Genomic DNA, 288358 nt, shown 5'->3' with positions numbered 1-288358 from the left:
GACACCTGTGGGGGTGGAGACGGGGAGGGGGAGAGAGCCTGCACACAGAAAGCTTCTCTGGATGAATGCCCAGAGAATCCGGGTCCTGCGCAGTTGGGATCTAATCCACTTCTGTCTCTGGGCAGAATGCCTTCAGTGACCGGTTTCCCCCAGGCCCTGCTCACTAGTCTCTGACCCTCAGTGCCAGGGATGAGCAGTGGACCATATGCAGCACCCTGAGCCTAGATTGACCAGCGTATCCTAGGTTGGTCCATCCCCCACCACGCACACCACACCTTCATGAGCTCTTTTCCTCTTTTCTCATCTTTCTTTGATGTCAATGCTTTCTTTCTTTCCTTCTTTCTTTTTAAAACACAACGGACTTCTACTTCCAACCAGCTCATACTGCATCTCCTCTGGTGAACTCCTAGGAACCCCACCCCTTCCCAAGGCCCAACCCTTTCCCCATAGCCTTCCCCTCATTCCCCACTCGAATCCCGACCTCAAGTTCCACAAGGGCAAGGCTTTTTCGTTTCTTAAGCCAAATGCCATTATGGCAACATCAAACCTGTCAGACGAGCAAGAATTTTATGGATCCCCTCAAAAAAAGCATATGCTTGTTCCTCTAATCATACCTGTTGATTGACCCAATTTCATAAAGGGTGCTGAGAGCAATGAGGAGCAATTCCAGAATATACTCTTCAGGTGGAGGCGATGTAAACAAACCCTTATCTACTTTACCTACTTTTCAAATACCAAGCACCATAAGCATTCTAAGGAGAAGCAGATCAAGTCCTGCGCATCCTGAGCCCCCAAGCTGGAACCCCACACAGCATGCACCAAATCCTTGACCTCTCCCAAATCCTCTCCCTGTGGTCTAACAAAACTCTCCTCTGTGAAGCGGTGGCCTCAACTTATCCAGCTCCGGAGATCGGGTGGCAAGGGCCTCACTAAAACCATCGACTGGAGAACACTTTTCTCAAGAGCATTTTCTATAGTTGCTGCCTGGTTTCTCGCACATCTTCCGTGACACCTGAAAGGCTTTGTTGAAGTGAGATGTATTTGTCTGTGTCTGGGTTACTCAAATGGCTTCTCTTACTTGCCAGTGAAGTCTGATTTCTGGCAAGAGATGCCCACGTGAAGGCCCACACAGGGGGAGAAGAAAAGCCTCCCTGACATAGGATTAAATACAAACCACATAGGAACGAAGGAAGGAAGGAAGGAAGGAAGGAAGGAAGGAAGGAAGGAAGGAAGGAAGGAAGGAAAGGGAGGGAGGAAGGAAGGGAGGGAGGAAGGAAGGGAGGGAGGGAGGAAGGAAGGGAGGGAGGGAGGGAGGAAGGAAGGAATGGAGGAAGGGAGGGAGGCTGGCTTAGTCTGCTTACGCACTCAGCACGCCGCCTTTCAGAGACATGCCTGGCTCTTGACCATCAGCCGTCCAGTATCATTCTGGTGCCCTAACTCGCAACAGATCACCAGCCGAACCGGTGCCGCATCCAGGCAAATCTGAGTTAACACGCCTCGGCCCGGGTCTCGCGTACACGCCGCGGAACTCACCTGAGGCCGGACGCTGACGCGGTGCCTCTCCCAGCCTGGCCATCACCCGTGAGGGGCCTCCGAGGGGCGTCCGCCTCCCTCAGGCCGGCAGCCGCGGGCTTTCGGCGCAGGGCCACCTCAGGAGGCACGCAGGCTCCCTCCTGCCCCGCTCCTGGCCGCCCAGCAGCTGGAGAACCGCAGGTGAGGCGGTCGGTGCGGAGGTTTGCTTCATCCACAGGCCGCTTCCTGCCCTGAGCCGGAAGAATGAAGGGGGCTTGTGGTTTTTGTTTTTTTAGGAAATACGGATTTTCAACAAAATTCCTTTTCTATGTGTGTACAAGAAGGTGCATCGCATAAATAAAATCTTTAAAAAAAAAAGGGGGCGCCTGGGTGGCACAGCGGTTAAGCGTCTGCCTTCGGCTCAGGGCGTGATCCCGGCGTTGTGGGATCGAGCCCCACATCAGGCTCCTCCACTGGGAGCCTGCTTCTTCCTCTCCCACTCCCCCTGCTTGTGTTTCCTCTCTCGCTGGCTGTCTCTATCTCTGTCGGATAAATAAATAAAATCTTTAAAAAAAAAAAAAAAAAAAAAAAAAAAAGAAGGTGCATCGCATTGCTATCTGTAAAAGGAAATACCTGAGGAACACCGCTTGCCAAATGGTGACTGATGTCAGTTCTGGTGCAGCAGGCCCGGCCCACTCCTATCCGCCGGGCACAAGTTCCCAGGCCTCCAGTGGGTGCCCAGCCGGCGCTGGTACCAAACCCCAGCCATGCTATGTTTTTCCTGTACGTATAGACGTACCTATGGTAAAGTCTAATTTATAAATTAGGCCCACTAAGAAATTAATAATAAAATAGAACAATTATAACAATGTACTGTAAGTAGAGTTTACTTTAAAAATCGTTGTGTGAATGTGGTCTTTCTCAAAATACCTCATTGTACTGCACTTACCGTGTTCTTGTGATGGTGTGAGATAAACGCCTATCTAAGAAGATGAAGCCAGGTGAGTGATGTAGGCATTGTGATGCAGTGTTACACTATCGTTGACCCTCTGACCATAGGTCACCTGCTTCCAGGTGGCAGTTGACCTCAGGGAGCTGAAATCACGCAAAGTGGGACCTCGGATAAGAGGGCCTACTGTAGTTCCATATAGTGGAATGCAGAAGGAAAGGATTTATGTTTGCTGCTATGAAAAAGGTCTCCAAGATAAACTGCTGGGTGGGGGGGGGGGGGAGCAAGTTGCAGATAGTATTTGCCTTATGGTCCAAATTATGTTTTTGTATATGCTGAGAAAAAATGTCGAGTGATTCACAAGAAATTTGGAACAGTGAAGGCTCTAGGGAGAAGAACTGGGATGGAGGAGTAATCTTACTTTTTTGGGCACTTTTTTGGATTTTTTTTTTTTTTTTTTTAATTTTTGAAAGGGGGAAGATGGGCAGAGGGAGAGGGAGAGAGAGAAACTTAAGCAGACTCTACATCCAGCACAGAGCCTGACTCAGGGCTTGATCTCACAACCCTGAGATCATGACCTGAGCCAAAATCAAGAGTCAGATGTTTAACTGACTGAGCCACCCAGGTGCCCCCTGGATTTTCTTTTTTACCTCTTTATGTACCTAGTATTTTTATAGTAAAAGTTTTTAAAAATTCCTTTCTTGCCTAATGAAAAATACTTTTGTCAGCTACACAGGAGCTTCCAACAAACAAAATTTGTCCATTAGCAACCAAACTATAGTGGGTGATTCTGAAAGGAGAAACTCAATATCCCATAAAGTATATTGAACAGTAGAGCTCAGGGTGCCTAGGGGAGGGAGATGTCTTCAGGGAGACAGATACTGCCCCAAGTTGAGAAACACTGACTGAAGTTCAACACCACATTCTCATTTTTATAATTTTATAAGCTAGAAAATTTCAGCAGATAAAGTAAACACTACAATGAACCCTCATGTACCCAACACCAAGTTCATTAAATAAGATGGCTAATCCTGTTTCATACCTAAACAATCCCCCACCTTCTTTCCACCTTCTAAATATCATGTCACCTTATCTGAGGGTATGTATTCTGGTAAGTTGAGAACTCTCTTTTTAAACATTACCATCATACCATTAAGACACATTTTTAAAAATTATCAATAATCCCTTTATATCATTAAATATGTACTAAATTTTCAAATTTTCAAAGTCTATACATTGTATTGGGTTGCTATGTCTAGTATGTCCACTTTGATTTCTAATTTTCTCTGTTTTTCCTTGCAATCTATTTGTTGAAGAAGCCAAGTCCTTTGTCCTACAGAATTTTCCACATTCCAGACTTTGCTGATTATATGCCTGTGATATTTCTGAGTGTGCTCTTTTGCCCTTTTGTTTCCTATAAATTTGTAGTTATATCTAGACTTGTCTGATTAAAGTCTAATTCTTTGGCAATAATATATCATGTCCTGTGTTTTTCTGTGATACTAACTGCCCTTGATGATGATTATTAGTTGAACTGTGTCCCCCTGAAAGATAACGTTGGAGTCTTAACCCCCAAGCCTGTGGATATAATCAGGTTAAAATGAGGCCCACCCTAATCCAGCCCCTGTAAGAGCAGCAACATTTGAACACACACAGACTTAAGAAGAAGATGACTGTGTGACCAGAGACACAGAGATTGGACTGTTGCGTGTACAAGCCAAGGAATGCCAAGGATTGCAAGAAAACACCAGAAGCCAAAAGAGGAAAGGAAGGATCCTCTCCTAGAGCTTCATAGGGAACATGGTGCTGCCAAAAACCTTGATTTTGGATTTCTCCAGAACTGTGAGCCAATAAATTTCTGTTTTAAGCCACCGGTTTGTGGTTCTTTATAACGGCCACCCTAGGAAACTAGTACAATTGTCACTGTCCAGAACCATTATTTCTTTAAAGTTTTGCAAAATGATGACATTCCTTCTAGATACTCCTATAAAAAGAAACATCCCCTCTTCTACTTTTTGACTTACCCTGAAGTTTAATTTATGTGGCAAAGGTAAATGCTTTCTCTTTACTCACCTGTTTTCACAACGAGTTGGTTCTTCATCATCCAAAGATGAACAATGGCATTATTTTTTTCTATCATTATGAACTTGTGAATTTTCTTTTTTTTTTTTTAAGATTTTATTTATTTATTTGACAGAGAGACAGTGAAAGAGGGAACACAAGCAGGGCGAGTGGGAGAGGAAGAAGCAGGCTCCCAGCGGAGGAGCCTGATGCGGGGCTCGATCCCAGGACTCTGGGATCATGCCCTGAGCCGAAGGCAGACGCTTTATAACTGAGCCACCCAGGCGCCCCGGAACTTGTCAATTTTCAACACAATTCCTGCGTTTCAATCCTTTTTAGTTTTTCTTATTCATGTTTAAATTGTCCCATTTGTGGCCACTGAAAGCCTTGACAAGTTGACTTCTGAGTCCTTTTGGCATGATCCCAGAAATTTCGGGTACATGTGATGCTCCAGGCTCATCGTGTCTGAGCAGAACCACTCATATCCCCAAGGAGCCCTGGTTCCACTTAGTGGAAAATACCATTTGAAGACTGTGATCTGGCACTAGGGGCATGTATCATATTTGACTGGTTGTTTCTGAGCCTTTTTAGTGGATAGAGCTAGGAAATAGATTTTTCAAAATAAGAAAATGTATCATCAGTTCATACTAATATTTTTTATTCAAATTTAAGATAAAATGTTTACTAAATTTTTAAAATATATTTTAATTGAAGTATAATTAACAGTGTTATATCAGGTATACAATATAGTGATTCAACAATCTATACGTTACTCAGTGCTCATCACAATAAATGTATTCTTAAACCCCTTTATCTCTTTCACCCCCCCCCACACCCACCTTCCTTCTGGCAACTACCAGTTTTTTTCCGTATTTAAGAGTCCATTTTTTTGTTTATCTCTTTTTCCTTTGTTTCTTAAGTTCCACATGAGTGAAATCATGTGGTATTTGTCTGTCTCTGTTTGACCTATTTTACTTAGCATTATACTCTCTAGGTCAATCCATGTTGTTGCAAATGACACGATCTCATTCTCTTTTATGGCTGAATAATATTCCATTTTATATACACCAAATCTTTTATTCATTCATATTGATGGACACTTGGGTTGCTTCCATATCTCAGCAATTATAAATAATGCTTTGATAAACATGGGGGTGCATAGATCTTTTTGAATTAGTGTTTTTATTTTCTTTGGGTAAATACCCAGCAGTGGCATTACTGGATATTATGGTATTTCTATTTTTAATTTTTTGAGGCACCTCCATACTGTTTTCCACAGTGGCAGCACCAGTTTGCATTCGCACCAATACAGCACTGAGGATTCCTTTTTCTCTACATCCTTGCCAACACTTGTTTCTCATCTTTTTTATTCTAGCCATTCTGACAGGTGTGAGATGATATCTTCTGGTTTTGATTTGCATTTCCCTAATGATTAGTGATGTTGAGCATGTTTTCATGTGTCTGTTGGCCATTTGTATGTCTTCTTTGAAAAGATGTCTATTCAGGTCCTTTGCCCATTTTTAATCAGATTATTTTTTTTTTTTTTTTTTTTTTGGTGTTGAGCTACGTAAGTTATGTATTTTGGACGTTAACCCCTTATCAGATATACCATTTGCAAATATCTTCTCTCATTCACTAGGCTGTCTTGTCATCTTATTGATGGTTTCCTTCACTGTACAAACGTATTTAAATTTGTAGTCCCAATATTTTATTTTTGCTTTTGTTTCCCTTGCCTCAGGAGACATAGCTAGAAAAATGTTGCTACAGCCAGTGTCAAAGAAATTACTGCCTATGTTTTCTTCTAGGAGTTTTATGTTTCAGATCCCACATTTAGGTCTTTAACCCATTTTGACTTTATTTTTGTGTGTGGTATAATAAAGTGGTCCAGTTTTCCCAACACCATTTATTGAAGAGATTGTCTTTTCCCCAGTGTGTGCTCTTGCCACCTTTGTTACAGAATAATTGACCGTGTAAGTGTGGGTTTATTTCTGTGCTCTCTATTCTGTACCATTGATCTACAGGTCTATTTTTGTGCCAGTACCATTCTTTTTTGATTACTATAGCTTTGTAGTATATCTTGCAATCTGGGATTGTGATACCTCAGCTTCGTTCTTTCTAAAGATTGTTTTAGCTATTTGGAGCGGTTCCATACAAATTTTAGGATTATTTGTTCTAACTGAAAAATGCTGTTGGTATTTTGATAGGGATTGCATTAAATCTGTATATTGCATTGGGTATTATAGACATTTTAACAATATTGATTCTTCTAATCCATGAGCATGGAATAGAAAGTCTTTCAATTTGTTTGTGGCATCTTCCATTTCTTTCATCAATGTTTTATAGTTTTCAGAGTACAGGTCTTTCACCTCCTTGGTTAAGTTTTTGGTGCAATTGTAAATGGGATTGTTTTCTGAATTTCTCTTTCTGCTACTTTCTTATTAGTGTAAAGAAATGCAACAGATTTCCGTATGTTAGCTTTGTATCCTGCAGCTTCACTGAATTCATTTCTTAGTATTAGTAGTTTTTTTGGTGGAGTCTTTAACATTTGCTATGTATATTGTATCTTGACATCTGCCAATGGTGACAGTTTTACTTCTTCCTTACCAGTTTGGATGCCTTTTATTTCTTTTTCTTGTCTGATTGCTGCAGGTTGACTTCCAGTACTATGTTGAATAAAAGTAGTGGGAGTGGACTTCTTTGTCTTGTTCCTGATCTCAAGGGAGAAGGTCTCAGTTTTTCACCATTGAGCATGATGGGTTCTTAATATATGGACTTTATTATGTTTTTTATGTTGAGGTATGTTCCCTCTAAACCTACTTTGTTGAAAGTTTTTATCATGAATGGATGTTGTACTTCATCAAATCTTTTTCAGTTTCTATTGAGATGATCATATAGTTTATATCCTTTCTGTTAATGAGATGTATCATGTTGATTGATTTGTGAATATTGAACCATCCTTGCAGCCCTGGAATAAATCCCACTTGATTGTGGTAAGTGATTTTAAAAATGTATTGTTGGATTCAGTTTGCTAATATTTTGTTGAGGATTTTTGCATCTATGTTCATGAGGAATATTGGCTTGTAGTTTTTTGTTGTTGTTGTTCCTATTGTCTTTATCTGGTTTTGATATCACGGTAATACTGGCTAATAGAATGAATTTGGAAGCTTTCCTTCCTTTTCTATTTTTTGGAATAGTTTGAGAAGAATAGGTATTAACTCTTCTTTAAATGTTCGGTAGAATTCACCTGTGAAGCCATCTGGCCCTGGACTTTTGTTTGTTGGGATTTTGATTACTGATTCAAATCCATTGCTGGTAAGAGGTCTGTTCACATTTTTTGTTTCTTCCTGATTCAGTTTTGGGAGGTTATGTTTCTAGGAATTTATCCATTTCTTCTAGGTCATCCAATTTGTTAGCATACAATTTTTCATAGTCTTCTCTTCTAATCCTCTGTATTTTTCTGGTGTCAGAAATTATTCTCATTTTGAGCCCTTTTCTTTTGGTGATGAGTCTGGCTAAAGGTTTATCAGTTTCATTTATCTTTTCAAAGAAATAGCTCCTGGCTTTGTTGATCTTTTCTATTTTTTTGTCTCTATTTACTTAGTATTTTCTCCCTTATATCAGCTTTGAGCTTTGTTTGTTCTTTTTTTAGCTCCTTAAAGTAGATTTTTCAAAATAAGAAAATGTATCGTAGGTCATACTTATACTTTCTATTCAAATGTAAGATTATAGAATGTTTATGAAATTTTTTATTTTCTATTTATATCTCCTTATCTCTTAGGATAAAATTCTTGGTTTCTATTAACATTAACATAATTCCTTATTTGCTTCATCCTACAATACATAGCTAATAGTTGCAAAATAATAATATCATATTCTTACCAATAACATGAATATTGAAGGCTTAAGGTGTTTTTTTTTTTTTTTTTTTTTTTAGTTCTTTTTGCCTTAGGATATCTCCCACTAGGATATACTACAAATTACTCTGTTACAAGTCTCTTGAAATAATTCCTATGTGTGTGGTTGGCCACCAACAAGATATAGTTATACCTCATTTTATTGCACATTGCTTTATTGTGCTTCTCAGATATTGCCTTTTTTTTTTTTTTTTTTAGCAAATTGAATCAAGCAAGTCTATGGGCACCATTTTTTCAACAGCATTTGCTCACTTCATGTCTCTGTGTCACATTTTGGTCTTTCTCACAATATTTCAAACTTTTTCATTATTATTATATTTGAATGCTGCAATCTCATGGTAAAACTTTCACAGATGAGGAGTTGCTTCTGATGGATGAGCAAAGAAAGTTGTACTTAAAGATGGAATCTACTCCTGGTGAAGATTGTTGAGATGATTACAGAGGATTTAGATAGGACATACACTCAGTTGATAAAGCAGCAACAGGGCTTGTGAGGACCGACTTCAATTGTGAAAGAAGTTCTACTGTGGAAACGGCTATCAAACAGCCTCACACACTACAGAGAAATCATTCGTGAAAGGAAGATTCAATCGATGCAGCAAACTTCACTGTTGTCTTAAGAAACTGCCACAGCCATCCCAACCCGCAGCAGCCACCACCCTGGTCAGTCAGCAGCCATCAACATCGAGGCAAGACCCTCCGCCAGCAAAAAGATTACAACTCACTGAAAACTCGAATGATGGTTAGCATTTTTTAGCAATAATAACTGTTTTACCCAAACTGCTGTCATCTTGCTGAAAAACACAGGATGTTGCAATTAGGCTTTCCATCTTGGTTGGTTGAGTGCCACTCAGAAAGGATTCTGTGTCCAGCATGGCGAACCTGCTTCCCCTGAGCACCTTGAAAGTGGATGGAGCCATAAAGCTGTTGAAGTTTTAAATGCAAACACCCTTTGGCCCAGCAACTTCGCCTATATGAGTTTACCATATCACCAAAAAATACACCATGAATATGTTTGAGGATGTTTATTGCAACATGAGTTATGATACTGATAGAGAACCTAGTAATAATCCAAATGTCCATTAGAAGATGGGCCAAATTGTGGAACATTCAGATAATGGAAAACTACACAGCTGTTCAGAAGAAAAACAACCTGGATATACTGTCGTAGCACATCCTTTAAGATAAAGTGACAAAGCGAGGTAAAAAATAATGGCTGTAATACAACCACCTGGGTATAAGCCTGAAAAGGAGCTAGGTGATGGAAAAACAGATCTATATGTCGCTATACATGCAAGTAAAGACACCTTAGTTTTCTAGAGGGATACACTGGGAATGGATACCAATGTGTACTTTTAGGGCAAAAGCCTAGCACGGAGAAGGAAATGGAGAATTTTACTTGGTATTTTATGTCTTTCTAAAGTCTTAAAATTATTTCATTAGGCACACATTACTATTTTTAATGAAACAATTTTAAAAAAATAATGGTTGGCTAGAATCTACTTATGAGAGCACAATCAGACAGATCTTGAATGTGGGACATCCCAGGAGAGAACAAATTCAACATCATGAAAAACAAAGAAAGGTAAGGAACTATATTAGGTTAAAATGAACTCAAGAGACATAACAACCCAATATAATGTATGTACCTTAATTTTATTTGGGGTGAAAAAATACTTATAAAAGACATTTCAGGGACAAGTACAACATTTCAATATGAACTGAGTATTAGATGATGCTACTGGATTCTTATTTCCCTAGGTGTGATAATGGAGTTGAGGTTATATGACGGAATGTCTTGATCCTCAGGTAATACACACTGATTCTAGGGCAAGTCAACATACCTGCAACTTGCTGTCAACAAACAATTAGCCAAACGAAATCAGAGCACGTGTGCACAAATGTAGCAAAATATTAACAATTAATGAATCTAGGTGAAGGGTTACACATGTTCATTGTATTATGAACCTACAGAAAACCTGAAGGCTTTCTGTAGACTGAATTTTTGTCTTAGGAAAGGTTCAGGGGAAAAAGTAACGCTCCTGTTGTCAGGAGACCCATAAATGACTCGTGATTATGAGTCTGTTAATCTTAGCCTGGATTAAACCACAAGCAAAAACCGAGGAGCCACCAGAAACTCTAGAGAGACTGGATTCACTTGGGTTCTGGGACAGCTCTCACCTCCAGAAACGAGGTCCCCTGGTATCCCTCACCCTCACTGTGCACTCAGAGCGGGGCTCAAGCTTCGGTTTGGTCAAAAATGACCCATCCTTCTAGTTTCACAGCTACTGCACGAGCTTTCCTCAGACAGCACGTGAGGTGGCCTGTAGTGGGGACAAGTTCCAGGGGGACAGCCTGCCTGGTGTGAAGCAGCAAGGGGAGTGGGTTTCTTGGTGGTGAAGGGCTGGGTGGCTGGGGACAGAGCCTCGAGGGGCTGCGGTTCCCTCACGCGTCTGGTGGACACCGGCCGCAGCTGGGCACTGCGCTGCTGCTGGTTCGGACAAGCTAGAACATGCGGTGAATGGTTACTGTGAGGCAGGCACTTTGCTAAGCATTTTAGCTACGTGGCCTCATCCTAAAGCCACCCTAGATACTACTACTCTCTTTCCCAATAAGGAAACAGATCCTCAGATGGGCTAATTGGCTTGCCCAGGGTCGCACGCCTCGTAGTGTTGGAGCTGGGATTCCAACCTGGTTGTCTCTGGTCACAGCTCTAGCTTTACCCACTTCTCACCGCTCCTGTCCTGATTCCAGCCACCTGGCCCTTCTGGGTCCTCCAGCAAGCCCCATTCATCAAGTCTCAGGAACTCTCCCTGATATACTTTTCCCCAACCCCTCCTTGCCCAGCTAGATCCTATCCATCCCTCAGCTTACACTCAGATACCATTCCTCAAGGGAAGCTTTTCGGAAGGTTGATCCTCTCCTATCGTTCCTACCCTACTACCACATAATCACATGAATTCTCAAACCTTCCACCAACTCTGACTGTCTTCATTATTAAAAACTTCCAGCTTTGATATGGAGTCATGGTAGGGTCCCAGTTTTCTGACTCGGACCTCGGGTTCTGAGATCTTGGCCAACATCAGAGAAAGCAGGTTAGGAAGAAGAGCAAGATGGGGGGAGGGGGTGGTCAAAGCGAGCCGTGGAGTTTCCAGTAGTCAGATTTCGCTGTATAAAACTGTGAGAAAGACACTGTGGGTATTGACTTCTGGCCTTTCCCTTTTTTTTTGGAGGCATAGTGACAAGAGATGGTTGTCCTGACCCAATGGTTAACAGAAGTATTGCAGCGACGACTGAGAGATGAAATTCCCGAGGGCCATGTGTGTGCCCAGAGGCCAGTGTGCTGTGCTCACCCCCTCACGCACCCAGCCGTGCATGCGTCTGTGCACAAACATTTGCTGCACGCTGCTGGTGTCAGGCACAGCTCTAGGCTTGGGGGAGCAGGGCAGAGAACAAAAGGGAGCTCCTGACCTCCCAGGGCTTCAATTCTAGTGGGGATGGCGGTTAGCTAATCAACAAATACAGAATGCGTCAGGGGGACAGAAGCGGAATGAAGAAAAATAAATCAGGGTAAGAGGAGAGCCAGTGAGAGGAAGGGCAGTGTGGGTACAGGGCTCAGGGCAGGCCCCTCTCGGAGAGGAGTCTGGTGACGGAGAGAGGAGCTGCACAGAAGACTAGGGGAAGGGTGTTCCTGGGTTGGATTAGTCATGCCAACAGAACGTCATTCGAAACCTGAGCCTCTTCCCTCAGCACTGTTAAGTAACTGCTTAGTATTTAAGTTGTCCCGGAAAGGTGGACAAACCCCCCAGTGCCCCTACGTGCACTTCCCTGAAGCTTTTTACACTGAGGCATCGGGTGCGGCAGCTGCAGTCTCCCCCTCCCCCACAGTGTCAGCAGGCTTCTCCTGCAGGCCCCTCTCCCTCCTCCCCTGACCCCCGGGCAGGAACAACCTTATCCCAGCTTCTCATTCAGAATTTGGGGCCAACTCATCCTAGGGTGACTCAGGTTCCTGTTGCCCTTGGCCTCCGCCCAAAAGGTAAACCCCTCAGGACAACACCTCCCCTGCTCTCAGCTCCACTTTGCTTTCATCATCCTTCCCACTAACCTCCTGTCCCCACTGCTCCTGAACTCCCTCCAGCCCTTCCCCTGCATGTCCCCTGGGGCCCACACCCTGGACCTCCACCTGTCCCCCCAGTGCTCCTCTGCATCTGTGAGGGCCCCTCCCAGCCCCCCTTTACACCTTCTCCAGAGAAGCCTGTGCATTCTCCCACATCTAGGGGACTCCAAGGGGACCAGCTGTCCTAGCTCTCCTGGTGCTTTGCTTGTCCCCTCCATAAAAACATCTGTTGATTCTCATGCCTCTTCTCCCCTCTGCTCTTCCTCATCGATGCCTCTATCAAATTCTGGGTCTCCCATAACAGTTAATGAGGAATTGGCTCATCGTGTCCCCAACCACTCCAGCGCTTCCAGCCACCTCAGGGAATGTGAATATCTGGCTGATGAGTCTCTTAAAATTCCCTGTCTTCTTCAAATGCAATGGCCTTTATCTGTTCTCTACTCGGCCACCCACAGCAATCGAGTGGTCCAAAGCACAGAGACTGGAAAAGAAAAATAAAGACGGGCCAACAGGAAGCAAAGAGGAAGGAAAAACAAAATGGTGGAAGAGCCAGGATTTTCTCTAGAAATGGCTGGGAAGCTCAGAACTCCCTTTTGAGGGTGGGTTTGACATGCTTTATGGGTGATTTCACTTGGTTTAAAAATGTAACACACTGGTTAGAAATGAGAGCATTTTGGTTAATAAAACATTTTTGTATAAAGAAAATGAATCATGCATACATTATTAAGCATACAAAGATGAATAAATTATATTGAAACCTCAATGAATATCACTTAAGCCTTATTTGCTGACCAATAACATCCCTCACATTTACAGAGTCCTTTTGCACATTTTATTTCATGTGATCTGAAAACAGTCCTGTCCTGGCTCCCCTGTAGGATCCCGCAATGACTCAGGCTCATTGTTCAGGACTCTAGACATCAGTGCATTGTGTCAACCAAAGCTGGCTTGACCGAAACATCACACAGTTCTAAAAATGAATGAACTTCTGCCAAAAACAAAAATGACTCCCATAAATGTTGGGGGAGTAAAGTTGTAGAAGGATAGATTCGGTAGGAGCATTTCTACAAAGTTAAAACACGTGAAATTAAATAGTATATTATCTAGGGATACCTGCATAGATGGTGTGGTAGATTGTCCTTCCCAGACATGGCTGCAACAAGATCTCTGGTTCCATCTGCTCGGCCAGAACCTTGCCCACCCCTCCCTCAGGAGGTGGAGTCAGTGGTCCTTCCCCTCGAGCTCAGGGGGAATGTGTGACTACTTCAGCTATAGACACTAGGTGACTTCCGAGGCTAGGTCACAAAAGGCAATACACCTTCTACCCGTTCTGTCTCCTGCGATGCTGACCCTTGGAACTTGGCCACCGTGTTGTGAGGAAGCCTGGGCCACGTGGAGGGCCACATGGAGAGAAGCAAGACCCCAGGCCTCAGCCCAGCTCCAGCGGTAAGCCACTGGTAAGCCACTTTGGAAGTGGATCCAAGAGTCCTCAGTTGAGCAGCCCCAGCTGATGCTGTGTGAAGCAGAGATGAGTTTTTCCTATAGCGTCCTGCCCAAATTACAGATTTGTAAGAAAAAAAAAATTGTTCCTGTTTTATGCCACTAAGCTTTGGGGTGAGCATCAGATATCTGGAATAGATGGTAAAAACTCTAATGGACACCAAGAGTGATAACAAAATTTAGGACCACAGTTACTAATGGGAGAGGATGGGGAATGTGATTGAGCAGGGGCCTATGGGGAACTGCCTGCCACAGAGCGTTCTAGCCTGGTGGCTGAGCCTACCCTCACAGATGAGTGAAACCACAGACCTCTCCTACTCCTAAGCACCTGCTGTGTGGACAGTGAGCAGTTCTGTGCAGCATGAAAGAGCTGAAGGAAAAGCCCCAAGGGGAAGACAGTGCCTTGATTACACGGAGCGGGCACAGCCGGGCCCCACCGGCCTGCTGCCACATGCAGCCCCGAGCTGCTCTGAGGGGCTAGACAGAGACTGTGCAGTGAAGGCTCTCCTCAGGCAATGCTCTTTTGGTTGTTTAATCAACACTTACAGTTATCTGTTGACATTCTGGAAACAAAACCAAGAGCCCTTGAAAGGACAAAGTGAACACTGTGCCTCTGAGCCATTAGGAATATTCGGAACTGATCCTGAACAGTGGTGTGAACACTGGACACTTATCTTCCAGAGAGAAGGTCTTTGTGCACAGACTTGGCTCTCCGCAGGATCGTGGTGGGGGAAAGCTGACATTGACGCTCCCTGCGTGAGCCTCCCTCACTCCTATTGACATTTCCACGTTACACGGATCCAGTGTTTACCAGGCAGTGAAGATAGCGAACGAGAGGTCTCAAGAGCAGGTCTGCTCAATTATGGGGAGTCCCAGAGGGGCCAGTCTGGGAGGGGTGAGGTTGGAACTTAGCAGCAGGACCATTGTGGAAACTGGGGCATATCATTCATTCCTGTTCTTCAAAAGAGCAGAGAGCTGAAGATGCCTTTCAAATCAGCAACAGTGACCTATTGATCTCCACCAAAGAGAGAGCAGATTTTAAAAGAAAGCAAGCCCAAAAGGTAGTTTTCTATAGAAAGTGCTTTGAAAATTCAAAAAAAAAAAAAAAAGATATCACTATTATTTGTTATTTTTCTATGGTAGAATCTGGGTCTTTTTTTTTTTTAAAGATTTTATTTATTTGTTTACTTATTTATTTTAGAAGGAGCACTGCAGGGGTAAGGGGGAGAGGCAGGGGAAAGGGGTGGAGGGGAGCAGCAAGGGGGAGGATAAGAGGAGGTGGGAGAGAAAGAAACTCTCTCAAGCAGACTCTGAGCTAAGCACGGAGCCCCACTGCAGAGCCCAACTTGGGGCTCGAGCCCATGACCCTGAGCTCATTACCTGAGCCAAAATCAAGAGTTTGATGCTTAACTGAGTAAGCCACGCAGGCACCCCTAGGGTCTATTTTTTTTTTAAAGCAGAAAGCCTCAAAGTCAAATGCTCGTGAGACATAAAATGAAATGAGTGAACTGTGATAGGGAGTGGTGGGGACTGTAGCAAATAGACTGAGGACAAGCGTTTATCAAGGAGGCCACCACTACTACATTTCAGCCTCTTGCTGGGATGAGGAAAGCTTGCCCTAGATGTAGTCAATCCCCTGGCTGTGAAGAGAAGCCAGAAATTCAGCACTTATTAAAAACTCACAATTTCCAAAATAATATGCCTGCTATAAAGCAAACGTGTATGAGTGGCATTTGGATATGTGAAGAGGTATAAAACTACCTCGAGGGGCGCCTGGGTGACACAGCGGTTAAGTGACTGCCTTCGGCTCAGGGCGTGATCCCAGCGTTATGGGATCGAGCCCCATATCAGGCTCCTCCGTTATGAGCCTGCTTCTTCCTCTCCCACTCCCCCTACTTGTGTTCCCTCTCTCGCTGGCTGTCTCTATCTCTGTCAAATAAATAAATAAAATATTAAAAAAAAAAAAAAACTACCTCGAAGGTTTGTGAAGAGGATGAAATGAGATAGAATAGAACCAATGATAATTAATTACTGAATATGCATCAGAAAACCTATAAACAACAAAAATAGGTCAGAGTCCGTTCACTATATTTTCCAAAGACAGCGGCAGCAGTATCTGCCATCCCACGTGCTATTTCTATTATGCAATCTTGACACTCCTTCAAGCGGTGGGGCTACCTTCCCTCTCCTGAACCTGAGAAGGACTGCGAGGCTTCCTGAAGCAATAGGACGGCAGAAGTGATACTAGGGGCCTTCTGGAACTAGGTCATAAAGATGCCACGCATTTCTGCCTTGCTCTCTGGAGCTGCTCTGCTCCGTCACCCTGCCTCCATGCTAGGAGGGAGCCCGAGCAGCCCATAGAGGCCCATGGTGACAGGAACCAGAGCACCCAGCCCACACACTCAGCTAGGCTCCGCGCCAAAGCCAGCTCCAGCTCGCCAACAACACGAGCAAGCCATCTCAGAAGTGGGTCCTCCAGCTCTAATCTGAGCAGCCCCAGCTGAAACCATGTAGAACAGAGACACATCAACCCTGCTCAGACATGCCCAAACGGCAGATTCTTAGCAAAATAAATTCATGTTGTTGTTTTAAGTCATTAAGATTTGGGTGTTTTTTAACACAGTAATGGGTAACTGGATCAGGTTCAAAAAATAAACTATTAGCCAGAGACACTCCTAGAAGAGTAAAGAAAGAGATCCAAGGTCAATTCGGGACCTCCTAAAGCACAGAAGCAAAGTTTTGTAAGTCCAAAGGAAAAGGTGTTTTTCTTCCAGATTTCCAAGGCTGAGACAGAACCCACTGAGACAAGTAGTGGTGGGGAATGGACACTCTGAGCCCCGATTCAGCCCCACAGATGGACCGGGGGAGGCACTGTAACCCTTCCATATCATAGCATCAGTCCAAAGCCTTTCTGAGTTTAAAAAGCATTTTTCATTTCTCATCTAGGTAAGTGTGTTTCCCAGAATAGATTCTCATACTACTCTCTATGTCCAACTTTCTTAGAAGGGGGTCTGGGAAACGGCATTTTTCAGCCACTCTCCAGAGGATGATTTTGTACCAATTTATATCCCATATAACCCTTTCAAATGTTTTCTTGGGCTTTATTTCTTAGAAAAATGCTCACGGCTTAACATTAAAGCAGCCCATGGCTCTGCAGTCACACCTGTTTCTTCCCTGGAGAGAGCCATGGGCTGCTTAAATGTTAAGCCGTGAGCATTTTTCTAGGAATTAAAGCCCAAGAAAATGTCTACATGTGTAGAAATACATAGCAATTTGTTTATCCATTCAACAGTTGATAGACATTTGGGTAGTTTCTAGTTTTGAGCCCCTTTGTACAGCATCAAGTTGTTATGAACATTTGTGTACAAGTCTGTGCATGGGAATGTTTTCATTTTTCTTGAGTAAATACCTCAGTATGGCATTACTAGACTCTAAGGTAAATGTATATTTAACTTTATTTTTTTTTTAAATAGGTGCTTGCATTTTGATGTAGCAATTCTTCTCACAACCTGTTCTAAATAAATAATACAGATGTACATAAACGTTTAGCTACCTGGATCTCTACCACAACATTGTCTACACATTTGCTACAATCTAACCTACAACCATGTTATGCAGTACCACATGGCAATTTAAAGGAATATTTGAGCCTTCCAGTTCAGGTTAAAGACTTAGCATACATCTTTACCTTGTGAGACACCACCGTTAAAATAACAATACGCGGGTTAAAATGGCATAGACCCACAATAAAGAAGAAAACAGAGCAGGGGCCATCAACAGTCAGAGATTTCAACAAATTTCTTGGACACAGACACGGTCGGGTGAATAGGGACTAATACAGCAGGGGGACTGGACTGCACCCATTGAGGGCTCAATCTGTCCACAGACACTGAGAGGCACCTCAGCCTGCAAATGAAAAGGATTCCAGAAAGCAGACATGGCAGATGGAGCTGAAAACCACGGAAGTCGCTAATACAGCAGCCGGGGGCCAGTTACTTTCTCCAGGTCAAAACTGAAGGCCTCCTTTCTGAACAAATTGTACAGGCTGCCTGGCGAGAATGGGGGCAGCCAACGGGGAGTTTGGAAGTCCAGAGTGCAGATTCCTTCTGCAGTCCTGCCTTCAGGAACCCATAGCAAGAACCACCACCACCACCACCTGTCTTCCTACCAGCTTTCCCTAGAGAGAAGCCTGGGAGTGGACCAAGTCTGCTTTGGCTCTCCAAACTTCCCATCAGCCTCCTATCGCCTCAGTCTTAAATAGGAATGAAAAACCAAGAGTAAACAGATATGGGAGAAAAGCCAACAATAGAAAATAAAATTAAAAATAAAAAAATAAACTAACAGGCCAACATGATTCTAGAAGAAATAGAGATAATTCATGGAACAGAAGAGGATTAAACAAAACTTCTGAAAACCTCAGAGACAACTGGGAAAATAGCACAGTGGTAAAACAAGAAAAGGTGCCATGAAAAAGAAACAATCCTTGGGGCGCCTGGGTGGCACAGCGGTTAAGCGTCTGCCTTTGGCTCAGGGCCTGATCCCAGGGTCCTGGGATTGAGCCCCACACCGGGCTCCCTGCTCCGCTGGGAGCCTGCTTCTTCCTCTCCCACTCCCCCTGCTTGTGTTCCCTCTTTCGCTGGCTGTCTCTATCCCTGTCAAATAAATAAATTAAAAAAAAAAAAAAAGAAGAAGAAAGAAAAAGAAACAATCCGAGAACAAGGAGTTCTTTACAATTCAAAATATGTTTGGGGTGCCCGGGGGGCTTAGTCAGTTAAGCATCCAACTCTTGGTCTCAGCTCAGGTCTTGATCTCAGGGTCATGAGTTCAAGCCCTACGTTGGCTCCACACTGGGCATGGAGCCTACTTAAAAAAAAAAAATTCAAAATATGTTTGACAAAAATGCCACTACTAACAATTAGTAGGGTAAGATAATGAAGTTGGAGAAATCTCCCAAGTATAGATTTTAAGATTTTTAAAACAAATGCAAAATATGGCAGAAAAGACAAAGGAAAGAAGGGGGTGATCTAGAGGTCTGAGATCTAAATAACAGGAATTCCACAAAGAGAAAAATAATAATAATAAATATAAAAATAGTAAATAATTTTCTAAAACGATGAAGGGCATGTCTTTGGTTGCCGGGGCCCGGTGAATGCCCAGCACAGAGAAGTGGAAAACAATCCCCACATGGTTGTAATCACCAGAAACCGTCAGAACATCAGGAATAAGGAGCAGATGCTACAAGATTCCAGAGAGAAAAAAACCCAAGTCTACTCTGTGGGATTTGATGTCGAAGTCCGAATTGTATACATAGCCAATTCATGAAGCAAGGGAAAAGCAGAGTAAAGGCATTTGCCATATGAAAGTATTCTAAATTTTACCTCGGGCACAGTTTACCCCAGGGAGTTACCTAAGGACACACTCCAGCAAAATGAGAAAGGACATGAAGAAGAGGAGGTTCTGGGGGTGGTGAGAAGGGTGACCCTACTCACTGAGAGCCCGGAAGGGAACCACCTACAGACCAAGAGAAACAAGAGCAGAAAGATCCACAGAGAGCTGCAGGGAGAGGGTCCTGGCTTTTTCTGTTTTGCTTTGTTTTTGGAGAGGAGGTGGAAAGGAGAGAGAGAATCAATAGAAAAGTCGCATGATTGAAAGCCTGGAAAATGTGATGTGAAGATCAGATGAAGAAAATTGGTGAAACGTAATTAATTAATTAATTAATTAATTAATCTGTTCCAGAAACATTCTTTTCTGAGTATGGGACATCAGTCCCATAAAGAAATGTAAACCTAGTTACTACTTCGATCTGCTGTGAACTGTATTTCCATAGCCAACATGGAATAAACATCATTTTCTGGTTTTCAACTCTTAGAATCAACCTTAGACAAATGTAAACAGCAATAATAACTTCTGAATAAAACGTGAAAGTATAGAACAGGCTGACCGAGGTTGGGAGGTGGAAGGAAAGGTAGGAGGGAGTGCCCTGTCCTTACCTTACAAAGCTGGAGAGTAAAGAGATACTATCTACAGTTGACTGAACAGGAAATGGGGGTTAATTGTTTTCTTTGAAGTTGCAGGGACCAGGGAAGCACCGCTAATGAGGACTTCCGTATACTGAGAAGAGTGGGGGGAGGAGGTAGGAGTGGGATGTCGATGAGCTGATCCTCAGCTACTACAGTAGGAGATCAATAGAAAGCACTGGGGTTGCAAAATAACGAGCATCTCATTTAGAAACATGGAGGTAACCACCAAATGAATTCTAAACAGGAAGAGTGAACATGTGTCCCAGGGGAGCAGGACTATGGGTGGGGAGGGGTACGGCAGGTGACTCTCAGTGTTCACTGTAAGGTCTTTGGTATTGTTTGATCTTAAACCATTTGCATACATTCCTAATTAAAATCCTTAATGAAGGGGCGCCTCGGTGGCACAGCGGTTTAGCGTCTACCTTCGGCTCAGGGTGTGATCCCAGCGTTATGGGATCGAGCCCCACATCAGGCTCCTCTGCTATGAGCCTGCTTCTTCCTCTCCCACTCCCTCTGCTTGTGTTCCCTCTCTCGCTGGCTGTCTCTATCTCTGTCGAATAAATAAATAAAATCTTTAAAAAATAAATCCTTAATGAAGAATTTCTCAGATAAGCAGTTTATAAGACTGCGTGGAACACGATGGCATGCAAAGTTAGAGGGATATAAAGCAAACTGGTGCTGAAGTCATCGCTGGGTCTTTGGATAAGAAAATGTTTCATTTTCTTTTTTTTTAAAGATTATATTTATTTATTTATTGAGAGAGAGAGAGTGAGTGCATGCCTGCGAGCAGGGGAAGCCGCAAAGGGAGAGGTTGTGAATCTCAAGCAGACTCCCGGCTGAGCATGGAGCCTGATGAAGGGCTTGACCCCAGGACCTGGAGATCATGACCTGAGCCGAAATTAAGAGTCGACTGCGTAACTGACTGAGCCACTCAGGTGTCCCCATTTTCTTCTTTAAAAATTATACATAAACACATCTTCCATAACAATTAGTTTTTGACTCTTATGATAAAAAATAACTTTTAAAGATGATCCCCGTAAGTTTCTCCCGGGGGCACAGGCAAACCATCTAAGGCGGTGGGGGAATACTCCAGGAGGTGATGCCTGATCTGAAGTGCCCATTTCTCCCCAACCTCCTCCCCTTCTCAGATGCAGGCGACTGGCCTAGAGCAGCCCCATCTGATGTTAGGGTAAGGAACGCCAGGATTCCTGCATGGCTGCAAACATATTGATACAAATCTCGCCTGCCTACAGTATCACCCTTCTCCAGGTCAGGGCCGGCCAGCCAGCCAGCAGCCCTCCATCACCCTCCACAGGTTCCAGAACCCTCTACAACCACCTGGGCTGAGCTCACTGGGCTCTCACCCATGTCTTGGGCCCAGATAGAACTGGTCAGGGAGTTACTCAGCTCACTTCAAATATGAAGGTCTCCGGTCTACAAAACAAATTCATTTGTGGCTAATGAAACAGGGTGGGCCTTTTGCTGTAAGATCCTTCATATTAGGATAAAGACACACGGCTATACAACAGACATGGAATTCACTTACACGCATCTCATTCATCTGTTCATCTTATAGACAAGAAGTAAAGGCCCCGAGAGGCTCAGTCACTTGCCCAGGGTCAAAACCTAGATCTGATTCCCAGTCTTTTGTCTATAGAAGAATTTTATTTTTATTTTTTTTTAAAGATTTTATTTTTATTTATTTGACAGAGAGAGAGACAGCAAGAGACGGAACACAAGCAGGGGGAGTGGGAGAAGAAGAAGCAGGCTCCCAGCAGAGGAGCCCGACGCAGGGCTCGATCCCAGGACTCTGGGATCACGCCCTGAGCCGAAGGCAGACGCCCAACGACTGAGCCACCCAGGCGCCCCTATAGAAGAATTTTAAAAGGAAGATAAATAAGATGGCTCAGGTTCTTTGGGCTATAGGTAACAGAATCTCAATTTTAAGCCAAAAGAAAAAATTATCAGAAAAGTACTAAAATCCCAGGGCATAAAGGACAGCTCCTGAAGGATGGAAGCAGGGTGGAGGACGCCTGCAGGCAGCTCCTCTCCCTCTGCCATTGTCTCTCTTGGGCTGACTGGCAAACACGGCTCCCAGGACCCATCCCTGAATGGATATTCCTCAGATGAGAGGATGGACCATGCTGGGCAGACAGGGGTCTTGGGCCAGCATAAACTTGACGTGGGAAAGGGGGATATCTGGAATATCTCTGTTGCAGGGGGAGGGAGGGAAATTCTGACAAGTGTTGAATGCTCCTGGCTATGCATCCTGCTGGAGACATTATTAGTACAGGCACTGTCCTCATTTTAAAGGCAAGGGACTGAGGCTCCGGGCAAAGCACATGGCTATTAAGTAGCAGACTGTAAGTGAGTCTCCAGAGTCTTAGCATAAGACACTTTCCTTTATGCTCCTCCTCTCTCGTTGGCATTGGGAGCCCGGGAACAGATCCCACCTCTCCTGTATTTGCCATTCTTTGGGAAGACCTACAGTTATGCGATGCTCAGAGCTTGCCGCTTAAAGCCACCAGGCCTGTGGGCTCCTCTGGGTCCTCGGAACAACACCGAGAAATGACTTTACCCGCTTGTTGCGTTAGAGGCTCCATCCATCTCCTGGCATTTGGTCTCCATTCAGGAGTGTGCTAGGGTGAGCTCATCCCAGCTCCCAAGAGCCAATTGCTCTAGTTTTTGGAATTTCACAAGCTGGCTGACATCATGGTGGTTGCTTGAAATTAGCCATTGTGGGAGGATTTTACAGCGTGGAAACTGACAAATGCTACCAATCACTGTTCTCCCGCACTCCCTGTCGGTTGTTAAATATTTACTAGCACATCACTGTCTCCATCTGCCCACTTCCTGCCTGCAAGACTATTGAAGATGTTCATGTGAAAGCTCACACTTAATTTTCAGCTCTAAACATCCTTTAATGGATTTTTTAAAATATCTTTGTGAACATGAATGCTTCATATCAATTTCGGTGGTAACTCCAGGCCAAATGCCTAAGAGAACAAACAGATTCTTTGTTTTACTCAACATCCCCCACCCCACCAGCCCTTTAGCTCTAATGCTTAAATGTCCTTGTTTTCCACACACGCTGCCATGTCTCTACCTCAGGTCCTTATCTCTGGTGGAGCCTGCTGCTAGGACCCCTATCTGGTTTCCCTCCCCCCAGCCTCCCCTTCTCCCTGTCCCCCCTCCATATCTCTGCATGGTCAATCTTCTGAAAGCCCTGCCTCTGTCATGGCTCCCCATAGTTCACACTCTTGACCTGGTGCTCAGAACCACCCCCCCAGCCTATTTTTGGGCCCATTATTTCCCAGGGAATTCAAATCATGAATGTGGACTGGACTGGTCTTGGCTCGTGTGCATTCCCTCTCCCTAGAAGGCCTTCCTTCAGCCCATCTTCTCTGAAACCCAGTTTGTGTCATTTCATCCATGATACTGTCTGTCCTTAATCCCCACGGTCCAGCTAGAGGTGACCCCGGTTGCCGCCGGACCTGTTAGAACACTCAGTTGTGGCTCCCACAGGTCTCCCTCACAGGTGACGACTGTAAGGTGGGCTGGACACAATCTGCTACGTCCTTGAACTCAGCATGTGGTTCAGACTGGCAGCACCTGACACTCCCTTAGCAAAGTAAATTCTCCATCCCCATCCCAGGCCTAAGTGAATCAGAATTCTGGGGGGCTTGGGGGGGTGGGAGAGGGACTCCTCCAGGTGACTCTAACACACATCGATCTGTACCCTTCCCAGGATTTTTTTTTTTTTTCTTCTAGCCAACATCCTTTTTTATGGCTGCTCCTTATAGAATCTGTTTACTGTTAATGTATTCCCTGCTCATTCAGATTCTAGAAGTCTTACCTTCTGGAAGGATTGCCCAACAAGGCTGTAGGTTCCACCTGCCCCCAAACACGGGCCTCTTCTGTATTCCACAGGCCCGGGAATGCCCCCTGTGTCCTCAGGCCCTACTGACATGTGCAGCCCGGAGCTCCATTCTGCGTTCAGCTGTCCCTCCTCCACATACAGGCAGGGATTACATTCACTCTTTCTCAGAACATTCACAGCCAAGGCCAACTTTTACCTCAGGCAATTCTGTCATCAGGTCAACTTTGTGTGCAGCCACTGTGGTCAGCCCGGGGCAAAAGACAGGGGCTGCAAAGAGGCTGAAGCCACTTTTCCTGAGGACAGACCTCTCTCTGCCTGGAATCAGGTGTAGCTACCACATGGCCCAATCTCTCCTTTCGTGGTAACTTTTTATTTGGATATAATTTCAAAGTTACAGAAAAATTACAAATACGGTATAAGGAAATACCATGTACCCTTTACCCAGATTCACCCATCACTTACATTTTGTTCTTTCACTGTGTTATTGGTTTTTTTTTTTTAAAGATTTTATTATTTATTTATTTGAGAAAGAGAGCGAGCGAGCACACCGAAGTGGGGGGAGAGGGGCAGAGAGGGAGGGAGCAAGACAAGCAGACTCCACGGCCAGCAGTAAGCCCAACGAGGGGTTCGATCTCACGACTCTGAGATCAAGACCCTGGGATCATGACCTGAGGTAAAACCAAAAGTCTGACTGACGCTCTACCAACTAAGCCACCCAGGCACCCCCCTTTGTTTTTTTCTTAACTTCAAAAGCAAGTTAGATATATTGTGCTCCTTCACCCTTAACTATTTCCTAGAATAAGAATATTCTCATATAAACAGTACAATTGTCAACTTTAGGAAATTTAACGTTGATAGAATACTATTATCTAAAACAAATTTCATCAGTTGTCCCCAAAAATGTCCTTTACATCTATTTTTTCCCCAGCCCAGAAACCTGTCAGAATCAGTCACCCATTACAATTGGTTGCCATGTCCATTTAGTCTTTTTAAATTTGGAATGGTTCCTCTGCCATTCTGAGTTTTTTGACCCTGACATTTATTATTATTATTATTTTAAGCAGGCTCCACTCCCAGTGTGGAGAACCCTGAGATCAAGACCTGAGCTGGGACGAAGAGTCGGACGGTTAACCCACTGAACCACCCAGGTCATGCTCCGCCCCCTTCTCAGTGTCGCTCACCAGGACAGGGGATCCGGCCTCAGTAATGCCGGCTCTGAGCTCTGGAAAGGCAAGACACGGCTTCTTTGTGAAGGCTGCCCTCTGCTGGCTATTTCCAACAGCACAGCTGCTATGCCTCTGCAAGTAGGATGGACAAGAGGCCCGAAGCCCTGAAACACAGACTCCGACACTTTATGGGTTGTGAGAGCTTGGGAAAGTTATTCAGCCTCATTAAACCTCGTTTTCCTCATCTGTAAAAAGAGGGTGATGGTCCCTGCCCTGCTTCACTTACAAGGTGGTTGAGTATGAAGGGTCCCTAAATGTGGTCACGTGCTAACATCTATACTGGCTGTTACTACTCCTCCATAGGCCCAGCCAGGAGGTCCTTGAGTGCCAAAGCTGCTCTTCCAGACTCACATCCACTGCCTGCAAAGCCCCCAGGGGGTATCGTCTGCAGAGCTGCCTCCTTACCTGAGGCTTCCATGAACAACAGGTTCCCACGAATCGTGTTGCGAACTTGGGGAGGCCTGGGCTTCAGTGTTCCTGTGCCGTGGGTCCACCCGGGGGCCCCTGCTGGTTTGTGCGCCAGCCCTTACAGCCACATTCACTGGCTGCTGCCACGCTGCTGCTCTCAGCCTGAGGGAGCTGTGAGCGCTTCCCCTTCATGGCCACTGGAGCAGGCGCCCTCCTACCCTCATCAAACCCAGCAAACCTGTGCTCTCATCACCATAGACTCTAGGCTTTCAGCTGCGCTAACCCTGGGGAATTGTGCAAACTCTGTTTTGTTTTTTTTTTTTAAAGATTTTATTTATTTATTCGACAGAGATAGAGACAGCCAGTGAGAGAGAGAACACAAGCAGGGGGAGTGGGAGAGGAAGAAGCAGGCTCATAGGAAGAGCCTGATGTGGGGCTCGATCCCATAATGCCGGGATCACGCCCTGAGCCGAAGGCAGACGCTTAACCGCTGTGCCACCCAGGCGCCCCGCAAATTCTGTTCTTACCCAGACCTTAGGTCTCGCTCCATATTTTCGTTGGGTCCTTCTGAGAAGCTTAGGTAACCCCACACACATTCCCTCCTGACTGCCTGCCTTCTTTCCTACTTTCAAGAAATATTTATTGCACCAACTGTATTCTAGGCTTTGCCCTGGGACTACATAGAGAGAAGGATGAACATTAGCCCCACAGAGCTGAGAGTTTATGGGGTAATGGAGAAAAGCAGAGCAGTAATTACATTGCAAATGAGATCCCCGTGCTTTCTGAGGCAGGCCTCTCGTGTCCCATGTGAAGCAGAGCCACACCTAGTACCTCCCACATGGCCCAGAGCCTCCTTGTTAGGGCTTTATTTTTATTGAGTCTTCTCCCAGGCCACCAGAGAGATTCATTTCGTAGGCCCCAAGGAGAAGCTCAGAGAAGGAGAATTATGAGAAATAAGTAGATCAAGAAAGAGAGAGAGGAGAGAAATATTTCTCGGCATGGAATCAATTAGTTGTTTCTTTTCTTATTTAAATTTATTCTCTGGGGCAGAGGCATCTGCATGCAGTAGGAAACTTGAGCTATTCTCTGGACCATCTGTGGGCTCTTCATGGTCAGGGGGGTCTTAGGATTCTTGGGAACCAGTGAGTCAATGAACGGAGTTCTGAGCCTGCTCAGAGGAATGAGTGTCACACAGACAAGCACTCAGTGTAGGCTGACTTACAGGGGAATTTCACTTGGTAAAGCTGGTGCCCGGGTTAGGCTGTGGGAGGTCAGGCCAGAAGACACTGGTGGGCAGGAAAGCAGCCCCAGCAGGAGGGAAGGCCAGCCTGCCCAGCTCCCCCTCATCAGAAGGAAAATCACCTCTCATGTACAGGAGAGGTACCATTGGCTGACCCATCTGCCTCACAGGCTGCTTCTCAGGAAAAATGAAATCAAGCATGGAAAGGGCCATGTACCATTTATGTAAAGATGCCCTATATGCAAACAGATGCACAGGGAAAATGTTGGGGCCAGAAACATGAATAAGGAATCACTTTACAATGTAATTTTGCAGTGGTTGACTAGGGAGCAAACATGCTTTTCTCCAATTGGATGGGGGCAGGTTAGGACAGAGTGCAGATTAAACACCCATGGTCAGGGCCTGTTTATACTGGTCTGTTCACACCTGCCCTGCCTCCTCATTTGTGTGTATGCTCCATACGCAAAGGATGCTGGGGAAGAATGTGAATGTGGCATTCACAAAAGCATCATTACATCTCAAAGAACAAGTGGGTGAATAATTAGGTCATCCTGCTCTGCAAAGGGCTGAATGCTATTTGGGAAAGTACACTAGAAAATTCCATGAGGGGGAGGACTATGCTGTCTTGTTCATCACTTTACACCCAGAGCCTAGGACCACACCTGGCTGATACTAGGCACATAAAAAAAAATTTGCTGCAGTGGAAGCCCACCATGACCTACTTTATTCTATCATCGTAATGTAACTTCTCAGGAATTAACAGGACAATAGAATTCATGTTTTCTCGTGACCATATGCCCCAAGCAATAGTTTGAAATGATGCTGCAATTTCCAGTTTTGTTTTAATTGGTAATTCATAAAATCCTTTAGAAATTCAAACTGTTTAAACAAGCGATTGATGGTAATACTGACAGCATTTAAGCTGTTGCCAGCTGAGTTCCTGATTGACAATGTCAAAACCACCACTGCAGCTAGGGCCAAAATAGTCAGGAATGCCACAAAAATGAAGACAGGACAAAATAAAATCCCCCAAACTATCCCAGCTATACTTATACAAACAGGTAGTAACTTGTATTTTACTAAGTCCTGAAACTGCCTTGAGGGGCAGGTGAGCAAACAGTGTATTAAGAAACCAAAAAGAAGTTAGAATAATAAAAGTAGTTTATCCTGAACCTAGGAGGGCAATACCTTCCCGATCATTCCACATCTGTTTTCCTGGTCCCTTCACATGCTGTTAAAGCAACAACATCCTGATAATAGAAATCCCTGCTGTGACTTGATGGTAACTCAGGAGGTCTTGACTCGTGAGGCTGTGTACCTGGGCTCACAGTCTACTCTTACAGTTATGTGTCTCTAGAGCCAAATTGCCTGGGTTTGAATGCCAATTCTGCCACTTCCTAGCTATGATCTGAGCAAGCTGCTTACCTGGTCCCTGTGTCCTCACTGTAAAAGAGGGATAACAGTACTATCAATCGTTCAACAACTATTTCTTGAGGACCTGTTATGTGCCAGGCATTGTCCTAGGTGCTGGGCATAAAACAAGTGCTCACCATCAGGAGGCTTACACTCTAGCGGAGAGACACAGACAAGTAATGAAGTAAACATACAGTATGTTGGAAAGCGAGAAGCGCTACGGATGGGAACAAAATGGGTGGGTGAGGAACTGCTGTTTTTATGGGGTTTTTTTGAGAGAGAGAACACATGCGCATCCAGCGTGGAGCCCATCACGGGGCTCAATCTCACGACCCTGAGATCATGACCTGAGCCGAAATCAAGAGTTGGACACTTAACCGACTGAGCCACCCAGGCACCCCGACAATGTGGTTTTTAAATAACATGCTAAGATGACCTTGGAACAGAGACCCATAAGATGCTGTGATGATTAAATGATCAAATGAACTTAAGCACTTAAAACAGTGCGTGGTACACAGTAAGTGCTAAGTGGTTGTTAGATATTAGGTATTATCAGTGTATGTTAGGTTGTTTTGTACATGTCTGTGTTGGATGAGTAACCAATTCATACCCGACTGCTGGAACTAAGCCACTTGCAAAGGAGCAGCTTCTAACTCAACCTGAGGCGGGAGCCAGGGAAGGCTTGTGGGCATATGTGTGCTTGACCAGGGTGGTTTGGGGAAGGGTTGGCTGGGAGAACAAGGGGGGGAAGGGCCAGGGACAGTCCGGGCAAAGGCACTGAGTCACCAAAGAACCGAGAGGGTTCGGATCATCACCATGCTTTGATAGAGCTCGAGAAAGGCAGTTGGGCTTTGACAAAGATCAGACTAAAGGAGCAGGCAGGCACCAGCTCAGGAAGCACCTTTGATGTCCAGCTACAGAGTCTGAGTTTTCTCCTGAAAGCAGGAGGAAGTCATACCTGTGGTGACCTACGTGTCAACCAGTCTCCACTCACACTCTTCTCTTGACTAACAGAACCCCTTTCTTTGGTCAGAATACTGACTTCCCACATGGTCCTGTGCTTCTCAGAGATAACTGTGGAAATGCCAGTCCCTTGCCAGTGATTTAGGAGGAGACACACAAGTCCTGAGGGCAAGTCCTGGGGGGGCCCTGGGAAGGCTTTCCTCCCAGTCACAGACACACAGCCTCCTGCCACTGGGTGTTGAGGGTCTGCATGCAGCAACCCTTGTGCACCCTGAAGGGAGCCAGCCTGGGAATGGCTGAGCAGAGGAAGGGAAGTGCTGGGGCTTCCAGGCTGGAGACACTGAATTTGCCTATTGGGGGCCACCTTGCCCAGCTTCCTTGTTGGGTGAGACAATTGGCATCTTTTGGCTATGCCAGCTGAGTCAGGGCTTTCTATTTCTTAGGAGTCACAGGACATTAGCATGTGATAGGGCTGCCTCGAGGAGTACAGGAAGGTGAGTGAGGGGAAGACAGCGGCGGAAGTAACACCAGTTGGGAGGCAGCTGTTTCACTTTCTGGAGGCGTCCACTCTCAGGAGCCTTTCTTCTTCACCCCTGAAAGGTGAGACTATCTTGAAAAGAGTGAAAAGAAAAATACAAACAGGGTTTACAAAATCAAGTTAGCAGTGACCTACAAAAGGACTGGGTTTCTGCTCCGGCCTGTTGCCACTGGAGTGGGGAAGACCTGGTTCTAGGGAAGGTGTGAAGTGAGTGAGTGAAGTGAAGTGGAGTGAAGATGACCAAAAGAACCGAGGAGTTTGCTTCACATGCCTACAGAGCCGTCCTACTGTTCACTTGTCTCTCACCTTTGACTAGAATGTAATCTAGAACGTAAACTAGAATCCAAGAGACAGAGACTTTGTCTTGTTTGCTCTGTTCTCAGATTCAACAAACGTTTGTCGAATGAACAAGTGACCCCTGGGCCGTCACCCCAGGCCCGGCGCACACCTGCAGCCCCGGCCCCTGCGTCCTCCCTGCCTAAAGTGTCCTGCGCCAGCCCTGGGAACTGTCCTCGCCAGTCTGTTGAGGACTCCCAAAGAATAAAATAGTCTGGACGGAGATAACCCTCCCGCCACACTCTCCCTCAGAATTCGCGGTGCCGCCGGGCCCGTCTCCGTCTCCGGGAAGGGACGCGAGGCGGCTGGACTCGGGCATGGCGGGCGGGCGGGCGGCCGAGGCTTCCGCTACGGGGCCGAGCTCCCTCCCGCGCAGGGCATTCCGCCTGAGAGGGCCGGGCTGGCCCCTCCGGAGGCTGGGCGGGGCTGGACTCCCCGGCCCCGCGTGGGCAGAAACCCTGGCCCGGAGCCGGCCGCTCCCCCTTCCCGCGGCGGCCTCCCTCGCTCTCCCCGCGTGCTTCCACGCTCCGGCCCTCACGCCTCTGCTCCTCTGCCTCCTCCGGGCAAGGGTCCTCTGCCTCTCTCGGCGGCCCTCTTTCCCTCCTACGCTGCTTCCTGGCTTTATTCCTCCCAACCTTCCCGCCACACTAACCTCTTTGTCTTCCCTCCCCGTTCCTCAGATGACACTTGTGTGCGTGCGCGCGCGTGTGCCCTCTGTAAGCCCAAAGCTGTCCGCCGGGGCCTTTCCTCCTCCTCGTTTCTTCCACCTCTCATCAAAAAAAGGCACCTAACCCGGACTGAAGGTCGCCTGCCGGGCCGGTGGCTCCGCGTGCGCAGGCGCCCGAGGCGCAGTCCTTGCCAGGGGAGCGCCGCCGGCCGGGGGCGGCCTCTGGGACAGGCGCCCTGCGAGCCACACGCCTGAGTCCGCTCGGGTCCTCCCTCCCTCACCTCTCCAGCCCGTCCCAACTCCCAGCTACCGCCTGAGACCCCGCAGCGGCTTCAGTCAGCTCTGGGACGGATTCCCGGGTGACCTATACGTGGATGACAGTATTTCAACACCCAGGGCCCGTGAGGGAGCCCGTGCACACCCCACCCCACCCCACTCAGTAATACAAGATAAAATACCTGAGAGCTAAATGTATGTCCCCAAGCCAACCTCAGGGCTACAGTCTCATTTCCAGGGCCATCGCTGCCTGCCTCCACCTTATCTGGCAGCTCCGCCAGCGTGCACGCTACACGTGCACACGCGTGTGCGCACACCCACCCACCCACACACTCACCGCAGGCAGCCCGGCCTCCAGATCTCGTCCTGCCCGGCCCATTCCGCTCAGCTTTCAGGAGCTAAGTAGCGGCCTTGGTTGGCCTATTCTCCTTCCCACCTGCAGGGAGGTAAGGCATTTTGCAGGTTTAAGCTCCTCCCCCTTGTCGAGAAAAGCAACCAAGGTCAAGGTCTCTTAAGAGACAGAGCCAGAGGTCATCCAGCAGGAGAAAGTAATACTTCTTTTGTGGAAAGCAAACAAGCCCCGCTCCCTGCCTTTCTGCGTTCTCTGCCCTCCCCTTCTGGTGGAGATTCAGATGGCCCTCTTCTCTCTCCTGAGCCGAGCCTCCCTTCTTCCCCAGGGCCCAGGCTTTGGCCTCAGCAGCCACTGGCCAGGCACTTCTGCGGGGAGCCAAGGAGAGTCATTCAGGGGGCACGCAACACGAGGGGGCTTGTTTGGCTCTCTTTGCCCCATTTCTGTTCTGGGCAGCTCAGCAACCGGCCCCCTCTAAATCTGTAGCTACTTTGGGATCCAGCCAGAAGCCTGTCTCCACCCTTCTTTGCCCATGTGCCAGCCTTCCTCAGCGTCCCTGACCACAGTTCCAGCCCAGTGGAACCATTGCTGGGTTTTGGCTGGATTCATTTTTCAAAGCTTCCAAAAAGAAAGAAAATTCTCTAACTCTGGACACATAGAAGGAACTCAGTAAACATAAGCTGAATTGGGTGACGGAAGGAAGAAAGGGAAGGAAGGACGGAAGAGGGGAGGGAGGCAGAAGTCTGCTGTCTGGAGTGTACTGCTACCCGAAGGACCCCAGAGACTCTGATAGCTCTTAAGCCAAGTGTCTGGGGTGGGTGGAGGCGGGGCGGGGGGGAGAGAGGCCGAGCAGAAGGGACAAGCTGCCATGCTCTGGCGAGAAGGTGGGCCAAGGGCTGGCCACTCCGCGTCTGCCCCTCAGCTCCTCTGCGCTGGTCCTGGGGACACCAGGGCCACACCTCTTGTCTTCACTCCTGTTGTTTCTGCTACTTGGGCTGCGCCTTCCTCTCCTCTTCAAACTTCCCATCCCTAGTCCCTCAACATCAGCTATAAATGTCCCACAAGACCTTCCCACCACCTTCCCCAGTCCCAGTGGCTGGGGCCCTTCCTACCAGCTGGCCATCAGCCTTGTCCACATTCTTGGAGTAGCACTTAACTGAATATATTTGTCTCCACGTTTCTCCGCCTCACAGCTCTGCTCATCCATGTACACATTCATTCCTTGTTCATCCTGGAATTGGCCCAGCAGTGAGAGAGAGACGAGGCTCCCCAGAGCCCCTAGGCAGCTCCCAGGCCAGGGATGGAGGAGCAGACTTAAGGAGGAGTTATGAGATGGTGACTGTATTGAAAAGGAGGGTTGGGGCGCCTGGGTGGCTCAGTCAGATAAGCAAGCATCTGCCTTCTGCTCAGGTCATGATCTTGGGGTCCTGGGATCGAGCCCCAAATTGAGCCCTACATCAGGCTCCATGGTCAGCGGGGAGCCTGCTTCTCCCTCTGCCCCTACCCCCCCACTTGTGGGTGTGCGCACTCACTCTCTCTTTCAAATAAAATCTTAAAAAAAGAAAAGAAAAGAAAAAAGAAGAGAAAAGAAAAGAAGGGTCAGGGTGCTATAGGAATATATAAGAGGGGAGTTTTTAGTCTGGGGTTGGGGTGGGACAGTCAGGGACCATCTCCCTAAAGACAGAACATTTCAGCTGAAACCTAGAGAAGGAGGAAGTCCAGAGTGAGAGGTAGGGGTGTGTGTGTGTGAGAGAGAGAGAGACAGGGCTGGGGTCCCAGTTCACGCTGAGCAGGTGCAGGAGCCAAACCTCCACAGGGAAAGAGACAATGTGCCAGGCGGGAGGACCACGCGCAGAACATGCAGCCAGGAGGAAAACAGACTGCAGAGTCAGGTAGGAAAACATCAGGGAACACGTGGAAAGGCCACGTTCAGGGCCAGCTCCGGAAAGGGAGGGTCTCCATTGTTTTTTGTATTCCTGGGGCCCCACAGAGTAACAGGTGCTCCAGAAGTGTTTATTAAATAAAGGAAAACACTTTAACTAGAGAAACACAATTTAAACGGGACGTGGAGATATGACAAGTGAAACAAAACCACCGCTCAAGGCTGGCTGTGCTACCATGAGAGCCATTTCGACCTTCCGCTGGGAGCCCAGGAAGCACCGCATCCGTCTGACTGACGCAAGGACGTTTGTAATGAGCCCATATGGCAGGATTTGATTGGGTCAGATTTCGCAAGACAAGTGTGCCCGGGATCCAAAGCACACTGGAGCTCTCTGGAGCCAGTTGGGGGGAATCTAAGTGACATCTGCCAGGCTGGGACGTGACGCAGCAGGGAAGTCTGGCACACAGAGACCCAGCCAGGGGCTGTCTTGATGCTACTCATCAGAGAGGGGCTTCCTCTGCTACTCCCTGCGGTCTTGGGGACTTCAGAGAATCAAAGCATTTCAGAGCCAAGGAGGACTCTGGGGGTCCTCTGGTCGGCCCCTCGTTTTATAGATGAGAACACTGAAGCCAGAGAGGTTGAGCGACTTACACTCCAGGCTGGCTCTGAGCCTCTTATAAGCACATCTAAAGGGAAGAAAGGGAGAGAGGAGAGTGGGGTTGGGGGGCAGAAGAGTGACTAGGAAACACTGTCTTATAACACGCTCCTACCCTGAGCAAAGGCGACTTGTCGAACGGCAGTAAGAGAACCCAGTGTTCATCTTTCAGCGAGAAGCTCAGCTCTGGGAGGAGAGTGTCCGCCGCCTAGATCCAGGATGCCATTGGCTGTAGATGGGACCACACATCCTTCTACTTAAGGCTGTTCCATCCTTAGCCAGGAGGTAGGAGCTGGGATCTGGAACAAAATAGCCAAGGTTTGTCTGAGTCCTCACACTTGTATTACCTCCCATATCTCTTGTCTCTCCTTCCTTCTACTAGGAGAACTCCTGAGTTTTAGTTGGCACGTGACTGCCTGGAATAAAGACTGCATTTCCCAGCTCCTTGTCGCTGAGCTGCCTCTGTGACTAAGTTCTCATCAATGGCACGTAAGCAGAGGGATCAGGTGCAGTCTCGGAAAGTCAACTGAAAGCAGTGGTTCTCCAGCTGGAGAGACTGTGCCCCCAGGGGACATTTGGCAATGTCTGGTGACACTTGTGTTTGTCCCACCTGAGAAGGAGGAAGTTAACACTGGCATCTCACGGGTAGAGGCCAACGATGCCGCTAAACATCCCACAATGCACAGGATAGCCCCTCCAATAATGAAATATCTGACCCAAAATGCCAGTAGTACCAAGACTGAGAAACCCCATCTCAAAGGGACAGGTCAGGCTCATCTCATTCCTTCCCCGGTACCCCTGACTGAACTGTAGATGTGAAGGCCAGAGTCTGAACTGCCACCTTTGACCATGAGGTGGAAGTCACATGTTGAGGATGATAAAGCAACAAGAGAAAAGTCATCTGGATTCCTGGTGATCCCCAAACTGCCATCCCAGCTGTGGACAGCTCTCTTTATTACCTACAACCAAATCAAGTTCTAGTTCAATTAAGTCTCTGTTGCTTTGCTTTTCTGTCACTTGCAGCTGAACTTAATTAATATACTTTTCCCTCTTGCTCTTTTTTCCATTCGTGTCAACTGCAGTGAGCCTCTGCTCACCTAGCCCTTGTTCCTTGTCTCTCCTCCATTTGGACTCCTCAGGTTTTGCCCCCAGATTTATGTGACAGCTATCTTCATTCATTCGCAGTTTGATCTACTTCGAATTCTGACACCTGCTCCAAGATTCATCTTATTGCAACTCTGAGACTATCAGGTCCTGCTCCTTCCAGATTCCCAGAATCAGGCTCTAACCAGTACGATGCGTCAGCCATATCATTTGGGTTCTAAACATTTCTTTGTAACCCTGTTTTCAACATGGAGCCACATTCTCCCAGACTAGGCGCTATCTGTAATGACCAGTGTAGTATGTGTGTCAGCCCAGCTGAATGGAGGCTTGACCAATGGGAATGGACCCTGGCCCTTACTCCACACAGGCACTACCAGTGGGGTATCAGCCCTGGGCATATTGCACCGGAAGAATTCATCCATCATCCAAGCATCCATTTGTTGAACACCTACATGAGTCATGTTCAAGGCGCTAGCACGGAATCTGCCATGACAATACCCCGGAGGCCTTTGTATTTATCATTATTGTTTACCACAGGCTTAAAAATGACAAACCCTTAGCAACCAAGTAGGATTACCCAGAAAAACAGAGGGGAAGAGCTGCCCTTCTTTTTATATCATTTGTGCCTCCTCTTTGCTAGTGTTGAAGAACTTGGTATTTATTAGCCCTTTCCTTTCTGGGAATTTCAAGTCTGCTACTGGAGAGCTGAGAAAAAAAGTCATGATGACTCCACAACTATACAAATGAATCCACAGTTTTATAATCACAGTGTCAGGGATCCAAGAGTAAATCATTTGTATTCAAGAGCAAATATTCCAGAACAAAGAGGGGAACTCAGCCAGCATATTTGCTACTACTTGAGACTGTCTACTTTAGACATCTTGAGAATATAATAAAATGCATAGAATGAATCATTTCTAGGGGAAAGTGTGCAAGGACCAAAGAATAGTAAAACAAGGAACATCCCAGTGGACCTCCGTGTCCTTCAGATGAACTGGGAGATATAATGAATCTAGTCCCAAATTTCTGAGTCGACTGCAAATCTGATGTGAGGGTGGAAACTTCCAGCTCAGTCAAAGTAATTTAGTGTGAGAAGAAGAAAAGTGAATCATTTCAACTGTCTTCCTTTTCAGAGTCTTTGTTGATTGAAGTAGAGGAGCAAGAATATAGCTGTCATGTTAAAAAGTGGCAGGAACTAATGTTATAGATGCCGGGGAGACCAACTTCCAAGATAGACCCCCAATATTCCTACCTCCTGGTATTCACACTACTGTGTCGTCTCCTACCACACTGTATTAGAGTTGGTCTGTGTGACCAATAGAATACAATAGAAGTGACGGTCAGGATTGACCTGAGGCCAGGTCATAAAAGACATGTGGTTTCTGCCTTGCTCTCTCTCTCCCTTAGATTACTCCCTCTGGGGGATGCAGCCTGTGTAGAGGTCAAGGATCTGAGGCCTGCTGCCACCAGCCATGGGAGTGGGTCATCTTGGAAGCAGATCCTCCAGCCCCAGTCAAACCTTCAGATAATCACAACCCTAAACAACCTCACAAGAGACCCTGAGTGTGAACCACTCAGCATATGCTCCCTGACCCACAGAAACTGTGAGGTAATAAAATTCTTATTGTTTTATGCTGCTAAGGGCTGGGGTGATATGTTAATGCAGCAAAAGACAACTATTATATCCCTTACTGTCATGTCAGTGCATGTTAGAAACTCAGTTAATTCCCACGACAATCTTGTAAAACAGAAATTATTTTCTCCATTTTTGAGGTGTGAAAATTCAGAGAGGTAATTTCCCAGGGTCATAAACTGCCTCAAAGCCCGCTAAACCATGCTGCCTCACTCAGTCACACTTCTCAGAATTTCTCCCTCCCCCTCTCACTGACCTCCAGAGATGAGCCAGGCTGTCCTACCAAGCGAGGTCTCAGGTTTAATGATGAGATTATACCATCACAGGGTGGGGGTGGGTGAGGATTTGAAAACTACCCCTGCCTACAAAAATTTATTCTTACACACCCTGTGAAGCAATTTTGAGAACTTGGTGGAGACAAGGTGAAGTAAATGGCATTTTAAAGCAATGAAAATTGGGCTCCTGAGTGCCTCAATCAGTTAAGTGTTTGACTCTTGGTTTCGGCTCAAGTCATGATCTCAGGGTCATGATCTTAGGGTCATGAACTCAAGCCCCACGTTGGGCTCCACTCTCAGCAGGGAGTCTGCTTCAGATTCTCTCTCTCCTTCAGCCCTCTCCACCTCCCCCCCACCACGTGTGTGCACTCTCTTTCTCTAAAATCAATCAATCTTTACAACAATGACAAGTAAATGAAATAACTAAAAAATGGACAATGTTTCTAATTAGAATCAGAAATCTGGTGGACAAATAACAAGACCTCCACTGAGACAAAGGGTTGTTGGTGTCATTAGTGGGTCTATGACAGACACACCATGGGGAAACGGCTGAGGCCCTAAAAGCTTGGACACCTCTGGCTGGAGGGATTTCCTTCTCAACTCATCTTGAGGGCCCAGGTGCTGTCCTGAAGGACCTGAGGTCCTAAGCCCTGTCCCTCCATCTAACTCAGGAGAAAGGCAGCCTGGAGGGATTTTTCTGCCTGTTCGAGAAGGGACCCGACCTAGGTTCTGCAGGACATCATTAGCAATGTATCTTTTCTTCCTCAATTCCCCACACTGTGGGAAGTAAAAGGGCATAATTTCCTTTGCGCTAATGTTTTGGGCCAATAAATCAGATTGATTCTGAGTTTTGTTTTGTTTCGTTTTTAAGATTTTATTTTTAAGTAATCTCTATACCCCACATGGAGCCCAAATCACAACCCCAGAATCAAGAGTCATGCTCCACCGACGGAGCCAGCCGGGCACCCCAATTCTGAGCTTTTTGATGTAGCTTTGAGATCTGCTCAAGGATTCAAATTAATGCCGAGATAAGGGAAGCCATGAAGTGGACTAACAAGAGTGTGAACGCCTAAATCCCAAGCTAGCGCTTCTCAAATTTTAATGCAAATGAATCACTTGACAGACCTTATTAAAATGCAGATTCCAGCTCAGTGCACTCCAGTTCAGCCTCTCCCTGCACCCCCAACTCCCCCACACATACCCCAAGCCATGAATTGCACCCTGTGAGCTCTATTTCCCTCCCTGAAAAAACCCGACACTCCACCCTCCCTGAAGGAAAAAAAAAAAAAGAAAGAAAACTACAGATTCTGAATCCAGCAGGTCTGGTCTGGGGAAGGTCCCAGAGCCTGCATGTTTGTCCAGCTCACGGGCTCTGCTGATGCTCCTGGGCCACAGTCACTGCTGTAGTAGGAATGGGCAGAAAGCATTTGTTCTTAAACTTGGCTACATATGAGAATTGACAGATGCCCGGGCCCCGGCCCCAGAAACTCTGCTTTCCTTGGTCTCAGGAGCATCCTGGGCATCGGATTCTAGCATGTGGCAGGATTTCAGGACCCCTGGTCTAACAAGCCTGGCTCCAGTTGCTGGTTCCCTCCTGATTCCTTTCCAAGGAGCAGTGGCTGCAGCGCAGAATAACTGTGATTCTGGGGACAGGGCTTGACCCAGTCCTGCTGCTCTCCTCATGTTTGCCTTCCCATCCGGACAGGGGCAATGCCCCTTGCAGAGTTGTTGTAAGGATGAGGCCCGTCCGCATACACATGGAGACCTCAGAATGGGGCCTGGCATGATTTATCACTTCATTATTACGCTCAACTGCTGAAGGATTAAAATTAGTTAAACTTTAGTAGATGGTTTTCCATTGTTGTGCCCAGGAGTGGGGAAATGCCTTTGTTTGTTGAGAACTTGGAAGGAAGAGATGGGGGGAGGTTCAAGACCTGCTCCCCCAAACTGGGTCACTGAAAGCAGAATTAGGACACTGCAGGACAACTCCTACTTCCACACGGTTGTTCTGGAAGCATTTATGGAGTGCCCACTGTGTACAGGGCATTGTGCTAATGATGAGGGAACAGAAGGCAGGCCGAAGACAAAGCCTAAGCTGACACCCTGCAACCTCCCCTTACCCCCACTCTTGGGTGGGACATCTGTGACATTCTTCCAGGAAGCCCCCACCCATCTTAATGCTAATGCCTCGCTAGAGGGAAAAACAAGTATAACTTGACAATGGCAAGGTGTCCTGTGATTCTTCTAAATTTAACATATGAAAGTACTTTCTCAACCTCCCTTTTTCCTTACCTCCCCCAATCCCAAAGTATATAATCAGCCTCCCCTCACCACCCGGGGCGGCAGGTCTCTCTGCGCGCGGGTCCTGTCCTCGTGCTTTAATAAACCACCATTTTGCACCAAAGACGCCTCAAGAGTTCTTTCTTGGTCGTTGGCTCCGGATTCCAACCCGCCGAACCTCACCAATATTCCAAAACCACATCATACGGTGCCCGAACATGGGCTTTGAGTCTTTACATCTGGACTCTGAGCTTTGGTGCAAAATTGGTGAGTAGTTTCTCTATGCTTCCTTTACTCTCATTCCAGGGGCTCTTCAAGGAGTACGGTCTTACGGGAACACTTACATATCGATTGCTCAGGCTGCAATCCTCTAGCCCGTGGCTACTCTATGGGGAGGAGAAAGTCGGCCTTCTGGCTGGAAGTGAGTACCCTGGCCGGGATGGTAATAAGGCCCAGAAACCTGATGCCCTCTCTTTATTCCTGTCCTTACACAAAGTCATCTGTCTTGGGCACGGGACAGCCACCTAAGTGACTAGCACGGCTGCCAATCCTAAGACCCTTGTGTGAGATTTCTTCCTGATTGATCTAATGTGATCCCCTCCACATCCCCAGTCTAGCCACTTCTGCGGGACCTCCACTCGGAGCCAGCTGAACAGTACCCGATGGAATTACAACCCAACCAGGGACCGTTTCCTAGGGAAGCTGGCTGTAAGGACCATGTGTGTTGGAATGTCGCTTAGACCATGATGGATTTCTATCTTTACTAGTTTTCCATCAATGTCCTCTACTAACTATTAAATCTATAAAATTTGGTAATTTTCCCTTGCAGAACTTTTCTAGTGTTCTCCATGGGTTTAAAACGGCAGGTTCTTCAAGGATGGGAGCTTCTTTAGTCCCCAAGGATTCTCTCTTGGGATGCCTTTTAACCCACTGGAAACAAATTCGGATTGCAAAACTTAGGAAAGTACCGATCTCCTGTAACACTGTATGGCCTCAGTGGGATCCATCGTTAGGTGTCTTCTGGGGCAAATGGACCTAAGGTACCTTCATTGCGTGTACCTAGGCCTTCGTTGCTCTACACCAGCACCTCGGTGGCCTCTTGCAGAACACATTTGGCTAGTAAACTCCCCTGACATTGGATGGTAGTTATTTAAGTAGGCCTCCTCCTGGTAGGTTGCTGGAGGAAACACAGGCCACCCCAAAGGGGACTCTTGACTCTCTTCTCTTTCACTGCTTCTTCTAATGGATGTGGGGGCTTCTCCCTCACTCGCTTCCCAGGTTAATGGCTATAACTGGAGCCATCTGCGGTTAGTCTGCACCAGGACGGGGACTTTGAATATTCATTCCCAAGCAGCTGCTGAAACTCCCTTTGTTTCGGGAAATTCCCTGTCTTCTCTGGCCGGACATGGACTGCCTATTCCCCCTTGTTAGCGGGAAAACACGGCGTCTGCTCCTCTGTTGGAGCTGATGAGCTCAAAAACCGGAAACCCCTTCTCTGCCCTCTGGTGGCACTTTGTCTCCTCTGTCTCCCCCTCCTCCTTCCTTCTGCACCACCTGGGGTGCGGCCTGCACAACTGGCTTCTGTACCATCCTCGGTGCCTCAGGCACCATGGCTCCTCCTCCTCCTCTCACTGTCCAGGAGCAAGAAGAGCACCCCGTGGACTTAACACCAACCACTCCAGATTCCCCACCAGTGTCTCAGGTAAAAACTGACAATGGGGAGGATCCAGGCGGAACATAATTCAGTATCTAAGTTGGTCAGTTTAATTAAAATAGACATGTCTTTAAAGTTATCAGCACTAAACGTGAAACTCTTTTTCTGTTGAGGTTTACTGAAGGTCAAACTTGTGTTATCTCTCTTGCGAGTTGTTAGTAAAAAGATGACTAAAATGATGGTTAATTGTCTCAGAGTTCTCGTGGATAATTGTTAAAACAGCTTTCAAAGTCTTTGGTAACCTGAATCTTTAAAGTTTTGCTTGGGTGATAACTGGGACATCTAGGTCTTTTCCAAATGGGATACAGTGTTGAGTCAATGATTACTGGATGTAGGTGTGTGCTTTTGACTACTTACTGCAAAGAAACTAAGGATATTTAAATCTGTTGGTAAACATGTTTTGTGCTTAATTGATTCATAAATTTGCCATCTAAAGGCTTTGGTTTAACAGTTCACAGTTGGTTACTACTTAATCTTCTCTGGAGACTAAGGTTTCCAAAGAATGCAGATTTCTACTAAATGTAATGAAGACTGATGGAAATAAGAGAAGCAACTCAATGTAGAAAAGTAGATTTTTGTTGAAGGTAAAAGAAAGTAATTTTGTTCTAAATAAGATGGTTGTTTGGAAAGATGGCATGGAATAAAATCTGAATGCAAAATAAGGTTGTAGACGTTTGTGAAGGGAAATCCTTGGAAAGGAATTTTAGGTGTGGTCGGGACGGACTAAGATTGAAATGAATGGATTTTTGAAGTACAGTGGTATAAGATACATAAGTTTGCTTCTGTTCAAAAAGACAAAGTTTTCTTGAATTAATTTATCTGCTCTTAAAAAGAAATGTAAACAGTTGTTTTCTTTGTCCAGAAAACCAGTTTCTATGTTTTGTCATTATCAGGTCTTTGATCACTTGGTTAAGACTTCTCAGTATTAAAGGAGCTAAGTTCTGCTAACAACTGTAGAACCCTACATATTTGCCTTTCAAATATTATTGTCACGTTGGTGAAATAAAAATAGAGTTTTGTAATCTGTAGTCCTATTCAGGCATGTATGTGCTTTAAACTTTTCTAAGGTTATAACAAACTTCCCAAGATTTAAATTGTAAGTGAAGTCTAACTCATTAGGCCTTTTTCTTTGGTGTGCTAAGTTACTTGGGAAGTACTGTTAAACAAATGATAAGCCTTGGGTTACCTTTGGGTAAATGCTGTGACTATTCTAGAGATAATGTGCGATTCCTGAAAGTTTAATGTTCTAGTATAAGGTCGTCATCACTCGATATTCTGGCTGTCGCAGTGTTATGGGTCACAGAAATAACATGATTTCCTTGCCAGCTGTATCTCTAACCACGTCCATTCTGAGTTTTTGTCATTTATAATTGTTCTTATTCTCTGGTAAAATGAGTTTCATCTTCAAGGAGATTCATATAAATTACTTTTAGACTTTATAGAATCCTAAAACTGAAATGGGTAAGAATTTCTAGAACTAACTAAAGCTGCATTCAGACTTAACAAGAATTAGTAACATGGGACTAAATGAACTAAAAGATACGGTGTTGTGACTTGTTTGAAACATTGCTTGTTCTCTAATGTTTGCTCTTCCAGATCGAGGAAACTTTCCCTTAAGACATCAGTGATACAGAGAAATAATAATAAGAAAGCTAATTAAAGCATTTAACTTTTCTCTCTACTTGAAACCTCTGAAATTAAAAAGGTCTCAGTAAGTATTCTTTCTTCCATGGCAATCATAATCATTTGCGTAAGTTCATTAAGAATCTATGCTCCTTGTAACAGGACACCATTGGAAACATTGGTTATTTTACCCAGGCTTTGACTGGAATGTCATATTTAGGAGACATGCATAGACTCAGATATGACCAAACAGCTTTAAGGAACTAAGGTTGACTTTATGAAACCTGGAGCCATAAAGCGCTTTGGAACTGTTGGCCTGACTCTTTGGTTACAGAGTTTCAGCAGCCTCACCAAGTGAGTAAAGAATGTCACTTCCTGGCAGGCGCAGGAACCTCAAGATATATGTGGGACCTTGTGAAGAGGAATCCGCCCAAATCTACAGGTATTGCAGGCACGTCTGATGCCAAGTGCTTGGCTTGGCTTCTGGCCTGGAGAGGCTACTAAATGTTCAACCTGGAGATTCCTTTTATTTTTTATATTTTTTAAAGATTTTATTTATTTATGTGACAGAGAGACAGCCAGCGAGAGAGGGAACACAGCAGGGGAGTGAGAGAGGAAGAAGCAGGCTCCCAGCGGAGGAGCCCGATGTGGGACTCGATCCCAGAACGATCCCAGAACGATCCCAGAACGATCCCAGAACGCCGGGATCACGCCCTGAGCCAAAGGCAGACGCTTTAACGACTGCGCTACCCAGGCGCCCTGGAGATTCCTTTTAAATAAAGCTCCAGAAAAGCAGATTCTAAAAGATCTATGTGATCAATCCTATTCTTGCTGAGCTTATGTAAATAGTTGGGCCAAGTTTGTTAAAACTGGACTCGCTTTTCAAATAATTTCGTCCTGATTTGGCTATCTCTGGAAATGAAGGTTACTTTAGAGAGAAAAATTATGTTTAAATAACCCATCTTTTTGGATGTTAAATTCTAGACCTGATTGTCCTTAAATGTTTGCTTAAGCTAGACTACTTGAGGTAAACTTCAGAGAAATAGCTTTTTCTATTTATACACAGTGGCTCACATATAGATCATCTTCGTGCTTTTTATTCTGTGGGGCTAATAACAGACCCCATGGGCAAATAATTAATTATTTGAACAACTGAGAAATGGGATAGATTCCCCAACAATTGCATAACTTGACTATCACCCTGACCAATTCTATGTGGCTGGGTTGATGAAATTGGTCCTTAAAAGCCAGAGCATACCCCACTCTATAGGGTTACCTATGGGCTTGTGGAGTAACGGATGACCCCACTTTCCTTGTGATTGGATTGGCTGATGACTTGGGGATGCCCTTATCTCTTAACAAGTCTTCCCCATTTGCCATTATTAATTGATACTTTTAAGATACTAAGGCTAGACCTCAAAGAGGGCTTCTTAATGGTTTCATCCCGTGTAGTTACATTTACCCTAGAAGCCACCTCCATGGATGTACAATTACAAGGAGAGGCTTTAGCCAAGCATACAATAGCCCTTCGGGTAAAAGGACCCTCGGAGCTCACTATGGGACAGTCTCTGACTGTAATGACTTCACATCGGGTCCAAGACCAGAAGCCACCAATGGATGATGGGAAGCCGACTTATTAAATACCAGGCTACACTTATAGATATGCCTGAAATTATACTTGAAACCTGTCAGACTTTAAACCTAGCTACTCTTATGCCTGGACCTGACCATTGTACTTCTATAGAGCATAACTGTTCAGAGGTTATTGATCTTGCTTATTCTAGGTGACCAGATTTAAGATGCCCTTATTGAAAATACAAATTGACGGTTGGTTTACTAATGGCAATGGTTTCATGGAAAAGGGAATAAAGAAAAAAAAAACTGGGTATGCTGTAGTGTGCACTCGTGCTTTGCAATTGGCAAAAGCCTTAAATATAGTGACTCCAAATATTCCTTTCTAGTCTTAACGTGCCCATCGAGCATTTTGAAGAAAAGGGGATTATTATCAAGCCATAACTCTTATCAAATACGGGCCTGAAATTATTGCACGTATGGCCCTCAAACTGAGTAGCCCTTGAAATCCTGACTGCAGTTCAAGGAGGCCCAGTATTATATGAATGGCTCCTGGCTAGGACCCAATGGCTATGCGACTCTAACCCGTATCCATAACTTCCCCTTTGCTGGGTAAGCCACTGTACTCTGGGTTTTGCTGGATGCACGGGTGCGTTATTAAAACCATTACCAACCCAGCCAGCCTTCCAAATTTAAAACCATGGTGGACATGTTCTGTGTCTCATTGGTATGACCACCTAGCATCTATCTTTGTTACCTCTCTGAGACTGGAGAATGTTTGGCACATGGAAACTCTTTAAGTACATGGTCAAAGCCCTAAATGACACTCAGAATAAATAGCATTTCTCTATTAAATACTAAGTAATACAAATATGTAAAGCAGCTTTACAAAACAGAATGGCATTAGATGTTTTAACTGTTGCACAAAGCTCTGTATACATTCCAGATTACCACGAAAATACTTCTGGGTTTCTACCTGACAGGAATGCTCAAACTGATGCTTTAAATGATCTCTTTCCTTTAGTGATTGCTTTAAACTCCTGGACTGGAAGAAAATTATCAAAGATCAACTATCAAAGATCTTTTATTCTGACTTTTTCTGATATTAACCTTATTTTGCTGTCATTTCCTGTGTCTCCCTGCCTCGTGTCAAGACTCCCTCACTGCCATAACTTCCAGCTAACAGACGATTTTTCTACGCAAGGACGTTCATATATGTTGACCCGCGTTGGATTCACCTGCCTCCCCTTTCATAACTCCCCTGTACGTTCCCCAACTGACCAATATTAACCCATAGGTAGGGACATCTCTACGCCCCTATTCAGCAAGAAGACATTACAAAAGATGAGACCTTCCACCTTCAACGACCTTAAAGATTTAAGGGTCAAAATTGTTCGGGGGCGGGGGGGGGGGGGAATGATGAGGGACCAGAAGGGTAGCTGAAGACAAAGCATAAGCTGACACCCTGCAACCTCCCCCCACTCCACCCCCCACTCCTGGGTGGGACATGTGTGACATTCTTCCAGGAAGCCCCCAGCCATCTTAATGCTAATGCCTTGCTAGAGGAAAAACAACCTTGACAATGGCAAGGCCTCTCTGTCCTGTGAGTTTTCTTTAACACATGAAAGTACTTTCTAAACCTCCCTTTTTCCTTACCTCCCCCAACCTCCTAGTATATAATCAGCCACCCCTCACAACCCGGGGCAGTGGGTCTTTCTGCCCACGAGTCCTGTCCCTGTGCTTTAATAAACCACCATTTTGCATCAGAGACGCCTCAAGAATTCTTTCTTGGTCCTCGGCCCTGGACTCCACCCCACCAAACCTCACCTATATAACAAAACCACATCACCCCCAACCCTGGAGTCCCCCCACCCTCCACCCCAGACAGAAGAATGTATAGGAATGTTCTTGAAGTGATGTGGGCTGACAGATTGAAGCCCTACAGCCTCACATTTGAAGCACTTCAGAGTCTTTTCCCCACTGACTCAGAAGTCTCTCCTGCCAGGTCAAGCCCATTTCCTGCACCCATCCATGCTCTCCTGTCTGACTTCGCTCAAGATTGCACGGTACATGGGAGACAGGATGCCATCTGTTGTCTTCACCAGTGTCTCTCGTCCCCAGAGACCAGTGCAGTGCCCAGCCCAAGACTGATCAGGCTTGGCCTTTATCCCACCATCTTGCCAGCAGATGGTGACTGCCCCCTACAGGATGGTCCTACATCCTTCCAGAGCTCTGCTGGGAAGCCTGTTTGGCCGCCCAGTCAACCCAGCCACAAGGCCCAGAACTGATGCGGCCTCCCCGCAGACACAATATACCTGCTGCTACCCCAGTTTCCCTTTGTGACGGGACCCTTGTCTCTGCACACCAGCCTACTAGTCTGAGACTTTGAACCAGCTCTTCCCGAGCCCTCCCTTTTGGGGACTGGATCATGTTCCGTTTCTCCTCAGCTGTGATTCTTGTCCTCTCGAGAGCAGGCTGATGGCACAGAACCACAGACCTGACCGCAGGCTTCTCCGCTAGCACCTTCTGCACTAGCACCGCAGCCAAGGCCGGGTTAGCCAGACCCTTCTTCACACCATGCCCTGGATTGCTCAGCCTCCGTCGTTTTCCTAGCGCGCCCCGTCTGTCCTGCCTTCTCCCTCACATTCCCCAGGCCCTTTCCTCATGCCCGCCAGTAGCCTTGCACAGGTCGGCCCCAGGTTAGAGTGTTTTCAAATGCAGCCTTCCTCCTTCATTCCCCTTCTCCGACTGTAAGCTCTCTCCCCCCTGAAGTCCCAGACTGCCTGCACGCACTCGGAGAACTCCTGACCTTGCATCACAGTGTTCGTGTGCCTGTGATCGTTTCCGTTAGGCTGTAAACCAGGCTCAAACGTGTTTTCTTTGTATCTCAGGTAGGCCCTCAGTCACTGCTTGCTGAAGAGGTGAAGCGGCCGAGAAAAAGACCGAGCACAAATGAAATGAAGTTCGATGGTCTCCCTGACACTTGGGCCCCACCCCACTCAGCCTGCATGCCACCCCCTAAGTTAATCATTCTAAAGCACTGTCATCCAAAGCACATGCGGAAGATACTAGAAGCTCCCCATTGCCCGCAGCATTAAATCCACATTCCTCATCCTGAATCAAGTCTTCCCTGGGCGGCTTTGCCACATGTGGCTTCAATCCCACCTGTACCGCCTCGTCTCCTGACTCAACTCCTCACTCCCAACAGTACTTCTGTAAGGGCCAATTTGTCCCTCTTTTCTATCTTAATGTCTAGCTTTCTTCATCCTGGAAAATTTCATTTCCTTTCCTCCTTTCCGTCTTGCCGTCTATGTAGTTTGGTTATTGGTCTGGCTAATAACTCGGTGCTAAGATTTTTTAGGATGAGAAGGGCCATCATTTAAATGTTGAGAGACTTTGTCTGACAAAAAAATCCTTGTTTTGGAAAACCGTGCAGTGGCACACATGAAAACAAGAATCCACCCAAGGTTCTTGGGACAGAGCAGTGAGGAAATCATGAAGCTGAAGGTAAATGTTTGCAGTTTTCAGTCTGAGAGGCCGGGTGTTCTGTTTGGTAACATAAATGATGTCTACAGTCCAGTGGGAGCTGGGTAGGGAGATGGATAATGGGTCTTGGGTTGCAACAAATTTAGCTGATGTTGTATCTGAACTTTGGTTTGTTCCTGCAGGGTGCGGGATGTCTTCATTGGGAGTTACTTGCTAATAACAGCAAACAGTTGTTACATACTTACGATATGCAAGGCCTGAGATAAAACCTTGCAAGGATTAACTCCTATAATCCTCACAACTTTGGGATTTTTCAGATGAGGAAAAGAAGGCTCCGCGAAGTTGAGCATGTCTTGCAAGGAAGAATCCCAGCCAAGATGTGCACACCAGGAGTCTGACTCCACAATCTGTGCTCCACATCTCAGCATCTTTATTTTGTAAAAAATCTCAAGCTTTTAAAACTTCTTTTTGGGGTATGCTTATAATGAATATAGTCATACATACTTATTACTTGGGAGTGCAAACTCAAAAACCTACTGGTTGGGAGTGCCCATCACACTTCGCCATTGGCTTTCATATGCTGTATTGCATTACTTGCTTATTGCTTCATTTTCATTGGTCGTATTTCTCCCAAGGAATTTGAAGTCTCTTTGGATTGTGATTTAAACTTTCACTGTGTCTCCCACAGTAGGCTCACGTATATCCTTCTTAAATACGCATTGAGTTGAATTAAACCGATACTCCAACCTTCTCCCTCTGAGGCAAAGCAAAGCTAGTGAAAATACATAACAGCACATCGATTTCTAGACTTTCTCGGGCAGGCTGGAGCTGCTACCAAGCACTGCAAATACAACAACATAGTAACTTAAAAGTAATTCTTCTGTACAAACATGAAAAGTGTTACTGCAGACTCCCAGAGGTGTATAGTGGATTTGAACTTTAAAACCCCAAAATGAAGTTGTATTTAATTAGGGTTTTGCTGTCCAGGAAACTCAAACTGCCCCTGGGCAATCAGCCGGCTTGGCGGTGGTTATAGTGCGTGCTTTGGCTCCCTCTGCCGGCAGGAAACTTTTTTTTTTTTTTGGAGAAATTCTTAGTCCAGGTTGTATAATGGCCGCTGTTTACTGCATGTACTGCCTGAGATTAGTCTCAGGGTTAGAAAAGGTTTAGGAAAATTTACTCTTTCTCTTCCAATGACAACTAAATACATATTTTAATTCCTTTTACACGCTAATATTGCTGCCTCTGAAGCTAGGTTCACTATAAACCGCTTACTAATTGTCGCAGAACACACATAGAGCTTGTTCCACTGTCCCAGTCTTCTAAAAGTAGAACCTTGTGTGTTGGCAGGGTTTGTCACACAAGCCTCGTTTTTCCCATATTGTCTGTTAACCCTGTATCTTGGTAATGTTTTCCATGACAGGACAAGGGCGTTTTGGTCTCAACTAGTGAGAGGAATCAAATATCCAGAATTCTTAGTTTAATTCATCAAGTGGAATTAGGAACACCCACATCTTTCCCTAGCACGTTGTGTCTTTCCCCATACCCTCCTTCCCAGAACTTTTATATAAATTGTCACTTAGTTGCGTCAATGACTGACCATTGGAGAGTTGGCTCCAACACTCCCACGCAGAATTCCTCTGTATGGTGTTCCCACCGGGTACTGAGGCCTCTCTTCTCCTGTTCCGTCCTGTTCGCCTCCAAGGACCAGTGAAGACTGAAATGCTGCCAGTGGCTGGTAGAGCTCAACTGCAGAGTTCAATAAAGATTTGTTTATATAAAAATGATTAAAAGTCAGGGCGCCTGGGTGGCTCAGTCGTTAAGCGTCTGCCTTCGGCTCAGGGCATGATCCCGGCGTTATGGGATCGAGCCCCACATCAGGCTCCTCTGCTGGGAGCCTGCTTCTTCCTCTGCCACTCCCCCTGCTTGTGTTCCCTCTCTCGCTGGCTGTCTCTCTCTAATAAATAAATAAAATCTTAAAAAAAATGATTAAAAGTCATACTCTATTTTGTGGGCTAGTTTTGCATATGTGAGAATTCCTTGATGTATGCCAAGATGTGTTTTATTTCATAAATCTTAAGGGGGGCATAGCAATACTATACATGAAATGTTCGTTGTCAAGGAATGTTACTTATATTACAGTGGAATGAACCAGGCCTGGCAGCTATCCGGGTTCTGCCACTTACTGTTTGGAGAGGCAATCTACCATGGGTCCCCTTGCACACTCCTACCACATACGCTAAGAATTCAAGGCCCTGCTCACTTAGGCCATTTCTCAGGGTTGTGCTTGCAGTGAGCAAACTTGAGGGATGAGGGTGTCTCCCCATGGGACAAAGAGAAGGCTTGCTTACTGCTTGCTCTATAATGGCGGGTTCCCCAAGTTTAACATTCCTCTCCTGTAACGCAACCCGTTTTGTGTGCAAGTATCCATCTGGGCCCATCTGCTTCATTCCTGTGAGAATGGGGTCCGGAAAACCAACACAAACATGCTGCTGCTTTTGCTGTAACAGTCATTTCTGACCCAGTATTCTCTCACGTGCTCGGTCAGTATCCGTGAAACTGACAAGCTGACCTGTTACCCTGCAAGGAGGGTAAAATCTCAGATTCTTCACAGTTCTTGGTACTTACTAGCTGGGTGTCCCTACACAATTAATTTAACCTTTCTTAGCTGCAGTGTCCCGTCTTTATAAAAGGGACTATAGTACCTGCCTCATGGCACTGTTGTGGGGTTAGATTGAGAATGGGAAGGTCCTTACCACACTAGATTCTTCCTGGGAGCTCCCTTTCACTCTTCAGAACACTGACGGAGACCACCTTGCTTTGAAGCCTGATGATGCCAGGCAGGGACGAACGACGTGGAACACGGTGTGGGCTGTGGCTGAGCGTGGTTTGGTGCAGAAGTGGGCTCTGGACCCACCTCGAAAGCGCGCACAGCGGCAGCGCCGCAATTTCTACGTGGGCGGGGTCGGAGAGCCGCAAACTGATTGGAACGGGAAGCCAGGGATTTTGTCTGCTGCGGTTGCATAGCAACCACGCGGTATTTACTTAGATTGTTTATTTCAAGTGGCTTCGGGGCAGTGCTGAGGGGGGACTACCCGGCCACTGAAGACCCCACCCCCCACCTCATCACCCACCTGATTCCTGGCGAAGGCGCCATTCTGAGGAGCCTCGGGCTCGGCCACCGCTCGCCAGCGCCGAGAAACCCCGCGGCCGCGCTCGGGCGCGCGCCCTGCAGCCGCACGCACTCGCACACGCATGCTCCCTGCGCTCCCACGCGCGCAGCCACCCTCGCGGCTGCCGCCCACGTAGCCGCGTGCTCTCGGCGCGCGGGCTGGGGGCGGCTGCGCGGCGCCCGCGGAGTCAGGTCCCAGCACTTGGATGAGCTCTCAGAGGATGCTGTGGCGCGGGGCGCGTCGCCCCCCTCAGTCCACCAGAGCCCGGATACCTCAGAAATTCGGCTCTGGGTCTGTGGGGAGCGAAATGCAACCTAAACCCCGTTTTACTGAACCCTGCGCAAATAAAACACGCACAAGCACGCACACAGACGCCGCCGCGGCCCGCCAGGGAAGAGTCCGGGACCCGGGAGGGGCCGCCGTTCGAGATCGGCCGCTAAAAGGTGCGACGTAAGTGCCCGGCGTTACCGGCCCGGCTTAACGGCGCAACGGCCGGCCTGGTTCCGCATCGCCGGGGCCGGGGCCCGGGCCGGGCGGGACCGGCCGCCGGAGAGACCCGGTAGGCGGGGGCGCTCGGGGCAGGAAGGGACCGGGGAGGAAAGAGCGCGGGTGTGATTTCTCCTGCGCGGCCGCGCCCTGGGCAGGCCGGAGACGGGACTGTGGCAGCCCTCAGACCAACCGACCGACCGACCGGGGCCGGCGGATTCGCCGGGCTCGTCGACCTTGCGAGAGGCGGCTGCCGGCGAAGCACGGGCGCCTGCGGCTCGCTTTCGGTGGCTGCTGCCCAGGCTAGCAATGCTCTGGCCTCGGCGACACAGACGGGAGGCTGCGGGGACGGATAAGGGGGCGGTGGGAAGGGCGCGGGGCCGTCGCCTCTGGCTTAACACAGCAGATGCGCGAAGACTCCAACAGGTGGCTCCGTGGCGCAATGGATAGCGCATTGGACTTCTAGAGGCTGAAGACATTCAAAGGTTCCGGGTTCGAGTCCCGGCGGAGTCGCAGTTTTTCCCTCCCCATAATATATTTTCTGACCCCGTCATTTCTCTCCTCCCTCTTTTTTTCTTAGACGGTTGGACTTGCCTCTCCTTCTCTGCCCTTTTTCCTTCTGCATGCGGCTTCTGCGGCCGTTCCACCTCTAACAGCTCGCGCGGGTGCCCCCGCCCCCGCCCCGCTCCCTCAGCTCGGTGGCTCAGGGTCTGGGCCCAGCTCACAGCGGAGCCTGATCCAGGAACCGCGGGCAGCGGCTCCGGGCGGCGGCCAAGCGGGCCCTCGCTGTTTCGGCCCAAAGCTGGTCCGGGTGTTGGGTGTTCCGAGGAGCTGCCCCCACGCTCCAGGGCTGACACTCCCTTGCCCGGATCGCGACCGTGACAACTAGGGAGGGCGAGGGAAGGATGAGAAAACACGCCTACACCCTGACCTGCGCTGTGCTGGGTAACTGCCGTTCCAGCCCAGAAGGCTTCAAAATTGTCACGTAAGGGAATCCCCACTGGGATCCTGTAAGAAATGCAGATTTCCCGGCCTCAGCGCGGAACTCGGATTCAGTGGATCGGGGATGGGGCCCAGGAATTTGCATTTCTGATAAGACTGCCTGCCGTTCTCTCCCATGATTCCAGGGCGAAGAGGTCCGAGGTCCATCCTGCCCGTCAGCATTTCCAGGCAGGGGTTGCTAACTTCTCTTCCCCTGACAACTCATGGGTTTGCATGAGATTCGGGTTCCACCTCACTAAATGCGAACCAATGAGTCAATGAATGGAATTTTCAAAATTCATTGTAACAAACTTGCTGCAAAAAATCCAAAACCCAAAATTGTCAACAAAGGTACAGAGAAAAATAAGCGTCGTTGTTGTTCCTATATCTTAACCTTGCAATTGTCTCTATATTAGTGAAAATGGTTTGTTGGAAATATTTTCAGATTTATCTTATGTTCATGTCATTTTTACATATATTGCTTCTATGTTTGTTGATGTTGATATAGGTAATACACAATAGGTAATATGCTATACTTTTTCACTTATTGATAAAGTGAAATGGAGCTGCCTTGTTCCAGTGTACATATATGTACTGTAATGATTTCAGTCCCCAATAGTTGAACACTTAGGCATATTTTCCTGTTACAGTGCTTCAGTGAACATGCTTGTTCTTACGTTATTGTACACAAGTGCAAGTATATCTATAGGATAGATTCCTAGGAAGTTGGATTGCTGGGTCAAAGGTTTGTGCATTCTTTGATGGATATTGCCACATTGCTGTCACAGAGATTATACCTGATTTACTCTCACCAGCAGTGTATGAGACTGCCCATTTCCTCACAGCCCATGTGTTATCAAATAGGGGAAAAATGGTTTCTAGTTGTAGTGTCAATTTATGTCTTTTATTATGAGGGAAAGATGAGCATTTTTTCATATGTAGACTAACTTGTATTTCTTTTCTGTGATTTATCTGTTCTTGAGTTATTCATTTTTCTATTGCATAATTGGTCATTATCTTATTGGTTTGTAGGAGTTCTTTACGTATGATGGAAACCAGTCCTTTGTTTATGATATGTGATAAAATTATTCTTTCTCAATGTATTTGCCTTTTGATTTCATATATATTTTATTTTATTGCCTTACAGAAATTCATATATTAGGATTTATCAATCTTTTCCTTTATGGCTTCTAGGTTTGGGGTTATACAGCACTAAGATTATTAAATAATTTTATTGTTTTATTGTAGTGCTTTATATGGTTTATTTTTGTACTTAAATCTTTATTTCATCCAGAATATACTTTTGTATAAGGGGTGAAGTGGGAATTTGGTCCCAGAATCACTGGTAATGAACACCCTTCTCTTCTCTACTCATTTATTTGAAATGCCATTTTTATCATTTTCTAAATTTCCATTTGGGTTTCTGGATTCTCTGTTCTGTTCCATTGATCTGTCTTAATTATGATTCACCAAAACTGTGCTGTTTTTATATCTAGTGGGGCCAATCCTTTCTCATAACTTTTTTTGGAAGATTTTTTCATCTATTCTTGAATTGTTTTTCTCACATAATGTTAACAACTAGCATTTATTTAGCATTTTATATACCAGGTACTGTTTTAAGCGCTTTTTGCATTTTAAGGCATTTAATCCTCCTGACGACCCTACCAGGTTGGTATTATCCCCTTTCATGGAAGGGGCATCTAGACATAGAGGTTAAGTAAATTGTCCAGGAATACACAGCTAATAAGCAGCATGCCAGAATGCCTGGGTCTTTGAGTAAAGCCATGATTCTATATTGTCTTTTCACATGAGCTTTAGTTACAGCTAATCTGGTTCTCATTTTAGGAGATATTTTTGTGTTGGAGTCATGTTATTAATATAGGGAGAATTGAACTAACTATGTTGACTCTTCCTATTTAAGAGCAGCAGCGGGGGGGTGGTGGTGGAGAAAGAACACATATGCTTTTCCATTTATTCAGTCCTTCTGTTCCTTTCAAAAGTATGTTAAAAGTTTTCTCTTCTGGGTGGGGCAGTCGTTAAGTGTCTGCCTTCGGCTCAGGTGATCCCCGCGTGATGGGATCGAGCCCCACATCAGGCTCCTCCGCTGTGAGCCTGCTTCTTCCTCTCCCACCCCCCCTGCTTGTGTTCCCTCTCTTGCTGGCTGTCTCTAATCTTAAAAAAAAAAAAATTTTTTTTCTCTGTATATGTATCTTGACTTGTTAACTTTATTCCTAGATAGTTTTTTTTTTGTGGAGATCTTTTCTTCCATTATATTTTCTAAGTGATTTTGATATTTTAAAAAATAAATTTATATCCAGCCATCTTAATTGAACTATTTTACTATTTAAAGTGATTTTTCAGTTCCAAACCATGGGATACCACTTCACATCCACAAGGATGGCTATAATAAGACAGACAGACAGGGGTGCCTCGGTGGCTCAGTGGGTTAAGTGTCTGCCTTTGGCTCAGGTCCTGATCTCCCACCCCGTAATGCACACTCTCTCATATAAATAAATACAATCTTAAAAAAAAAAGAGATAGACAATAACAAGTGTTGGCAAGGATGTGGAGAAGTTAGAACCCTCATACACTGCCAGTGGGGAGGTAAAATGGTAGTCTCTTTGGAAAATAGTTTGGCGATTAGTCAAAAATTTATACAGAATTACTATATAACCCAGCAATTTTACACCTAGGTATATACCCAAGAGAAGTGAAAACATATGTTAACACAAAAATCTGTACATGATTGTTCATAGTAGCATTATTAATAAAAAGTAAAAACAACCTAAATGTCCACCAACTGATGAGTGGATAAGCAAAATGTGGTATATCCATACAATGGAATATTATTATTCAGCAATAAAAAGGAATGAAATACTGATTCTGGTTGCAACATGGATAAACTTTGAAAACATTATGCCAAGTAAAAGAAGTCAGTCGTAAAAGACCACATATTGTATGATTCCATTTATATAAAATATCCTAAACAGGCAAATCTATTGAGACAGAAATTAGTTGTTGCCAAGTGCTGGGGCTAAGGGGAATGTGAAGTGACTGGGTATTTAATTTGGGGGGAGTGACAGAAACGTTCTGGAATAAGTGGTGATAATTGCACAACTCTGCATATACTAAAACCCACTGTACTAAACATTTTTAAAGGGATGAATTTTATGGTATGTGAATTACATCTCAATTTTTTAAAAGGAAAAGTTTTTTCAGTTAACTATGTTGTGTTTCCTGGAAATCTATCACTCACAAATAATTATAATTTTAGCTTTTTTCTAATTCTTATGCCTCATTGCTTCTCTTATAAAGCATCTGCTAGTATCTCCAGAGAACGTTAATTTTTGTGATAATGGTGACAGACTGAGTTGTCCTGTTTCTGACCATTATAGGAATGCTTCTCCACTAAGCATGATGCTGGCTTTGGGGTCGGTGCACACGCATGCATGCATAGACACACACATTTTATCACATTAAGAAACTATCCCTAGTTGTCAGTAACCTAAGGATGTTTTTTCCCCCTTTGATCTGTTCATATTATGCAATATATGAACAGATTTTCTAACATTTAACCCTTGCATTTCTTAAGTGAATCCTACTTGGTTGTGATGTATATTTATTTTAGTATTCTAATACTTTGCATTTTTGTATATTTAGAAAAATTGACATTTATTTATCTACCATAAATGCAGCATTATTTAGGATGGCCCCAAACTGGAAGTAACCTAGATGTCTATCAATAATGAACTGTTCGAAAATAAACAGAAACAGACTCAAATACACAGAGAACAAACTGGTGGTTTCTGGGGGTGGGAGGATGGGCAAAATAGGTAAGGGAGATTAAGAGGTACAAACTTCAGGGATGCCTGGGTGGCTCAGTCATTTAAGCATCTGCCTTTGGCTTGGGTCAGGCTCCCTCCTTAGTGGGGAGTCTGCCTCTCCCCATGCTTGTGTGCTCTCTCTGTCAAATAAATAAAATCTTAAAAAAAAAAAAGTACAAACTTAAGTTTTAAAATAAGTCACAGGGATGAGAAGTACAGCATCAGGCATATAGTCAATATTGTAATAACTTTGGTGACAGATAGTGACTACACTTATCACGGTGAGCATTGTGTAACGTATAGAATTGTCAATCGCTGTTGTACACCTGAAACAAATGCCAACTACACTTCAGTTAAAAAATTAAAAAAATAATAAACTATTTGAAGAAAGTATAGTAGAGCCATATAATTGAATACAATACAGACCTTTAAAAAATGAGGAAGACGTATGTATACTGCTATGGAAAAATATCCAAGATTATATGAAAAAAGCGGATATAAAAATGAACATGTTTAGTATCATTCTACTTGTGTTAAATAATGCTAATAATAGTAATAACATGTGCATTACTATGATTGTGCATAGCAACTTTCTGGAAGCATATACAGTTAACAGTGCTGGGAGAAGGAGCAGTGATATGAAGGGAGGGAAGGCATTTTTTACTTTATATTTCATTGTAATGTCTGAATTTTTTCATAATAAGCCTATCTTATCCTTGTAATAAAAAAGTCAAGTTTAAAAAAAAATGAAAACAAAACCCAATATTAATGATGAAGTTCAAACAAACATTGTTGCTAGATCACTTTCACATGGGCAGCTCTGATACTGCTTATCCACTGAGGATTTTCTGAATTGCGTTCAACATTTATTGACTCCTTACATTTTACTATATGCTGGGTCTCAGCCATAAGTATACCTTTTAACTCCCCCCCCACCCTTAACGTGCAGAAATGTAAACAAAATCTCTCTTTATAGTGATTCCAGCAGGCAGCATGTCCTGAAGGTCTTGTACAACATGTTAATGTCTGTGGACTTTACTCAAACGGCAATAGGAAACCATCAATTGTTTTTAGGTGGAAGCAGTGTGCTTAGATGTGTTCCTTCTGTCCCCGTTCTGGCTGTAGTGTGGATGCCTGACTGGAAGAGTGCGGGACTGGAAGCTGGGAGACCCGTTCAGGGCAGTTGGAGTTGTCTCGGTAAGAAAATGATGGAGGCTGGAACTAGAGAGGTAGTGCATGGAGAAACCCAGAGCACATGCATTTGAAGGATAGGCAAAGAATGAGTTTTTTGGAGTCTAAGAAACGGCAGCCAGAGAGGTAGGAAGAAAACTAGGAAAGTATTCTCTCCAAAACCTGACGAAGCAAGTTGCCTCTAGAAGAGAGTCAAGAGGAAAAGGGAAACATCTAACATTTTTCTAAACGCCGACAAGTTTATTTAGCCCTTGCCATTTAATTATTCCCCAAGTCCTAATAAGGAATAATTATCCCCATTTTACAGATGAGAACATTTAAGATGCAAAGATGTTATGGGAGTAAGGTGAGAAGATAAGCCTACGAATGATGGGAAAATGTCTGCTCTTCTTCAGCAGGTAGGAAGAGTGCAAGGATAAAAGCATGAAAGTGAAGGAAAAATTGAAGGTGTTCCGTTTTGAAGACCTGTTTCCTTTGTGCTCTTTTACAGCTCCGCCTCACATACCCAGGATTCCAGGAAGGTACTGACAAAGAGGGAGTTGCCCCAGGGCGTGGAGACACTCCCATCTTATTGCTGCCTGTGGTCGGAACAGACTCTAGGACCAGAGGCCAGCGGTGGTTGCATTCCAGCTTCCTCCTGATTTGAGGCTTTCTACATCCATCAGCATTTTAAAAATATTTTATAATTTCATTCATTCTCAGTTGGATATGTATTTTTGAGTACGAGCTTTGTTCAAAGAACCACACTGGAAAGAAATACAAAGGTGAGTGAGATCGAGTGCATTTTCTTAGAGTTCACCCTCGTGTGGGGCAGGGAGCCACGGATGGATAATCTCATTATTTAGGATTGGCTTTGGTGTGAGTGGCAGGAAACTCAAAATAACAATGGATTCGGCAAGATGGAGGTTTCTTCCTCATGTGAAAGTTCAGGCAGTGGCAACTACCTGATCATGAGAGATCCAAGCTCTTTTTTATTCTTTCACCTTAAAACGCAGTTTTCCTGATGTTCTAAAAGCTCCTCCCCTGCCATCAGGTCAACATACTAGTTAGTGGGGAGAAGAAAGAGAACCCCACTTCAAGCTCACCCTTCTCTGAGGGACACTTCCCAGAAGTTGCACATACTGCTTTCATTCACATCCCATGGAAAGGTGAGAACCATAGCTTTTTTTTTCCAGGTAGCCACATTCCCAGCTAAAAAGCATGTGTTCTGTAACTGGTAAAGGAAGGGAAAAAGTTCAGCAGTTTTTGCTGGTGATGTGGAAACAGGTATGCAGACAGCCACAGTGCAAGGTTAAAATAAGAGCGTGAGTTCTACTTACTAGCTCTGTGACCTTAGGTTACTTGACCTCTCTGTGCCTCCATTTCTTCACTTATAAAATGAGGGTAATCGTAGCACCTACTACATAGGTATAGGTTTACCTAAGGTTACCTACATTGTTCTGTACATATATAATGTTTCATACTTAGATACATGAACGGTTACATAAAAACCAGCTGTATTTATAAGTTTTTAGAACAGTGCCTAGTAGTAAGTGCTACACAGGTGTTTGTTAAATACATTTTTTTTTAAAGCAGTCAAATGGGAATTTTAAGAGTGTACACATCAGTAGAGAAAATCTGATAAAACATTTTATGAAGAAATGTAGACTGTCAGTTCTGTGATGCCTGGGGCGTACCCCCAGCAGCATGCCTTTCCCAGAGTAGATGCTCAGAATACTGGCTTCTTATAAGCTTGAAAGGTCAAGTTTTTTGTTAGGTGGGAAGGAAGCAAGGAATATTTTAGATGGAGTTAACCATATGAACAATGACATAAAAGGTGAAAAACTCACTGTATCTGGCAGAGTAGCTGGCATGCATAGAACTCAATATATATTCACTGAACACTCCGTATCAACTAGTTTGGTTTGGCTGAAATGTATCAGTTGGGTCCAGGCAGAAAAATGCATCACTCTAGAGAATTTAATATAGGAAATTGTTATACAGGTGATGGAAGTGCTCAAAGTGTGGGCAACCCAGAGACTGGAAAAGTAGGAAACCTCTATCACTCTTAGTGCCACAGGGTCATTGGGAGATGATGTTACCAGAACCCAGAAGCCTGGGCCATCCAGTGGTGGAGGGCTGCCTGGTGGGGACTGGGAAATGGCAGAGCCCCAACCCAGTCTAAAGCAGAGGGAGAGAAATACTCTGACTTCTCTCCTTCTCCTGCCCTCCTATCTTGTGTCAGTGCCTTACTGGGAAGCCAGCTGGTAAGTGAATCTGGGTTTAGGGGCTAGGTCTTTACTGGTGTACCCTGGTGCTTAAATAATCGATAGGACTCAATTTTGTGGTGACTGGCTGACTTTCAGACTGAATTTGGTAGAAAGTAATCAGAATTGAATAGAAGAACTATGGAGCAGCTGTGCAAGCCCAGCTGAGAGTCTATAGCTTATGGTAGTTTCCCAAATCTCAGTAAGCTGCACAAATAAGAAATAGTAGGTGCTTCCCTGGCTGGGCCTCATAGGTGACAGAAACAGAAAAAAATAGACAATGGGATAAACCAAGAATTTTTGAGATGTCTGACCAATTGGGTCCGGATTGATTAGGGAGGAAAATGTATCTTGATGGGATGGAGGATTGGGAGAGTTGAGTGGCTGCAATGCTTGAGATCAGGACTTGACATCTTTGGGGGTGGCACCCAGGCATCAGTATTATTGAAGCTGCCTCAGGTAATTCCAAAGTGCAGCCAAGGCTGGATTAGAAGGAAGAAGGCTGGGAGCCTGGGTGGCTCAGTTGATGAAGCGTCTGCCTTTGGCCCAGGTCATGATCCTAGGATGCTGGGATTGAGACCCAGGTCAGGATCCCTGCTCAGCAGGGAGTCTGCTTCTCCTTCTGCCCCACCTCCCACTGGTTCTCTTTCTCTCTCTCAAATAAATAAAATCTTTAAAAAAAAAAAAAAAGGAAGAAGGCTAACAGATTGGGGTACCCTGAGAGTTCAGCACCTTGACCTTTGAACAGTTTTAAGTAACAAGTCTAAGGCAATGACAGCAGTTGGCTGAAGTGGAGTGGAAATGAGGGTGGCTGGAATTGATGACATTGAATGAGACTGAGCAACTGTAGGGTCATCTTGAGTGAAATGCTTTTGATTTAATCAGGATAGTGATTTCACTAAAGGAAAAAAATCAAGAGTCTCTCTAAAGGTAAAAAGGGCAGTAGTTGCAATCACCAAGGCATGGAGAAGGCACTGGCCCAGTTGTCTAGTACCATTTCATTTCACTTTCGTATCTGGTCCCCTCCACATCAAGGAGCTGAGATGACCTGTTTTGAAGCTCAAGTGGGGAGAAGTGGCAGATTTGGCAGATAAATTAGCAAAGGTTTTAATGAGCTTCACATTCCAGAAGTAAGCTATCACTTGTTCTCATCGTCTCATTGCTATTTTTCTGTATGTGTAAATACGCACACACATTTAAGGAAAAAAATAAGTCTTACTGGATAACACACTGACTTTAAGATATAGAAAAAGTCTAGTTAACCACAATGTGTCCTGTTTGTACTTTTCTTTAATGTTACGCCTCTGAACTTCCCTGAGTTATGGGGCATGGGGGGGGTAGGTGTAGGTAGGAATGAGAGATTGAACAAAGCTTCATCCATTTCTTCTCACATAGATGACTATAAGCACTTTCCTATTATTTTAAAAAGGTCAGGAAAAGAGCTAATGAACAAGACCTCAGAATTTCAGTATGTTGCATGGGGTATGAGGTCAGGATTTGGTGCCTGAGCCTTACCGGTCCCTCCTATGCAGTTCTGGTTATAACTGTTAAGAGCCCCGAGGAAGGAAAGCACCACTCAGCTCATAGCTAGAAGAGACCCCCTGACTGCATGGCTTCTCAGCTAAGTTGTTGGAACAACTTATGTTCCCATCATCCCCTACCTTTAGTAGAGAAAAAGTGCAGCTCAGGAAAGCTCCAAGTCCAGTTTCCCACCTCCTTTGTTGGAAGCGAGGATGACAGGCCTTCGCCCTAACAGGAAGAGTGACGGCACATGTTTTTTGACCTGTTAATACAGCAACTCTCTTCATTGGTAGAAATAGAGCCCAGTGTATCTTGGGCTCACTTCAATCTAGTTAGCAACTCCTCCTCCCTCAGGACAAGGGAAGAGGTGGGTGGGGAGTAGAATTTCCTAAATAACTATGCATTCAGTCCACTTAACCAGGCCACACCCCTCAGTGCCACATAAAGCGTGTGGGTCTTTTGGTTTTATAGCAATTCCGTGCTATCCTGAAGAAAAATTTCACGTTGTCCTATTTTTAAAAGAGAACATTACAAGGTGCTAAGCATGTTAGGGAAGTGTCTTGAACCTTCCAGATCGATTCTGCTACTAGCTGAGTCACCTCATTTGATACCCTGTAGAGTACAAACCACCCAGCCGAGCCCTGACCCACCAAATCAGGATATATAAGAACATGGTGGTGCTTTTGAGTCACTGAGTTTTGGGGTAAATTTGTTATGCACTGATAACTGGAACATCTGTCCACCACCCATCACCCGTAACTAAAATAATTTGCCTTCCTCACCATTCATGTTAAGTTTTTACTGAGAACTTTTTTCCACTTTAGGACCTCTCTCCACTGTTCTACCAACTTCACATTTCATAAGTTCATTTTGGGGTTTCATTTCTTTGATAAAACATTGATCTGCTATGACATTTAATTACAGGTCATGCTATTAACCCTGCTAGTTGGAAGCTATTAGTAACTGGAAGCATTCATTCCTTCTTCACTTTTAAACTAGAAACACTTCTTCCTCACTTTTAACTTGTGTAATCATGAGAAGACCTGCATTTTATATCTCAATTGGGTCAGATGCTTGGGGAACAGCTAACTAGAAAGCATTTTTTGCTTCAACCCTTACTGAAAACTTTCAATAAAATGTTCTAGGTTATCACTCTGAACAACAGTTATCAGCGATGGAGAGACTGAACTGAAAATGTACATACCTCAGAAATGGTATTAATATGTCATTTGATGTTTTCTTGTAACTAAGAGTGGGATCCCATAAGTTTATCCCAGTTACTCAAGGTTGTATTGAACCCCCCTTTTCTTTTTCTTTAAAATCCTGCCATGTGTCCTCTGGGCAGCCAAGTATGGCCTCTCACCAGACATCCCTGTTATGAGGACCCATGAGACAGTTTCTCAGGTCTTAATAAGGAATAATGCAGTTTCTCCAGAGCAGTTAGTTTTTATCTTCTATCAACAGCAAACACAGAACTGGTGTTTGTGTTAGATACTAGGAAGCTCAGGGCCCTCCTTTACCGACTGTTACACTCCATTTCACAGCATCATTTTACTAACTTCAGCCTGGTTCCATCGGATTTCTTCCACCCCCTTTTCCTCTCCCTAATTTCCTCACTTAACAAACTAGTTGCGTTATAGACATTTTTAGTAAGTGGTCTTAAAGGCACTGTGCAGAGAGATGGGGTGTTTCGGAAATCTTTCAAGCTCTTACAGTATTTTGAAGGCCCTTCTTTCATCCGCACACTCTACCATGTCAGCACTTCGTTGCTTCTCAGTTGAGGAGTCGGGTACTTTCTCATAGACGGGAAGCCTTAGATGAGTTCCAGTAAGTGAACCTTCAGTGACACAAGCCAAAAATCATTAAAACCAGACTTGCTTTGCTTAAAAAACAAAGGAAAATACATCCACTATTCAAATATCCAGATATTTGTAGAAGGCTGGGAACACGAAGACTTCCTTCTGACCTTTACTTGTAATTATACTTTGATAGTGTTCTTTAGTTTTGAAGATTTAAAATAAATTTTTGAAGATCACATTTGAGATAAAGAAGCTGTATTACCAGTTTCAGTTCCTTAAACATTAATAGAGGTGACTTTAAGTGATTTCTAGTTGAATCATTTCAGTTTATTTCACTAAGTACTTTGTAATTGTTAAAAACTCTCTATATTGTTCCAAGTTATTTAAGTGGCTTACAAAAATGCATATAATGAAATAAAATTAAAAATGAATCTGTGGAGACAAAAGAAAGCATGTTAAAATTTAACTAGAAGTAAATGCTCAAAAAAACATCTCTTAAGGTGGCTTAAGGACACAGCCAGACTTAGCGCTTAGGCTCAATTCTCTTTCCTTAGCACTGCCCTCTAATCCAGAAAGCTCTAATGCTGCTTTTATGTGTGGCAAAGATTAGAGGTCAGTAATGTTTTACTTGCAATACAAACTGTAACATCACAAATATGACTGCAGTTTTCAAGTACCAAATATTTCAACCTGTAGGAGCATTCATGAGTCAGAAACCATCCCCAAAATCATGTGGTAGGTTAAGAAGTTGATCCTGGGGCACCTGGGTGGCTCAGTCGTTAAGTGTCTGCCTTCGGCTCAGGGCGTGATTCCAGGGTCCTGGGATCAAGCCCCGCATCAGGGTCCCTGCTCCGCTGGGAGCCGGCTTCTTCCTCTCCCACTCTCCCTGCTTGTGTTCCCTCTCTCACTGACTGTCTCTCTCTCTGTCAAATAAATAAAATCTTAAAAAAAAAAAAAAAAAAGTTGTTGATCCACACTTTGACCCTGAGAAAAACTGGGTAAGTCCTCAACTTTCTGTGCAGAGACATCATACCAAATGATAAACAATTCTGAGTATTCTTATGGCAGAGTAGCATGAGTTGAAGCAATGTTCTGAGAACGACTCCTTCTGGAAGAATGTGCAAAGGGTAAACTAACTTCTTGTTTTGAGATTTAATTCTTTCATAGCGGGTCCTTATTTTACCCAATGGAAGGCAAAACTTAATATTCTTGGAATAAAAGTTTTTCTGTAAAAGAGAACAGATACAGATACTTGCCTAAATCCACATATGAATGTCATTGTCAGTTCTATTATTAACCAATCAAAAGGTTGGTTATGATCCCAAGCAATAAATACAAAATATGAGATTGTGTATTTACTGAAATCCCAAGCAGTTTGCTGGGAAAACAGAGGTTCCTTAAAAAATGACATTAAAGGAAGAACCCACTAAGAAGCATTACGGGAAACAGCCAACACTCCTTAGGTAGCACAAGTAGATTGGTCAGGATGTGTACTGCCACTGGAGAGGTATTAAATAACCACTTTAAAATTATTCCTGGCCAAGTTAAAATTATATTGATTTAATCCTAATTCACCTGGAACACAACACTGACTCTGGATAAAATTAATCTTTCTTCTTGTTTCAGTTGCTAAACAAAGAAAACAGTTCTCTTGCTTTGTCCACCTTTAACCCAAACTTTCTAGGAAGTCTTTATTACCTTTTTAAGTTCTTTTTATATAGCTTCATTTAGTTCTTCTGTCATATACTAACATTTGCTCCAAGAATACTTTTGTCTCAACTATGACTTTTATGCTTGCAGCAAGCAGATTTCTGTATCCCAGCTTCACCAATTTTCTGGACTCGAACTTAGAAAAGGGCATTTCTGGTATACCGTCTCCCCGCTACACACACACACACACACACACACACACGCTCTATAGTATTGTTTAGCTTTGATTGCGTAATTTTAAAGTTTTCTGTATATGTTAACAAACTTTATACCTTCTAAATGTTTTTAATTCAATGTTCTTTAAATAACCAAGTGTTGAAAACTTTACAAAAATGTTAATCATATTAAAATGGTAGAGGTTTTCCTTTTTCTTCCTCAATGGGTCTAAACATGGGTGAGTCTTTAGTAGACACATCTTTTTATCCCAAGGGGTATGTGACTGATTCTCCCTCAAGTCAACTTTTTTCAAACAGGGCCAGTCTATATTAATTTGTGTGATGATGCTAATTTTCAAAACATCTTGAGGAAATAAAAGGAGATGTAAAATACTGTGGCTTGGTGAATCTTAATTGCGAAATTTCTTCTTCTTTCGAAACTTCTTTCCTGCTGCATTTGCTGCTTTTTCAGCCATGATCTCTGAGTACTTCCTTCGGTTATACCTAAAAAGAAAACCAAACTTTTAAGTTTTAAAGTATGACAACAGAACTTAATGTAATGGGGGTGGTGATGTGGTGGTGTAACTTCTAAATATCAAAAAATTGTTTGTATTTTCACTATTTTAGCATTTTTGTACTCAATTCCACCATGTGGAACCGTATTTGGAGCTGGGGGACTGAGCAGTGAACAAGACAACCATAGTCCCTACCCTTGCAGAGCCTGCAGTCTAGTGAGAAAAAAATGGCAACTATAACGGAGGGCTTTTGAAAACTTTCAACCACTGGAGACCCATATGCCACATCCAGTTACCAGATGATACCAAATGCTTTAAACATTTCTGTAGGATGAAAATGTAAAAATAGCAGACTGATGCAGCAGCAGGTATGAGGTTCCAACTATCTTTAAGCCAGACATTAAAGAGATCTGCACTAAATCATTTTTGTTTTGTTCATGAAAATATATACCAATGTGTAATGGGATATTTTATTTTAAAAGGAATCAATATTTTTAAAGTTTCTTAATTTTAATTGCCATTATGGTAAATAGTGATAAATGTAGTCCACAGAAGTTCAAAAGAAAGGCTTATCAGTACAGTTTGATTAGGAAAAATTAAAAATTCTTTAACCATATAAAACTGTTCTAGACCACTTTCACTGTGTTACATAAATCTGTTACTACTTAAGATGATAATTAGCTGATACTCTAAAGCTATTTAAGCCTTTTACAACTTTATAGCTCACTCAATCCTACAAGAACTCAGCAGCACAATTTACACATTCTTTTTTTTTTTTTTTTTTTAAGATTTTATTTATTTATTTGACAGAGAGACAGCCAGTGAGAGAGGGAACACAAGCAGGGGGAGTAGGAGAGGAAGAAGCAGGCTCCCAGCAGAGCAGGGAGCCCAATGCGGGGCCCGATCCCAGAATGCCAGGATCAAGCCCTGAGCCGAAGGCAGATGCTTAATGACTGAGCCACCCAGGCGCCCCCCGATTTACACATTCTAACACACCTAAGATAACATTAAAAATGAAATAAAACCTAATCAAATGTGTTCAAACGTGACATCAAATTAACATAGACTGCTGTCACATGGGATGTTACATATGAATCCAAGGTGACCACAAATCAAAAACCATAATAGATACACAAAAAACAGGAATCCAAACAATACTAAAGAAAGCCATCAAACCACGAGGGAAGAGAGCAAGATAACAGAAAAACTACAAAAAAACCCCCAAAAAACAATTAAAATGGCAGTAACTATAGACCTATCAGCAATTACTTTAAATGTAAATGGACTAAATGCTCCAATCAAAAGACATAGGGGACCAATTGAATAAAAAAACAAGACTCATCTACATGTGCCTGTAACAGACTTGCTTCAGACTTAAAGACACATACAAACTGAAAGTGAAGGAGTGAAAAGAGATATGCCATGCAAATGCAGTGGGGGAAAAAAAGCCGGGTCAGCAATACTTTCATCAGGCAAAATAGACTTTAAACAAAGACTGTAGCAAGAGACCCAGAATGGCATTATATAATAAAGGGTTCAAACAAGAGGATATAACTGTAAATTTCTATGCATCCAACACAGAAGCACCTAAATAAAGCAAAAATTAACAGACATGAAGGGAGAAGCTGACAGTAATACAATAGTAGGGGACTTTAACATCCCATTTACATCAATAGATGGGTCATCCAAACAGAAAATCAACCAGGAAACAATGGCTTTGAATGACACATTGGATCAGACAGACTTAACAGATATGTAGAGAACGTTCCATCCAAAAGCAACAGAATACACATTCTTTTCAAGTGCACATGGAACATTCTCCAAGACAGACCATATGCTAGCCCACAAAACAAGTCTCAATAAATTTAAGAAGACTGAAATTATACCAAGCATCTTTTCTAAAGAATGATATGAAAGAAAATGAATTATAAGGAAAACATAAAAACACGGAAGCTAAACAACATGCTACTAAATACCAATGGGTCAATGAAGAAATCAAAAAGTAGAGCAAAAAAATACATGAAGACAAATGAAAATGGTCAAAAATCTTTGGGATGCAACAAAAGAGGATTTGAGGAAGTTTATAGTGATACAGGCCTACCTCAATAAACAAAAATTTCAAACCATCTAGCCTTATACCTAAGGGAACTAGAAAAGAACAAACAAAGCCCAAAGTTAGTAGAAGGATGGAAAAAAATAAAGATTAGAATAGAAATAAAATAAAAAGGCAAAAAAAACAGACTCATCAAGAAAAAAGAGAACTCAAAATCAGAAATGAAGAATTAACAGATGCCATAGGAATAAAAAAAATTACAAGAAAATACTATGAAAAAGTATATGCCGACGAATTGGGACAACCTAGGAAAAAAATGGATAGATTGCTAGAAACATACAATCTTCTAAAACTAAGTCAGGAAAAAATGGAAAATTTGAACAGATCTACTACTAAAAAAACTGAATCAGTAATCAAAAGACTCCCAACAAAATTCAAGACCAGATGGAGCCACAGCTGAATTCTTCCAAACGTTTAAAGAAGAGTTAATACCTATTCTTCTCAAACTATTCCAAAAAATACAAAAGGAAAACTTCCAAAATCATTCTATGAGACCAGCATTTCTCTCATACCAAAGCCAGACAAAGACACTACAAAAAAAGAAAACTACAGGTCAATATGCCCCATGAACACAGATGCAAAAATCCTCAACAAAATATAAGCAAACTGAATCCAATGATACATTAAAAAACATCAGTTACCACGATCAAGTGGGATTTAAACCATGCATGCAAAAGCAGTATAATATTTGCAAATCAATGTACATTGACCAGAAAAAGAAGAAAAACCATATGATCATCTCAACAGGTGATCAAAAAACAAAACAAAAAAACCCCACCATTTGTTGGGGTGCCTGGGTGGCTCAGTTGGTTAAGCGTCGGACTCTTGATTTTGGCTCAGGTCATGATCTCAGGGTAGTGCGATCAAGCCCCGTGTTGGACTCCCTGCTGGGCGTGGAGCCTGCTTAGGGTTCTCTGTCTCTCCCTCTGCCCCCCACCCCCCACCTTTTAAAAAACAGTCACAAACCCAGATTTCAAGATATACTACAAAGCTATAGTAATCAAAACAGTAAGGTACTGGCACAAAAACAGATCAATGGAACAGACGAGAGCCCGGAAATACACACAGATACATGGCCAATTAATCTATGACAAAGGAGGCAAGAACAAACAATGGAGAAAACAGTCTTTTAAATAATAAATGGTACTGGGAAAACACGACAGCTACACGCAAAAGAATGAAACCAGACCACTTTCTTATACCATACGCAAAAATCAAAATGGATTAAAGATCTAAATGTAAGACCTGAAACCACAAAACTCCTAGAAGAAAACACAAGCACCAATCTCTTGGGACATAACCCTTACCAAAATATTTATGGATATGTCTCTTCAGGCAAGGGAAACAAAAGTAAAAATAAACAAGTGGGACTACACCAAAATAAAAAGCTTTTGCAGAGCAAAGGAAACCAATAAAACAAAAAGGCAACCTACTAAATGGAAGAAGATTTATGTGCAAATGATCTCTCTGTTAAGGAGTTACTATTCAGGGGCGCCTGGGTAGCGCAGTCGTTAAGCGTCTGCTCAGGGCGTGATCCCGGCGTTCTGGGATCAAGCCCCACATCAGGCTCCTCCGTGGGAGGCCTGCTTCTTCCTCTCCCACTCCCCCTGTTTGTGTTCCCTCTTTCACTGGCTATCTCTCTCTCTGTCAAATAAATAAATAAAATAAAATCTTAAAAAAAAAAAAGGAGTTACTATCCAAAATATATAAGTAACTTACACAACTCACACCAAATAACCAAACAATCTGATTAAAAAATGGTCAGAGGACCTGAACATTTCCCCAAAGACATACAGAAAAAGGATAACACACACATGAAAAGATGCTCAACATCACTAATCACAAGGCAAATGTAAATCAAAATCAAAGTGCGACATCACATCACACCAGTCAGAATGGCTGGTATCAAAAATACAAGAAGTAACAAATGTTGGCAAGGACTTGGAGAAAAGGGAACCTTCAAGTACTGTTTGTAGGAATGTAAATTGGTGTAACCACTGTTGAAAAAAGTATGGAGGTTCCTCAAAAAATTAAAAACAAAAATACCATATGACTTAGTAATTCCACTACCAGGTATATACCCAAATAAAAACACTAACTCAAGATATATGCACCCCACGATTATTTATAATAGCCAAGATATGGAAGCAACCCAAGTGTCCCATTGATAGATGAATGAATAAAGATGATGTGAGACAGATACACACACACACACAGAGAAATATTACTGAGCCATATAAAAAAATGAAATCTTGCCATTCAGGACAACATGGATGGACCTAGAGGGTATTAAGCTAAGTGAAAGAAGTCACACAGAGGAAGACAAATACCATATGATTTCATGTATAAGCGGAATCTAAAAAAAGCAAACAAAAAACAGACTCTCAAATACTAGTCAGAATGCCTAGGATTAAAAAGAAGTAACAAGTGTTAGTGAGGATGTGAGAAAAAGGAACCCTTGTGCTTTTGTTGGTGGGAATGTAATTTGGCACAACCACTATGCTTGTGCCAAAACAGTACGGAGGTTCCTCAAAAAGAGAGAAGAAACTGGTGGCTGCCAGAGGTGGGGGATGGGTGAAATAGGTGAAGGGGATAAAGAGGTATAAACTTCCAGTTATAAAGTAAGTCATGGAGATGAAAAGCCCAGCAGGACAACACTGTCAACAGTATCACAACATTGTATGGTGACAGATGGTGACTACACTTATACTAGTGAGCATTTTGTAATGTACAGAATTATCAAATCACTACATTGCATACGTGGAACTAATGTAACACTGTAGTCAACTGTACCTCAACAAACAATACCGAAAATCACACACAACACAGAAAATCACATTTTCTCCTGTATATTACGCTTACTTCTTCTGTCCCAAGATATACCTACTAATGAACATATGACGCATTAAATACGTTCAATGAAGTTCCCTATCCCAAAGTGTTCAGAGGCCAGAAACCTCTTAAACAGAATGTTGTAGAAGGAATTAAAACATTCCGTGGAGATGGGCCAGTAGAGTGTTTCACATAGTGTGATAAATAAATCTAGGTGACAGACAATATTCACTTTAAGCAATGTATTTATCTTCATGCACATTACAAAAATTATAAGCCAGCAAACCCATTTACAGTAGGCAATATAAAGTTTCCTTTTAAAATAAAGCAGGCAGCATACAGATAATGCAAACATTGTGAAAATGGTATTCAGTGACTGAAGTATGGTAACAATGAACTAAGAACACTACCTCTAACCCACAATTTTGTGAGATTCATTCTACGAAATTTCCAGTTTACTTCCCCAACTTCCTCATGCTATTATTTTTTAGTGAAAGCACTATCAACACTGCTGTGATTTCTGAAATTGCTATCATCAATATTACAAAATACAGGTCAATTTTTAACCAGAACATATGGTTAACACGTGGTAAACAAAGACTTAATCAGCTTGCACCATGCCTGTGTGCAGATGGAGAAAAAGACAGGCTTGAGAGAGTTAGGAAAATGGGAGAGACTGCCTATGAATGTGGACTGAAGGAGGAGGTGTCAAGACCTGCTAACGGGTGGATGGTGATGCTGTTCAGTCATGAGATATAGAGCACTGGGAGAGGATTAGCTTTTACTGGAAGGGTGGAGTCAGGAAAGGCCAAGTTAACTAACTCCTAGAGATGCTTATGAGAAACCCACTGGATGTTCCTGAGGCAGCAGCTGGGTATGTGGGTCTGCACTCAGGAGCGATCTGGACTAGACATACTACATTTGGAAGCCAACAGTATATAGATTATAATTAAAGCCCTATAGGGGATGAGATTTCCAAGGAGAGAATAATAAGCGAGAAAAGAGCATTGCTCATTTCTACAATTTTTACCATTACCCAGGCTAATTAAATAGCTTACATAACACTTGTGTTAAATTTGTTTTCCATGATGACAAAGTTTTTAAAACCCTTGACACATCTCTTCACTTTTGCTATTAAATCAATCCGGAAGTTCAACAAGGGTTTCTACATGAGGTATGCTTTTAAATCTCCTATTATATATACACAGCTGCTTCAAGGACATTTAAACATATTCCCAAATGCTCCCTCTTAAAAAAAAATCCTCCAACTCCATGCCCACAACTAGCCTTGCCTCTCTCCCTCTTCCCAAACTTCAAAGAATTGCCTCCATTTCTTCATTTTCAACTCACTCTCCAGTCCTCTCCAGTCTGGTTTCCTCCTCATCACTCCCCTAAAACTCCTGGCAAAAATGTTTTGACCTCCATGTATATCCAAAGGAAGTTTTTAATTTTAGGTTTTTTTTTAAAAATTTAATTTTGTTTAAATTCAATTAACTAACATACAGTGCATTATTAGTTTCAGAGGTACAGTTCAGTGTTTCATCAGTTGTATGTAACACCCAGTACTCATTACATCACGTGCCCTCCTTAATGCCCATCACCCAGTTTGATCTCTTAGCAGCATTTATTCCTGTTAACCACTCCCTCCATTTGTATCTGCTCAAAACATTCTCCATTCTTGACTTCTGTGACACTATGCCATCCTGGTTTTCTTAATGGCCCCTTAGCTATTCTTTCCTAATCTCCTTTGCAGGCTCATTCTCCTCTAGCCAAATATTTTCAAGCTTCCATCTAAAGCAGTGGTTCTAAACTGGGAATGCTTATGCTCCACGGGGACATTTGGAAATGTCGGCATTTTTGTCACAAATTGGGGATGGGGTGCTACTGGCATCTAGTGAGTAGAGGACAGGGATGCTGTTAAACATTCTACAATACACAGGACAGTTCCCCCTAATAAAGAATTATTCCATCCAAAATGTAAACAGTGCTGTTGTTGAGATACTGTGCTAAAGCCATTTAAAAATTACCTGAAATTGTAAAGTTTACATATATTCTTTTTTTTTTTTTAAAGATTTTATTTATTTATTCGACAGAGATAGAGACAGCCAGCGAGAGAGGGAACACAAGCAGGGGGAGTGGGAGAGGAAGAAGCAGGCTCACAGCAGAGGAGCCTGATGTGGGGCTCGATCCCATAACGCCGGGATCACACCCTGAGCCGAAGGCAGATGCTTAACCGCTGTGCCACCCAGGCGCCCCAAAGTTTATGTATATTCTAAAGGAAAACATACACAATACAAAGTGAAACATAAATTCCTTTACCTTCTGAACTCAGAATCAGCCAGCAATTCTTCCACTATAGTTCTCTTCCTTTGTTTTTTGGGAATTCGTGAATGGTAGAAGTCAGCTGGATTGTCAACAATGGTTCCAATCTATGAGCAATTGATTGAAATAAGTCATGCAATACTTGAATGCTAAGTTGCCTCCATATTTCAGGGTAGCTCTAACAAAGTATCTTTGTAGAAAGGAATGGAAAACCCAACTTAAAGGATATCAATATTAAAGTTGGTTTTGCCATTTTTTAAAGCAAAGTCACCTATTCAATTGGCACTGGGTCCTACTAATGACATTTCATTAGAATTTATAATAAAGCCAAAAATCCTTATATAATTTAGTGCTAGGCAGGACAGTAAATTCTTGATGAACAGTTTAACTAGAAAAGTCGGACAGACAATATCAATTCTTTTTTGTCTCCTAATTTAATAAAATTGACACATAAACTCTACTATACAACTATTTGATCTCCTAGGTTATCATAAGTGCTACCAGCATAGAACCTTCTTAGTAACCTCTCTGCATTTGTTCATACATTCAACCAAGTGAAATTTATAGTGTCCACTATGTGCCAGGTAGTGTGCTAAGTGTTTGGGAAATAAAGATAAAGAATATCTGGTCCTTGCCAGCAAGGAGCCCATAGTCTTAAGGAAAATCCACAGACAAGTAACTAAAAGATTAAAGCATAACATAATTATTATGTTGAACAAAACACTATAGATGCCCTAAAAAAATAAGTGACCAACTCTACCTAAGGGAGGTCAAGGCTCCTCCAAGTGTGTTAGAGCTAACGAGGGCTATGTGACAGAAGAGCTGGTGAGCTGGTATGAAGCAGACCGTATAGACTCTACCCTACAGGTCATAAAAAAATCACCAAAGCTGTCATTGAATGTTATCTGTAATATCACTGAGCAGAGGTGTATCATGAACATACTGCCCTTTTGTAAAAAGAACAGATGACTGGCTACAATGTGAAGGATGGACTAGAAGGGAGAGCAGACCTGGAGGTGAAGGACTATTAGAGTAATTCAGATAAGTGACAAGAAAGAAGAACAGAATGAAGTTGACAGCTACCAAATGAAGCTGACGGCTACCAGAAGGTTCTCAACTGGATTTTCATCTGGAAACACTTTGAAAACCAACCTTTAACTTATTTTCAGCATTTGCCTGGGGATGCCCCTCTATCTGGAGAAGAGGAGTTTGGTGCAAATGACTAAATATTTCCTCCTCCATCATGTAAGGATTCTTGCTGTTAGGCTAATACTATTCATATATGGTATACCCAACTTAGAGGTTCCGTAACTTTTAGAAGTATGACCTGGAAACTTAGTTATCATTTGCAACACCTTCTCTCTATATAGAACACCATTACAAGCTGGTGGCCAAAAGGTTGTCCGAATTGGGTTCTGCCCATTATTATATAGCCTAAGCAGATATGCACTACAAATACTCACCTATGTTAAGAGTAAACAGAAAGAACACTATTGTGCTTTCCAAACTAAAATCCACAGAACATCAACGCCATTACTGTTTGTTTTATACCTGGAAGTACTTGGGGAAGCCATCCCTATCATTTTTCTTGTAAAACCTTTTTGGGTCCATGCTAGCTCTCATCTTCAGTGCTTTGAGATCATTTTTTAGTTCATCTGTCAGTTCTGGAGCTTTCATACCAAACCAGCCATCACCTGCTGTTTTCTGTCGTTCTTTCTGAAATTCAGATTTCAAAAATTAAACATAAAATTCTAACTTTAATAAGCAATGTATAAACTACACCTCATTCTCTCCAAAATTGTATATACAGAAAACTTCATGAATTAAAAACAAATGACATTACTTAGCAGAATATATTAGTTCCCAGATTTACTTTTCACAAAATAAATTAAATCACAGTGTTTTCTTTGGTAATTTGGGCATAGTATTATCAGTTTTATAAATGAAGGGTCCTTAAAATTAATTTTTTTATATAGTAAGAACTGCTGACTTGCAGGGGTGCCTGGGTGGCTCAGCTGGTTAAGTGTCTGCCTTTGGCTCCGGTCATGATCCTGGGGTCCTGGGATCAAGCCCCGTGTCAGCTCCCTGCTCAGCAGGGAGTCTGCTTCTCCCTCTCTCGCTGCTGCTCCCCCAGCTTGTGCTCTCTCCCTCCCTCAAGTAAAACAAATAAAATCTTAAAAAAACCCTGCTGACTTGCTGGGAGAACAATACACAGCTCCAATTTTTATTGTGCAATATATCCTACACAAGAGATAAGTATAAAAACATTTTCACTTCTGGAGCTAATATGTAAATATTAACAATTTTATTCACTCACCAAGTTGACTCAAAGTCACTCCAACCAGTCCAGAAATCTATATTATTTCTAAAATTTAAAAAAAAGTTGTATTTTTTGGGAAATTCCTTTGTATTTTTTTAAAAAAATATTTTATTTATTTATTGGACAGAGAGAGACAGCCAGCGAGAGAGGGAACACAAGCAGGGGGAGTGGGAGAGGAAGAAGCAGGCTCCCAGCAGAGCAGGGAGCCCAATGTGGGGCTCGATCCCAGGACTCTGGGATCATGCCCTGAGCTGAAGGCAGATGCTTAACAACTGAACCACCCAGGCGCCCCTCCTTTGTATTTTTTTAAGCAAGTTTTATTTACTTGATTTTATTTCTTATTTCATTCATACATCATAGAGTGTCTACCATGTGCCAGCATGCTCCATATTAGTGATGAGACGTTACTGGCACACCACCCTCAAATTTCCTTCAAATTCTCTTGGTAACTTCTTTACACTTATTAGTTGAAATGGAAGACGGAAACAATCCCCTAACTTTTACAAAAGAAGAGTTTCCTACCCTCTCACTGGGCAGACTAGAGAGACTTGGGTTTTTAGGTGGCTACGTTAAGTTCCCAGAAAGGCCTGCAATGGAGCTCTTAGCTCTTGGTGAACACTACCTACAAGCCAAGAAGTGTGGACAATGACCTTATATGCTGGCTGTCACTGTTTTTATGAAAGGGGGAAAAAAAGCTGTTTTCTGTGTGCACCACTCGGTGCACTTTCACTGCGAAAATCTATATAAAATGTGTTTATGGAACTGTATTTTATGGGCCCTTAAATTTCTGTGAAAACTTTACTTGCAAATATATTATTTTTTTAATATTTTATTTTTACTTTTTAAGATTTTATTTTTTAAAGTAATCTCCACACCCAATGTGGGGCTAGAACTCAAAACCTACGATCAGGAGTTGCATGCTTTACTGAATGAGCCAGGTAGGTGCCCCGAAAATACGTATTTTTAAATTATACAACCATGTTGTATAGGATGAATGTATATAATCAAACATACTTCAACAATCTAAATAATGAGTCACTATACTTACTCTGCGTTTTTTCTGAAGTTGATGCTTTGATTCACTATAAGGTGGGACACAGTAGTTCTTTTCAAAATCAGGAGTAATGACAGCTTTCTGCAAAAGCTATAAAAATATTCAAGTGGTTTTAAAATAATATCAGAATATCACATAATTTTTCCCAACATCTTTTGCTTTATAAGAGAAACATCTCCCACACTGAAGACTACTCCAAATATATTAACCCTCTTTATACACAACCATACTACTGCAAAGTTGTTTCGGTCCTTAAGTTTATAAATTATATCACAATAAAAATGCTTTAGAAGGCAAACTGAAGGATTATTTTAAGAAACTTCATTCATCTTAAATTTCTTTTTCTAAATTGAATCAGCATATATCAGATTTACATTAATGTGCTGAATTTGTATTTACTGGTTTACAACCAGCCATGTGCACCAAACTGGAAAACAGTCACAGGAACAAATGCCACAATGGCTCTTGAAATCTCTGAAAACAAATAAACAAACAACCCTAACTGGTTTTTAATAAGTTCTTTTGATGTTGGGAAAAAAGCTTCTTCTGATTTGAGGAGACTGTATTATTAATAAGTACAGTGTTACAGGTTTGATTAAACAACATATTTATCTGTCTAGATAAACCTGCTTTTTGCTTCAACAATACATCTTAGACGCTCTTTCAATATCAGTTCACACAGATCAACTTCATTCTTTTTAATAGCTGTTATGCACCAACATTTTTCTTCTGACATTTAGTTTAAGTCTCCATCAAACCTTTTTCCATTAAACACTGTAAACGTCATCTATGCACACTTGTGATTATTTCTGTAAGATTCCAAAATGCATCACTTAAATTTTGACAGGTACTACTAAATTGCCTTGCATTCAAGTAACGTTAAATCCTACCAACAGTTAATCAGTGCCCTTTCTCTTTACATTGCCACCAACATTGGGTATTATCTTTTTGTGTGTTGTCACTGGTGCCCGTGGCTGTTTTCATTTGCTGTTGATCATCTTTTTGTGTTTTTATTAGCTATGTATAAGTCTTCTGTGGGAGACGCCTGTACTTTTTGGGGTTCTTTTTCATTTTTATAAATGGTTGTTTTTATTAATTTGTAGAAATGTACTTTGTATCTTGGTGTTATTAACCTACGGTCTCTTACACTTGTCTTTGTTAAGGTGTTAATTGTGAAAATTTTTAAATTTTGTGTAGTCAAACCTATTAATCTTTTCCTAAATGACTACTGCATTCTTTGTTTGCACAGAATGAACAATATTGTCATAATACTGTTTATGTCACTAAAAGGTCCTCAGGGTAATTAATTAGTCATCTCCCATAGGGTATGAACTAAAGATTGCTCCTTAGCTGTCAGATAGTTCACAGAAACACTAATTTGGTCAGTAACATTTGAAATTATCAATTCAGAAATCCCCAAATCCCCTAGAAGTTTCTAGATAGTAGGGCAGCAGTCTAGACTTTCCTTTCACTCAGAAATGAGAGCTTGATATTTAGCAGCTTAAGAGCTTATTGTGTGCCAGGTACTATAGTGGGCTTCAGGACAGTGGTTCTCAACTGGGAGCAAATGGCAATGTCTGAAGATACTTTTGGGGCATGTGTGTGCAGAGGGGTTAAGGGGTGCTGGATGCTACTGACAACTACTGGGTAGACACAAGGGATGCCGCTACATATCCTACAAGACATCCTCCCACAACAAAGAACCACCCAGCCCAAAATACCAGTATTGCTGAGGCTGAGAATCCTGTTTTAGGAACTGATTTAGGAAAAACAGTAAAATGACAATATGATCAATAATGAGTCAAATCTATACTTGGTGTTGCAGAAGCACAGAGGAGGAGTGGAGAGGACCAGAGTCAGAGAATTTTCCCAAAGGCAGTGATCTATGATCTCTGCGCTGGCCTGGAAAGAGCAGGGTATGTTCAGGGAACTACAGTAGTCTTCAGTGGCAAGAACACAGCAGGTGGACAAAGCTGAAGGAACAAAAGCATCTTGAACGTTCTGAGGGACTTAAACAGGAGAATATCACAGTCAGGTTTGTGTTTTGCTTTGTTTTGAAGTAATATCTACCTTCAACACGGGGCTTGAACTCACAACCTGGAGATCAAGGGGTCACATGCTCTTCTGACTGAGCCAGCCAGGTACTCTTTTTTGTTTTTTAAAAGAGAAATCTACCAAAAGTACAGAGGTTGGGGGGAGAAAAGAGTAAGGAGGCTACTGTAGTAGTCTAGATGAAAAATGGGGTGAAAAGGAGGCAACAGAGTATGTAAGCAACAGCATCTGCCAGGTTCAGAGATTGCAAAAGGGAAAGAGAGTTTGGCACCATTAATCAAGCCAGAGGATACTAAAGTAGCAGCTGGTTCAGGAAGGGAAGCGAAGGAGGGCAATTAGGGAGGTCAAGTGCTAAGATGAGCACATCTGAATACACAGTCAACAGGCACAACAGGATTTAAAGACCTGGAGGGACAGCAAGGCTGGAGAATACAGAGTTGGGGAAGCCATGCCATGCTGACTAAAGCTGAGGGTTTGGATGAGGTTACCTACTCTGTAATTCCCTTCTGAAATTATATGTACAGTTTTATGCCTATGTGCATATGTATATTTTTCCTGGTGAGAAGTGGCACCCACAGTTTTCAGATTCTCAACAGCATCCAGAACAGTTATGAAATAAAAATACAGCAAGAAAAGAGAAGAAAGCACAACCCCTAAGACAACTCGTAGGTGCAAGAGGAACGCTGATCCTGTATTGATTTATTTTTCAAGTGTTAAAAAAGGAGCACAGTAGACTAACGTGGTTTCACTGCAGGAAAATTAGTCTCTTACCAAGGACTAATCATGTCTAGAAGTGATTGGTTAGTTCTGTAAAAACCAACAGGACACTCCATGTAACTTACCTCATTTTTCTTTTTCTCCTTGATCTGTGTTAGGGTTCTCTTGTTCGACTGTAGTTTGTCTGCATTGAAATTAATATACAAACCACCCAACTGCTTGATACTCATACCAGGGTCTATGCTGCTGCTCGTCAACTTCAGACTGAAAGAGAAATGATCACTTAAAGATCAAGTAATCAGATCAAAATGGACACAACGGAGACTGTATTTTTATTTGTTTTTAAAGATTTTATTTGTCATAGGGAGAGAGCGAGAGAGAGGAGCCTGATGCGGGACTCATTCCCAGGACCCTGGTATCATGACCTGAGCCAAAGGCAGACACTTAACTGACTGAGCAAAGACCAAGGCGTCCTGAGACTTTTTTTTTTTTAAGATTTTATTTATTTATTTGACAGAGATAGAGACAGCCAGCGAGAGAGGGAACACAAGCAGGGGGAGTGGGAGAGGAAGAAGCAGGCTCATAGCAGAAGAGCCTGATGTGGGGCTCGATCCCATCACGCCGGGATCACGCCCTGAGCCGAAGGCAGACGCTTAACCGCTGTGCCACCCAGGCGCCCCCTGAGACTATTTTTAAAATCACTTTTCTCTTCTCTCCCCTTTTACTGCTTGCTAATGACCACAAACACACACACACACAAAAGGAAGTCTTATTTTTACAATGGAGTTTCTGAAAATCTGAAACACATGTTTTAAATCTAATAAAATCATTTAGAACAAAATTCCGGGATGAATAATGAATGAAAAAAGTTTTTTGGGACCACATCTAAATCTATTCCTCAGATTAACTTAAAGAAAATTAAGACTATATAATATGCCACTAGACTTCATAAAGGGATTTTACAAAGAAAATTACAGAGATGAGGAGATACATCTGGCAATTCAGCTCAACTTCATATACAGGTAGTTGAGTTAACAAATGTATGTACCTCTATCTCTAAAACCAATGAGAAAAACAGGTTCTGAACTTCCAGGTCATCCAAGCTTAGAAGTTTTTCTGGGTAAATAAGGGAATTTGGTAGTGCCTCTAAATCAGTGAGTTTTAAACAGCGGTGAACACCTGTATTTCCCACCAGAGATTTTCAAAATACAGAAGTCATACCCCATATCTACCAAATCAGTTGGGTCTGGGCTCCTGCTATATTTATGTAATTAGAATTTCTACTTTCGTATTACTGAAAGGTCCTTTTTATAAAACAAATACATTTGGACTTCCAGTTACTTTCTTGCCTAATTATTCATATAAACTGAACAGTTGAAAGCTTTGATCAACCTCTACTGGAAAGTGAAATCATTCTACTACAGTGGTTTTGTAGTGATTCTCAACCCTAAAGAGACATTAGAATTATCCTGGAGAAGAGTGTAGCTTTTAAAAAATAAGCATGCTTGAGGCTAGCCTCAGAAATTTATTTCATTCGTTTAGAGTGAAAACCGGGCATCTGTTAATGTATAGACCCTTGCCAAGGATGTATTTCCAGGGGCGCCTGGGTGGCGCAGTCGTTAAGCATCTGCCTTCGGCTCAGGGTGTGATCCCTGCATTCTGGGATCGAGCCCCACATCGGGCTCCTCCACTAGCAACCTGCTTCTTCCTCTCCCACTCCCCCTGCTTGTGTTCCCTCTCTCGCTGGCTGTCTCTGTCAAATAAATAAATAAATAAATAAATAAAAAAAAAAAAAAAGGGATGTATTTCCAGTGGATATGGGGCCACCAGGGCCCTGTGCCTAAGAAAAACAAATTTAAAACAGAAAAAAAGAAATTAAAGAAATAGCCTCAAAAGTTAGCGCTTTTCAATGGTTGATCGATGGGATTATAATTATTTTTCTCCAGTTTTTCTCTATTTTTCAACTTCTCTGCAATTAGCATGGAGAAAAGATAAAAGTTCCTTTCCTTCGCTTTTTTGTTGCTCTTAACAATCATGCAGGAAAATCTAGGGACACCTGGGTGGCTCAGTTGGTTGAGTGTCTGCCTCTGGCTCAGGTCATGATCCTGGGGTCCTGGTATCGAGTCCCACACCGGGCTCCCTTCTCATCAAGAAGTCTGCTTCTCCCTCTGCCTGCTGCTTCCCCAGCTTGTGCTCTCTCAATCTCTCTCTCTCTCTGACAAATAAGTAAAATCTTTAAAAAAAAAAATTCTTGCAGGAAAAATCTTAACAGATGATTTCAAATAGATCACTGGTGGGAGAAATATGACTAACAAAGGCACCCAGACTAGGGAAATGCTGGATAAAAGAGCTCTACCATAAAGAACCTGAGGCAGTACTTTTCTCAATTCCCATGGTTTCTAATATTTTATATTGTTATGGTAAATCGGCCACTTGAAATATGTATCAAAAACTTACTTTTAAAAATAAAGGTACAACTTACAGTTTAGACTTTGTGCTATTTAGTAAGTCGTCTTCATCACTAAACTCACTATCTTTGTTTCCGTCATGGTCCGATGGTTCTTCACTTTTTTCATCCTCTTCCTCCTCTTTTTCTTCCTCAGTAGCAGCTTCACTTGCCTTGTCTCCCTCATCCAAGTAAAAATGTTTATCAGTACTCAAGCCAGGAGTTGTGTCAATTACAAACAATGCATTGTCACATGACCTATTTTCTGATTCTCCATGTAATGACTCCTTTTGACCATTATTTTCAACAAAACACACAGTGTCCTCTTCATTCTCACTATTTTCAGACTGCTGGCTTTCATCACTGCTGAGAACTAATAAAACAGAATCATCTTTGTCCAGGGCTGTGTGGAGCTCAGACTTGAACAGCTTGGTTTCACACTCAAAACCTACATCCCTTCTTTCATTCCTGTCTTCACTGATACCTGTAACTGCGCAGTCTTCTTCATCACTACCACCATCATCAAATTCTGTCAAGTCACTTGTTTTTACGGTGCTCTTTCTTTCTTCATTCCATCTGTCCACTTCCACCACAGCAAATGTCTGAGCTAATGATTTCATTATAGCCTCACAGTTCAGATTTGAGGGCTCTGATGTGGTCTTATTATTTTGGGGGGTTGAATGCCTTTGAGAAACTAACCGCTGAATGCCAGTATCCCGAGGTTCAGAAAGGCTCTCCAACTGAGAATTTTTCTTATTTATTTCTTTTTCCTCATCTACTATTCCCTTGGCTTCTTCATCTAAATTCTTACAATTCTCCTTTGTTATTTCTTTGAGAGGTGCAACACTGGCCTTTTTCTCCTCTCTTACATTAAAACGTTGGCGCTTTTGCACTGTTTGTTTTTTTTCTGAATTGCTGCGGAAGGAATCATCATCAAAGTCATTATAAATTTCATTATTATAGAAATTTGGCTTATTTATCTGAGAAAGAGATCTTACTAGTAAACAAGTTGTTTGTCTGGTATCTGAATCCTCTGAATTCACAGGAATATTTATGATTTGTTTTTCATTTTCCGGTACAATATCAATATCTTTCTCCTCAGTTTGTGCATGTAATTTCTTCTGCATACTCCTTGTTCTCATTGTTGCAACTCCAGAAATTGAAGAAATGTCTGAGTATGATGACTCAGCATCAGAAATAGCTTCTGCATGTAATTCTTGGCTTGGATCTCTTACAGATTTAGCCTTACTTCTTCTGGTCCTTGTAGTTATTACTGTGGGCGGCACAATTCTAGAAATACCTGAGACATGTGATTCAGCTTCAGAGTCACAGTTGTCTTCTTCAGTATGAGACTGATTTACAGCAGTTACTTTCAGCCTTTTCCGAACACTGGACACTGGAGTGCATGCAACTAAGATCTGCCGTCTCCTAGTTACTCTTAAAATGGGATCCTGGAGCTCAGACACAGAACAATTTGACTCTGCTTCAGAGGTCTCTCCATCAGTAGATGGTTTGTTCATTTCTGATAATGAAACTGTAGTTCCGCTCTTCCTCTTTCTGGTTTTAGGAGTTCTAGAGACTGGACTTTGTTTCCTAGTGGTTTGTGATTCCGCAGTAGTTAGGTCAACAGGCAGACATTCCTTCCTGCCTTTTGGATGTGCCTGAATTCTTTTAGCAGAATTCTGTAAGCCAGAATAAATACACTGTAATTTAGGGAGGACTGGAACTAGGGCACTCCTCTCTGGAGCACATTTTAAGAGGGTACTACAAAACTCAGTAAATATACAAAACCATCACCCATTAAAAAAAAAAAACACGTAAATACTAAATACCGGATCTAACACTGCATTTGCAAGACCCTGCCTCACAACCACCAGTACCCATGATTTTTAAAATAAGAACAAAAAACATATACTGGATCTGACTCTGCATTTGCAGGACCCTGCTTCAGTCGCCTCACCCAAGACCTAGATCTAATTTGAGGGAACTAAACAATTAACTGAAAAGAAAATTTTCTGCACGAAAGTATCAAATGCCAAATATGGTTGGTAGACCTACATTCTGACACACGGGAAGAGAGAAGAAAGGAAATATTAACTATGAGCACAGATGTGTTTGGGAACACACACATCAACGGAATCAGTCGCGGCCCTTACCTTTACATACATAAATGAATTAACGCTCTATTCCCTTCGTCGCAGAATCAGAGCCAGCGGACGGCTAGAGCCACTAACAGCCGCCAGGCGGCGTCACTGCAGCCTTCCCCACTCCAGTATAAAGGGCTGTGGGGCCCCTACCAGCTCCCCACGTGACAACGGTAACCTTCTCTTCAACCCTGCTCATTATAATTAGACTCACACTTGGCGGCCGAAATTAAACCTTCTTCGTACGGTTGTAACAGGTTAAAAGGCCTCGGCTGTGCATCTTTCGTTACGAACGTGAACTACCCAAAGCAAGTTACCTGACCTCTCTGTTCCAGGCTAAGGACTGTCTTAAAGCAACCGTAGCGAGGACTGAAGAGGAAGCTACGGGCTTAGCACTGGGTCTGACACTGCAGCGCGCGACAAACTCAGGCCCTTTCCTCCGCTTCTCGTCACGCTGCTGCGCCGGACCTTCGCGCCGCCCTACCACCCTGAGCGCCGCTCTGTGAAGCAGCGGCAGAGATGAAGGCGCTCTGCGATCTCCTACCTTCTGTTGGGAGTTTTCAGCCAACGTGGCTTGGATCGTGGCCTGAGGCCTCCCGGACCTGGTCACCACCATCTTCCCGGCTCGCCGCCACCTCGACTTGCCTCTGTTCCAGCGCACCGGAAATGCGTCAAAGAAGCGTCTCGCTCTCATTTTCCGCGAGGATCCCGGAAGTAACGAGAATCTCGTACCGGCCTCCAGCCCACCGACCTAGGTCAGGCGGCTCGGACCTAGAGATTGTTAAGGCAACGGTTTCTGGCGTTCACTCCAGTGCGGTGAAAGTCAGACCCGCCGGCCGATGGCAGGGAGAGACGTTCGTGGGGGCGGCGAACCCGTAGTGACGGAGGGCCCTCGTTCCAGTTTCACACAAACGAATTGGAAAATCGCATCTTCTTTCCAACTTCAACCATCCTCTCATATGTTTGGTCTTCATGGGTGTGACCGAAGGAGGCGTTTGCATTATTTATAATACTTTTTTTTTTTTTTTGGTAACGACGTACTCTTGTCTTATTCGTGAAATTAAATATTAATTGAATTTTTTATTAATAAGTAAAATCGAAAGACTCGTTTGGGGCAAAGATGTATTTGTTAAATGTTCCAGAAACACAAGAGACTAGGAAGCTATCTAATTTAAAGGGGAGATGGTGACTAGGGATCGGAAATAAGCAGAAAAGAACTGTTAAATTTTAAAGGAGAGCGATAAAAAATTTTTTTCGCCGTGAAGAGAATGACCAGAATCAAGAGAAGGTGTTTGGTGTTCTTTTAGGATGAAGTATGGAGAGTTAGAATATATTTGAGGAGAATGGAAAGGGATTGAAGAAGTAGGGAAACGGATATTGTTGGAGGTGAGAAAGTATGAGTGCTTTACCGAATCTATTCTTTATAACAGAAAACCATTTTTTTTCTTACTGTCATAAAACACAGATTTTTCATTGGGCCCATGGCTACCCAGCTAAGCAGGTCCTTTGATGGTTTCCTTTCCAGCCAAATGTGGCTAAATTTTGGCCAATTAGTATAAGTTGTTGTGTAGTTCTTTAGGGACATAGGAAAAGAGGTCTTCCCTACCTTCTTTAACTTCATTTTCCTCCCTGGAAAGCTGTATTCTCAGGTTTCAAGCAGCAAGTTTGTGCAATGAGGATAAAGGCCACTCTTTAGTGATGGGAGAGCAGTGAGAAAGAAAACATGATTCCCTGACAACTGATGGAGCTGCCATATCTGTCCTCAATAGCCCACTTCTAGATCTGTTTCACCTGTAGCACCTGGCTTTTCCCCCCAAGTTTTTATTTAAATTCCAGTTAGTTAACATACAGCATAATATTAGTTTCAGGTGTAGAATTTAGTGATTCATCACTTAAAACACCCGTCTTTTTAGAGTCACTGTTATTTGGGGGGATTTTCTCTTATTGTAGCTGAGCCAAATCCAACTGAAGAATGGAATAAAAAAATAGAGATGGAGTTAGCCGAGAAGAATGGTCCTTCCTTTGAGGCAGGAGGGAAGAGTTAATATTTGAAGTAGAGAACGTGAATGCAAGGAAATTGAAGTGGAGGGAAGGAAAGAGGGGCTTTTGTATAGATAACCTCAATCTTCTCTGTAAATAGAAGATTCATCTGCTTAGAGGGATGGAAAAAGGTTTAGATTGAACCTTGTGGGGAATGTGGTAAGGAACAAAAAGAAGGAATTTTATTATTTTTTAAAAATAAACAATATTTTATTTATATATTTGAGAGCAAGAGCGAGCAAAGAGCACGAGCAGGGTGGAGAGGCAGAGGGAGAGGGAGAAGCAGGCTCCCCGCGGAGCAGGGAGCCAATGCAGGACTCGATCCCAGGACTCTGAGATCATGACCGGAGCCGAAGGCAGACGCTTTCCTGACTGAGCCACCCTGGGGCCCCAAAGAAGGAATTTTAGTATGGCCACATAGCAATGAGACTATGTAAGAGGAGGAACATAAAACAGGTTAGATTTTAAGAGAAGGTAGAATGGTGTAGGGGAAGGAAAGTGAACCTATTGGAGGTTACATGCATGAACTCATTAACTCTACAACTTTAACATGAGCAGATGCATGAAAATGAAATTAAGATCACAGGAGTGGGTATAGAAAATTGGGGAATATTAGAAAATCAATATGCAATATTCACTTGCAAGCATTGCCACTTTAAAGTAAAACAAAAACTCCCAATCATTACAATCTAAAAGATTAAGAAACAAAACACAAAAATTAAAATGTCAGTACATACTCGCAATCTGAGAAGACTGAGCTGGTCTAACAACAGGTAGGCTGATAATAGGCAAAACTGCAATGTGATCTGCTTTTGTTTTATGTGGGCTTACCAGGTTTGCCCTGTTTCTGTTTCTGCCTTTTTGCCTATCCTCTTTACCCAATGTGGATTTAGGGCAAATACAGTATACCCAGTTTTAGGTAGATATAGTATGAAAATACAGTAGTTATCACTCAGGCCCAAAGAGAAACTCCCTTGATAGTCAATATTTTACTAATTAGACTCTTAAACTGAAGGGTTGAATCTCTCCCTGGAATTTCAAGCATTAACCAAAAGATGAGTTTTAGTTCATAAGCCTCCTAAAAATAAATACTACCTGAAGTTATTCTGCATTATTACATGTAAAACAACGTTTGGCTTGTAAGCTGGCCCCCAATAATCCCATCTCCCAGTTTCAAACCCTTGAGTGGGAGCTGGACCTGGTGATAATGAAAAGAATGACAAAAGTGGTGGATATCTCTTTCATGATTAGGTTACCAAAAAAGCAGACTTCCATCTTGCACTCTCTCACCTGTTCATTCTGTGGGAAGCTAGTTGCATGTTGTGAGCTGTCCTATGGAGAGGGCCCTGTGGCAAGGCGGTGAGGGAGGCCTCTTGGCCTATAGCCAACAAGGAACTCAATCCAGCCAACAACCATACGAGCGAGCTTGGAAATAGACCCACCTCAATCAAGCATATAGATGAGACTGTAATCCCCACTGATACTTTGCAACCTTTTGAGACACCTTAAGGTACCCAGAAACAGCAATAAATGTCATTAAATAATTTAGTCTGCTGTAAAATTTCATGTAAGTACATGCCCTTTCATGTCTAGCTTCTTTGACTCAGCATGTGTCTGAGACTCATCTGTTACTATATATAATTTTTATTGCTTAGCATTCCATTGCATGATTATAATACAATTCATTTATCCATTCAAATGTTAATAGCATTTGGGTGGTTTCCAGTTTTCAGCTATTATGAGTGAAGTGCTATAAACATTTATGTATGTCCGTTTTGGACATCTGTATTTATTTCTCTTGAGTAAATACCTAGGAGACTAATTATGGGGACATATGGTAAGTGAATATTTAATTTTGCAAGAAATGCCAAGGTATTTTCCATAGTAGTCATACCATTTTACGTTCCCACCAGCGCTATGAGAGTTCTGCTTGCTCCACATCCTTGTCAACACTTGGTACTGTCAGTCTTTTAAAATCGTAGCTATTTTGTATTCTGGTGATGTTTCCTTGTGGTTTTAAATTGCATTTCCCTGATAATGATGTTAAGCATCTTTTAATGTTTCATTGGCTATTCATATGTTATCTTTGGAGAAAAATCTGTTCTAACCTTTTGCCTATTTTTTATTGAGTTGTCTTATTATGAAGTTGTAAGAGTTCTTTATGCAATCTGAATACAAGGCCATTATAGACACAATTTACAAAAATTTTCTCTCATTCTGTGGGGTGTCTCTCTACTTTGACAGTGTCCTTTGAAGTGCAATTAAAAAAAATAATTTGATTATGTCTTATTTTTCATCAGAAATATGTATTGGAAATATTTTCCTCCAGTCTGTGGCTTGTATTTTCACTTTCTTAAGTGTCTTTTGAGGGACAGATTTAAAATTTGATTAAATCCAGTTATCAATGTTTTATGTTTTGTTATCAAAAAGTTTTGCAGCCAGTTTTAATTTTTCTGCTCTGTTCCAATTCCATACACATCAAAATAAGTTGAAATTTTCAACTTAAAAAAAAAAAAGACTAGAGAAAAAGACATTACTTCTAGGGGAAGGAAATGCAGAGTTTCATCAGGAAGAGTATATATGCTGAAAATCAATGGAATATTCAGATTGCTCAGGGAAAGCATTAGAAACTTAGAATTCTATAATGTCAAATGATCATTTAAGATTGAGAACAAAATGAAGACATTTTCAGACAAACAGGACCTAGAAAGTTTACTGCCCAAAGACCTTCAGTGAAAGAATTACTAATGACATGCTTAAGAAAAAAGCGAACTTAAATGGAGTAGGATGCAAGAATCAACAGTGAGGAAAGAAACAAGGAAAACAGAGCTGAGTCAAAGTAAGTAATGCATATTGTAAAATATGAATCCTTCTAAAATAATGGACCAACAGACACATAAAAATCTTGTATGACATTTTATGCATTTATTCATTGCTGAGAGATACATATTAAAATTTTGTTTGCCTTTTTTGGTAGTGAAATTTTAACAGCAATATTCTGATATATTTGGGGGATTTGAGCAAGTTTTAGCCTCTTTTTAAATAAAATATTACGTTTCCAACCTTACTCTTGTCTCAACAGAAGCCATTCCTTTCTATATGTAAGGGCAAGCTCTTTAAGAAAGTGTTTTCACTGAATTTCTAAAGTTTACATATAAATTGTTCATCATTCAATAAAAGCCTATTTACAAACAAGGCAAACACAGGCCTCTGCCAGAATGCCCAGCCATCCTCTCAGCCTACTCTAAGGCTAATTTCTGCAGTAGCCCCACTTCTATACGCCCCCAATCCCTTTTCCCCACTTTGATCATTAACAGATGGACTCTACTGCTCTTGTTCGTGTACAGATCTCTCCCCTCCCCACATATACTATGTGCTCCTTGAAGACAGAGGTTGTTTATTTCTGTGTCTATCTGCCAATACCTTACACAGAGTGGCTGGCATATAGCAGGCATTTGATAAATCTTTGAATGAATGAATGCATGAATAGCTTTATGGCTTGGATATTTAAAAATTATTCATAATTTATTTTCAAATCATACTCAGTTTGAGTTCAAATAGGTCAAAATCAATATAATACTCTAGGATGCTTTCAACTATTTCAAACAACTCAAACAGTATACAACATACTTTATTTTAATTAGATAATTCATAATACTCATAGGCGAAATTAAAGACTTATAAAAATTTATTAATGCTTTATATTTTGTCTGTATTTTATAATACACCACTATAGACACATAAAAGTAGAATTATCTAATGAAAACATTTTCCTGCCCTAAATGTATTTCTAATTCTGAAAATTATAAAAAATATTAATGAAAGTTATGTTACATACTCTTCAAAAACAAAACTGACATATCCCATCAACAACTTTATAAGGAAATGACAGGTACAAGTTCTGGTACATCAGGAAGTTAGCTTAAAAAAATATTTTCAGAATCATAAGTTGGTATATTTGATAATGAAAACAAATGGTTTATATTCTCATTAAAACAACTTCAAATTTCTCTAAATGTACAATTGTCAGAGAGATGAACTGTCAATCATTTCATTCCCCAATACTGAAAATGCTGGGTGGAAAATTTGGAAAGAAAATCTGTTAAAAAATGAGTTGTAATTACATGAATCTTATACCTTTTATCACTGAAAACTGAGATTCTATTTCAGTTACTACTTACTTGGCTCTGGTAGGGGAAAGTCTGACCATTAATTCAAAATAGAGTAACTTTATTTTCCATTCCACACATAGCTGTTTAAGTGATCTTCTTTGAGAACAGAAAAATTATTAGCTACTTGTGATTCAATCCAGCACTGGCTATCCCTAAGAGGACACTCTGCTAGCGTACTAGCACAGTGTGGCCTGCAGAATTTACACCATGTGAACAGATTTTATAAGACATCTTGGTCCTTCTGGTGACTACAGTTTCTTGGATGAGAATATAAGATAGACTCATCACAGAACAAATTCTAAGTTACAGTACATTGTGTTAATGTAAGGCTCCAGTGTATCTTGGAAATGTAATAAACTGTAGCTTCTTCTCATGTTTACTGAAAAAAAAAAACCACAATTATATAAATTCTTTCTACCTTGAGTCATTGGATACACCTCTCCCCAGAAAACATATCTGTTATATACACTATTGATAACTTAGCTTTCAGCTTTAAGCAATTATTTGGTAGTATCACTGTTCTTTATTTTATGGCTTTTTAAACATTAAGTCCTTAAATACTTGAAAAGCACTCACTATATTCTCATAGTTTACAAAAAAAAAAAAAATAGATGTGAACACCAGACTGGAAAATTGCCAAGTCTTAAAAAAAAATCAGTTTTTTTAAAAAAATGGTTATTCAATAACAGAAATTAAAGGTACAGAAGTGAAATAAAAAACTCATTTTAAAATTCCATACATACACAATCCCCTTCACAAAATGAATCTACAATCTTGCTTCTTTGTCAAGAGAGGCAGGGAGAAAGAACACAAAAAAAGCTCCTCTGAAGTTTTGGATCAATTAGAAACATAAGTTTTTGGTTTGTTTTTTTTTTTTTCGTTTTCAAAATAACCCTTCAAACAATCCATTTTTATAAGTCTAGGGTTTTAAAAAGCAACAAATGTGATATTAAGTTCCCTCTTAAGATATCTTGACCAATTCACTGTTTAGGCTTAAATTAAAATGAGCATTTGTTTAAAGACTTATGTTGTATGAAAAAAATGTTGCACATTTCCAAAGAAAAAAGTTAACTATATACATTCAATAACATTATATACGATTAATATAGAGGCTATATAAGGCTTTAGGAAGCTCTAAGTCTAAATGAATTTTAGCAAGTAAATCAGCTGATTTCATGTTACAATTCTAATGATCAAATTATCTAACCAATAAACTACAAAACCTTATTTAGGATAGGAAGAGTCTGGTGTATTTACCTTTTTTTTTCTTTTTAAAGATCTATTTATTAGAGAGTGCACGCATGCACGCACACATGCAGGGTTGGGGCAGAGGGAGAAAGAGAATCCCAAGCAGACTCTGGTGCTACGTGGGGCTTGATCTCATGACCCTGAGCCAAAGCAAGAGTCGGACACTTAACCAACTGCACCACCCAGGCGCTCCTAGTGTATTTACTTTGGCTATGGAACCACTTTTCTCTAAGTTGAAAAAGCCTGGGCAAAATTAGTTTTACATATTAGTTTTTTTTTTTTTTTTAAGGATTTTATTTATGAGAGAGAGAGAGAATGAGCAGGGAGGAGGGGCAGAGGGAGAAGCAGACTCCCCGCTGAGCAGGGAGCCTGATGTGGGACTTGATCCCAGGACCCCGGGATCATGACCTGGGCCAAAGGCAGACACTTAACTGACTGAGCCACCCAGGCACCCTGTATTAGTTTTTTTATAAACCATGTATTAAGACGCATGGTTTAAAAGTACTGACTGACATTCAAGAGATTTTTGAAGAACTTTTCAAAATATCTGGTTTACAGATAAAAATTTATAGAACTAAGGAGACCTGTAGTCTATATCAATGGCCACAGCGTATTTATTTGCTATTTTCTGGTTCTTAAACTAATGAGGAATATAATAAATAATCTATAACCTCTTCTAGCTCTAAAGTTTTGATTATATCATTTGCTTTTAAATAGTTAAGACTGTATCTCAAAAAAAGTTGTCTAAATAGACAATGTTCACCCTGAATTAAAGATTTTTTCACTCCTTTTCTGGCTGTTAGTCCCTCCGAGTCAGTTATTAGTGGGGAGCAAATATTACATATTTTACTCAACTGATTCTGACTCCTTGTGCCCCCCCTTCTCCCCAGAGCCCACAGTGCCCAGCATATGATAAACACTCAATACTTTTTGAATATTCTTGAATGAATAGCAAAATATTAAGGATGGATCAAGTATTAAGAAGAATCTGGAGATGATAATAGTTGTTTTTATAAAACCCCTAAAAATTTCGAAGTTTCTAGTCTCCTTTTTCAGATTTACTTTGGTTTGTCTTGGAAATAGTAGCAAGGAAAATATGGCACAAGAATACAAGATTAAATCATTATAGGTAAACTACAAGCAAGGACAATTAAGTTTAAGTTTTCATTCATGTATTGAAGAAATGAATTTTACTTACACTACTAGTAGATCTCAGCTACTCCAGTTACTCTGGGATATAATCATCTTATCAATAACAGAAAAAATATCTTCCAGTATTTCAGTTTTAACAATTATAATTAAATTGCTTAGTGGTACTATAGATAAGAAGCCATTAATTAATTTTCAGAAATAAAAAATATGTATATACATTACCCTGATACCTAGGCCCAAAATATATCTAACAATTTTTCTTGATTTCTATTAGTCATAAAAATAAAGGAAAAATATATTGCAAGTATTTTCTTTATAGACAATTTCAATTAGAAAACAAGAGTTTAATGAAAACAATACAGTGGTTCATGTGAATGAACTGATATGGAGGCAAGAGAAGTATTCAGAACTTGACAGATAACATATCGTCAAATATAACTGAAGACTATCTGCCTCCATGACACCATTTACAGGCAGTAACTAATTTTTATACATCTCAATTTTATCTTATATTCAAGGAAAATACAAGTCAGTAGGTTATGATCCTAAGTCGTAGTTAAGAGCCCCTTTTTTTAGCTTGTAAAATGTAGCCTTTTGATTTGATAATTCCTCTACTTTTCACAATGACCGAATACCGCAGTAGCCACAGGGGCACCCACTCATGTGCTTGAATGTCAGGGATGCTTTCCTGAAGAGCTTCTTGGAAACTGGCTTCAGAAAGCAGTTCTTAAAACAAACAAATAAAAACCCAAAGTGTTAAATTTGAAAATAACGGCACTTTACCATGTAGGTAAACATTTAAACACAAAAAAACTAACAATTCGAAATTGAATATAATATATGCTTTTCTTTCATGTGTGCTATGAATCTGAACCAGAATATTAAAAAGATCCAGGCAGTTCTTTAGAAAGTCCCTACACCTCTAACCCAGCCTATTTAATTCATAACCTCTGGTGAGTGGAGCCTGCATGTGTTTTTTTTTGTTTTTGAAGACTTCCAGGCAATTGTAATGTAGAGCCAGTGAAAATACAGCAAAGTGCATACACGGAAGAAAAAGGAAAGGTACCCATAATCCTATCAACCTGAGATAGATTATTTCCATTGCCATGTATATCCTTCCAACTTTTCTGTATCTTTCCATATCTCAAAAACTAAAAATCATGCTGTAATTACAACCTAATTTACTTATCTTTTCAACTTTTATTACGAATCTTCCCATGTAATTAAATATTCTGTGGAAGCATCATTTTTAATAATTACCCAGATACTATATTATATAGATATCATAATTTATATATTTCCTCATTGTTGACCAAAAAATTTAGGTTTTTCTTAGTATTTTTCTAATAAAAATAATGTTATGCTGAACATCTTTAAAATGCATGCCTGGCTACAGGATGACAAAGTCAAAGTACAAGCACATTTTGAAGGCTTGATAGACAGTATATTGCCAATTGCTTTTCAGAAAGGCTATATTTTACTTCTACTAGCAGTTGATAATGTTAGAGTGCCAATCTTACCATATCCTCACAAGCACCAGCAATCATTTAAAAAACTCTTTGGCAATGGTTGTTGCCAAATAAAAATGGTTTTTATTTGCATCTCTGTGATGAAATAATTATTTTCTAATTCCACGTTTGCTCTCCAAGCCCTCTACTCTGGCTCCAACGTACTACTCCCCTCCTCACTGCCTCTTCTCCAGCCACACTGGCCTCATACCTGTATCTTGAAATCCTCAAACACACTCACACTTTGGGGCCTTTGAATCAGCTGCTCTCTCTTCCCTGAACACTCTTCTTCCAGATTCTCACAGGACTATCATCCCTCCTGCAGGTCTCTGATTAATATCATCTTAGCAGAGAGGCCTCCCTTACTACCGTACATAAAACACCCCCTAACCTGGGCACTCTTTTCTCCCTCAGCCAACTTTTCTCCATGGCATATACCACCATTTCTCACATTTAACATTTACCTTATTGTCCATCTCCTCCCAACAGAATATAAATCCCATGAACGTTGGAATTTATCTGACTTGGTCCTTATATCCCTAGTACTTTGAACAATGACACATTGTAGGTACTCAAATGTCTGCTGAATCAATCAATCAATCAATATGGAGAGATTCTACTAGGGTCAGAACCAACCACACAGAGACTAAGTGACCAACTATACAGTGTGATTGGGGAGTGTGCTAAAGGACCCACCTGTCCCAAAAGAACTGCTGTGATCTTTGAGTAACATCAATAGTAAACTCTGTAAGTGTTAGCTATTATCATGTGCCACGCACTTTTCTGAGTACTTTACATGTATTAGCTTCTTTAATCTACCTGTTAACCCTACAAGATAGATAATACTCTCCCCTTTTCCAGGCGGCAATTGAGGCAGATAGGTTAGGTAACTTGCCCAAGGTCATGCAGCCAGTAAATGGCAGCTTTCATAAATGGAAGGCAAATATCTCTTTGGGAGGGTAACATGAACGTGGATTTGTTTATCAGTTTGTCTGACAGAGACCAAGACCTGGAGGGAATGAGGCATAAGGCAGATCAGATTTAATGGGAAGGAGGGAAGGATAAAACAAATAAAAAGGGGAAGGTTCTGAGTCAGGATCACCTACTTCATAATTTCACGCTGACTGTAGTTAAATTGTTACCACAACTTCTAGGACAAAGAGTAATGGAAAATAAGCACTTTCTGAAGAATAGGGTAATTTTAGAACAGGTGAAGGGCTTTAGAGGGGACTTATAAACAAAACTCTACTATTGCAGGTGACAAGCAGAGTTAAATGTTTTACAACTTGATTGCTTAAAAAATAAAATGTGACACATAATCAGAGAGCTATGCTATTCATCAACTTAACTACATACTTTTAAATATACTTATGCGAGCTTTTTAGAATCAGTAAACACAATAAATCTTTTAAGAAAAGATTGCTTCATTACAGATCAAAGTGTCTGAAGATTCATTAATGCTATATGCAGGATCAGCCTATAAATTCTAATCAAAGGGTTTAGGATTAAATTTAGAAAGACATTCAAATGTCAAGTTATGTCAGTAAAGCAAAAACATACCAAAAATGGATTAAATCTCTCTTCTCATACACATATGCAATTTAGTTTGCCATAAGAACGATACATTAGCACATATCCACATGTCAACATTTAGGTACCATGGAAATAAAATACCAGACACCTTAATCTTTTCCTACCAGAAAAAGGAAAGAGTTTTTTTCAAGTGGAGCTAGAACGGGGTGCAGGCTCATCCATCAGCTGTTGATAATAATTACTGTTGGAAGAGCCCAAGTAAACAGATAAATGATATGATATATGCCAACATATAGAAGTAAAACAGATAAATGATATGATATATGCCAACATATAGAAAGTTGGAATTTAAATGGTTTATGTTTCAGAATAAGTCGGCATAGAAATTCTTTGTTAGATTTTCACTAAGATGACTTTTTTTTTTTAATGAATCTAATTACTTGTGAAAGTAATTACTGAAGGGAGAGGCAAAAGTCATTATCTCCTATTCTGGTATCATTTAAATGGTAACTGATAAGTAAGTAAGATTTTCAGACTGAAATACTACAATGCTAATATTTCAAATAAAAAAGATTGTACAGTATAGGGGGAAAGGCTCTCAATTCAGCCAGGACCAAGTCCAAGTTTAAACTTTGTCCCATGCCCACTGGGTGACCTTGGCTGGTTTCTTAAATTCTGAGGCTCTATTTCCTCAATGATAAAATGCCTAGTTTCAGTTGCTGTGAGAATTACAGATCATCCCTCTAAGGCATTTAGCTTGATTCCTAGCATGTGAGGAGCAATAACTCTTAAAGCTCCTCCTCTTCCTATAAAACAGTGAAAAAATGAGAATGGAGCAGACTGCTAAATAAATAATTATAAAGTATAAACATTCTCTTCCTAGCTTTCCTACTTATCCTGTAAAATGTTAATAAAACATCACACTACAGAAGGTGGACAAGCTGTTCTCATTTATCAAATAATGTTTCTGATTGACGCCAAACATATAGGTCTTGATAGTAATGATTAATAAAATACCTAATCGATTACCTATCTTTTTTTTTTTTAAAGATTTTATTTACTTATTTGACAGAGAGAGACAGCCAGCGAGAGAGGGAGCACAGTAGAGGAGTGGGAGAGGAAGAAGCAGGCTCCCAGCGGAGGAGCCCGATGTGGGATTCAATCCCAGAACGCCGGGATCACGCCCTGCGCTGCAGGCAGATGCTTAACGACTGCGCCACCCAGGCGCCCCTCAATTACCTATTTTAAGATGCTTAAATTTCAAATTAAATTTTATCTGCCTCTCTTTCCAGATATTTACCCTTTTTAACAAAGTGGCTGTTTGGTACAATTTTTTGCCATACTAGACAAGATTTTATATGATACTATTTAGAGTATCTTAAAAGATCTTTTTTGTGTAGCTTAATATTTATAAACTTCAACAGACTGGATGTTCAGAAAATGATCCCTTCCATTTTTTTCTCATTGATAGACAAAGCTTTCTGAAACTAAATGGATATATATTTTGGATTACTAAGAAAAGTTCTAGGTAACATTTATCACTGCACAAAATTAAAAATTAAATTTTAACAAGTAGCTTCTTGTAAGATAAAAGCTCATGATCAATCAACAAATGAAAACCTCAGTCTTACCTTTTGGATCATTATGAGTCAATAGCTGTATGTCAAATTGTTTAGCAAATGCAGTCAAGTCCGGTGGCATCACACAGCAGGAGGCAAGATTAACTTGATTACTATTTGGTTTTACCTAGAAGTGAAAAAAATCATGACATTGCACTAAATTAAGTACTACAAAAAGTGGAAAGCAATAAAAGAACATCATTTTAGAAAATACGAAAGACTGCATTTTATACTGCTTAAAATTTATAAAACATTTTTATATGAATATATTTACTAATGTATGCTTTCCTAACTCATGTTAGCGGTAACAAGGAAAGGAAAGCTTGGGGGGAGGGCGGGGGAAGCTACAGTGCTACTGGAAAAGCCAATACAGTTTCTAAGCTCCTGCAATCTAATACAGCTTATTTATTAGATTTGCCTCATTAACAAACATGGTTCTAAGTGCGATGATTCTAGCTAAAGAGGGAATGGGTCTTAAAGGTAAAGGATCAAATAGAAACAATAAGAATATTTTGTGTTAAAGTATAAAATGTGGTTATAAATTAGACACATTTTGCAAAAGAATTAGATAATTGCTAATAGCTACTCTGGTTAATTTACAGATACATTCCAGATGACCCAAGTCTCTCTCACTAAATCTTAGCCACATTCTGGCTATCACCAAATCAAAGGGAGAAGGGGCAATACTTTCTCTAAGGTCTTCCTGTCTATAAGAAACTGAAAGCTCTGCAAAGGAGAAGGCTGGGGATGAAGTAAAAGGAGTAAAGAAAAATACAGAGAGTAAGGGTAAAATACTGGTAAGCAACTTCCCTAATAATACTGTACGTTATTAGAGGCCAGAAAGTGGTGGTGATTAATTTATGACACCTATTCCTTAGCAAATTCTATGAACCGGAAGTCTTTTATATCTTTAAATAACAGCAAAATATTTGTTACATATGATATTCCCTTACCTAAGAAATCAGAACCAAGACCTAATCATATCTGAAGAAAAATGTAATATTTTTATCACAACAGTAAAACCGAAGGAAATAACCTGAATTCATTTTGGCTATAAATACTTTGGCACACATTTTCTAGTGTTTTTGTCCATCCTTTTAAATGAGATTAATATTAAGGTAAATTGGGTATATATTTGAGATGAAAAAATCCAGTGCTTTAAAGCTTGCCTCAAAACTCCCACACTGGGAACAGTCCCCCCCGCCGCCCCGCCGTGAGTGTCCACTATTGTGCACGATGCTAAACGGTGTGAAGCAAAGACTGTAAACGACAGGCTCCTCCCAGAGCACTTGTGATCTAGCTGTGCTTTACCTGTGCCCACTGATACAGCTGTTCCAACTGAGTTTTGTCTAGATCAGAGGTACCTATCGCAACAATCTTTTTGCTCTGAACCAAGTTTTCTAATTCCTCCCAGTAAGGCTGCAAATGCTCCAAGGACAGATTAACTCCATCTTCAATAGGAGGTGAAGCAATGATCACAGAATCCAACTGTGCAACTCCAAGGACTGAACAGGCTGATGTGAAGGAAAACACAATAGGTAAATATTTGTTACATAATGAAAACGAGTATTTCTAATGTCCTTCAAGTATCCCAGTAAATTCTGTCCATACAGTTCACTAGTTTTCTAATATAGCAGATTGTTTCATTCAGTTTCATAATTTACCTATCATTTAGAACACTGGCATCTCTTAACAAAGCAGAAGTCCCTGTTTGTCTGCTTGGTCTGTATGGTAGACAGGTCAGTTTCTTTGACCTGCCTCCTTCCTAGGGACTCACAGCTCCGACAGTCCTTCTGGGGAACATGCCTCCTTGTTTCCTAGGCCCCAGGAATTTTTTGGTAGCTTCTTTATCTTCATAAAATTTTCTTCTCCAGTTCTACTAGTTTTCTTGTATGGATGATCACAAGAATTCTGACCTCATATTCTGTAATTTGTAGTCATGGCAAAGAATAGTCTTGAGACTCTGAAAAACTAAATTTATGGTACTAATCTATATAGAGGTAGATAATTTGATTTCTGTAAAAATAATTTAAAGGGTTTATTTTAAATGATTATTGTTCATTCTGTAGTTATATCAAAGAGCTCATTATTTAAGCGTTCAACACCTATAATATTGGAAGAATGTTTTAAAAGAGAAAATGTTGAATAACTGTATTATCACAATAATCTAACCAAGTGCCAAACAAAGATGAAAATGCTTGTGTTGTTGTGGTGATGATGGTCATGGTGTTTCATGTGTAGTACTACAAGGGCTAAGAATATGGTTAAGGAGAACTTCATCTCCAAACGTATAGTTAACATTTAATTACGTTACATCTTTTACGTTCCTTATCTATATCAAAATATGAACCTACATAAGTCGATATGATCTGACAGAAGCCTTAAGAAATTAGGCTAAAACTTTAAAAAGTAAAATTGGAATGAGCTCTTCTTCTTTTTCACCTGGTCCTGAACACAAGATATAACTAATACACCTACACTAATTTAAAGTTATGAAGGTAAAAAGTTAACTTTTTGCTTACCCATGTCTACTGCATTTCTAGTTGATGATGAAGAGTTTGATCCTACAATGAACAGTTTTGCTGGGTAACAAAAGAAGACAAAACTGATCACTACATTTGGGTAACATTCTACTAAACAGTATTAACACTGCCAACAATACTAAGTTGACAGAGAATCCTGAAGGAATTATTTTTCCTTTTCTAGGCACATAATTGTATAGTTTCCATTTTAAGACATGAAAGTACCTTTCCATTGGACTTTTTAAATCACATGCCAATTGCCAAAAAATATCCGTTCGTCAAAACAAAAAAGCAAATATTAATTTTCCATTTGTTAGAAGGCAGGTCACATAAATATACAAACATAAATTACTCAAAAGATACATTTTTATGAATTAAATATTAATGGAACATATTATATACATTCTTCAATAAACAAATTGCTTGTAATGTGAAGAAAAATGAAAAGAAAAACCCCACAATCCCACCTTCCTAATACAATCATTTTAATTTTTAGACATTAGTGTCCAGCTTTTGGTCATATGAAGCAGGGTATAACATTTATTCTACTTCTATTTAGTTTATCTTTCTGTAATATTTTTTTTATATCTTTATGAAGTATTTAGTTCTCTTAACATTTTTAAAAATCGTAACATATTCACTCTAGAAATGAGAAAAACCAAGGGAAGGGGGTTGGGGAGTGGGGTAACTGGGTGATGGGCATTAAGAAGAGCACATGATGTTAACGAGCACGATGTTATATAAGACTGATGAATCACTGAACTCTACCTCTGAAACCAGTACTACATTGTACATTAATTAATTTAAATTAAAAACTGGAAAAAAAATAAAAATGAGAAAAACCCAAGAGTAGAAAGACTAAAAAAAATTGCCAATAGTCTCATCACTGAAAGCAGTCACTGTTTAGATTTTTGTATACTCTATTTTTAATGAATAGTTTTACATACTCATTTTTAGTGGTTAAACATTATTCTGTAATTTTGATAGGGTATAACTCAAATGAGTTCCTACTTTTTGAACATTTACATTAGTTCCAGTTTTTTGTTATCACATACAATGCTAAAATAAACATCTTGGTAACTTTGTTAACTTTCTGCTGAAGCATTTCCCAAGGACAAATTGTCAGAAATGTGTATGAGGCAAAGGGAATGATCTTTTTTGTGAATCTTAGGTTTTTTTGTTTTTTGGGTTTTTTTTAAAGATTTCATTTGTTTGAGAGAGAGAGAGAGAGAGAGAGAGAGCAGGAGGAGGGGCAGAGGGGGAGGCAGACCCCCACTGAACGTGGCCAGATGTGGGGCTTAATCCCAGGACCCTGAGATCATGACCTGAGCCAAAATCCACATTTAACTGATTGAGCCATCCAGGCACCCTGAATCTTGTCCTATTTTATTTATTTCCTACTTTTATTTAAAAGATTTGTACCAGTTTACCAGCCAACTAAAAGAATTATTCTAACAATATATGACACTATCAAAAATATAGTTTTTGCTAATTTAGTATGTACAATATATACCTGCCCAGGACTGCATTAATTGGCATTTCTTTGGTTACCAGGAAAGCTGAGTAGTTTTCTATTAAAATTGAGGCTTTAACTTGATTCAAACTCAAATTTATTTACATAGATTTACTTTATGTAAATTCACTGTTCAAAATCTAAATTTACTCAATAGACAAAAAGGTAGAGTAGTAATACAGAAAATCAGAAAAGGGAATGGAGAGAAACGAGGGCTCATGAAATATCTATGTGTAAATTGCCTGGTATTCAACAAATATAACAAATTTACCTTATACATTTATTTGTCCTTTCTTTTCTACTGCTAGATAATCTTCCTAAAGCATTGCTTTCTTTACTCGACTTCTCTATTTAAAAGTCATCACCACTCCCCTACCAACCAGGTGAGAGTCAATCTTCACCACTTTAATCCACCCAGAGCTCCCATAATTATACTCCATGAAACCCTCCCTACCACTAACCCTCTGGCCATGAATTTGTGCCATTTGAAACGGTCTCCTTTCTCCGAAACAAGAGGTATTCTTAGGTAAGTAGAGAAAGGAAAGCTCTTCATATAGGGAGAATTTTGATACCTATCAAAAATCTCAAGCCCTCTAGGAACTGAGGACAACCTGTGAGAGCTACAAGATAGACCTAAACCATGAGGAATTGCAATCAACCACAGAGAAGAGGTTGCTTTTAATTCCTTTCCAACACAAACAGCAATGTGAAATTAATAGAAAGAAATGGGATTTGGAATGAGGCATACCTGGATGGATTCCTGGTTCAACCACTTACTGGTTATATGACAACTTTCAAGTTATTTAATGTCACTTATGCAATGCAGATAATATACCTACCTTGTAGAACTGTTTTGAGAATCATGTGAAGAAATATAACCAAAATGTGCGAAGTTCAGTGCCTGGTACAAAATAGACTCAATAAATGGTAGTTATTGAGTCAAAAAAACAATACCCTCTCTCATCTTACTTGTCCATCCTAATAAAAAAATAACAACCAACACAAAACTACAAATGGTAATAAATAACAGCTACTTAGCACTTAACTTTTTGCCAAGCACTGTGCTAAGTGCATTTGTTATTTTATCTAATTTACAAAGAAGCCTGTGAAACAGACGCATCCCTATTTTACAAATGAGAAAATGAGGCTCAGAGAGGTCAAATAACTTGTTAGCCCAAGATTATACCAGTCAGTAATCTGCATACTGAGGAATTTCGATCTAGTTAAGTTCAAGCTTTTAATGACTGTACTATGCTGACTGTAAGCTGAGGGCAAGAACAGCCCATCTCTTCATTTTTTTCATTCCTTGAGCTTAGCATGGTCTCTGGTAAATAGTCACTCAGTACATTTGTTGAATGGGTAGAATATGGATTTTATTTCTCTTCATGCAACTTGTTGCCCAGACTTCAGTCTACACTTCCAGGTGACTTCAGCCATTGCTTAGCAGTGTTCCACCAGGAAGGGAGGGCCTATGCTTGCTTTGGATGACACTGCTCTTAAGCCTTCCTTTTACTCTTTCCATTTCGTCCACCTTAATATTCCTGAAGTCCAACATATAAATTAATGAGACCATCGTGAAGAACAGCAAGGTGAAGTCCTCTTCTGACTCCACTTAAGTAGCCAAAACTGACCTTCTATAACTTCCTCTTGGGAGTTTACATTATGTTTAAAAAGAATCTTTAGGGGCGCCTGGGTGGCTCAGTTGGTTAAGCATCTGCCTTTGGCTCAGGTCATGATCTCTGGGTCCTGGGATCGAGCCCCACATCAGGCTCCCTGCTGAGCAGGGAGCCTGCTTCTCCCTCTTCTCCCAGCTCATGCTCTCGCTCACTTGCTCTCTCTAGCTCACTTGCTCAAATAAATAAAATCTTAAAAAAAAAAAGAATCTTTATATTTCTCACACTTAGTGACTGAGTCACTCATTACCAGAACCAAAGAAAGGCTTATTCCCCCTGCCTGACAAAAGCTATCATTTCCACTGTATAACAAAATAAGTTGTAAAGGCTGGACCTTACCAGAAACTTTCATTTCTTCTCTTTCATCAGGATTTATCTTTTCTACTGCATGAGATACAGTACATTCCAAGACATCTGGAAATTCCTATAATAAACAATGTTTACAATAAATATAAAATTAATGTTTTTAATTAGCTATATATTTTCTATTATCCCGTAATGTCCTTTAGAAACAGGGAACCCATAAGATAACAGGGTTCTTAACCTGATGTCTGGATGGGCTTCATCAGGTTTGTAAAGCCCTGAAACAAAGGTAAAATGCTGTGTGTGTATCCGTTTTCTGGGAAAAAGGATCTCCTTTTGATCAGGTACTCAGAGGAATGCATGACCAAAACCCCAACACATGGTGGTGGGGGGGGGCAGCATGTGAGGAGTTAGAACCGCTAACACAGTATATAATTTAACTTAAAAATGAAACCAATGAAAAATAATAAATATTTACCCATTCTGCATAATGACATGTTAAAAGCTTCTTATATTAATCACAAACATTTTAAACCAAGACTTTTTTTCTGAGTGCAATAAAAAAGTAAAGGCAACTGTAATGCATTATAATTAATAATTTATGAAGAATATGGTAAAATGTTAGTACATATAAATCAGAAATATACTAACTCACATTTACAAGATTAAAACAAAGTAAACAGTGAGGCCTTTCCCACAATTCTTGGGCATATTACAATGCCTGGCACATATCAAAGGCTTAATAAGTGTTTGTCAGTCATGCATAAATAGAAGCAAATGGTCATTTCAGAGAAACAGAGACTGATAGAAGACATTAATCAACATCTGCCTAGCAGCTATAGAGTTTAAACTTGCACAATGCCCATGGCAACAACTGTTTCCAGCGCATGTCCTCTCATAGTTTTAAAGTAGTCGATGTAATTTGTTATGAGCCTTTGGCTGAGGTGGATTCCAAAGAGTGGTTTGCAGACAGGTGGTCTGCATACTAACATTTATAAGTCATTTATTAACATTTAATGAAATACCCAGTGTTTCCCTTGAAACAGACATTAAATTATTTCTAGTGACTATATTATTATGATACTCTGCCAAAGCAATTTAACAACCAAAACTGTTAAATAGTCACTTCTTTACTAGACCAAATATAAACTGGAACACAGTGAAGCAACTGTGATGGGAATTAAGCACAGAGAATCTGTTATCTAGTCTAGTTGGAGAGTTGGTGATACATCCTGGATTTTCTGTTTTATGCTTAAGTATACTGGGTCAGACAGCCATCTCAGTAAATCAGCCACAGGGAATTTTGTGCTAATTGCCTATTTGACTTCCCTGTCAAAACTGGGGAAATCTAATCTTCTGCGTACTGCACTTCCCTTTCGACCTACGAGATTTCTTCATTAACATTTTACTCACCCTGACCAAATCGGGGCTGATTTGGGAACTCCACTCATTCAAGGTCTTTTGGATACAATCTCGAAGCTGTAAAAGGAATGCATTTTGAACCTGTCAATCAAATTCTATACATTTTTCTGTACTTCTACAATAAGAATATATTAGTTTGATAAGTTGGAAAAAGAAGATGTCAATAGGAAAAACCATAAAAAAACAAAATTTTAGTTCTACAAGGTTTTTGTTTTAACAAAACAAGTTTAGCTCTGTTTTTATCCTAATCTTCGAATGTTGATGTAAAACAGTAATCTATTTTTAAAGTGTTTTTGTACCAATGAAAGGTTAAGTAAGCCTTTGAGACATAAAAGCATTTACAAAGAAACAAAATTTTTCAAGAATAAGGCTTATAAACAGAGGAACGTGAGTTCAAGCTCAGGAAGCCTGACTAAAATTAATATTAACCACTATGAGATAATCCTCAAAGACAAATAAATGATTGTCTAAATGTGGCCAGAGGAACTCCATTATTCACCTGTGGTGTTCATTAAAAATTCCAGTTCCTGGGCCCATCCTAGACCTGCTCTAAGGGCAGCAGAAATGCATTTTAACAAGCATCCCAAGGAGTCAAAATGTAAAGTCTGAGATCTACAACAGTCCTATCTTACACAAGTCAACCTGCATAATGTCAGCCCACATGTCATTGCCTACCACTTAGGTATACCTCCAACCAGTCTTCAATGTTTCCTTATACAAAGAAAAAAAAATCTTGTTTACACTAACATTATAGTATATTTAAATCCATTAAACTGTTCATGCATCTTTCATCCCTTATGTCGGTGTATTTCAAACTTGTCTGACAGAGCTCCAAAGTAAGACCTACATACATTCACATAGAGAGTAAGGACCTAAATACATATAACAGAACAAAACATTTGCAAAACGGTATGTTCACTACATGCTAGGCACTCTGATGGCTTCTAGTCTCTTAATTAGAAAAAAAAAAAAAATGCTGTTCTATGGCTTACCAAACTGATTTATGACCACTAATGGGCAACACTAGCAATTTGAAATCACTACCTTATAAATATCCAAGGACACAGTGCTCTGCATTCTGTGGGCAATCAATGAAAAAATAAATGAATAACTGGGAGCAAGTCCCTAAACTGCAAAAGCACTTTCTTAATAGCAATAACACAGACTAAACTTCTGAACTCACTTATCTGTGATTGCTTATGATAAAAACAGACACAAGCACTTTACTGCTTTTATCTTAGTACAGATAATTATAAGGCACAACTGGTTTATCAATTTAAGAACTCAGAGTCATCTACATTAAGCTTCATAAGCCACAACAAAAATCTTATGTGCTATCCACAATAATCCACATGAATTCAATCTACAAGGTCTCTACCTTCATGGAAAATATATTTATAATCAAATTTAAGATATTAAATAAAAATTAGTTGATAATTACTACACGTCAATATTCTTTTCAAAATTGGTAAAAGTTGGGGGAGCAGGACTAGAAGTTAACAATTCTATCGGAACGCTTTGGCTCAAATCATAGGAGAATTTTAAGAAAATTTCCTCTGGAAGGATGGCTCAATTGTATACTAAAGGTTTTCCTGATAAGAAGCCCAATTCGGGAAGGTAAGTATATCTTCAGAATATTCACCCCCTTCTTGAAACCATTTCTTTAATTAATCTTGGATTCTGCAAAATGTCAGGACAAATCACAGAACAGTCAATGTTACGATGAAAAATTCACTGACTGTATCACAAATCTAATGATTTCTAATCTTTTATATATTATCTATATTGACTGAACATTAACCTTGTATTTTGTTCTTTGTTCATTTTTATCATATATGCATAGGATCATTGAAGTAAGTATCATCATAATGGGTATCATTAGATCTGGAGTCATATAAGAGTTTTAAATATACTACATGATTCATATGGCCAAATACTCTTACAACAAAGAATGGAGCAAAACAGTCCTATAATGGCTCATTTAAAAAACAAAATTTGATCTCATAAAGTTCTAGTGAAAAAAATTTTTTTAAAGATAATGGAATTTAAAAAAAACATATACATAAGAACTAGAAGAGACCTTTTAGGAAACTTGATCTAATTTGCTACTCAATGTGTACATTTTCTTAATAATGAATGATTTATTCAGTTTCTTTATTCTACAAGGTTAAACTGTTTCAAGTAGCATATCCCAATCTGGAGTTCCGTTTGTTACAAAGTTTTGTTTTGGGTTTGTGTGTGTGTTTTTTTTTACATGGAAACAAAATATGTCTCTCCTAACTAAACTGTCCTATTTTCCTACAATATGCTGCCCTATCTTCAAGTTTTCTTCAAATGTTTTCTAGTTTATTTTGTCCCTCTTATGTAGCAGTCCTCCCCCCAAAAAAGAAAAAACTAGAGGTTAGTCCTTTGAACAGGGTTTTCAAACTGTGGAGTGTGACTCGTTACATTAAGAAATAGAGTTTTTAAAAATTAAAATAGGATAGAAAAATATCAGAATACACAGTTAATCTCTCCATAAAACCTTTGAGATAGATTTTTTAACAGCTTTACTGATGTATAATTTATACACAAAATTCACTTAAGTGCACAATTCAATGCTTTTTAGAAAGTTTGTAAAGAGTTTTACAGAGCCGTGCAGCCATCACTACAATCCAATTCTAGAACATCTCCATGTGCCCACCAGCAGTCACTACCCATTCTTACCCCAGCCCAAGGTAACCACTCATCCTACTTTCTGTCCTTATGGACTATGCACTAGATTGCAAGGTAAAATTTCTTACTGGGTTTGCAGTCAAAAAACTTCGAAGGCCACTACTCTAAAGTGTATTGTAGTGAAACAAGAGAGCAAAAATTTCACCCAATATTGTCAATAAAAATGGAAAATGGTGTATTGAACCAGCAGCTCTGGGAGGAAATTCAAAGAATAGAACTAAATACAGAAATATTTATTTGGGGGAGAAATAGTCTAAGTGGGGTGGTTTAAACAAAAAAGGTATACAAACTGAGATAGATGGAACCTGGTCACAGAATACAGTACAGATTTTGGTTCCTATTAAAGTTATAACCAAGAGTTCTCATCTGATGGGTGCTCACAGGCCCAGAGCATACTCAGAGGGATGCCATGTGCTCCTGCATAGTATATCACCAACATCTTATATAAAAGAGCAAAAACTGCCTAGGAATACAGCTGATATCATAATCATCGTATCATATAATATGGCATGGGACATTTTTTCTTTTATTTAAGATTGGTTTAAAATCTTGATAAAAAGGGGTGCCTGGGTGGCTCAGTCGGTTATGCCTCCACCTTCAGCTCAGGTTATGATCTCAGGGTCCCAGGATGGAGCCCCGTGTTGGGCTCCCTGTTCAGCGGGGAGCCTGCTTCTTCCTCTCCCTCTGTTTGCTGCTCTGCCTACTTGTGCGCGCTCTATCAAACAAATAAATAGAATCTTGAAAAAAAAATCTTGATAAAAAGGTAGATAAATGCCTCCACGGTGAGCACTGTCCTGTATTATCTTTTTAAATCCTTACAGTGAGTTAATGAAGACCTTATCATTATCCAACTTCGAAGCTGTGTAAACAGACTCAGAGAAGGTGACTTTCCCAAAGTCACACAGCTCCTAAATTAAAGGTTTGTTTTTATTCACTGTTATTTTTCAAAAGCAAAGCCGTCCTATACCACCTATATGCCTCCGCAATTCACTGGGCACCCTGACTCTCCACCCAGGAATGACCAGCTGCGGACCAAATATGCATCACATGTATAATTCCAGATTAATCTCTGCCACCTCAAACTAGTGATTAGTCTTCAGGCAAATAAACTGAGGCAGATTCATCTTCAGCAAGAAAAATGCATACCTTATTCCCAAGCCGAATCTGAGCGTTGAGTCAGTCCTGTGCCTCACAGCAACAGAAAAACTACTGTTAACAGCCTCAGAGCTAAGTGGATTATTACTACTACCTTCACCTGAATCCTGGAAAAGCGAATCTCTTAAGCTATGTCTTCACCTGGCCGCGGTGTGGGGGACAGGGGGCGAGAGGCTGGGGGAGGGTGGGAGGGAAGTGCTGGTCCTCTCTGCACCCCTTTGGGCCCCGCAAAGAAGAGGGGTCTAGTACGTTCGAGAGTTGGGAGCATCGACAGAGGCGTCCTTCGGGATGAAGCTGCACCTGCCAAGTGTTTTAAGGCGCGCGGCCCCCGGCTGCAGGTTTGGAGGCGACGTCGCAACCCCAGTGTCCCCAGCCTCCCCGCGCCGGCGGAGCCCAGGTGCGCGCCTCACCGGGCGCCCCGAGCCCGCCCGCCCTCCCCTCCGGGCGCTGCTTCCCCCTGGGGGCCGGCCGGCCTGCGGCCGGCCCCGGAGCCCCGCGTCTCTCACCTCCTCGCTGTGCGTGGACGGGCACTTCTTCCGCAGGCGACCCCAGTTCAGCAGGTTCCCGGTCTGCAGGTGCAGGGTGCGGGCCCGCGCCAGCAGCGCCCCGGCCGCGCGGCTGTCGGTGCCCATGGCAGCGGCCCACGGAGGGGGGCCAGGCGGCGACGGGGCCGCAGGCGGGGATGGAGGCCGCCCCGCAGGACGCGGAGCCCGAGGCCGGAGAGCCGAGCGCGAGACTGGCCGCCCCACGCGGCGGGACCTCGGCCTGTGCTCGGGACCGAGGGAGGCCGGACGGTGGCGGAGCGGCGGCCCGGGAAGGACGCTCTGGCCGCGGCGGCTGCTGCTAGTGCGGCCGCCGCCGGAGAGTTGATTCCCAACTGAAGGGACCGTTTCCTGGAAGACAATGACTAAGCAGAAACCGCGGATGAGAAAGTGCTTGGTAACCGTTACCCGTCCCGCGGCGGGGCCGGGCCGGGCGGGGCGGGGCGGCGAGAGAGCTGCGGGACGCCCGCCCGCGGGTGACTGGCCCTTGGCCTGTGGCGGGCGTGGCGCCGGGCGGCGGGCGGGCGCGCGGCGGGGAGAGCGCGGGGTGCGCTGGGCGGGGCGGCGCGGCGCGGGACCCGGCGCTCGGCAGGGCTCCCCCTGCCGGTCAGAGGACGGCGCGCCGGCCCGGGTCCGCTCCGCCTAGCGTCGCCAGCTGCGCCCGCGGCCTCGCCTCCCAGCCAATGGGCGGTCGCGCTGGTGATTTCCTTCCACACCTCTTTAAAAAGACAGCGAAAGCCGCTACCAAGGCTTTGAAATCCTAGCTGGTTTTAGTTCTCAAAGGCGGGTGTTAAGGCAAAGTGCCCCTTCATTGCTTTTTTACCCTTTTAGTTCATTTTCTTTCTCCAGGTCTCCCCGCATCCCCGGAACTGCGCGTTTTTCTTCATGTTCATTCATTACAGATCTACTGACTTTTGCCGGACAGTGTGCGAGTAAGACTTAATCTTTGCCTTTGAGAAGCTAAAACTCTAGTTCCAAAGTTAAGGCCTAAGCATATGAAAGAGTAGTTTAGGGCAGTTTCCACATGAGTTCAGATTAAAGAGAACACTTCTTCGGGAAGATTTTATCAGCCATTCCGTTAGAGATGGTTGTGATTCTTTACTCCTATTGAATTTCATGTATGGTAGACTTGGTATGAATCTCAAGTTGAACATTTATTGAGCTTTCCTTTGTTAAAAGAAATCAGATATATTAAAAGGCAAAATGCTATTATAAAGGATAAATTCCAGTTGGTAAGAATTCAGGGTGAAGTGGAAAAGCAGCTCCTTCTAGTAGGTGGCTGGAGACGAGCCTGATTTTGAGTAAATCTTTGTTGGCTGAATGAAGGTAAAAATTCTTTGAAGAGAAGGGTAATGCCAGAAGCAGGAACAAGCATAGGGTATTTTAATTAATGTAAACATTTGATCCTTATGCTGAATTTCCTGGTGCATCATTTCTTGTCTTCTTGTATATTCTCTAATACCATACAAATAATTCTTGATTTAAACTTAGAGGTTGAACCTCTTAAACTACTAGACCTGCTTTCTTGCTGGGAATTTATGTAGCATATTGCTCACGGATATAAAGCTGTGTGGCTTGCAAATCTGACTTTACCAGGTACTGGCTAGTTTAACTTAGGTCACTTAGTCTCTGTTTCACGTTCTGCAGTCTGGGCCAGATGTTAGTTTAAACCATAGGAAATTGCTGATAATTGACCATTTTTGACCTACAGAAATGGCTAGGTGCCATGGTTCCACCTGATACAGTATCTACCACACTGAGTAGGAGTGAGGAATTAGAGAGCTTACCAAAAGCCCTTAGTAGAGTATTTGGCTCATGGTAAAGGTTCAGTAAGTGAGAGCTCCTATTATTAATGCCTCTGCCCTTTCCCCCTTACAATCCAGTTCTCAAAGCAGTGGCAAATTCATGACATGAAATCACAGCAGCATTGTGTTATGTTTTTAAATTTTACATTATGTAAACTCATTTACTCTTCATAGCAACTCAGATAAATAACTTATTGAAAATCTCATTAGTAAGTGTTGGGGCCCCAATCAAAACCTAGATCCCTTATCTTCGAACTCCTTACTCTTGCATGCTACAATTTATTGAGGTGATTTTAATTCTTGTATGTGTGTGTGCATGATTTATATGCTTTTTATGCCTGTACAGCTTTTGTAAAACTATATATTGTACTTACTGATACTGTTGTCATAGCACCATAGTTTTAAGAAAGGCAAACTTAATCTTCTAAATTTATTTGGTGACAAAAACAAAAAAATGAAAAATCAGGACTTTATTATATATAGTTATTTTGAAGGAATCTCTTCTATAGAGGAGGAGTAAATATTGCTGACATTTCCATCTTTGAGAATAGTGTGACTTTGGTTTTATGTGCTTTAAAATTCTTGTAAATATAAAAGTCACTAACATCCACTGCTCTTTTTTTCATTTTCTTTGACCTTTCCAAAATCTGATACTACTGTCCATGCTCCCCTTTGAGACCCACTCTCCTCAACTGGCTTATAATATACTGCACCCTAGTTTCCTCAACATATTTGATCACAGAACAATTTAAAAAATCATAATGAACTGTTGGAAGCCCAACAGGAGCTTATAAGCTGTAAATGTTTAAATTTAAAGCAAATAGCCAAAATGGTCTCATGGATGAATTAATTGTTACAGGAAGTGATCACATTTTTATTCATAGTTTGTTTTCACTTTATACAAGAATAAATAAAATGTGAGAATTAGAATTCATTTTATCTTATTAAGAGATCACCTGGTGCATCTTATTCTTAATGATGCAAAATGGATTTAAGTTCTCAAATTTTGGTTTAATATTTTATGCAATCGATTTTAAATTTAATAATAATTATTATATTATTCTCCATAACAGAAAATATAGTACATAGATGTCTATCTCATCCATATTAAAAACAACCTAATACTCTATTACATGAATATCTAGAATTTATTTATTCTCTGTATCTGATGGCCAGGTAGGTTGCTTTCAGGCTTTTGCTAGGATAAACACTGTGGCCATACACATTCTTTGTACTTGCCTATTTGTACATGGGGGAACATTTTTCTCCAATAACTACATGTTACATATTACTATCTTGAAGGTGTGCACATTTAATAGCTATTGCTGAACCAATTTACACTCCAATCTAAATTGCATAAGACTACCTATTTCCTCCCACAATCACTAACACTAGACATTATCAGTCTCTTCAATTTTCGCCAAGCCGATGGGTAAGTGTATCTTGTTATTCTTTGATTACTGGTAAGATTTCATTATTTATGATACAATGTGATCATACTCTGTGATTTTGCATGCCTTTAAAGTTAATATTGTATCATAAGCATTTTTCTCGTGTTATTATACTGAATTATTTTCCAGTCTCTGTTGACACACACAAGGACATTGCTAATTCTTGTCAATTTTTTTTTGCCATAAAACTTGTTTCATCAAGACAGCTGTTGCCAGTATGTAACCCCTGGAGACGAACAAGCTTTTAGCAAGAGGTAATTTAGACGTTTAAAAAAATTCATAAGACAAGGTTCCTCTCTCTTGGTTCCTGTTTCTGTAGCAATTCCAGTCGGGGTGTTAGACACCATTCCGTGAAGGGCTAGAGGCTGCTGTTCAGTTACTGAGGTGGTGGTCTGCCCGTGGGACACAGACTGTAGTCTGCCTCACTGCTGTAGGAACTCCATGCCACACTATTTCATAATGTGCTCTGTGGTAGAAATCTTCGGTTGGCACTCAATCCCCAAATTCCTTCTAGGGTGCCTTCCTGTACGACAGAGCCTGGAAGCTAAACACTGTAATTCTCAGCATCCCTTATAGCTCTCCTTCTAGGTAAAAATCAGGTTACGTCAATTCCATGTGCTAGTTTTAGATTTCGAAGGTGGAAGTGTGCTGGAGAGCACCTTCCTGCATCTTCAGCTGTTGAGTTTTGTGACAGCCACGCTCTGATGTCCTATCCCCAGGTTTACAGGTGTCAGGAGGCAGTTTCAGCCACTTACTGATCCTTGGATCAAAGCAAGAGTAATACTCTCTCCAAATCAGCAGATTCAATGGCAATCTCCTGATGGCTCACCCTTCTTATTATGACACAGGATGAGCTCTCCTAGCAGGACACTTCGTTTAGCAGCATTGATCTCAGAGTCATTCCTAGAGGCCCAGTGCAGAGCTCGTTTGTCCAACCTTCAGCTTTGTGAACGCCCGACTCCGTGTATGAAATAGCTTCTGCTTAAAATAGAGTGGTTTCTGTTCCCACAGGTGAACCCTGGCTGATACCATTTCAGTTCTTATAATCACATTTGAATTGTATTACTACATTGAAAATGTAAAATAAATTTTTTTTCTCATCTCTGATAAACATCATTCTATAATTTTTAAGTGTCCATTGATATAAGAGTTTACACATTTGGGCAAAGTGCCAACTTTAGTTCGAAATTGTGTACTCGGAAGAGCATCCATAAGTATGACACACATACTTTAAATATATTTTTATATAAAAATATGATAGCAAAGTTCTAGGAAGATTAAAAATGGGGAAAACTCCTAATTCTGATGTGCATTTTGAGGATTATACTCATAGATAGATGAATGATAGACAACAGCTAGCCACAGAAACATTCTAGTAGAATTGTTAGGAGAGCAAGAACGTTGCATCAGATAAGCTCGGTTCAAACCCTGGCTCCAACACTGGGCCACAGCAGAGGTTTGAGTAAGTTTTTTGTTCTCTCTAAGCCTCAGTTTCCTCATCCAGAAATTTGGGCTAACACTAGCACTCAATTCATACAGTTGTTATGTAAATGAGATAATATATGTAAAATTCTTAGCATGATGTGTGGCATATATAGCTTAATAAATGGTGATAATCATAGGGACATACATATATTTGCATAATGTACTGAGACAACACAAGACGATTAGGACAAGAATTCTAAAATCTTCTGGCAAGGAAACCATACTTACTGGTTTCTAGTTTTAGTTATTTCTTTTTTTTTTAAAAAGATTTTATTTATTTATTTGACAGAGAGAGACAGCCAGTGAGAGAGGGAACATAGCAGGGGAGTGGGAGAGGAAGAAGCAGGCCCCCAGCGGAGAAGCCCCATGTGGGGCTCGATCCCAGAACGCCGGGATCCCGCCCTGAGCTGAAGGCAGATGCTTAACGACTGCACCACCCAGGCGCCCCCTAGTTTTAGTTATTTCTATATATTATTTCATATGATCTATGGTATGCTGGCTGCCTTCCTCAAAGATTCCTCCAAAATCCCTGAGGAAATACTAGATGATGAAAGAAATTACCTTCAAATGTATTCAAAACTTACTAATACTTGCTAATTCTGTACAAGCTATATTTAAAATCTGACTAGTAGTGTTGAGCCACCTCCGGGCTTTCGTTAAGTTGCGGGATGTAAATCTGGGGACCCGTGGGCTTGAGGGTCAAGTCTAAGCTGCCAGCGCCTGGCTGAATGTGGTCGCCTAGATTCTGTCTGAACTGTCCCAGACAATGACCCCATCCCAAGGTGAGCACAGACCACAGTCAGAATAAAAGAGTTACCATTAAATGAAGAATTACCATTGAAAAACTGAAGGAGCTGGAGAACGCCCGGAGCTGCTGGGGATTCTGGGGCCTGGGGAACAGGAGCAGGAGCCGGGGCCTCAGCAGCAGGCAGCAGAGGGAGCTCGGGCAGGTATTGTCAGAATCTCGTTTGTGAAGTAAAGGAACGGGTTGGAATGATGCTATTTCCCAAGGACTGGCCACTTCCCCAAAAGAAGGACTTTTCTGAGTAACTGGCAACTGAGAAAACAAAGGTTTATTATCATAAGGGTTGAAAATTAGAGATAAAAAAGGGAACAGTATTATAGTACTTAGAGATATAATGAGAAATTGGTCCTTATTAGAAGATATTGTGTTGAGCGATTTGTATTCACATTATACTGTTAGGATTGTCTTAGTTTTCCATACACCTGCTAGGGTCCCTGCAATTTGAGAACCACTGGTCTTCTATATGTATTTTGACAACTGACCACAGAGACAATTCAATTTGTTAAGGAATTCAAATCATTTTGCCAGTGTTTTTCTTTATTTTTTTTTTAGTTATAAAAAGGATGTAATTTCATTGCAGAACATTTGGGCTATGCAGAAAAGTAGAAAGAAGAAAAATCATAGTACTCAAAGGTACCTACTTTGTTTTTTTAAATACATTTTTTTTTACCTGACATCCATTCATACTGTCAACAACTATCTTCCTTTATTAAAAAAAAAACTTAATATCATAGAAGACATTTCCCCATGTTATTAAAACTATTTTTAAGCAGGGTTACGTAGGTGGTGCAGTCAATTAAGTGGCTGACTCTTGATTTTGGCTCTGGTAGTGATCTCAGGGTCATGAGATCGAGTGCCGAGTGGAGCCCTGCGTCCAGCTCTGTGCTCATCTCAGACTCTGCTTGGGGCTCTCTCTTCCTCTGCCCTACGTGCTCTCTTTATATAAAATTAGTAAGTAAATCTTTTTTGAAAACCTACTTTTAAGCATCATTAACATTTCTAAACCATCATTTTTTCTTATGACAAAATTAATGCCTATTTATTATAGAAAAAATATACAAATAGAGAATAAAGTCCATATCCTATCCTCCAGAAATCACCATTGTACTAAGATATATCTCTGTCTAGACATTTTTCTGCACATATATAATATATATACTTATTTTTTGTACATATTTATTTTTAAAACAAAACATACTTTTGAACTGTTTTGTAATCTATTTGTATTTACTATATTGCAAGTCTTTTTATGTTAATATTCATCTATATATTTTTAGTGATGGAATAGTATAATATTCTATTTTATGGAGAAGGCATAATTGATTTAAACAATCTCATATTGTGAAGACTTTTTTTTTGTTATATTGATGATTATCTTTGTAGCCAAGCCTTTGCTTAACTCTTAGTTTTGTTTTTGTTTTTTGTGGTAATACATACACAACATAAAATTTACTATATATTCTTGACAACACTGGTTAGTATCATTTCTTTCATCATCTCCAATTTCAAAAGGTTTCTTAATTCTTGCTTTTATCACATAATTCTGTATCCTGTTAATGTCCCTTATTGATACCTGCTGTCTTAGGCCAATCAGGCTGCTGTAACAAATTACCATAGGCTGGGGGGGCTTATAAACAACAGAAATTTATCTCTCACAGATCTGGAGGCTGAAAGTCCAAGACCAAGGCACTAGCATTTCAGTGTCTGGTGAGGATCTGCTTCCTGGCTCACAGATGCCCTCTTCTCAATGTCCTCAGGGGACAGAAGGAGTGAGGAACTCTCTGGGATCTCTTTTATAAGGGCATTAATCCATCTCATTCATGAGAACTTCCCTCTCATGACTTATCACCTTCCAAAGGCCCTGCCTGCTAATACCATCACCTGGGGGGTTAGGATACATATGAATCTGGAGAGGACACAGCATTCAGTCTGCGGCACTGGCACGGTTTGGATCACTCAGCAGATATTGATTGCTCTCCCTCCACCGAGCGGTGGAGTCTGTTTCTACACCCCACTAAGGTTAGGCTTTGGCATGTGACTTGCTCATACAATGTTGGTGGAAGGTATGTGACTAAAGGTCTAAAATGTGATTGCGTGGTGGGGAGTGCTCTGTTGGTCTTCTGCCATCACTGTGAGAAGAACACGCCGTGGCCAGCCTCCTGGCCAAAAGGATAAGAAACACGTGGAACAGACCCGATCCAACCTGCAGCCTGTGACAGGCCCAGCTACATCCAGTACCCAAACAACTTTAGTGAGCTACACAACAGAAGTGAGAATAAATGTTGTTTTTTGCCAGTGAATTCTGGGCCTATTTATGATTGATTTTGGTGGCAGAAGCTAACTGATGCAATGCCCTAGCCACTTTTCTACTGTATTATTTTCTTACTGATTTGTAAGAACTAGGACCTAATTGCTTTGTTAGTCTTGTGTCACATATAATTTCCCCTGTTTGGCATTTTCTTGCTAGTTTTGGTTGCGGTGTTTATTGATTTATGGAAGCTTTTTGTTTCTTTATAAACAAATCTGACATTCTTTTCCTTTAAGGCTTCAGCCTTTGGTGTTATGCTTAGAAAGGCCTTTGTACCACAAGGTAACATAAATATCTCTTTCTATTTTCTCCTAGTACTTTCACTGCTACAATTTCTACACAAAATCTTAATTCGTTCGGATTTTTTTTGGATACAGTATATAAAATAGGTATCATCTAATTCATAAACTTGGGTTTGTTTCTTGGGTTTGTTTCTAGTCTTTGAATTCTCTTCTATTTATCTGTCTCCCATCCAGTGGCACACGATCATGTTACTTTATTTCATTTATTTTAATCTCATAGTGTGAGTTCACTTATATTGATAAAACTATGCCATACCATGGGGCGCCTGGGTGGCTCAGTCGTTAAGCGTCTGCCTTTGGCTCAGGGCATGATCCCAGGATCCTGGGATCGAGCCCCGCATCGGGCTCCTCTGCTGGGAGCCTGCTTCTCCCTCTCCCACTCCCCCTGCTTGTGTTTCCTCTCTCGCTGGCTGTCTCTCTCTCTGTCAAATAAATAAATAAAATCTTAAAAAAAAAAAAACTATGCCATACCATTTGAGGATCCATACGTACGTATCAAAAGTAGGAAGTAAAGAAAAGAAGCGGTCGTCACAAAATTCAGGACAGTGGTCACTTCGGAGAGTGAGGGCAAGGTTGTGAATGGAGAGCTCTCGTGCACACCACTGGCTTCTGGAATGCTGTGGACATTTTACTTTCTGACCTGAGGGAGGTTACACAGGGGTTCACCTTACAATAATTCAAGCCACACCAATGTTTTACTTACTTTTTCTGTAAAGATGTCTCACAATTTAGGAATGATCTTAGAAATTCTTACTGCACTCAGAGTAGCTTTCAAGCATTTTTTCAGAGAGGATTTTTAAAATAGCCAGAGTAGTGGATCCTTATACAGTTGACCTTGGAACACCAGGGGAGTTAGGGGTGCTGACCCCCCACAAAGTTGAAAATCCACATATAACCATTGGCGTCCCCAAAACTGAACTACTAGTAGTCTGTTGGCCAGAAGCCTAACCAATAATATAAGCAGTTAATTAACACATATTTCGTATGTTCTGTGCATTATATACTGTATTCTTACTTAAGGTGAGTAGAGAAGAGAAAGTGTTATGAAGAATATCGTAAGAGAAAATACATTTACAGTACTATACTGTATTTATTGAACCCTCCCCCCCCCCCCGCATATGAGCGGACCCGCAGTTCAACCCCGTGTTACTCAAGGGTCAACTGTCCTTGGAAAGGCTGGGTGGCATAGATGGACATAAACATTATATTATTCTGGAATGGTTCATAGTTCACAGAAGCAGAAGGTCTGTGAGGGTGTTTGTTCAAAACCTCCAAACCTCCTCTCCCACAACACATTCAGACTTTCAGGTCAGGCCCTCAGATGTCCCCCACAACCCTCCTTCCCATTCCTCCTGGTATCCACACTCTGATTTAGGCAAGCACTGCCTGGTGTCCAGCTCCTTCCACTCCTTCTGCCCAACCTCAGTAGCGTTCCCTGGTCTGTCTGTTTTGTTTGTTTTTTGTTTTTTAAAGCTTGTTCATTCATTATTTCTTTAGTAATATCTACACACAAGGTGGGGAGTGAACGCACCACTGCGAAATCCAGAGTCCCACGCTCTTCCCAGCGAGCCAGCAAGGTGCCTCTCCCGGGTCTGTCTTGGCCCTTCTTACCATCCTCCTGACTACCGAGCTGAACCGCCCGACCACCGCTGGGGGCGGCAGTGGGGCCCCCATTACCAGGGTGGCTCACACACACCGATTCAGATGCAGTAAATCCTCTCACCACCCACTTCCAGGGAGTCTCACTGCCTGTTGGGCAAATCCAAATTCTCTACGGGCCCCGCACCTTTGACTCCTACGTGCACCCTACCTCGAAGGCGGCTGGACTCTGTGCACGTTTGCAGCCTCCCGACTTGGCTCTCCCATCTCAACATCCAAAGAAGCCCCACCTCCAGCCATCTCACACGCCTCTTCTTCGTGAAGCCAGCCTGGCCTCTGTGCTGCGCCACTCTGCCCGTGGCCCCTTTCTTTTCTTCCCCGCGGGTAGGACCGGTTAGCAGCCTCCTCCGAGGCCGCGTGCCTTTTCCGCTCCAAGCTGGTTCCGGGATTGCCTATGACCTCCGTGATAATGTCCAAAAGGGTTAAGGCCCTCAGACCCCCTCCAGTCCTGTCCCAGGTCAGTCCCCCATGGGAACCCTGTTCCAACCAGACTGTCTTCTCTGTGTCCTGCAACACCTAGTCTGTTCTCCCCTCCACCCTAGCTGCACTCCCTTTTATTTGCCACTTGAACCCAGCTCCTCCTTTCACACTAAGTTTCCATGGAATCTCTTCTCGATGGACCGGTTCCTCATTACTCTGGCTAAACTTTGGGGGGGGGGGGGCGTTTGTGCCTGACTAGCTGAGCTGGTTGAGCAGGTGACTCTTAATCTCCGGGTTGTAAATTCAAACCCCACATTGGATTTAGAGACGACTTAAAAATAAGATCTCAACCCCACCCCCAAACTTCCCATTTCCTACTTCTGAACTTCTGTGACATTTAATTTCTATTAACCTTTGTCACGTATGTTCTTCAATTCTCATTTTTGTATTTGCCGATCAATTATTAGCTCCTGGAGCTGAGGTGCTATTTCTTACACTCTTCTGTCCTAATCTCTCCCATCCTCTGGCGTTTCAGACCATTTGAATGCAGTAGGTTACTTGGTGAGGACACGACAGAATGAGTAATGGTGTTACTTAATCCAGTTCAGAGTAATTGCAGGATTCCCTGGTTCAGGCCACTATATATTTACCTTCTTTATATCTTACTTTTCTTGCTTGCAACATGGTGATAATTTTATTCCATAAAAGAATGGGACAAAGCGAAATTGGACACTCTACACTTTTCAGTGTTGTGTGTTTTTATTATTGCTTCAAATAAATGTGCTTGCTAATTTCGATGTAACGGAAGAAGCGGTTTCTCTGGGGTGTGGCTGGCTGCATTCTCCAGCCAACTTGTGGTACAAGTTGATAGGGTTTGGATTCTGGTAGATAGCTTAGGGAAAAAGAAAACACCTAACACACAATTTCAGTAAATTCTAGTTATTAAAAGCCCTTGGAGAGGGGGCTAAAACAAGCTCTGTACACACAAGGGGAAAGAGGCAAGTGATCCGTCCTTTAGAAATTAGAGCCCTGTGCTGTGTGCCGCATCGTATGATTCCTACACCCGTCTCCTGGCTGGACACCATCCCTTGGAGGGCCGACTGGCACCTCCAACTCTTGGCAGTTAAAGCTGGCTCCCTGTTTTCCCTCCTAAACTGTTCTGTATCTCACTTGGTCCACCACTTTCTAGAAGTTTCCCCAGGGCCCATGAAAACCAGGGGAGCCCTTGGGTCCTCCTCTATGGCTCCTACCCTCATGCTGATTTTCTTTGTGAAAACCACCCCTGTTTGCCATCCCTGTTTTTGGTCCCCTCTGTTCATCCTGTGCAGAAGCCCCCTCGTGCTGTGGCTCTCCACAGTGCCACCTTGGTGATCTTTCTCAACAGCAAACGGGCATCTTTTGCCTCCATTTAAAACCTGTTTCTAGGGGCGCCTGGATGGCTCAGTCAGTTAAGCGTCTGCCTTCATTCGGCTCAGGTCATGATCCCAGAGTCCTCGGATCGAGCCCCGCACGGGGCTCCCTGCTCAGCAGGAAGCCTTCTTCTCCCTCTCCCTCTGCCTGCCGCTCCCCCTGGTTGTGGTCTCTCTCTGTCAAATAAATAAATAAAATCTTTAAAATAAAATAAAGTAAATAAATAAAACCTGTTTCTGTACTCTGAATGAGAAGCCTCCCCTATCCTGTCAGCCTGGTGACAAACTCACCCTTGGAAACACTGCGCAGGTGTCTTGCCTTCTGGGCCATCTTTGCTGCTCCCAGTGAACTCATCTGCTCTCCCCTGCCATCTGCGTGCTGTCGTGGAAGGGTCACTGTATTTGGAGCAGTAGACATAGGAATTTATCTTGGCTCTGCTAGCAACTAGCTGTGTGACCTAGGACAAGTCAAATATTTTCTTCTCAGCCTCAGGCTTTTCTTCTGAAAAAATGACAGGGCAGTGGGTTAGAATACAATGAGTGGTTTTAGAAGTGCTCAAGGGTAGCGAGGCCACAGCTAGAACTGGGGCCTGGATCCTGCCTTTCACCAGAGCAGCTCTGTCTTGGTGTGTTTTATTTGTTTACACATGTTGGTAATATCTAGTTTGAACAAAGGGTTCCCTCAGGCAAAACCTGTTTGAAAATCCGTGGGTTAGATGAATTTTAAAATCCTTTTTCTTTGTTTATTATCTCAGGAACTACAAATTCTTATTTGTTCATAAGAAAAAGGCTTTGCAGGGGGCGCCTGGGTGACTCGGTGGGTTAAGCAGCTGGTTCCTGATTTTGGTTCAGGTCATGATCTCAGGGTCCTGGGATCAAGCCCCACATCGGGCTCAGTGCTTAGTGGGGGGTCTCCTTGAGGATTCTCCTTCTTCCTCTGCCCCTCCCCCTCAAATAAATAAATAAATCTTAAAAAAAATAAAAAAAGAAGGGGTGCCTAGGTGGCTCAGTTGTTTAAGCATCTGACTCTTGATTTCAGCTCAGGTCATGATCTCGTGGTCATGAGATCGAGCTCTGCAACAGACTCCATGCTCAGTGGAGTCAGCTTGAGATTCTCTCTCTCCTTCTCCCTCTGCCCCTCCCCCCTTTCTCTCTCTCAAATAAGGAAATAAGTAAATTTTAAAAATAAAAAAAAGAAAAGAAAAGAAAAGACAAGACAAGACAAGACTGCGGGCCTTCTGAGAAGGATTCTTACCTACTGGGAAGGTTTGTCCTCCTATAGTTTTCTTAAAATCTAATCATAGGTCCAGCTGGTTCTCTGAACTGACTTGACTTGTACAATCATGGCTTGTTTGTATTTTTATTGTCTTTCTAACCTTCGCTGTCAGTTCATGCTGAGAGTTGTTCCTGATTATAAAACACAGCTCTGCAGTGAGATCATCTTGGAGATCAGCCTGCTGCTCCAAGAGATCAGAGGCTGGCCCGAACTCGCCTCCTGTGACTTGAGTAGGAAGAGAAGCACTGGGCATTGGCAAAATTCTTCGTAACATTCGCCATCTAAAAAGCATTGTTAAAAAAAAATTAGAATACAAACTAAAATTCAGCGCATTTGGGTATAAAAGAAAAAAAGGCATTTGTTGTGTAACTACCCCATGCAAGGTGCTGTGCTGGGGACAGAGGTGGGGAGCAAAAACCAAGACTCTGCTATGATCAGAAATCTGCCAAGAAATGATCCAATTAACCCAGAATTGTGAGGTCCACAAATGTCTGTTTCCTATTGAAAATAAAGAGAACCTCGTGAGCCATGCTGACCTCACTAGCATAACCTTCAAAGACAAATTCAGTTCAGACTTGCTCTTCCTCATCTGAGTCTGAATTCTTTGCTGTTGGTACCTTGATGGTTAAGACACATTACAAATGTGTAATAACGGTCATTTAGTGACTGACTTACAGTTTATTTCTTTAAATGAAGCAAACTTGCCAATGAAAGCATGGATTTTTGCCTCCATGCCTTCATCCATGCTTTTCCCTCACTCTGGAGCGCTCTTCTCCCTGTCCTCACATCCCCTCACTATTGAGGTTATCTGATTCTTTTAGTCTCTGCTTAAAGTGTGACATCTTTTGGGAAGCCCTCCTGTCTGGGTTCTGCATCCCTCTCGTGTGCTCCTAAAGCATCTTGTCCTGACCCTTGCTGTAGAGAGCCCTTACATGTTATTGTATAGGTTTGTTTCATTAGCACTACGCTCTGTCGTAATAACGTCTACATAGGACTCACTGGCTACTAATCATGAACACAGGGAATTCACTTAGTTTTTTAACCATTTTAAAAAAGATTTTATTTGTTTATTAGAGTGCACCAGCGAGCACAAGCAGGGGAAGAAGCAGCGGGAGAGAGAGAAGCAGACTCCCTGTTGAGCATGGAGCCCAACGTGGGTTTTGATTCCAGGACCCTGGGATCATGACCCGAGCTGAAGGCAGATGTGTAACCGACTGAGCCACCCACGTGTCTGCAGTGAATTCACTTACACATGAATCCACATAAATATGAATTCACTTAACTCTCTCATTGCTCTGAGGTAGGTACTGTTGTCATCACCACTGTATACATGAGAAAACTAAAAGACGCAGGTGACTTTCCCAGGGTCACATCCTTAGCATGGGGGAAAGCTGGGATTCTGATCCAGGCAGTCTAGCTCCAGAGTCTATACTCCTAAGTAAGATGCCTTTCCAATAATACCAAGACAGTCTGCTCACAGCTGTATTCCAGGGCCCAGCAATTTCCTTGCCCTAGAGGGAATAAGGCATACTTGTTGGAAGAGTGGTTGAAGCATGACACTCACCTCCAGAAACTCCATGCATGTGGTCTGGTCACAGAGATACATGAGGTCAGAGGCAGAGACTTCAGGAGAGGCATAGACCTCGGACTGAGGGCCTGAGGAGGGAGGGACTCACGCTATGTGGGAGGTAGAGGCTGACTGCATGGGCTCAACATTTCCCCACAGGGAGCTGGGGGCTCAGTCACGTAGTGACAGTCCTCTCTGGTTGTGTCAGGACAACCTGGAACATGTTCTGAATCTTGAACTTGTCACCCAGATGACCTCAATTTAAGAGAAATATGAAGAGTTTGATTCGTAGAAGTCTGTTAAAAACAAAAGCAAACTTTCTGTCAAAGCCAAAAATTGAAGAAATTAAACTTGCAGAACCATCTAAACAGTGGAATGTCCAAAGAGCAAAGAAAGAGGAACTTTTTTGAAAAAGGATTTTGAGTCTAAAGAGCTTATGCACAGGAAGCTCTCATGAGCCACCCCACTTTGCAGCGCATCTGTGGAGGGAACGGAATGTCAGCAGAGGCTGGCTGAGGAGAACTGCTTGGGAAGACACATGCCTGCTCCACAGCTCTCTCATCCTGGGTGCCAGGGCGAGGCATTTATAAGAGCTGCTCAAATTAACAGGTGTTTTGATAGCCCTCATTCATACACGTTCAGGTAGCCTTTAACTTATAGATTAGATCCAACTTTGCTGTAGAAAAGTCTGTGCTTGGTCTTATCCCTGCTTCCTGCACATGTAGGGCTCCTTCCCAACATGGGGGTGCTTGCTTCTTCTCCTTCCCCTGGGGCCCTCCAAATCCTCCCCCTTTTCCAAGCCTTCCCAAATAACTCCACTGCTCACTGAGTACCTAATTTTTGGAAAGACTACATCATTTGTAATTTGTAGTAAAATGGTAAAGGCAGTGTTATAGGATACCCTCCTGCATCAGGTTGAGGGGTTTAAGATTATTTCTGCCGGTTTCTTGAGCAGGCCTTCTGCCGGTTTCTCTGAGCCTTCACACTAATAACAGTTCCACAGTATGGCGTTATGAGGACTAACTGAGGAGATACATGGAAAGTGGTTGGCGTACTGCCAGGCATACACCATGCCCTCATGGGCCAACTTGGTTCAGCAGGGCCCTAGAGACTTCTTTTGGCCGCTGGATCCTTTCTGATCTTGGAGGTGTCCCAGAAGTGACTGTGGGGTCGGGGGTGGTCCTGTCACCTACCACACAGAGCAGACACAGAGACAGGGAAGTTGGATAGGGACTGAAGCTACTAATCCAATGTCCATGTCCCTTGCAATGAGGAGGGTCCCTTCTGAGCTACAGAATAGAATGTGCTAGAGCAGCTTAATCACTGGCTTATATATTAACCAAGCCAAGGAGGGTTTGGCTGAGGACCCTCACTGACCTGTGGGGCGTTAGTCTTTATTCGCCCTATTGCCCGCCCCCATCTTGATCCTTTGGTTTTATTTAAATATAGGAAACTGAGGCCAACCCAAACAAAACAAAAAGATTTATTGGCCCAGAGCTGGCAGAGGCGCCTGAGGACTCACCTCTCTGTCCAAGGGCCATTCGTTATCACGCACCCCGAAGGTGTTCCTAACTTCCGGGTACTCACCGCTCCCCCACAAAGCAGGCTGCAGGGACTTTTCAGGAGGTTAAAAAGTAACTATTCTGAAGGTTCCGCTGTGAGTAAGCGAAAGCTCACTGGGGCAGAGGCACCACAGGCTCCAAGTCAGTAACTTGAAATTGGGCGGCCTGATCTCAGGGCTGTGCCGCCTGGGGCAGATCTGAGCGGTGAGGACTCCTGAGCTTGGGGGCCTGCGGCTGTGGTCAGCAGCAGCCGGTCTCTGCAGGGGGGTTTCATTGTCACAATTCTGAGCTCAGTTGTGTAATCACAAGTAGCTGCAACCAGGGGGCAGGAAGGGAGGGGGCAGGACAGGCCCTGAATTCCGGGCTGTGGGATCAGGATTTGGTCCTGACCATGATTCATGGGGGAAATTCTTTTAGAAACTTAAGCCCCCTTGCTCCGTGCCAGACATTTCCAGGCTGCTAGCGTTTGCTAAGCACTTATGTGCGCCTGGCAGGCCCTGAGCTGGATGTTTGACAGGCATTTCATTTAATGCTTGCAACGGCCTGTGCAGACAGGCCTTCCGGGTGGGCGTTATACCCCGACTCCACAGATGCGAAACAGATGCAGAGAGGCTGGCAACTGACCCAAAGTTAAGTAAGTAGAGAGTGGCAGAATCAGGACTTGAACTCGCGTCCGATCAACACCCAAGTGGTGCATTTGGTAGGACAGAGGAAGAACATCAGCATACACTCTCCTTCCTCCCTGCCCCCCAGCTTGGGGAAATCCGTGGGAATAGATGTGTTCCCCTCTTCTTTATAATGCGGTCAGCAGCTTCCCAACCCCAGTGCCTTGGAAAGGCGGCGTGAATTTGCCTCCAGAGGTGTCTCGCGGAGGGAGGCTCAGGCTGGTAACCCAGCCCAGCACTGTGGGGCTGGTAATTGCCTGGTTTTGGTAGGAATAAGGTCCGAGCACAATTTGTACTGTGGGGAATGGGGTGCGAGGGGGCATGTGTCCTTCCTCTTAAAGGAAAGGTACCCGTCTGGTCTAGATTTGCTTGTTTGTAAAAAGCAGCCGCTGCAGGGCCTTGGTGGGATTTTTGCCCGGTGGCCCAGACCATAAATGTCGACTGTAGGGTGGTTGGTTTTAGGGATGAGGATTTGAGTTGGGCTGTATCCGGGGCTGAGGTCAAAGTTGGTTGGAGCCCAACTGATGTGCTTTTTGGGTCGGTCAGCTTCTCTCCTACCTCTCCTCCCAGGATTTTAGCCAGCACCTGACCCAGCCCTTTATTTCACAGGCCTGGGGACAGGTCAGAGAGGTGAAGGGATTTGCCCGAAGTTACAGTGCTGTGGGGTGGAGTCAGAATCCCAGCTCCAGTCCCTTGGTACATGTTTTCCTCTGCCTGGCCAGGGCCCTGTAACTCCTCTTTGTTCCTGGTAAACTGACACAGGGAGAACTTTGGGGAGAAGGTCCGCAGTGCCATCACCTCTGTGGGTGCATAACTCCCTCTTGGTGTTGCAGTTTCTCTTCCAGGCGAGATGCCTTAGGAAGTGCGCTTACTTGTTGGAGTCTTGCCACCGTCTCCCCCTGGGCGAGTCCGAGGAGCTTACGGATGAGCCGGTGAGAGCACGGTGGCGCCTGCCTTGAGGCTGTCTGGAAGGTCAGGCTGGGCCAGCAGGTTACTCATTCAGCACATGTTTATGGAGCCTGACGCCCAGACCTGGAGGTTACTGTGGTGAGTCTATCGCCCTTGCCAGGACAACAGCTACCGGGCTGGTGGGAGCCATGGGCATGTCATCAAGTAACCATTCTGCAGAGTGGTAATGTTTCCGGGGATGACCCAGGGTGTTCCAGGAGCACAGCTGATGGGATCGCACAAGTGGGGGGCTGCTGGGAGGACTCTCTGCAAGGGGGTAATAGTGCAGCTGGGAATGGAAGATGGAGTGAAGGGGCAGGTGAGGGGCTCCAGGTTAGAGAGGTGACGGTTTGGGGGCAGCACTTAGTTTACTGCCTGGAGCAGGAGCTGGAAGAGGGGAGAGATAGGCTGGAGAGGAAGTCAGGGTCCATGACTCGTGAATCTTGATGAAGACGTCTCACATTCTCATGAGAGCAGCAGCGTGTGGGACCTGGATTCCATCTCTTGCTTGCAGCCTAAGCGTGTGCGAGAGACGAACCCTTTGGACCCTATGGGGACTGCCCACAAAAGAAGGTGGTTTTTTGTTTTTTTTAAACTATGGAGGCAGAACAAGTCAGGGCCTCTACGCCAGGGATAATAACTAACCCTGCCACTCCACGCTGGCCACCAAACCAGCTTTTGCCCTTGGACATGGTTCAGTTGCAGACACTGGGGTATGGAAGCTGCCGTGAATCCCGCTGCCCTGTGCTTTATTCCCTGCCACAGGCTGCAACACAGTCGGTGGCGTGGTTGCAGGCTCGTGCCGTCTGTCACCAGCGCACTGGAAAGCCGAGGGCTGTGTCCAGTGTATTGCTTGTTTGTTTGTTTTTCTAAATGGGACTGTCTTCTTTATCTTACTATTACAAAAGTAATATATGTTCCTTACAAAAAATTAAACATCCCATAAGTGTATACAATAGAAAGTGGAATTTCCTGCTTCGTCTTATAATCCCATTTCCCTAAGAAAACCATTATCCTTCCAGACTTTAAAAAGAATGTGTGTGTGTGTTTATGTATATATATCTATATCTCCAGATAGTTTCTATTGTAGGATCCCATGCAAAAATAGGCTCTCTGGCCCCTTAAACTGTCCTCCAGTTCTTTTTGGAAGTCCCCAAAAGGGTGCCTCACCTGGGTCCATAAACCTGTCAATTGTCCCTCCATGTAGCAATTTCTCTGTTTCTTGTGTATCCACTGCTCAGAGAAGCTTGAAGAAATTCACAGAAGCTGAACACCAAAGTCCCTGTCATGGGTTGCATGTTTCCAAAGTTTCCAGTCCTTGGTTGGCAGACTTAGGACACTGAGCTTCAAGCAGATATGGGGAGAAGACCATCTGCTCACCACATGCCAACCACCCTTTGTCATTGGGGGTCCCAAAGCTGCTCTTCTTCGATCCCGAGTCTCGACATCTTTCCCGAATGGTCCCATCAATTTCTGCTGCTAATGCCTCCAGTAAGGGCCTCAAAGTTGGTCTGGGCATCAAGTGGAAGGGGAGGTGTTCTTCTTTTTTACTGTTCCTTACCCTTTTTTTGGCCCCTGGCCCCCCTCACAAAGAAAAGTCTCTTCTTTCTTGTTCTTTGTCTTCAAAGGGTTTATATTAATTTGCAGCATCTCTTTCTGTGTTATCAGTATTGCATGTTATTAGCCTTTATGTATGATCACTATTAATCTACATTGAGAATATTTGTATCAGTTTATCTTTAACATTGTTAGTCTTATCCTTTGTCCTTAAGAAGGTTCACAATTTATTTAGTCTGATCTACCTAATTTTTCCTTTTTTACCTCTGTGTTAAGGATTCTTCCACCACAAGACTATAATAATATTCTTTTCTAGTAATGTAGGAGTTATATATTTAAGTTAAACACTTTCACCTATCTGGAAATTGTTCTTGTGAATGTTGTGTGGTAAGTGGAATTTCTTAAAAATTCCCCAGGGGCACCTGGGTGGCTCAGTCAGTTAAGCATCCAGCTCCTGGTTTTGGTTAAGGTCACGATCTCACGGTTGAGAGATCGAGCCCTGCATCAGGCTCCATGCTCAGAACAGAGTCGGCTACAGATTCTCTGTCTCTCCCCCTCTCTGCTTCTCCCTCCTCTCGTGCTCTCGCTCATAAATAAATAAATAAAATCTTTAAAATCCCCCAAAAAGTTGGGTGCAGAAGCTGAAAGATAAAAGAGATAGACCAAGAGACTTCGCTAGCTCTTGGATGCCCTGTGTAGGAGAGGCTTGTTTGCTGAAAACAAAGAGGATTTTGCTCTTGGCCAGCTTGTGGCTCCATCTGCTTCCCGCTGAGAATGACTCTCAAACTTTGTGTCTTTAGAGCCAGTATTTTCTGTGTGATGTTAGTCCAGGCTTCAGAAGTTTGGATGTGTTCATTTTGTTGCCTGTGGACTACACTTTAGAGGGGGCCGGGACTCTCCCGCCCACAAGGTCCAGCCCTTCCCTGGGCGGGGAGTGGGCAAGTAACTATGAGTTCTGAGCGGCTCTAAGATCCTAAGATCCTCGATGACTCTCGGCTAACTTCATCAATGATGGTACCTCTTTGAACCTGGCACTTGCTGGGGCCTCAAAAATATTTACTTGTCAGATTGTCAGAGAGCCATTAGGAAGGATGTACAGATGCCCAAGAAGGTGATGGCCAAAAGAGGAGAACACTAATGGCAGTTCTGAGTAGGGGAGATGACATTCCTTCCATCCATCTATTCAGCAAATATTTATTGAGTGCCTATTATGTGCCAGGTACTTTTCTAGGAGCATAAGTGTGTCATTTTCCATCAACACCCAATTCTCCAATACCAACTGGGTGTCCAACAGTTCAACTCAATTTCGACACTGACTGTTCAAAGTTAGTGTAGACCTCACGGGTTAAGAGCTCAGTCTCACAAGACTGCCCCCCCCTTCAGATGTCAACTACAAACGGGGTCTCCAGGCTACCAGCATTTCTTCCCAGGTGACTACAAAACTGGGGGCTCCCATGATCCTCCCATGCCCTCAAGTTTGATAATTTGCTAGAACAACACACAGAACTCAGGAATTTATCACAGGAACTTGGTATCGCAGTTTATTGTAAAGAATGTATCTGGACCAGCTGAAGAGGTATATAGGATGAGGTCCAGAAAGGTCTCCAGTGTAGGAGTTTTTTTCCTGCTGGAATAAGAGCACACCATGCTCCCAGCATGTGATTATATTTAACAATTAGAAGCTCTCCAAACTCTCTTGTTTAGAGTTTTTATATGGAGTTTCATTATATAAGCATGCTTGATGAAATCATGGCAATTAGTGATTGAACTTGATTTTCAGCCATTCTCCCCTCCCCAGATCTAATCTCTCCTCCCCCTGGTGACCAGCCCCCATCCTGAAGCTATGTAGGGCCCTACCACTAGTCACCACCTCAGCATAAATTTAGCTATGGTCAGAAAGATGTATGTTATGAATAAGAATACCTTCATCACAATGTGAGGAAGAGTAAATTACATTAAATGAAATGAAATGAGGTAACTTCAAAACCATTAAAGACACAACCATTAAATGAAATAGAATAACGTAGGGTCGCCTGGATAGCTCAGTGAGTTAAGCATCCAACTCTTGATTTCAGCTCAGGTTATCATGTCAGGGTCATGAGATTGAGCCCCATGTTGGGCTCCACACTGGATGTGGAGCCTGCTTAAGATTCTCCCTCTCTCTCTCTGCCCCCCAATTCCCTCTCTTGCTCTCTCTCCATCTTAAAAAAAAAAAAGAAAGAAAGAAAGAAAGAAAGAGAATAAGGTATCCTCACTGATGAGGTTAGCTAGGAGACATCAATGATCTTAGGGGCTCAGAGCAACTCATAACTCATTCCCCCCCATCCCCCTGGGGTACGGAGAGACATCGTGGGCAGGAGACTCCTGGCCCCCTCTGAAACACAGTCCTGGTGGTCTACAGTGATTCTTCAGCTTGCCCCATATGCAACAAATCACAGCCCTGAACACAGTCCTCTAAACCTATGGGTGTTAAGAGAGACAGACTTAAGTTCAAATCTTAGCTTTGCCTCTCATTAGCTCTATGAGCCTGATAGATAATTCAATCTCCCAGAGTTTGGGTGGCCTCCTCTAAAAAGCAGGGCAAGAATAACTACTTCACAGGATTATTTTGAAACCTTTGGCTCATGATGGGAACTTGACAAATGTTCGTGTGCCCGTCATTCCTCTTATGTCTCTTTAGCCTGCTCTGTCTGCCATGGGGTGGGGTGGTTAGGGAGTCACAGCCTTTGCCATACAATTATTACAGTCTGGGGCAATTGGAATTTATAAGTGGAGGGACAATTTGAAATGGGAAGGACTCAGCCCAACCTGTCTGGTAATATAGTCTCTGAGAGGAAGCAGCCAGGTGCATATAAAGCCTTTTATATGGCTGTAAGACGAAGGGCAACACAGCTCTTTGTGTACACGAGTAAACATTGATCTCCTGAAACTCACTTATGTCATTGGTGTCTGAAAGCTTGTCCTGTGCTTCCTAGTAGTGTCCCTGTGCTGAGGGCACGTGGGAAGGATACAGGTGTGGCAGTGGGGCCCCCTGACCTTTGGTTCTGCCCTTAATGGCACTGGTATAAATATGCTAGGGTTATCCTAGACCAGTAGGACACATATGACCAATATGTAGAGTTTTTCTTTGTAATTTTGGTCTACACCAGGTGGAAACTCTTGACCATAAGACCGAGAAACAACTGTGTCTTCTGGATAAAGGAGGAAACCTAGGTATCATAGGTGTGGTGTAATAGAAAGAGTAGCAGAAAGAATATGGAAATTGGGCAGACAGATCTGGGTGAATCCCAACTCTGCGACTTACCAGTTATATGATCTTGAGTCTCTCTGAGCCTCAGGTCAATCCTCTTAATAAAAGTTGGGATAATAATATCTAGAATTAAATGACATGGAATGAATTTTGTGTAAGTGAAAGAATCTGACATACATGTCCTTATTTTTGACAAAATAGCTATCTATAAAAGACTGCATTTAAAGACTGCATTCTGAAGACTACTTAAAGGTTTATTTTAATTAGAATAAACAAATTCCTGAATCCCAAATCTTAAAGTTCTCTCGAGGTTTCAGGTGTCTTTATTCCTGATCACAGTGGGTGGTGACAGTGACCGCCATTTGGGTGAGTCACAAACCCCTGTCCCCAGACATCACAGACAGCAGAGAGACGTTCATCACTGGATTGTGTTGACTTCTTGGCCTCTGTACCAAGACATAGGGTTCTTGACCAGGTCCCACTAAGGTCAACCACTCAACTACTCACATGTTAATGAACTGTAATGACATTATTCTTTTAGTTCTTTAGAGTAGAATAGTATCTTTGATAGCCATCTCTATCTATTTGGTATTGAAAGTTGGTTACGAACGCTTGACTCTTTATAGACTCATTGTTAATGATAAATATTTTTGATACCGTTAGTGAAACTTACCTTTGATTGATGATAGCAGGTTGATGTTTCTTAGATTTTTTTAGGTATTGAGAACACACTCACGAACATCATTAGATCACACGCAAATGATATTTAAATGTTTATGGCCTAGAAACTGACAGACAAGTTGACACAGAAAGCCAAAATATTTGAGTTAGTTACCTTGCAGCTGCTATAAATGGAATCATCTCCCGCTGCCTTTTTAAAGCAACTGAAGGTGATTATTTTTCCATTTTCTTCTCTAGATCCTCAATGGTGTTCCACCAGAATGTCAATGAGGTTTAGTCTCAGCAAATGCCAGTCAGGATTCAGCTAGTGATGGGGCAATCCAGTTAAGCATAAAGAAAAAAAAAATTAAAAAAATCTAGGGAGTGTTCAGGTAACAGATGTCTTGGTCTAGAGGCTGGTGACTAGGTGGCTGCAGAGCTGAGCTGTCAGGACGTTGGCTCAGGGGCTGAACACGGGCCCAGACAGAGGCCTCGTGGTTGTTTCAGACCTGTTCCTCTGAGCGGCTGCTCTTGGTGCAGGGAGTCAGAAAAAAGAAGCCTGAGACGTATGGTTCTTGCCCTCTGAGATGGTAGAATATGAAAGGAAATGTTACTCACTACAGCATTGTGCAACTCTGGGGGAGCTGCAGCTTTGCCGAGGGAGAGGCAGGGAGGATGGGACTGGTGCTGGGTTCCGAAGGTTCATCCCGGGGTGCGCGGGGGCGGTGAGCACCGAGGTAATGGGAGCATTACCCAGCCCTCTGTGCTGTCAGCCAGCATCAGTCAGCTTGGGTTTCTTACCAGGCTCAGAATCACCAGATAATGAGAAGGCAGTTTGTGCAGAAATCCGGCTCCATCCATCAGGCAGTTCCAAGGAGCGAGTGGGCAGGCTCTTGGTTGGAATGTCATTGTTGTAGCCACCACAAAATATTTATCAATGTGTTCATCACCACTGGCTGCAGGAAACGAGGCTACACGAATCAGGGTGGGTTCCATTCTCTGAAATGATATAATTGGCATTTCAGGTAAATAGCTGACCTGGCCTGCACCCAAATTTCCCCTGGGCCTTTGTTAACCAAGTGAGCACAGGCCCTGTCCTGTCCAGAGCTCCTGGAGCACTGAGGAAATCAGACCTGGACTTACTCCAGGCCCCAGCCCCCAGCAGAGCCTGCATTCTCTAGAACCTAGAAATACCTCAGTGGATGTGGGGCCCAAGGCTTTCCTGTTTTCACAGCCAGCACTCCTCGTTGCCTGGCTTTTGGGGCTACAGATGTCACAAGGAAAACAGTCCAGGAGTACTCAGGCATGACCCTCCCAGCGGCCTCTCTTGTCGGGAGTCTGTCTCTTTCAGAGCCAGCTCCGAGCTCTACAACCCATGGGCAGCAGGAGGTTACTGGGGGATTATCAGAGGATTAGGGGGCTTTGCTGAGTGAGCATGGATGGGGTACTTTCTGCCAGAGTGACTTTTCTGAAACAGATCTGATCACGCCACCCCTCTATGGCTCTACATCTCCTACAGCTGTATTTAGGAAAGTGTTGCCCAGTCATCCTCTCAACAAACTCACCCAGCACAGGGAGTGATTATTAAAATGCAGGTTCCTGGGTCCACTCCCTGACCTGCTGAATCCGAATTTCTTTGTGCAGTGTTTGGGACCACAGTTAAACCACAGTTAAAACAAACTCCCCCACAGAGTCTTTCTTTTTCTTTCTTTCTTTTTTTAAAAAATATTTTATTTATTTGAGAGAGAGTGAGACAGAGTATGAGGGGGCGCAGGGGAAGGGCAGAGGGAGAGGAAAAAGCAGGCTCCCACCGAGCAGCAAGCCCGATACAGGACTCAACCCCAGGATCATGACCTGAGCCGAAGGCAGATGCCCGACCGACTGACCACAAAGATGCCCCTCCCCCAGAGAGTCTTATGTACACTAAAGTTTGAGACCATAGTACATTACAGGATAAAGTCCAAACCGCTTAGCCTGGAGTATAAGACCCACCAGAATGTGGATCTGCCTGTCTCTATCTTCTCATCTCCCTGGAAGCACCCACCCACCCTGCACTCCCTGCTTCTAGCCAAACTGATGCACTGCTGAGAATTAGGGTCTCTCACCCCATATTGCTCCCACTGCTTTGAACATGCTCTCTGCCAATCCCCCTCCCCCTTCCCTCTGTTATTCTTTTATTCCTTTTAACAAGGTACTCAGTCATGTCTCCTTTGGGTTAGGCACGCCTCCTCTACTTACCTCTTTGTGGGGCTTACGCTGACTCATAACCATTTGGGTACTCGTCTTTCTCCCCATTGGACTATGACAATGGGGGCCAACTCTTGCCCCTGGTTTGCTACTATGCTTCCTGGCCCTGAGTAGAGGCTCAGGAACAGTTGCAAATGAATCAAGTTCTCAAGTTAGAGGTGCCAGAGACGTGGGTCTACTGTGCTGAGTACATCTTACAGAACTCAAATAGTAGTAGTGGTACTGGAATTCTCTTAAGGACAACAAAGGGATTGATGCAGAAGAAGCTGGGGCAGTAAGACTAAGGATGTGCACTTTAGTAGAGATTGTCAGGCATCACATGAACAACAAACTACAAATGGAGGTACGATGACAAGTCCCACTGTGGTCCTGTCCGGTTAAACTATGCAAAACCATGCTTACAGGTCTGGGGTTGGACTGGTAGGGTACTGGGGCGGGGGTGGTGGTGGTAAGTTGTAGCTGGGAGTCAGGAACCTAGAGGCTGAAACTAAGATAGAGGCCGTACCCCAGGACTATCAAGGAGAAAGGAGTCAGAGGTCTGGGTCAGTCTTGGCAGGCACACCAATGGTTGGCACTCCTAAGAACAAGTGATGTCACCAAGTCCCGAAGGCAGCCACTGTGAACACCACCATCATCAAGAGTCAGGAACCAGACAAAAACTGGGCCAAGAACTGTGAGGCGTTTGGAAAAGGTAGGGCTAGCATCACCCTCCCGGAGCTCTGGGGACAGGGTGGCAGGCTTCCGTGATGAGGTTTGACAATGAAGGCCTTGTTTTGGGCAGTCCACTGAAGACTAGTTGTGGGCCCTGTGTGTGTGTTCATGGAAACATGGCACCCACGGGAGGGTGGGCATCTGGGCCTGGCATCAAAAAGCCCCTTGACAACAGTCTTAACCACCCCCCCATCCCTGTTTAAATAAAACAACAGAAATGTATTTCTCACGGTTCTGGAGGCTGGAAGTTTCAGAGGATGGTGCCAGCAGGGTGGAGTTCTGGTGAGGACCCTCTTCTTGGGTGCACACTGCTGACTTGTCTTGTGATCTCACATAGCTGAGAGCAGAGAGAGGAAGCAAGCTTTCTGGTTCCAGCCTCCCTTCTCGGACTCTGCTACTGACCATGGCTTTGTGAGAGTTTAAAAGAGGCCACCACCCCTCTTTCAGCTCTGCCCAACCGTACATCTTCTTTATCTCTTGTGCCCCATGTGGAGTCAGATCACGGAACGGTAGGCCTGTGCGTTTGCGTGTTTGAAACTTTCTCGACACTCTTAAGGCGGTGAGCCTCTTTCCTTTTGCAGGTGTCTCTGAGATGAGACGTGGGTTCCTAAACACCCGCCACCTGCTTTCCCTCCGCCTGCCTTTTTCAGCTGTGGCCTGACAGGAAGGCCCTGGGCAGCCTCCCCATGCAGATAGAGTCTGTTCCCGGAGCCCCAGGGTGTGTCAGCTCCAGAGTGTTTATTCCAAGTGTCTCACCACTTCCACTTCTTGATTGTGCTTAAATCCTTTTGTCTCTTCACTTCAAGTTTGGTCAGTATCTGCCATGCTTTTCACCTCATCACAGAGTTGAATGAAATAAGGTTTGTTCATCGGGTTTGCCATGCTGTTGGGGAGTGTCATGAGCCACTACTGTCCCCATGTGCCCCAGCTTCTATCCTGGGCCTGATGCTCCCTGCCCCGCTCTGTGCATGACCTCGGCCACCAGGTCTCCCTGGTCACAGTTACAGCACTGTTTCAAATCCTGTCTCCACCTAGTCTACTGTCGAATCCTAAGCTCTGCTTCTCATTAGTGTTTTAAGCACCACAACATATCCCTCTCCTTCCTTCCTTCTTTCCTTCTTTCCAGTAATTTCGGGTAATTATAGAAATACTATGCTTTTTGAGCAGAGTCTGACAAGCATCCACATGCAGTTTTGGCCTTTGCTTGATACCCATCTTCTCTGCTCTTCTTTTTAATTAAAAGGGCGGAAGGTGTGAGCGTGGGCTGAAGACGGGAGGGGGGCCGTCAAGACTTGAGCCTGATTTTGGCTCTGACATTGAGTTTCCCTCTGGCCTTGGGCAAGTTTCTTAAATCTTTTCTTTTTTACTGGCTCTAACGAAGAGTCCAGGCTGTGTCTTAGGGACAGGCTGAAAATTGTTGAAAATGCTAATCATTGAAAATATCTTCACAGTTGCATCTTTGGGCAAATTCCACATTCCTTTCTGCAAGGTCCAGGGTCAGATACTCTAGTTTCCCTCTGCCTGAGCACCTCAGATAGTTGGTCTATTTTTTATAGAACATCAAAAATAGACATTCATTATTTATAGTTATTAAAAATAAAAAAAAACACTTCTGTGCAAATTCAAGTACAATGTGGTTATAAAAGCCAAAGTCTGTTGCCAAAGAAAAGTGTGTGTGTGTGTGTGTGTGTGTGTTGTGTAACAACTGATCCTTGATCCCTAGATATTATCTGGTGAGTAGCTGGTTGGATTTGGAACTCACATGCCTTGGGAGCTGTTTGTAGCCTTTTTGGGAACAAGATAATCCTATGGAGTTTCAATCCCGCTTGATAAACAATCTCTCTCCCTGGTCCATCTGACACAGCCCAGCTGGTTTTCGGGTCCAGTGATCTTGCTTGCTGTGTCTCCTAGAGAAAAAGTTCCAAGTGGTTAGTGTGGGGCTGGCTGCTGAGCTCCTGGCAGCCCACCCCAGGCTTGCAGGAAGGGTTCTGGGTTCTCCTGAGGACATCTGTGCTTCTAAGCCAGGGTTTCCAGGCTTGCTCTGTTGAGAGCAAACTCAGGCAGCTGCTTGAGTTCCTTTGGAGCGAGCGTGCTTCCCCACTGGGATAGAGAGCACATTAACTTCCTCTCTAAGGCAAACTCCTTTGCAGTTGATCCAGGACCACTTGCTGCCAATGCACAGGGCCTAGGGGCCTGTTACAGCATTGGCTTCTTGGCTGGAGTTTAGAAGGGCTCAGTTTTGGTTGTTGGGGGAGTAAAAAATGATATTTCTATCACATTACTTAAGTCAACCAAGCTAGGCTGCTATAACAAAGACGTAAACTAATTTGGGCCACTTCATGGTCTGGGAGGAGTGTGTGCTGCATTGCTGGGTAGCTCCGCCCCCCTCCCTTACACATACACACACTCAGGAACCCAGAGTCCTTCTGTCTTGTAGCTTTACCATCCTGAGCCCTTGAGGTTGTTTCCATGGTTGAAGCTGGGGTAGCACAAAACCAAGCCCAGACAGCAGATTGGGGAAGAGAGCATGGAGGGGCACTCCTGTTCCAATGGCGCACACGATCACTTCCACTTCATTCTGCTAGAGTGAACTCAGTGACAAGACCACACCTTACTATAAGTCTTGAGGAATGCAGTCCCTACCTGGACAACCACACACCACGCCATGACTCTGTCATTATGGGAGAAGAGAATGGACACTACATTGCCATAATAAGCCTTAGCCATGACTACAACTATATGCCGAATCCTGTAAGTCCTCCTAGCCAATCTCTGAACACAGGGGTGGCCTTGGGGACAACCACCACATACTCCCACCAGTAGTGAGAGTTCCCATAACCCCATGACTTTGCTGGATTTGATATTTTTTATGGATTGAATGTTTGTGTTTCCCTAACATTCATACACTGAAATCTAACCTCAGTGGGATGGTATTAGGAGGTGGGGGTCTTTGGGAGGTAATTAGGTCCTGATGGTGGAGCTCTTATGAATGGGATGAGTGCCCTTATTTTTTTTTAAGATTTTATTTATTTATTCAACAGAATGGGGGGAGTGGGAGAGGAAGAAGCAGGCTCATAGCAGAGGAGCCCGATATGGGGCTCGATCCCATAACGCCGGGATCACGCCCTGAGCCAAAGGCAGACGCTTAACCGCTGTGCCACCCAGGTGCCCCGGATGAGTGCCCTTATAAGAGGAAGCTAGAAAGCTAGCTCACTCTCTTTCTGCCTGTGAGGATACAACAAAGAGTCAGCAGTCTGCAACTCAGAAGGGGGCTCTCACCAGAACCTGACCATGTTGGCGCCTGACCTCCAGCTGCTGGAACCGTGAGAAGTACGTTTCTGTTGTTCATAAGTCACCCAGTCCGTGGTACTTCGTTACAGCAGCCCAAACTGACTGAAAGCAGTATTATCTGACTTTCTAATTTTTGTCAACCTGATAGGTGTGAAGTCATATCCTGTTATTTGGGTTTCCATTTCCTTGATGACCAGTGAGATTAAGCATCTTTTCATATGTTCAGTGACAATCTGAGTTTCCTCTTCTGTCAAGCGCCTATTCATATTCCTTGTTCATCTTTCTTTTTTTTTTTTTTTAAAGATTTTATTTATTTATGTGACAGAGAGACAGCCAGCGAGAGAGGGAGCACGAGCAGGGGGAGTGGGAGAGGAAGAAGCAGGCTCATAGCGGAGGAGCCGGATGTGGGGCTCGATCCCAGAACGCCGGGATCACGCCCTGAGCCCAAGGCAGATGCTTAACGACTGCGCTACCCAGGTGCCCCGTACATTTTTCTTTTGGGCTGTTTGTCTTATCTTATTGAATCTTAGGAGTTCCTTATATCTGGATACTAGGAGGGAAGAAGTGATCAAACACAGGGAGATAGGAAAATGAAGACCTTGTAGGGATTTGGTTTGGCTGGATTATACATATATAATGGGGACTGACAAGAGATAAAGCTGAAAGGGTGAACTGGGGACAAAAGAAAGGCTATTAATGCCAAGGTGAGGGTTTTGAACCGTATTATGAGGGTTATGAGAATCTCTGAAAACTTGAATAGGTGAATGGTCCTTTTGGGAAGACTTCCCTATTCCTTCCTACTTTCTGCCTGTCAGGACTGAATGGGCTTTCTCTGGGCTCCTGTAAGTCATTCATTCATATTCTCTCTCTCTTTCTCTCCTTCTTTTTCCCTCTTCCTTCTATCTCAGTCTGTTCAGACTGCTACTATGGAATAGCACAGACTGGGTAGCTTAGCAACCGCAGAAATTTATTTCTCACAGTTTTGGAGGCTAGAAGTCTAAGATCAAGGTGCTGGCAGATTCAGCGTCTGGTCAAGACCCACCTCTTATTTCACAGACTGCTGTCTTTTCCCTGTAACCATACATGGTAGGAGAGCAGGGGGGCTCTCTAGGGTCTCTTTTGTAAGGGCACTAATCCCATTCATGAGGGTTCTACCTTCATGACCTAATCACCTCCCAAAGGCCCCACCACCTCCGAATACTATCACACTAGGGGTTAGATTTCATCATATGAAGTTTGAGGGGACATAAACATTCGATCTATTGCACTCTCTCCCTACTGCATTGACCTGATTTGTTTCTGGGACAGCTTCCCAACCAGTGGTGTTGGAGCTTTGTTCTTGTCTCCCAGTAATTGTCTCCCAGTGCTTGTTTCAAAATAGTGGCTCAGTAGTGATTACTGAACAGAATTCGAGAGCTCAATTTTAGGAAGCAGAGTATAGTATCAATGGGTGGAAGAGAAGACAGGCAAGCCCAGTTAGAGCTGGAATATCACCCGGGCAAAAAGTAGTAAAGGTAGTGGAGAAAGGGCAGTGATAAAAGCAAAACAAGAAGGACAGCTGGGAACGACCTAGTAGTGATGCTGGAAGCTGCGTCTTCACCTGGCCAAATGCAGAGTGTGAAGGAAGAGAAGAAGGAGGAGGAGGAGGGTGACTCTGAGATTTTGAGTCTGAGTTTGAGAATGAGGAGAAAAGTCATGCCTATAATAGAGGAAAACAGATCAGGTCAGAATCTCAGCGAGTGATGATAAAATTTTTAAAAAGTATAAAATTGCCTTATAATTACTTAGCATTCAGTAGTTCTCATTGCTTATATCTTTACAGTAGTAAAAAACACTGGGTGCTCCAAGAAAGGGAAACTTTCTCCAAAGAGGGGACTAAAAATAAGCAGATTTCCTGGTTCTTCCCTGACATTTTTGCCTGAGAGCCCAAATTTAAAAATTAAACAATCTATTGGCCATTCTATTTTGTTTCTATAGAGCTTTTTCATCAGCTGAGGGAACAAACACGGATATGTGGAGCCGGGCCCTTAGACACTGCTTGAGGCAGGAATTGGTATCTTGTTGCATGAGACGCAGTGGATGTGAAGCAGGTAAAAAGCCAAGCTCAGTGACACCGTCCTGCAGGCTGGCTGCTGTCGGTTGGTATCGATAAGGATCATCTTGTATTTTGGAGCATCGATCAAGACTGGAGATCTAAAATGATAGTTTCTGAGCTTGAAAATCTTCCCCATTCTCCATCCTAAGAATTATCTTTGCTCAATTGGAGTTAAGTCCCTACTGCATAAGAGGGGAAAGGCAACAAGTGGTTTGGGGGGGTCCCTAAAAGGCATCAGGAGCTTCTTTTCCTGTCCCTCTAATCCTAACTCTGCTTACTCACTGGAATGGGTGGGACAGAATGGCCTGTGGGCCAATCCAGCCTCACCCATTCCGTTAGGTATTGCCTACGACTGCTTCTGTGCCACAACAGCCAAGCTGAGTGTTTCAACCGGAGACTGTATGACCTGCAACGTGGAAAATGTTGACTATCTTTACAGAAAGTGCACTGACCCCTGCGTGAGAATGTTAATTTCCATGAAGATAGAGGCTGTGTCTTCTCTGCAGCTGAATTCCCAGAAAATGGAATATTGAATTTTTTCTGTTCCTCTTGCACCCTCAGTTTCCTCTTTCTCTTCTCTGTTACCCCTTTGCCTCTCTGGCAGCAGTCAGTATCATTCGAGACCAAAGAGATTGCCAGGATCTGGTGGAAAACAAACATAGCACTACTGCTAAACTGGGTGCCTCTAATGCTCTCTGACCAGGTGCTATCCGTGCTTATAGATGAAATGTGCTTCCTGAAACTCACCATGACCCAAGACTATGGGATTTGGTGACAGTAAGCTGTGATCCTTATGAAAGTTACACACGTACAAGATCAAGAGGATGACTAGTTTAGGCAAAGCCCCACAAGACATATACGTCTGAACCTTAACATCAGGCACCTGCCCAGAAAGCTGAGTGTATGTCATGGTGAGCTTTGGGAAAGGCTCTGAGGAGAGTACCTTTTGGGAGTCCTTATGCCATATATGTCTCAATTCTTTAAGAATATCAATGAAGCTATCACACTACTAAATAATGACCTTCACAATGATGTAGATTGAAATTCTGACTTCTTGGTTTCCATGGAGCTCCCCATTGGGCTACGCTGGCACAGAGCCAGCTGCCCCATGGCTCACCTCCCTTTCCTGCTTTCCCAAAGGGCCTCATGTGCCAAGGACAGACATGAGCCCACATGATCAAGGACCACCTATGACCCAGGAAAGAGGCCCACACAGGCCCTATGAGCAGACTTTAGAACATTTGGGGAGGGAATTCCAGAGTTCTGGGTCTGATGGGCATGTCTCATTGGACATGGGAATGAACTAACTGGAGAAGGACCAGAGTGGGGCCTGCGGGGAAGGCTGCAGGGCCAGCCAAGTATTTTAATCTTTTCTGGGACTTGGTTTCCTTTTCTAATAAAACAGTACAAAACAAAACAATTAGATAAGGGCTTAGTTTTTGAGCACTGAGGTATTTTGCAGTTCCACAAACCTGTGGTTCTATGAATCTGAAACTTCTAGTACCTAAGCTTTCCCTAACGTGACATCGACCTTGGACAAAATGTCATAGTAATTCTGCTCTGTGAACATCGGGAGTCACGAACTATTAATCTCAGGATCTCCTGAGGCACTGAATTACCACATTGAGGAAACCAAGCCCCACATAGCTTGGGCTCAGAGGTCAAAGTCTTTCTGGTGCCTGAAACAGTTGCCCCACCAACGTGACACTGCCATATTTCTAGGGAACACCTTCTTCCCTTCTCTATAAGCTTTGCAGGCCTGCTGGTAGAGCACTCCATCCTTATTGGTCCCAGGGCAAGTAACCAGGGTGTCACAGAGATTCTTTCTTTCAAATCCAAAGCTTGTAGTCTACCCCACTTTCCCCTTACTGTCTCTTTAGGAGAGTCATAATAGCAGGCACAAATGAAGCTTTCTATGAGTTTTTTACTCAGAGTGAAACATTCTTTTTTGATTCCCACTATTTCAAAATCTCGAGTTCCCAAAGAATTGGAACCTGAGAAGATCTGGCAACAAGTCATATTCCTGGAACATCTTCTGAGTGGTCTTGTTTTCTGAATTGACTCTCCATTTTCTCTTCCTCTTCTTTGTAAATCTCCCTTATTCAACCAGATTGGGAAACCTTTCAATAGAGTTACACGTTCTCAGGAGATCTGAGCCACGCTTCCAACGTGAATTCTCTTCAAACCCAAACGAAGTGTGGACATGCCTCCTTCTCCTTGATTTTTTTTTCTGGCTTATGTTTTGTGATTGGTATTTTTTTAAAGCATAGTATCCCTGTTGCTCTACCTGCCCTTTGCTGTTGTCTTTAGCTTTTTAGGTATCATTTTCTTTGATGTACTTCTTTTCCATATGCTTTTCTTTGCTGGATTTTTATAGTGTTCAGTTTGGCAAGTAATTGTTGAATCAGAAGCTGTGGAAAGTGACAAAAAAGACACAGACATATCCAGCGAAGAGCTCAGGTGTAGTAGAGACAGACAGCAAAGGTGAGCTTCCCTCCTCTAGGCAGGTTGGGGTTTTCCCCATACCTGACTCTTCCCAGTCCTGGATGCCTTTCTAAAACCATCGCAGCCCACCGTAAATGAGTGCTTATGCTCCCCACCCCCCACACAGGCGCCCCCAAAATGGTTTGGTTTAAAACACTTATGTTCTGATTCTTTGTGAGCTTTTCTGCAAACCGTTAGATGTCCTGTGAGCCACTACCCCCTAACATCCCTGAAGATGTGCACGTTGGCACCGTGGAAATGGCACAGCACTACATGACATCTCTAAACAGTTAGAGAGACATGCTGGATCTCCCGTCCCACTCTCACTTGTCCTTACCTCTTTGTCTCCTGTCCTAATTACGCCTATGAGGTAGGCACTCACATAAGCGGGGCAAACAGACATGAAGCCTAGCTTCAGTAATACCCCCTGACAATGGATAAAGTTTACGTGCATTGCCAGTTGGGAGTTTTCTTCAAACCCTACAAAGCAGACTTTTTTTTTTAAAGATTTTATTTATTTGACAGAGAGAGAGGCAGCCAGCGAGAGAGGGAACACAAGCAGGGGGAGTGGGAGAGGAAGAAGCAGGCTCCCGGCGGAGGAGCCTAATATGGGGCTCGATCCCAGGACTCTGGGATCACGCCCTGAGCCAAAGGCAGACGCTTAACGACTGAGCCACCCAGGCGCCCCCAAAACAGACTTGACATGGGACATCAAGACCAGTCCATTCACGTTCACCCTGCGGTGCAGAATCTTGCCATGACTAGCACTTCTGTGGCAGTGACGCTCCCAGAAGTTCACACCAGGAGGCTACACAGGCACAGAGGATGTCTAAACACCAGATGGGGCCCACCAGGGACATGAGTGAATTCAAACGGTCTGTGACAAGTACATTTGTACTTTATTTTCTCCTTAAAAATAACACACACACACACACACACACACACACACACACACACACACACACACACGACAGCAGATCCATTGAAAATGAGCGTGAGGTGGAGTCGGTGCTACTAGCGGGAGGGCTGGATGAGGAGGGTTTTGCATTTGTTTGGCCGGGTTGCTTTCACCCTCAGGTGCTCCAGGTGAGCGAGGGAGCTGCGGGTTCTCTCTGGCGCGGAGTGCAGCCTGCGCGGGTTCGTTTCTGCAGCCAAGCCAGTCCCATCGGCTGACCGGATGGCAGAGACTCCCGCACTTCCAGCTGCCCAGAGATTCTTGCCGGCTACAGCGATCGGGTAGTGTGGAGATCAGACCTGTGGAAGTAGAGCAGACGGACTCTTGTCATCTTGGTTTTGTGAAGAGATGGCACAGCAGCTTTTAAGTTTTAAAAGTTAAACAGCTGTCAATCAATTGCTGGAGGAAGTTCTGCAGATGATCCTGTGGTTCTGTCGGTCAACAAGGTCATGGGCTATGCTTGCTTCCTTGTCTGTGAAAAGGCAGGTGGCCCCTCAGGTCTTTCTGGCTCTATGGTGTAGACTTTATAAAAACCCACGCCATCTGGGTGCACATGCTCACCTCTTCGAGGGAATCTACACCCTCTGTGCAATTTCCAAAGGCTGTCATGGTATCTTCTGGTTTGCTTTTTAGCCTAAAAATGCAACCATGCTCTTCCTGTCTCAAAAGCCAAGAAGTCATAATTTGGGTCATTCATGAGGTGCAGAATTCCCTTTGTATAGTTCCTACAGAGGTGGCTCCTGGGAAGCAGGAAAATCTGAGTTGGGCGGATGGAAGGGTGGGAGAAATTGGAGCTAGGGTTTAGGACAGCAGGCTCCAGATCAAAGCTCAGGCATTACGTCCAGCTCCTGAAGAAATGGGCACCTTTCTAACTGGAGAGACATGGTCTCCACTTAGAAGGTACAGGCTGAATTCCTATACCAGTTGTGGGGAGTGAGAGGAATGTCAGCAAGGAGGGGGTGAGATGTAGGCCTGCCCAAATCTAGACAAAATGTGGTTTATCAATTATCTAGCTTAAAAACCACAAATGCTCTTGAGAAGATGATTAATCTAGTATTAAGGGCTAAGAACATGCTTTGAGGTAGGGCAAAGATCCCAGGCAAGCCTGCAGGTCCTTCAGAAACTAACTGGTAAGGATATAAATTATACATGGAAACTCTTTAACAATGAATAAGGATCAGACTCAACACCAAAAAACCCAAAAAATCCAATTAAAAAATGGGCAGAAGGGGGCCCCTGGGTGGCTCAGTTCGTTGAGCATTCAACTCTTGGTCTCAGCTCAGGTCTTGAAATCAGTGCCGTGAGATTAAGCACCACGTTGGGCTCCACACCGGACATGGAGTCTACTTTAAAAAAAATTAATTAAAATAAATAAAAAATGGGCAGAGTACCTGAATAGACATTTTTCCAAAGAAATGGCCAGGAGACACATGAAAAGATGCTCAACATCACTATTCATGACGAAAATGCAAATTGAACCCACAATGAGATATCACCTCACACTAGTCAAAATGGCTAGTATCAAAAAGACAAGAAACAATATGTGTTGATGAGGATGTGGAGAAAATGGAACCCTCATGCACTGTTGGAGGGAATATAAATTGGTACAGCCACTCTGGAAAACACTGTGGAAAACAGAAATACCATTTGATCCAATAATTCTACTTCTGGGTATTTACCCAAAGAAAACAAAAACACTAATTCAAAGGGATACATGCATCTCTATGTTTACTGCAGTGTATTTACAACAGCCAAGATATGGAAGCAACCCAAGTACCCACTGATAGATGATGAATGGATAAAGGTATGGTATATTGTGGTGAGCACAGCATAAAGTATAAAGAAGCTGAATCATTATTATTGTACACCTGAAACTAAGGTAACATTGTGTGTCAACTATACTAAAAAAAAAAAACTAAAAAAAAAAAAGATGTGACACATATATACAATGCAATATTATTGAGCCATAAAAGAATGAAATTCTGCTATTCATGACATGGATGGACCTACACAGTATTATGCTAAGTGAAATAAGTCAGACAGAAAGACAAATACCATGTGATTTCATTTATACACAGAATCTAAAAATCAAAACAAATAAACACACCAGAAACAGACTCATAAATTCAGAGAATAAACTGGTGGTTGCCAGAGGGGAGTGTTGGGAGGATGGGTGAAATGGGCAAAGGAGATAAAGAGATACAAACTTCCAGTTGTAAAATAAATAAGTCATAGGGATGAAAAGTATAGCATAGGGAATATAGTCAGTAATATTTAACAGTGTTGTATGGTGACTAAGGTGAGCATTTGGTAATGTATGCAATTGCCAAATCACTACATTTTCACAACAATTTATGTCATACACTTGAAACTAATATAATATTGTATGTCAACAACACTTCAAAAAAAAATTGCAGACAAAAAAAAAAAAAAAGACTAAGGGTCAGAAACTGATCTGAGTTGTTCCTGCTTCTGGAAAACACATGTGATGGTTGCGAATTTATAAGCCCCTTTAGGACGTTTCTAAGTTGACTGATCATCTATCACCTAGTTATGTATTGAAACCTTAACCCTCACTTGTTTCCATAAAACAGATTGTGACATTCCACAAACCTTATCCCAAAAGATATTTCCCAGTACTGAGTCCTTTAAGAATTCAAAGGATTCTTGATAATCAGACACTCTGCTGTCTAGATAATGAAATGCTGGTGGTGGTCCTTACTCACAAGTGGGGTTGGGAAGCCACCAGCCTGCTGGGCTTCCTCATGCTGTGCTGTCACATGCATTTGGAAGCAAGTTGTGAATGTTTTCTAGAACTTATTGAGAGAAATCACCTTTTTCTTGTTTGTAAGAGACATTAAAGGAAATTATTTGAAAGTGGCCTAATGTAAACAAGAATGTAATTACTATTTGTTTCATGACATTTATTTAAATAAAACATTATACAAAAGATCTTTTGCAAAACTTTGTAAAGGTAGTATGTCATTAAGTCAGGGTTTGAACCACAAATTTATTATAAAAGCATACCAATTTGATAAATGTGTTGAAGGAGGTTTTCTATTATAATATTTGTATACTAAAAGGTGACAAACAAAATAGAAAAATGGTCACATCCAGTAAGGGGGAAAATTTGGAATTAAATGCTGCAGGTTATAGACCATCACTGCCCCTTACCTGGCCTAGAGATGACCTGGGTTTAGCCCTTTGAGAGAGAATATACTAGGCTGGGGTGCAGAGACCGTTGGTAGTTCTAGGAAACACTTTTGCTACCCAATGAGTTATAAAAGGGGCTCATAACTGCAAGCGGCTTTCAAAGAATAATTTTCTACAGGTGTAAACACCAAGTATAAGATTTGTAAATGAGGAGGAGTGGCTAGGAAATCTTAGCAGAACTACCATTCCCGGGACTGGTGCCTCAGGGTCCTCTAGGGAGATGGAGGGCAAGGTTAAACTTGCCAAGTAGCTGTTAGGTCTCTACTAGTCAAGAGGAAGAGGAAAAATTCATTGCAAACATGGCCTTGAAAAGGAGTATTTCAACCAGTGGTAAGATTTGTGGGTTTTTTTGCAATTAAGAAACTGGTGGGAGGGGGCGCCTGGGTGGCGCAGTCGTTAAGCGTCTGCCTTTGGCTCAGGGCGTGATCCCGGCGTTCTGGGATCGAGCCCCACATCAGGCTCCTCTGCTGGGAGCCTGCTTCTTCCTCTCCCACTCCCCCTGCTTGTGTTCCCTCTCTCGCTGGCTGTCTCTCTGTCAAATAAATAAATAAAAATCTTAAAAAAAGAAAAAAAGAAACTGGTGGGAGGTTCAGCTATAAAGGAACATATTTAAAATAGCAGAGTTCATTGAAAAGTTTTCAGACGTGATTATACTAAGGAGCAATACACAAGACAAGTGTCAACTTCCATATACAGAGAAATATAGACAAAGGTACCGTTGGCTAAGATATTTGGAAAAGATGCTTTAGGTTCTGCGTTGTCAAAGCAGTGCTGCTAGTGTGTGCTGTGATTCATGAGTAAACAGCACCCTGAATAAGGCTTCACTATTCTATATACCACTGATGCTCATCCTTGAAGAGACAACAGAATTTTAATAAAACTTGAATCGACATAGTAAGACAAATTAGCACCTGCCAAAAGTCTGCCTGTTATTGTTTTCAGAAGTAGATAGCTTCAGGATGCTTACTTTATCTACCTTTTGATAAATTCTATTAACAACCATATTATCTACCACTTTTGGCTAAGTTCCAGTGTTGTCTTTAAGTTTCAAAAATAGAATTTGAATTCCATTATTCCAAATTGATTATTTTAATCTTTTCCACACTTACTAGAAAAATGGAAGTATCCACTCTTGAGTATGAATAAAGCATATATTACTATATATCACTGATGTAACGTAGAATCCAGGAGTGGCGTCCATTATTATAACTTTATTTTGGAACAAATAGCCATATGGCACGTATAGCTCTACATGTTAAAATTGAAAACTTGCCTATGAATTCTTTGGTTAAGAAATCTATAAATGTGAAATTGGGTGATTTAATAATACCACATGTAGATAAGAGATCACTTAAAACTTCCTAGAGAGTTAGTTCAGAAGTAAGGGTATATAACTTTAAGAAGACAGCAAACAAGCCCATAAGTGTTCCTTGATTGGATAAAAAAACATAAGTCAAATACTTAAGAGCTTTCAAACTTATTTAAAAAATAAAATGGGGTGAAACACTGAAACTGAGAAAAAAACTGGTGGGAGGAATGAGAATTTTATGGGAAATAAGATGTTTCACACCTTTGCTTATTAGAGAAATGCTTTCATTTTATTCTCCAGGTAAGTTTGGACAGAATGGCTGAATTAATTTGTCCCTTTAAAATCCCAGGCTTGGGGCACCTGGCTGGCTCAGTCAGTGGAGCACGAGACTCTCAATCTCAGGGTCTGAATTCAAGCCCCACATTGGGCACGGAGCCTACATAAAAATTTTTTAAAAAAAATTCCCAGGCTTAAGGCAAGGCACTTGGATACCAGCACATCCTCCAGTACTTTCTCTAGTGCTCTCTTTCTGTCTGGGGAACTGGGATGGGGTAGACGTGCTCCTTACATGGAGCACCCTGCCAGGGGAGGATCCTGGAAGCACCTAACCCAAGAGTTATCACTGGCCAGGATTCACACTTTCTATTGCTTCTTCTTCCACCTCTTGACATTTTTTTTAATTAATTAATTTTTTAAGTAATCTCTATACCCAATGTAGGGCTTGAACTCACAGCCCCACGATCAAGAGTAGCATGCTCCACCAACTGAGCCAGCCGGGCGCCCCTTGATATTTTTATGCAGAACAACAAGACCTCTTCTTTGCTCTAACCAAATATGTCCACCATTGAAATGGAGTCCTAGGTAATTTCCTTCCTTTGAAACTCAAACATATGACCAAAAACATAAATGTCAAGTATCCCAACAACACGAACATTTTAATACTATTTTCCCTGCTTCATATTTCTAAAACTTCATATTTCTAAAAAGTCTTTTCACTATAAGCAAAAACATGTGGGGAAGTTCTTTTCAAAAATGCTCTCCCACACCATCCAGATGACTTCCTGATTATAAAAGGAACCTCCACAACCCACAGTCCCTCAGCACAGAGCTGGTGGGGAGTGGCAGGGATGTGGTAGGGATGTGGTACGGGGAGGGGACTCTCTCTGGGAGGCATATCTGGGCCTTGGGGCCCCTCAGGCCCAGTGGACCAGTCCCTGAGCTGAGGATCTGCCTCAAACAGTGGACTATGAAAGAGGGGCAGGAGTACCTTGGGTTGCTGGCTGGCTCCAGCGGCTCGAGGGTGCAAAGGAAGGTCATGAATTTCAGTCTGCTGTTTAGCAAAATTCACAAATACCTGGAGACAAGAGTAGGAGAGAGTAGGTAAATGTTTCCATAAAAATGGTTTCCTCTACCCATCCACCCACCCAACGTTCTGTGTCTCTTCCATAGTTAATGTATTACAGTTAATGCACCGCTAGAGCAGCTGTGTCCTGCAGGAGGGGAGGGTGACCCCCCACAAAGCCTAGCCATCAGGGCCCAGGACAGGCTCGTTTCTTAGAATTCTGAGCTGAGCCAAAGGAATTCCCATGGGAGGATTCAAAAGACTCTGGGTAGATTCTCAGCTAGCAGCATCCTCCTAAACCTCTAAAGAAACTAAAAACAAAATACAAAAACAAAAGCAGGAGTCCGATCTCCTCTTTCTCTGTTCTTTATTCAATGTGCAGTATGGCTATGACTCCTGCTCCTGCCTTCATCTGCTGGCAAGGAGGGGCTGGTGGGCCAGCTCCTCAAAGGGTATATGGCAACTTGCCTATTTCCACTGCCTTATTAAACAGTCTTAAGGATGTTTATTTAAAACAAACAAATGGCAACAACAGTGACCCCCAGAAACAACTCAAATGTCCAAATGGATGAATGGATAAACAAACATGGTATATACATAAAATGGAATATGACTCAGCCTTTAAAAGAAGGAGATTCTGACACATGCTACGTGAATGAACTGGAGGACATGATGTTAAGTGAAATAAAGCTAGACACAAAAGGACAAACGCTATATGATTCCACTTACATAAAATATGTGGAGTAGTCAATAGAAAGTAGAACAGTAGTTACCGGTGGCTGGGGGAAGAGGTTAATGGGGTATTCTTGTCTAATGGATATACAGTTTCAGTTTGGGAAGATGAAAAATTTCTGGAGATGGAGGGTGGTGATCTATTTCACAATAATGTAACTGTACTTAATGCCATTGAATTGTACACTTAAGAAAAATTATGTTATATATACTTTGCTGTAATAAAAGTGATCACATTAAAAACCCTAATTCATGGCATGCAGGCTAATCAAAAATCCCCGAATTGAAAACTTTGAATGGGTGAATTTGATTGTATGTAAATTAAGCATCAATAACATTGATTTGAAAAGAAAAGAAAAAAATTTTCAACCACCAACCAGGAAGGATGAAATAAGGTCATAGCATTGAGGGGAAGGATGATGTAAAGTCAATAAAATTTGCTGATGGCTAAAATATCGTTAGAAAACAATGTCGAATCTACCAAGCTTTGCCCTAATGGACAGAGGAACCAGAGTGTTACAAATCAGGGGTGCCACGCCCCCTCTCAAGTGGCTTCCAGCCCAGTCTGTGCACATGGGGCCCAGCAGGCAACCTGCCTGGTCCAGCGTGGTCTGTGTGACGGAGTACTCCTCGATGAGCAGGCTGTCCTTGTGGGCGATGAGCAGCCGGAAGATGCGGGCCAGGGAGGAGGAGGGGACCTGGAACTGGAGCATGTTGTAGTGTCTCTCCCTCTGCACGCTGCCCGGGAAGTTGCCCTGGAAGAACTGCTCCACTGGATTCAGGTCGGGAAGCAAGTCTTCCTTTGGGGATCTGATTTTCATCGTGACAATGTAGCCATCTCCAAACCTAGGTGATATGCAGGGTGGCACAGCATGGGCCTGTTAGGGGCTAGGTCTAAGGCAATTCTGAAATAAGGAATAAATTCACCAAAAATAATGGGGATGAAAGGCCCATACTATAGACCTGTGTGCATGTTTAAAACTAGTAGGAAAAAATGCGTGACAGTTCCTGGAAAAAACAGTCTGATATTAGTTTTGAGAGGTCTAAATGTCTATGTGGTGAAGTGAGTCACCAGACCTGTGTCACAGCTTCCTGGGTCCAACTCCTGGTACACTGGATGCTCCCTGCTCCTTTCCCTCCCATCTACCTGCTGAAGTCAAAGGTGGTTTTAGCCGGTTGTGGAGAACACAACCTGCCCATGAAGGCCTCTGGAACTAGTGTTTACTCAGTAACGGAAAGGCTGCCTCCTCCTTCAAAGAGATCTCCAAGAGGCCACTAAGACGGGGAGGTAGCACTTCCTTGTGGAAACTTCCAGAACAAATGGGAACTGCTAGGGTCAGGACTCTTAACCCCTCCCCTTCCGTGTCATTTATAATTTACTTCAATGCTCCTTCTATGACCAAGGGTTGATCCCCTCTACAATAAAATACCTTTCCCTTCAGCTCTGGAAAACTGACTGTCCCTCCACATGGCAGACATTCCCTTCTCATCTGCTCTACCATGAGGATACTGATGAGAGGGAAAGCAGTGGGTAATCCATCCATGTCTCCTGCTGTTGGACCCAGGAAGCTATGACATGGCTCTGGTGACCTCATAGGCTGAGCTGACATCCCCCCTAGATATTTGTGCAGTATCCAAGCTGTAATTGCTCAAGAAATCACAGGTCCAATACCCAAATGCAGCTAATCTACTAGACCTTCCTCTCAATCACTTATCTGCCCTGATGCATATGAAGGATGATGTGTCCTGTGCAACAGTCCCATGGGTACAAGACTAAGCATTTCAGCCTAGATAAGGTAGGTTATGTACTGTTCCTTTTACCAACTAGTGCAGTGACTTTTATGTTCTGGGCTCTTAAAAAGTGTTTGTTAAATAAATGATTAATAACTACGAATCCACCCTTCCTAGTTTATAAAACATATCAGAATGCAAGGAAGCATGGCATGATTATCATAACCTTATTTTAACTGATTGTTGGCTTTGGCACACACACTGTTATTAATAATGCATTATTTACAGCAGTTTACAATTTATGGGGACAGGGTAATCCTACTGAAGATTACTGGCATTGTTGGCTTGTCATATACTACATAGTCACTTCTCAAACTCAAAAGCATAAACATGTCTGAAGGGAAAACTGATTCTCAGGCTATTTGGTCTCCTAACCATTCCTATGTTGGTCATGGACTCTTCTTAACTAGGTCATCGATGCTGGATCTGCTGGGATAAGTGGTGGGGTAATGAGGCAGTGGTAGGGACCCTCCTTCATCCCAGCCAGGCTCTGCATATGCCCCAATCAGAACCCCATCTAGAAACTCAGGGAGCCCTCAACCACAGGCAATTAGTCCAACCTAGAGAAGTTTCTTTCAGCACAGCAGATTTCTCTGTCTGCTGTGGAACAAGGCCCAGACCACATGCCTCCGCCCACAGGATAAGGCAGCAGGACACCCCCCCCAAGTGTCAGTAGAGAGCATGGGGCCTGGAGGACCCCCTCTACCACCAAGGAAGGTAACAAAGGCGACCCCCCAGCATATCCTTACTTGTACTTGAGGTGCTGAATGGTGCCCAGACACTGAAAGGTGCCCTTTACCATGATGGCCAGCCGCGTACACAGAGCCTCGCATTCTTCCATGCTGTGGGGGCAGGAGAGAGGAAGTAAAGAGGGGGGTGCCCTGTCTGTCCCCCTGTTCTACCCCAGCCCCTGAGAATCTCTTGCCTGTGGGATGTGAGGACCACAGCTCTCCCTTTTCTGATGATGCTCACAATGGCGTTCCACAGCATGCGGCGTGCCTGGGGGTCCATGCCTGTGGTGGGCTCGTCCTGTGGGGCGGCAGGGAGGGCAGGGAGCTGGGCTTGGAGCCAGCCTCTCCTGGTACTGCACCCTCCTTGGCTGACTCCCTCTGAGCAGCTCTGTCCTCTGGCAGACAGTACACAAAGTGCCTCCCCAAGTGGGCAAGATTTGGGGAACCCAGGCTTTGGGTAGGGAAGGCAGGGGGTCAACTAGGAGAGTAAAGAGACATTATGCATATCCACTGACCCATTTCAGCCCACGAGTGGATTAAGGTTGATTAAGGCAATGGCAGAATTATCTTAAAAATAAAAAAACCAACAGTCTTACATATACATTTGCAAGGATGCGAGAGATAGCCCAAGTGACTTGTATGAGTCACCTCCCAGTCCTGCAACCCATGCCCTCATAAAACACCAACAGCATGGGCACAAAGGCCTTGGGTCTGGTGCAGCTCCAGTGAGAATCACATGAGCCTTTGATCCAGGCCAGTGCTCCTGCCCACTTTACATCCCAAGCAGACTTCCTCCAGCAGTAGTAATTTCCGACCAGAGGGGATGAACTTCCCTGCTGTGAGCCTTTTGGCCCAAAACAGACTTCCCAGGGGCTCAGAGTGAGAATATGTTGTGACTCCAGTTTCCCCCAAGAGTTTCCCCCCAAGAGTTCTTGTACCCATGAACCAAACACTGGGTTGATTTGCTCAAAACGAGCAGTACAGGAAACAGTCTAGACAAAAACAGATCGCTGCATTTTCTAAATATGCTGGCCCAACCACAGAGACGCAGCTCTTGGTTCAAGCCCTTGGGCCCATCTGTCCCCACAGGTCCCGGTGACCCTCACCAGCAGCACCAGAGGCGGGCAGCCCATCAGTGCAATGGCTGTAGAGAGCTTCCGCTTGTTGCCTCCACTGTAGGTGCCGACCAGGCGGTCTGCATAGAGAGACAGGCCTAGGCTCTGAATACTCCAGTTTGCCACCTAGGGAAGAGGAGGAAAGCCCATTGTGAAAAGACAAACAAGCAAACCTCCACCAGTTCCCAGTCTTAGGCTCCCAGATTTCACACCTTCAGGTCAGACACAGCTAGGCTGACATAAGGGCACCTTCTGGGTCAGGTTCATGGGCTTCAGGGACCAGATGTCTCCTTTCCATACTGTGCCTCACGCTGCAGTTTGGCTTGGTGCAGCCCCCGGAGAAAAGACCTTCAACCTTATGAAGACCAAGACAGTGCTTCCCACTCAGGGTCCCAGACTATGGCTAAGAGTGGAAAAGTCCCAGGGTCTGATGGTGGGTCTCAGACCCGTTGTTTCTACCCTTTGACAGGGTCACACTTGAAGTCTCCTGCATCTAATATATACTTATTTAGCCACTGCTATGAGTCAAGCGTTGTACTAGGCACTGGAGAATAATGGTGAACATAGGCACTGCTGTTGTACTCACAGATGGAGTGGTGGATGACACACCATAAACAGAATAATGACAGACTGTAAAAGTGCTTTGAGGAAAATCAACGGAAATTATGATAAAGAATAGTGTGTGTGTGTGTGTGTGTGTGTGTGTGAATGTGCATAGGAAGAAAACTAGAGAAGTCCTTGGAGACAAGCCCACCATGCTTCTGCCTTCTGTACTTATGGTACCTCTGCCTGGATGTTCTTCCCCTAGATATGCCCATGGCTCACTCTGTCAGCTCCTATAGGTCTTCACTCAGAGGTCACTTCCTCTGTGATGCTGGCCCTGTGCCACCCTACCTAAAAATTCTTCCCAACTTTATTTTTCCCCTACTGACTTTTCACTTGCAAATGTACTGTATATTTTACTTACTTACCTAATTATTATCTGTCCTTCCCACTAGAACGTATAGCAATGTTTAAAAATAAGAATATTACAAAAACATTCATAAACACTTTACTCTTTTTCTCTTTTTCCCTTTCTCATGCGTGCGCATGTGCACAACCACATACAGACGCACACATGTATGATTTTTTCAGAGCCATTTAAGGTAAGTTGTATATCATGGCCCTTTACTCCTAAGTACTTTAGTGTCTACTTCCTAAGAAGAGGAATACTCTTACATAACCACAGTACAGTTACCAGTGCTGGTAAATTTAACATTGTTCTGATACCTTCATCTGATCTACCCTTCATAGTCAGGTTTTGCCAACTGGCCCAATGTTTTGTGGCTACTAACGCAATAAATAACCTGTGTATTTTGCACTGTGGGAGGTATATCTTTGGGGTAAATTCCTGTAAGTGGGATTGCTGAATCAAAGGGTAAATGCATACATTATTTTGTTAGGTAGGAGGCCAGGGATTTTCTTGTTTTGTTTACTGCTGTACCCCCAAATGTAGTAGTATTTGGCATATCGTAGGCACGCAGAAAGCATTTGTTGAATGGACAGCATGTTCCAACTTTCCCATCTCTAAATAAATTCACTCTCATTAAATAGACTTAGGGTTTACTGAACTCCTGAGTGGCTAAAAGAAACCATTTTTTACCCTCTCAATTTCATCTGCTGGTACACCTCGAAGCCGGGCATAAAGGTAAAGATGTTCTCGTCCTGTGAGCAAGTCATCAACTGCATCAAACTGAGGACAGTAGCCCATATTTTGATGGACATCAGATATATTGGTTAAAATACTGCAGGAAGAAAAAGCAATTAGCAAGTTTCCTTCAAAGAGGGGGGTGACAACAGAGATGGGGCTGGAGAGTTTCTGTCAATGGGACAAGCAAGCTACCTCTCCTCTTCTGCTTTGCTTCAGAAATGTGCACGACATTTATGAATCAAAGCAGGGGCCCTTTGGTTAGAAACTAATGAACTTCTGGAATTCTGAGCTTTGACTCCAATAGATCTTTCCCAGTTTCTCTGCCTAGAATAAGCTGAATATCTGTTACCCAAAGTCAGCTTTAGTTTTGGAGTGGATCACCTCATATGTGGGTTTAAAAACAAAGGGAAGATCAGGCTTTAGAAAACGACCAGTGAGGGGTACCTGGGTGGCTCAATCCGTTAAGCCTTCTACTTGTGATTTTGGCTCAGGTCATGATCTCAGGGGTCTTGGGATCAAGTCCCGCATTGGGGTCCTTGTTCAGTGGGGAGTCTGCTTGAGATTCTCTCTCTCTCTCTCCCTTGCCCTCTGCCCTTTTCCCCATTCAGTACACACACACTCTCTCTCTAAAATAAGTAAATCTTTAAAAGAAAAAAAAAAGAAAATGACCAGTGATTTCTGATCCCTTTCAGGCATTTGGGACGTAACAGAGAAGACGCATGCTCTCTAAAGGAAGTAAACTTCTTCGTCTGGGCTTATTGGCAGAGATACAGGAAATGAAAGAGGAACCAGTGAGAGCCCTACCCAGAGCAGGAGACCAGCAGGGAATAGAGAGGAAGTGAACTGAGTTCTATCAAGTCCCTTTGACTGATAATATTCTCCCCCACTAGAAAACACATTGCCTTGATGAAAAAATGAACTGTCTAATCTGGTCTAATCTCTCCCTGCTTCCCTTGTAGCTTAGGATCTATGAATAAAAGATAGATGCAACAGGATGGGACAGAGAGGCACCAGGCAGCCCCCACTATAATAAAAAGTACTTCAGGAATGGCTGTGCCAATTAAAACCAGCCAGGGAAGCAAGGAGAGTACTTTGCCAAATTCATGGGAGCTGCCCCACCAGAGGAACCCAATCCCACATCTTAAACCCACAGCTGTGTTCCAGTTTCCACCTCACTTAACTTCCATCTTCTAGGCATCAGGCTGTGTCTTACTTGGACTGTCATTTGATGTCTTATGGTAAATCCCATGATAGCCTCCTGCCTGCTGTCCCTTGGTCCCCGAAGACTCCTTTTGTTACCACTGACAAATTACTTGTTTGGTTGCAGGTAAGCTGGATCTGCAGATGAGACAGACTCAGCCACGGCCCGGCTTCACCCCTGCTTGTTCCTTTGCTCTAGACCCAACATGGCTGGGGAAGGGCGGGGAACCGAATCCATCCTGTCTGAGCCATGTCCAGTGGGCCTTCAGCCATGTTGCTGAGCGTGGCTCCCAGGGAAAGGAAAGAGGCCCCGGTCAGGCAGATGATGAACAGAAGTCCATACTGCCTAAATCCACTTATAAACCACGGCAGAGGCTTCCTCCGGGCACACCTGATGCTTGCGAGCTCTGCTGTGCAGGGAGCAGCCTGGAAAGTGGCAAACAGTGTAGGCTCATGTTCTTGATCCTGTGCCACAGAGGACCAGTCTGTTTTACTCACGCCTTGGTGCAGAGAGCAGCAGGCACCCATCAGAATCCAAGGACACATGCCAGTTTTCCCTTTATGAAGGCTCCTTGGCCTGGTAAAGCCAAGCATCAGCACAGAAATAGCCAAATCAGACTAAAGCCCCTGAAGGCTCTTAAACCAGCCCCCATCTAGAAACTGGATCCAGAGAACGGGTACTTTCCCACAGGGGTTCTTAACCTGGGGCCCAGGGATCCTGCAGGACCATAAATGTGCTTCAGGCCTCAGTAAATTCCCTTAAACTCTTTGCAAAAACATATGGAGGGAAATAATGGGGGATAATGATGGGTATGTGTATTTTTAAGACTTTATTTTTTTTTAAGTAATCTCTACACCCAATGTGGGCCTTGAATCCACAACCCCAAGATCGAGAGTCACATGCTCTACCAAATGAGCCAGCCAGGTGCCCCAATAATGGTCTATTTTTATAGGAAGAAAGTATAGTTGTTTATCAGATATTTAAAGGAGTCTATAAACCCCCAAAGACTAAAAAACCACTGACATAGTGCTCCCCAGAAGTTTCCAAGAATCCCTGCTTCCGGGGGCATGTCTTAACAATCACAATTCAATTCAATTTCCCAGAAAGTCTATGTCTTGTACTTTTTGGACCACGCTCTCTTGGAGGCTGATTCCTCTGCACGGATCTTCCGTGCTCTCAGAGTCATTCTCAGTACAGGCTCTGGTGCTCACTCTCCCTGTGCTGGGACGGGAACATGGCCCAGGACCTGTGAGAGACACCCTGAGCCTGGAGGAGCAGGACACTCACCTCTTGCCTGCTATAGTGGCGTCGCCTGAGGTTACTGTGGTGTCCCCAGTGAGCATCTTGAATGTGGTTGTCTTGCCAGCTCCGTTCACGCCCAGAAGACCAAAGCACTGAGGGAGAACACACAGAGCTGGCCTCATCCTAGAACCCCAGCAGCCCAGGGAGAGTGGACTGTCAGGCCTTAGGGCAAGTGAGGGGGTAGGCGGGAGACACTTTCAACCTGGGCTGCCATGACAGAGGCCACTAGCCATGTGTGGTACAGGCTAGCAGAACTGGGCACCTCAAGATATGCCACTTGTCCATAATGATGATTTTGAGCTGAAGGCAATTAAGAAGCAGCAGATAAAAGACAAGCTCTCTGGGGGCGCCTGGGTGGCTCAGTCGGTTAAGCGTCTGCCTTCGGCTCAGGTCATGATCCCAGGGTCCTGGGATCGAGTCCCACATCAGGCTCCCTGCTCAGTGGGGAGTCTGCTTCTCCCTCTCCTGCTCCCCCTGCTTGTGCTCTCTGTCAAATAAATAAATAAAATCTTAAAAAGAAAAAAAAGAAACAAAAGCTCTCTGCCCTCCCGTTTGCCTAAAGGCAAGACATAAATTTACAAGGTGTCCTCTCTTGCCCTCTCTACCAGAAAGACTAAAAGTTAATTGCCAGAATTAGAGCCTTAGCCTGGAGACAGCGCCAGAGGAATCTACATAACAGACTTTACTCACTAGCCTTTATCTATCATTAGTTCCCTCCATATTTGCCTTTTCTGTAATTTGCCACCCCTACTGACTCAGTCTTGTCACTTCTCTAAACATATCATTCCTTTGCCAAGATGCTATATAAGCTCAAGTTCTAACCACCTCTCGTGTCATGTATCTCTAATCATTCCCTAATAAATGTCTGTTTTTCTCTTCTTAATCTTTCATTAGTCCAATTTACAGAGCTCTATACAGAGAACCCAGGAGGGTAGAGGTAAGAGGATTTTCCTTTCTTATAGTGACCACTGAGCACTTGAAATGCAACTGGTCTGAAATGATATGCGCTGTACATATAAAACATGCCCTGGATTTTGAAAACTTAAAACAACAACAACAACAACAACAAAGAATGTAAAGTATTGCATCAATAATGTTTTATATAAATTACATGTTGACATGACAATATTTCAGATATATTAGGTAAAATAAATGATAAAGATTAATTTCCTCTGTTTTCTTTTTTTTCACTTTTTCATGTGGCTGCTAGAAAATTTAAAATGACCTCTGTGGCCGAGTTTGATTTCTTTGCACTAGCTGTGCTGTAGTGGGGAGAAGCAGCATGCCCAGGAGTGTGCAGGGTACCCACCTCTCCAGGGCGGACTCCGACACACAGCCTGTCCACTGCTGGGCTGGAGGTGCCCGAATAAATCTGCAAGATGCAGAGAAACTGGACTGAGAACTGAGAGAGGGTTAGAGGTGAAAGGGAAGACAGAGCAAAGAGCAAAGGATGGTTTAGGTTAGAACTATCGACACAAGGAGGTTACATACTGGCATGGGTGTTCAGAGAGGTATTGTGAGCCCTGGGAAACCTCAAAGCTGACCCACTGTGCAGAGATGGAAGGGAGAAGGGTGAGTGAGGCTCAGGTGTAGGGGCTCACACTGAGGCCCTGTGCCAGTGCCCAAGATGAATACTGGGGAGAATGCACTGGAATTAGGTGCTCTTGGAAGTCAAGTTATAACACAGAGATGACAACCTCACATAAAATTAGGAAAATGAATTGCTTGCATGGGCATATTGCTTATTCTAATGTTATGCCATCTCTGGATCCAACTGGCATCTCCAAACTAACTCGTCTACACCGAGTCCCTTACCTTGGTTAGTTCATTTAGCCTTAAGATATCAGTTTTATTTCCCCCACTAATAATTCTTTGTCTTTCTTCAGCCACATCGTCATCTTCATCTATGATGGACTCCTTAGCAGGCTCGGCAATCCTAGAGGATAGAAGGGGGGAGGGTTGGGTTGGTGTGCAGTGTCCCTGGTTTCCAGTCCTGGCCTCCCCATGTGTGACCTTGGCTTTGTCACTGAACCTCTCTAAACCTCACCTCCTTCAACCATATGGTAGGGAGGGGAAAACAGTGTCTACCTCACAGGACTGTGGAGAAGATGAACTTGGCACAGCATCTGGCACAGGGTCAGAACTCAAAACCTGGCTGCTGTTATCATTACTGAAACACTTCATCTATGGTAAGCACTCAGTAAATGTCACCCGTCTCCCGCTTATCTCTTGAGCTAACTCCTCTCCCGTCCATTCGATCAAGCCTTGGTCCCCAGCCCCTGCTGGTCTTCCCTGACTTCCAGCCTCTATAGGCATTTCCAGGGCCTCGTCATTCTCTTCCTCCTGCCCTGCGGAATAGAATCCTCCCCACCCTTAAAGACACAGCGTCTTCTCTGAAACCCTCCCTGACCACCTTGGCCTATAACCTCACTGGCCACATCTAATTCGTCTTTAAATCTTGTCTTGTCTACTGTTTATTCTAGTCAACCTATTTTTCTTCATCTCCCAATGGCCGCACTCCTATCCAGGTCACTACTGACTCTTCCTTGGGTGCCAAAATGGCTCCTGTCTGGGCTCTCTGCTTCTAGACCTGGCAACTCATTCACCTGCCTGATTAAAACACCCCAACAGTGCCCTGCTGCCTTCAGGCTTAAACTTGAAGTCCTCACCAAGGTGAGGGGCATTTCAGGACTTGGCTCTGCCTTCATCTCCAGGCTCCTCTCCCACCCCCCTCACCTTCCCCCTTCTGTGAACTCCCCACAGGTTAGCTTGTCCTCTACCAAAAGCACCCTTTCTTCTGCCCTTCCCTTCTTCTCTTTGCCCGGTTGCCTCTCAGCATGTGCATGGCTGTGGGCTTCCTGAAGCCAGAGGTCATGCCATGCTTCTCTGGTGCTCTTTCAGGCCTAGTGTGGCAAGACTTGCTCAATTGTTTGGCACCAGAGTTTGAAGCTACCGAGTCTGTTTTGCTCAACAAGTCTACCTCCTCCCTCCTATCCAAAGGTCTCTTCAAGATGTGGCCAAAGCTGTAGAAAGGGGCCTGTGAGGCTGAGGGTCCCATGGACATCAATCCCCCACACTGTCCCCCATAACTAGCACCACTTCCTGGTCATGTCATTTTATTCCAAGTGTGTTGGCACACATTATCTCATTCAATCTTCACAGCCCTGTGAGTAGGGAGGTTGATTTGTTTCTAGTAACTCGATTCCCTGTGGATTAAAACCTAAACCAAGTCCTCTGTATCTTTATTTATACGTAGTAAGACTCAGCCAGAGAGGATGAAAGGATAAGAAACAAACCACTGCCTGGGAAAGTGCATTCCAAGAGCCCAGTGATTTGTAGCTCAGGGCCCTGGGCGGAGCCCTAGTGAAGGTCAGCCTGGATGGCAGAGGGACAGCCTCTGCAAACCTGAATGCCCATATCAGAAGGAGGCAAGGCCTGGGTCAAGAAGCCAGGGAAGAATGGCACAGCTGGGCTGGGTCACAGTTGGCAGTCACTGCCCCCTTCTGCCCCCACCTACAGGGGCACAATCCCTGCCCCTCTCCCTTCACACTGCTCCTGGCTTCAGTAGCTTTGGATATCACCCCCATATTACTCCTTGTCCCCACTCTCATATCTCTAATTAGCAAAGGGGCTCACTTTGTCTATTTTCTTGTGAATGCATAAGTCTATTTCCCAGTACTTTGGATCTCCCTTAACTATTATCATTTGTAAGGCTATTCTCCAACGTAAAATGAGTATCTGTTAATGAGGTGAGAGGGATTAAATACTAGTGACTGAAATTAAAAACTGGATTTTAAATACTTTAAAGTTTCGATTCTTCACAAATTCCTATTCGTGCCTATTTTAATGTCTCTCTCCTTGTGTCATTCAGAACAAGCCAGGCTTTAAGGGTGTAAAAAACCATCATGGAGTGGGGCTGGTGAGGAAAGAGAGGGCTACGTGGATGTGAAGCCAAGTCCCTGGACAAATGCAAGGAGCTGCCCTTGGAACCCTTAGGGCGGCAGCCTGAACGTACCATTGGGTGAGGAAGAAGTGGTGCTGGATAAGGAGAGTCAGAAGGAAGTATACCACCCCCTCTGCGGCCATGGCAACCAGGTTCTTCCCAATCAGGTCCCACTGGAATGGATTTGCAGAGTGCTCCTCACCTGTGAACAGGAATTAAGTCCACTCAGCTGCCCCATTGGCCCCTAGAGACTAGTCACAACGTTTGGCCCAGCTGGTCTTTACGCAAAGGAGTAAGCGAGAGCTGCACCTCGGCCTCATCTCGGTTTCTTGAGTCAGAGTAGGGAAAAGTCAGCTCCTCAGCCACAGAGACAAAGGCAACTGATCCCTTCTGGGCAGTAGGACACTCCCAGACCAGCCAGGTGTCCCCTGGCTCCAGCCCACGCTGCAGGTCTGGTGTAGGACCTCCCGCGGCAGCCTGCCCCGGCACAGAGGATCTGCAGCCATGTTTCACGGGCCTCGAATGCCACCCACCAAACCGGGCATAGACATCCGTCACAGCTTGGCTCAGCGCCAGGTCAATGAGGCCCCGGCCCAGGCAGAAGTGGGGGAAGATAATGAGCAGCTTCCTCAGCATGGCGTTGAATCTGAGCAGCGTCTGAAACATAGAAAAGCAGGACAGTCAACTGTGGGGATTGAGCCCGCCTGCCCCTCCTGATGCCCTCATAGGGCAGGACCAGGGGAAGGCCTGCAGACAGAGGGGGCCCAGCAGCCAGGCTGGCTGCAGAAGGAATATGTCACACAGATACGGAGGTTTTGGGACACTCACAGGAGGTGCCCCTAGCCAGGCAGCCTACCTGGGGAGCTGTCACTGCAGACTCACTTGGAAATTCCACATGAGCCCTCCGAGGCATTTGTTCCTGGCAGATGCAACAGCTGCTGGGAGTGAGGCCCAGGCTGTCTCTGCTTTGGGACAGCTGTGAGCTGTTACCGGCTTCTGAGGCTCGCTCATCTGCTCTCAGCCCAGCTCGTGCCAAAGAGGAGAAGGCCCTGCGTGTCTTCCAGCTCTGCTTCTCAGCAACCACAGGACAGCTAGGTGTGTGGCTGCTGCCAGTAGAAAAGAGGGCCAGGGACTCTCTGGTGCGTGTGCTGAGTTGGGGGGACTTGTTTTCAGATGGTCAGGTTGTGCTTGCTACTTTCGCCCAGCAGTGTTGGGCAGAGCCTCCCCCAAGATGGCAGAAGGGACGCTGCTGCCCACTCATCTGGCCCCTCCCTACCGCACAACTGGCTTCCTCCTGGCCTCCACACCTTTGCTCACATGACCTCTCTCTTGCTGCCCTCCCCATGGACCCCCTCTCCCCTGCTCCCAGCACAGTGCTTTTGGGTCTCTAGGCCTTTGCACACCCAGTTTCTATTAACCATTGCTATTAGGAAAGAATGCTCTCTCGCCTTCTGTTCTCTGGAAGATTCCAGACCTTCTTTAGAAAACTAGCTGGAAGGATGCCTGGGTAGCACAGTCCATTAAACATCCAATTCTTGGTTTTGGCTCAGGTCACGATTTCAGGGTCATGAGATCGAGCCCCATTTCAGGCTCTATGCTCAGCATGGAGTCTGCTTGAGATTCTCTCTCCCTCTCCCAAATAAATAAATAAACAAATAAATAAAATCTTAAAAAAAAAAGCTAGTTCGAATAACCCCTTCTCTCAAAAGCCTTTTCAGATTCCCATGTAAAATACCTATTTCTCTCTTCTAGTACTTACAACATTGTCAGCCAAGGTTAATTACTTCTTCCTTGCCTGCTATGCCCACTAGTCAGTGGTCCCTGGAGGATAGGGACTGGGGTCCTCATTATTTTGGTGTCCTTTCTAAATACCTTACTTAATGATTAGCTCATAGTAGGCACCTCATTATTTATTAAATGGGCTAACAAAATCCTACTTATTCCAGGCCAGGCTCAATTGAATTTCCCCAGCTCTTTCGGCCCATTCTGATCTGCAGTGTTTTATCTGTCTCCTTCCCTTGCTGTTCTATCACACGCTGCCTTATGGAATGTCAGGTACTGTGGTTCATATTGGTTCCTAGCTTGGTGCACAGGTCATTTCTTGACCGGAATGGGAGTTCCTGCAGGGTTGGACGGCAGGTCACACGTGTTCACATCAGCACATCCATTACATGGTGCTCACCTACTTGATAACTCTTGACTCAGTAGGGACAGCAGCTACTGGGACCTGTACGCCTCTTGAGGGACCCTGGGAATCTCTGTAGCATCTGCCTCTCTGAGGACTTACATGAAAGCAAGCAGCTTTTCTGCAGGGAAGGGGGCGTGCTCCGTAAATGTCAGCTAAGTGAGGGTAGCCCTCAGGAGGGAGAGAGTTTTGAGATGCTTCGAGCTTACTCTAATTTTTCTGAAGTAACACAATCTCTTAAGACGCAGTGGGCTGTGAGCCCGTGACAAACAGTTCTGAAGAGAAGCATTTTCAGTCTGCCAGGAGTCTCTGCCATCAGCAGAGTCTGTGTTCTTTCTCATCCATCTCTCTTCTGGGGTACATTTTTTTTTACCAGTCATGGGACAAATGAGGTTTTGTTTCTTGCTTAGTGGTCGCAGGAAGTCTGACAAGGTCCAGGGAAGCCTCACTCAGGAGGCCATGGGACTGGGGGCTAGTGTAGATTTGCGTTAGATCCTCCCAGCAGGGCCCAGAGGTAGGAGTGGCGACAGCACTGAAGTGCTGGCTGGTGCCCGCCCTCTGAACTCGATGACTGGTGAGGGAGGAACTGGGGACGCGGGTGCTTGGCAAGCCTGCTGGTGCTTGAGAGTGCTCGGCGGCCACAGCGGGCTCAGACACGGCTGGCTGCGAGTGGGAGAGTGGTGCACAGACAGCCCTGGAGCCATTGCCATTGCCTTTTTTTTTTTTTTTATGCCGTTGCCATTGTCTTAGGGATTAGCCTGGCCAGCTCCTTCTGGGCAAAGGGACGTCTGGGGAGTGTGGACAGGACAACTGTACTTTATAGCTCAAAAAATGAGTCATTCAGCACCATACATTTCTAACCCTATCCTCAGAATTAAGTTTCATGTAGAATAGTAAATGTTACTCTGTTACAATATGTGTACGAAAATGGGAGAAAGAAAATTTATGTATTTGCTGATTTGTTGCCAGAACACCTAAGAAACTGAAATGAAAGGTTCCCTTTGGAGAAGCAAAGCAGGTGACTGGGAAACAGAGGTAGGAAGGAGACTTCCTTGTATGCCTTTTTGCTCTTTTGAAATCACATCAATGCACTCACACATGTATGTCTGAATGTGTGTATGTAGAAAAACCTAACACCCAAAGTCACCAAGGACACCCTGAAGGAGTAAGAAAATCTAAAAGCTTGGGATCACAAAAGGTCATTTATAGCTTGCAGAATGAGCTCGGAAAACCATGACACTCAGAGCACACAAATAGAGTTGAACGAGCTTAAAGAAAACAAGGAAGGAAGGAAGAGGGGAAGGAGGGGAGGGAGGGGGGGAAGGGCGGAAGGGAGGAAGGAGAGAAGGCAGAAGGGGAGGGGAGGGGAGGGAGGAGGGAGAGAAGGAGGGAAGGAGAGAAGGCAGGAAGTGAAGGGAAGGAGGCAGACAGGCAGGCATGGAAGGAGGGAGAGAGGGAGGAAAGGAGGAAGGCACATTCACATATGCATAAGATTATCCAGCCACAGTGTTCGCCCCTGGCTCTGCTTGACCATCAAATACTCTCTCTAGTATTTTAGTAATCAAACAAGGAAGCCACTAAAGTCATGCTCACCTGGTTATTCTCAAATAATTCTAGGATGAAGGTGATTGCAGTGCTGTTGATGCCGATGAACAGGTTAGCACAAGACAAGGCCACATAGGCTGTGCTGGGGATATCAAACAGGAAGGACGCTGGGTACATCATGGGAATGACTGCCCATCTGTGTGGAAATGACACAGTGCAGTGGGACACAGTTCCGGTCTCTGTACCACTAGATATAATGCATTCCCCTCACACGAGGTGACATGTCTGAACTGGTGAGAGTCCCAGGAGGACCAGAAAGCTGCTCCGTGCCTTGGTCTTCATTCCCCATCTTTGAAGGGAGATAATGATGCCTTCCCTAGCCATCTCCCAGGGGTTTTGTGAGGAGCAAGTGAGATGGTGGCTGTGAATACGCCTTTTACAAGGCAGAGGGGCAGTCTCTACCCTGCACTGCTTCCCACTCTAGTCTGGACCAGCAAAGCTGAGCTGAGATCCCAGGAAGCTCATCTTTACAATTGACAGTCATGCTGGCTCCTGAATTCTCTATTTCCAAGAGAAACCACTGCTCCAGTAAGACCTCAAGGGCCCTTGCAGGAAGGACCAGGTGTCATTATCTCCATTTTACAGATGAGGAAACTGAGGCCCAGATAGGGTAATTACTTGTCCATGAGTACATACACAGTGGGGGGTAGGCCTGGATATAAAGTTGCATGCCTTGCTCTATGATTCTATGGAATTTAATCCCTGTGTCATCCTCTGGCCCTGGCTCAGGGGCCACTTTCAGCTGCAGTCCTCTGTGTGCAAATAACTCTTAGCCAGTCCAGCTGGAGACACCGAGATGGACAGGTTGGCTACAGATGAATCAGAATCAGAGGCGGGTGAGGGACGGGAGAGGGACGTACTCCCAGACCCTGGTCAGGCCCCAGTTTGAATGGAAGAAGATTCAGTTGAGCCTCAGGTACAGCTCTGTGTGTGGAGTTTGAAACAGAAGTCAGACAGATTCCTGGTCAGTAGCTGCACACCCTGCCGGGGGCTGAGAGCTAACCTGGCTGCCAGAAACCCTGGTTTTCTGTCAGAAGAGCACGCCCCTCCCCTGGCCCCCCGTGTGGTGGCATGAGCTAACGGCCCAAACAACTCACCCATACAGCATGAGGAGGGCAACAAGGGCAGGAAGATTTTCTGGAGAAGTGTAGGCTTTCTTCTGAAACCCGATGAAGATTCCCACCACCAGTGCAGCGCTCACAGCATAATTCATCTTGAAGAGAGAAGAGAAGAACAAGGCACTTAACTTCTCAGGACCTCTGTCTCCTCTTCTGTAAAACGAGGCTTGGGCCAGCCTCCTTCAGCACTTGTAATGGTCTGGGATGCTGATTCTATTTGTCTAAACAGTTCTTGATCAGCAAACATTCATCAAGTTGTCCCCAGTCCTCCTACCACTCCCCACTCCCACCTCGCAATGCATGGAACCTTCAGCCTCTTATCTTTTGAGATAATGAATTATAAAAATGTACCTGGTCTGTCATTTTCTCTTTCTAATTGGTCGCAAAGCTCTACGGATTCTACTTTCTAAGCATGTCTCCTGAATTCAGAAAAACTCCAAATATTTAGTCCTTGGCCTCATGAAGTTCAAATAGATGATACCCTTTTATCGTTTTATCCCTTTTCTTCCCTTCCTACACAATTCAGTCCTAAAGCCGTTAGGACAGATAGGGAGAGGGGGGCAGCCACAGTGGGGTCAAAGGAGATGTCACAGTGGTCCCGAGCAGGATGAGAATCCGAGAAGGGTGAGGAGGACATCCCACAGAGGGTGGGCTTGTGTCGGGTGTAGGAGGGTGTCCTTATAGGGGGTCCATCTGGTTGGGGCTATCAGAGCCGGAGCCAAATGAGGAGGACCTCCATATGGGGGCCAGCTGGAGCAGGGAGAGGAGGGTGTCCACATGAGGGAGAGGATGGTGGCAGCTATGGGAAACTTACTACCTACAGGTATACTGCTCAGTAGCTGCATAAGTCAGGGGTAATAGAAGCCACTTTCTTGCTCTTGGAGACGAGTCGCAACTATGGAAAGAGAGAGAGCCTGGAAGTTTGATAACAAATAGGATATCTACCTCTCCCCCAATTCTTATTAATTATAAAGGGGGAAAGAGTAACTTTACAGTGGAAGGGCGCAGCAGACACCACCTAAATCAAGGGACCAAAATGACCATCATCAGTAATAGAACAAACTGAAGTCAGAAGCTACCTGGTCAGACACAGTGAGAAGAACAGAGTATGCCTTCATGATACCACTGCCGTAACCTGGATCCGACCGTGAGAAAACACTGGGCAAACTCAAATTAAAGGACATTCTGCAAAACAACTGGCCTGTGATCTTCAAAAGTGTCAAGGTTGCACATGTTGAGAAAAGACTAGGAACCATTGCAGGCTGAAGGAGACGGGAGAGGACTACTAAATGCAATGACTCTGAGCTGGATCCTTTTCTACAGAAGTCATTACTGGGGCAATGGGCGAAATCTGAGTGGGTCTGAGGAAAAGAGGGAGATGATGCATCAGGGCTAGTGTCCTGGTGTTGACAGTTATGCTGTGATTGTGTGGGGTGTGTCCTCACTTACAGGAGGTAGACATTGGAGGAGCTGGTGCGTATGTGTGTATGTGTGCAAAGGGCATCTTGTTGGGAAGGTATTCTCCAATGGCCTAGAAAAAAGTTTTGAACTGTATTTCTAGCAATTTTGTGATTGTTTCCAAATTTAAAAGAAAACCAGATGACATATAAAAAATAAGGACTTAAAACATCCTATCCATGCTGAGTGAATGACATAAACAATAAGTGTTTGTTCATTCATTCAACAATGACCCTCGGGCATATATGTTATCTTTTTGCTGCTGGCTAATGAGGGTGCTAAGCTCCAACGCTATAGGTCCTAGAGTTTCAATTCCAGGCCAGCCTTAAAATTCTAGAGCTTCAGAAGCCTGCTAGTGTCATATTCATCATCTTGTAGGTCTTCATTGGTCTTCTAAGTGTCTACTTTGCAAGTATCACCTCCCATCCAGACACCCACTCTAGCCTTCTATCCACATATTTCTCTTTAGGCTCAGAGATCTCTGTAGCTAGGCACATGCATGGGTCAGCCCAAAGTGTAAATTCTATAATCTTCGTCTTTTAAAAAAAAGTAGAATGGAAAGCCCAGCACTTTCACAGCTTTTCAGTGCAGGTGAGCCTCGCTCCTTTCATGCTTGAAGGCAGGGCAGTGTGGGTAGCTACAGTGACGTTCTTGTCCAAAGTGAGGCGTGCAGGTTCTGACTCCTCCCCATGCACTTGTAAGTGTTTTCTCAGGTAGATAGGATAGAGAAGAAAGAATTTAGTTGCTACTGATGATTTCTGGTTTTGTATTGTTCGGTGATGATTGCATTTAGGAAGCTAAGATAAAAGAAGCCATGTATTTATAAACCTTAATATTTGTCATCATTATTCTAAACCACCATGAAAAAGGTGGTTTGTGTTGGTCTCCATCATGATATATCTTACCCTAACATGAAATGGAAACTCATGTTAGTCTTAGAAAGTTGGCATAAAACAAAGGATCTTGTTAGCCACAGTGCCCAGAAAACACTGGAGCTGGTGTCAAATGATCCCCGCTACATTATAATTAGGGCTTTGCTGCCAATTTATTTTGACCCTGTGGTCTGTCATAAAGTAACCCATCCCAACTCCTTCCTGCCCCAACAATCCTGGTTTTGAGAGAGGTGGCAGTCTGCTGTTGACTTGATAAATAACTTTTTCTTTATATTCCCTAAAGTGGTGGCTAATCTGATTTAGTGGAGGTCTGGTTACTGTGGGAAAGCAAAGTAAGGCCACTGGGTAGGGTGGCCAGATTTAGCCAATAAAAATGTAGGATGCTCATTTAAATGTGAATTTCAGATAAAAAACCAATACTTTCTTTTTTTTAGTATATGTCCCATGCAATATTTAGTGGGTGGAATACACTTATACTAAAATCATTAATTGTTTTATCTGAAATTTAAACTTAACTGCTGTCCTATATTTATTTGGTGACTCTCCTACAGGAGAAGTTCCATCCTTTCCCCTTTAGGGTAGATCAGGATGTAAGAAGAAAATGTAGGATGAAGGACCTCCTGATATTACCTCTTCAGCTCCAGATTATTCCCAGGAAAGCCAGCCTCATGCCTGTGGTGCAGTGATTACTCAGTGGGTCAGAAGGCCCCTTGGTGCAGGGCATGCAGACCCTCAACTCAGCAGTTGTTAAGCTAAGCCCCACATCCTTCCCCAGCTTGGGGCTCCTAATTCTGTGCCTTTCCAAGAAACAGCGAACACACAAGGCCCTCAGCTCAGCCCCTGCCAACAGCCCATCCCACCATGTCCCCTCAGTCAGAGCAGACAAACACCTGCCCACCGTGGGCCCATGGAGGCGAGGGAAGCGCCATGACCTGACACTTACAATGTCCCAGACGAAGTTGGTCAGCCAGTAGGTGGTGGGGTTCACTCCGCTGACAAACTGGAGGTGTTTCGCTTTGTTTACCCTCTCTTGGATCAAATAAAGGACAAAGCTGGCTGGGACGAAGGACATGGCGAAAATCACACAGATGGCAACCACAGCATCCACCGAAGTGGTCAGCCTGCAGCAGGATGAAAGACACAGTGAGAGAGAGGTGAAGAAGGAGGAGCAGAAGCAGGAGAAGGACAAAGTTAGGCTCTGGGAGGGCCTCACCCAACTCCACGTAATAGCCTCCAGAATCCCCTGGAAGCTTGTTTCACTCAGTTTTGCTAGTCAAACTGGGTCAAGGTTAAGTGGCTATCTGTGGGTTTCCTGTTCCATGTTACTACTGAATACTAATATTAATGTTAATATACAACATTTTCCATGTTAATGTAATAATCTAAACAAATTTTATTACCTTTTCTAATTATTTGTTGGTGTATAGAAATGGATTCTTATATTAATCTCATATACTACACTGCTCTTATTAGTTCTCATAATTTGTCCATAGATAACTCTTGGATTTTCTATGTAGACAGTGATATGGTCTGCGAAATCTTGTTACATAATGTTTTCAAGAAATATCACAACATGGGGAAATATTCATCATGTAAATTTAAGTGAAAAGAGAACAGGCCGGTTATACAGGAGCTTGGTTCTATTCACCCTTTCCTGGATTGCTGAGTACGCATGTGGCAAAGGCGGCAGGTGTGGGCTGAAGTCCCACCTGAGCTTCACATGTGAGCACGGCCCTGGCGTGGGACAGTGCCTGCACGGAGAACAGAGCACTTCCTACTAATTCCCACGAGGCACCACATGTACCAGGCACTGCCCTGATGAAACTACAAAGAGCATGATCTGCACACGCAGGAAGAAGAGAATAAATAACTGGAAGGAAACACACAAAAGTGTTTAGAGGCAACTCCCTAAACTGTGCAGGGTTGTAGAAAATAAGTTTTAAAAACTCTGTTCTGTATACTTTATTTAATGAGCATATACTATTTTATGTACTACTTTTATAACCACAGTGGACTCCTATTTCTTATTTCAGATTCAAGAGGCTTGACAGGAGATGCAGAAACCTCGGCCGAGTGAGAACTGGCATAGGACAGATTATTCTTCCTCAGTTGAGGGCCTCAGAGGGTGTCCAAAGGAAAGCCCCAGGGGGACCAGGGCCCAAGTTTTAGCCAATGACACTTGACATGTTCAGGATGAGTGTTCAGGGCACTGAACACACTGGGACAGGAACATGAGGACCCTCACAGCCTGCCAGAAGTCTACACTCATGAAGCCATTCTCACCGAATATAGGCCTCAAATGGCGCACACATACTACAGATTGCCCTGGACTGATGTCTTTTACTGCCTGAAGCCGTGCAGTAAGACCCTAAGCTTGAGGAAGGCAAGGATCTGTTGACATCTTAAAAGTCCGGCCATCTGAGAGAAATTACCAGAATCGAAGATGATTTCATCTCCTGGGGAGATGAAAGATTGGCTCCACTTTCCCAGTTCCCGGCAGTCACTTTGCAAACTGGTAAGGAGAATATTTGTGTAAGCTCCAGGAGCAACTTGTTATCAAGAGCCAATGGGGAAGAGAACCAAATCTAATGCTTACTTTCCAAATAAATATGAAGAGAAAGAATGGCCAAGCCGTTTGGTACACGAGGCATTTGAAAGTCTCATGTTCATGTGTGCCTGATTTAACAACCTTGACATCTGGCCCAGCAGCTCACGTTAGTGAGAATCCTCTCGGGGTGTCCCTAGAGTGGAGAGGGCGAGCAGCGAGCTGGGAGGCTGGGGGCCATGGCGGCTTACACTGTGATCTCTGAGAGCTGCTCCTTGGTCAGGTTCAGGGGCTGGCTGATGACGGTGATGCCATACTCCTCGGGGTCCTTGTCCTTGGGCAGGCCGGCCCGTAAGACGGCGCTGTGGGCCACGTTGAGAAAGCTCACCAGGGCATGCCAGCCTTTGTTGTTAAACCACACCTACAGGGCAGAGACAGGCTTTGGCAGGGGTGCTACAGCTGTTTAAAGAAAAAAACGAGCTGCGGGAGAAAGAATGTGAGGAGGAGGAGGAAGGGTTTGGCAGCTGGAAGACATTCCAGGCTAGATTTTAACAGGAGGAGGGATGGAATGTAATTAAGCTGGGAAAATAAAACTAAAATAACTAGCTCACGTGAATTTTTAGCTCTAGGCTAAATCTTAGGCAGGACCAATACCTTAATGTTGTCTTCAGTTTCTAGATGTTTAAGGAAAGCAGGCATTTCCTTAGAGGCCTCTCTGGTGATAGGGCCCTAGAAAACCATTTTTTCCCCCACTTAGCACTCATGATTATTTCTGTTTCATGATAACCAGCACATCAGAAGTTCTACCCAAATCTCCAGGCTGTTTACATACCCCGCTCACATTCATCATCTGGCCAAGGTGGCTTAAAAATTCAGCAAGTGCTTCCCCAGTGATGGGAAGAACTGGGAGCTTTCCTCCGATGGAAATCCCTCCGTACCTGACAAGGGAACAAGAAGTCCTCAAGTCAGGGCCACGAACCATGCTGTGCTTCACACCTGTCAATAGCTCTCTTGGTTTCTGCAGGGACATGTGTACTTCGGGGGGAATTGTCCGGACTAGTCAGCAACATGGCTCCACTTCACAAACCAATTATTAATGCTTCCTTGTTGCCTCCAGGATAAGTCCCAATCTTTACTGAGTTTGGTCTCTGCCCACCTTTCCAATATTGCCCTTCCTCATGCCTTCCCTCGAGTGGCATATTCCAGCCATGTTAGATCACTTCCAGAGCCCCCGCTGGTGCAGGCTGCCTTGGCATCTCTGCCGATCCGGGCTGTTAGCTTCCCAGGAGTGCTTTTCCCTTTTTTGAGCATCTGGCCAACTCCAACTCATCTCTCATCTTCTCTTTGAGGTTTTCCCTGACTCTCCTTACACCCCAACCGAGGATTCCTTTTTGGAGCCACTTCCGTGTTTTGCAGATCCCCTGCCCTAACACTGCTTCTAGCACCTTAACTGGGGTCCTAGCATCGGCTTTCTCCTGCTCTCACCCATCTTCCACACTGCTTGGCAGCTTCAAGTGATCATGCCCAAACACCAATCTGGGCCTGTTGCTCTCTGGTATAAAGCCCTTCAGTGCCAGAAAAAAGTCAAGCTCCTTGACAGAATAAAATTAATCTGCTGCTTAGGCAAGGCAGAGGAGGGGAGCTTTATTTCTCAGGGACTCAGACTGTTCCCCCCCATTTCTGCTTCAACCGAGGTCCCACACTTCCCTCTAGGGAAAATTCTTCCCTAGGAAGCAATTCTAAAGGCTGGATTTCCCTCTCATGGTTTAGAATCCACCCAGGAAATCAAGTTAATATCAGCTCTGCATTCATTCTAGAAGCCCTATTGCGGAGGGACCCTGGGAGTCCAGCTCACTCTTAGAATATTCTTGGATGATTCTCCAAACCTCTGAAACTACTTGAGCCTCCAGAATGCTGCAGGAACAGGGTGAGCCTGGGGCTGGGCCAGACTGCCTGAGGCTCAAGAGGGATGGGAAGAGAGTGGCAGGGCTTAGGTTACCTGTCCTATCACTGCAGCCCTCTCAGCTGTTTTCCTTGTGAGGTTTTAGAACCCCCTCCAAGTGAGAATGCTCTGGAATACCTCTTCAGGGAACACCGTCTCCCCTACATATCCTCCAGGGACATCTGCTACTTTGCCACCTATCCTTCAGGACACAACTGTGAGGCCCTGAATCCATACAGAACAGCCCACATGGCTCCAGGTGTGGCTTTTTTAATGTGCAGTTATTTTAAATGGATCAACCTGAGATTTTAATTTCTTACAAAAGTAGTTTCTTACCTCTGTTCGTTGACCCAGAATTTGCTCTTTAAGCTGAAAGCCAAAACAAACCATACAATGAATACCCTAAGGAAGGCGGTAGTGTTAACTTTCCTTCCAAACACTCACTGGGGCCGCTCAGTCTTGCAGGGCAGTTTTGAATTTCCTGATATCCAAACAACGGGGAAACCTTCCGGCCCAGGGGCCGAGCCCAAGTACACATGGAGGGGAAGCACTGTGTGCCACCATTGGCTCTCCAAGTCACATCCTGCATTCTGGGCTTTCTGGGTGGTCCTGTGGTCAGGTCATTTGTCAGACCATCTGGACCCAGAAAATAGGGCAACCATGATACCAGTGTGGATTGAAGTCTGCACCCCTCCCATCTTCCACTGTGCACAAGCAAGACTCTAATATTAATCACATGCACACTTGGGAGAAGTGCAGACTTCGTCTAAGCCCAAAGTTAAGAGACTGACTTCCAGACAATCAGGGGTAAAATGACAAGTAATGAGCAGATGCCAATTACAGACCTCATAGTTCAGTCCCCCAAACTATCACTATCATCAAGCACAAAATCCCAAATTCCATATTGCAAATATATTGCTAAGAGCCAAGTTTGGGGTGGTGGTGGTTTTACGGCATTATTGAATAAATACGAGGCACGCTGCTCTTATTTTTGTGCTTGGACGGCGTTTTTCATCCTGCTAGCGCTGGCTCGGCACTGCCTTCTCAGCAGCAGCTCTCACCCCTGGCTGCGTGTTCTAGTTAACCGAGTCCGTTCATCCTTTGTTCGGGTCTGGCAGAGGAAGCCACTGAAAGGACTATGAAAATTAGACAGTATGGGGTTTTATTTTAAGGCCCTAGACACATGGGGACTGGGTCAGGCTCCCCATGACCCCCTTTTTAGAGCATGCTCTTGTCAAGCTCGGACAGGGGCTGCTGATGCTGCTCACCCGCTGCTGTTGGGGCCTGAGAAGAGCAGCTGCGGAGCTGGGAGAAGGGGGTGCTCGCAGAAGAGCTCACGGGCATACTGCAAGGCCAGTGGCTGAGAGGAGAATTTATAGCTAGGGTGCGACAAGGGGCAGCTAACCCGGCCAACCTGTGGCCTCCCTCACACGCTGCCATCTCACTGCTTTTTTCCTATGTTGGTCCGATTTGTTCCTTTCTCTTTTTGCTTCTTACTTTCCCTCTTGCTTCTCTCCTTTTTCTCCTTTACCCTCCCCTCCAAATGTTGTCTCTCTTTCTGAACTAGTTAAAACATAAGGCTGCATTATTGGATGCATTCTGTGCTTTTTTATTTTATTTTTAATGGTAACTGGGTTAAACGTTAAGACTGCTTGGACTAAATAAAACAAAAAATGAAAACAAAATTAATCTTAAATTGCATTCTACTTATATATGTCTCAATTGCTTTTTTGGGTAAATCAGGAAAAAGAAAATTTTCCACTGCCCCGATTGCCGATAAGTTGTGAGAATAAATTATCTTCCACCTCTAGTATTTTCTACAGGGAGCAGGATGTAAAGTATGAGAGAATCTCTCCTTACCTGCCACGTATAAGAGCAGGATATGTTTTTACCAAGAAGTCGGAGATGTTCCTGTTGGTAAGGTCTTGTAGAATTTCAGTGCTGCGCTGTATTCTCTGAGGCAAATGAGAAATCTGTGTTAGTCACCTTGGAATCTGAGATCTGTTCTCCAAAAATTATTTATGGACTCTGCTGCTGGGAAGATACCGAATAAAGCACTGGCATGTCCCTAGTTCCCACATCAAAGATGTGGGAGCCATCTTGGATCCTTCTCTTTTCTCCAACCCATTGACAAGATAGGATAGTTCCAACTCCAAAATAAATCTCCACTCCATCCCCATTGCTCCAATTCCAGACTACCACCCTAGTCCAAGCCTCCACTCAGACCTCACCTGGACCTCGACAGATACTTCCAGACTGGTCTCCTCATCCCACCCTGGCCCTCCAAAGTCCATTCTCTATCCAGCAGCCAGACTGAGCTTTAAAAATGTAGATCAGAATAGCACCTTCCTTGCTTTCCCTACATTCCTCTGAGGACCATCGCCAAGGCTGACAGGGTCACATGATCTGGCCCTGCCCTGCTCTCTGAGCCCTTTGGTCATCACTCTCCTTACTCCTTACCCTCCTCACCTGTCCTCCCTGCTTCTCCACTGCACACCCCTCATTCTTGAGGTAGCTTTGCACCTGGCTGTGCCTCCACCTGCATTACTCTGCCCAGACAACCGCACATGGCTAGCACATCGTCATTCAAGTTATCGGCCTACATTTTACTCCTCAGAGAAGTACTGTCTATTTCTAGTCACTCTCTATCATAACCTACTGCTGCATTATCTTCTCATTTACATCTCTATCTCAAATTTTCTTTCCAGTTCATCTGCGTCCTTGTTTTTATCTGTTACCTCTCTGTATGATATAAATTCTGGGAGAGCAGGACTTTCTCTGTGGTGTCCCCAGCACTCAGAATAGTACCTGGAATGCAGGTGAAACACTAAATTTATGACATGGATGAAAGAATTCAAACAGTCCCTTACAATTTATAGATTGCGTTCAAAATATATTCACAACTGGAAGCTGGTTTCGCCTTTGGAAGATTCAAAGAGCGCATGAGTTCGGCCACCAGGTGGCAATATTACTTTAAATTTGGGTCTACATAGTGTTGGTTCAGTTCTGGTCAATCAAGAACCTGGGGGTCAAGGGTACAACTCAGATGTAGCTGAGGGTATTTTTGGTGGCATTAAAAACACATCACACACCATCACATACCATTCTTTTCATTTTTATACACTTTCTGCCTCCCTTGCCCCCTTTTCTATTTTAGTCCCTTCAATTCACTTTCTTCACTTGGTTCCAGAACTAGCATCTACTGAATGCTTACTGTGTCCCAAGCACTGTGTCAAATGCTCTATATTCATTGTCTCCCTTAATCCTTATACTCTTATGAAAGAGGAATTGTTGCTTTAATTTACAGCCAGAGAAACTGAGGTCCAGAAAGAAAGCTCAGCTAACTTGCACGAGGTTATAGAAGTTATAGGGGGTTGATCTAGGCTTTGAACCTACATTGGTCTGTCTCCATAGCCCTGCTCTTTTCACTCTATCACCTGCTTCTCAGGCTGAGAATGGCACCTGGGGCACCTGCCATGCTACTCTGGTAGAATCTAGGCTGGCACAGTTGCAGGTGTCTGGTAATTTGTGATAAATTATTTTCTAAAAATGCTATCAAATAAAAGACTCCTACAACTTGATCTCTGTGTATTCTAGAAGTCAGGAATGGAGCACTTCCACCTTAGGACCTACCACCATTCAAAAAATGTTAGGACAGGAAGGGACCCTAGAGAAGACTGCATCCCCACCCCCATTCTCCTGACATGTACACTTTACTAGCTCTGAGTGAAGCCCATACCCTTTGGCTTTATTCCAGGCCGAATAGGAGAGTGTGTTTGAGTGAGTGGGGTGAGTGGGTCTAAATATGAGTGTGTGTGTGTGTGTGTGTGTGTAAAAGATACACACACACACACACACACACACACAGCATCTCCTGTGCCGATGCCTGAGATTCAATTTTGCTCCCAACAGAAGCATCAATGATAGTGAGGAAATGCAGGAGTGATTAAAAAAAAAATCACCCGGACTCTGGCTATGGGGATCTGTTAAATTTTCCCACCAGGGACCAAGGACTAATTATTGAAAAAAGTTCCTAAGTTAGGCAGGCAGCTTGAAGGTAGGATCTCTACGGAGCTAGGCTTGGCCTTCCTCCCCGCCTTCCCAGCCGAGGACTCCTGGGCTGTGTCCCGAGGCTGCGTGTATCTGAGCAGCAGCCGCAGGGCCCCTCAGTCACCCCCACAGAAGCAAAGCTCCCTCTTGGGATACAGAGAATCAGAACGAGCTCCCTGATTCCCTCCTCTGGGATCTCTGTGATGCTACAGTGGCAGAGTTGTGGTTCAAAGGGAAAACATACTGCTTGAGAAACATAAAGGTGTATGCTTTTAGCAAATAAAAAAAGAGAAAGACAGGAGGATGCTCACAAACACAGAATCACTCCTAGGCCAGCAACCGTGATTGATGCTATGGCAAACTTTAGCTGTCCTCATTATGTGCTCTGCCTTCTGCTGCATGCCATAGTAACACACTTTTGTGTGGGTTCAAGGCCTCCAGAATAAAGACGATACAGTTCCCAGTCTTCCTTGATGTTCAGCTCTGGCTAATCATGTGTAAGAGAAAGTGCAGTGTGGCGGCTTCTGGAAATCTTCCCTAAAAGATAGTGCATTTGCACACTTTGCCCTCTCTTTGTCTTCTATTCTGCTACCAGGAAAGTAGATTTGCTATGTTGGCCAATGAGGCTAGGTGTGTTTACCAGGGAGGAGCATACAAAACACAATGTCACGGACTGCCTGCATCAACTTTCCAGTGAGAGGGAAACAAATTGTGCCTTATTTTATCCACTGTCAGTTTGAGGTTATCATCAGTTGAGTTGAATCTAATGCTAAACAGGGGCGCCTGGGTGGCTCAGTCGTTAAGCGTCTGCCTTCGGCTCAGCATTCTGGGATCGAGCCCCACATCGGGCTCCTCCTCTGGAAGCCTGCTTCTTCCTCTCCCACTCCCCCTGCCTGTGTTCCCCCTCTCGCTGGCTGTCTCTCTGTCAAATAAATAAATAAGCTCTAAAAAAAAAAAAAAAAAAAAAAGAATCTAACGCTAATAATATAGTTTCTTTACCCACATTATTTCATTGAGTTCTCATAATAACACTATGAAATAAGTAGTTACCTTTAACTTATAAATGAGGAAGTAAGGCTCAGAGAGGCCAAGTAACTAGCCTGGGGCTCTCTGATGCCAAAGCCAGTGCTCAGCCCCCTGGGACACGCTGCTTCTCGGGGAATCGTTCATTCACCAGCAGATCAGTAGAGAGGGCCACACAAGGCCCAGTTCAAGCCCGTCAGCTGGGAGGCCTGTTAGCAACTGAAGACAGAGTAAGAGTCCCCTGGCTCCTTTCACTGTCTCTGACACCCCTGGGAGAGGCTCACTGGAGTGATACATCAAGGAGTTCAGAACTCCCAAAAGAGGGAGCCTAGGTGGATCAGTCAGTTAAGCATCTGCCTTTCAACTCATGTCACGATCCCAGGTCCTGGGATGGAGTCCTGCATTGGGCTCCCTGCTCAGCGGGGAATCTGCTTCTCCCTCTACCCCACTCCCTGCATGTGATCTCTCTCTCTCTCCGCCCCCTCTTTCTCAAATAAATAAATAAATAAAATCTTAAAAAAAAAAGAACTCCCAGAATAGGATGCTGCTCAGAAAAAAAAGTAGCTGGCTGTGTGTGTGTGTGTGTGTGTGCACATGCATGTGTATGCATGTTAGTTACACAGCATGCGGTAAATGTCTTAATTAGGTTAACAAGTGTGCAAATACATATACATTTGAATGGACACTACATTGTTTACAATGGAAAACACTGAAAACTCACATGTTCAATGAGAGGTTAAATTAAATGAAATGGGATAGTATATAGGTATTAAAAGCGATGATGTATATTTATTGATGTGAACATATGTTCATGATATGTTTTTAAATGAAAATAGCAGGTTTCAAGACAGCATTTTGAAATATAATCCTGTTTGAATGGAGAAAGAGCAAATGTTATTGGTTATCTCCAATTGTAGGATGATTTTTTCCTTCTGACTTAACTGTATTTTCTAATTTTTCTGTAACAAGCATACATGACTTGTATATATATATTTTTTAAATGCTTTTTAAAAAAAATATTATTTATTTATTTATTTGTCAGAGAGAGAGAAAGATAGCACAAGCAGTGGGAGCGGCAGCCCTGGAATCATGACCTGAGCCTAAGGCAGATGCTTAACCAGCTGAGCCACAAGGCATCCCGACTTGTATATTTTTTCAAAATTTAAAGTTTTTAAAATAAGATTGAAGAGGGAGCGCCTGGTGGAAAATGGAACTACTGGCTGTGACAGGGCCCTTTAGCATGCCCCTCAGAGAGGACCCTGGGACTCCTCTGGCCCTTCAGTCAGCTGTCAGTTTGAAATGCTAGTTGGCTAGAAACTCAGGAGGCACAGTGCATCTCCCCCAATCCCTGCTGTCACAGGCAGCTTCGGGGCCCCTAGTTTCCCACGGAGGGTCGAGGTACCTGAGGGGGTGGGAGCCCCCCTGCGCCCTCGGGGCACTCAGGGAGCATGGTGAGCTTCTCTCTGGTGCTGCACAAGCAGGAGGGCGAGGGGTTCTCTGGCGTCCATTTCTGCTTCTGGAACAGGTGGGTGATGTTTGGGGACACAGGAGGAGTCTTCCAGGGGGTTGAATTGCCACACGGGTACTCCCTCATGGAAGGCAAGAAAATATTTCACAAGCAGCTCCAGTTGATAAGAATCCCTAAAAATGAGAAATAGTGCCCAACCCTCTCCTTAGCCTTTCCTCTATCTCCTCGGACCCACACATTTTCTTCTATTCTCGGAGGTTAGTTTCTGCTCAAAAAAATCAAGACCACGCGGCGCCTGGGTGGCTCAGTCGTTAAGTGTCTGCCTTCGGCTCAGGTCATGATCCCAGCATTCTGGGATCGAGCCCCACATTGGGCTCCCTGCTCGGTGAGGAGACTGCTTCTCCCTCTCCAACTCCCCTCTGCCTGTGTTCCCTCTGTCACTGTCTCTCACTGTCAAATAAATAAATAAAATCTTCAAAAAAAAAATCAAGACTAGAATTTGGTTGATTGACTAGGTGTGGGACTGGGCAATAACTATCTACTTTGTGGGCTGTTTTAGCTCCCTTCTTCCTCCTGGCACCTCCAGCTGTTGAGAAACAGAACAATTAAAAGAGGAGTTGGAACTTAGTCTGTTTTGGTCCTTATCTATAGCTCTGAAAAAAACAGTGAATGAGAGAAGCAGTTAAAATTATATTGAAATTTTAGGATTCTTGGTAGATTTCAACTGCCCTCTATAAGTCCCTTCTCTATACTTACAGCAATAATTTAAAGTTATGTAATTAATGCCATTCTAGGTCCAATTAAACAATAACACATCCCCCACCTCCCTCCTTTCCCTGTTCAGATTCCTTTCAAATACGTTGTGGGAAGCATATGTCAACTCAGTATGGAACTTTCTACATTGGGAATTCTAGAAATATACAGCTGCCTGGTGATGCAGGGGCTTCCTAAAAGGTGGTGACACCCTTGCAAATGTGTGTTGAAGGAGAGGAAGGGTGACAGTCAGGGATGTGGAAGCACCTGTGTAACAAAGAGCAGGATGGAGATGGGGCCTCTCCTGACCTGCCATCCCGGGACCCCGCCCTCAGGGCTCCCCCGGGGCAGCGGCTGGTGGGAGGACACGGGTGCGTAGGGACTTACGGAAGCCACTCTTCCTTCAGGCAGCGATTGCCAAAGCCCGGCTTGTTCAGGAGGACATCTGCAAGTGCTGCAAGCTGCTCACTGCCCGGCTGGTCCAAACTAGACAGAGTGAGAGGAGCTTACTCGACAGATACATGACTGGGACAAAGGGACAAAGCAACCAATGTGCAACTCGACAGGCGTGCAGTGAACGGTTGCTCCATACTTGTATGTATGCAAGCCACAGAACGCTGCCTAGGGGTGGTTGTAGGTCTCCTGGGAAGGCAGTGTGCTATTCCCACATGCCCAGCGATCTGCTGGCGTATCATGTCTGCACCTCAAAAAAATGGAATTCAACCTACTCACCCAACCTTTACTTTCTCTTTCTTACTCCTGGCAGTCCTGGTTGCCCACTTGGGATCACCTTTCCCAAGTGGCAGGTATATTAACTTCCTTCTGGAAGGCAGTCCAAGGCCCCCTACCACATTGGTTGCTGTGGAAAGGGGAAGGGTCCACCAAACAGTCTGACCTGGGAGCCCCACAACTCATGGGGGTGAATGATGACCTTTAGGGATGAGTCTACACACCTGAAGAAAGTGTACTGTTGCCCATACATCCAGGGGTGAAGGATCAAAGCAGGATATTCACCAAAGGGAGGGACGATGATGGAAAGCATCAGAGCCAAAAACACAAAAGTGGCTGGGAGCACAATCTGTTGGAAAATAAAGATGGCAACATGGGCTGTGGTATGTGGTATGTAAAGAAACACACACACACACACACACACACACACATTTATTCTTCTAAACATTTATCTTGCAGCCTCATAACTGGGCCCTGGCGAAGGAGGTCAGGCTTCTGGGGAACATTATAAGGGAGGTGCAAAGGCAAGGTGTGTAGGAGAAAACAGGATGTTCTGGTGGCCATTCAAGAATGGCTGAAGAGGCCGACACTGAGCACTGTGGTAGCCGATGTTCAGCCAGAGGTGAACCAGAATTTCTGTATTTGAATAAAAAATATAAAAAGAAAAAAAGAGTACCCAAAGCAATCTATAGATTGAATGCAATCCCTATCAAAATACCAACAACATTTTTCACAGAACTAGAACAAACAATCCTAAAATTTGTATGGAACCACAAAAGACCCTGAATAGCCAAAGCAATTTTGAAAAAGAAGAACAAAACCGGAGACATCACAATTCCAGACCTCAAGTTACATTACAAAACTGTAGTAATCAAAACAGTATGGTACTGGCACAAAAACAGACAAATAGATCAACAGAACACAACTGAAATCCCAGAAATACACCCTCAATTAATCTTTTTTTTTTTTTAAAGATTTTATTTATTTATTCGACAGAGACAGAGACAGCCAGCGAGAGAGGGAACACAAGCAGGGGGAGTGGAAGAGGAAAAAGCAGGCTCATAGCGGAGGAGCCCGATGTGGGGCTTGATCCCATAACGCTGGGATCACGCCCTGAGCCGAAGGCAGACGCTTAACCGCTGTGCCACCCAGGTGCCCCTCAATTAATCTTTGACAAAGGAGGAAAGAATTAGTCATGGGAAGAAGACATCTCTTCAACAAATGGCACTGGGAAAACTCTACTGCTACATGCAAAAGGATGACACTGGACCACTTTCTTACAGATACACACGTATAACTCAAAATGGATAAGAGACCTGAATGTGAGACCTGAAACCACAAAAACCCCAGAAGAGAGCACAGGCAGTAATTTCTGTGACATCAGCCATAGCAACATTTTTTTAGATATGTCCCCTGAGGCAAGGGAGATAAAAGCAAAAATAAACTATTGAAACTACATCAGAATAAAAAGCTTCTGCACAGCAAAGGAAGTAATCAACAAAGCCAAAAGGCAACTTATGGAGTGGGAAAAGATATTTGCAAATGATGTGTCAGATAGAGGGTTAGTATCCAAAATATATAAAGAACTGAAACAACTCAACACCCCAAAAGCCAAATAATCCAATTTAAAAATGGGCACAAGACAAGAAGACACTTCTCCAAAGAAGGCATACAGATGGCCAACAGGCACATGAAAAGATACTCGAAAGCATTCATTATCAGGGAAATGCAAACGACAACCACAATGAGATATCACCTCACACCTGTCAGATGGGTACAATCAAAAACACAAGAAACAAACGTTGGCAAGGATGTGGAGAAAAAGGAACCGTTGGTGGGAATGCAAACTGGTGCAGCCACTGTGGAAAACAGTATTAAAAACAGAACTACCCTATGATCCAGTAATTGCACTATTGGATATTTACCCAAAAAATACAAAAACACTAATTCAAAGGGACACACGCACCCCTGTGTTTATTGCAGCATGATTTACAATAGCCAAACTATGGAAGCAGCCCAAGTGTCCATGGGCAGACGAATGGATAAAGAAGACATGAGATATATACAACGGAATATTAGTCATAAAAAAGAATGAAATCTTGTCATTTGCAATGACATGGATGGAGCTAGCGAAAAAATAATGCTAAGCGAAATAAGTCAGTCAAAGACAAGTATCATGTGATCTCATATGTGGAATTTAAGAAACAAAACTAATGAGCAAAGGCAAGAAAAAGAGAGAGACAAACCAAGAAACAGACTCTTAACTATAGAGAACAAACTGACGGTTACCAAAGCGGGGGTGAAATAGTTGATGGGGACTGAGGAATGCACTGGTCATAAGGAGCACTGAGTAATATATAGAAGTGCTGAATCACTCACTATATTGTACACCTGAAACTAATATAACACTGTAGTTTCATAATACTGGAATTAAAATTAAAAAGTTAATTTTAAAAAAGAGTAAAAAGAAAAAAGAGGCCTATGACCTTAATATATAGGGTCATTGCAAAAATGAATGCAAATATGACTACCCTTCACTGTAAAAATGAAAACAATCTCAACATATTCACTATTATTTTATTTTCTCTGCTAAGTGAGGTCAAACACTTAAGAAGGATCTTTATGTTACTAAGAATCAAAATAAAGGTTGGCAAGGAGAAAGCAAAGCAGACAGGACCTAAAGAGGGTGCTCATCACTGTGTTTGAAGCGCGGGCAGAAGAAAGCCCAAGAGAGGCGGGAAGGGCCAGGAGGGGAAGGCAGGCCTTGGCCACCAGCGGCCAAGCACAGGCAAGGATCCACAGTAGTACCTGGGCCAAGAAGTCCTTGTAACTGCGCACCGTGTGGTGGAATCGCTTGACCAGCAACGCCTGCACATGCTGGAGGAGGAGCTGCGCCCCTGTGTTGAGCCTTCTGCGCTGCTCTGGCTCTGAGGAGGGCTGGACCCCCGGGGGAGGAGCTGGCTCCGCAGAGCAGCCATTGGAGCCCTGGGGAATCTCTCTGGCCTTCTCTCTTGGACCCAACCAGGGGTGTCGGAGGCTGACGTTTTCTCTTTTCTGTTGAGTGCCACCTGATTTGGAAGATTGAATTAGAAATTCAATTAGAAATTTAGAAAAATACTCACAGGGTATGGCTTTCACATGCCATTTTTTCCTTACTGCACTGGTTTTTCCCTTTGTTTAAATCAGCAACAAAATATCAGGCCAGGTAGGTTAATACGCTTTTAAAAATTCTATTTTGGGGGGCACCTAGCTGGCTCAGTCAGTAGAGCATACGACACTTAAATTCAAGGGTCATGAGTTTAAGCCCCACATTGGGTGTGGAGCCTACTAAAAAGAAAATAAATAAATAAAAATAAAATAACGATTCCATTTTTTAGGTGAATCATCTATAGACAGAATCACCTGAAATCCTTTAAAAATTATCTACAGTAGCTAAAGAGAAGAGGATATAAATGCATTGACAGAGAGGTCTAAAACATATAACTAAGTAAAAAAAATTGACGTTACAGAGCAATGTGTGTAATAAGATCACATTTACATTAGAGAGCACGTATATCATACACAACGAATTATATGTTATACATACACACACACAGACATATGTAACTGCAAAGCTCTGACCGAATACCCACCAACTATTAAAAGAAGTTACTACTGCAGGGGTAGAGCTGGATAAGGGGTGGGGATAAAGGGGAAGGGTGATTTTAGCCTTTTTTGTATTATTTGAATTTTTAAACAGCAAATATATTCATGTGTAACCTGTGAACTTAAGTAAAAGTCAGAGTTGACTTGGTTTTTTTTTGTTTTTTTCTAAATTCTTTTTTTTTTTTTTGAAAGACACTGTGCTATTAGTATTTATTTATTTACTCGACAGAGACAGAGATAGCCAGTGAGAGAGGGAACACAAGCAGGGGGAGTGGGAAAGGAAGGAGCAGGCTCATAGTGGAGGAGCCTGATGTGGGGCTTGATCCCATAACGCCGGGATCATGCCCTGAGCCGAAGGCAGACGCTCAACCGCTGTGCCACCCAGGCGCCCCTGATTTTTTCTAAATTCTTAGAGGCCACTGAGAAGTGGAAAGACTAGTAAACTAGGAGTTAGGTGACCTGGGTTTGAATCCTGACTCTTACTAGATGCATAAATTGGACTCTGTCTGAATCTGAGTTTTCACCTCTGTAAAATGAAAATGAAAACATTCCACGGGGTTGTTATGAGGATTAAGTGAGCTAACACATAAATGTGCTTTAAGAACTACTCCCTGCAAGTCACTAGTTACGTTGAAGCTATAGTTTATCATCACTGATTAATGTTCATTTGCAGAACATGTTGTTGGATATAAAGGGAGAGCCTAGAGGACTGCTGGTTGGTCCCCCACTGCTTTCTTAAAACACCTCCAACAGTCCCCCAGCACAACGGCCACTGCAAAGGGAGCTGGGTCAGCCCAGTCATCCTTTCAGCTAACATTTGTGGGCACTCGCAATGCAGCATCCTGGCTTCTGCAGGCTCACTCATCACCTAGTGCCATAGCCCCAGTTCTCCTGCCTCCTTTCTCTGATCTGTGCTCAGGCTTTTTTTTTCTTTTTTTGAAGATTTATTTATTTATTTTAGAGAGAGCGTAAGGGAGTGCGAGTGGGGGTGGGGGGCAGAAGGAGAGAGGGAGAGAGAAGTAGACTCCCTGCTAAGCGGGTAGCCCAATGTGGGGGGGTCCTAGATTCCATGACCCTGAGATCATCACCCCAGCGGAAACCAAGAGACGGATGCTTAACTGACTGAGCCACCAAGGTGTCCCATGGGCTCAGATTTGATGTGTGCCCTCCCTCTGGTAGGATACCTGGTGCTTTTCCTCATGTCTATTCCATGAGCTTTGCTCTCTCTCTGATATCCCATTCGGACTGGAGCTCACTGCGGAGGCAAGAGCTGAGGGCACTGCTGAGGGCAGACAGAACCATGTTTGTTCCTGGCTTTCTGCTGCCCTCTAGTGGTCACTGGCTGTGAGCCACAGATTTAGAGGGCGCGCTGACCGTTTTGGTACCTTGAAATTTGGGACCCCAATGGATAGCTACAAGTTCCTTCAGACTTTGGAGATAAGATCAGAAACACTGTCATCCTCTAAAACTGAGCCAATTAAAAAAAAACGCATTTAGCCATCTGAAAAATGGGTGGCAGAAAGGGTGTGGACTTGGTCCTAGTTTGAAAGCTAAAACCAGGGAGGAAGACTCAGAAGGCTGTGTGACTTTAAGGCAAGTCATCCAATCTGTGTGGGCTCAGTTTCCCCCAGATGGGGCTAATCCCTGTCTTAGCAGCCTCATAAGATCATAGTGACAATCAAAACAATGGATGTTACGTGCTCCATGAAGTATAAAGGGCTAAACAAGTTTGAGGTAAAAGATGATTTGCAAATGTTGAGATTAGGATGTTGCTAAATCTTAATCAGAAATCACATACTGTGTTAAAACTTGGCATGTATTAACTCATTTAATTCTCTCAACAATCCTAAAAGGTGGATACTATTATTTGCCCCATTTTGCAGATGAGGAATCAGAGGTACAAAGAGGCTAAGTATTTACCCAAAGCCACTCAGTTAGCAAATTGTGGAACAAATTATGAAGATCTCCCTTACTTTAGCAGCTACTCTCTTAACCTCTATCCCTGCATGTCTCTTTGGAACATCCTATTCTATGACCAGGCTGACCAGTCTTCTGATGTCCAATTCATTCTCCTGAGAAGATCTAATTATTAAGGAGTATTTTGTGCTGATGAAAGCCCCAACTCTTGGAAACATCATAGCTTCTGATACAAATTTGCATATTTTCATTCTGGTTTTGGTTAATGTAAGTCTTTGTCTTTGAGTGATCTGGGAGAATTCCATTTCCGTGTCTGTAAAGCTGGAAAGAATACCTGGGCCCGGTGGTGAACTGCTCCCACCGTCTCCGGCAGACAGCCCTTCCCCCCCACTCTGCCAGGATGCGCACCTCTTCTGGCCACCACATGACTCACCTGGGCCAGGCAGCACATTTGGGCTGGTGTATATGACCACTGGTAGTTCTAGGCATAGCTAATAAACAGACTTCTGGGACCACTTACGAAGTCAAGACAAAAACCATGTATCTTAAGAGTTGTCATCAGAAATTTCACGGGGAGGAAATCGTCTTTGCACAGGAAAATACTATGATATTACTATACTGGGTAGAAAGAGGTAACCAAGAGTAGGAGCCCAAGGCATCGAAGGAGAATGGCCATGCAGCTTTGCCCGTGAGTAGAAGAGAGGAAAACACAATGGAGAAAGAGGAACCAGATAGAGGATTTTATCAGTGTGGGTGGATGCCTATTCTTCTATCAGAAGAGGCCTGTGTCATGGCAGGTAATCCTGCCTGCATGGCCATCTCCCTATCCCCTATCCTCCACAGTAAATTCACTCAGGAACGCTTTGTGTGGCTCTGGGGTTTGGGTAGAAATCACAGAAGGGGCTAGTTGGTGCCCAGGCTCACACATGTAGAAGAGAGACCCCCAAATCCACAGCAATTATGGCCTCCACAGTTGTAAAGTTCCACAGGGCAGTAAATGAAGGCTCAGAATAATTTTCTCTCTATCTCAAAGAGGCCAGAAGACCCCAGCTGGCATCTGGGTTGTATTCACTGTCACCATGCTCTCTAGGGACTCTGTGGGCTGTCACTCATGCAGACAGGAGTGGATCAGAGGCCTGGTGGAGTTAAGAGGAGCAGATGAGGATGGTGATGTAGCAGGTATAGGAGACCCAAAAGGGGGATGAGAAGCTTGTGGGTGGTGAAGCTCCCAGCCTGATCTCCTTAAGAATCCTGATTCATCTAGACTCTTTCCACCCAGACCTGATTCCATTTGTCATTTCTCTGTCATTTAAAGGAACCGAGAATGCAAAATGTGTGTTATTTGGAGGTCAGATAAATACAATGGAAGGAGTATTTGCCTGCTTTGTTGTTTCATGAAATTTTGCTCAGATTTTCAATACAGAGCTTGGGGAGTGTGGTGAGGGAACACACTCTGGAACCATACCAGCAAACAGAGGTCCTGAATCAGAATCTTCCGTGACCTTCAGAAAAATCTGTCAAGAAAGGAAAAAGAGAACATTTGGTTTAGGCGTTCCATTCTCAGAAAAAAATCTAACCCAAGCTCAATTTGGTCGGTTACTGCTTCACAATGGAAGGAAAATACATTGCGATTTATCTAAGAGCAGTCTTCTATAAATATAAAAGTATAGGCGCACAGTGACCACAACTACATGAAACATGTTTCTGCATGGACAGAAGCATGAGGAAGCAAGCCAAAAATGAAGATAGTTGCTATGCTTGGGTGGGGAGTTACAGCTTTTTGCCTTTATAAAACGTCCCTCTAGTATTAGACTTCTGCAAAGAACCTCCTTTTCTGCTACCTGATAGAAACCAGCTGGAATCTATGCCTTACCTCTTCCAGGGGAGTGTCAGAAATTCCAAAACTGCTGAGCCCCAGGTCGGCTAGCGTGTCCTCTAGCTCTCTGAAAAGGCTGGCGTACGCTCTCTGCTTGAAATTCTTATTTGGAAGAAGGAAGATAAGTTCTTGACCGATGCATTCCACCAGCTTTGCCTCTGGGACATGGTGTTGTACCATATCCATCAGCTCATTCACATCTCCTAGGACAAAAAAAGAGACTGACATCAACTCTGTCTTCTAGAACCGAGCCTGGGAGACTGAGCTTGCTCATATCCCCAACTTTCTTCTGCTTCCCATTTGAAGAAAGGGCATTTCACTCCTCAGCAGTGACTCCTGCGGAGGACTGATGCTGCCTCCCAGCCTCCCGTCCCCGTTTTAGCTTCATTGGCCCCTGAAGAGCACTGAGAGGGAGAGGGAAGCCACAGCACTCCTTACTAACTAGTCGGGCAAACTTGGGAGGTCATGTAACGCTCGCCTGACAGTTTCCTCCTTTGTGCAATCAAATGGTCTGTCCTTTGCAAGCTATGTAACATCATGCAGGTCCTACCCTAGTTTATTCATCTGTTCAAAGGGGAAAATAATGGCACCCACCCACTTTACTGTTATTTATGAGGCCTGGATGAGTTAATATACACAAAACACTTAGAATGACGTGTCTGGCGCCTAGGTTAAGTATTAGCTGCTATTGTAATCATGAACATCATCTCTAGTAAGAAAGCTCTTCTCATTATTGTTGCTCATTCTTATTCACCATAAGCCTGAAGGTTAAGTTAAAGTTGCTTTCATTTTCCTTGTCTGGCCCAAGCTATAGGTGACTTGCCCAATATGCGTACCTGGGACTGGTGCCCAAGCTGGAGAAGAACTCCCCTTCCTAAATCACACACCGATGTCTGGTCTAATTCTTCGAAGAAATGTGCCATTTCCCTTGGGACTGCACCTGCCTCCTCCAACAAACAAACTAACCAATCTTAACACCCTGATCTCAGGAAATGCTGAAGGGGATCCAGAAGCTGTGGGTAAGACTGGGGTGGGGGGGATGGAGTGTGGGGTGTACAACATGGGGCGTGAGGAAGTGTCCAGTAACAAGTATTTACCCAACACCCTCATACAGTCAGAATTGAATTTTATGCATAAGCATGTATTACTTTGAAATTTAAAATCTAATTAAAAAATGTTAAAGCATGTATGTGAAGAGACGGTTCCCTATTATCTTAAAAAGCAGGTCAAAGGGAGAGGGATTCTAGGGACTCAGAACCCAGGTCTCAAGCATTTCTGCAAGCAGCCCTCTCAGTTAGGGCCACCCGGTGGGCTCTCTGCTTTCTTTGTTTTAAACATGACCTGTGGGGAGGGGGTAGGATTTCATGGCTTTCAATCCATGTCCTTCTGTCTAGCTGGACTAGAAGGCTTGCTTTATGTCGGATTCACAAAGTGGACTCTATTGTCTTTAGCTCTGGGATGACTTCACACAGGGGCTGGAGGGTTCCTTGTGTGAGGAAGCAGCTTTGCCCTAAACAGCTCTCCAGGGGTCATGTGCATTGTTCTCTGAGGAAGGAAATCGAGCCCAAAGCTGCTGGATTCCCAGGAATTGTGTCTTAGTCATGTGTGTCAGCCTTCTAGGGGGAGTCCTGGAGGGCACAGGCTCACCGTGTCTGGCAGAGAGGTCTGTGTGTGTGTGTGTGTGTGTGTGTGTGTGTGTGTGTGATGCGCAATTGTGTATGAGGGGAAAGCCTTCCGAGGAGCTAACTGGGGAGCAGAATGATCTTTTATTTGGGGCATAACGACTTACTATGCTTCCTACGGTTCATGGCATCCCTCTTGGAGTAAAAAATAAATAAATAAACATTTGTTTAGAAATACAGGAATATTTAAAAAAAATTGCTCCAGCCAGCAGGCCCTGTTTCCAACTTGATTTTGGTGTATCACTATATTGGTTTTTAAAAACCATCAGTGTCTTGGGGCGCCTGTGTGGCTTAGTCAGTTAATTAGCTGCCTTCAGCTTGGATCATGATCCGGGGATCCTGGGATCGAGTCCCACATTGGACTCCCTGCTCAGTGGAGTGTCTTCTCCCTCTCCCTCTGCTGCTCCCCCTGCTTCTGCTCTCTCACTCACGCTCTCTCTCTCTCAAATAAATAAATAAAATCTTTAAAAAAGAAAACATCAATGTCTTGACCAAGATTTCTCCTGGGAGGAAACTCCAGCAAGCAGGGAAAGACCCACGGCAAGGCAGGCTAGGGAAAAGACAGAGAGCTGTCACCCTGAAAGGATGTGTTCCTGTGTGCCACGGGTTCTGTCCGTGCAAAGAATGGGAGAGAGAGCAAACGTGATGCAGACCTGGGCATTTTCCCTCAAATTTCAAGCCCAGTATATAAATAGTGCCTAGTTTTCCTGTTTCACCAGATTTTAGTCAGCAAATTCCCCAGATTTAGAAAAAAAAATTTTGTGCAAAATAGAAAACTTTGTTTTTAATTTGCTAAGCAGATAGTTTTCCCCTGTCATCAACCTGGGTCAGTACACAGGTTTCATTTTGTTCCCTCTTAGGGATATGGGGTGTGTGGTATTCAATTTGCAAAGACACCCCAGACATTGGATGGAAGTGGGCCTTCATGGAGGACAGCAAGAGTTGTCGGCAAGCACTCTGGACCCCTGAAGTCAGTTCCTGTGGGATGAGTGCTTACAGTGAGATCCTCTCTTCTGCATCTCCCTGGAGGTGGGGGTGCCCCTGACGAGGTTTAATGCACCCTAACTCAAGGGAGAAATGCTAGGAAGTTGGGACACTGAGGGGAAAGTCAGGAGTGTAACAAGGTTGTGTGACTTGGCATCCATTTGATGCAGTGTGACTCTCTGGAGTCTCAGAGTGTTCACTCTGAGAGCTGTATATCACCATGGCTTCACTCGAGGGTCTCACCTGGCACCTACAGTAGCCCTTCTCCAGATGCTTAAGTAATGCTGCCTGGAGCAGGGCAGAAGGACCCAGGAAGGGAGGTTTAACATGGGCCACCAACAAAGAGTGAACAAAGACTGGATTCCTCAATTAAGGGAAGAGGCCCTTAGGTCCAGGGCTTTTAAAGTCTCTGAGAATGGAGGAGAAAGGTGAAAGAGAAAGATGAGCAATTACATGGCCATGGGCTTGAGAAATACACAGAGTGTTCTTTTCTCCCATTAAAACATTTGACAACAAGACACACCCAACCATATCGAGAGATGATCGCCAGACAAGATCGCCAGACAAGCCTGCCCCAGTGCGTACCGTCCAAGACTTGTTCCGGAGTTATCTCATCTACGTGGGCTGGACACCTGCTGGAGAAACCCTCAGATGCACAGCTGCAGGTCCCCTACAACAGATGGGTGTCAGTCACTTGAACGACAGCATCTCCCTGATGCAGACTGCTGTCCCCACTGTGCCTCATTTGATTCTTGCCGCCAAAAGTGATCGACAGATTTTGCCCCCCATTTTAATATATTACTTCATGTGAGCATTCTGAGGGTGTGGTTATTTGAATTTATCGCAGAGAGTGTATGAATCAGGCATAGAGACTAACAGGACCTCAAAGGACACCCTTGGTTTGTCATTATCACATGACAGCTGTAGGTTGGCCTGGGCAAGACGTGCTGCTCCTCTGTCCCTTGGATGCATGCTGGCCTGTGGAAGCCCGCCCAGGGCAGGAAAACCTGGAGGCAGCCCCTTACACTGCGGCAGCCAGAGGCCTAGGTCATGCTACAAAGTAACCAGCCTGACCACTCAAACAGGAGCAGAGCCTATTCAAGAGGAGGCCAGAGGACATTCATAAGGCTTTCTCTCACTTATCGCCTCCGCGTCCCTGCCAAGCAGAAGCAGAGCTGATCAGTTTCGTTTTCTGTGTGCAAAGAAACCAACACTGACGAGCAAGTAAGGAATTTGCCGGGGATGACACAGTCCTTCACCTTGCTACCCAGACCCGAACCTGGTCTCCTGACAATGCTGAGGGGGTCTCTGCTAATGGGTATCGTTTGGCTTTATCATTTTCCGGTTATAGTTCCCAAGAACACCTTTCCTTGTCTTTCATTTCCCAGTGGACTTTGGGTTCAGTTAGGGAACATAAATGTTGGAATGAAACATAGGAAGCTTCAAAAGCCACTCTCCTTCCCATGCCGCCTTGCAGCCTGAGACACTTCTGCATGGCTGCATGCCACGTGTGTGTAGGGTCCTGGAGTACCATAATCTCAGCTTGTTTCATTTGGGGTAATGCATCTCTGCAGGAGGGTTCGGAGCATCCATTTATCAAAATCTGCCAAGAGTTTCAGAAGCAAAGCGGCTGATGCCGGCCTCTAGGATCTGACTGGGGAGAGATGCCGGGCATGGCAGTTCCACACCGTGCATTTCTGCTGAATGAACACGGACTCTTTCCCTGGGCACACACATACCTCACAGCCCGCTCTTTGGCTCTGGATGTTTTTCATCTTGCGCACCAAGGTTAAGTAGAAGCCCGTGCCAAAGCAGTTCTTCAGGAAGAGCGGGGTGCCCGAGCAGTAGAGCCTTCCCTGGGAGATGATGGCGATGCGGTCCCCGAGGAGGTCGGCCTCGTCCATGTGGTGAGTGGACATGATGATGGTTCTGCCTGCAAAAGCAGAGGTCGGGGGATCACCGGACAGGCCCAGGCAGGGCTGAGGGGAGAGGATGTAGAACAAACAATCTCCCTGGGACATGGGCATAAAAACTGGAAGTGGATCAATAAAAACAAGTATTCTGCAGCAAAGTCCAGAATACTAGACTAATCCTGACAAAAGCTAACATTTTATAGCATCCTGCATGCTGTAAAGCACAGTCACCTACAGTATCTCTTCATCTGGCATTGGACCTACTTCCAAGAAATCACTGTGTAGGGATCATATTTATTAAAGTTAGTCGACATCTATTGCATTCCATATATATATTCTCTGGATCATTAAGCACTGCTCTTATAATCTCTGCAAAGAACACACACATACTTTGAAACCAGTGGGAGATGTCATTAAAAGAAAACGGTAATGAGGATTCCAAGATGGCAAACTGACTGTGGGATTGAGCCACGTGATCATGTTCACGGGCACTCTGAGCTCTGCCTGCCATCCTCCTGGATCTGCACCCTCTGGTTAGAAGGTGTTGCGATAGGGGAAAGCACGTCCCATTTTGAGACCCTGCTATCTGCAGTCGTACTCTGGAGCACCAGACACATGCATGTCACCCTCACACCTGGTCCTGAGTGGTCATCTGACAGCTGTGGAGTTTCCTGGGATGTCTGCATGTGACCTGGGTCTTCTGAGTCAAAGAGGAATTTCACCTAGAGCTGCATGCCTTGTTCCAGACAGAGGGGCTGCAGGTTGAGAGAACCTTTTAGAATATTTGGGGAAGTAGGCTGCTCCAACAGTGACTTCCTGTCTTTAGTTGTGTAAAAATTTCAGGTCGCTTCCACTGGAAGTGGGATTCACTCAAGTCACTGCTTACACCCCATCAGAGCGTAGTTATAGTTATGGCTGTTAAGTACGCTCAGTTCCAAAGCACCACATGTGAGAGTGGGGGCCCCAGATAAAGCCTCGGTGAGAGCACAGGGCACCGAGCAGCGGCCATTACCTGAGCGATACTTCAGGAGCAAGTCCCAAATTGAGCGCCTCGAGTAGGGGTCCACCCCGGAGGTGGGCTCATCCAGAATGACAACCTTGGCACCTCCCACAAAGGCAATGGCTACAGACAGCTTCCTCTGCATGCCACCTAGAGGTCGGTACAAGGCAACAGGGTCACGAGGGCTGTGGAGGACTGGAGGAGAAAGGGCTGGCGGCATAAGGGGGACTGTGCCTTACGTCCGGCAGCAGCTTGATGCTGCCGCCTTAGATGTTTACACAGTGTTCAAACCCTAGTGGTGTACAGGCCTCTTTAAATGCAGAAAAGGCAAGAAATGCAGAAACGCAGAAACAGGTCACACCATTTGAAGGCTGTTTTCACGTTTGAGTTCAAACACAAACGTCAGAACAAATACAGCCCAGGCTGCTACAAGATAGGGTTCCATGTGGGGAATGATCCAGAGGTGGGTTGCTCTTAGGTGCACAGAGTAACTTTACAGAAGCCTCCCCTTCTGCCAGTGTTCTAGAAGACAACAGATTTGCCATCTGTAGCCCTGTCTTTTTCCAATACCAAGCACCTGATAGGTCCTGAGCTTCCTCGTTCCTCTTGTGGTGGAGGCCTGTGTCCTCCAACATGGCTTCCATCTCCAGCTGGGCCTCCTCCCAAGACTTCCCTTTCAGCTGGGCGTAGAACAGGATGTGTTCAGCCACTGTGAGGCTAGGGGACAGGGTAGTGAGAGAGGCAATAGGTTCAGCAATTCCACATCTAATGATTCACCTTATAGGAATAATTAAGTATGAGCCAAAGTATTAGCAATGAAGATGTTCACTGTGGTGCTGTTTATAATACAAAAAAAACAAAACAAAACCCAGATCCTGTTAAATATCTAGTAAGAGGGGACGGTACGTGTATACAATGGCACAGTATATAAACATAAAAAATATTTTATTGAAGAATATGTAATGACATGAAAAGATGTTCATGATATCTTGAGTGAAAAAAACACACTTGCATTAAAAATGGCAGATTATAAAATTGTATGCAGAGTTTTACTCTCCTTTATAATGTAAAATAATATATCTATGCATGCATAGGAGAAAGTTTTGAAAAATCATATACCAAGGTGTGAACCGTGGTTTTCTCTGCATGGTGAAATTACAGCTGACTTCTATTTTCTTCTTTTTATCTGTATTTCATCCCTTCCATTCTTTAATCACTATATTTAAATAACAAATAAAAGTTTGGGGAAAAAAGCAACTTGAAAAGCCTCCTGAAAAGTCAGTTTTTAGTGCCTGGTTTAAGAGAGAAAAAGGAACAATGGTCTCCTTTCTTGGTCCCCAAAAGGGAGCATTTCAAGGCTGAGTGAGGGGCCCCAGGATGGGCCACCCTGTCAGAGAGCAGGGGGCTTTACTCTTCTGAGGGGGCACACCTCAGCTCCCAGTGCCAGAGGCATAATCTGACTTTCTGAAGGATACCTCTCATAGCAAGCAGAACCAATGACCTTGAACATGGGGAACCCAAACAAGAATACTGCCTCCTGCTGCCAGAACTGGCACCCTTGAGCTCAGCTCTAGAGAACATGTGTTGGGGGAGGGGGGGAGCTGGGTAGGAATAAAGCATGGAGAGGGTCTCAGTTCCTGTTCTACTTACTGGTGGAACAGGATGTTGTGCTGTGGACACATGCCAAGACTCTGCCGGACTGCATCCAGGCTGGTTTCAATGTCCTTTCCCCCGATGAGCACAGTCCCTGATGTTGGTGGCAACAGACCCGTCAGGATGGACCTGCCAAATGCAGGAGTCAGTGGCAGAAAAGATGACCTTCGGGGCGCCTGGGTGGCACAGCGGTTAAAGCGTCTGCCTTCGGCTCAGGGCGTGATCCTGGAGTTCCGGGATCGAGCCCCACATCAGGCTCCTCTGCTATGAGCCTGCTTCTTCCTCTCCCACTCCCCCTGCTTGTGTTCCCTCTCTCGCTGGCTGTCTCTATCTCTGTCAAATAAATAAATAAAATCTTTAAAAAAAAAAAAAAAAAGAAAAGAAAAGATGACCTTCAGCAGCGTCCCACTCTGGGGTTGGTGAGGACTCTCACAGTGACTCCTGCCTTGGCTCTCAAATTGAACCCAAACCATTATTAGCTGTGGGGACCAACAATTTCCTGTATAGGCCTTAGAAGCAGTGTGTACATCCAGCCCCTATTGCGGATGACCAGATCTGCTTTCTCTGCTTCTACTTAGCTCCTAGGACCCTGGGCAGGCACTGATGGATCCTCAGGGGTCGCAGCTGCAGAACATTCACTACACAACATCCCTCCCCAGCTCAGTCATCACCACTGCTGGTGCTGTAGGGGCTTGATTAAAGGTGTCCAGTGCATAGGTCAATACTGTACCTGATATCATTATTACAAAGCATAGAGGAGGATTTTTTTTAAAGATTTTATCTATTTATTTGAGACAGAAAGAGAGAGAGAGAGCACAAGTGGGGAGGAGGGTCAGAGGGAGAGGGAGAAACACACTCCTCGCTGAGGAGGGAGCCCGATGTGGGGCTCAATCCCAGGACCCTGGGATCAAGACCGGGGCCAAAGGCAGACGCTTAACCAACTGAACCACCCAGGCATCCCCATAGGGGAGGGTCTTAATGAGAGCTCAGACATTCAATGTGTATTTGTTGATTAAGTGACTGAAGTCAGGCAGAGGAATTACCACCAACATCATTTTTGGATTCAAAACAAAAAGCTCGATATCCATGTTGGCCTTTTTTTGGTAAAATGAGAAATAATGACACCCACTTCATGGGTGTGTTGTGAGGATTAAATGAGTTTATACTTGTAAAGCACTTAAAACTGTGCCAGCATAAAGTAAAACTCAAAAGTATGATTACTATTTTTATTAAACTGTGTTTCAACCCCCAGGGGAAGTTGCATTTCAGCAGCTGATGAAGTAATGTGTTTGCCTCGAGAAGCCCTGAGGTCTTGGGTGGTGCTCCGGGTTCTCTGACCGTGTTAGTTAACAAGGTGAGCCATCAGTTGGATTTAGAGCTATCTGGCCCAGCCAGCTCTGTGCCTGAGTTTAGATACAATCTCAGGTTATCTGAACTTGTACTTAGAAGCTGAAATCTCTGTTGATCAACCACTAGAGGGAAACAGAACCAAATATAATGGCACCAGCCCCACATTCCATTGACACTGAACCTCCCTCAGAGAACATTCCAATGTAGGGTGTATACTGCTGTTCCTTCCTGGCGCTCTGTAAGAGGTCAAAGGACTTGAAGACCATGTATCACAAGGCTTCCCAGACCCCTGAGAGGGCTGCTTCTGACGCTCCTTGAGAAACCTTAAATAGCCCTGTTCTCCTTCTCAGCAGATGGAGCTCTGGTCCCTTCGAAAGCAAGGGGGAGTTTCCTGACCTTTCTATGCAGAGCTTGCATCTTCCCTGAACTTTATCTTCAGTCTCCGGGTGGTTACCTCACAGGCCTCTCTAGGAAGCACACCCTTTTTACTTTCTCCAAAACAGGTAGGTAAAGGAATCCTCTTTGAAAATAAGTAGTACTAGAGGACCAAGGGCATGTGATGGTGATGGCCATGACTTTAGCACCATCACTGATGGCAGTAACACTGGAGAGGTTGGGGCTGGGCAGACAGGCTCACAGTGCCAGAAACCAGACAACTGAAAAGACCTGGCTTTTGCCCTCACTGAACCATTACAAACTGGCGACCCCAGAAAGTCACTTCGACTCTCTAGATGTCCACTTCCCCAGCACACAAAGGGGGCAGTAAACTTCCTTCACGTCCCTCTCTCACTTCTTATGAGGATCAAATAAAACAACATACATGAATGAGCTCTGAATACTGCAGTGTGCTTTACATATTCTTGGGACACAGATACATATTACAATTTTGTTACTAATACTCAATGGGAAAGAGCAGACTGCAGCTAATGGGGCAGAACAGAGCCAGAGAATGACAGGATAGAAGAGTAATCAGGCTCTGCCTGAAAACTCACAAGGTGGTGGTTTTCCCCGCTCCATTGTGACCAAGGAACGCGGTGATCTGGTTCTCGTAGAAGGTAATGCTAAGACGGTCCACGGCTGGTCTGCCGTAGGGCTCAAAAATCTTCACCAGATTTTTCACACATACCCCAGGAACCAAGCCTGGAAGTTCACGTTCAAAGAAGGAGTCTTGGAGGAAAAAAATGAACATGATGTAAGTATAATGCTTCAATATACACATTCCCCAAGGCTCGATCTTCAGACCACTGTCTTTTGCCCGCATGGCTTTTGCTGTGACCTTCATAAGGATGACTACAAAATAATCATGGTAATAATAGTACCTAACCTTTATTGAGCAGTTACTATAATGCCAGGCATTGTCTAAGTGCTTTATATGGATTACCTCATTTTACCCTTATAACAGCTCCTGGGGATAGATGTTATTATGACCATTTTTATAGATGGGGAAACCTAAGGCACAGAGACATCAACTATACAATCAAGGTCACACAGCTCATGAAGAGCAGAGCTGGAATTCGAACCCAGGTGCACTCACTGTATATATGGAGAGTTAGCCTGAAGCTGTCCTTTCCCACAGTCTGTGGTGCATTTCCTCACAGGCTTCTGGTACCAGCTCGGGCTCCTTATCATACTCCCAAAACACAATTTTCCCTCAGACACTCCCACGTCCACTCCTGTAACTGCCCTTCTCCTGGCCACCTTGGTTCAAGCCTTTGTGTTAACTTTGCGGACTTCTTGCTTCTCAGAACTTGAGAGTTTCTCAGTTACTGGTTAGGACAGTCCACTCTTCTTCATCACTGCCCCTCAAACTCCACCTCTCCACTCATCCATGCCCTTCCTAGTACAGACTCTCATGACCATTCTGTCCACTTCTCCCAACCTCCAGTCCCCCTCTGCTTGAGTTCACCCTGTACAACACCACTTACTTTGTTAACATCCTAGTTCTGAGCATTGATTCCCCTGCAAAAAAACATCCTTCTCCTATGTGTGCCTTCTGGTCTCTCCTGTAACTAAGATGGGACCAGGCCCCAGCCCTCTGATTTTGCTCTTAGAATTCCACTCTGGGAGGAGGGCCATCCCAGAGGCACTGTGTGTTGACTGCAAACCAGTTCTCTGAGGGGCCAGAGGCCACTGAGCTCAGCTTTGCGAAATGGCACCTGGGTTGGGCCAGAGGTCTGGAGGCCGGACCCTCCCACACAGTTGCAGGCAAAGTCCAGAGGGTGGAACTCTGAACCCAAGGTGGGGATAGCAAGAGTATTTTAGCATTCACAGAGAAGTGAATGGGAAGGAGAGAACATGGGGAAAAGTATGGAACTGGTCTAAGAGAGAAGGTAAGGAAGGCAAAGCCAAGGGAACACTTGCAAACCTAATCCATTAGTTCAGGAATTATTAGGTAACTTCCACAGTCAGGAAAGGCTTTTGATGGTTTGAATGAATGGGCTTGTAGATTTGTAAACCACGAATGAAGTGTGGTCAGCTCCACTAGACTCCTTCCTCCTGTGCACAGAAGCACTTATTTTTGTCTTTCCTTATAGCTCATATCCGCTTTAAGTCTCAGTGACCCAAGTTATTGTTCTTGCTAAATCCTCGGAAGTCAGCACATTTGTGCAACTCACTCGGGACTTGCCTAACAAGGGCACAAACACACCACATACTCAGGATTTGCTTTCTCCAGGAAATATGCGTTAATGTCTGGCTGGACCATTCATTCCACACACGTGCAGCTTGGCCCTTGAGAAGCTATCAGGTTTAGCCCCTGTCAACAGAGTCAGTTTCCTGGGGTCCACTCCACCCCAGTCATGAAGTGCTTTGCTCCATCCTTTTACAGTACTCTGCCCTTCTCCTTGCTTCTGCTCTGTGTTCACTGATGTGTGTGGGGTTTTTGTTGTTGTTGTTTGTTTGTTTGTTTTACCATTTATTCCTTCTGGGTGTTCGGGATCCTCCATTTCCTCTGTTATGGGCTCTGTCTTTTCCAGGGCCCGTTCTTCTCTGGTTGAACACCCTGCACCAACCAGAAGCCAAGGTTACTCCTCGTGAGAGCTAACAATCAGTAAAGGCAGGAAAAGAGGGGAGAAGGCAGGGGTGGAAGAGTTCCCTACCACAGGTAGAAAACACAGTTCCCTCAAAAGGCCAAGTCAGCATTCCCGGGGACCAGCCCTGAGCATGGTTCTGCCGCCCACTGACCTGTGGGCTGTAAAGTCCTGCAAATGGCCGCCAGTGGCTCCTGGCTGGCTGGCTTGTCAACCTTTGCCGAACCCAGACGGAGTTTAATGATAGGCATTTCACCTCATCCTCTTAACACACCAGCAAGGGCCCACAATGTCAGAAATTATAATTTTAAAAACTATTCACAAAATCAGGATTGAGTTTGCAATAGATTAATTTTCTTTACCTCACCAACAGTACTTCTTGCTCCAACCAAAAACATATCAAAGACATGGAGAACCTTGAGAAAACTCACTCAAGGTGGTATGACGGATAGCCAGCTTAAATTATAGATTTTGGGGCTAACACCAGAGTTGAGCCTGGTTGATGTACAGGCTTATATAAATTGTGAAGTGTGGTGTAAACACACACACACAATCTCACACTGACACACACACACACACTCTCTCACACACATCAAACATGCATACACACACACACATAGAGGCAATTTTTTTTTTTCTGTAAATTTGGCATTTGGTTTAAAAGGACATCCGGACATCCTGGAAGGGGAAGAGAAGCAGAGGCGCGAGCCAGCAAGAGAGGAAAGCAGGGGCAGGAGGAAACTGCTGTCGCCATGCATCTAAAAGTTCTGGCCTCCAGAGCACAGATGTGGATAGGGGGAGTTTTTAATGCAGCAGCCAACCAGAGCCTCCATCACTCCTGGCTGCCCTCTGTAGATCTGCGGGCTGAAGGCGGAACAGCAAGGAGCGGGCCTCGTGGTCAGGGACCTGTCACCTCCAGCACTTCTATTTCTGCCACCTGAACGATTTTCAGTTCTACTGCCCACAATGCCTTGGATCACTTTACTAGCTCTCCTACTGCACTAACGTGCAGCAAAATAGCAGGGGGAAATATTCTTCTACATAGTTCAGTCATGGGATGAGTTCCTTGCCAGGAAATGTGTTTCCCAGTTCCAGATTTTTGTCCCAAGAGATCAGCAGGAACATGGGCAAGACATTGGTCCTCTTGGGCACCATTTCTTCATCTGTGAGAAGAGGGGGTTAGGTGGGGAAATTCAGTTCTTTTCTGATTTTATTTATTTTTTTAGAGAGAGAGCGCACACGTTCATGCAAGTGTGGGGCGAGGGCGGGGAGGCAGAGAAAGAATCTTAAGCAGGCTCCATGCTCAGTGGAGCCTGACGCAGGGTTCCATCTCAGGACCCTTGAGATCACAACCTGAGCTGAAACCAAGAGTTGGATACTTAACTGGCTGAGCCACCCAGGCGCCCCTCTTTTCTGATTTTAGAGAGATTTAGGAATCTATTTCAGTCTAGCCTGTGAGGCAGGTGAAAAATATTTGGCTTCTGTTAGCAAAAATATATGATTCATTTTTGAAAGAGCACATTTGTCTTAAGAATTTTTTTTCGAGGGGCAGTTTATCTGCTGAGATTATAGAGGGAAAAAAATGCACACAAGTCCTGATATTCATTGAAATTAGAAATATTCCAAGAACATACTCCTGTGTCGGAAATTCCCATTTATAATGGATTATAACCTTATCGTAGTTGAAATTTAAAAGTTCATAGACAAGACAGACAAACCAACATAATGGAAAAATACTGAGCTGTCGAAGTGCTATTTGTTTGAACCATAAAAACAAAACAAAAGAAAAAAACTGCCCAAGCCTTTTAAAGGCCCTAGGCTAACGCCCTAGAGAAAACAAACCTCTATCTTAGTGCTTAAAGGATAAATCCTGCCCAGGTCCAGAAATACAAAGTAAAGGGCAGGTAGGTGAGGAACAAACAGATTGGAAAGTATTTCCTTTGCTTCTAGAAACTCCCAGCTCCAATGAAGTCCCCAGCTCCCAGGTCAGGAATTTCTTGCCTTTTCATACCTCACAATAGAGTCTATAGAATTTCTAGAACTCTCCCTGGGCCTCCTGTCCTGTTTACTAGTAAAGGTAAATTTTATCTAAGATGCAATCTGGGCAAATGCCCCTTGGCCCTCTTCCCCAATCACAAAGTAAGATGAATTTTAGGAGAGTCTAGGAGTGTTTGCCTTGAAGGTCATAGCTCTGCCCCAGCCTCTGGATGGGCCTTCACCTTAGGAGAATGAATTAATTTATATTTTGGAAAGGATTAAAAAAGCAGGAGAGGAGGCAGAAGACCAGTGCAAAGACTTCATGATTCTGTGGATCTCTGCTTTAAATCAAGGAATTGCGAAAGTCATTTGCTCCCCAGAGTGGTTTGGCCTTCTTTCACGAGGCCAATTTCATCCTTCGGGCACCAGTTGTATGGGGTACGAGGGTTTGTCAGTGCTCAGCCATTCACCCTGGCCCAGTGACTCACAGAAGGTGTGTTCCCAGAGGCTATGACGCTGCGCCACAGTGGCAGAGCCCAGGAGGTAGCTGACTAATCAGGAACCACACACTTGACATAAGGAGCCCCCTCCACAGCCCACACATATGCAGGACATAGCCAAAGGAGCTAGTTTCAAACACGAAGGGTTTTTTTTTTTGGGGGGGGGTATTTTTAATTAAAAAAAATTTAAATAACTCACCTTCACCACCAAGCCAATAGGACTCTTGTAGAAGGAAGTACCAAGGAAGTGGGGTTCCATAGTCCCCTAGAAATGACAGAGAAATAAGGGGAAAAGCCTTGATAGACCTACCACAGCTCTACAAAGTCGAGAATTTATCTGCACCTCAAACCATAGCTACAGATATTCATAGTTCATAAGCATTACACAGCTATCCATGGGCTACCACAAAGACTAGTCCTTCTAACGTGTTTTGGTTTTAAAAGTCACTTTTTTTTTTTGGGTGGAACCAGCAATGCTAAGAATGATAATCTTGGTTGATAATAGTTTTCCAAGAAAACGTGTTATTAAAGAATTTAATCATGCCCTTTCTCCACAATTACCAGATAATAGCAATGATGACGATCGTCAGTAACATTTCTTGGATGCTCTTCCCACGTCAGGTATTCTATTGTAAGCACTTTTCAGGCATTAAAAATTTAATTCTCCAAACAACCCTAAGAGATAGGTAGTGGTATTCCTGTGAATAAGGAAACAGAGGCACACTGACTTTGAATCATCTGCCCAAGATCACAGCTAATTAAACAAAGGTGTGGGAATTCCAATATGGGTAATCTGGTTCTAATACCCCTGATCTTAACCACCCCATTCTACTGGATTCCAAGGAAAAGACTCCCAAATTTCTTAGCTAGTTCTCTTAGTGGACTTTGCTCCCTATAAAATCTTAATTTTGTGAGAACACACTATCTTTGCTTATTTAACACTGTCCCATGTTCCATGGCCACTAGACTGTCAGCCCTTCAAGGGCAGGTTTGGGTCTGTCTCTTCCATCCTTTTTTTCCCCAAAACTAGTGCTGAGCCTAACATATAGGTGTTGGTCAGTAAATAGTTATTGGACAAATTAAAGCTTTAGCTGGCCTAAAATAAAGCTCTTGAATCATGGACAAACTTCATTTTCAATCCAACTAGTTTTCACTTATTATATCTCCTTCTAGCGGTACAGTAAGATAGAAAAGCTGAGGCAGGGCAAGGTCAAATGTATTGCTCAAAATCACCGTTATGGGTTGAACTGTGCCCGCCCCACCCTCACAAAAAGATATGTTGAGGCCCATGGGAGAGTACAAAATAATACTTGGTCTTGTCCCCAGTTCCCAGCACAGAGCTTGTAAAACCCCTGGAATTTCCTGAGCAATAGGAACATCTTTTTTTGTTCACAAGGAGCAGAGCCCCTTTCTCAACCACACCTGAGTTTATGCTAATGAGGTGACTCAGGGGAGGGCCCCTAGAGAGCTTCAGGGTGGGGCTGGTCACCAGAAAGACCAGGCCTGGGCAAAAAGGATGCACACTTTCAGCCCCACTCTCCATCTTGAGGGAGGAGAAGGCGGCTGGAGATCGAATTCTAAAAACTCTGGAGGGAGATTCAGGGAGCTCCCAGGGTGCTGAGCACATCAAGGTGCTGGGAGGGTAGTGCACCTGGAGAGGGTATGGAAGCTCCATGCCCGCCCCTCCTGTCCCTCCCCTTAGGCATCTCTTCCATTTGGCTGCTGCTGAGCTGTAGTCTTTATCATACATTGTAATTGCAAGTAGACTACTTCCCTGAGTTCTGTGAGTGGTTCTAGTGAATAACTGAACCTGGGAGGTGGTGGTTGTGAGAACTCCTGAATTTATAGTCAGTTGGACAAAAGTGTAGGCAGCCCAGGCACTGAATTTGCTGCTGGCCTCTGAAGTGGGAGCAGTCTTGCAGGACTGAATCTGTTTGTGGGGTCTGCGCTAATTCTGGGTAGTTACTGAACTGGGTAGAACTGAACTGATTGTTGGACACCTGATTTGTATTAGAGAAAGAGCCGATATTGGAGGGGGGCGGGGAATGACACATTTGGTATCAGGAAAAAAAGATACCAGAGTCCTAACCCTTGGCCTTGTTTGGAAATAGTTATTGCTAATGTGCTTAGTTGAGATTAAGTCACATCGGACTACATGGGAGCCTAATCCAATATGACTGGTGTCCTTTTAAGAAGACGGCCATGTGAGGACAGACAGACAGACACACACACACGGAGAACACCGTGTGAAGACAGAGATTGTTGAAAAACCACCAGAAGCTGGAAGAGGCAGGGAAGGCTCCTTCACCCGCAGATTTCAGAGGGAGCATGGCCCTGCCAACACCTTGATTATCGACTTCTAGCCTCCAGAACTGTGAGACCAAAAAAATGTTGTTTTAAGCTACCCAGTTTGTGGTGCTTTGTTATGGCAGCCCTAGAAAACCAATATAATCACATGGCTAGGATCCAAACCCAGGCCTCCTGGCTCAGCCTAGCAATCTTTCTCCTATTCCAGGGTTGCTGCCCATGGATTTCTCCCAACAAAGGCTGCCCCAAGATGATGTGCGTTTCTCCCTTGGGCCCAGCCTCTCTCCCCCGCCTGCTCCAGGCCACAGCACAAGGTGGCTGTTGGTTGACTTGGAGCCCACTCAGATGGAAGTGGGACTTCTCTAGCTACGAGGAAATACTAATCTGAAGGAAAAGCTGATTTTAACAAAGCAAATATGAAACTGTGCAAACACCCACTTTGGACTCAGGAGCTGCTTTTCCATGCTGCAGATTAATCAGGTATTTATTCAATGTCCACCAAAAGTCAGGCACTATTTGTTGGCACTGAGCCTATAACATTGAACAAAATAGACTGTGGGCCTGTTGTCATGGGCCCATATTCTACTAGAGGTAGAGAGTCAATAAACAAACAAGGAAAAATACATCATGTCAGATAGTGATGTCACAAAAATAAAGTTGGATAAAGGGGACAGAAACACTGAAGGAATGTGATATATATATAGGGGCAGATATTTAGATATTTTCAATCTGGAAAGATCCCAGTGCCGAGGTGACATCTGAACTTAGACCTGAATGAAAGTGAGGAAGTAAGCCTGCAGATATGGGGGTGGGGTGCAGAAACATGCTGCAGGCAGTGAGAACAGGTACAGAGGTCCTGAGGAAGAAATGTACTGAGCGTATTGAAGAACAGCCAGTAAGGAGGCAGATGTGGCTGGAGCAGAGAACATGAGGGAGAAGGGAAGGACATGAAATGAGGAAGACAGATAGTTGGATGCTGATAATGAAGCATCTTATAGGCCAGGACTGGGACACTGGATTTTACTCTGAACAAGAGGAAAAGTCACTGGAGAGATGTGAACAGAAGGTAGACATCATCTGACCCAGATTCTGAAAGGATCGCTGACTACAGTGTGGAGAGCAGACTGGTAGGCAATGATATGGAAGGAGGCTTGGACTGGGAAGGTGGTGGTGGAGGTGGTGATAAGGGATCAGATTCCAGACCTGTTTCTAAAGTAGAACCACCAGCATTCACTGATGGATTTTTGACATAAGTTTCAAATGCTGGCTCTGAGGACCCAAACTGAAAGAGCTTAGAAAGGTTAGTTAAACTAGATGAACGGTGGGGGAGAGAACCCAATATCAGTACCTTTACCCTGTGGGAGTTAACCCTTACCCGGAAACACCTGGTCAAGGTACCAGGCAAGCAGGCCATACAGAGCAGCATCGAGAAGCATCATCTTCATGGACATCAGGAAACTGAATTCATCCCCTTCCATGGGACTATTCCCGATATTGCTCCACTGCAGCCCCAGGCCTTGCTCCTCAAAGCGAGCCAGGTACTCAGTGCCAAACCCAAATGCCACAGGAGACAGCAGGCTCTGCAGTGAGGCAAAGAGGGCACCCAAGATGAGTGGCGGTCTCTCACCCCACCCAACAGCCCCCCTTGCCCACAAGGTAGGGACGAGGACCTAAAGAGTGGTCCAGCTTGTGTCCAGGATAACCCAGGGAGGGCATAAGGCAGTCTTCCCACAGAAAGGGAATTCTGGAAATGCCTCAGGGACCTCACACAATACTCACCGAGCCAACTCTCATCTGTTCAATGGAGTGTAGTTGCGTAATGGGAAAGACAAACACCACAAAACGCACCATACCAAAAGACCAAAGGTCCTCAGGTTTATCTTCCTACCTTTTCCCCTTTCTTCCTACCTCCTTCTTGAGATCACACAGTTCTTGATAAAACAAAGAAGATAACTTGAGCTGTTTTGTGTGAATCCCATTAGAAGGGTCCACAAAGTCATCAGTGTCCTGGGACAGTCTAGGAGGCCAGGCAAGGGATGGTCCCATGACCTCCAAGGCCTATCGGTGAGGCCAGAAGAGCCTCAGATTCCACTGAGGTCATCTTTTCTCCTCTCCATACTAAGGACAATCATTTGCTTAGGTTTTCTGTAGAGAGAACAAGTCAACTAAACAGGTGGTGTGCAAATGGAAGTTGAAGAGGAGGACCCTCAGCCAAGTCCCCATAGGTTGTTGCCGGCATGGCAGAAAGCACACAAGCACATACGCAGCGATGGGCTATTCTCATTTCCTCCGCCCAGAGGCCTCTCTGTGGTCTGTAGGACCCAGGGTGGGGTTGAAACCGTCTCTCCATAGAAGGAAGAGATTTCCTCAGCTGTATGTTCACAAAAAGCATTTAACAAATCTCAGCTCAGCCCCAGTCCACACACTGCCCGAACTATAGCTTCTTGGTGGATCCACACACCCATGAAGCTAGCTGTGGCCTCAAAGCACTGATGTCTACCCAGTATATCAGATAGCCCAGCTCTGCCCATAGGCTGAGTCATAAGGATTTTTTCCTACTAGCCCACTGTGATCTTTTTAGAAAATTGGGTGTTATAAATAGCAGCAATTAATTTCTTGTTTAACATGAGAAATAAAAGACAGATGCCCTGGCAGCTCTGTAGCCAAATAAGTTTGGATTATTAGAACAACTTATATCTTAGATCTTTCCCCAATAAGAAGTCGGTGGTAGTCCTTTCTTGACTCCACTGCATAGAGAACTGGAGGGAAGTTCTGGAGCACAAGGGAAGCTGCACCCTAGAGAACCTGGAGGCCAGTTAGCCTGGTTAATGAGAGGGTAGAAATGGCCCATTTGAAACTGATTAGAGAAGAAGACAGTGCTGTTAGTTTGGGAATTGTGAACCAAGAGGTCTGTCTCTCAAGCAATCAAGTCAATTTCTAGAGTCCTCTCCTGGCAAGAGGGCTTGGTTCTTAACTGGCTCATTACTGCACTCCTTTCTGCATGCAGTGGTAGAGCATGCTAAAGACCCTTGTAAGCTACCCGGATTCAAGTTTTTATGGAGAGAAACAAATGCTTTTAATGAATGGAAACATCTTTCTGGGCAGAACAGTTGGGGGCAAGTTCCCTCCCTTCTGAATCTTCTCACACGCTGCAAAAAGAAAAGTGAGTGAAATGGGTCAGGCTATTCTCCTCTTGTGGACACACAAAGGACCTGTGAGTTAAACTGGTTTTTGATTGCTTCCCAGGGCAGACTCCTCAGGCAGGTTTGTTAAGGAGGGACTGTTGGGTAGCTCAGGATGAAGACTGTCCCAACTTTTGTCCCTATGCCTTTACACCTTACGTCCCTTTAGTCCAAAAGGCAAAGTTGATCCCACAAAGGGCAGGCCAGTTTTCCAGGACTACTACAGAGGCCTCCTCGAAAGTGTTTTGCGTATTAGGGGCAAGCCCAAGGTCCCTCACCACAGCCATCTTGAGGTCAGCTGTCATCCGGTCCTGCCAGGCGAAACAGAGAATGTGTGGCAGGTAGAGGGTGAAGTAGATGACGCCACTGCAGGCTGCTGCCAGGCTGGCCCTGGAGAAGAAGGTGCTGAGCAGGAAGCACTGCATGATCGTAGCCGTGGAGAAAGCCGACAGGAACAGGAAGAGGATGAATGGATTGCTGTAATGCAGGATCCTTCCATGCTGAAACCAAACAGGCCATCTGAGTCAGTACTTTCCACCCATGTCCAGGGCACCATCCCTCCCAGGGGGGCAGCCTCTGTGCCGTGATTCTGGGCCCTCAGAAGCCCTCTACTCCAGAGAGATCTCTCCCACCACCTCTTATGGGTGCCAAATTTCCATAGTTGAGACCCAATGCTGTTGAATTCCTTTAATCCTCCGAGTGCCGTTCTCCCTGGAAGGGCAACGCATTAGGCTGCCTATCAGTACAAGTAATCATTATGTATTTAAGTAAGCAAATCCTTGGTGGGAAGGGAGAAATAAGCCTAGAGCGGGGGAGGAAGACCTTAGAACATCAACAGCTCCAAGACACACTAAGTAAACGAGGGACAAAAAAGGGAGGTAAGAGACCCCCCAACAATCTGTAACATTTTGTTTGGGGCCTGGCCTGCTGACTCAATCATATATACTTGCATTCTGAGATTTACCACTCACACTGGTGAAAATAACAGCAATTAATCCATATCACTTGGAAGTGGATTAATCTTCCCCTTTCATCACTATCATACAAATACATAGAACCTGGGGCAATACTCCACATCTTTGACATTAGCCTAATGAGGTAATCACTTTGGCTATGTAGAAAAGAGGACCAAATTAACAATTTGCACTAAGTGAGCTGCTGCCCACTTCCATTATAGGATGCATTGAGATGTTCAAATTTATTAGGCCTTCTTGGTTCTCCTTTACTACAGACTTCCTATGAGGAATTTTACTCTCTGCACAGAACTCCAAATACATATAGATCATCTTGTTCTTTTCTTGGGAACGTAAATGTACAAACAGGTTCATCTCTTGAATGAGTTCCAATCAACTGTTAGTGGTGACCTGAAGTGCTGAGTTCTTGAAGAGAGGGACAATGAGCATTATCTGTCATGGGTGTGCGAGAGCTGAGAGGAAGAAATGTGCCACCTGTCTTCCATTGCTACTGTTTCTCCCTCATTCATATTCTTGTGCCTGCCAGGCACCAATGGAACAGATTGAAAAACAGAATAAAACAAATGGCAAAAGAGGTTGGAAGAGGGCTGCACGTAGCTAGAACCAAACTCTGAGGAACTCTAAATGAAAATCAAGATTAGGACTCAGAGCTCCTGACTTTGTGTATCAAAGAGCTCTCCACATCACCCTGGAAAGCTCACTCCTTTTCCTTAATTACACAGTCCAGGAAAGGCGAGTCCACGGCTGAACACGTGGCTATGGCTGGAAGAACTTTAAGATGGTTGTTGGTATTCTCAGGAGAATGAAATCAATTTCTTATCCCAGCTCAAAACAAAGTCCCACAAGCTTCTAGGCCCATATAGTCTTTCAATGACTTCAGGCAGAGATGAAAGAAAGTCACTGGGCTGACCCAACAGCTTCACAGGCCTTGGCTTCCTCTAATGACCACTTTTCTTTTCTGTTCCTAATAGCTTGAATAACTGGAACCTTCCCATTGTCCCAGCTTCCAGCTTCTTTCCTGCATAGTTGAGGTGGGAAGGAAGGACAAGGCAAAGATGGGAGCGTCATTCTAAGGAATCCTATTTTGTGTGCAAAGCTCTGTTTCCGTCATCACTGGAACAATGTTCTGGTTCCCACAAGGAGAAACCCCTTTGTGCAAGAAACTCTTGGTGAACATTCTTTACCTCACGTCCTAAAAGCTTTGAAGTCTTAATGCCCACTCTCAGGAAGGCAGATCTCAAAGTCACTTAACAGACATTGCAGGATATCATACATGTTTATGTACTTTGCATAAGTCAGACACTTCTGCATTTTGACTCCTTTAATTTGGAGGACACAAAACATCTTGGAAATGGGAAAAGGGGCAGACTGAAGGATGGGAAGGAACAAGGAACCACTAGATGACAAGGAGCGCAGCTTCTCCCCCCATCTTTGTGGAGCTCAAGGACCCTGCAAATTTAAAGCCACAAATTTAAAGCTAGGTTGCTTGAGCAGAATGACCTCTATATCAGCATTGGTTTTGATAGGGCTCTAGCACAGGCTTTGACTAAGGCTGAAAACAAAACCCTTCAGAATTAGTACATTTTACTGCAAAGAGAAAGGGTAGGATTTGGTTTAACTGAACATCTGCTGGATGGACAGGATATGTGATAGAACTTTCCTGGCACCAGTATGGTCCAGCATGGGATGGGACACACTTAGCCAGAGTCTATGGTTCAGCACACATACTGCTTACTGTAGGGCGGCACTTAATATGACAATGGTAGAAAAATAAAACAAACTTGATAACACCATAACAGGAGCTTGCAAAGCCTAAAGTCTGAAGTTTACACCAAATCCCATCAAATAAATATAAAAAACTACGCTAACTTATGAACTTATCGTTTAACAAATACAAAAGATCATCTACTATGGAGGAACTAAAAATGGAGGGAAAGAACATATTATGAAATAATGTTTTATTTCCAAGTCCAGCTTGTGAGGGAGCTGCAGGCTTGCAGACGATGGACCTATGCATGCTGCCCGCAGCTATAAAAATTCCTACTGCTGAGAAAGGATGGACTCTTTAAGTTCTATCCTTTAAAATGCTTTGGAGACTTTTCAGGCAGCAGAATTTCCTTTGGTCAAGCCATGAATGGTGTGACCATGATGGTAATTAATAAACAGTCTAGGTCTGCTCTCCTAATACAATGAAAACGCTCTTCACATTCCAACCCCAGCTGCTGGTTGAGACAGTAATCTCAGGAAAACACTCTTTGTACTCATTGCTTCTGTGCCTAGAAAGAGAGAACCCTTTGCACATATAGTCATGCTGCATTGGGCTCTCCTAACAGCAGCTTCTCCAGATAGTCCATGGAATGGGGCTAGATAATCTATGTGGACTGTGGCTCCCCAGGCAGGAAGTGGGAGCAGGGAACACATTATGATACTGGGGCTCCTGGTTGGGGGGGGCACTCTGAGTGTTTCTACCTTGGCTGACATGACTGGGCAGCTGCATGTGGCCATGCTGGCTAAAATGGCTTGGTAGCTACATGTCAGGCTACCCTTGGTGGCCAGATGACTAATGCAGGCATATGTTCATTAATAGGAGGAAAGGTGAGAGGTACAAAACTATTTAAGATTTTCTGGGCCTTCTCTATCTGGCTTACCATGATGAATATGGTCAGGAGGAAGATGCTCATTGACATGATAGAGAAGCTGTCCAGGAACCAGGTACACCAAATCACTGCATTGGAGACACCCTGATTTTTCAAGGTCTCCTTCAGTCTCAACTCCTTCTCCAAGACGATGCTCTTCACAGTCATGGAGACAGAGTAGATCCAGGCCAGCACCATGAAGACAGGGAAACAGCGGTTCAGGATGATCATAAAACTGAAGCAAGAGGAGAGAAGCAGAATAGTAGAATACCCTGTACCTGGTAGAGGAGGAGTAGATGTTTGTTGACTGGATGTGTTGAGAACAAAGCCCACATGGAGGGAAAGGCAGAAAATCCCCACTGGCCATTCAGTGGGCTTGAATCCTTTAAATACATTGCACTTTGCCCCGAAGGATTACTTTTTCCTTAGAGCAAGATGGTAGCTTTTTGGTTAGTCCAGATGAATGCTCTACAAGTTGTATGTATAAAATAAAATTGTACTCTGTATGTTACACAATATAGACCTTCTTGCAAGATCTCTCTGGAAAGAACTGCAAACTTGATGTGGTTGTGACTGGAATAGATACATGCTAACTGACGCTGAAGTCCAAGAAAGTGAACCACAAACAAAGGGAACTGGTGCTGGCGGTGAAAGAAATAATTGGGCTCCCCAGGGGCGTCAGCCACCTTAGCACTATCTATCCCAGGAGATAAAACCGCAGTTAGGCAGGAAGAGGCACAAAATAACTATTCAGTGTGGCACTTGCAGAGGCAATTGACCCATCAATAAATCAGTCAGTGATCCAATAGCGACTAACTCCACCAGCCATGTACCAATAGAGTAATTCCATGGATGTTCATTTAGCAAGCAGGATAGATTTTATATTCTGGAATTATTTTATTGTGAACTTTACACATATTTTCCCTGTGCTTGATGTGCTAGTAAAGCCCTTGGGACTATTATGTAGCGAAAATTGTTGGTTGTCACAGCTGAAGGGCCAATTCCAGTGTGGGAGGATTCTCAGGATGGCCCTGAGGAGAGAACCAGAAATGCACAAAGCCTGCACTTCTAGGATCTGCCACCAGAGGGCTCTCCCACTCTAAATGGCTAGACTCCCCACTGCCTCCTTATTGTGTACCCCACTACCCTTCCAGACACCCCCATTCTGATCCTAAATATGGAACTGGGCTCTTGCTCCTGGCTCCGCGTCCCATCTCCGCCTATTGTCCAAACCCAAACTGACTGCAAAACAGCCACCGTTATCTCTTTAGTCTTCTGTAGAGCTGAGGAAGGAGAACCAATTGGACCAGAGTTTTGATAGAGGGTTTCCTTTGCCCATACTGGGCTTTATCTTAACTGTTCGTCAGGTGGCAATTTGACCTTTCCTTTCTTCAGGCTGTGAGTGTTCCTCTCCTCCCTGAACCCCACTGACACAATGTGTGCTATGGTGAACTTCCCAGTTTTTTTCTAGAAGTTGAAACCTAAGCCAGTTGTAGGTCTTTGCTGCTGTCCTGGGGGTATTCCTGCCCCCATTCACCATGGTAAATGAGTCCACCTAGTCCTCTCTTCCTCTCTGTCCCTCTCTCTATCACCCCCCAAGTATATGTTCAGAAAATATAGGCTACTTGCTTAGCTTGCTATCAGCCAACAGATGTACAGGCCTGAGGGTGGGGGTGGGCAGGAAGGGAGGGTTCCAGCTCATCCAACACATTCCTCTACCTTCTCATTAAGTATGCACCATGGGAATGTTAATTAGGGAAGGAGCTGCATTATTCTGAGGCTCCTAGGAACCAGACCTACTTGCAATGCAGAGTCCTAATTTGCTGATTTGGCAATCATTGGGCAAACACTCTGACCAGAACTCTTCCACATACCAAACATACTACGTAGTGGAAACTTAAAAAGCCTTTGTCCCCTTTCCCAACCTCACTTCCCTTGCTTTTATTTTCACCTTCCCTTTTCCACCCACACCACCAACTCCTTTCTCCCTGCCACTTCACTTGCCCATCTGGCTCTGCCTGGAGTCTGGGAGAAGCCGGCTCCTCATTCAGAGCTCCTTCTCTTCAAGCTGGCCCCTCTCCCTGGGTTTCTCTCCAAAGAGACTGAAGCCAGGGGAGTATTCCCATCCCACCCCAGCAACCTGATGAGTGTGTCTTGGGGGGGAGACTGGAAGCCTCTGACTCACGAGTCATCCACGAAGCAGGGGTAAGGCATCTGCTGGAGATAGATTCCAACTGGAAACTCAACCTGAGCCTGACTCCTGGCGATCCCCTGTTCAATCATGTCCTGTAGATAGGCAAATCCTCCCCAGATGTATCGGAAATCTTCCACGGGATCAGCTCTGGGACCAGAATCCCAGTACCTACAAAGAAACCGGAGGGAGAGACAATGGATGTGAATGGGAATGGACAGTTTACTGCAAGTTCACAGGCACAAGGGGACTCGAAACTCACTCCCTTGAAACCTCACCCCTAAAATGTTCCAAACTGATTCTATTTTCTAGTTCACAGTTTAAATCTCAGTTACAAATATTAGCCACAGTGACTTGTAATTGTTTTAATTCAAGGACTCTACATTGAGCTTTACAAAATATCTTATCTCCTCTTAATTTTACTATTTTTAGGCGGAGTCCCATCTCAATCCCTCACTCTGTACCAAATGTAATTTCCCAGTGACTTTGGAGAAACTTCAGTTGCAGAACCTCTATGTGAAGATAATTCAATACCTAGAGGTTTCCATCTCCAAACTGCCCAAAGGCCAGCCAGGGCCAAGTGCTAAATTGAGGGAGTGACGAGAGGGCAACCGAGCTCTCCTGGTTCCACCAATTAACAGGGCCAACTGGTTAGTGAGCTTAGTTCTCTAATACTCAAGTGTTTCTGTGCCTTTCCAAGTAACCCTCCTGTCCCTACGAGAAGATGGGGACCTGAGCCCAGAGGAGACCCTGCTCCTTGCCACATACATTCCTGGGGATACGCAGGGCCTTTCAGATTCCCTGAGACATCACCTGTCTTTGATCTTATTGGTCTTCTCCACCACATCGATGTCCATCCGGATCTTATACTTCACGTGGGGTGGTAGGGCACTGGTCCAGGGATACATGTCAGGGAACACGACACCAGCCCAGAACCTGCTTTCCTCCAGCAGAGACAGGGCTCTTTGAGTTAGCTGAATTTCATCATCATAGCTTTCAAACTTATCCAGGATCAAGCACTGCAGATAATCACAAAGGTTGAGAACATGTGAAGAACACCAACAGCAAAGACTCAACTGCAAAAGAAAGGCAGGGGATAAGGGCTGCTGCCCCAGGGGATGGGCCTATTGCAAGATCTATAAACTTATTGTTTGCTTAACTGTGGCGTCTGGTGTCAATTTGTCACTGTGTCTAGATTTGGGGGGAAAAGGGGGTTTACAAATGCTGACTTGCTCTCATCCCTGCAGATTTGGTGAGGGCCGCACTACCCGGCTGTCCAAGGCTGTCCAAATATGCAAGCCTTCAAAATGACAAAAAATACTCCCAGCTCTCACTCCTCAGCATGGGGAGGCAAGGGAGTGGGGTCACACAGGATACAGACTGCTTTGAAGATCAGAAAGCAAGCCGATAAAAGAGTTTTAAAGAGGGAGAGGAGCAGTCGTAGCAGTGAACCTTCCTGCCTCTCTGCAAACACACAATGATGGCCAGCTGAGGGAAGAGTAAGGGGGAAGAAAGAAAATAACAGAGAGTCAGAATGATTTAGTCAGAGAAATCATTTCCAGTTACAGTTCTGACAGGTAATGGGGGTGGGAGAGGAATTTCCTAATAGGTCTTCTTTCTCTCCATTGGAAGAGAAAAAATCATTACCTACAGAAAAACAAAACTAAGAATTTCTTTTAATTTGAATATTGGGGGTTGTCCAATAAATCTGTAGATTTTTAAAGTATTAGACTATACTGGAATCTGGTTTTTCCTTAACCTCTTGTTCTTATAATACACTAGGGTTATTGTGTCGATATTTCTTTCTTAGAATGTAACTCACAAGAGGTCAGATGGCCTTGTCTTGATTAATTTGTTCACCCAATACTTACTGAAGCCCTGTAGTGTGCCAGAGCCTGCTTGGCTCCAGGGATACAAGGAGGAATGATAAAATCTCTTCCTGAAAGAAACTCTAGACCTAATGAGGGAGAGGTATGGAGTAAACCAGCAATCATAATGCAAAATGACTGGGCTCTGATGAAAGCAAGCCCAGAGTAGTCTGGGAGCCCATCGGTAGCTAAATTTACCTGGAGGGGTGCAGGAGGGCTGCCTGAAGGAAAGGACTCCTGAGTAGGATGAGGATGAGAAGGAATTAGCCAAAGGAAGAGAGAAGGGGGAAGATCAGCTCCAGCACAGAGAATAACACATGGGGTGTCTGGAGACGTGTAAGAAAAGAGCAGTGGTTCCCATCCTTGGCTGTGCTTAGAACCACTGGGGAGCCTTAAAAAGACACCTACTCTCAGGGCCCACTCCAAGCAATGAAATCAGACTCTTAAAAGGCAGGGCCAGGGCATCAGCATTGTGTTGAATGCTCCTTAGGTCTTTGCACTGTGCGGAGAAGTAGAAGTAACCAGAGGTAAGTGATGAGAGGTGAGCACTAGAGAAGGAAGGTGGGTGGGGACCACGTCAGTTGCCCTGCTGGACTTGCAGTGTGACCAACCAACAAGGGGCTTCCTAGGACAAGAGGCTTTCCGTGCTAAGACCAGAAGACTTCCAGGCAAATTCTAAAAGGCCCTAAGAAACCAGTGGAGGGTTTTAAGCAAGGGTAGGATATGTGAGATCCAATTGTGTTTCCAAACAATCACTTGTGGGGGCAAGAGGGGAAGCAGGAAGCTTGGTTAGAAGACTGTTGTAACACAGGCTTAAAGGAACACATCTCACATAGAGCCTGTGAGTTACCTGGAATTCTCAGTTTACTGAAGAGGAAACTGAACTCCAGGAGACCTGCTAGAGGTCATACGGCTAGCAAGTGGCTGGCCCTGGATTCCCTCCCTACTTTCCAGAGGCCCAGACTATTCCCCCCATATCAGGAGCCACAGGTACAGCCCACTCCATGGCCCTCCACGTGCTCCCAGCTGTCCTGTAGAGTGGGAGAGCACAGTTATTATTTATCCTCCCTTTGAAGCCCAGGGAACTTAGGCTCCAAGAAACTGAGTCGCTTCCCAAAGTGGTGGAGTAGGGGTCAAACTCCAGTTCATTTGATCCTACAACTCGTACCAGGAGAAGTAGAGAAGAGAGGAAGGTTGACAGGTCATAAGGAGGTGATCAGAGGACCGAGCTCCCGCAAACCTGGTAAGAAACAAGCAAGCCCCATTCCTTCACCCACCCCCTCACTGCTAGGTCCCCCTCAGGCAACCTCGGAGGGCGAGCCAGAAGCCTCACTGTGCCGAGGAGCTGAATCTGAACAACAGAGGACCGCACACCCACCCTGTGACTCCTGAACTAAACTGTCCCACCTCGGGCTCCATATCCTGGGAGCAGGTCTCATGTAATGTTCTCAGTCTTCTAGATAAGAACAAAGAAAACAAAAGAAACTGTCAGCATTCCAGCTGATACGGGAAAGAGGAACACAGGTAATGAGAAGATACAGAGAGCCAAGGCTTAAGTGACACCATTCTAAGAAGATAGGTATTTTAAATGGAAGTGGAATTTCTTTAAAAAAATACAAGTGTAGTCACATATCATAGAATTAAGAAAAATAGGAAATTCTCTTTACCCCGCTCTTCTTTTGCAAACAGGCACCACCCAGCCTAACACTGGGCAGTCCTGTAATGAGATAAAGGACTTAAGTACCTCATGACACTGAAAGTCCTTAATACGTGTTTATTTTTTTCTAGAAATAACATAGGGTTTGCTATTTTATGGTTTTTGGTTTTTGGTCTTTTTTGATGGGGAATGTAGACTTTCACCACAGTTGAAGACCAAGGGCCTGGTTCCCAGCATTTGTCAGCACTTAACAGCACACTATGGGGACAGAGAATTGGCAACCTGCTTGGGCAAGGAAGCATCAAAACTAAACTGCTAGAGTACATTAAAAAAAGAAAGAAAGAAAAAGAAACACCTTTAAGTTTCCCCTGGGGAGAGACCTTGTTCTACAAAAATGAATAATAAAAGAATCTCATTAAAAACAAAATCAGTTCAGGGGCGCCTTGGTGGCTCAGTCCTTAAGCGTCTGCCTTCGGCTCAGGGCGTGATCAAGCCCCACATCAGGCTCTTCTGCTGGGAGCCTGCTTCTTCCTCTCCCACTCCCCCTGCTTGTGTTCCCTCTCTCTCTGGCTCTCTCTCTCTGTCAAATAAATAAATAAAATCTTAAAAAAAAAAATTAGAAAAAAAAAAAATCAGTCCGGGAGCCACTGGCTGGCTTAGTTGATGGAGCATGGGACTCTTGATCTTGGGGTAGTGAGTTCAAGCCTCATGTTGAGTGTAGAGATTACTTAAAAATAAAATCTTAAAAAATAAAAAAATAAATCAGTTTAGTAAGTTTAGGTCTGCATATATAGAATTTTAACATTGACAATTAAAGTGAATTTGAAATTAAATTTCTAAAATGAAAAAATTATTTTGGGAGATGGAAATTCTTCTTTGTAGCTTCTTTTAGCTGTGGTACATTATGACACATATACACACACACAGAATACCCTACCAATTCACTCACAGCATCACAGGGCATTTGGACAGGAGTCATAGAGGTTTTGTGACCTGATGTCCTTGCTTTACTGGTAAGGAAACCGGCCTCACAGGGACAAAGGGCCTTGCCCAATGTCAATATAGGTCAGGAGCAGAATCTGAATCCATGTCTTCAGACGTCAAGTCTGAAGGGTGGTGCTGTTTCCACTTGTTAGTCTAAGAGTAAGTCACACTCCAACCACAAAGTCGGAGCAATGGAATTCCTGAACTAGATCTCTTGCCCCTGTCTGGTAGAGCAGCACTGTCCAGAGAACCTTCTGCATGGTGGAAATGTTCTATATCTGCCGTATTCAACACAGTAGCCAGTAACCAAAGAAAGCTGTGGAGCACTTAAAATGTGTGTAGCGCATCTGAGGCACTGAATTTTTCTGATCGATATTTAAATAGCCACACATGGCCCCTGGTTACTGTGTAAGTCACCACAAGTCTAGAGACAGTAAGTTCCTGAAGGTCAGGGGTCATTCTTGTTCATTGTGGTCTCTGGCAGAGTATTTTCTCATGAAAAGAATTCAATGAGTGTTTACTGAATTGAGTTGATTTAAATTTAGAAGTCTTGATTGCTGTAAGAAATACAGCTTTACTACTGTATTTTGAACATAATCCTGTGCACCCTCGATTCAGAGCATAAACTAGAAATAATTAGTGAAAAGTGAGTTTTCGGTACAATGTTAATGAGAGTATAATTCTCACTGAAGCAAAAAAGCTAACAAAAACAAACATATTATAATAATGTAGCTTTCTGAGCCAGCTAGCTCATTCTCTTTGAACTCTCCTTTCATGTTTTAAAGGGAAATCCATACTGGAATAAGCAGCTGATGTTTTCAATGACATTGCTGAGCCCCACAGTGACGTGGGCTCCATCCTGGCTGTTTTATCAGGCAGTGGATTCACAGTCATGTTTCCTGCTGCATCCCCTTAGATTAGTACCCTGATACTCTGTGAAAAAAACAAAACTTACAAGTTCTCAAACACTCATTTCTATCCTGAAACATCTGACCCATTTTCAAAGTTGGGTTATTTTCTCCATCTTGGAAAGTGGTATGGTGTAGTATTGAAGAGACAGACAGTCCTGAATGCCATCCCTACTCTGCTGTTTTCTAACTGTATGGTCTGTTTCCCTATCTGCAAAAGTAAGATATACCCTACTTCATAGGTGTATCCTAAGGATCACATGACAGTGTTTGGGGAAGGCCAGCCAGTGCCTCTGGTGCTTACTGGAGGCTCATTTTGCACCCAAATTGGCCCAATGCTCTGCTCATATGAACCCTTGAGCCCTTACCACCACTTTATGAGGCCGGTTATAGTGATCACTCCAAGCTCACTGACGAGGCATAATAAGGCAACCTTCCTCTGGAGGATATTAACCAGTCTCACAAATAATGAGAACTTGATAAATAACATTTTTATTACTGTTTTTGCAAAATCTCTTAAAAGTCAACAGAGTCTGATGGCTCTTAAGCCCCTGCCAGGCTACCTTTCATTTGTGACAGCTGTCTGTCTGGGAGGAAGGCAGTTTTGTTCTGTTTTGTTTTGTTTGTTAAATAATATGGCTGAGAACACAACCCATCCCAAGCTGATCTTCTGGTTGCAACAATGCTATAGACTGAAGTTAAAGCCCCATGTCCCACCTGGACAATAGGGGTAGGGTTGGGGGTGAGTCCTAAACGACTGGTGTTCACTAGCTGCTCAGTGGTAAGTGAAAGTCAGACAACTCTACCCAGAGGAAGGGCTTATGAAGATCATCCAGAACGCCATCCTCACCAAATCTCCCTGAAGTAAAGGCACATCAATTATGGAAGCTGCTTTGGACATAACTCAGAAGTTCCTGGGTCATTCTCTGAGGTATGACTCATGATGTACCCTTGCTTTTCATGCAGAGGTCACCTGCTGCAGAGAAAGTAGCCTCATTCTCTGTTGGTACTTGCTCTGGTCCCTGAAGTTAAAATCTTGACACGTATGTTTATGTGAGTATGTGCATGAATGTGTTTGGGAGGCAAAGATGAATGACTAAACCCATAGCCAGGGTCATGGATTTTGACATATTTGGTCTGGTCTGATTAGCTTACGAGTGAAAACACAGTAGATTCTAACAAGGCTGATGCCATGGAGTCTATCTATAAAAGCTGTTTGGTTCTACACACAGAGAAACTGTATGGTCCTGGATGTTAGGGAAGAATAATGTAGGTAGATAAGAAGACTAGTTTAGGGGGCTCAACATAAAGGCAGCACTGCTAATGGGAAAAAATTCAAAGGGCATCTTCAGTGAATAAAAGGACAGTGTCTTATGGCCTCAGAGGCAAATTCTGGGCAAATTTTGCAACCAGAGTTCAGAATCTAAAAGAGAACCATTACAATGCCCTATGCTAGCAAAGGGCAGAAAAGAAAGAGGTTTCCTTTTTCCCCTCATTTCCCAACTGCTGTAGCCAAACACTGGTGGCAGGGCCACTACTATTTGAAGTCCACACAGTCCTACATTTCCTTGTCGGCTGTTTTGCTGATACTCCCCAGGAAGCAGAGTTCACCCTAGCGGAAGAGGTTCGAGCTCTCTCCAGGGCAGGCAGCTGTGCCCAAGACCTCTTGAGAATGCGGTCATTTGTTTATACCGCTAAATCAAACACCACCTTGGGAGCAGAAGCTGCAGTAGCAGCAGGCTTCCTTCTTCATCTCTGACCTGCCAGACTCTAAATTCAAACACATTAAGTAACAGATGAATTAAATTATATATTAAGTGGGAAACATTGTCTAGTGGAAGCAAAGAAAGAAAGAATCTTTCTTTTTGTTTGAACTTGATAATCAAGTGGGGGATGGCACCCTGTGCTGACATATTCTGACTAATACACCCAGGACGTGTCAGGGGTGAGTCCAAGGATAAGGGAGGGGCTGTACCCTTAGAGATGTTGGCTCTACAATCCTGCCTCTTACATCTTTAACTTCCATACTTAGGCTGAGAACAAAGCAGCTGATGAATGCCCATGGAGGCCTGAAGTGGTCCTGCTGGTGTTAATGTAGACACCTGGGGTTCCTTTTGAAAAATGCCAATGGATGTGGGCAAACATCCCAGAATGAATTTCCTGGCAGATCTAGGCTCTAACACTCAAGATTCATTTCCCACCACATGGAAAAAGCCACTAAATAAAATAGCTGTGGGCTGTTTGAGTTGGTTGGGATGGTGAGACAGAGGCCAAAGGCACTACCATAAATTTTATCTAACACACTAGGCACTGTGAAACAGACATCTGAAACCTTCTACCACAAAGAGTGAGGAAATGCACCACGACTGGAAAACAAAGGGACAGGAAATGCACAGCTGTTAAAATATGTCTGTTTCTAAAATAAATAAATAATGAAACAAAAAGTCATGTTGGAGCGCCAAGTCGCACACTGGGCAAAGCCACCAGGTAATGCTTCTTACCTAATTGGGTCCGAGGGAAGACACAACAACCTGGCTGGTAACCAGAAGACGCCAGCTCTCAACGCTTTCTGGTTTAATCATCCCACCAACTCTGGGAGGTCAGTGTTACTATATCAAAGATATTTCATAATCAACAGAGTCAGGCACTGACCAATGAGAACACATTCTGGTTGCAAATAACCAAGTTCCGCCATAGCTGCGAACACTCCCCAAACTGTAGCACAAGACGTCATCCTCACTTTTCCGGCAGTGGAACAGCACTGTGGCCCCCAATGACAGAACCCATAAGTAAGTGCTGGAGATGGCATCCTGTAGCCTGCGGGGTAAAGCTGACCTTTCTAGCTGCACCTCCAGACCCTACTGCTCCTCCCCACCCCCACCTACCACCTACTCCCCTGATGCTACAGCACACCTCTGCACTGGTCTTATGCTCTTGCTTCTGTCTGAAATTGTCTTTCTGCCTTGCTTAGCCAGCAAGTTCAGTCTTTAAGGCTCAGGATAAATGTATTTTCAGTTTTAATGGCTTGCACTGGTGTCTACTTTATGTCACTGCAGCTCCACTAACATAAAATGGGAAATCGAAAGATAAATAAGACAGAGTTTCAGCCCTTAAGTGGCTCAGGTCTACAGGGATGGGGAGGCATATGAACAAATATTTATCAAGGGCTACAATGGAGGAATATGGTGTGTAGAGGAAGGCCTGAAACACAGGAACTGAGTCCTGAAGGGGAGCCAGGGGGTGCAGGAGGCAAGGAGTCTGCCTGCACAGGTAGGAGGCCTGGGGCAGCATGCCATCCCACACAATGTGGAAGACCTGTGAAGGGGCTAGACTGGGAGTGACTTCACCTTTACAGCAACCAGGTGTCACTAAGGAACTTTAAGCAGGAACGTCATGGCAAGACGGGTTTTAGAAAGATCCCACTGGAGGCAATGTGGGAGCTGAGCAGAAGCAGCAGAGGGTGGAGGTCCAGGGGCCAGCTAGGAGAGATGGTACAGACTCTGTAAAGAGGCCATACATGGAGAGGAAGAGGAAGCAGGGATTTCAGAGATAATTTGGAGGAAGAACTGACAGTTCTTAGAGGATGTGTGACACTTGAATTTGGATTTGTGCAATTTGTTTCTACTCCCTCAGATTGAATTATTGCTGTAGTAGTCCTTTGAGAGACCATTAATATGGCACTATTTGATAACACGCTTCTCTCTCCCAATAAAATGTGAGCTTCTAGGGGTCAGGGGTTACTTGTATTTATTCAGATGTAGATAGTTCAATGCATGCGAATATATGAATGACCAAGTCAGCTAAAATCTTTTTGGTTTCTTACCCTAAATCTAGTTATTTTCATGCAGAAAAGACCCAATCAGAACAGTGTCTGTTATTCAGAGTATTATAAAATAATTGCTGTCTTCATCCAACTCATTATATAATTTATCCAAACAATACATACTGAGCCTACACTAATGTGCCCCACTAATGTGCCCCTCATATTAAAGGAATAAGAACTTCCTCATTAGAGCCAGACAGGTCTGGATTCCAATTCTGGATCCCCCACTTATCTGCTGTGTTGTTAGGTGAGTTAGTCAACTTCTTTGAGCCTCCATTTTTAGTTCTGTAAAATGAAAACAATTATGCCTACAGGCAGGCGGTTGGAAGGGTTACAGGAGAGGGCACATAAAAGTGCCAGACACAGTGGCTGGCTGGCAAGAGCCTCAGATACAAGTCCCTTCCCTCCACCCATGACCCCAGCCCACCCCTCACCTGCACTCTCCTTCCTCAGTCCCATTCTATGCTTCTGAGAGACCGGAGAGGCATAAAATAAGGTCACTTATGATCCAGTTCATGGCCCTTGAAATAACGCTGCTCTTGTGGTGTAGACTTCTGCACTCTACCTCTCCCCTGATTTCTTTCTAACTTCCCAATGTATATCTGGAGCCGGTGAAATCGACAGAAGAAAGCAGTATATACTCCACAAAAATCTATATATCTGACCCTGAAGGTATTTGTGATCAGTGGCTTTATCTTCCTAATGCTATTTTTTCTTAGGCTAGCCTGAAAACTATACTCCCTGAGCACATTCTGGTTGGGTGGTGGAGGCATGTCGCCAGGAGCATGCAAGGTACAGAGGAAAATGAATCCAAAATATCCCACTACTGCTAATTCATCAACAAGATAATTACCATGAAGATAATAAATATTAGCTATGCACATACATTGATTATGAGGACAGCAGAGGCTAAAGCAGTAAATGAATACAAGTTTTCTCAAGACTTAGGGAAAGGTAGTTGTGACTGGTTAAAGTACAATTTTATGCCTTGATCAGAGGTATTTTCATATTGAAATTTGGCTAAATTCACCTGCCTGATGTGAAATTCAAGACCTGAATTAAATTACTATGTAATTTAAATACATTGTGAACTCTAAATAGTATTCCATCTGTGCCAGGCTAACCTTTCGCTAAATGAAGAAATCAAAAGGGAGGGGTGTGCATGTTTGTTTTAACTAAAGGGTAATCAGAGGAAAAATTTGTTAATATTTCTTTTTTTTTCTCAAGAAGAAAAATACATGTGGATAAGACACAGAAATTATGGCTATAAAAATATACGTAGAGGTTACGTTAAGAGATTAACTTATGTGAAGACTCATTTGCCTTGAGTCTCTTTAAATTTGGGGAAGAGGATGATCTGAATGCCTGCAGAAATGAATCTCTTCACATGTTGGAGATGTGGGGCTCCCCAAATACCACCTTCACCCCCTTCCCTAGCCCACTGCCCACCTTCTCACTAGGGGGGTTGCCTCTTGTTCATTTATTTTTCTCTGCTAGGGGCAGGGAATCAGGGGAAAGACAGAATGTGATAATGGAATGAATGAAATTACAGAAGCCCCTTGTTGAGCTGGTGCTCTGAGGACAGCAAAATTTCTAGACCATTGTCCACAGAAGTTACAAAATGGCACCCAGGGCAGGGCCATCCTGCTGGGTCTTTAGGAATGGTCTGGCAGGCCCAATTCTAAGCCAATTCACTAAGGTTGATATAGAGAGTAGTTTCATAGTGTCTGGTTAATGTTTACACAAAGTGTTTCAATCTGAGTAAGACCTCACTTAGTCTATGGTTCAGGGGAAGACACTCAAGTGGTTCATGAGAGGGGAAGAACTGCCATGCATGGAACATCTCTACTATGTGTCAGCCCTCTCCTGTTTCATCTTCACAGCTACCTGGAAAGGAGGGCGTTACCCCTCCCACCTAACAGCCAAAGAACCCAAGGTGGAGAATTTACACACATGCCTAACTATCAATGTCATGAAGTGTGTGCTCTGCACACTTCTCTCATTTTGTCCTGACAATAACTCTATGAGGTCTGTTGTGTTATCTGGATTTTACCTTATCAAGCCTTAGCAGGTAAAGTGAATTTCTTAGAGTGACATAGCTTATGAGAAGCAGAGATTCAGGCCCATCTGTCCTCACTGGACAGGTGAGAAGATTCCACACTCAGTGGCCTAACATGGCATACAAATGACCCAACAAGGCGGCTCCTGGGGAATGGGAACTCTCCAGGCTACTTAATGGAATGTCCAGTAACTAAAGCCTCATTCAAGTAAAAAGGAAGCGGTTTTAGCTCTTCTATTAGTTGAAGAAGAAAACCTATTGAATCATTCCCTTTTCCTATAAGGACAAAAGGCTTAAAGGTATTTGCTTTTCGTTCTGGAGCTTCTGTTACTTTTCAATATCACATCTGAGTGCCATGTTGACCTAGATCAACATAATTTTCATTTAAAAGACTACTTTTCCTTTAATTGTCCTGATATGATTTTTTTTCTTTCTTAAATAGAGGGGGAAGTAGGCAACAAGGCTGGCCCAGGAGGAAGCTCTCAAACTTCTTTAGTCCAAGGCATATTCCTGGAAAGGAGAGCTTCAGTCAGGTCTTAAACAAGGCTGTGAAGGAACATTCTTGCCCTGTCCTGAAGAGACCCTTAAAGCCATCTGGGAAGAGTCTTCCTCCCAGTCTGGTATTGAGCAGGCCTCAGGTTGGGAGCTGGAGGGTCTTTGAGGCTCTTCCAGACTTGCCGAAGCACAGAATAAAAGCAGAACATTCCGGGACCAATTGCAATGACTGGTTTCTTCCTCATCGCACATTTCCCCCTCCTACATTCTCCTTTCAGTTCAGCACCCCCTTGCTTTCCTCCTCCCTCTGACCCCTGAAAGAGCAGGAAGACCAGAAACCTCATCATAATCACCTGCTGGGCTTCTGGCCTCCATCAAAATCCCTCTTAGGAACCCCTGGGGTTGGCCACTGACCTGTGGCCACCATAGCCTTTGCTTAGGAGCACTTAGCTCAGCTAATGGGATTGCAAGGCCCTTGGAAATCTTGGTGGCTGAGGCAGGATGTAATTAGCTACTCATAATCCCTAGAGGGGCACCAGGAACAGCTCAGTGGCTGGGTCTGATTTCACTAATGCCACTGTCTTTCTCCTAAGCAGTCTTTTTGGTTGGTTTGTATTTTGTTAAAAAGTTAGTATTAAAGTGTTTACTATATTCCAGGCATTGTTCCAAGTACTTTGCTTGAAATAACTCAGTTAATTCTCATATCAAGTCTATTAGGTAAGTACTATTAATATCTCCATTTTACAGATTCAGAAACTGAGGCACAAGTAGCAGAGATTTGAACCCAGTCAGTCTGGTTCTAGAAACTGAATTCTTATCCACCTAAGCAGTTTGTATATATTAAGTTCCTGTTGGATGCCTGGCACTACATGAAGCACAAGCACAATAATCCTACAAGAAAATAAGACCTTTGGGGCGCCTGGGTGGCACAGCGGTTAAGCGTCTGCCTTCGGCTCAGGGCGTGATCCCGGCGTTATGGGATCGAGCCCCACATCAGGCTCCTCTGCTATGAGCCTGCTTCTTCCTCTCCCACTCCCCCTGCTTGTGTTCCCTCTCTCGCCGGCTGTCTCTCTCTGTCAAATAAATAAATAAATAAATAAAATCTTTAAAAAAAAAAAAAAAGAAAATAAGACCTTTATGTCACCAAGCAAATGTCAAGTCAAACAAAAGACAAGAAGTATTCTTTACTACTGATGTACCTAACAAAAACACTGTGAGAACCACTGAACTCCATTCTGCAAGAGTAAAGGAATACAGCTCTTCTCTCCCATCCACACCCCCTCCCAGAGCCCTGCCTTGTTATAACCACAGCAGGTGGATGGTGGTGACATGGCCAGGGATGGGGACACATGTGGTAGAGAAAGCTCAGAGGAGTGAATAGCTAAACTTATGTTAAAGCAGAAGTGACACTTGAGAGCTGAGTCTCAAAGAACAAATGAATGGAAGCTCAACAGATGGGGAAGGAAAAGTCATTTCAGGCTTTTCTACCTTATATTTCTTCTTTTGGGGGAAACAGCCTCCCCCACTTCACGGTAATCGTGTTCAGTCCCTGAGATTCAGATTAAGCTAATCTTGCTTTCCTTACCTCATAGTGGGTGTATGACCCACACCTCCCTATCATAGTACACAATCCCCCCAGAGACTCAGAGATAGGTAGGGCTAGGCTGATCAGAAAATGGTCCAGGAGTACTGCTTATGCTATGGGAAAGCCACTCCCTCTTTCTGCAGGCTTTCTGGGGTAAAGCTGACAACTGAGGGCTGTGAGCAGCTGATGCACCATCAAATGGAGAGAGCCTCGCTGAGATCGAAGCTAGGCAGAGGCAAGCACAACCATGACATGGAAGGGCACAAGGGTCTTATGGTGGTGTTCAATCCCTAGATCCCCTGAACTTCCGGGGTAGGTCAACGAATAAATTCTCTTTTTTGTTTAAGCAGGAAAGCTCTAATCAGTGGCAGCATTTGCAAAGGGTAAAATCATGAGCAGTCAGGGTATGCCGGAGGGTGGCAAAAGGGCCAGTGGAGCAGAGCAGCAGATGTGTGAGTGAGGGCTGGCTGGGCAGGCGGGCTGTGGCAGGTGTGGAAGCCACTTGTGCTCTCTGGGGACTGACTCAGTGAGATTTTTAGCATGAGAGTGATGATAGCAGATGTGTGTTTGAAATGTAGCTCTGGTGGCAGTGTGGAGAAATGCCTGAGCCAACAGAGACTGGACCCTGGAGCCCAGGGAGGAAGCCACTGGAAGAGGCTGGTAGAGAGATGACAATGCTTCCAGAACTCAGAGAGCCTTAAAAGCAAGAGGTGGCGTTGAGACATATTTAGGAGATAGTCAAAGCTCAGTGTGATACTATGATTTATAATAAGATATATGTGTTTGGTCTTTGTCTGTTTCTGGTACAGAGCTCCTAAAACCCTTAGAATTTCCTAAGTGATGAACACCATTAAGGTGTGTTTTGTTATGTTCATTAGGTGACTTTTGGACCTCACCTAAAGATGAGGACTGGTTGCCAGAGGAGCCAACCATGTGATTATAGGGCGGGAGGGGAGACGTGGGGTGTGGGCTGGAAGCTGAGTTCAATCACTAATGGCCATGGTTTAATCAACCATGTCTAAGTCATGAAGCCCTCACGAAAACTCAAAAGGATGGGGTTTGGAGAGCTTCCGGGCTGGTGAACATGCGGAGGTTTGGGGAGAGTGGTGTGCCTAGAGAGCACAAAGAAGCTCCTCCACACCCTTTTCTCATCCCTTGCCCTGTGTATCTCTTCCATTTGGCTGCTCCTGAGTTACATCCTTTTATTATAAACCAGTGATCTAATGGGTAAAATGTTTCTGAGTCTTGTGAGCCACTCTGGCAAATTAATGGAATCCAAGAAGGGGTCATGGGAACCTGCCATCTAAACCTGTGGGCAGAAGTGGGGGTGGGCGCCAGTGTCATGGGACTGAGCCCTTAACCGAGGGGATCTGTCACTATCTCCAGGTAGCATCAGCACTGAGTTGAACTGCAGGACACCAGCTGGTTTTGAAGAATCTCTTGGTGGTGTGGGAAAAACCATCATGTGTTGGAACTGGGTGCATCATTGTCCTCAGTGACCGGACACGAAAGAGACAGTAGAGGGGTCAGAAGGGCGGGCTCTGAATTCAGACACACCCAGATCTGGCTGTGATCTGCTACACATAACAGCTACGGAATGCAATCTTATTTAACCTCTTTAAGCCTCAGCTTCTGCATCTGTTAAAATAAGAATGGTAACAACGCACACTTCATGGAACTCTTGCGAGGATGAAATGAGTGATTGTGTACGAAGGCACTGAGCACAGTGCTTGGCACAAAGAAACCCTCAATCAATAACAGCTGTTGTGTGGAAGGTGAGGAAGAAAGGTAACTAAGGATGACCCCCAGTCTCTGGCTTGATCATTTGGAATAATACTGAGGACAAGGGTCAGGGTAGGAAATGCCACAGGAAGACAGGTTCTCTGGGGAGGAGAACACAAATCTATTTTGAGCTACTTTGAGCGTGATATGCCTGTAGAAGCTGGGGGTGAGAGTTTCCAGCAAGCAGTGGCACCTGAGAACTTGAGGTTTCTGGCCAATGATGATCAAATCTATGGCAGACAAGAGAGGGGGGAGGACAGATGCAACTCCTTCACAGGCTACAAGGGAGGAGGAGCAGCCCAGGAGGAGTCAGGGAGCCAGGAGGAGGGCGGACATGTGAAAAGGGAACCGTTCTACATGTGGATAAGCTACCAGGGAACAGGATCCATCTCTCTTTGGGAGCTGTGAGAATTCTTGGTGCATCAGTGCGGAAAAGGAGATTCCTCACCTCCAGGTATCTGCTAGCCAGGCGCAGGGTGCGATCCGTGATGTTAAATACATCCCTCCAGTTGAAGCTGGCCACGCCATCTGCCTGGCTCTCTTGAGCACCCCTATCCAGGAAGTTCAGCACGGCTTCTGCAGTGATACCTTCTTCACCAAGCTGACTATTCAAAAAGCCTTTCACTGTTGGGTTCTCCAGGGTGTCCTTGGGAGGAAGAAATACAGTCACAGTATTTAGAAATTTTACAGGATCTCTGGTCTTGTTTTCAGGCCATTTTTGATTTTTAATGAAAAGGGATAGATGTTAAGCCTCCCTAAAAAGTGAGTGAGTGGGTTTTATTCCATGATAAGGAATTTCCTTCCTCTCTAGAAGGAAAATGTGAATGTTGGGGGTTGGGGAAGAAGGACTGGAAAAATAGTATATAGGAAGCTTTCTTTCTTTTTTTTTTTTTTAATGTTTTTGTTGTTGTTGTTGTTTTCTTTTAATTATCCCTGCTATATAAGACTCTGATCTCCTGGCTTTGCAAAGCTGGAAATGACAGCAGAGACATACTCAACCACCTTTGCAGTTACAAGGCTGGCCACCTGGGAGATGTCCCTTTGAATCTGAGGCCCTCAAGCGAATTTAAAAAAGCAAGAAACTGCAGGAAGCCATTGATCAGTTTTTACATTTCTCCCAGAATTCAAGAAACAGTTCCCACCCAAAGTCAGTGACTCCACTTGGTGACAGCTTCTGGAACTAGTGCCTTTGGCCCCTGCTTATTATATTTTGATCCAACTCCAGCAGATCAACCCTTTACTGAGAAAAGGAAATTTATGGAACTTTCTTGGCCCTTCTCTACCCCACCCCCCCAACCATTCGTACTCTGATCATGGTGATCTGTGTGCTCTTGTCAAAGAAGTACCAGATCTGGGGGCCCACTTCTTCCCAGGCTTTGACCAACTTCCTAAGGCGCTCCAGCTCTTCAAAAGTTGAGTTGGCCTAAAACCAGGCAGAGACAGACAGAGACAAGAACAGGGAGGAAAAACGTGAGAGAGAACTTTTGATTGTACCTTCCCTATGTCTGTCACAAACCCTCAGTGTTTGGGAAAGGCTTTTCAAGGAAGTGTCTTTACTTCCTAGTCTACTGATATTTCTCAGAACAATCTGCTGTTTCCTAGCCTCCACACTGCCAAAATCTAGTTTCTTAATATCTCAGAGACCCATGTAATACTGACAATGTCATTGTCCCAGAGCCTCGTTAAACTAGATTTGGACTCCCTGTAAGGAAATGCTCTTCCTCCCTTCCTGCCTTTGTCTCTTCCGGGTAACCAGGATTCAGAGAACTGTGAGCCCTTCCATTAGGGATAAAATTCAGGCACTGGGGAAGAAAACCTCATCATAGGTTTTGTAGAGAAGGGAGGGCGCAGGCAGGGACAGGGGTGCAAAACATTCCAATGATGGCTGTGGATGGGGGAGGAACCCAAGACTCCACTAACCAAGAAACAAACCTAAGGCTTGCTACCAGGAGACTATGAGCGCTGGAGCAGGCACGTGCACGCGCTCTCTCTCTCTCTCTCTCTCTCTCATTCTTCTGGGAGGTCCAAAGTAAAAAGGACAAGCCCAGCTTGGACCTTACATTCTGCAGTATTCTGCGTGCTGCCGGAGAATCTGGAGTAAAGAGGATTTTTCCCATCAGCAAAGGCTTTGCTGCCCTCCAGGCTATTTTGGTGAGAGGGTTTGACTCCAGGCTCTGGATCAATGCATTACAAAAGGTTGCTGCCAGGAGAGAAGGGACAGATTTTTTAGAAACTCCCTGTTGCTCAGAGCTAAACATAGTCATTAGTGTGTTCAAATCACATGTCTCATTCAACCCTATGCTGGAGGATTTGACAAATAACCTAAATTAATAGGCTGTACCCCACCAATAACAAGCTCATCATTAGTAAGTAACAAAATGCCACAGTGCATCTCAATAAGGGCCTCATCAGAGAAACAAAGAATGGGGCTTGCCCTGTGGTTTATTCTGCTTTAGAAGGAGGCTAAGAAGCCTGCCTGGGATTACTGCAAGGAACAGATGCCATTCTCACATGAAAGGGACAAGAGGCCAAACAAGACCTCCCCTTGGAATCTCAGCTTTAGCCTCGATAATTTCCCTTCACATAGCTGCTTAATTTCTTTGTCATGTGAGCTATATTAGGCCCCAACTACTTTTGGTGCGTGCCTTGCTGCTTCTTTTCAATTTTTAACTCAGAGTTCACCCAGTTGCATTTCCTCCCACCCCACCTTCCTTTACCCCACAGAAGCCTCCCCCTCCCAAAATAATAAAAGGGGGGAAACATGGCTTGCTAGGGACTTGCCATTTGGAACGTAACTCAGTACTGCACACACAGATTTTCCCTGCCTGTGTTTGTTAAAACATCCCACAGCCGTGTTTACTTGCCAGGGCCCTTCTGACCTGAGCTTTGCTTGCAACTCTGGGTTGTCTCCTCATTTATCTTTCTTCCCTTCCTCTAGAACTTAACCCTAGTTCAATCAGATCAGTGGGAAATGTCCCCTCTGTTCCCTTTCCAAGTGGGTCTCAGTTCTTTCCATGGCTCATATTCAGAATTCTTTATGAGCACCGCCCCTTTCCTACAAGGGGAAATGGACTTTCTGGGAGCAGAAGCCTTTCTGCTCAGGGCCCCTCAACAGGACCGACTTAACCCCAGGGCTGGGTTTCCCTAGAAGTGTTAAGCCATTGGCTTCAACAACATCAGATGCTGTTTTGTATATATGACTCAGAAAACTTACTTGTTCTTTTGTCATAAGAATAGATAGGATCCTTCCTTGTGGAGTCAATCCCTAGGAAGGCCTTATAGTTATTGTCTTCATACCAGTTGAAAGAGAACACTCGAGAGCCTCCTCCCTCTGGGTAGCCACACAAGAGATCAGACAGGATGCTCATCAGCTGTGTGAAGGTCTCTGGACCACCAGTCTGCATGAGAGGCCTGGCTACCCACAGCAAGTCTTGAACACTTCGTCGATGGATGAACTATGGCAAAGCAAAGGCTTCAGGTTATCTTAAGGCAGTTAGCATCATAATCACTGCGATGCCAGAGCTCCAAAGTATGGGGAGACCTCCACATACGCATTTGACTTCCACATTTAAAAGAAAACATGCATATTCTCAGCAATTCTTAATCCAGCTGTGAAATAAAAACCTACTGCCATTTACTCAGAGCCTAAAAGGAAACTAGAACAAGTCTTAAAATCAAAGAGTGAACCCCAACGTGTTTTAATATCACTTCTTTCTTCTAGTCTCTTTTATCTGAATTCCTTGGGAATGTGTCCTTGGACAAATGTAAGGAGTATTTCTTTGTAAGCCAGCTCTTGGGTTCTGTTATCCCATCAAGATGGGAATACTGGGGGAAAAAGTGGGAAATAAAATGATGGAGGAATGGCTCTGTCCTAGAAAAGCAAGATCACAGCAAATTTCTTTGGCCAAGTAGTTTAGAATTTAGTTTCTTATATTTGGAAAATTATCTTCTTATTAGCTTAATTTTACCAAATGTGAGTTCTTCCATTTCCCTGAAATCTGTGGTTTGTGGTTTCTGTGTGTGTGTGTGTGTGTGTGTGTGTGTGTGTGTGTGTGTGTGTTAAGATCTAAGCAAATATAGAACAGATGAAGTCTCCATTCTTGGAAGAAGAGTTTATTTATTTATTTTATTTTTTAAAAAATATTTTATTTTTTGGAGAGAGAGACAGAGCTAGCAAGAGAGAGCAGCAGAAGGGAGGAGAGGGAGAAGCAGGCTCCCGAGGTAGGGTTCGACCCCAGGACCAGGATCTGACCTGAGTCGAAAGCATGTGCTAAACAGACTGAGCCACCCAGGCACCCATGGAAGAACACTTCAAATTCTGTACCAAACTAAGAAAAGGCTGGTGGCCTTCTCTTCTCCATATAAGTACCCGTGGCCCTTGTTGGACTCATCTTTTGAAGGCAGATCTGTAATGCTGAGAACTAAGTTGAGGGTTGCCAGAGTTGCAAGGGTCTCAGCACCCATATGTCATCTGGCTTTGCTTTAGGGGAATATGCAAAATAAAAACTGTGCTGCTCTTATTCCTCAAACACACTTATTACTAATTTTCAAAGGCACTTGGGAATTGAAAAAAAACATTAGGATTCAGTCAGGTGAGACTGAAAACAGTTCCCCTACTTCAATAAGTGATGTTTACCTGTCATCCCTGTCTTTGTCCGCATGCCAACACTTGCCCTCTGAAACTCTTGAGTGCTGTGTAGGATCCACACTGTGAGTCATGCCTATAATCACAGTCTAGGCTTCAATAATAAACTTGGAATCTCAAATTGCTTCGACAACAGTAAGTCTCATGACAGTCTTGTAAGGGGTTATTATCATTATTACATTGCTCATTTAAGCAAAGCACTTGGGAGATGAAGGGGCTGTTCTGGGGTCAAATGGTCTAGTATCAGTTAATATAAACGGAGCCATCTGCAGCAACCTAGTTCACAAACGCTTACACTTGCTATCTAGACAGGCAAGAAACCTTCTGGAACTCCCTCACAGACTGAGGAGTGTTGATATGCTTTGGGGACTTTTTTCACATTCTCTACCATTTTCAACCCTATTATACTGATAAGAATTTTTTAAATGCTCATGAAGAAAAGAATGTTAAAGAGAGACTCCTGCTACAGCAGATGGTCATCAGTACAATGGGCCCTTCTCTAGCTTCCCTGAACAGTAGCACTCACACTCTGCTCAGGTTGAACTTAGTTTTATGAACACAGATTTCACAAAGCAATTTTCCAGGTTGGCTAAGCCCAAGTCAGCTGAGCATATTGGAGGGGAAAATGTTTGGGGAAAATTATGCTTCACCTTTTGCCTCCCTTTCATAATATACATCACACTTGAAGGTAATTGTTTATTTCACATTGTTCTTCCCCCATTAGATTGTATGTTTCACTAGGGTAGTGACCACACCTGTCTCTTCATCATTATGCACCCAGAACCTCTCATCTATCGAGTGGAGAATCAATTTCTATACAGGAAAAAGGTTATGCAACCAGATGTTAATTGAAACATGCACATCTTTCACCAAACAACACAAAAACGTCAATTGGGTTTTTTTGTGATGGAATGAGTCAATATATTCAAGACTTTAAAATAATGCCTGTAAGCACTTTGTGAGTGTATGCTATTGTTATTAGCAGTATAGATTTAGGTGTATTGTAAGAGCATAATAGGATAGACCACATCGATACTGGAAGGACTTAGATTCAGTGTAAGTCCACTGATAATCTGCCACACAAGATATGGTGGCATTCTTTCCCTAGGTGTGAAATCAGAAGGATGGTTCCCTTCTTTTTGCCTCCAACCTAGGAGCACAGATAATTTAGGATGTGAACAGGTGCTTTGAAATTGCTAGATAGAAAGTTCAAATGTATTTCTCCTTGAACAGGCCTGAGGTACAATTAAATTGTTTGATATAATAAGTGTGGTAAAATGGTAGAAAGATATAATAACATTATCATTAGTATCATCAGGCCGCTTACCTCTTGAATTTTTGGCGACATATCAGATAATATTCTTCCCCAGAATCTCAGATTGATACCTTGAGAACTGCTGTCTAGGAGTGTGGGAAGCTGTAATTGATAGGAAAAAAATACAAAATATATACGTGTGTATATACATACATGTATAAGTTATACATGGTGCTATCTGATCTCCTGTATGCTTGAAAAACAAACATTTCCTCCCTTTTTTTCTGATCACAGGACCTCTTCTGCTGGATTACTTTCAAAAACAAACTTGTTTCATTTAATTGAGAAAAATCAAAGGCTCTTATTCCAAGTCTGATTCCAGGCTCAGCTCCCTGCTGAGCTAGTCAATCACAAATAGTTTCACAGTGACATTAAATCTGCCAAAGTGATTCTGATTGCTGATTTAGCAACACCAAACAAGCCTCCCGGAAGGAAACCGACGCAGCTGCTGGACTGTAAAGGAAGGCCCATCTGAGCACCTTGGGCTCTGCAGACAAGCTCAGGCTTCCTCACTGTTCACATCTCTGCTCCCTTTGAGGCTTTTTCAGGTAGGTTGTGTCTCTTCTGTTCAACACGACTTTCTTATATGGAAGATTTGGCTAGTTATATCATCTTTCTTTTAAAGCTGCTGCTGGCAGCTTTGAAGAGAAGTTTCCTTGCAGATTACCCACTTGACAGCAGTGTTCTGGTGACCCCAGGCCCACGAGACAACACAAAACTACTCATGCACTTTTCACTTACATGGGGAATGTGGAAGCACGCAAGTTTGCTGGCTCCAAAACTGAGCCCAACGTGAACAACTTGTTTTCCGGAAACTAAGTTCAAGTCCTGAATGAATGACTTCATTCTTTTTTTTTTTTTTTTTTAAGATTTTATTTATTTATTTGACAGAGAGAGACAGAGCCAGCAAGAGAGGGAACACAAGCAAGAGGAGTGGGAGAGGGCTCGATCCCAGGACCCTGGGATCACACCCTGGGCTAAAGGCAGATGCTTAACGACTGAGCCACCCAGGTACCCCTGAATGACTTCATTCTTGACAGTTTCAAAACTGATTGACTCACTGATCCTGTGTCTTTTAGGACTGAATTCTAAGTTTTAAGATGGTGGTTTTCAAACTCAAGTGTGCATCTTGAGTATGTCTTCAGGGGCTCTGCATTTTTCACAAGATCAATGTGTAATTGTGACTCAAGGATCTGTGGACCACAAGCCACAAATCTCAGCTTTTTATTTGCTAGGGGGTTCTCCTAAATAATGGGTGGGCTGACCCAGCTGCAGCCCAGTTGAGAAGGTGGCGTTAGGTTTGAGCAGCCCAGCCTCCCATTTCTAGCAGTGGTCCTATCCTCTCTTCTCCCTGCTGTCGGGGCTGGGGTCCTCACAGTCTCTTTGATCCTGATACCAAAGAATGAATACAGGAACACTCATGGAACATCAGCATTTCTGGTTCATTTATGAACTGTAAAATGGAAGGCTTTGTTATGAGGGCTACAAAGCAGACAGGAGAACAATTTACCAGAGAAAACAGCAGCAAAACCACCCTTGCAACTATACCACTGAGAAGCATCTTCTCTTCCTAACCTTCACACTGAGCCTAGATGTTGGTCTTGCCAGGACTTCTTTACAAACTCCTTGAAAATAGTTTCAGGGAATGCTGGGCAAAGCACTTTAATTCCTGCTTTAATTCCATGAGAGGGTGGGGCTGAGAACAGTAGGTAGGGAGGAAGCCAGCAGGTAAAAATGTGTGCCAGTGGCAAGTTATCACCAACTCCTGTGATTCACCTCCTGACTACTCCAATACGATCTATTAGAGATGAAAGGAGGTCTAAGAGATACAGCAATAAAATGCTATGTGTGGACTTTATTTTGATCTGAACAAAACAGCTGTAACAATCAGAGGAAAGTGAACATGATTGGGTATTAAATCATATTAAGGAATTATTGTTAATTTTGTTGGGTGTGATGGCAGAATTGTGGTTTTGTTAAAACAAGTAAGTTTCCATGTGTTAGAGATATATAGGGAAGTATGTAAGGGTGAAAGAATATGTTATCTGTGATTTGTTTTAAAATATTTCAGGGGACAAAAAAGTGAGGAGGAGATTAAATAATAATGGCCAAATGTTGAAAACAGCTGAAGCTGTGTGACGGATCCATGGGAGTTCATTACATTATTCTCTCTACTTTTATACTTATTTTTGTAATAGAAAGATTTAAAAATAAAGAGGCTTTTTGCATGCAAGAATAAATAAATAGCTGAATGAATGAATACTAAATAAATACTCTCTTCTCTCTTTTTTCTCTTCCTCACTAGGACTGCCTTTGCTCACGCTCTCCTTGCCTCTCTCCCAGACACTTTCATCAGAATAGTCTTCTTGCTGTTCCCTTGTCTCTAGATTCCTCCCTTCCAATGCACTCCCCACACTGTAGCCTGGGTTACCTAACAGACCAATCCAACCATGTCACCTCTCCAGCTCAAAGATCTTACATGGCTCCCTACTGCCTCCAGCACTGGACACACATGGCTCCCCCTCTCACCTTCTCTCTTGCTTCTCTTCCTGGACTTCTTTCTACATTTCCTAATATGTATGTCATTTGATTTTGCTAATGGTGATAATGCTTGGCTAAAAACTACATTTCCCAGCCTCTATTGTACATGGGGTGGTCATGTGACGAAATCCCGACCAATAAGATATCAGGAGAAGTCACAGAGTGGGGCTTTTGGGGAAGGCCTATTAAAGGAGGGCCCTCTGCCTGCCTGGAACATTGATGTGCTGCAGGATGTAGAGGAGACATCTTAAGATCAGCAGATGATAAGCACATGCTAGGGATGAGTGATGGAAAAGAAGAGGAGCCTGCGTTCTTGGGGAAATTTGTGGAGCCTCCACACCAATCCTGAATGACCCATGACAGGACTCCACTTTGGGAGGAATATGAAAGCCACTGTTTTTTCAGCATTCTGTTGCAGCCAATTATAGTTTCTAAATGACATAATTACACATTTGAAAAATACGTATAGACTGTTCGCTCTGCGCCAGCGGCTGGGGGGGGGGTATAGCAATGATCAAAACAAAGTCCTTCCTTCATGAAGTTTACCTGCAAGAATCTCACTGATGTATCTTCAAGTTTCCCTTCACTTTTATCACATATATGTGCTCAAGATCTGATGCCTTATTCCCCTGTAGCTACAGTCTGCCTTCCCGCTTTATTCCCTTTATTCCCACACTTCTTGGAAGAGTAGTCCATGTGCAGTGACTTCAATTTCTCACCAACACTCCTGTCTTCCACCCTCACCGTCCAATGAAGACACTTTAACATTCTAGTTAAATCCCCAGTTTCCTCCTAGTTTTTAAGTCTAATGGATACTTTTGGTTCTTGTCTTTTCAGACCTCTCTGCTTCTCTCAACACTTTTGATCATGTCCTCTTCACCCCTCGATGTCTGTGACACTGCTCTTGTCTGGTTTGCTCTGATCCTTGCCTGCTTTCCCATGAGCTCCTCTGCCTCCACTTTCTCCTTCAGCGCTGAGGTTCCTGAGCTCCGTGGTCTTACTCCTCTCACTCTGCATAGACTCATTCCCTTTATCATTTAATCTGCTACCTTTTTGTTTGAGACTTTTAAATCTGTACCTCTAACCCCCCAGCCAGATCCAACTCAGCCTAGACTGATTACATCACTTTTCCCAAATTGGTTTCTGCTCCTGTGACTACTTCTTCAGCTAGTGGCACCACCTTCTGCTCTGTCACCAAAGCTAAAAGCCTGAAAGTCACCACTCATTCTTCCCCATCCCCATCCCATTGTCAAAATCTCCAGCCTGGAGACCTAGGAACTGGTACTGGGTCTGAGTGTGGGGCAGGATGAGCCCTCTCTTTGCAAAAAGGGTAGCCAAGGGGTATCTGAAAAACTGGAGGAAGCTGGAATCAGGACTGGAGTCCTAAGAGCTGTGCGGAGAAAAAATAACCAGGTCCTACATAATGGGAAGGGATCTAAGAAAGGCTAGGAGCACAGAGCACAGAAAATAAGGAACTGTCATATTCATGTGTCCAAAGAGATTGGACATCAGTTAGTCCCCAGCTCCAATTGCTCATAATCACTTCCCCTTCTTTGTGAGTTTGTTGTCTGTTTTCTTCACTTGGCTATGGGCTAGAGATGATCTGTGGCTGTGTTCTGCCTAAGTGTGCATCTTCTCTAAAATGCTTTTCCTTTACCTCCATAGGTTCTAGGCACATTCTGTTCTTAAAACTCTGTCCTGCAGCAAATTCAACACAGTGAAAAGCACCTGTGTCTCTGTCATACTTATATGTATCTATATCCATGTATACCTCTAGCTAGATTTCTATATATTTTGCTTTTGAAATTATTGGCTTTGAGTATCTCATTTAATGAATGATCTGGTATGATTTCTCAGCAATCAGTGCAAATACTTAGGAATGTTTGTAAAGTGGGACTACACTGAACTATAAACCTGAACTATAAACTTGTTTTGTTTTTTTTTAAGATTTTTTTTTTTTTTTTTTTTATTCGACAGAGATAGAGACAGCCAGTGAGAGAGGGAACACAAGCAGGGGGAGTGGGAGAGGAAGAAGCAGGCTCATAGTGGAAGAGCCTGATGTGGGGCTCTATCCCACAACACCGGGATCACGCCCTGAGCCAAAGGCAGACGCTTAACCGCTGTGCCACCCAGGCGCCCCCTATAAACTCGTTTTTGAATTTCAAATTTTATGAACACTAAATTTAATAATAAAATTGAATACTTCCCTTAAACATTCAATGAAATACTTATTGATTTCAGTTTTAAAGCTTTTTCTTTGTATTTCAGAGCCATAATTTTTCATTTTCAGGTATCAAACATTCTTGTAGGCCTCTGCAAATCTACTACACCCATTATTTTGGAGCCAAATAAATAATACAGCCAACTCAGCCCATTCCACTGCATCCTCACCATCACCCCTAGTGGCCATTGTCAACTCGTCTGAAACCACCTCAGCTTCTCCAAAAACCCTTCCTTTCTTCATTCCATGCTCTTCCTGGCTTCCTACCCCAGGTGTTAGGTGCTTCTCCTAGCTGCTAATATAATTCTCAGTGCATCCATTTATCACTTTTGTATTGATTTGCTATTATTTTTAATGTATGTGTCTCTCCACTATACTGTAAACTCAGTAAGCATAAAGATAGGCTTTATTTTGTTTTATATCTGCAGGACATGGTACACAGTACATGCTCAATAAATATTTTATATTAATTAATGAGTAAATTAGCTAAAATCTAGTAGGAAAAAGACAGAGCCTATTGAGGTTTTGGGTTCCATGAGGTATGTCTCTACAGATATGATGGTGACTTACAGGAAGGGAGTGGTCAGTTCCACCCGGGGTTGGGGAAGGTAACACTTGATCTGATGTTTGAAAGAAGACAAGGTGATGATCCTGAGGGTAAGGGCAGTGTTTGTGGATGGAAGGGGAGGGCCAGGAATTCCAGGTGGAGAGAGGAATGTGGAGAGAGTGACTAGAGAGGCAGCCAGATAAGAACAAGACCAGGAATTTGGGGGAGAGGGAACAGGAAAAACAACAGCTTGAGAGGCATTTTTGGGTCTAGTTAACACTTTCTTTTTTGATCTTGTTAATAACTTAATGATGCTCATTACTCAAATGTTTACTGAGCTCCAGCTATGTCCTTGGTACCATAGTTGCAATTCTTTTTCTGGCTCTTTCCAGTGGAGATAGTAAATGATGAGGGTCTTGGATTCACATCTCTGTTACCACTTACAACTCAGAACAGTGTCTGGCCCCCCAGGGAACCCTCCACACGTATCTGGCCACCAACTGTCTGACTGATCTTGCCATAAATTATAAAATAACTTTCCCAGGGCTCTCCTCTTCCTTTGGTTCCCTCCCCCATTATCTATTCAAATTCACATGGATTGTTCCTGCCAAGAGAACCGGAAGAGACTGTTAAGTTTATTTGAATGAAAATGTAAAAACATTTCTGGAGAAAAGCTAATAGACCAAAATGGTAAGTATCATCTCCCTCTCTCTCTCTCTCTCTCTCACACACACACACACACACACACACACACACACACACCAGTGCTTCCTATGCCAACAAATTCTCTTGATTTCCCAAATAACTAGTAACCCTTCCATGTAACAACTGGGCTCAGCACTGTCAACCCAATTTCAAGATCTGATTAGGCCTCTGAAGAAAGACTGGATATATAAATAGGGCTATGGAAAGGGTATGTCTCTATCATTTCCCATCAGCTATGGCTGGTTTTTGGGGGTGGGAGGGATCCTGGGCCTTGATCTATACTCAAAGAAATGGACAGAAGGCCATAGCTGGCAGTCAAGAAGATTCTGACTATACTAGGTCTCTGTTTGGGTTCTCAATGAACAAGAAATATGTCTGTCCTATGGGAATATGTAATATTTTTTTTCTTAGGGCAGAACAAAGCATATTAGCTACTAAAAAGAAACTTGTTTGAGCAATATTTGCTGATGCTTTAGACCCAATAGATTAATCAAATGGATGCCAATCTGCCAGCGCACAAAAGAATGTTTTGTGAGTTGAAGTTTTTGTTTGTTTTACTTTCTCTGATTCAAGAAGACCATCTACAAAACAGTATTATTTCTAAGCTGAGGATCTACCTAACACGAGGGTAAATAGGTAGCCTTCAGTTAACAGTGTGTTTACACAGATGACATGGCCTTTGGGAGCTGGTAGAAGGATGAACTGCTGTCTTGAAAGCACCCAGACAGAGGTGAAAAGCAGACAAAGCAGTGGACAGACAGTACAGGCTTACTGTGTTCAGTCCTGGGCCACTGCCACAGGAAATCCAGATTTATCCAGGAGGGAAGTTGTTGCTAGGCAACTGGGAGAATGTGGATTTGAAGTATGTTTGTTGCAACCTGACAGTTGTTAAGCATCAGATGAAAAAAGAGGAAGCTGGCTTGAGTGGTTAAGGGGGCAACCAGGAGGGGACACCCTGAGTACCAGGAAATGCGTCATGAGTGGAGAATTCAGACTAAATCACTCGGGGTTGGGGGAAATGCCAAACTGTCTCTACCAGGAGAGGTCACAGAGACATGCTATCTCCCAGGACTGAAGGGAACAGAGTGTCAGGATGAGAGGGTGGGCTCTGGAGTATGTGAACAGACAAGTGATGGTACTTTCTTTGGCTCAAAAGAAACTAGGGCTTTTTTTCTCTGCTGTGACTTCAGTCCTGATATTTGTGGTTGATGAAAGCAGAACAGCGTTTGGAATCTAGGGGCAGTCAAAAGGTCAATGCATGAGACAGACCTTTTGCTGGTCTGAGGGGTCTGAGAAAGAAGAACGTCCCACCTAAGTGTTTGAGAAGAACATTTCCGAGAGTGTAGCAATGACAAGGGAACAATGGGGCCTCTGCAAAGCGGCTGCATTCTTGCTTTGGTAAGAGCAAAAATGCTTTTTGCTTCCAAGTGCTTGTTCATCTCTTCTCTGATGTGAATTTCTGCTATCAGCTTCTGAGACAGGTAGCATAGATCTTGTTACCTTGATTTTACAGATGGAGAGTGTAGCAAGTGTAGCAAGTAAGCAAGGATTACTTAAATGACAGCAAGTTAGGGGCCAGTCCAGAGCCAGAACCCAGTGTCCTGACCACCAGAACTGTGTGTGCTCCAGCGGGCTGCCCAGCCTCTGGTCCTCTCACCATCGGGTCCCATGCTCAGGGGGAGAAGCTGACTACTTCATAAGTAGAGTTAAGGAAGAATCTGTGGCTATACTGAGTGAGAGACACTTTAGGAAAGGGCATATATTAATGGTAGGTAGGAAAGAAATTTTAATGCAAAAGTTCTTAACTGGGGCCTGGCTTCAGAGGCCCCATGAGCCCCTACGCCTTCTGTGTTTGTGTGAACTTATATTTCTCTAGAAAAAAGGTTTAGAGCTGTTATCAGATTCTCAAAGGTAGTCCTAATTCATAAAAAGGTTAAGAATTACTGTTCTGTGGAGAGATGAACTATCAGAGGCCAAAATCCTTTTCAAAACCAGTTTACTCTGGAGAGAACCTAATCCCTAATACATTGGTATTCAATCTGTATTAGCTAAATAAAGGTCAGGACCCAGGACCCATCATCAAAACAGCAACCTTCACAGGGGTCTTCTTGTGTCTGAAGTGATTTTAATTTTGACTACTCGGTATTTTTTTCTTTTCAAATTCATAAAAACGACATCTAATCTATCATGAAAATAAGCTGTGGCCTCCTGTATGTCTGGAGCCCACAAGAAATCAAAGCAGGCCAATGACAGTTATGCCCACAGGCCTAAGGAACATTTAATGTACATTAAAGTTCCTCTTTCCTATTTCCTTTTTATTTCTTTTTTACTGAAATTCATTCACCCAGGGGAGATTTCATTCACCCAGAGGAGATCTATAGTTTTACAGATGTAAGGAGAATAAATACTAATGCTGTAAATCAAATATACTTGCTGTGGGTTTCATAATTTTCAACCCCCCCCCCCAAAACCTACCTTCTGACTTAATTTTATATTCACCCAACAGCCTTGCTGCCCCCTGCCCCCCACGTCATACTGTCACCCAACAACAGCCCTGCTGCCCCCCCACCCCCCACCTCATACTGCTGGCACTGGCTATCACTCCTCTCCCTCCTTCCCTCTCAAAACCCTCACACAGAAGTGGGAGAAAGTTGACAAGTCCAAAGATTCAGAATCAGAAAGGAGAGGAAATCATGAGGTTAAGTCATTAATGGGACCTCATTATAAATTTCTGGAGATGTGGGGCTTTTCCAGAGAATTGTGACACTTCAATATTATCCGAAAATTGAAACGCGTAAGTTGAATTTAACAAACTGCAATGAAAGATCCCACAGAAGAGAAACCATGGCCAGCTCACACTGGGCAGCAGCAAGCAGTCCACCCACATTTATTCCCAACGATTCAGCAATTTAGGGAGCAGAGCCAAGAACAAAGCAGGACATTGAAAGGCACATGTAGTCAGGGCCCCCAAGACTGGGTCCTTTGGCCCGTCCCAAACCAATGTTCAGCCACCCCACAGTCAAAGAGACACGGGTGAAATGAAGTCAGAAAAGTAAAAACTGCGACAGAATAGTGGTTGAGGGCAAGTAAAGAAAACTGAATCATGCCACACTGGAAGCGATTGCAAAGGGGAAAACCGGGGGCCAAAATGCCGGGGAGGCCAAATTTCCTCTATCAACATCCATTGAGAAGGGGGAAGGGAGGGAAATTCAGATTTCCCAGCAGTGTGGCAGGTCTTGGCACAGCCTCCGTTCCCCTGCCGAACTTCCACAAATAAACATTCAGAGCAGAAGGGACAGATTTGCTTCTCAGCAAGATTTCAAAGCTGTGCACCAGAGTCAGAGAGAAAACAGGAAGGACCGTAGAGGGAGGAGGAGGAGGAGGGGCATTCCTGCCTTGGGCCAAATCAGATGGGAAACGTCCCAACCCCTCACCCGAAACTGACATACCGTTTTTACTAGGTGTGAAATGTTTCAGGTAGTGTTGGCCGGCATGATACATGATACTGATACCGTGAGGCCAGGGCTGAGCTGCTGGTTTTCCAGCTGGGGGCGTCAAGCCCGAGAGGACCACAGGTGAAGGCAAGCTCTTTCAAGCTCACTCAGCCAAGCTGAAACCAAGCGTGCCTGAAGCTCCTCAGAGAAAAATCCAACCACCTGACAGCCCACCTAGGTGACTGGCATGCAGTGCGCGTGCGTGCGCGCGTCTGCGTGCCTCTGCGCACGCTCCGGCAGGCACGTGCTCTGGGTGTGCGTGAGTACGTATGGGGACGGGTGGGGTGGAGTGAGGCTACGGTGATTGTGTTGGGATTATTTGGGGATGAGAACACTGGCTTCTGATTACCAAGGGGCCGAGGGAAAACACAGCTGGCCCCAGTTGGTGCTAACCGCCAAACCCTCCTCTCGGATCTCCTCAGCTCCGAGGGCCGGGTCTGGAGGCTGCACGCCCACCCACTCACGCCCCAGCTCCATACACAGCAGGGGCTGGGGCCATCACCCCGGCTTCCTGACATTGCCCCTCTTTCTTTGTTAATCAGCGCTGCCTTGGCATTTAATAAAACCTTTGCGCACTGGTGTACATGTGTATGAGAAACAGCCCAAGAGAACAGAAGGCACAGCATTCCCCGGTGCTGGAGCTAAGCGTGGCTGCCCGCCAACCAGCTGCAATAACAGCCTCGTCCCAGAGAGGCCCCCACCCCTGGCCTTGGAGCAGCCTCTGCTTCCCCGATGCCCCTCTCAGAGGGTCTGAGGGTCTTCCCTGAGCTTTTCTATGCTGCCTCAGGGTTGTTGTTCTGAAAATACGGATAAGATGGGTACAGGAGCAATGAAAGCAAAAATCCTGTCTCTCTATGCCTGCAGTTTCTTTTGGGTTTCCTTATTAGTAATTAAAAAAAAAAAAAAAAACGTTTAGCCACTCTGTCCACTTGTCAAATGAAGAAGCACATTTCAAGGGCACCAGACAGGGTGTTTGTTTCTTTGCCTGCACTCCACGTGTCCTGTCTTGGTCTGGTCTTTCCACGCAAAGATGAGCAGGGGCAAGAAGAGGGCAGGTAGGGGTGGTCCTAGGGACCCACCTCCTGCTGGGTTTTTTTCCTCCAGGCTATCTCTGGGACAACTGTCTTTGTTAGGAGCATGGCAGGGAGGATGGGTCCAAAGCACCCTGGTCTCATGGGTGCTCTCAAATGAAGTGCTTTGAATCCTTAGTGGCATTTGGGGTATTATTATTATGCTTGGTCTACAGAAACTGAGATTGTAAATCAAACTCCTATGTTCTAGGTCAGTGAATCCAACCCAGCTGGACATTGGAATGATCTGGGGAGCTTTTAAAAACACTAAAGGCCCATGGAATCAACATCTCTGGGGGTGTGAACCAGGCATTGGTAGTTTTTAAAAGCTCTCTCAGGGTTCAATGTGCAGCCAGGCTGGGAACCACTGCTCCAGCGCCCAAATGTTGTTGGTGTTGGGTGTTTCTAACACCAACTGCTGTGACATGGCCTTTTTGCTTTTCTCAGGCTAAGGGTTCAGTGAGGGTGGTAGGATCATGGTTGGAGCATCAGCCTCAGCACAGTGCCTGGCCCCTTGAAGGCACCAGGGTCACGTTTGAGTGCATGCACTCAGGAACAGAGGTGGTGAGCAAGCACACAGGATATGCCTCAGGTCAGTAAGGGCAACCAGCCAACGTTCTCCTCTGGTCTCTGAACTCTAGCACTTGTAGAAGGAAAGACTTTCTGGTGTGATAGACATTCTGAAGCCAGTGATCTGAGCTTGGTTCCAGCTCCTAATGGAAAGTTTTGCCCAGGTCTCCCTTGATTCTGCTACATCCAGAACTGTTCCTCCTAGTATTGCTGGTCATGCTCCAAAGGTACATTTACCTATACCAGCAGCCAAGATACTTCAAAAAGAGATGCATGACCCTGCCTTTTTTCTATTGCCTGGAGGATTGCACCATCCTGGGTGCCCAGGGACATTAACATCTCTGCAAACACAGGTACTGGTCCCTAGCTTCGCTGGTGTTCAGCTGCCCAGCATAAGGGATCTTTACTGCCTTACTCACTCTTAACGATTCTGAAAACAATCGAAAATTGACTTCCTTTTGGAATTTTAGACAGAGAAGTTTGAACCACATGCCTTTTTATTCTCCCTGTAGCATGGGGAGCTGAGGGGACTTCTCTGGGGTTCTGGGCTCTCAGTGGTGATGGCTTACGTAAGTACTAATCCCTCTTAACATTCTGGAGACCCACCCTGATGAGCTGGGAACATTGGAGAGTAACGTTCCAAGGGAAAGTCATGTTTTGAAAGGAATCAAGTGTGAACTCTGCCAGAAACTGAGGGGTGTTGTTTTATTTTTGTTGTTGTTTTCAAAAGCCTTCAACTTGCTTTTTAAGACAAGCTGAGAGTGGGTTTTCTGGGACTTGAGAGAAGAACCATAAAAAGGCAAAACACAAATTCCTGAACCAAGTTCTCATAATTGACATACCCTACAACACAGTTTCAGAAATTAAAATGCAAGCACAAGAAAAAAAACACAATTGGATCCTAGAAACATTTTATAATTATAGAGACAATATGTATATTTTTATATATGTCACCTTCTCTGAAAGATTCTAATTTTGAGTGTTTCTTAAAGTACGGCCTACAATGACCTCCATTGGAATCACCTAAGGTAACAGGGCAGACGCTGGACCCAGCCCAGATCTTCTGAATCAGTCTCTGGAGATGGCAGTTTGGAATCCGCATCTTTTACCAGCTTCTCTCGTGATGTTCATGCACTCTGAAGTATAAGAACTGCTGTTCTTCACCTTCTTTTTATAATTCCCTCTCAGCCTTCTAGCAAAAGAGGATGCATTATCAGGTCCCAAGAAGTGAGCCTGAGATGCAGTTCTAGAACACAGGGTTGAGCGAGATGAGGGTTTTCCAAATTTTTGAGACTATGAAATTTTCTGTTATTCTTTTCTACCCGGCAACAGCAACATTTGTGGTCAAGAGCAGACCCAGAGTGTGAAGATCTGATTTATCAAAATTTATTTAATGATTTGCATCTGTTTTTTTCATGTATCTTTTCCTGCCATTCTATAAAGTATTATATTTGTTATATAGATGAGTGATGGGGCCAGCAAAGGTCAACTATCTTAGAAAGTAGTAGGGCAGGGAGTCAAACCAGGCCTCCTCCTTTCCACACTGCTAGAGGTGGTGGAGAGGATATCCCACATTTGGAGTGGACTCAGACCTGCCAAACCACATAACTAATGGTGAACCTAACAGTGACTCCTGGGTGCCTGGGCCACTGCTCTAAAAATATTATCGGTCAAGATTCCTTCAGTCTTTGGAGCCTGGAACTTCCTCAAGCACTGTCTTGAACACCAGGCTCATGCTCTCCTGAGTATCAATTCATGAGTCCCCGATGATTTGCCAGCAGGCCCTACTGCACCCAGGAATTACCTTCCAAGGGGTAAGCAGCTAAATACCTCCCTTACCACACGGAAGAGCTTGAAGAAGTCCACATTGGCATACAGAGTGTCTTCCACCCACTGTAGGGTACCCTGGGAGAGGGAGCACATGGCGTCGCGCACTGTCTGTGCCCCGTGGCGCTGGCTAAAGATTATGAAGCGCTTCAGGAGAGCCTCGCTGCAGGCGATGTCCTTCAGCATCAGGTCTGGGACTCCGTGAGCAAACTGCAGGAGGAGAAGTAAAATTGGAAACCTCCCTGTGGTAGGAGAATACCAGCCACCCCAAAGATGTCCATGTCCTAACCCACAGAACCTGTGAATACATTATGTTGTAGGGCAAGGGGAATTAGGATTGCAGATGAAATTAAGGGTGCTAATCAGCTGACTTTAAGATAAAGAGGTTATTTTAGGTTATCTAGGTGGGCCCAATGTATCACAAGGGTTTTTTAAAAGCCTGGTGGAAGAAGGAGGTAGAAGAAACAATGTCAAAGTAATGTGACATGAGAAGGACTTGACTGGCCACTGCTGGCCTTGAAGATGAAAGGAGGCCACCAGCCAAAGAGTGTGGACAGTCTCTGGAAACTGGAAATGGATTTCCCTCTAGATCCCCCAGTAAGAAATGAAGCCCTACCAACACCTTGACTTTCAGACTTCTGACCTCCAGAGCCATAAGATAATAAATTTGTGTTGTTTTAAGCCACTAAAAGTTTGTGGTGGTTTGTTACAGCAGTCACAGGAAACTAATACCCTCCCAAGCCTCATTTTACCAGAGAGCCACTTAAAATATGAGCGCTCCGTTCCCAGCGCGATGCTAAGGACCATCAGGACTTACTTCCCGGAAGCTAAGGACAGGGAGTGGCTAGAATGCATCTGGAACAATGGCATATGACCAGCCCCCTTTCTCCTTTCTCAACAGATTTAGCAAATACAAATCCTGGACACCCAGTTAAATTTAAATTTCAGATAAACAATGAACAGTTTTTAGTACAGGTATGTCCCAAATAGGGTCCAAATTAGACATACTTATGTTAAAAAATTATTCATTTATCTGAAATTCAAACTAAACTGGATATCCTGTATTTTATCTGGTGACCCTCAACTGCTGGATAGCCCACATCTTATAGTGCCTGTGGAGCTCATGGACAAGGACTCTTGGACAGTGAATCACAATCCCCATTTTGGCCTCAGAGACCAAGGAGGCCACAGCCTTAGCCAGAGACCCTTGGCCACCTAGTACAGTAATTGGCCTCCTGGAGTCTTGGACTCCCAACACCCGTACCATGAACAGTTTCATGGGCTTCCCTGGCCTCTGTAGTCTCCCCAGGGCTTCCGATTACACAGCTCTCAGGGCAGGAATGCAGAGCAGGCTCAGGCTCTACTCACACCACACCCCACCCCCACCTCCTGAGGTCATGGCTGACACTGGGTTGGTGTGGACTTCATCAATCTCAGGGGACTGTAACTGGGTGCACGTTCCAACAGAGCCTTCTTGTGTTGCCCACACATTGCTTCTTATCCCCAGCCCTAATCCCAGCGTCTAACACATTCAGAGGTGGAGGGAGTCAATGAGCTCACTTTGTCCAAACCTCTAATATTCTAGGGGAGAAAAGTGATGGAGGAGAAATTACACAGCAGACTAGTGGGAAAGCTGGAACAGCATGAAGGTCCCAGCTCCTTCTTTCACACAGTGACTCATTCATTCAATGCCCATTCACTGAGTCCCATTCTGCAGGGACTAGAACAGTTACTGGGGATACAGAGAATAAGGTGAGTTTTCTGCTCTCCAAGGCGCTTACCGGCTGGCTGGAAATGCAGGCGTGGTAAGTGCTAAATTGAACGTAGTAAAACCAGAGGACAGAAGAGGAAGTGTTAAGAATAGCCTGTGTTTTTTGAGTGTTTACTGTGTGCCAGGCACTGTTCTTACTGCTTTACACATATTAATTTTTTGACGCCCCCCTAATAATCATAGGTACTTTTACCATCTCCATTTTATAAATGAGGACTCAGAGGCATAGAGTGGTTATTTAACTTGCTTGAGGTCACACAGTTAACTGTGTGGCCTTGCTGAGATTTGAACCCAGAGCTTGTGCTTCATCACTACCGGTTAGCTCTTCACTGAGTAGGGAAGTGGGAGGGGGCAGAACAAAGAAGGGAGGGTTTATGAATGATTTCACTGGGGAGGCAACACTTGAGCTGGGCATTGAAGCAAGTCCAGGAGTTTACAAGGCTGGGGTTGGGGGTGGGGTGAGTGATGAACCAAACAACTATTCCACTCTCATCGTCTAACAATTTCCTAGATGGGGAGAGAGGTACTCGGTCCTCACACTGTCGGGCAGAGAGGACCCAGGAGGGACATGCAGTCCTGATGAAGGACAAAATCCCATGTTTGCTGAGATTGACCAATTGGAGAGCTGTAAGCCCCATGTGGCTATTTAAATTTAAACTAATCAACATTAAATAATATTTAAAATTCAGTTCCTCAGCTGCCCTAGGCCCATCTCAAGTGCCTACCAGCCATGTGTGGCTGGTGGCTACCATCTTGGACGGCACAGAGAGCGAACACCGCCATTGTGGAAGAAAGTTGTGGTGGACGGCGCCTGTAAGGAGTGCGCAGCTGGATGGAGACCCGAGACAGAGATGGGGAGGCAGGTGCAGCCGGAGACCATGCTGGGAAGCAGGGAGGGCTCAGGGCCCAGAGAGAGCCGGGACAACAGGACCAGCCTCTTCCAGCAGCAGGGGCTCTGGGCTTCCTCTTAAGCTCTGACGTTTGCTAATGAGGGAAGCACCAGCTAATCAGAGCAAGCAACACTACATAATAGCACAACCCAGTGACACGGCCCTTTCTCCCCACATGAAAGGCTCAGCTCTGATGCCAGCAACACAGCAACTAGAGATCCAAATGTCACGTCAGTGAGGAACTGGAGAGAAATTTCCCCTAAATTCCTGCCCTTATCTCCATCTCCCTTTTATTACCAACTGGAAGTCATCACAGGCATTTCCAGGACTTGAGTTTTATGAGCTAAGAGAAAGCAAAGGGGAGAATGAGCCATGGATGCTGCCCCCGCCAACAAGCCCCTCCCCCCTCCTGGTGGGGGTGGGAGGGAGAGTGGATCAGGGCAGCGAGGCCTGAGTTCAAGGGCCTGGGCACTGCAGGCACTGCGCTCCAAGGGCCCTGACACACCGTCTCAGGGCAGACCCTCAGTTTCCCTCGTGCAGTTTCAGGGAAAACCTCAGGGTCTGAGAAGCCAGAAAAGCAGGTACGGGCTTTTTCACCGCTACGCAGGGAACCAGTCTGAAAACCCCTTTAGACAGAGCCAGCCCTGCCCAGGCTTGTGGGGTCCCCCTCCCTCCTCTGGGCTCAGACCTTTATCTCAGTACTGACACAGGCCCTGAAATTCTCTGTTTATGTCTCAGTCTCTCCCCTGGAGTCTGGAGGAGGTGCAGACCTGGCCAGGAGAGGCGGGAGGGGTGTCTGCACGATCGGGCCACTGCTTATCTTGCATTCTCACTGTGTTCATCACGCCAGGAACCCGCACGCCCAGGATGCTGGGCAGGAGCCCATGAGGCCCAGACTTTCACAGATGGGGAAAGTCATGTGTTAGTGGGGAAAATGCTCTGAATACATATAGGAGATTATGAAATGCATGAGATCGATTTGGGGGGGGGCATGAATCAGAGTGTGCAGTGGGGACAGAAGAAGGAGCTTGCCTGGCACCGAGAAGAAGACGTACAGGAAATGAGAGGTCTGTAACGCTGGCCGGTTATCTCCGCGCACTCAGACACTGCGCAGGCGCGGCCCGTTTCTCCCGCCGGAACGCTCCTCTCCCAGCTCTTCCCACGGCTGCCTTCTGTTCAGGCAGGTCGGGTCAGACACCACCTCGGCAGGAAGGCCTTTCCCTGACCATCTCATTTCACGCTGCCCCCATCTCGTGCCTCCGAGCCCCTCCCAGCCCCTCCCTAACTCCCAACCCTGCCAGATTTTCCTCTCACCTACCTCGACCTGGAAACGCTCCGTATCTTTGCGTATTTGATTATCCCCTGTTGTCCCCCTGGAATGCAAGCTCCCAGAGTCAGGGGTTTGCCTGTATTGTTCACTACCGTATTCTGGTACCTAAAATGTCCCTAAATATTTGATGAATACATGAGTAAACCTCAGTTTCCTCAACTCTAAGAAGATTCTGAGCCACGTGTTCTCTAAGGTTCTTTCTAGTTATGCAAATCTGAGCTGTTTGAAGTGCTGCCAGGATTTGGGCTGCTTGGGAGTCCTATACCGGGAAGGAGCATTGTTTCAAGTGACCAACCCCCCAGGTATTTTTCTGAATATTTGGAACAAATCATGGATTCTGAATGTGAAAGCAAGAAGGGAAAATAATGCAAGGTCTCCCCTGTTTTTCTCAGGCTCAGGGCTCCCCCCTCCCGTCCAGAGACCAGTATATCCACCTACCTGCTCTGGACGAACTTGGGAGTTGACCAGAAGGTAGACAACTGAGTCAGACAGGCCAATGTTTTTCATGAGAAATAGTGTCAGTGTTTCTTCATCTTTTAGGACATCCCGAATTCGTATCCCTCTTCCTGCATATGAGTGAAAGAACACGGTGTCGAATGGGGAATAAGTCAAAAAAGGGAGAACATGTAGAACTGATTGGAAACATTTCTAATTGGCTCTCCGCAGAAGGCTCTGTTCTTGGGTTCCCTGGGAGTTTGGAGGCAGGGATCCTGCCAGTGGGCTGTCACCAACACAGTCACAGCATTTACTGATGACACAGCCGGGCAAAACTTATTTTGGTGAAAAGAAGAAGGTGAAAAGAGTTAGCTCAGGGCAGGAGAGGGGTCATCAGATGCGTTGCGGGGTTGGTCTAGAGCAATGACTCTCAACCAGATGGGGGGTGAGGCAATTTTGTCTCCCCTGGAAATATTTGGCAATGTCTGGAGACATTTTTGAGTGCTGCAATTGGTACTGGGTAGAGGCCAGGGATGCTGGTAACACACCCACAGTGGATAGGATGACCCCCTCCCCACTACAAAACAGAGAACCAACCATCTGGTCCAAAATGGCATTAATGTTAAGGTTGAAAAAGCCTAGTCTAGAATGAGAGGACACACATGTCGTGTCCACACTGTGTTGTCATGGGGTAGAGTGTTCTTCCTGGCATTTCTGTCATCTCAGCTAAGGCTCTAAGCTCAGGGTGCTGACATGGACTAGGAGAGATGGGGCTGTTTGGGGCAAGAAAAGCTTTCAGTGGGAAAGAGGGGATGGTCTATTGCCTGGACTTCTGATTTTGTGCCTTGATCGGCCCCAGTCATATTCTCTCTGGATTCCCTCAAAACATACAAAGAGCAGCAATTTTTTATAAGGAGGCATAAAGGACTCCTAACCATTAAGGTGACCCTGTGGCAAGTGATTGAACCCTTTGTGTCTGTCCTTTGCACACCTCCCAGGGTTATTTTGAGGGTGACTCAGGGTAAGGTCTGTGAAGGGCTAACTCCTAGGCCTGGAAACAGTGAGTCCCCTCCACAGACGCTTGTTCGGATTGCATTAATATTTTGACACCTCCCAGGGGCTTCACCCCCAGGGTACCCACCTCCGCTGCCTGCTTCCAGGGCCAACACGCAGCCTCAAGTGGGCCACTGCCACAGTTCACGAGGCGCTGGCCAGCAAAGAAGGTTACAGGCCCAGATCCTTAGGAAATCATTTCAACATTAAGGGAAAGTGTCTGGGTTACATGAAAGTGTCCATGTCTGCATCCCAACCCCCCCCACCCCCACCCCGGGAGACTGGTTGACTACTTACCCCTTAGTTCTTCTTCAACTAACTCTAATTATCAAATGCCCCAGCTGCTTCCTGGTCCTAACACCCCAGCACCCCATCTTCTCTCCCCCAAATTCTCCCCTCGCCAGGGGACCAAGAGGCCTAGTCCCCCGCATGCTTGACAGCCTTCCCTTCTGTTTCCAGGCTGTGCCTTTCCCTGAAGAGCCTTGTCCAGACGGAGGCTGCTGCTAATTTCCTCTTCACAGGCCTGCCGACGCAGCTAGGGCAGGGGCAACCAGCCCTGACACTTGGCTCCATCGCAGCCTCTCAGGGGTTGTGCCACCAACCAGTCTCACTGCCTTTCCCACAGGGAAAGCCCAAAGGCTTCAGGGGAACCGGAATACAGGAGGGAGCCCGGGAGCAGGAGGGGGTCTGAAAGGGGCTGCTCTATTTTATTCTTGCCTTCCCCTTTTCCTGATGGCATAAGTCATGTCATCTTCCAAACCCCGCTTCTTTCTTCCTTCCCCTGGACCCCAGCTCCCTTATTCTGCTTTCTCCCAATCACTCCTTCACACTCAGCATTACGTTATATACTGGCCTCAGTGACCCCTCAGACACACACACACACACACACACGCGCGCGCACAGTGTCGGGAGAGGAGGGGGCTCTGGACCCTGCTCTCATTATACCCCTCATCATACCTAGCAGTGGTGGGCGCACAGATGCAAGCCCTTCAGCTCACCTCTCTCTGACACCCAGCATGAGAGCCTGACATGGAATCAGGGCCTCGATAAATACCCATGGAATGACAGGAGGCACCCAATAAATACCTGTTGGCGTGACCTGAGAGTTGGGACCCCGTTTGACTGTTTATCAATTAGTTAGTCTTTAACTCACTCACCTGACCTTGGGTACGAATATCTTGCTGGGGAGGATAGCCATCCCCCACCCCCACCCTGTGACTGGGCTGCCGTGGCCCTAGGCGGAAGGGGCAGGAGCCTGCTGGTTCCACACACCTGCAGAGGGCTGGGGGGCCACCCTGTAGGGAGAGTGTGGGGCCCCAGATGTAAGAGGTGGCTGATACCAGACAGAAGCTCCACTAGACTCCCGAGGGAGAAATGTGAACTGGGGGCCTGAGGAAAGAAAAATAAATTTTGTTTAAAATGTGGTTCTTCTTGTTCGTTTCCCCTGGGAAGAGGCTGGGGGAGGGGGCTGCTGAGGCCTGGGGAGCTGAGGGGAGGGGAGAGTTGGGGTGGGAGAGAAGCCAGGAGAATGTGTGGGGCTCGTGGGAAGAAGGTGCCTGAAGATGATTGAGAGACCACAGTGCTTGTTTGGGGGTGAGAGGGGAGGGGGCTTCACTTCTCGTGTTTTACCATTAATCCTCCCCTGCTGAGAATGCTGTAAGACAGGTTTGCTAGGAAAAGAAAAGGCCACCTGGGTCAACCATCAGCATACTTTCCCAGGTGACTGGAAACTGACAGGCAAAAGCACATACCCATGACAGCCGCCCACCTTGCTCTCGAAGGCTTTACCCTCCACTGGGGCTTTGGGCCGAGGATTCAATGTTCACAGTGAGCAAGGTCCCCAAGTGACCCTGGGATGGACCCTGAAACAGTCTGCCATGCTGATGCTGGACCTCAGTCCCTGGCCTGGAATTCCTTTGGAGACTTTGGGGATGGTCCCCTGTCCCCTCTTATGGCCACCATGTTCAGGGGTGCTGTAGAATCTCTGTCCCCAGCCCCCAAATTCCTTTGGGGAGACTTGGCTGCCCTTTTCTGGCCCTGTCTCCCCAGACCTCTGAAGCTGCTCTCATTTACAGAATTTCCCCCACAGCCTGAAGGCCCGCAGAAGGAACCACCTGCATGCCAATTCAAAACTAGTCCTGTGTTGGGGTTGGGAGGCAGTGACTTCGGTTCTCATATACATACTGTAAAGACCACAGATAAATTGTGGTTTGAAATGACTTCCCTTACATTTCCTCCCAGCTGGACTCCATCTGACAATGGGACAACAAAATAAAATGTCTGCCTCATTCCAGATCCCACTGGATGGATGGGGTAGGCAATCACTCCAGGGGTTAGACTGCCCATGTTCCCATCTGCTTCTTTAATCCTGGAAAACAGTGCTTCCTGGTTGCTGCCTCTCCCCCTGTTTTTCTTACTACGAAATTGCTATTTGTGCTCGCACCTTAGAAAGTCCTTCAAGCCTGAGCTAAGTAAACTCTTCTATCCAGGGCAGCAAAGAAGCTCCTGTTTGTAATCCGCTATGTAGAAAATTACTACACGAAGTACATGTGTTACTATTTTTGAGAGAATTAAAATGTAACAAAGGCGCTCCTGAAGCCCCCCTGCTTCCCTCCACCGCCCTCCCCAAGGTGTGGTCACTATTCTTTCAGTCCTTCTACTGAGCCCTTGGCATGGGCACCCGCTTGGTCCCATTGGTCCACCTGCATGGGTGAGGACCCCCAAAGGGCTGATTTGTACCATTCGCGCACTTCTCTTGTTCAGAACCCTGAACAAGAGCTATTCTATCCAGCCTCTCCCGTCCCCTTGGTAGACCCCTTGCTCATCCCTGTCATCCTCTGAGGTCGTCCCGAGAGTCACCGCCGCCCATCCCTATCCTAGGAACATAGGAGGCATACAGCATCTCCAAACCTCTTCCTTCACAGCCTCTGAGCCTCGAGCCCCTGCAGGTGGAGACCTGTAGGACTGCAGAGAGCCCTCGAATTCTGGCAGGGCTTTCTCCCTCACATCTGCTCATCTGCCCTCCTGGGGATGGCAGGAGTGGTGGGGGAGGCTTCCAGCTGGTGCCCAGGCCTCTGCCACCTCCAGCCCTCACTGTTCCTGAGCCCAAGTGGCTCTCCTACCCTGGTGCCCAGCTCCTCTACCTGCCTGCACAGCGACCCAACAGCCTGACCTCTCGTTCCTTCAGTCTCTTCATCAGCTCAACCTTGGCCTCTGCCCCACATCAGCCACCATGGCCATGCCCAGGGGCTCCTTCTCACTGCTCCTGCCTGCCTTCCAAATCCTGAAGCCACAGAGCTCACTCTTTGACCGCAGTCATCAAGCCCTCCATCCTGCTCAGTCACCCAGTCCTTAAGCAGGATCATAGAACTCCCGGGGACCTCTGTTCCCTTGTTCCCCCATCTTCCCCAGGCCATTTCAGTACTTCCGGCTTCCCATCCATCCTTACGCAGCCTGGACCTGATGCCTGTTTTCCAGTCACCACCTTTCACCCCTTGCCTCCTGGACCTTCTGCAGTACCTCCCTAAAGCCCGCAGCCCTGCACCTGCTGTGCCGTGGGGCCCGGGACGCTGAATAACCTTGGAAGAAATGGAACGATTGTACATATTTATGCCACGATAAACATATGCGCTCTGACCGCCCTGGCCCCTTACTTGGCGTTGCTTCCACACAGTCCTGGTTAGCTCACTCTCTAGTGCTCCATGAAAATGCTCCCACACCTTTCCCTTTACCCCTTTCCTCCTGCTTCCAGACTTAACCTAGCCTCATCCTTCCTAGAGTGCAACCTCTCTCGGCATTCTCCTTTCTGTCTCTAGACTTGCCTGGAATGAGAACTTTCCGGCCCTCCTCAACTTCTAAACTTCTAAGCTGATGGAAAGAGGAGTCTTCACCAAGGTGAGCTTCATGCCACCTCTAGAGCCCTTCCTTCCTGCCTCCTCCAGTATCTTTTCCCACCAAATCTCCTGCTCTTTCCTGTGCCTTTGGTCTCTCTGATGGGTGAGGCAAGTGATGGTTGAGAACACGCAAGCCCAGCGTACCCGCAACTCTCTCAGGGTGAGTCCGGAGGGTGTCCATGAGTTGAGACAAGGTTTGAAGTTCCTTCCAAACATGGCCAAGGTGCTGCCTCTCTGGTGCCTGCATGAGGAGTTCCTGAAAATCCCGAAACACCCTCGCCAAGCTGTGAGAAACACAAAGCTTCATCAGTAAAGATATCGTTGTCATTTTCATAATAGTAATAACACTGCTTGTTAGTTTTTAAGATACCACATGCTTGACCTAGCTACGACATTACGTATCCTTCTAAAACTGCCAAGGCCAAAGGAGAAAAGGCTATTTTGACTTCATTGTACATATAAGCTAATAGGGCAGGTAAGCAATTTGTTCAGTTTTCCAGCTTTGGCAGGGCCAAGTCACCTCTTAACCCCACGCACCGTGTCTCCTGCCCAGAGAAGCCTTAAGCAGGATGACATTAGAAGGTAGTGTGGGAGGTTCTTCCAGCTGTTCCCACTTCTCTGAGATCTGCCCTTCCAGCCATTCATAGCCCATTCCAACAAGCTGAAGCTCTAGAGGGAAATATATGATTTGGACATGAGACTTTCTTGCAAAGCCAGGGGAAGCCAGGCAGGCTCAGGAGAGACAGGACAGAAGCCAGATGGCTGCAGACCTGCTCTCTCCTGTCCAGGCCTGCAGGGTTCAGCCTCTGCCCCTTTCTGGGCATCTACTATATTTACCTCTCTCACTGACCGATGTCCCTGCTTCTCAATGCCCACACTGCCTCTGGTTGCCCAGCTCAGAGCACTTGGACTTGGGCAACTGGAAGAGCATTGTTGAAAACCATTCGAATTCCTGGGAACATAGCTGATTGGTTCAACTTCATTATCTTCGTCCAGTCAGCCACAGCAGAGTGTGTGTGTGTGTGTGTGTGTGTGTGTGTGTATGGGCTTCTGTGCCTTGCAAGCAAAAGAACCTTAAATAAGCCAGTATTTCACCTATAATGAGCGTGTGAAACGTGAAACCCAGATTTCCTGGTTCAATGCTGAGTACAGGTGGAGTCTGAAGCCCTCCTTCCCCATCTCCCTCAGGTTATAGACACCGCCAGTGCCGGTCCCACCAGAGCCCCCGCTAGCCTCCACTGCAGTGTCTCCTAGGCTCCCCGATCCCACTGGGCGACCCCGTGCCGTCTCTACGGATGGCTAGCTGTTCCTTCTCAGGAACCTCAAGGAGACTCAGGCTGAAGTTATAGATTATAAATTAGAGTCTCCAGGCAGTGTTTGCAACCCTGTGAGCCCAGCTAAAACGTCACCTCCCTGACATTCTCAGGAAGACAGATGTTCTCTCTTCTTTCTATATTCCAGGGTTTGGCAAACAGATGCGTATTACAGGCTTGCAGGCCATAGGTCTCTATCACAACTACTCTGCTATGCCGCGGTAGGGCAAAAGCAACCATAGTTTGTTCCCAATGGGGAAGGCTACCTCTGAGCATTAGGCTGACTTGCCAAGTGTCCCTTTTTTTAAGTCAAAATGCAGGCTTATTCCAGATGAATTATATCCAGAGCTACTTTTAGGGAAAAAACTGGAGTAACCAAATATCTTGTTTCCGTCTGACCTGGTGTTTATATAAGTATAGTGAAGCCCACTCCCCAGCAAGCCCTTGTTGGTGTTCCTCAGGTGAGCTCCAGGTCAGCCCAGTGGGTGAAGGAGGAGCCTGTGCACATCCCTGAGTCTCTGTCTATAGGACATGCTCACATCGTGTTCTCCCACCTCCTGCTCTGAAAGGGAACCCCAAAGGTAGACTCTCTTCCTATGGGGGGTTAGACCCCAGATGAGAGGTCATTAACCTGGAGTCCACAAGTCCCCTGAAATCTTATGCACCATGTAATGTTTTATGCGTGTGTCCATTTTGGGGGGAAGAGGGGCCATCAGTTTTCATTAGCTTCTCGGAATGGTCTTTAACCCCCCAGGTAAAGAACCAATGCCCTCAAGCCATATGCTAAGATTTTGGGAATCTCAACACTTACATGGAGTTGTTATAGTTTGACACAATTCCAGGAGATTCTCCCGGGGTGGGGCTTTGAAAACAAGGATTGTTCACATTGCAAAACATCCCCTGGAGCCACGGCAACATTCCTGCTGAGGGCATCGCCTTGTTGGGAAAATGGCCTTGAAGACAGGAAATGAAGACAAGGAGTCACTTATGGAAACCATGGGGGATGCCGCTTCCAGCTGCTGGGGCCTCTGCAGGAAGGAGCCCAACCCTCTGGTGTTTTCTTTCATTCATCCACACTGAAGAAGCAGGAGCATCTAATATATACCCAGGCCCTGTGCTGAGTGTCGGAGACCAGGTCTCTCCTCTCAAGTGCCCAGTGCAGTGGGGTAACCGACAAATGTTCTAATAGAGGCATGGCGAGGGAATAGAGGGTAGGGGGACCGTGGAGGGATGTTAGCTCAAGATGGCTCCACAGCGTTGCTCATGCTTCAGGAGAGGCGGTTCATCTACTCCTTCCATAACTGTTCTTATGAGCACCTACCCCAAGCATGCAAGATGGTTGCAAGTTATGGGCTCCTTTGGCAGTGGGGGAGGGGGCGGTGATGGGATTGGGGGTGGGGGGGCAGGGAGTACAAGGTAAAGAAGCAAGACTTTGATGGACAGGAGACTGAGGAGCAGGCAAGACCCTATGAGCAGAGTATAAAAGAGGCATTCACAGGCTCCTCCCAGGTCCCAGGATACCTCTGGGATCCAAGAAATAATATGTTACTACACATGGCTGTATATCACCCCTTCTCATCTTTGTCTAGCACCGTATATATCATTTCCTAAATTGGTCTCCAGAATATTTTAAGTACCTATTTATAATCTGCTCTCTCTAAAACTAGTAAGAGTTTAGGTATAGGGAAAAAAAAAGGACCAACAAAAACAAAAACTAATTTCACAATGCTTTTAGTAACCACATACAAGTATTTTCAAAAATGTAGGATTAAAAAGTTCATTTGTATCATGCTGATGAATCTCTGTTTTTTGCACTGGAGGCATGACATGATGATGAGTAGATCCAATCCTGGCACCCCAAACCCCCAAGACCTTTCTTTCTTTCTTTCTTTTTTTTTTTTTTTTTGGAATTACTGTTTTTTTATTATATTATGTTAGTCACCATACAGTACATCCCTGGTCCCCAAGACCTTTCTAAACGAAAGGTTTGGACCTCCAGTCTTGCCAGGGTATCCCCCCTTCATGCTTACATTCATGTTGGCTGTAGAGTGGGTTGGTATTCCTTAACCAAATCAAGATCAGAAATAAAGATAAAGGCCATACAAGTTCCACCACAAAGCGAATCTGGAAAAACAAGACAAAAAGAGAGAAAGACCAGTGATGCTAAGAGATTACAGGCGACACACCCAGAGTGGACACACAACTCGGCACGTGTCTGTGCAATAGGGCTTGGTTATGGTATATTTCCTAAAGGACTTCCTTCTCTCTCTGTCTCTTTTAGAGAGAGAGTGCCGGGGGCAGGGGGAGGGTACAGAAGGAGAGAGAGAATCTAAGATAATCTTAAGCAGGCTCCATGTCCCGATGCAGGGCTCGATCTCATGACCCTGAGATCATGACCTGAGCCGAAATCAAGAGTCAGATACTGAACCGACTGAGCCACCCAGGCGCCCCAGATTTCCTTCTCCTGTCCCCTTTCCCTCACTACCTCTGCCCTGATATATTAAACTCACAAGACTTTGTGTCCATCCAGGTTCTACTCTGCCTCTATTTCAGGAAACTGCATTAACACAGGACTTTCACCAAGATGTGTGCTTCAGTACTTCTCAGATGTCACTGCACGTGAACACAGATCCTGTTCTGTAGGGCCACGAGCTCTCGAGTGCCTCACGTGCTCTTTCTGCCCTTCCCCACTGCCCTGCCGTCTTCTAGCGCACACTAGACCTTGTATACGTGGTCACTGAATGAATGAACACAGGACTCTGAAACACTGTGATCCACAGCAGAGTCAACAAAAATCTGGGTTTACCAACATCTTTCCTTCCACAAGTTTCTCGTTGCTTCGAGGAAGAAAGCAGGGCATACTGCTGTCAGTTTTTACAATACCGGCAGAGGCTGCTGACAACAACATAGGTTGAAAGCCGGAACTTAAATTTAGGTTCGACTTAGAGTTTTAAGGACTCCTGACTCCAAAGGAAGAAGCAGTTGGTTGGTGCAGCCTCACTCCGTGGCATTGCACGTAAGGGCGTGGGTTGCAGGTGTGGGATGGTTGTGGGGAGGAAGGGGAGGAAGGGGGTGTGATCTGGGGAATGGAAGAACTCTTCTATCCAACCCCCACTCCAGAGACCTTAGGAAGGACACTCCTAAGATCTGAAGGAGAACTTGTGCGCTCCCTGAGAATAGAGACTTAAGTATACATAGACCAGCTAGGGGCCATTTGCATGGTCTTTAACCCTTTGTCATTCCTTTCAAAGAAACGTACATAAATGCTCAGCGAAGTGGTAGACACCATAGCAGGTACTCAGTAAATGTTTATTCCTTTCCTGCTAGTATGTTCTGCTGGCTACAGAATTATGGCAAATTGTAACATAAATTGGTGTGTGTGTGGGGGGGAGATAATGCATTGCAGAAAAAAAATGTTTAGGGCAGATGGCAATTATGCAGTTGTAACTTTTTACTCAGTGTTTTATTCAAAATATGTCTAGGGAAGATATGTTAGAGGAAACACACCAAAATATTATTATATATTATACATGATGTAGATTTTCCTTAAGGCACTCACTTTTCAGGGCTCCCCCAACACATTCTCCTGCAAGATGGCAAAACATCAATATTGGACAATCCCATCCAGTGTTACAGAGACTGACCCCAAGCACACTTGATAGCCATTGGAACGTTGGCTGTTCCCCCAGGGCCAGCAAACCAAAGGAGGAGGAGGGGCTGAGCCTCTTCCCCAGGGACCCTATCTCACTGTTCACACTCCCGCCCTTATAGACCAGCTGCTGGTCCCATGGCACCCTGCACTTTCCTTGTCTTATCACTCATCATAAATCAGGGTCATTACGCCTTCATGAAAATGGAACCCTCACTGGTTGTGAGCTGCCTGAGGGCAGGGACCACGTCTATCTTTGTCACTACTGTGATTCTAGCACCCGACACAGGGCCAGCTTCATAATAGGTGCCCAATAAATATGGAATGAGTGAGCCTTTGTCAAGGACCGGTCTAGGAGTCTCCTTGGGAAGCTGGAGGTGACACTCAGGTCACCGACACTTGGCAGATTTAACAAACCGCACCCCCAGAGGCATGTTCTGTACACTGGCTTCATGCCTTCCATCCCAGGTCCTCCCGACCATGAGTAAGATTGTGGAGCAAGTCTGGCAAGATCGCAGAGTGAGGGATAGGAGCAAGCGATGAAACCGGAAGTTGTTCGTGGTGTCTTCACCGAGGAAGTGAGGCAATCAGTCCAGATTCCACACATCTGATTCTTCCCTTTAAGACAATTGTGTGCAACCTTGGCTTTCTCCCAAGTCAGTCCGCTTCCTTCCATGTAGCAATGTCTGTCTGGGAGTAGTCTGGTATGTCAGACGTTTGGGAACGGGAAGATCTAGGTTAAGAATCACTTTTGGGCTTGTTTCATCACCGAGTCTCAGTTTTCCTATCTGTGAAATGAGACAATTTTCTCCTTCAGTATCCCCTAAGGGTTGAATGTGTCAGTTCTGTGGTTTTTATCCGGCTCTGCTCCCTATTGTATGACCTTGGGTAGCCCGTCCAATCGCTCCCTCAGAACCTCATCTGTAAAAAGGGGGCTGGTACCAGAACCTACCTCCCAGAGCACACTCTGGCACGAGGTAACATTCAATAAACACAAGCCCTTTATTCCTGACCCTCACTTCCCACAAAGACCGCAGGGACACTGTAGGTCACGACACACTGCACAGGCTGAAGAGCAAGGAGGTATCGTTAAAACGACCTGCAAGCTCTTAGCCCCTCCCCCCAGTCATGTCCATGTTTTCTCCCCTTCCCTCTTTCTGGATTCAGAACTGCTCATTTGCCAGGTTGGAAACGTGGGGCTTCCTGAGACAGTGACCACCCACCGTCCCCTTCTCTACCCGCTCTCGGGGCTTGGATTGGGGGAGGGATCAGTCCGCCTGGCCGGCCTGGCGCATGGATAAAACACCCAAACCTACCCTTTTGTTTGTCATATGCTCTCTCCTCTACTCACTCATTCGTTCTTGTAGTTTTGAAGTATCTGGTCTTTGCGAGGCATTGTGGTATGAAGCCCACCCCCTTGGTGGGGGGACCAGATCAGAAGTCTCGTTCTTTCCTTCATTCTTTGGCGGGCCTAGGACGAATGTGGCCTTGCAGGTGTCTGCCTTCCCCGTCTCTCTGAGTTAGGGCCGCTGTTTTTGCCCCGAGTCCCTGCCCCTCACTTGACTACCCTCTTTGAAGGCAGCTCCCAGGTGGCGGCTGGTGGAATCAGGTGAGGAGCTCAGGCCATGCCCCACATCAATTACCCGGGTTTCTCTGCCGTGGGACATCAGGTTGCTCTTTGTTTCTAACACTTCCCAGGTAATTCCAATGTGCAGCTTGGGCTGAGACCCACTGGCATACATAGTGCTTGGTAATCTTTGACAAACGTTTATTGAGAGGTCAGTGTTATTGTTCTAACTCTGCAAGGGTTTGTTTTGGAGGGGCTGCATTTCACACTCCCTCCTGCACAAAGACCACCGGCGGTTCATTTCCAGCCAGGCAGGTCCTCACAACAACCTCTCCCTGTGGCCCCCGCCCCAGTCGCGCTCTGCATCCCCACCCCAAAGCGGCATCCTTGTCCTTGATGCTCAACTGTGCACAGGCATACCCCAGGGAGAAATTCCACAGCGTAATTAAAAACATGTTTTCAGGGCGGCTCTGACTCCCCCCACCCTTTCCCTTTAAACATGTCTGTAACTTTAATTAAGCCCAGCCAAGGCTCAGAAGGGGCCGATGGAAATTTTTTCCCCCCAAACTGGTATTTCCTTGTTCTCTCTCTCTCTTTTTTTGCTTCCCCTCCCCCTCTTTTTACCACTCAATCTACATGGGGGAGGAGGGGTTGCAGGGAAGGGCAGAGTTGTGCTTGTTGTTTTAAATCTCAGCCAGCTAGATTTCCTTCCCTCCTCGTCTGTTTCCAATTTAAAGGTGGGTAGCTGAGGCTTGGAACAAGCTGTTTAATTCTCCCTTCTGCACCCACAATCCGGCCAGGATTCTTGCCTGGATGAATACGGACCCAGGACCTGGGTACGCTTGCGGCGGGCTGCCCACCCTCCCTGCACCCTGCCAGCTTCTCCTTGCCTAATGCTGGGTCCCGGACCAGAGCTGGCAGCCGCACCAGGTGTCCAGGACAAGATACACCCCCTCCGCTCCTGAGTCCTCAGGCCCCCCCAAATATCCTGCTCTGACGTGGAAGCTGGGACAAGGGGCTGACACCAGCGAGGCCTGACACTGTGAGCTCGCAGGGAAAGGAGGCACACCCAATGATCTCTATAAACCGTCCCTGGCACAGGGCCCGGCCCAGAGCAAATATGGGCAGTGGATATTTGCCCGGGACGGTGGGGAGAGCTCTTGTCACTGGAAGTGTCCGTTCTATGGCCGAACTCCTTGAGAAGTCCTCTCTCCCGCTCTCCAAACCCCATTTCTCTTCTGAGCCCCCAGGGCTCACCCCCGCCCCCCACCCCGTGCTTCCTGCTACACAGCTGAGCACATTATTCAGTCAGCAGCTTTGCGCAGGCGCGAGCTCCCACCTGGCTCCGAGTTCCCCGAGGGTGGGGGCTGCGTCTAACTCAGCCGGCTGTCCTGGAGGGACGGGGTGACTGTACGGCCCAGTTTACCAGGTCAAGTGTTAGACTACGTGTATTGCCCTGCTGCCATTGTTCCTAGGACCACCTTTCACTTTCAAAACTGCCCTGGTTTGGATGACAGCCACCCCACCCAGTCTTTGCAGTCTCCGCGACCACAGTGTGTGGTAATGGCCATGTCTGCTGGCTCCACCAGTCACTAGGCTTCTCTGAAGCCTCAGTCCCCACGGGGACACTAGTGGTATCTCTCTCGTGGACCTGAGGTGACCGTACAGTGCCAGACACTTAGTAATACTTGACAAGTGTTAATGGAAGAAGAAAATAAAAAGAAAGGAGGAATGCAGAGATCTAAAGATTTTCATCTTAACGCCCTCAGGGATTGGGAGAAGAGGAATGGGGAAATTTGGTATCTGTTTTGCCCTTGTTCTCAACAGTGAATAACCAACATCATGGAAGTTTGAGGAGTTAAAAAAAAAACCCCGAGGAATTGAGTTAAGGGTGAGGTGTGCTGTCCTTTCTTTAGAGTCACCATTTTGTTGAGGCAAAACCTTCCAGAAGAACCAAAAACTTAGGGAAGGAGCCACGGACCCCTGTCAGAGCTGTGAAAGATGCCTCCATCTTTATTCAGACATCCTGGTCATTCCCGGAATATGGTGGCGGTGGGCAAGTCAGCTGGAGGCACACCAGACAGAGATCTCAAATTGCAGGCCCGCAGGATGGCATCGAATGAATGTCCACCCAGACCAGTCTAGTCCTGGGAGCTTCCCCCAGCCAGGGTTCCCAGCCGGAGCGGTCCGCTCTCACCACAGAGAGGCTGGCAACGTGTCCCCAGGGAGCAAAATGCGGGAAAGATGGAGTCCCTGAGCAGGGGACAACCGCCAACACCAGGGAAAGGGAGCAGAGGCTGTGAGGGCCCCTGAGCCAAACCCTGTCTTTGAAAATAGGGTTATTCTCTGTAATAGCAACATGCTTGCCACAGAAATGGAACCATTCCCGCAGGTAAAATCCTCAAGGATATTGTTTGGGGGCCGCAAAGAGCACATCGAGGGTAGAACTAAGTGAGAATCTTAATTTCTTATGAGAAAGAGAGAGAAAGAAACAGTCGTTAGATTTTCCTTGGCATTTCATAGACTGTAAACACCATGTGGCCAGGGACCGTGCTTGTCTTGTTTGCCCTTATGTACCCAGCACCTGGCGCAGTGCCTGCTGACTAATATTTGTTGACTGAAGGAACACATTAATAAATATATGAATTTAATAGTGAATCTTGCTTAACTTTTCTTTATTTTCATTCTGGAAGGGAAGCTTTTGGAAGCAAGGGATTGAGTCCTTGATTACTGCTAGCACTTGGCTCCTGAGGGCGACAAATAACCTCAACACTAATTTGAAAATCAGAGTAGCTTTGACAAGGAAAGCAGCCTGAGGACAGCGGTGTTTCCCATGTCTGAGGGGGTCCTAACTTGGCTTTCCCCTGCAGCCTCCCTAAGTCCCGTCCCAGTGACACACAGCAGAAAGGACCGACCACCAGTGCACATGGTTGGGTTATGTCCTTTGCTATTTGCTCTTTTTGGGGCTAATTATTAAGCTATTGTCCCTCTGCTCCAAACCTAGCCAGGGTCCCTCTTGGCGGGTCTGGGCAGGAGACCCCAACGGCAGCCTCACTGTGCCCCTTCCCCACAGGTCCAAGTTACAGCTCCATCAACATCTCCTCTGTGTTCCCAAGTGCTACGAGTTCCATGTTCTTCCCTCGGTTCCCTCAATGCTAGGGGTGTAAGCTCCATCGTACGACTGCTGCCTCCATGATACCTTGTTCTCTCTCATCCACTCAGTGACCAGCCTTGTACTTAGCTGACACTGTTCTATATTCCAGATTCTCTCTGACTGAACCCTGACCAAGACACTCAATCACAGGCCTTCAGATGTTCCACCCGTTGGCCCCCTTCTTTCCTAACATTTTTTCCAATGCCCAAGAAAACCGTGTCCCACCTGCATAAACCCATTTTAAACTGATGTTTGGAACAAATCCATTCTCTTCGTCCTCACAGCCAATCTTCCTCCCTGTCCTCCTTCCAAAATCTCCTGGCCTTGCCTGCTTCCTGTCTGTCTAATCTCAGCTCTACTCACCCCTCTTTCCTTCCCCCACCCCCCTTCAGAGTCTTTAGCCATTTGGCATCATTTGGTGTTTGCAAGACCACAAGGCTGTAGCAAAGTGCATGTTTCCTTATAGTTACATATTCACTCTTCATCTCTTTCCAGAAAAAAATTAGAAGCCAAGTGGCATTTGCATGTACAGTCTCGGGGTCCTCTGATCGCCTGTGGCTCTTGCCGGAACTTCTCAGGGGATATTTGGCCGTTGCTACTTTCATTGTTCTTGATCTGAAAAAACACACTACAGGTTTCACTAGCCAGACTAGGAGTCCAGGGCAGAATCTATGTCTTTTGCTTTTAATTCCCTGGTCCAGCCCAGCCCTTAGATCTGCTCCCTGAAAGGGCTCAGTAAACGTCTGTGTTGGTTGTTAAGTTATCATATCTCACTGAATCTAAGACACCATCATTTGTAAGGTGCACTGTTACTTTTTGCACAACTAAGAAAGAAACCGATGTGTCTAGTAAAACTGCCACTTGATTGTGAGCTGTGTCCCCATGTCAGAAATGTGAAAAGTGGAAAGCCAGTGTACCTCATAGAATCAATGAAACATAGTGTCATTGGTCTGGGAGGCTCTTAGAGAGTGTTGTTTTCCTTTGAGCCTGTTCTCTGAGGCTTAGGATCTTCCCATAGCACCCTATGGATGCTCAAGGGCTTGTGGGCTGGACTGGCAGGTTTCAAAACCAGGGCGTGGGGGAAGGGAGGGCCAGGCAATGGATTCATATGCAGGGAGAGCAAAAGAAGACGATACTGTGGCCATGCTGGGCTGCAGGTGGAAAGTGTCCATCTCTGGACAGAGAAACAGGTCTTCCTGTGAAGGACAGTTGTCGGAGAGGTTCAGGAAGCATCCACCTAAGCATTGCTTCGGTGCTAAATGGCAATGAGCCCACCGACAGCTCACCTTCCCCACCCCTACCCCAGCCCACCCCCTCCACTGTTTATTTGCGCCACACCTCACTTTGAGACCGCAGACTGCACCTGTTACCTTTTGCCTTTTCCTCAGGGTCCAGTTCTTCCAGAGCAAAAGCTGGATCTGTCTCGCAAAGCCCATGCTGGTGACCACAGCAACAGGAGATCACTCGGAGCCCTCCGTCTGTGGAGGGACAGCGACGGACATAAATGGCACTCAGAGCTCCTCTGGCTCCAGCGGTGTCCTTCTCCGGGCGATTAAAGGCTAGTTTCCTCCTTCAAAGCATAATCCCTTTTAATTCACGTAAGCCCTTTGTTGAGGAAAGCAGGCTGCCACTCTGTTGGCTCCTTCTTAGGAAGAGAAAGAGAAAGCTGAAGACACGAGTGGCTGGGCATTTGGCAAATGGAGGTGGGGGCATTTCACGGGGAACGTGAGGGAAGCGTGAGCCCCCTTACACACGGACAGAAGCTGAGAAATTCGAGCTGTGCGGTGGGTCCTCCGGGCAAAGGCGCCCAGGTGAAGAACAGAGCTTGGGCTGCGATCTCCCTTGCTTCTGCCAACTGAAGCTTGGGCCCTGCTAGAGGACTGCATCCAAAAAAAGGAGTGCCTTTTTCTTTTCACAAAGGGCCCTTCTGCTCACCAAACGATACAAGTGTGAGGTCACCTCCACCCAGAGCAGCGCCATATGGGCTGGCAGAGCCCCGAGGCTGCGTACCCCAGCACCGGAGAAATCCGATCTGCAGTAAGAGGGAATGAAGGGAATGCACAGAGAGGCCGAGGCAGAGGGCATGAGTCCCAGCTTGGCCCAGTCCCTGATTTCAGCTGTCCTTGGGACACAGCTGCTCCCCTGCTTTTCTTTCAGGCAGTGTAGATATGAGATATTCCCAGTCCTTCCAGTAAAATCCTCCTTTGCCCAAGTTGGCTCATTCAGGTCCTATCAGTTGCAACCAAAAGATTCCTGCCTATTGTGAGTTATCTTAGTCAAGGAGAGGATGTGGCCTGGACCAACTGACATCAGGCCAACAAAATTATTTGCAGCCTATGGGAGTGTGTCTGCATACGGTTCCTCTGTAGGTACCTGATTGCAATATTAATACAAGCAGAAAACTCAAAAGCGTTGCAGCAAAGTTTAAAAGAAAAGAACTACAGTGTCATGAATATCTTTTAAGGAAGTAAAAGAACTCCAAAATATTCAATATTGTCAGCCCCTGTATCTATTAGGAAAAGGTTGACAATGTTTTAAAACATGCGAAGCCGTGTGAAGGCAGAGCAAGAGGGAAGTTGTGTGGTAGGTTTAAAACACATCAGTCATTATACATTATTAGCTGGGACTAAGCCACTTTCTAATTGATCCAAATATACAGAATTGTATCAACTGATTCTCCAAACACTTTGGCGGCCAGTGAGTTAAGTGGGATAGTGATATTTGTTCCCAGTTTTGAACCAACTTCTGGTTTAAAATTTATTTACCATTCACTGTTACAAGAATTCTCTCCAAAGAGCCTCAAAGTGAAACTACAAACACATTTTCCTTTGTTTTTAAAAGTGGAAGCAACACCACATAGTTTATCATCAGAGAGAAATGACGAATATTTCAAAACCATTTGGCACAGAGTAGAGGAAATTCTCCAGAAAAATAATCTCTAAAAGTCCCATATTCAAAAATATCTTTGGAGGAGAAAAAATTAGAAATCATGAGAATTGAGGTAGGGCATGTTTCCCTACCTCCTCAGGATAGTATAGAATTAATACCTATTACTGTGAAGTACTAATTGATAGATTTAAATTTATATTTTTTCCAAGAATAATTATACCAAAATAAAAATAGTCGCTGAATTGCTAAGCAATAACAAAATGCATAAAAGTTTTTACAGAATTGATGTGAGTGTAACCCCAGAACCTTGCTTTTACCTAAAATATTTAGTTTGATTTCATGTATTAATCGATCTTGACTCTTATTTGACGTGGTGTCATTAGTGAGTCTTGGGACTTGGAGGTATTGCACATTGCTTTGACGTGGCCGCTCACGGCAGCAAGAAAAGCATACCCATTTTCTCCTTTGACTTGCTGGAAACATTTACATAAAAGAGATCCGGGTCCCATCACTAATTACTGTGGAGGAGAAATTAAGACCAAACTAATAGAACTTAAGCATTCAGTGGTATCATGGAATCACTGGCTCCATACATGGAGAAATAGATGCTATTTTTCTAATTTAATCTCTCCTCTGAGAATCTTGCACAGAGCTGGCACTAATTTAATCTTTCCTGCAAGAATTTTGGACTTCACGTTGTTTTTATTGTTTGGCTGGTGTACAGATACTAAATTTTAGCATATGAAAATAGTACTATTTGAAAACATAGTCACCTAGAACATTTCTGCAGGCTTTCTTCCCTACTTAGTGAGACACTGCTCTCATGTCTAAGTAATCTTTGCCTCCAAAATATCCCAGAGCCACTCTGAGGGACCACGTAGAGAGAGAACTAGAATGGAAATCTAGGGAGTTCCCTGTGTAAGAAGCAGGCACATGAGTGTTGTATCACAGCACGCCTTCTAATAGCAAAATGTGGAAACTCCCCGAATGCCTATCACAGAAGAACAGATAAATGAATTGTGAGGTAGTCTCTCCGTCAAAGCTCCTAGAGCAGCAAGCATGAACAAATGAGACAAATAATTCTCCCACCCGCAATGCTGAGGAAAAAAAAAAAAAAAAGCCTGACACAAAACATTTTTAGTGCACATTTATATAAAGTTTAAGCACAGGCAAAACAGATCTCTGACATTCAAAGTCAAGATGGTGGTTATGCTTTGGGAGGTTGGGTGGCTGTAAGCGGGTGCAACGGGTATTTCTGGGGGTGCTGGTGTTTCTTTTGATCTGAGTGCCAGTTATTTGGGTGTGTTCAGCTGGTGAAAATCAGTCTGTAAACTCAGGCTTTGTACACTTCTCTGTATGGATGTCATACTTTAATAATCATCATTTTTTAAAGAGCAGTTGAAGGACCAGAATGCAGTGAAGGAAACTGAGCTAGATAAGCTACATATGATGGGGAAAAGTCTGGAAAGAGGGGTGCCCTGGCAGCCACGGAAAGGAGGAATTGTTCCTCAGTACTAAATGGCTCGAGGAGAGGAGGCAGCATAAAGACCGCTGGATTGGATGACTGACCCCTGTGAGAATGGCTTTAAGGAGGCAGAACCCGGAGGCAGAACCCAGAGGCAGAAAGCTGAAGAGTGAGATGGGAGCAGGCAGCTGCCGTCACGTAGCTTGACCGTGTAGGCAGATGCTGGAAACAGTAGCCAGAGGGAACATCAGGTCAACCAGGTCTTCGTTTCTCTGAAGACAGGAGAGATTTGGCCATGTTAGTGTGTGGGAAAGAGCCAGTTGAAAGAAAGACGCTAAAGTTAGTGGGGGATGATTGATGGGGTCCCCAGGAAGGGGAAGGGGTGGAATTAGCCTTGGGCAGGGAAGGGGCACTCTGCATTCCATGGACACTGCAGGGAAGGCGGCCAGGGAGGTGCAGGTGCGGATTCACAGGGAACTGAGGCTGGGAGACGAGGGAGCTCACCCTAGCAGCTCCTGTCCTCCCTATGGCATAGGAAGAATAAAGAGATTAAGTGAGATAAAGTGAAAATACTTTGTGAACTATAAATCATAACACACACACCAATTTATAGGGAGGGAATATAATGGCAGAGTAATTTCTAGACAATGTGTAGAGCTCTCGGGAGCCAAATTAGTCGTGGATAAACCCCTTCCCACCACAGACAATCCCCCTCACACTCGTTATTATATTCATCTAATTAGTTGGCAAATCACAGGTAGAATCTTGTTATTTGGTTCAGCTTAACAGTTTAAACCAATAATCAGCACCAACAGAAATGTTCTCTGGACATTCTTTTCCCAGTTACAGTTAATTCTGCTCCAGGAGAACTGGTCCCTTTCAAAGGTTTGCTGTTTTCAAAGGAAGACCAGGTCCTAGTTTCTGGATCTCATCCTCCACCTCACCCATGCTGCACCCCACAAGGCCCCCTGTTGGTTTCCCTGTATTTCTCTTTCCTGGACCCTCAGCCCAGCTCAGATCTCTGGAGTTGGCTCCATTTTTTTCTCATTGCTTAGACTGCATGAAGTGTCTAGGGGCACCCCCCACCTCCAAAGGCAGATGACTTTGGGGAAATTATTCACATGGAAATTAAAGATCTAGCAAGGTATTTGTGTCAACTATCTGGCCTGGTACCTTCGGAAAGTCTTCGCGGACTTCGGGAGGTAAGGGAGGGGCGCAGGGCACATACCCCAGTGTGAAGAACGCTGCTCTAGCAGAAAACATAGTCAAGCCGTTACCGAAAGCGAGGAGGCAAATTGCTATTCCAAGCACATTTCATACACTTGCTTCAAAAGCTGCTTAGAGTTTTGCTGACTTGATATTCAGAAAACCCACCAGAGCCCAGAGATTTTACATTTTCTGGGTATTAAGTGCAAAATGCTTCGCAGATAATGGAGTTTGGGGGATGCCGGGGAGTGTTTTATAGCAGACCATTAGTCTGGGCTGTTGGCACATGAGCTGGAGCGGGGTTTTGAGCCGCTGGCGGTGCGCACGTCTGATAACACCTGAGTAACCTCACTCCCGGGGCATCGTGAACTCAGCTTCAAGAGTCAGGCATTCCCAGGGGCTCTGGCTAGAGGCAGGCAACACAACCAAATGACAAACTTAAACAACAGAGGAAAAGAGGCATTTGGGGGCCCAAAATTATTTTTGAAACCAGGGACCTGGACTAATTCAGAACAAGTTCTTTGTGGCGCTCCGTTTAATGAGATAAGTAATGACAAGAGTCTGGGTCCCTGTGTGGAAGGTGCGTGTCTCCTCACGATGCCGAGGAGGAGCTGGAGCCCGCCCTGGGGCATTTGCCATCTGGAGGTTGTCAATGGCAATCTCTGCAGATCCCAGCCACACACTTTCCACGACAGGTGCAGAGCCCGCCTCCTGGGCAGCCTCGCAACAGGCGAATGATCTGGAGGCGCTCACTTCCATTCACCTGCTAAGTGGCAAGACCAAGCAATGACCAAAGGCAACGTAGTCTTGCAGTTACTGTTTGACCTCGAGCATGGCGGAAGCAGAAGGAAAATGGAAATGACTCAGGCAGTATTCCGTGAGGTGGCAGAAGCAGCGTGGGAAAATACTCACATGAATCTTGCCTACTCAGCCCAACAAAAAAATCTTGTGGTTTGTTGTTGGATTCCTTCAGCTAAATTTGTCAGAGACGGAAAAAAAAAAACCCCTCTCTTGGGTGAGGAAGTCTCTCCCTTCAGACAGTGCCCTACCGCTCCCCTCCTCAATGACTCATAGCACCCCTGGCCCTCTGCTTCCTTCTCTCTTTACACCTTTGGGCAGGTAAGGAGGCACGGGGAAGAGGTGTGTCAGCCTTTGTTCCTGCCCTGGACTCTTCTCTGGCTCAGCCCTGGTGGAAATGCTGCTCTGGCGTTTTAACGAACACGGAGAACCATGGCCGTGCTGGGGACCAAGCAACCCCCCTTAGCGACCATCCTGGAGGCCCCGTGAATGGTGTGCATGCAGCTTCTGTCCCCATAGCTTCATCAAATTCTGATTCTCTTTACTTCTTAATGAAATCAAATTCTTTAAAAAGCGCTATGCCTTGATTAACGCTCAATATAGGGTTGAGTGTGAGTACTGCGATACGATACAACGGTGTGGTCTTTGCAACCAGACAGAACTGGGCTCAGATCTCAGATCTGCCCCTCAGCTGTGGACTGCTGGTGAATCTCCAGACCTCCCTAGGTTTTAAAAATCTGGATGTTGCTATTAAAATGATGAGAGAAAAAGCCTGCATTAAACCAGGAGCTCCTTGAGAAATGCAAGAAGTTTTCTTTTTCTTAATAAACGATGCTTCTTTATTTTTCTCTCAGCCACTGTTTAAATAGGTAGATTATACCTGGAGAAAGATGGAACACGGTCCACTGAAGTTCCTTAATACAGAAAACTGTGTTGCCTTTTTAAGAGGCCACATTAGGTCAATATTGGTTTCTCAGCAAGGCCTGGAGAAACCATCTTAAGTGAAAGTCCTGTCATCAAAGACAAAGCAAACCTTGCAGTAAAATAGTTATCACTGGCTTTCAACCTTCAGCAGCTAAACTGCAGCTTGAGAATGGCAAACACTCAGGGCCCAAACTGAGGAATTAATCCCAGCAGGGCTGTTGTAAACCCTTTCCAGAGCACTTAGGCCTTCTCTCTGAAACATGCTGGATCTGGACTTTGAGGATGTCAAAAGAACATTTTTAAACTCGACTCATGCTCTGTGTAGAAGGTGCATCCGGGTTTGGATCCTCGGTAATGCAGGATAAAAAGTGTATTTCTTAGAGAAGGAATAAAGCAGCCCTTTGGCTCAAGTTTCCTTCAAGCCCACTGGGCCAGAGCAGGGGAGGTGGGCGTGGGGTGAGCTCTGGGGAGAATGTCCAGGGACCGCGTCACTGCTGCGATGATGGCTGGTGAACACGTGAAGACATCAATAGAGATCAAGCAGAGAGAATCCAGACAAACTTCTCCAAGAGAAGTCTGTTTCCAAACGCGGGAAGCGTCGTCAATGCTTCCTAAAGGCACCTGCCTTCTAGGCTGACCATGATCGCCAGATCTGGGTGACACCTGTGCTTGGTAATAATTAGTCCACTTTAAACCGACTCACTTTTCATGCTTAGCTGAATCCTCAACAACGATCAGGGAAATCACAGGTTTTGTATATTTTTCTAGAGTACTTGAGAGCATAGACTACTAAAATACATTTTTCACACACCTCTGAAAATAATCTTGTGTCCCAGCAGTAGGTACACTGTGCTTGTAAGACGCTTCTTTAGATGAGCAAATACATTGTCAGAGGAGTGACTATTACAGGTAGGGGGTTAATGGTTCTTTTTCTTTTTCTGTACTACTTACCAAACCTCCTCCCAACCTCTTTCTGGCTGAAGAGATTCTTAATAAAGCCCTCCCTTTTCTTTAGTATCTGTAAATGTGTTCATGTTTCGTCTCACTTAAGCCTCGCAATGTGCAGAGAGGTGGGCCTGACACACAGTAGGACTCCACTCATGGAAGAAATCAAGGCTCAGAGTTTAAATTCCTGACTCACCGACACATAGCTAGTCAGTACTAAGGCAGGAGGAAGAGCCTAAGCTTTCTGACTCCTCACTAGAGTGTCCACTCTTCCTTGGTTATATCCACTTCTCCTTAGCAAACCACAGTGGACAGGGGCCAGGTGTGTGTGTGTGTGTGTGTGTGTGTGCGTGTGTGTGTTTACGCTACTCTCATCATCATGCACCAATTTTAAAGACAGGAACTTAGGTCAAGGCCAGCTTGTCACAGAGATAGGACTTCTCTTCCAATTCAGTGGAAAACTGTGGCTTCCATTCTCTTCAAGATTTTGGTGGTTAAGGATACGTGCTTCTGAGTCAGACACACCTGGGTTTGAAACTCCGTTCCGCTGCCTAATAGTGTATGACCCTGGGAAAGTTTGTAAAAGTTGAATTTTGATGAGTTTCATCATCCGTAAAGTGGGAATAATAACACTCGATGCACGGGGTTGTTGGGGATAGTGACTGTTGAGCACTCCTACCTCCCAGGGCCGTGATTAAATGAGATAATCTGAAAGAAGAGCTTATCACTGTGCTGGGTCTAAAGGGAGTATTAAGTAGTGGCTACTATTACTTTCATCAGAAATGTCTACTGTTGATGCCTTGGCTATCTAACATTTTGAAATCAATGAGGACATGATTGAGTTTTTATAGCAGAGGCCCATCTACATACATAGGAAAACATACCTGTGATAACGGGGATGTCCATTCAAGCATTTACTATGTCCCCTCGAAGCCGCCATGGTGCTCTCTCGTCTCTCCGTCCTCATTTCAGTGACCCAGTGACCACTGCCATCCCTCCATATACCTTCACGGCTGCAAAGATGACCTCACGTTTTTATAGGGCTTAAAAACGTGCACTGACTCAGGTATACTAACTCACTTACCCTTCACGGCTGCCCGGTGTTGCCATTCTCATTTCATGGAGGAGAAAAGGCTCTCAGAAAGGTTGCATGACCTGCCGAGGTCACATAGCGTGTAAATATAAAAATTGGGACGGAAACACAGGCCTTCTCATTCTTTCCAACCACAGGAGCCTCTGACAAAGCAGGAAATAAATACATGGTTGAATCTTCCTCTGACTTGCATCTCCTCTTCCTGGTACATAATGTCATAAGCTTCTGCAAAAAGTTACCCAGTGCACTCGGCAGCGGGAAGCACCCCCTCTTCGACTGACACTGATGCAGGAAGCTGTCCTTAACTACGACTGGACCGCCGTTGGCTGGTCATGGTTTTATCCCTTTTATTTAAACAGGGAATTCAGGCCGCTGGAAGTGAGCATTTTCTAAAAAGGAAAACTGAGTCATTTGTTTTTCGCTGATTTCCATTCTAACCTCCTTCTGCGTTGATAGATGGCAAATAGCTCCCAGACCTTTCGGTGACTCATCCGCACATTGGCAGCTTGTCCGAGGTTCCAGTTCAGTCTCGGGATACTAATTTCCTGTTTCCTCCCCATTTCAGAAAGCATCACGATAGACTGTGAGCATGCAAAAGGAGGAAAAGCTGGGTTGGCTTTAGAAACCGCTGTGCCCTTCGATTGTGAGATGAGATCTCTGACTGAGATCCTGCGCGCAAATGTATCACTGCCATCTTTTTCAAAGGTCAGGTAGAGCCCCCTTCAAAGGTCTCTGGGTCCCAGACTTCACTACACCTCCGAGAAAAAGTAAGGGAAGCCAAGATGGGAGAGAGGAGGTAAATGGGGAGAAGAGAGCAGATGGGGGAAGGGTGTAACTTTAGGTCCATGTCCCAGTGCCTCAGCCCAGGGTAGGGCAGATCACAGGAATACGGAAGCCAATGGAAAGGTCCTCCTCGCTCCTCTCCTCCCACAAAGACCTCACAGCCTGAACCACCATTTGAGTTGAGCATTTTTGCAACACTGTTTACCAACTTGCTGCCCACTACAGAGAACTCTTATGTGGGCAAATGATCAGCAGTATTCTCTCTTGATTAGATTATGAGTTCTATTTGAAGTTGTTTTAGTGGAGTCTACATTTTACCTTCATTCAGATTAAAGGGTAGAACTTGTAAAAACACTCCCAGTAGCTTTGATAAGACAGTTTAATTCATTGGGTTTGAAAACATTGACTCCGAGACTGAATTTCAACCAGGAATAAATGTCTCCAAGGGGCAGATGCGGTCCCTGGTGTATAAATACACTTGTTAGAAAACAGGTTAGAAAAACAGTTTAATACACGCCTAGCATGGGAACAGTCCCATGCTAGCCTACGTTGTTAAGCTCTTCCATAAGTTTCCTTCGGATACTGGAAGTGAAAAACAAAACAAAACGGAACAAAGCACAACCCAGCACGGTCTTCCTGTCGGTGTCACATCCCCTGCATCGGAATCAACGAGGAGCGGCTGTGAAGCATGCGGATTCCCAGGCTTTGTGGCTGAGCCACTCTGAAAGTCTCTGGGGGTGAGGTCTAGGAATCCGTAGGCTTCACAAGCTTTCCAGGCGATTCTGATGCACCTAGCATTGGTGAAGCACCGCGGAGATCAGAAAGACAGGCCATTCTTCCACTGGGGGACGAGGGCTGCCTTCAGGCCCCGTCGTCCAAGTTCCGTTAATGCTCGCAGCTTTAGGATTGCTACGAAGAAACCGCTGTTGTAGGAGCCACCAAGGATGGAACTGATTTACACCAAGAAAATATAACACTGGCTTCCATTACATCACCGGCAAATCTTTGGGAACTTTTTTTTTTAAAGATTTTTTATTGGGGGGGAGGGGCAGAGGGAGAGAGAATCTGAAGCAGACTCCTCACTGAGCTCCAGCCCGACAGACAGCTCGATCTCACGACCCTGAGACCACGACCTGAGCCAAAATAAAGAGTTGGACACTTAACCAACTGCACCACCCAGGCACCCCAGTCTCTGGGAATTTTAACTTACTGAATCATATAACTCAATTCTGGGATCTTATATGTGAACCTTTTACTGGAAGGGATGGTTATTGATCCATTTTTAAGTCAAGGGAAAGAACTCCGTAAATATAAAGAATGTTTTATGACAACAGGAGCCTATTCTTTCTGCAATCTTAGATTGTTAGCACCTGGAATCTTTTAATTAAAACACATTTTTTTAAGATTTTATATTTTTAAAGTAATCTCTACACTCAGTGCAAGGCTGGAACTCACGACCCTTACATCAAGAGTTGCACACTCCACCGACTGAGCCAGCCAGGCACCCCACAAAATTTTTTTTAATTACAAAAGAGGTCATGCCTGTCCGGGTTAAATCAATAATCTGGTGGGCTCAGGTGACAAGTGAAGCAATCACAGCTGTGGCTTTGTCAGCATTCTAGTTCCTTCCAATCGCTGGGCTTGAGCAAGGACTGCCAATGCCCCTCCGGTGAGCCTCCATCTCAAACCAGTTCACCGAATTATAGAACCAGTTACCAAGGGTTGTCTACACGACAGGCCAGTATGCTGGGTACTGTGGATAGAATTAGACATAATATTAAAAAGAGGGCCTCTCAACCCTTAGCTGGGCGTCAGAATTACTGGTAAAGCTTTTTCAAAATATTGCAGAATGGGCCCACCCCACATCTATTGAATCGGAACCTTTGGGGGCAACATCCATGTTTGAATGCACAAACCGCCCCAAGTGGGTTTAATGCAAGGCCAAGGCTCAAGACCACGGTGCTAAAAACCCTACCTTCTGAGAATTTTTAGTCTATAATGGATGATGCTGATATAAATACATCTGGCAGGGGACATGTATTAAGAACACATGAGAGACAAAACACAACAACGAAAGATAACATCAAATCCGACTTAGAAACAAGCGCATAGATGGGAGGATAAATGCAGAATTGGCAGTGGCTAGCGAAACACAGACAGATCTCTGGGCAGATTCTATCGCATCGGGTTGATGGGAGGAGCAACAGATTCTGCTGTTGGTGTTTTTGGAATTTCAAATTAAAAGCTTATAGTCAAAAACTGGTTCTAGTTTAGAAGGCAATGCTTTAACTTTTTCACAATTCTAATGTATTGGAAGTTACAGAAAAATTGCACCAAGTATCCAGAGTATATGCAATTTGTATTGAGATGATACGGTCTTCAATTTCTATTGTAGGGCAGAGCTACAAATAGCTGAGTTCTGCATAAGACGGAGTATGTTATCCAGGAAAAATGAAAGACTAAAACAGATATGCACATTATGTCCATGTTTAAATGAAATCCAGGCAGTCGTATAGCAAGTGAAAAGAAATCGAGGCTTGGCCATCTGGCTGACGAGAGGTTCTCTGGAGGGCATTCTGGGAATGCATTTCTCTTGGCAGTTGCTCTAGTGGACGCAAGTCAGTTCTAAGCAGATTTCCTTAATCCTCAGCTCTAACTGGGTCAGCGTCATCTGATTTTAAGTATTATTACAGGAGACATATGCACGATGATTACCGAAAGGGCTACAACCACCTTGCCTGGGGAGTTGCTTTTTCTTTGAAAATGTTCAAAAGACCCAATTCACATACGTGGACAAGTCTCCGGTGAGACCACCACTATTTTCGGGGCAGGAACAAACTGAGGTGGCCCTCAGATGACAAACATGCCAAAACTTCCATTGAGGGTGGGTTTTTTTTGTTTTGTTTTTGTTTTTTGAATAGGCTGCTTAGGAAAAATGCTTAATTAGCTTACCTTATTCTCTGTATTGGTTCAGGAAGATTCTGTTGCGTAATTTGAGGACATGGACTTGAAGAGAATTTTCAGAGTTGGGAGGATAAACATTTTGTTTTTGAATCAGAAAATCTAAACAAAACAGTCAATTGTGTGGTGACCCCTTACCAGAGACAACTACCAGCAGGTGGGTCAGCGACACCATTCCAAAGTAGCTCGTAGGTGCTACTCACTGATTTAGGATCCTGTCCCTGTACTGGGCCATCTTACTGGATTCTCTTCCTCTTTGTACTTTGTTGGTGATTCTCTCTGAGGTTTTAGGTTTACAATCAGATTTCATCCACAAATAGTGATCATTTTATCTCGTCCTTGCTGAATTTTTTATCTCTACATTTTTTCTCTTAATTGTGTTAGCCAATATTTCTAGTACAATGTTCAATGGTAAATAGTAGTAGTGACAGGTGCTTACTACGTTTCTCTATATCAGGACACCTTTGGTGGTGTTCATCCATTAAATATGATGTAGACATTTAGGCTGCCACCCTGCTCCAACCCCAAATACAATTACGTGAATAGATTCTATGTTACAAGACCATCCATACATTCCTGAAATAAACTCCAGAGTTCACAAATGTAAGAGGCAGTCTACTGGCTGGGCCTAACGAAGCCATGGTACCATTTTTCAAGTAAATGAGCTAAGGAAGGGAGGGTCTTATTCTGTTTGCTTTTGAGGTCTCTAGATTGAAAATTCATCACAGGAAACACACTTTATCCATCTTGGTATCCCTAAATATTCATTACCCGAGTGTGCACCATAAGGAGTATATTTAAATGCCCTCCCATCTTTGTAATAGAGTCTTCACATCCTGAGGCCAGATTACTTAGAATTCCCCAAGCCCGCAGATCCCAGTTTTCACGCACCTGCACAGTTCACTAGCCACAAGGGCTACTGGTAGTCCATGGGCTTCTAAGCTCGAGACCATTGCTCTTTTCCATCAGATGGATCGCCCTGCCCATTTGTAGTAAGTCAGCTTCCAGCTAGTGATTTTCACAATAGAAAAAGCAGCATCTCTTCTTGATCAACGGCCTTCAGAAGCTGGCGAGTGTCAGCAGGCTGAGGATTACAAATAGGATGAGATGCCAGGGACCCCAAAGGCAGAATTTCCCTGCTTGTCTCAGATTCTACAGGTTAGGGTACTGGGAGTGGATAGGGAGACCAGGCAAGAAAGAAGGAATGACAGCAAGGAACGATTGACATTTACGAGTGAGAGAAGACAAATATGTCCATTTACTGGTTAATTCCATTATATTCTCTGGCTTGGTTGTATTGGCATGTTAAAAGACATGGGAAGGTATATTAAAGTGCAGAGATACTTACACCTATTATTGAATGGTAAGATTAAGAGCCCCGACTTTGTAATCTCACAACTCTATGCAGGAGTCCTGGCTGTGTTGATTACTGGTCATGTGATCTTGGGCAAGTGTCTTAACTAAGCCTTAGTTTCCTCTTTTGTAAAATGGGGATAACACGCCAACCTGTTTCTTATGCATATGTGGATAAAATGAGAGACTATATATAGAGTACCTACCAGCACCTGGCATGTGATGGAGGCTCAGTCAATGTTAGCTACCATGATCTTTCTATTTAGGTTTCCTTAAGTAATAGGACAAATATTTCACACAGCGAGGACTAAAATCAAAACTCCAAAGCAAAGAGGGTGGGCTATTCTTTTACCTCTAGTTCTTAATGCCATTTAGAATGATAATATAACTTCCCATGAAATGTACTGCATCTCACAGCCAAAGGAAGTATGATTCCAAATATTGAAAACCAAGTGAATGGCTCACAGATTTGAAAAAAAACCCAAGAGACCATGATTTCAGAGGAGCCACGAGTCCTTGAAATGGGTTGTAAAAGTGCAACCTATGTATACACTGTATGTATGTATGGCTATAACCAAGCCATAAAGAACATTTACTAGAGGCAAATATGATACGATTGGACTAACGTGGACATTTAGGCTATCTTGGCTATCGTTTAGACACATTAGCCAAAAGCTAGAAGAGAGAATTCCCGTAGGTAAAAATGGCACTTATTGGAATAGCAACTGAAATATTCAACTCACACTCTGACCCCTTCATCATATTCAGGGGTCAGCAAACTATTTTCTGTAAAGGGACAGATAGGAAATATCTTAGGCCTTTCATGGGGTTCTGTCCTAACTACTCAACTCTGACACTGCAGCCACAGACACTATATAAATGAATGGCATGACTGTGTTCTAATAAAATTTTATTTACAAAAACAGGTGGCAGACCAGATGTGGTCTGTGGGCCACAGCTTGCTGCCCTGCTCTAAACCATATATTATACTCTAAATAACACGACTTACTCAACTGTTCAAAAACAAGCTTAAATTAACCTGATCTCTGTACTAGTTAACAATTTGTGCACTGTCCACAAAGAAGACATATAATTATATACGATGTATAATTGATACATATATAATATACGTAATTGATCTAAATATATGACAAAGTTCTAAGTGTCTTATATAATTGTAAAAAAGCTTAAAACTGTATTGTGTTTGTTTTTATGCCCACGTTTCAGTTGTTGACAGTTTTGTGTCCCTTGACAATAAAAAAAATAGTTAATCTGGTTTTTGAATTGTGAGGTTCAAAGAAGTCAGACTATTCAGAATAAGGTTTGATGGCTTTAAAACACTAGGACTTCATCCTCTCCCAATATTTCTGCTTTGTTGTGCATGCAGTGTGATTTTTAATCTGTAATCTAGTTCTGAAACTTTTCACCATTATATAAAATATTTAAGTTGTGAGCACAGAATTTGATTGGAAATTTAAAATTTACAAACGTTGAAGACTAAGTGCCAAAAGACAAACTATCAGCATATTTTAAAATCCAACTAATGAGGGGCACCTGGGTGGCACAGCGGTTAAGCGTCTGCCTTCGGCTCAGGGCGTGATCCCGGCGTTATGGGATCGAGCCCCACATCAGGCTCCTCCACTACGAGCCTGCTTCTTCCTCTCCCACTCCCCCTGCTTGTGTTCCCTCTCTCGCTGGCTGTCTCTATCTCTGTCAAATGAATAAATAAAATCTTAAAAAAAAAAAAAATCCAACTAATGAGATTTAACTAAACCACATGATTCAGAAACAGGCTTAGGTGCATCTTTATGCAATCCAGGTGACTGACATTGGTAAATATTGTAATTCTGGCATAAAGATACATAAATATAGTTGCTAGCTATTATAAAAAATATTTGAAAATGAAGCTGTCAATTGTCATTTGGAGGATAGAAGCTTATGTTTAACAGCAGACAACTGTTAAAAAAAATCCTGTCATCTCTTTTTACAAGTACATAATTTATATTAGAGATTTTTTTAAACCACTGTAGCCAGAGACATTATTTCTAAAAACACACACTAAGTTCCACTCTAGAAGGAAAAACTGCATCTTACTGATTGTATTATCGATTTGACAGCTGTACCTTATTGAAAATAGATTAAAAGAGAGCACTTTATGGGAGTAAAATAATCAATGGAATTAAAAAAATTTTAAGTTGGCATGTTGTATTTGTAAGTTTCAAAACATAAAGTGTAATGATGTCACTCAAGAGGCAGATAGAATGTCATTGCATGTTTTAACTGCAATGTTCTCAGTGCTCTGAAAGCAATTCAAGAATTTGAAGTTGAGCAGGTCTAGATATTTACTCATTTTTTTAAAAGAACATCTTGGTCCAACGCCAGAAACCTGTTGTTTTCTGAAAAAAGGAATGAATGTCAATTAAGTTTTTACAAACACAACTTGAAGGGCATTTAATTAATAGCCACGTTTGAGTTCAGAGACGTATAACCTCATAAATCCATAGAGAGCTCACTGAAGTTTGTTGAGAGGTAGAGGCAAAGTAAATGGAACAGTACCTGACCTAATAAATTCTCAATTTATTTTAGCTATGTATTCTGATCAACATTTCTAGTAGTGTACACTATATTATGGGATAGTGGGACTACCACAGTCTTAGAAGTCAGACCGGCCTGGGTTCACATTGTGATAAAATGAAATTACTTAACCTCCCTCGGATGGTTTCACCATGGGCAAAATGGTGATATTCCAGATTCTAGAAGAACACCTGCAAAACTGGTCTTAATTTACATTTCTGGTGTCTGCCATTTCTCTCATTGAAAGGCCTTGCGAAAAGTAGTCTATCTACAGGGAGAATTACAGGTCTAATTAGATTTTAGAAGAAGTTAGTCAGGGGTTTTTCAGACATTTTTCATCTTGAGGGAGGAATGATGTTTTGAGTTCTTGTTCTGCAAGCAGGTATATAACGTCATAAAGAAAAGAGAAGAGAGAAAAGAAGCAAAGCGAAGAGAAGAGAAAAGAAGAGAAAAGTGCTGTCAACTTTAAATATCAAAATCAAACTTGGGTAGTCCTTGACAAAAAAAGTCCTAGTTGACAGATGGACTCACTCTCAGAACAATTATAGAGAAATATTTAATGTTTTTAAACAGGTTTTCTGTCTAAAAGATGCATAGGAATTAGTGAATACTCTTTTCTGCTTTAGATAAAAACTGTTACCTATTCAATAGAAATACTTATCCCTAAAATTATAATTAAAGATTAAAAGTACACTTCGAATGAAATGGTAAATTTATAATACGAGTGTGTATTTAAATTAATGTAATAAACAGCTATAAAACACACTAGTTTTAGTTTGGGTTCTTTTTAAAAACACATTTAGTTAAAAAAAAAACAAACCTTGTTTCTGTGAAATTACTTTTATGAAAATTGCAACAAATATTTCCAGAATACAAATTCAGAGGAGTGAAATTGTTGGATCAAAGAGTTGTCATGATTTCAATAGGCAGATATTGATAAATCAACCTCAGAAAAGCTGCACTAATTCACACACCAACCAAATGCAGTGTGCCCTGAACCCAAAGGCTTTTGCCAACTCACGCAATCTGCTATTTTCAGTTACATTCAACCACAGTGAGAATATATCCCATTAACTGCCTCAGATGCCTTCTTATCTGATCAACTCGTAAATGCGCTATAACATTCATCCTGTCCAAGTCAGGTTGAAGAGTTCAGTTTCAAGTAACAAACACCATCCTCCCCATTGGTTGTTCCCTTCCAGGCTTGCTTTCTTCTCTTTCCTATCAAGTCTGGACCCAAGGTCCATGCTTTCTCAAACTAGAACCTTCAGCTCCTTCCAACCTGGTCCCTTCTTGTAGCTTCTCCCCTAAAAAAATTCCTGTTCCTGGAAAATTCCAGCTCTCTGCTCATGCTGCCCTTTCCTGCTGGAAAACATCAAACAAGTCTGTGCCTTGGCACCATTCTGGCTTTGAACTTCAGCTGCCCTTCTCCCTGTGGCCAGGTCCTTCTCCCACATCTCTGGGGCAGAGGTGTGCAGACAGGAGGCCATCAGAATCAGCTGTCAGTCTTCATGTCATCTGACCTTCTTCCTTACCTGACACTGCCGACCTGTCTCCCCTGGGCTTCCAGGGCACTGCGCCCTCGGTTTGCCTTCCCAGGTCCTTCCCAGCCTCTGTGGACCACTCTAAAGGAACTGACTGCTGGTGGTCGGGCCACAGTCACCAACCAAAGCACATTTTTTTTTAGCATTTTTTAAAAGGTTTTATTTATTCATTATTTGAGAGAGAGAGATTGAGAGAATGAGTGGGAGGAAGGGCAGAGGGTGAAGCAGACTCCCTGTGGAGCAGGGAGCATGACGTGGGACTCGATCCCAGGACCCTGGGATCATGAATGAGTCGAAGTACATTCTTAAAGTTCTGAAGGACAAACTTAGAGCGCAGTGGGTCAGAGTACAGACTCCGAGCCCAGCTGCCAGGTTGAGCTCAGCTCTACCTCTTTGGCGCGGGCAATGTCACCGGCCCTAAGTGTCTGCATCTGTCAGAAAAGATTATGATTGTATCTGTGATGATGTGTGGCCGACATGATCTCATCATGAACAGTTCTCAGAATGATCTGGTCTGTAATAAGCACTTGAAAAATGACATTTCTCCTTCCACCATGTGAAAATAAAATGTCTGATTGGAAACCAGAAAGAAGGTTCTCGCCAGATGTGGAATCTGCAGACACCTTGATCTTGGATTTCCAGATGACAACGTGAGAAATAAATGTCTGTTTTCTAAGAAAAAAAAAAGTATTACTATACATAATTGGGAGCCCTAAATAATAGGATAGTGAAATAAGCACAGATGTAGGAAACAGACGGGGTTCAAATTCTGACTGAACAATTTACCAGGGCACGATATGCGGCATTGTGTGACACGGAGCTTTTCCTCCTGGACTGTGTGTTTAATGAAGCGAATTCCCGCTTTTTCATATTACAGTTGTTCAATGAACTAAAATCAACGAATTAAGTACTAGTGCAATGCCCAGAACAGAACAAGTAGAAATTTGCTGGGTTTTTTATTGTCCTTTTTAGATCCTGTGATTACTGATACTATCCGTAGATAGTAAGCTGATCGAACTTAACAAACAGGGTTCTACTTTAAATATATATTGGGATTTAACTCCACTAGTGTATAAAACTGCAGTTCACAGTGGAGACATTTCCATCCTATCTCCAGTGAATGAAATGGCACATTTTAAAGAAATAAAAAGTATACATGTATATGTGTGTATGCGTAATGAGCCAGACAGATCACAGCCAAAAGCATTTATGAAAAAAAAAACCCTATAAATTTCAGAAGTATAGTTTGACCCTTTTTGAGCAGTTAGACCAATATACTTTGTGGAACCAGAAGTTCTAAAGAATTTTCACTTTACACAACACATATGTTAGTTGGTGTTGATTCATGACAGAATTTCCAGCCTGTTTCCTTAGGGCCCTGCCAGTACGTATTAGATAAATCAGTGTTACTGGCCCTTCTGATACTTGTAACATTTGATTAATTCATTATCAACCCATATTTGTACAAACCTTCGGGCTGTAGTTAAGTCATTATGACTCCTTTTGTATACCTACAACGAACTGGCTATTTTTTAAATTATCCACTTTTTGGAAAAATACAAGTCATGACTATTTTAGTTTCAATATAAACATTTGCTTCTATTCTCAAACTTTGTATACAGGAAAATTCCTCTCTCATTCCTGGGAAAAAATGGTATTTAATCAAATCTGACTTTTCCAAATGTAAAAATAGAACTCCCTGAGGGCCAGGCAGCTTCTGATAGTATTAGGTTATAAGCTCCACAAGGACAGGAAGTATTTTTTAATTTCTGTTTTGTCTGTGTTATCTGGTATAGTGGATGGCACAGGGTAAATTGTTGAATCGAGTTACAAAGAAATGTATACAATGTAACCTAAAGCTGTCTAAAATATACAAAAATCATGCTCCCTCCAGAAGTGTGGACGTTTCCACCTGCCGAGGCTCAGGAACTCAAGCCCAGGAGGATGGTGTATATTTCTTGCGTTGTTGTTCCAGTTCTGCCCTGGATCTACAAAATATTCCTGGAGCGACACTTATGCCTTCCGATTTCCCCCTTGTCAGTCCCATGTGGCCTAGAAAAGCTCTTCGAGAATCCCATGATGAAGACAAAGGCAAAGTAGACTGTGCGGGTACAGATATAAATGGATTACCAACAAAAGGACCAATGGAAACTTCTGGTAAAAAGACCGAAGTGATTGTTTCAAAGGATCTCATTGTTTTAAAAATGGACCTGATAATATGAAGCACCTTGCTTGTAATTGTCTCTGACCTTTTTCTCTGAGACCAGAGAAAAAGTTCTGCTAGTAACTCAGAACCCAAAAATCCTCGGGCCTCTAGCTTTTGAAACGAGCCTCTGCATTTGAGCAGAGCACAGTGTGACTGCGGAACAGTGCGGTGAGACCGCAGGGAAAGGAAAGGGGGTTTGGGGAGATGATAAGCCTTGAAACATGAAGATATAATTACCGACCAATACAACAGAGCAGCTTACTTAGGAGAGGAGTGGTTACTGCTTCTT

General features: G+C 44.3%; 3 protein-coding genes, 3 long non-coding RNA genes and 1 other non-coding gene across 7 annotated transcripts; 2 read left to right on the top strand and 5 right to left on the bottom strand.

Moving 5' to 3' along the window:
- Positions 1 to 33879: 33879 nt before the first annotated feature.
- Positions 33880 to 50812, bottom strand: LOC130543397 (uncharacterized). Its single transcript, XR_008958710.1, has 3 exons — positions 50728 to 50812; positions 49194 to 49342; positions 33880 to 34205 (listed from the first exon to the last, which is right to left on the bottom strand). It is a non-coding gene; the product is annotated as an uncharacterized LOC130543397 (long non-coding RNA).
- Positions 50813 to 51680: 868 nt separating this feature from the next.
- Positions 51681 to 51765, top strand: TRNAR-UCU (transfer RNA arginine (anticodon UCU)). The gene is given in 2 exon segments: positions 51681 to 51717; positions 51730 to 51765. It is a non-coding gene; the product is annotated as a tRNA-Arg (tRNA).
- Positions 51766 to 53440: 1675 nt separating this feature from the next.
- LOC123000975 (uncharacterized) lies at positions 53441 to 65072 on the top strand. The gene is made up of 3 exons (XR_006409397.3): positions 53441 to 57254; positions 57556 to 57646; positions 57739 to 65072. It is a non-coding gene; the product is annotated as an uncharacterized LOC123000975 (long non-coding RNA).
- On the bottom strand, positions 64796 to 83869 carry DNTTIP2 (deoxynucleotidyltransferase terminal interacting protein 2). Its single transcript, XM_026497586.4, has 7 exons — positions 83739 to 83869; positions 81087 to 82732; positions 78730 to 78868; positions 75830 to 75925; positions 74013 to 74177; positions 72459 to 72568; positions 64796 to 65183 (listed from the first exon to the last, which is right to left on the bottom strand). Exons 1-7 carry the CDS (start codon positions 83808 to 83810, stop codon positions 65090 to 65092), a joined length of 2322 nt encoding a protein of 773 aa, XP_026353371.3. The 5' UTR covers positions 83811 to 83869; the 3' UTR covers positions 64796 to 65089.
- Positions 83870 to 88139: 4270 nt separating this feature from the next.
- GCLM (glutamate-cysteine ligase modifier subunit) lies at positions 88140 to 108805 on the bottom strand. Its single transcript, XM_026497585.4, has 7 exons — positions 108276 to 108805; positions 103891 to 103956; positions 102514 to 102598; positions 98989 to 99048; positions 97778 to 97980; positions 96479 to 96593; positions 88140 to 92532 (listed from the first exon to the last, which is right to left on the bottom strand). The coding sequence occupies exons 1-7, from the start codon at positions 108399 to 108401 to the stop codon at positions 92363 to 92365; spliced, it is 825 nt and encodes a 274-aa protein (XP_026353370.1). The 5' UTR covers positions 108402 to 108805; the 3' UTR covers positions 88140 to 92362.
- Positions 108806 to 119273: 10468 nt separating this feature from the next.
- On the bottom strand, positions 119274 to 132519 carry LOC113254390 (uncharacterized). Its single transcript, XR_008958779.1, has 6 exons — positions 132242 to 132519; positions 131616 to 131765; positions 130835 to 130903; positions 122796 to 123094; positions 121211 to 121512; positions 119274 to 120457 (listed from the first exon to the last, which is right to left on the bottom strand). It is a non-coding gene; the product is annotated as an uncharacterized LOC113254390 (long non-coding RNA).
- A 10242-nt stretch (positions 132520 to 142761) lies between these two features.
- ABCA4 (ATP binding cassette subfamily A member 4) lies at positions 142762 to 277163 on the bottom strand. Its single transcript, XM_026497583.4, has 51 exons — positions 276440 to 277163; positions 268699 to 268806; positions 260989 to 261082; positions 259770 to 259911; positions 257790 to 257929; positions 252703 to 252830; positions 248286 to 248483; positions 235311 to 235400; positions 232553 to 232793; positions 231399 to 231538; positions 230645 to 230761; positions 229787 to 229984; positions 214991 to 215196; positions 214172 to 214348; positions 211999 to 212221; positions 208655 to 208876; positions 206570 to 206774; positions 203087 to 203152; positions 200293 to 200382; positions 198374 to 198548; positions 196029 to 196160; positions 194956 to 195095; positions 194391 to 194528; positions 193205 to 193398; positions 192051 to 192135; positions 188797 to 189002; positions 188389 to 188437; positions 184170 to 184429; positions 181586 to 181710; positions 181020 to 181118; positions 179814 to 180000; positions 175199 to 175293; positions 173675 to 173707; positions 172229 to 172334; positions 172051 to 172125; positions 171648 to 171817; positions 169795 to 169972; positions 166480 to 166595; positions 165371 to 165518; positions 162126 to 162249; positions 161665 to 161794; positions 159465 to 159585; positions 158959 to 159021; positions 157635 to 157741; positions 155099 to 155240; positions 153448 to 153582; positions 152536 to 152639; positions 152360 to 152452; positions 150416 to 150665; positions 149013 to 149099; positions 142762 to 143522 (listed from the first exon to the last, which is right to left on the bottom strand). The coding sequence occupies exons 2-51, from the start codon at positions 268762 to 268764 to the stop codon at positions 143517 to 143519; spliced, it is 6816 nt and encodes a 2271-aa protein (XP_026353368.1). The 5' UTR covers positions 268765 to 268806; positions 276440 to 277163; the 3' UTR covers positions 142762 to 143516.
- Positions 277164 to 288358: the final 11195 nt, after the last annotated feature.

This window comes from Ursus arctos, unplaced genomic scaffold (genome assembly GCF_023065955.2).
Source record: "Ursus arctos isolate Adak ecotype North America unplaced genomic scaffold, UrsArc2.0 scaffold_12, whole genome shotgun sequence".
Classification (NCBI taxonomy): domain Eukaryota; kingdom Metazoa; phylum Chordata; class Mammalia; order Carnivora; family Ursidae; genus Ursus; species Ursus arctos.
The sequence above is the reverse complement of the archived record's forward strand: the minus strand, read 5'-3'. Positions and strand labels throughout refer to the sequence as shown.

What these genes read in the sequence shown, in the direction of transcription:
- DNTTIP2 (XM_026497586.4), bottom strand. Translation starts at nt 83,810, where the DNA reads ATGGTGGTGACCAGGTCCGGGAGGCCTCAGGCCACGATCCAAGCCACG. An exon ending in AGGAGAAAAAGAAAAATGAG is followed by an intron (nt 75,926 to 78,729) that starts GTAAGTTACATG and finishes ATATTTTTATAG; the next exon opens with CTTTTGCAGAAAGCTGTCAT. An exon ending in GCTGATTCTGAGTTCAGAAG is followed by an intron (nt 65,184 to 72,458) that starts GTAAAGGAATTT and finishes TTTTCTTTTTAG; the next exon opens with GTATAACCGAAGGAAGTACT.
- ABCA4 (XM_026497583.4), bottom strand. Translation starts at nt 268,764, where the DNA reads ATGGGCTTTGCGAGACAGATCCAGCTTTTGCTCTGGAAGAACTGGACC. An exon ending in TTCAGGACCTCTGTTTGCTG is followed by an intron (nt 184,430 to 188,388) that starts GTATGGTTCCAG and finishes CTTCCAAATCAG; the next exon opens with GTGGCACTCAACAGAAAAGA. An exon ending in TCGGAGTCCGCCCTGGAGAG is followed by an intron (nt 157,742 to 158,958) that starts GTGGGTACCCTG and finishes GTTCTCCCTCAG; the next exon opens with TGCTTTGGTCTTCTGGGCGT.
- GCLM (XM_026497585.4), bottom strand. Translation starts at nt 108,401, where the DNA reads ATGGGCACCGACAGCCGCGCGGCCGGGGCGCTGCTGGCGCGGGCCCGC. An exon ending in AGAAGAAATGAAAGTTTCTG is followed by an intron (nt 99,049 to 102,513) that starts GTAAGGTCCAGC and finishes TTTGTTACCCAG; the next exon opens with CAAAACTGTTCATTGTAGGA. An exon ending in TAGAAATGCAGTAGACATGG is followed by an intron (nt 97,981 to 98,988) that starts GTAAGCAAAAAG and finishes CCTTCACATCAG; the next exon opens with CCTGTTCAGTCCTTGGAGTT.